The 209463-nt window shown below is 40.6% G+C and overlaps 5 protein-coding genes across 11 annotated transcripts; 2 read left to right on the top strand and 3 right to left on the bottom strand.

Moving 5' to 3' along the window:
- Nucleotides 1-12320: 12320 nt before the first annotated feature.
- Nucleotides 12321-18737, bottom strand: LOC140574922 (actin, alpha cardiac muscle 1-like). Of its 4 annotated transcripts, XM_072695004.1 has the most exons (8): nt 18609-18737; nt 18075-18203; nt 17083-17193; nt 16613-16697; nt 16351-16512; nt 14678-14869; nt 13738-13919; nt 12321-12464 (listed from the first exon to the last, which is right to left on the bottom strand). In XM_072695004.1, exons 1-8 carry the CDS (start codon nt 18735-18737, stop codon nt 12321-12323), a joined length of 1134 nt encoding a protein of 377 aa, XP_072551105.1. The 4 variants fall into 4 exon arrangements, with proteins under 4 accessions (XP_072551105.1, XP_072551109.1, XP_072551108.1 ...); XM_072695008.1 differs by lacking the exon at nt 14678-14869; XM_072695007.1 differs by lacking the exon at nt 17083-17193.
- Nucleotides 18738-22379: 3642 nt separating this feature from the next.
- Nucleotides 22380-75870, bottom strand: LOC140575129 (uncharacterized). 3 transcript variants are annotated; one of them, XM_072695300.1, is made up of 29 exons: nt 75752-75870; nt 72778-72837; nt 69347-69508; nt 67894-68040; nt 66374-66499; nt 66044-66208; nt 65675-65854; nt 64085-64207; nt 63409-63522; nt 62538-62832; nt 62003-62118; nt 61775-61892; nt 61528-61619; nt 59481-59640; nt 51827-51939; nt 50585-50714; nt 49146-49279; nt 47948-48057; nt 46863-47031; nt 46649-46753; nt 34273-45930; nt 33872-34029; nt 31726-31780; nt 31102-31248; nt 29867-30019; nt 29193-29293; nt 28476-28610; nt 28028-28142; nt 22380-26925 (listed from the first exon to the last, which is right to left on the bottom strand). In XM_072695300.1, exons 2-29 carry the CDS (start codon nt 72820-72822, stop codon nt 26767-26769), a joined length of 15285 nt encoding a protein of 5094 aa, XP_072551401.1. In that variant the 5' UTR covers nt 72823-72837; nt 75752-75870; the 3' UTR covers nt 22380-26766. The 3 variants fall into 3 exon arrangements, with proteins under 3 accessions (XP_072551401.1, XP_072551402.1, XP_072551403.1); XM_072695301.1 differs by having other exon boundaries at nt 29193-29290; XM_072695302.1 differs by having other exon boundaries at nt 50624-50714.
- Nucleotides 75871-80808: 4938 nt separating this feature from the next.
- On the top strand, nt 80809-166157 carry ltbp4 (latent transforming growth factor beta binding protein 4). Of its 2 annotated transcripts, XM_072695305.1 has the most exons (40): nt 80809-81181; nt 91618-91688; nt 94685-95051; nt 102895-103100; nt 109272-109493; nt 120897-121124; nt 124212-124531; nt 124838-124940; nt 128476-128544; nt 130171-130293; nt 132139-132303; nt 132770-133099; nt 133180-133278; nt 135005-135133; nt 138231-138356; nt 139097-139216; nt 139907-140026; nt 140717-140836; nt 141080-141199; nt 142191-142310; nt 142407-142526; nt 143122-143241; nt 143364-143483; nt 144834-144950; nt 145747-145866; nt 147878-148003; nt 149065-149190; nt 149725-149847; nt 150388-150519; nt 152284-152409; nt 153815-153958; nt 155216-155446; nt 156615-156686; nt 156836-156964; nt 158115-158258; nt 158703-158855; nt 160353-160617; nt 160898-161145; nt 161284-161433; nt 164044-166157. In XM_072695305.1, exons 1-40 carry the CDS (start codon nt 80997-80999, stop codon nt 164178-164180), a joined length of 6246 nt encoding a protein of 2081 aa, XP_072551406.1. In that variant the 5' UTR covers nt 80809-80996; the 3' UTR covers nt 164181-166157. The 2 variants fall into 2 exon arrangements, with proteins under 2 accessions (XP_072551406.1, XP_072551408.1); XM_072695307.1 differs by lacking the exon at nt 130171-130293.
- Nucleotides 166158-178343: 12186 nt separating this feature from the next.
- Nucleotides 178344-185749, top strand: esrrd (estrogen-related receptor delta). Its single transcript, XM_072695309.1, has 7 exons — nt 178344-178402; nt 179676-180073; nt 182919-183035; nt 183289-183399; nt 183760-183921; nt 184021-184290; nt 185505-185749. Exons 1-7 carry the CDS (start codon nt 178344-178346, stop codon nt 185747-185749), a joined length of 1362 nt encoding a protein of 453 aa, XP_072551410.1.
- Nucleotides 185750-186859: 1110 nt separating this feature from the next.
- Nucleotides 186860-203686, bottom strand: shkbp1 (SH3KBP1 binding protein 1). Its single transcript, XM_072695308.1, has 18 exons — nt 203503-203686; nt 201669-201722; nt 201366-201411; nt 201190-201263; nt 200808-200866; nt 200490-200570; nt 200219-200386; nt 199875-199965; nt 199052-199242; nt 197264-197379; nt 195101-195188; nt 194380-194496; nt 193460-193630; nt 192196-192351; nt 191325-191421; nt 190778-190962; nt 190448-190574; nt 186860-190212 (listed from the first exon to the last, which is right to left on the bottom strand). The coding sequence occupies exons 1-18, from the start codon at nt 203550-203552 to the stop codon at nt 189615-189617; spliced, it is 2469 nt and encodes an 822-aa protein (XP_072551409.1). The 5' UTR covers nt 203553-203686; the 3' UTR covers nt 186860-189614.
- Between the last annotated feature and the right edge of the window lie 5777 nt (nt 203687-209463).

Below are 209463 nucleotides of genomic sequence, written 5' to 3'. Positions count from 1 at the left end.
TAAGCATAGCATAGCTAAGCTTTGTTTTTATCCCTGTAATACAAATATTGTAATTATTTATGAGTCTTACTGGATAATCTTTGGCTGTCTTGGTTCCCTCTAAGCACTAAAACTAACAAGAGTAAGAGCTCTAAAAACTGGCACCATCAAGAGTAAGAATCTCAAAGACTGGCACCATCAAGAGTAAGAGCTCTAAAAACTGGCACCATCAAGAGTAAGAATCTCAAAGACTGGCACCATCAAGAGTAAGAGCTCTAAAGACTGGAACCATCAAGAGTAAGAATCTCAAAGACTGGCACCATCAAGAGTAAGAGCTCTAAAGGCTGGAACCATCAAGAGTAAGAATCTCAAAGACTGGCACCATCAAGAGTATGAGCTCTAAAGACTGGAACCATCAAGTGTAAGAATCTCAAAGACTGGCACCATCAAGAGTAAGAGCTCTAAAGACTGGAACCATCAAGTGTAAGAATCTCAAAGACTGGCACCAATAAGAGTAAGAGCTCTAAAGACTGGAACCATCAAGTGTAAGAATCTCAAAGACTGGCACCCTCAAGAGTAAGAGCTCTAAAGACTGGCACCCTCAAGAGTAAGAGCTCTAAAGACTGGAACCATCAAGAGTAAGAGCTCTAAAGACTGGAACCATCAAGAGTAAGAATCTCAAAGACTGGCACCATCAAGAGTAAGAATCCTAAAAACTGGCATCTCCAAGAGGTAGTGCTCTAAAGACTGGCCTTTTTTTACCACCCTGTTATTTTACCTCAAATGAAACACACATTCCTTTAATGGAGGGCTCATCAAACAAATGCTTTGTTCTGCTTGGTTGGTAAAAGGCACTGTGCCAGCTCACTGGAGCCATTAAGCATAGCATAGCCAAGCTTTGTTTTTATCACTGTAATACAAATATTGTAATTATTGTTTGTAAGTCTTACTGGATAATCTTTGGGCTCTCTTGGTTCCCTCTAAGCACTAAAACTACCATAGCATAAGACTGGCACCACCAAGAGTAAGTGCTCTAAAGACCACCAAGAATAAGAGCTCTAAAGGCTGGCACTCCAAGAGTAGAGAGTAGAGTGTGTTTAGCCAAATGATGTTCTTCTGTCCATTTTTAGGAGACTGTACTTTAATGTGCTCGAGGAGTGTGAGTGATATATTAGAGTGAATTCTTTTTATACAAAATATTTAATAAGAATAGAACATGTCTGACGGTCCAGTTATGTACAGTTTACTGTGATCAGTGATATAATTATAATGTAATTACAGTCTCAGCTCCTCCCTCAATCTCTGCCTTCAGCTGCAATGTGTGTGCAGATAAAGTGTGTTTCACTCAGTGGAATGCAAGAATGTAAATAAACAATTATCATCAGGGACAACACACACACACTTCCTAAGAAACTCAGTAAAGTTAAATGTTAAATATGTGCAGAGAACACAGGACTCATGATAATGTTATATAATCTTCCATAAGGTTCAGTAATGTTATATAATTCTTCATAAGGTTCAGTAATGTTATATAATCTTCCATAAGGTTAACTAATGTTATATAATTCTTTATAAGGTCCAGTAATGTTATATAATCTTCCATAAGGTTCAGTAATGTTATATAATCTTCCACAATGTTCACCAATGTTATATAATTCTTCATAAGGTTTAGTAATGTTATATAATTCTTCATAAGGTCCAGTAATGTTATATAATCTTCCATAAGGCTCATTATTGTTATTTAATCTTCCATAAGGTTCAGTAATGTTCTGTAATGTCCCTTGATGTTTGCAATGTTCTTTGATGTTCTTTAATGTTGTGTTCTAGTTGATGGTAAAATGTTTTACAGTTTCTTTTATTAAGAGTTGGTAATGTGTGTTGAACAAGACTGTCTCTCTCTCTAACACACACACAGAGAGCAAGAGGGAGAAAGAGAGATCTTCCCTTAATGAGGAATAAATGCTACAATTTGAAGATCAGTGTGGAACACTGAATGTGTTTAAATATAGCTCTGTAATTGGATGGCACTGAATGAAGTAGAAAAGGAAGAGAAGAGAAGAGAAGAGAAGAGAAAAGAAGAGAAGAGAGGGGAAGAGAAGAGAGGAGACAAGAGGAGAACAAAGAAGGAGCGAAGAGAAAAGAGAAGTAAAATGAGGAGAACTTATGAGAAGAGAAGAGAAGAAAAGAGAGGGGAAGAGAGGAGAACAGAGTAGAAGAGAAGAGAGGAGACGAGAGGAGAACAAGAGAAGAAAGGGGAACAAGAACAGAAGAGGAGAAGAGAACAGAGAAAAAGTGAAGTTAGGAGAAGAGAAGAGAAGAAAAGTAAAGAAAAGATAACATATGAGAAAAGAGGGGAAGAGAAAAGAAGAGAAGAGAAGAGAAGAGAAGAGAAGAGAGAAAAACAGAGGAGAAGAGAGAAGAACAGAGGAGAAGAGAAGATAACAAATGAGAACATAAGAGAAAAGAAGAGAAGAGAACAGAGGAGAAGAGGAGAAAAGAAGAAAACAGAGGTGAACAGAAGAGAAGAGAATGTAAGAGAAGAGAAGAGAACAGAGGAGAAGAGAATGTAGAAGAAGAGAAGAGAACAGAGGAGAACAGAGGAGAAGAGAAGAGAATGTAGGAGAAAAGAAGAGAGCAGAGGAGAAGAGAAGAGAACAGAGGAGAAGAGGAGAGAATGGAGAAGAGAAGAGAGCAAAGGAGAAATGGAGAGAACAGAGGAGAAGAAAAGAGAATGTAGGAGAAGAGAATAGAACAGAGGAGAAGAGAAGGGAACAGAGGAGAAGAGGAGAGATGGTAAGAGAAGAGAGCAGAGGAGAAGAGGAGAGAACAGAGGAGAAGAGGAGAGAATGTAGGAGAAGAGAAGAGAATGTAGGAGAGGAGGAGAGAACAGATGAGAAGAGAAGAGAATGTAGGAGAAGAGAAGAGAACAGAGGAGAAGAGAATAGAACAGAGGAGAAGAGGAGAGAATGTAGGAGAAGAGAGCAGAGGAGAAGAGGAGAGAACAGATGAGAAGAGGAGAGAACAGAGGGGAAGAGAAGAGAACAGAGGAGAAGAGAAGAGAGCAGGTGAGAAGAGAAGAGAAGAGAAGAGAACAGAGGAGAAGAGGTGAGAATGTAGGAGAAGAGAAGAGAGCAGAGGAGAAGAGGAGAGACTGTAGGAGAAGAAAAGAGAGTAGAGGAGAAGAGAAGAGAGCAGAGGAGAAGAGAAGAGAACAGAGGAGAAGAGAAGAGAGCAGAGGAGAAGAGAAGAGAATGTAGGAGAAGAGAGCAGAGGAGAAGAGAAGAGAATGTAAGAGAAGAGAAGAGAACAGAGGAGAAGAGAAGAGAATCTAGGAGAAGAAAAGAGAACAGATGAGAAGAGAACAGAGCAGATGAGAAGAGAAGATAGCAGGTGAGAAGAGAAGAGAACAGAGGAGAAGAGGAGAGAATGTAGGAGAAGAGAAGAGAGCAGAGGAGAAGAGAACAGAGGAGAAGAGGAGAGAATGTAGGAGAAGAGAAGAGAGCAGAGGAGAAGAGGAGAGAATGTAGGAGAAGAGAAGAGAGCAGAGGAGAAGAGGAGAGAATGTAGGAGAGGAAAAGAGAGCAGAGGAGAAGAGAAGAGAATCTAGGAGAAGAAAAGAGAACAGATGAGAAGAGAAGAGAGCAGATGAGAAGAGAAGAGAATCTAGGAGAAGAAAAGAGAACAGATGAGAAGAGAAGAGAGCAGATGAGAAGAGAAGAGAGCAGGTGAGAAGAGAACAGAGGAGAAGAGGAGAGAATGTAGGAGAAGAGAAGAGAGCAGAGGAGAAGAGAAGAGAACAGAGGAGAAGAGGAGAGAATGTAGGAGAAGAGAAGAGAGCAGAGGAGAAGAGAAGAGAATCTAGGAGAAGAAAAGAGAACAGATGAGAAGAGAAGAGAGCAGATGAGAAGAGAAGAGAGCAGGTGAGAAGAGAACAGAGGAGAAGAGGAGAGAATGTAGGAGAAGAGAAGAGAGCAGAGGAGAAGAGAAGAGAACAGAGGAGAAGAGGAGAGAATGTAGGAGAAGAGAAGAGAGCAGAGGAGAAGAGGAGAGAATGTAGGAGAAGAGAAGAGAGCAGAGGAGAAGAGGAGAGAATGTAGGAGAAGAAAAGAGAGCAGAGGACAAGAGAAGAGAGCAGAGGAGAAGAGAAGAGAGCAGAGGAGAAGAGAAGAGAACAGATGAGAAGAGAAGAGAATGTAGGAGAAGAGAAGAGAGCAGAGGAGAAGAGAAGAGAATGTAAGAGAAGAGAGCAGAGGAGAAGAGAAGAGAGTAGAGGAGAAGAGAAGAGAGCAGAGGAGAAGAGAAGAGAATGTAGGAGAAGAGAAGAGAGCAGAGGAGAAGAGAAGAGAGCAGAGGAGAAGAGGAGAGAATGTAGGAGAAGAAAAGAGAGCAGAGGAGAAGAGAAGAGAGCAGAGGAGAAGAGAAGAGAACAGAGGAGAAGAGAAGAGAGCAGAGGAGGAGAGGTGAGAATGTAGGAGAAGAGAGCAGAGGAGAAGAGAAGAGAATGTAAGAGAAGAGAAGAGAACAGAGGAGAAGAGAAGAGAATCTAGGAGAAGAAAAGAGAACAGATGAGAAGAGAAGAGAGCAGATGAGAAGAGAAGAGAGCAGGTGAGAAGAGAAGAGAACAGAGGAGAAGAGGAGAGAATGTAGGAGAAGAGAAGAGAGCAGAGGAGAAGAGAAGAGAACAGAGGAGAAGAGAAGAGAATGTAGGAGAAGAAAAGAGAACAAATGAGAAGAGAAGAGAGCAGATGAGAAGTGAAGAGAACAGATGAGAAGAGAAGGGAACAGAGGAGAAGAGAAGAGAACAGAGGAGAAGAGAAGAGAATGTAGGAGAAGAGAAGAGAACAGAGGAGAAGAGGAGAGAATGTATGAGAAGAGAAGAGAGCAGAGGAGAAGAGGAGAGAATGTAGGAGAAGAGAAGAGAGCAGAGGAGAAGAGGAGAGAATGTAGGAGAAGAAAAGAGAGCAGAGGAGAAGAGAACAGAACAGAGAAGAAGAGAAGAGAGCAGAGGAGAAGAGAAGAGAATGTAGGAGAAGAGAAGAGAGCAGAGGAGAAGAGAAGAGAATGTAAGAGAAGAGAGCAGAGGAGAAGAGAAGAGAGCAGAGGAGAAGAGAAGAAAATGTAGGAGAAGAGAAGAGAGCAGAGGAGAAGAGAAGAGAATGTAGGAGAAGAGAAGAGAGCAGAGGAGAAGAGAAGAGAGCAGAGGAGAAGAGAAGAAAATGTAGGAGAAGAGAAGAGAGCAGAGGAGAAGAGAAGAGAATGTAGGAGAAGAGAAGAGAGCAGATGAGAAGAGAATGTAAGAGAAGAGAACAGAGGAGAAGAGAAGAGAATGTAGGAGAAGAAAAGAGAACAAATGAGAAGAGAAGAGAGCAGATGAGAAGTGAAGAGAACAGATGAGAAGAGAAGGGAACAGAGGAGAAGAGAAGAGAACAGAGGAGAAGAGAAGAGAATGTAGGAGAAGAGAAGAGAACAGAGGAGAAGAGAAGAGAAGAGAATGTAGGAGAAGAGAAGAGAACAGAGGAGAAGAGAAGAGAATGTAGGAGAAGAGAAGAGAGCAGAGGAGAAGAGAAGAGAGCAGAGGAGAAGAGAAGAAAATGTAGGAGAAGAGAAGAGAGCAGAGGAGAAGAGAAGAGAATGTAGGAGAAGAGAAGAGAGCAGATGAGAAGAGAATGTAAGAGAAGAGAACAGAGGAGAAGAGAAGAGAATGTAGGAGAAGAAAAGAGAACAAATGAGAAGAGAAGAGAGCAGATGAGAAGTGAAGAGAACAGATGAGAAGAGAAGGGAACAGAGGAGAAGAGAAGAGAACAGAGGAGAAGAGAAGAGAATGTAGGAGAAGAGAAGAGAACAGAGGAGAAGAGGAGAGAATGTATGAGAAGAGAAGAGAGCAGAGGAGAAGAGGAGAGAATGTAGGAGAAGAGAAGAGAGCAGAGGAGAAGAGGAGAGAATGTAGGAGAAGAAAAGAGAGCAGAGGAGAAGAGAACAGAACAGAGGAGAAGAGAAGAGAGCAGAGGAGAAGAGAAGAGAATGTAGGAGAAGAGAAGAGAATGTAAGAGAAGAGAGCAGAGGAGAAGAGAAGAGAGCAGAGGAGAAGAGAAGAAAATGTAGGAGAAGAGAAGAGAGCAGAGGAGAAGAGAAGAGAATGTAGGAGAAGAGAAGAGAGCAGAGGAGAAGAGAAGAGAATGTAGGAGAAGAGAGCAGAGGAGAAGAGAAGAGAGCAGATGAGAAGAGAATGTAAGAGAAGAGAAGAGAACAGAGGAGAAGAGAAGAGAATGTATGAGAAGAAAAGAGAACAGATGAGAAGAGAAGAGAGCAGATGAGAAGAGAAGAGAACAGATGAGAAGAGAAGGGAGCAGAGGAGAAGAGAAGAGAAGAGAATGTAGGAGAAGAGAGCAGAGGAGAAGAGAAGAGAATGTAGGAGAAGAGAAGAGAACAGAGGAGAAGAGAAGAGAGCAGAGGAGAAGAGAAGAGAAGAGAATGTAGGAGAAGAGAAGAGAACAGAGGAGAAGAGAAGAGAATGTAAGAGAAGAGAAGAGAATGTAGGAGAAGAGAAGAGAACAGAGGAGAAAAGGAGAAGAGAGCAGAAGAGAGAAGACTTTATGTTAAGGATTGGAGTTCTGTGAGGGTGTACGGTTTGTGTTTGCACTTCTGAGTGTTTTGAGTATCATTAACTTCACATTTACAGCTGTTGCTTTTGTGGAGAAGTTCAGGAGTTAAAGTTACGCTAATAGGTGAAGTGAAACTCTGTTCTCAACGTTTAGCTTTAATGCAGTTTGATGGAGCTCAGGGTTGACAGGCAGAGAAAAAGAGTGAAGAGTCAGTAATCAGTACGGAGTGAGTGCGTGTGTGTGTGTGTGTGTATGTGTGTGCGTGCAGCAGATGGGCCCCTCACTCAGAGGCTTCATTAAGGCACTTTTCAAACCACGGCTACAATTCAGATGCATTAGCACTGACATAAAGTAGCTAAAAGCTATTCACTTTTCTACACTTTCTTTTCCCTCATTTCTCTCTTCTCCCGTTAGCAGTGCTAATATATGTACAGCACGCCTGTGCCTGGTGTGTGAAACAAGTGAGAGAGAAATCAAAAAAGCTCGGTGTAATGTTTGGAAACAGAGGGGTAATGTTACCTCCGTCAGATCTCCTTCCACAGTCATGTTATTTAGAAACATGAAAGTGTTCCTGAGATCAACAACATAAAAGTAACCAGTCTGTCTGGAACAAGCTTGGATGTGCATTCATCAGCTTCCTTTCTAGTATTTTCCAAAGTGAAAAGCATTGGATTAAACTTGGTGCAAACGCTAAAAGATATGTATAACGGTAACACAGAGCTTTCAATGTTTGCCAGGTTAGGTCCTCTAGGAAGAGACTGGCTACTGAAAACATTAGACACTCACTTTGTGCTTTTATTCATTGATCACTTTATTAGAAACCCCTTCCTCGTTCTTTCACTCACTGGCCACTTTATTAGAAACACCGAACCCCCTTGTGCTTCCAGGCACTTGCCAATTTTATAGAAACACCTGACTGAGACTTCCACAGTTGCAGGTTATAGTGTAAAGTAGGTGGCTGTGAGTTTACCGCTGTGGTTTAATTGAATCTGTTAAAATGAAAGTCCCAGTTATGGCACTGATGATGGAGGAGATGCTCAAAGGTTCATTTGAGGATGTGTACAATGTGGGGTCATACATACATCCAAATGTATTTTATATATTTACATTGACATTGACTGAGACTTCCACAGTTGCAGGTTATATATATATATATATATATATATATATATATATATATATATATATATATATATATATATATATATATATAAACCTGCAACTTTGGATGTATGTATGACCCCACATTGTGCACATCCTCAAATGAACCTTTGAGCATCTCCTCCATCATCAGTGCCATAACTGGGACTTTCATTTTAACAGATTCAATTAAACCACAGCGGTAAACTCACAGCCACCTACTTTACACTCACCCAGTGAGAGCGCGCAGCAGCAGCAACCAATAGAAAAGCTGGCTTTTCTCTCTTCACGAGACAGTGTTGCACGTCACACTGCCCCTCCTCACTGAGGACAGACCTATTTGCTAACTAGGACACTATATAGGCCAGTTCAAGAAAAAAAAAAACATGCTGAACACAAATGCAGTCGTGCAGCAGGTCAGAAGCAGTGATCCTACCTCTCTCACATCAGAGACATTCTAGCTTACTACTTCATATGCATACCACACTTCCTCCGGGGCTGTCCTCCATGGGCTTACTGCGGACCCTCATAAGGTCTCTTGTCTGAAGTTACATGTTGTGAATTGAAGGCTTCAGTAAACAGCAGTCTGAACTTCTAGATGATGTGGTTTTGGAATGCAAGCACAGTTTAGATATCGCTCTGTTCTTACTGGTGTTTTGTTTGATGGCTGACATCACTTGTGTGTAACTGTGGGAATGGGTGTGTCCTAACTGTGAGAATGGGTGTATTGTTAACATGGAAATGGGTGTGGCATAATCATAGAAATGTGTGTAGACTAACCATGGAAATGGGTGCAGCCTAACCATATAAATGGGTGTACTGTTACCATGGAAATAATTGTGGCATACCAATGAAAATGGGTGTAGCATACCAAAAGAAATGGGTGTAGTATAACCATAGAAATGTGTGTAGCCAAAGCATGGAAATGGGTGAAGACTAACTATACAAACAAATGATGTCCAGCCATGAAAATTGGTGTAGACCAAAATTGGGTTTACTTTTAAAATGTAATCTGATTACTTTTAGTTAATTTAAATAGTTACATAAGACAGATATTTAAATAAAGACAAAATTAACTTATCACGTAAAACCATCCTGTGTGTTTTCAACAAACACCAATGTGTCTCATATTTAAAAATTTAAAAAATATTCAAGTCAGTGGTTAAATAAATTCTCCAATTCTTAAGTTTGGAAAACATTTGATGACACATTCATTAAATATTAATTATCAGTGTGATTATGTATCAGTTCTATCAGTGTTTTATTGTATTGTATTTTAACTATTGTATTTGTAGTCTTAGGAAACATTCTAATAACGTTGTGATGCAAATTATTATCATGTCACCCATTTTCAGAACATTCCTGGAACATTATATTCTGTAACATTACAGGCGAACCTTCCTGGAACCTACCATGAAAACATTGCTGAAGCTCCAGCAACTCTCTGTGAGTTTAACTATGGATCAATTACATTAAGGCTTGGGAGGAGGCTCTCTCCTTCCTCGCTCCCTTCACACATTCCCTGCACTGAGAGGAAACAGGCCAATCACTGCAGCTCTATACTGTCCTCACCTTTACTTGCCTTTGTGGGGAGAAGTGGGCCACAAGGCGAGAGGAGGAGTAAACCCTGCATTCAGAGATATTTACTCATCTTAGTGAATCATCCTGTTAATCTAGATTGCCAACACATATGTACATATGTGTGAATCTATAAGTGAATCTATAAGTGAATCTACTGACAAAGTTGAAGATGAAACCTTTTTAACATTAACATTAACATTTTAATCAGATTTGAGCTTTCAAATAACTTTTTAAATTTCAAAGCTTTATTAATTCTTGTCCTAACAATCAGCAGCCAAGGACTCCGCCGAGCACTCTGAACAGTCAAATATTTGAAAAGTATTGGCAAAGCAGGAGATTTCAGATTGCAGCTGTTTTCTCAGTTCATAATGGAAGAAATGGCAGTTGACAGAAGCGGTGGAGGCCACGGTGAGGTCTGTACTGGAAGACTAAGAACACTTTCTGAGAGAGCTGCTTGTAGGATTGCTAGAAAGGCACATCAAAACCCTCACTGGACTGCAACAGATTTAGTAGACTATGGAGAGGTGGTGTACTCTTCAACTGTGCAGCGACACCTGCACTAATATGTCCTTTACATAAAGGTCATCAGGAGAAAACTCGTCCTGAGTCATTTTGGAAACATGCCCTGTTGGCTGATGAAGTTAAAATAGAACTTATTGGCCAATCAATGGTTTGTTTGGAGAAAAAATATAATATATATAATTTATATTATGATTATACTGGTTCAGAGTAGCCCTCATACCTCTCTCACATATGGCTCACATCATTATCAGTTCTCCCTTACGACAGCAAACACCATACATCAGTATCGCACTTACCCACCACTCCACTGAGGACTGCTAGCTACTAAGGATTAGCTCAGATTATACATGAAGATTATTCATTATTCATAAGGCTCACATTTGTAAAAGAACATAGTAATATGCTTTCCTGATGGCTGGCCTGATTATACACCCGAATGAGGCACTCACAGAGATCTCTGACATCTCTATGTACACACAAGCACCCTGGGTAGATGACAGCCCAAACATTCAATCAACTGGCTGTCTTGGATGTCTCCTGAACTCTAGAACATTTGGACAATGGACTGTAACCTGTGGAGTCATGGACAGAGTCACTGCATCATTGCTTCCACATATTCAAATGATGGATTTACCTGACCTCCAGGAGGTGTTCAATGACTTGGAAAATTACACTCTTTAGTAACCTTTTCTCAGAGTTGCACAGTGTTCCTTGGTCTTCATGGTGAATATGTAGCCAATAATACTGATTAACCAGTGACCAGTGGCATTCACTGCACAATTAGTGATCTCCAGTTCACTAACTGTAGAACTACTAGCACCAACTGCCTGGATCTCTGTTAAATTAGGTCAGTCACTTTAAAGGGGGTGAATATTAATGTATAGAATAGAATAGAATAAAAAAGCTCTATTGAAAGTTCAATCGAAAGTTAGGTATACCAATAGACATCTGGGCTTACTGGGTTTGTTTGTTATGAACAAGATGTCATGAACAAGATGTGGAAGGTCGAAACATGGCCAGACTCAATCTCCAGCGAAAATAAATCCAGACAGACGATCAATGAATCTAAACCGCTCTCAAGAGCGCAAAAACACACACTGCTCTCCTCCAGTGATGAGCAGTGATAACTGATCCAACAATATGATCACAGGTTAGTTATATTTGTAAACCCAGTGTGAAACTGCCTTAACATGAGCATTTTACACATTTAGGGATCATTAGAGCAGCCTCACCAGTGTCCTATGGTTCTGTGTATATAGTAATGGACAAAGCAGGGGCATCGTAGTGGGGTGAAAAGTGGAACTGAGCTACCAGTGGGGGGAGGGCCCTTGAGAAGGGTACAATTTTATTTTCCTTTATTAGAAATCTTAATATCATTTAAAAATCACAATAAATGTTGCTAACTAATGTACATTTAATGTTTTGGGTAAATTAGTTGATTGATGGATTGAATTGTGTGTCCTAGCCTACACATAGTGTCTGAGGCACCCTCACCGCTGCATTGTTGTTGAGGGGGGCCCATGGGCACAGCTTGTGCATAGGGCCCAGATTTGAGTGCTACGTTCCTGAGACAGAGGCTGCACATTAGCTTCACCAATAAGCTGGTTAACCATTGCATATTTATCATTTTATGAAGCTGAAAGCAAACACTCACAAACTGTCTAGGTACGCTGCAGCTCCTGTTAGTGATTTTGTCCCTCACTTTCATTAGCCTTCTTTGTGGTGTATAGTGAAGCAATGATACCCCCCCATGGTCATAAACATAAACTACAGCCACCACAGAGTCAGCCATAACATTAAAACCACTCATTTAATATTGCCTAGGTCCTGTTCTGGCTGCCAAAACAGCTCTGCCCCATCAAGGCATGGGCTCCACAAGACCTTAGAAGGTGTCCTGTGGTATCTAACAGCAGGATCTTAGCAGCAGATCCTATCTGAAGTTCTGTAAGTCGTGAGGTAGGACCACCCTGAGATGCCCATGACCCTGTTGCTGGATGACTGCTTGTTGGTTTTTGGAGCACTGTTGGTTGGAACTGGACACTGCATACCAAACTTATGATTGTATTTCAATCTGGTTAATTTGGTGAATCAACAGATTTAGGTTTGTTTACTGTATAAGATTTGATCATTGATTTACACTTAGAACAGTTGAATAGGGGTGTTTAAAAATCTGGTTTGGTGGGCCCATTGAACTCAAACCTAAAAAGAACATCTGTGGATGTGTATCAAAGTTTATTGCATTTTGAATCAAAATCCAAATAAGAGTCAGTGAAGAGAGTAAGAGAGAGAGAGAGAGAAAGAGAGAGAGAGAGAGAAAGATACTGTAAACTCTCAATCATCAGCACAAACTGAATCACCATCATCCCTCAGATACAGACTCGATCAGAACCGCTCTGAGAACTCACATCAGCCAACACTTAGTCTGCCAGAGAGGATCTTCAGGGGAGATGGGAGGGGAGTGTGAGTGTGTGTGTGTATGTGTGAGTGTAAGTGTGTTTAGAAGCACTTTCTGTGGACGATGGAAGGTCCAGCCTCTTCATACTCATCCTTGCTGATCCACATCTGCTGGAACGTGGAGAGGGAGGCCAGGATAGAGCCGCCGATCCACACTGAGTATTTACGCTCAGGAGGGGCGATCATCTGAACAGAAAGAGAGAGAGAGAGAGAGGTTGGGGAGGGGGTTAGTCTTAAAGGGAAAGTTCAGCAAATATAGTTATAGTTATAGATACCCTAAATGTAGTTGATCAGCCAAGTCATGTTGGTGCCTCTTTAGTTTAGCACTGTAGCTACAAGGCTAATGTTGCTAGCAAGCAACACAAGCTTATGTACACTAATTAGCATGGTGCTTAACCTGTGGTGTAGTCATGTCTGAATAGGTAGGTGTATGGTGCTTTAGGGGGTCCGCAACTCTATACAATTAAATAAACTACGGCCAGTAAACATTTTATTACACATACATACACAATTCTCAGGTGTGAAAGGTTCATATTCAACAACAGAATTAAGCGATCAGAGGAACGATCTTAAACCTTGGTTCTGGACTGGAACATGGCAGCTATTAGCGCTAACTGGGTTAGCATTACTGTAGTCATCAGACTGAGCTGTAAGCCCTCTCAGATATGCCGAGGTGTGTTTTCATCATTACTGAACTCTGCCACTTTACACTAGCTAGCATTATATATGTAATTGTATCTTACTCTATCTGACACTTTGTCAATTTTGAGTTAGTTCCACTCAAGGTTTCTTTCCTGCCACTCCTGGTATCCTATTTTCACGACCTTTTAGACATCAGTCAGATCATGTTCTTTGCCCATGATGATGGTTTGGATCTCTGCTACAACTGACTGGTGTGCTCGCTTATTTATACCCGCTGCACACATTGAGTGCCACCTAAAGCCATTAAAAAACAGAGAGGAACAATGACTCTGGCAAGTGGTACAGAGCAATCGATGTGCCACAGTGGAGCAATGTAATAAACACCTTCTGTCACCTAACCCAGGCCATGCCACAATGTCTCGCTAGTGTCAAACCAAGGGTGGCTATTCCCACTATTAAGTAGGTGTCCATAATATTCTGATATGACTGTGTAAATGAATTTGAATTGAATTACTGAACACCTCCAAACACTTTGAAGAGAGTGTGTGATGACTTAAGCATATACCCTAATGCTAATAGGCTGTTGGCTAAATGTTAGCTACATAGCTACAGTGCTAAAACTAAAGAAGCAAACTTCAGACAGCAAACATGTCTTGGCTAATCAGCTGTATTTAAAGTAAAAAAAAAAAAAAAGTCTGAAAAAAGAGGATGAAAAACTGGACAAACTTCAGTTATTGGTCAGAATATTGCTTTAACAGAAGAATGAGAAGAATGAGAGCATTTCTGCCACAGCAAGTGTGTGTAAGCTGTTCGTCACCTTGATCTTCATGGTGCTGGGGGCCAGAGCTGTGATCTCCTTCTGCATCCTGTCTCCAATACCTGGGTACATGGTGGTTCCCCCGGAGAGGACGTTGTTGGCGTAAAGGTCCTTGCGGATGTCGATGTCACACTTCATGATGCCATTGTACGTGGTCTCATGGATGCCAGCGGACTCCATACCTGAGGAGAGGAGTTTGGAAGAGGTTCATAAGGTTCTGCAAGGTACTATTCAGAACCACACAGAACCGTCAGCTGACTGATAAACATCAATCAATCAGCATTCAGTGGACTAACCATTTGCCTAATTACACTACACCCATTACCATGATTACACTAGAACCATTTCCATGGTTGCACGTCACCCTTTACCATGGTTACACTTCACCCATGGTTACACTTCACCCATGGCTATGTCACACTAATTTCCATTGTTATGTTTTACCTATTTCCACTTTTACACTGTACCTGTTTACACTGCACTAATTTCAAAGGTTACACTACATCCATTTAAATGGATATGGCAGAACCGTCTCCATGGTTACACTACAGCCATTTTAATAGGCAATCTAGAGTCATTCCCCCAAGTCCACTACACCCATTTCCATGGTTATACAATATCTGTTTCCATGATTATACTACACCTATTTTCACAGTTACACTACCCACCTGTTTCTGTGGATATATACATCAGTGATCGGGGTCACGCTACACCAGTTTCCACTGTTACACTACACCCACTTCAGTGGCACTATGGGAATGGTTGTAGCGTATCCATTGAAATGGGCGTGGGGGAACATGGAAAGCGGTTACTCTGCACCAATTTTCAATAGATACACTAGAAACTTCCATTTCCATGGTTACACTAGAAATTTCCATGGTTACACTACATGTGACTGACAGGTGTGTAAGAGCTGGCAGGATTCAGAGTTAGAACTGACCAATGAATGAGGGCTGGAAGAGAGTCTCTGGGCAGCGGAAACGCTCGTTGCCAATGGTGATGACCTGACCGTCGGGCAGCTCGTAGGACTTCTCCAGTGAAGAGGATGAAGCAGCGGTGGCCATTTCATTCTCAAAGTCCAGAGCTACGTAGCACAGCTTCTCCTTAATGTCCCTCACGATCTCACGCTCAGCTGGAACACAGAGGCACAGCAGTGATCCGTTGTGATGAGGAAAAGAAAATGATGCTGCTACACGCATACACGAGTTTATTTTATATTTATTTATTGTGCATTTCACATGGCCTTTTCACTCTTTAGCCTTTAGCATGATATGTGTCTGTTCCAGCAAGAACTTTTGGGGAAGCTTGATATTTATAGGTGCCCCTCATGTCGCGTTGCCACCTTTCAGAAATGAAAATAATGGACGCCCACCATGGCTCCTCTAGGCCATGTGCACCACGGGCCCGACTACAAACATTTTTAATCTAGGAAATGTATATATGTAAAGGAATAAACATTTTTCTCTTAACTAATGTAATTATTTGTTAATTATATATCCATTAGTATGATTTGTTCTTTAAATGGCCATATATAATATTTATATTGGCTAATAGTACTGTATATTAAATAAATGATAATTCATTTGGCTTTAAAAACTTAACATCCTAAATAATGAATCAAACCACAATAGTCTACTAAAATAAGCTTTGCCCATTTTACAATTTGCCTTGTAATCATCTCCACTGACGCTGTCCAGCCATGGATGTGCTCACTCACTCACGTCTGTATTGGACATTTATGGAAATACAGAAAAAAATTGGTATAAAGGACGATTCTGTATTGTACGGGACGGGTGGCAACCCTACCCTCATGGATTTAGGACCAGACAGAATAGGGGAATTTTTTGTGAGCCAAGTTAACAGCCCTAGTAAAGCACACACCTAGTAAGTTCACACAATGTCCGGCTCACTTGACACTGGACTGTGGGTAACGTGGTCTGTTACCTCAAATGAATTTTCCACCGCTGCCCTACAACATGTGTGCATGCAGTGCTCAAATGTTTCCACTAGGTTGTGCTATTTTTACTATGCAGGACAACCAATGAGAACACACACACACACCACTCCCATCCTCCTCTGCTGTGTGGGGGATTAAAATGCCTTAGCCACCAAACAACTCCCCACTAAAACACTCTGATGTATGCCATGGACTCTATTTCTGGACTGAGCTCATAAATACACACTGCAAAAATAATCACAGAACACCGACACGTCCTCTGTTGAACTAAGAAAGTTCTCGGTCACAGTTTTATACTCGCTGTATTTTTGTGTAGAGATGCAGAAATGGGATTTGAAGGAACTAAAAAAGATTGCACTAATAGCCGTATTTCACTGTAAACAAACAAAAGTGTTGAAATCATAAAATGACAGATGACCGTAAAACTGTCCAATCAGGATTGATTGCCCTGTGGTATCTAAGCAGATACAGTCAAGCAAGGACTCCCATTGGTCAGGCCTTCTGAAGCTGAACTGAAGGACCTGAAAAAAAAACTCTCCATTAAATAAAAATAACCAAAAATATCCATCAATATAAATAAAAATCCATCTGATTTGGTAAATACAGTACTGCCCCCTGGTGTAACATTAATACTAGATGCATGTATGTTGCCTTACCTGTGGTAACAAAGCTGTAGCCTCTCTCAGTCAGGATCTTCATCAGGTAGTCTGTCAGATCACGGCCGGCAAGGTCCAGCCTCATTATAGCATGGGGCAGAGCATAACCCTCATATACAGGAACGTTATGGGTCACACCATCACCAGCATCCAGCACGATACCTACACACACATGCACTCATCTCTTTATAACTGAAAGACTGAATCTAACTGAATCTAACAATGTGACATTTTATGTGTATGTATGCACGTGTTTTCTCACCAGTGGTACGGCCAGAAGCGTAGAGGGACAGGACAGCCTGGATGGCCACGTACATCGCTGGGACATTAAAGGTCTCAAACATGATCTACAAACAGACAAGAGAACAGAGTTACATTATCATTACTCAGAGAACAGAAGACAGTCCTGTGAGACAGCATTAGTCCAGCTCCGAACAAATCAGATCAGTTCAGTTCAGGTTAAATCAGATCTGATAGTTTCAGATTAAATCAGATCTGATAGTTTCAGATGAAATCAGATCTGATAATTTCAGATGAAATCAGATCTGATAATTTCAGATGAAATCAGATCTAATAAATTCAGATGAAATCAGATCTAATAAATTCAGATTAAATCAGATCTGATCAGTTCAGATTAAATCAGATCTGATGAATTCAGATTAAATCAGATCTGATCAATTCAGTTCGGATCAAATTAAATCAGTTCAGATTCATTTGGGCTAACACACTGACCTGGGTCATCTTCTCCCTGTTGGCTTTAGGGTTGAGTGGAGCTTCAGTGAGAAGAACTGGATGTTCTTCAGGAGCCACACGCAGTTCATTGTAGAAAGTGTGATGCCAAATCTGAGACAGGAAACAGCAGAAACGTTTAACACTGACAAAATTGGACAGTGTTGAACATTGACTGAACACACCACCTGTCCAACCGCCAACCAACCTACACTGACCAAACTGCCCATCCATCAACACACCGACCAACCTATACTGACTTACCAACCCACCACCCTCTAACCAACCTGCCCACCCTGCCCTCCAACCTGCCCTCCCTCTAACCAACCTGCCCTCCCTCTAACCAACCTGCCCACCCTTCCCTCCCTCTAACCAACCTGCCCACCCTGCCCTCCCTCTAACCGACCTGCTCTCCCTCTAACCAACCTGCCCTCCCTCTAACCAACCTGCCCTCCCTCTAACCAACCTGTCCTCCCTCTAAACAACCTGCCCACCCTCTAACCAACCTGCCCTCCCTCTAACCAACCTGCCCTCCCTCTAACCAACCTGGTCACCCTGCCCTCTCTCTAACCAACCTGGTCACCCACTAACCAACCTGCCAACCCTGCCCTACCACTAACCAACCTGCCAACCCTGCCCTCTCTCTAATCAACCTGGCCACCCTGCTCTTCCACTAAACAACTTGCCCTCCCTCTAACCAACTTTCCCTCCCTCTAACCAACTTGCCCTCCCTCTAACCAACCTGACCACCCTGCCCTCCCACTAACCAGCCTGCCTACCCTGCCCTCCCTCTAACCAACCTGCCCACCCTGCCCTCCTTCTAACCAACCTGCCCACCCACTGATCCACCTGCCAACCTATTGAAATACATACCCAGTAATTGACTGAATCTTGATTAAAACACAGACCTGCCAAATTCACAGACTGAATTCACAGACCCACCCAGCTGCTCAATTCACTGATTCACTCACTCACACGTTCATCACTGGCCGTACCTTCTCCATGTCATCCCAGTTGGTAATGATGCCGTGTTCGATGGGGTATTTGAGGGTCAGGATGCCTCTCTTGCTCTGGGCCTCATCACCTACATAGCTGTCCTTCTGTCCCATACCTACCATCACACCCTGATCCACACAAATACACACAAAGCAAAACACATCATTAGTCTACATATGAACATACAGTATCCACACAGTCTCAATCATACAGTCTTGCTGGGTTTCTGGTGCTGTGTTGCTGGTGTTCTCACTGTGTAAACACTGTGATTTGGTGTGAGCTCAGTAAGAGGGACTGGAGTTAACTGAACTTAAGCCTATAGATACACACACTCCTGCCAGCACTACAGCATAAGGAACCGGGACATTAGAGATCATTTCAAAAGGGGGGGGTCATTTCATCATTAAAGAGATATTTATGTAACTAATCTTCATTGTATCATGGCTATAAACAAAAGCTCTATAGTCTGTTTGTAAACCGGTTTGAATAGATGTGTGAGTGTTGATGGGCTCTTGTTGCTGTTGGAAACAGACCTGGTGGCGTGGTCTTCCAACGATAGAGGGAAACACAGCTCTGGGGGCATCATCTCCGGCAAACCCGGCCTTGACCAGCCCAGAGCCGTTATCGCACACCAGAGCGGTGGTCTCTTCCTCGTCACACATCCTCACTCACACAGTGGCAGACCTGAACACACACACACGTAAATTACATGTACAGATATACACAGACAACTTTGCATGTTCTACCCACAAATGTGTTTTTTTGTGTTTTTGCAGCAACTGTATGTCTACCTGTCTATCTTTCTGTCTATCAGTCTGTCTGTCTGTTTGTTTATTTATATTTCTGTCTATCTATCTATCTATCTATCTATCTCTCTCTCTATCTATACTATATGGACAAAAGTTTTGGGACACCTACATATTACACCTACAGGAGTTTTAATGACACCATTCTAAATCTATAGGCATTAATATAGAGTTGGTCAAGCTCGAGTGTTGGCCACTTTTATGCACTATGCTCCTCAGTGCTCAGCGACCCCACTCTGTAACTATACATGGTCTGTCACTTCGTAACTGAGTGGCTGTAGTTTCTAAGCGCTTTAACTTTTCAATATTACTATTATTATTTTTATATTTTATTTTTTATTTTATATAACCTGTGGCAATGGGATGAATGAAACACCGGAATTCAATAATTAAGAGGTGTGTCCCAATACCTTTGTCAATATAGTGAATTAGTCTATCTATCTATCAGTTGGCCTATATGTCTGTCTGTCTATCTGTATCTGTTTAGGTGTAGTAGTCTATTGACTGCAGACTAAAGCCATTACAGTAACAGGACCCTCAGCAGAAACCATTACAGCATTGCTGATCTCGGAGTCTTAACTCTGTACGGTCTGGTAACTCTATAGTCCTGCTGCTAATGCTGCTCATAACGGCTCTCCTAATAGCCTGAATTCTGAGAGATTATTTGTGATTAGCACTAAAGCCCTGGAGCAGTTCGCTGGATTACTTCAACCATAACAAGCAGCAAGTGTATGAGTGTGTGCTTCTGCGAGGGCCAGAATGTCCCAAAGCTGCCCCCTCAGAGAAGACTTGGTTAAGGCAAGCCATTACAAAAAATGCCCTAATTATGACTGGTGGTTTTACTGAAATTGGTGAAGAAATGCTGAGTGTACATGTCATTTATTACCTAACTAAAAAGTAATTCATTATGTAATTACATGTCCATAGTGGTAAAGGTTGCTTCTAAAGGTTATCCCTGAATGTGATTGAGATACACCACTTCCTTGTGTAATGTTGAATCATCTCTGATTGAAAATAATTGACTTTTAAAGAACTACAATCTAATCTAATTGAATTCAAGCCTCAAAATTCTGCTGTTATTCATGATAGCTAATCATTTGTGTCGTTTAAAAATACATAAATGTATAATGATGATGCAAAGCAAATGAAGCCATATGAACAGAGTAGGACTCACCCAGAGAGAGAGGAGAAGAGGTGGTAGTGCTGCTCCCTTTAGAGAGTGGACTTGGCCTTCACCTGCCCTGCACATTTATACATCCACCTTACTCAAACCCTTGTCCCTGTCTACGCCCCGCACACATGCCTTCTCACACCCCGGGCCTTTTTTGGACACACTGCATCTCTCTCCCACTGTGGAAAGACATGCTTTGCCCTCCATGGAAGGACGAGGCTGGGAAAGGCCTGGAATCTGTTCACACACTCACAAACACACACACACACATGCAGGTTTGTCCACAGAGACAATGGTGGGGGTTAATATTAGACAGTAATTTATTATGGAGTTGACAGGGGGACGGCTGCAGTTAGATATTTGAGCGGCGGCCGCCTGATCTCCATTCTGGGCCTAACATGCAGCGGCACAAGTGTGTATTAACCATATTACCAAATATAAACCACATAAGTCATATAACCCAGGAACAATAACTGGCCAAAACCACCATCAATCTCCAGCATAACACAGAGGGCAGAATCCATTACACCCAGATAAAAGGAGTGGCAGACAGACAGGTAGACAGACAGATACGCAGACAAAAAGATAGATAGTACAGGAGCTGGAGCTCAGCTGTCAGCTTGTGTGAAAAGTAATGTTTTTGAAGGATTTAAAAACAGCTATATTTGGGACTCCGATGAGATCTCCTGGAAATTAGATCTAGTTGAGTTAAACATAGAAGCTAAAAGCTACTTCACCTTGTCCGTCTGGGCTTGATTAGCTGACCTGGGCCCAAGGATCTCAGAGATCTATTGTTCTTATGTTCTTTTAGCAGATCACAGATGTGGCAAATATATGGCCCCAAAGTGTTCAGTGATTCATTGACCAGAAGCAATTTTCTAAAATCTATTCTGTAGCTCAATGGAAGCCAGTGTGGTGCTTTTGGAACCTGGAGAACATGCTCTGTTCTGTTGGTTCTGGTTAAAACACTTGCAGGTTCTGAATGAACTGGAGATGTTTTATGCTCTGTTTGGGAATTCTCAACCTTTAACCCATCCGTGCAGTGAACATATACACAGTGACAGTGAGCACATGTGCCCGGAGCGGTGGGCAGCAATCACTGTGGCACCCAGGGAGCAGAGAAGGTATCAAGGGCCCAGCGGTGGCAGCTGGCCGAGCACGGGTAACAAACCCACAACCCAGTCGTCAATACCCTGGTGCTCTAACCGCTGAACCACCACTGCCCAGTAATCTGTCCTGCTGGAGATAAAAGCATAGATTTAGGAACTGCTTTGATTAAGCTGGTGAGGGTGTGATCAGATTTTATTTGAAGGTCAAATTTCAGAGTTGATCTTCTGTGTTAAGAGCCCTGGACTAGAGGTGTACAGAGATATTGAAGTGATCTTCTCAGCTAAAATGGATAGAAAGATAGATGGACAGAATAAGAGATGGATGGATAAATTGAGAGGACAATTAGATGGATGGAACACATTTACTGCCAATATAACCAATATAAGAACATAAAGGTGTAGTACTACAAACAACAGTGTAAGAACATTTAGTATATATCAAAGCATCTAAAAGAAACAGTAACCTAAAATAAAATCTAACAACAAATAACTTAAAAATCATATAAATATGAATAAAATGATAAAAAGTAAGCCAACACCATCAGTAAAACCACAGTGTATTGCCTTCTTTATTTAAGAACTGGCTTCACAGTGAAGGTGATACTAGAGGAATACAAACCCCTTCCCCCGTTCACTATAAATAAAGGTCCAGTGCAGTTTGAATGGAGGAGAACAGTCTTGTGTGTCCGGTCCCATAATGTCAATCTGAATACAACACAGAGAGGAGGGGCAATCCACTGAGAGGAAACCACTGACCACACTACCTTCTAAGGAGATGTGGAGTAAAGACTGTAGTAGAGACTGTAGCTCTAGACAATATCACAATACCTTCATTTAGAGTAATATTAATATTCACCCTAATGAGAGACTGTAGCTCCTCCTCAGTGTATATAATAATACCTACATTTAGAGTGTTATTAATATTTATGCTAATGAGAGACAGCTGATTTGAAGGGGCACTCCTCCCTAAATACAAATTGAACTTTCACTACATCTGTTGCACAAATATCTACTCCTCCCCATTGAGGTGGTGCAGTGTCTCTAAAGCAAGATTTTTCAGTTTGAAGAACATACCCTATTCTGATGTATCTTGATGGTGGGAGGATCTTTTGAAAATCAACATGCATTTTCAGGTGGCTTCTTAAGTGAACACTGCTTACACAAATGAGCATATGCATAAAATACACATACAATCGAATAATAATACAAACAAAAGGATTAAGTGTTTTCAAATAAGTTTATTAAAATCACTTCTTTTGACACATCCAGTCCAGAGAAGAAAAACAAAACAAACAAAAACAAGCTCCCTTGTATTGCACACGCACTTCAGCCCAGTGACTTAGGGCTGAAAGTTGTATCATCTGAGTCTAGAGATTCTGCTCAAAAATAGACCCTATGTAGAAAATAGACAATGTGAACGGTACTCAGTAGTTCTTTTATCTCCCATTTACATCGAGATCAGTTCTTCTCATTCCATATGTACAGATCAGTAACACAGAAGCCAGGGGGGCGGGACTACTGTGAGCGAACAGCATTTATACAGTAAATCTGCATGTAAACAATCAGAGGATATTATATTACAACAGCTGTGAAATTAACATCTGCAGAGTATATACACACACACACACACACACACACACACACACACACAAACAAACAAACAAACAAACAAACAAAGCACAAATCAGTGTTTTCCAATTGCCCTATGCAAATATTTCCTTCTGAAGCTACTGTTGCTAGGTTGGACAAGCCTACTAGAATGCTGGTGAAATTCCCATTCAGCTGTACATCTCATTCTATATCACCAAACCTGTTATTTCCAGTCTGCATACTGTCTGAATGTAAAAAAAAAAGGTGTCAAAAGTTTTTTTTTTTTGTCAAACGAAACAAGTGTTGCCTTGGAGTTGGGGTGCAATTCCTATAGCGTCCCAGGTTGTTTCTAATGTAATGGCTTCTGTAAACCTATTTAAATTAATTGGAGGTTCTATAAACATAAAAAAGTAAAGCCTAAACTTTACATGTTTATATTCTTCCTACATGCTTTACAACCTCTGTTTATACCTTAAAGGCACAGTATCTCAGTGTGTTTACCTGTAAGACTGATATATGTAAATAAGCTCTGATTGCTTTTTGAATAAAGGACAGCCAATCTGCCCCAAAACACTCCTAATAACTTCAGCATGAATGGGTGGGGCTAATATGTAAATTATTGTTATTGGTTTTTTTTTACAAAATGGGCTGTTTTTTGTAGCTTAGTTTTGGCATATAGGCAAGTCTGGATCATTCAGATAATGGCATGTTCTGAAACAAGGGGTTCTCCAGGTAAATGGGCCCTTTAAATATCCATCCAAGGTTCTTAGGGCTTTAAATAAAGGATCCCTTATGAGTGTAGTTTCAATCAGTAGGGAGGTGTTTTAAACTGAAACTCGCTGTAGCTGCCTGATATGAGTGATTTAGGTATTGACAAAAGACTGAGTAATTATTAAAGGTGAATGGGATTTTTACCAGTGTTCTGTAAAGCCTGTCCAATTGAGCAACAGCAGCTACGGAATAAAATATTTGCAGGCTATGTACGAATACATCAACTCTGGTCAAGAGCCTCCTTCTATTTAGCATATTTTTGTGTTTTCCTTGCTGTAATACACTCATTCTAACCTCATAAAGGCTGTAAAAATGAGTGAATGAGCTGAATCAGCAGCGTTCAGAGCAGAAAAACACTACTATATACACATTGCAGGTGTCTAACAGAGCAGCAGGACTGGAAAACACTGGTATTCATGCATCCTGTACCATGCATACACCACCCTTAAAGGAACAGCTCGAGCTAACATGCTAAAGCAGATAACAACGATTAAAAGCTTGATGCCCCCAATTGCCATGGTATTATTACATTAGCTTACTGCAATGGCTGGCTATTCACTTGCATTCGGTTTGTTAGCAACGTCAGCATTTAGGTCAGAATGTTTCCTTCAAAGGGTGCCTCCACTGACGTTTCCAAAGTTCTGCTTAATGAGGTGATTAAGTCATTCAGTATGGGATTGGTGAGAAACAATCAATCAGAATTGTTCACAGTGCTGGTAAACCAGCCGGAAACAGATGTCTAAAGCTCTAAAAGCTCCCTCACAGAAGCTTATTACACCAAAAAGTTATAAATACCCTGCATGTTGCCCGAGACACCGTTTTGAGAAGATTTTGGGTCTAAAATGTTTTTAAAATCGTATATCATTAAAATGGTGGAGGGATACATGCAGGGTGTTCTGCAGCAAAAAAAAAATAGTCCCCAAAACAAAACATATCTGTTCTGATTTGCCAGTATTTTACAATCATCAACATTCCCTATGAAACTCAGAAGACGCGTGTAGGTTCACTGATGGGTTTGGATAGTAAATAAAATGGCTATATTTGTGTTGTAGACATGGTAACCCCTGGTTCCATTTACCACCAGCAATCCAAGTCTCCAATCCAAACCTCATTTTGAACGCGTTTATCTCAAACACTGAATTACACAGTTTTGGAAACATTAGTGGAATTCTCCTTTAAGCTCACAACAAAACTTCCAACTTGACGAGCACTCTTACATAATGCGTCCCAATACCCATGTAGTTACACAGCACAACAGACACTCTTTAGAAAAGCTTCCAGCAAAGCATGGCACACAGCATCCGCCCATTCATAGTGTACGCAGTTATAAAGGGTAAGAAAGTGCTATGGACTATGCTGAGGCTGTACAGTTCAGTATATGTAGATGAAAATTACATGTTTTAACATAACGTACAATGGGAATGCAAAGGTATCAGGCACAAAATGTACACGCATACACCACACAGTGCATTAAATATCACCTCCTTAAATATTACACACACTTCTACAAATGGAGAACTCTCAAAACTTCTTCTGTAGTAACATTAAGAGATTCTCTTGTCATTTCTTTCTCTTACATCACATACAACCACACAAACACACACACACACAAGGGTGAAAGTAGGCTCTGCTGAATTGTTTGGATATTACATATATATATATATATATATATATATATAAATAATGGTTCAGTGCATAGCCTCATCAGCAGCAAACATGACATGTGAGAACCCATAGGGCACCTTATTGTGTGTGCATGTGTACTTTGAGAGTGTGTGGTTTCAAGTTATTTGGTGTACGCAGGTTGTGTGTGCACAGCCAGTCTCTGTGTGGGTTTGGTAAAGGGATGAAGGGTATAAGCAGCACAAACGCAGCCAAAGTGTGGAGATGTGCTCCTAATAGAACTAGTTTAACCAACAGGAACAGCTTAATGTGCACCCATGAACTCCTATACAGCAGAATGGCTTACATTAACACCTACAGTGTTGATAGAAAGGAAAACTCCAGCATTTTTAAGAGTAAATTCTAGTTGCTGTATCTGTAGAATAGGATCCATTACAGGGGTCAATAAGAGGGCAGAGTAACGATTAACTTAAACAAAAAAACAAAACAAAAAAACAACTACAACAAAAACAACACCACACTTATAATAGAAGTCAATAGACATGTGTGGTGTTTAATTCACACTTATTGGTGAATTAAATGAACAGTCCAGCATTGTTTAACCTTTGTAACCGGTCTACCCATGTGTACTTTTTTTTAAATATAATTTTGTTTGTGGAATTTTCTCCTTTTTTCTCCCAATTTGGTAAATTAACCAGTTAACCCACCTGTGTGTAGCTCCTCCTAGCACTAGCAATGCTCCTGACATTAGGAGAGTAAGGACAAACTGACACAGAAAAGCGCCGGGTCCCCAGCTCCACCACACCAGCTAACAGACGCTCGTGTCGGACAACATCGCTTACGAGAACTTGCCCAGAGACAGCGCAGCCAATTGTGCTCTCTCTGATTCCGCCTGCTGATGGCAAATCGGCACGGCTGGGAATTTGAACTCACAACTCTTGGGCCACAGTGGTAGTGCATTACACTGCTGAGCCACCCGGAGCCCCTGTACAGCTGTTAGTTACTATGAATAATAACTCCCCTATAAAAGCCTGTTGTCTGAAAATAACAACAGAAGCCAATAAATAATTGTACACTGGGTTCTGCCCAACTGGCAACTGTCCACTGGCTTCTATTACAAGTGAGTTTTGCTTCAATGGGTTTTCCCTTCCTTTTCTACACACACAGCAAATAAATTAGGTTAAAAAAAAGCTGAAGTCTTCATTTAACCCCTAACCCAGCTGGGATTCTCATGTAACCCCAACTTAGCTTGCTAAAGACTTCTTTCTGTGGGGGTCGAAAGAAAAGATCAAGGTCCATTCTTCTCTTACAGCATCTAACTAGGGCATCATTTGCTATTTGATTTGCTATATTGCTCACTGAGATATGGATATCGAAGAAGGCCATGCCATATCTGGAATATACCAATGTGACATTTCAATTGCAATATAAAGCAATCTAATGTAAATATGGTCAGCCCTAGATTAAACAAGTCACTCCATCAGGACTGGGACATACAAACTGTCCAGGACGTCCCGCACCAGGTCCAGGATTTGGAAAGGTTCTGACCCTCCTGCTGCAGGATGAAGCTCAAGTTGTGGTCTGCATTTCAATGAGTGAGTGTTCACAAGCTTTAAACCCTCTACAGAGCACCAGCGAAGCACATGAAGACCAGGATGTGGAGAGTGAGAAGGTAAGCCATGAACAGGTAGCGGGACTTGGCCCTGGACGTCAGCATTTTAGTGCAGTACAAACTGCGGCCTCTCAGCCATCGTCTGCAGGAATGCACCCCGCTCTTTACCTGGCAGCAAAGACAGAGAGGAATAAAGAACTGCGTTAGTTTAGAGGAGGAATTTAAGGCCAATTTATGCTTCTGTGTCAACCGCGTATCCTACGCAGAACCCTACGCCATAGCCTGATGCACACCTCCCCAGAAATTAGCACCGCAGAACGCAACAACTGTGGTACCCTTGGTGGCATCTTATTTCCGCCTTCGCTGCAACTTTTTTAATAGATCATTGATTGTGTGTGTTTGCTGAGGTGAGAACCGGTTACACACAACAAACCAAATCATCACATCTACCTGCATTTGGGTTTAAGGGCCATATGGACTTTACTTAGAAAAAGTAAACAACAACTCCAACATAGTCTGCTTAGTTTCATTCATTGTTATTTGTAATTTGCCAAAAGTCAACACAGCGGAATTAAGAACCCCTCCTCAACCAGTGTTTTTCTCCAAACGATGCAGGTATAAATGCTCACAATGGCATAGGCCATTTGCACAGGCTAATCTGTAGACTAGCATAAATCAGCCTTTACCGATTACGAGGATCTACAGGATGTATACTGGGCTACAGAACATAAGAGCAAACCTCTGGCACAGGTATGAAACAAAGTACTGGATCAGACATGAGCAATATGATTTTTTTTAATAGTCTAAGCGTGGTATAATGTTTTCCATTTTTTTGTGTGGCTCAAAAATCACAAATGCTTAGTACTTTAAGACTAATACCCATTTGGCAAAAGAGTACAGTAATACAGGTAATACATTTCTCAGTTTAAAAGACCGGCTGCTCTTCAGTGTGGTCCAATGCACTTTTTTTTCTGCAAGCCATAAAATACCAAACATGCTTCGCTGTAGCTTTGTTTTGAACGCTGAACTGACTTAAAGCATTAGACAAGAAAATGTTCTGAATCTGGCATCAATAGTTATGAACAGGCCACAACCTACCACACATAATTCCCTGTATTAAAAGCTGAGTATTTTGATGAACACTGTAAAACTTCCAGCACAACTGCAGATCCACAGCTCACATTACGTCAGTGTGTTTTGCGGGATAAGGGATGAGTCAGTGTGCTTATGAAGATAATGATAATTATGATGCAGGTGTGTGTGGATGTACCTTGCGCATGAGCAGGTGTTGGTTAGGATCTAAAATCAAAGCCTCCCACTCCTCATCTGTCTCCAGCTGGATACTGAAGTCTCTTTGGGATGACCTGGAAGGGCTGGGATCCATACTAAAACACACAAGCACACCTTTACTTTTCAAACAGAACCAAACCAGAAAATTAAACGGACCTTTAAAATCAACTGCAAAAATGAAAAAGTGATTAAAATGATACACTTTTCCCCTCATCACAAAGGTCAATCAGTCAAAACTGCGTATGTGGTTTACAATTCTCATAGAGATACTGAATACCTCCGGTATTGTAAAACTGGACATTCAGGGTAAGAAAAGGGGGTACTGTGCAACTATGAAACTACTGCTTTGAGGCTTGTTTATTATATGAAAGGCTGATGTGGTTAAGCAACAGGTTATTATGCAGTAGTAATAGTAGTAGTAGTAGTACCTCTTTACTCTCTGCTCAGCCAATCCCAGCGCCTCCTCGGCTGCCTCCCGTCTGGCCCTCTCCTCCTCCAGCCTATCACTGAGCTGAGACACATTCTGCTGGGCAGAGTCAAGCTGGAGCTCCGCTTCAGTCAGCCTTCATACAACAATTTAGAAAACAATAATGAGTTCAGGAGAGTTTTTTGTCATCAGACCAACAGATCCTTAAAAAGTTTATCCTTTAAACAAGAAACAAGCTACAAAAATCATTATACAATTTTAAGGGGTGTTTTTGATTATGCAGTTATGTTCTGCAATCTAGCATTAGCTGCAAAGGTGACACTGTGTGCCTTTAACTCTCTAGAAGGGAAAAAAAGAAGTCATTCGCTCACAACAGCACACACCAGACGAACAGTCAGCAGGATGGGCAACTGTCAGTTAGTACAGGCTGCAAGCATTAGCAACTGTCATTAGCTACTTCCTGTGTTTAAATGATGGAGTAAAAAGCTATGAATATGAGGAAGGTATCTAAAAATTTTTCCTCTATGTTCTGATTTTTTTTTACTTAATTCACAACTAGAAAATGCATAATCCAATTACTGATAATAAATGATGGGTAATTTTGTAATGTTTCTATTTGCTAAATTCGTTATGACATTTTCACACAATTTAAAGCACAGCTGGAGTTGAAGGAAAATCTGACCGTGGATTAATGTACATATCTCGCAGTGACTCTCACCTGCCCCTGAGTTCTCTGATGTCCAGTCCGTCCAGATCAGCTACAGAATTGCTTCTTTCCTGAGGAGCTCCTGGAGCCACTTCCACATGAACAGAGCCCTGCTGAAAAAACAAAGGAATCAGACTCAGTCAGTTTAGTTACTAACCAGGCCATGTCAATATTTTGTTGTCGCCACACAAATCTTGCACCCCCATTTTTGCAGTTTCTTCCCAGTCCAGCATAATGTGAATTTGAATTCTTTACATTATATTAGAATTCCATGATGAATGGGTCAATAGAAATGTTTCAAATGGCTTAGAAGAAAATCTTTTTACATGGACTTCCATTGAAAGTTAAGATTTTTTCCTTCTCCTGTAAAGTTGCTGTTTTGGAGAGACAATGTTTGTGTGTAATTGTTGTAAAATGTATTTATGTATCTAACTAAATTGTTTTCCTCAATCTTAGTCAACTTCCAAATCGGCACATCTTCATAAAGTTGAACCCACTTTGAAGAGAGTGAAACTAACTGCTTTACTCTGTATAGTTGATCTTCTAATCCAACTTTATAACCCAAGTAGTTTTCACATTGTCACTGCGCACAGCTGTGCACATCACAGCTGGAATCCCTACTAGGAATAAAGTCTGGAACTGGCCATTTCTGTAAAGTAAGAGCGCAGATACAGGTTTTACTTTACCTGTGTCTGTGGGCGCTGTGCATGGTGCTGGTTCTCCAGCCAGTAGCAGCGGTTCTGCAGCTCACTGAGGCTCAGCTGTGTGTCTCTCAGAGTCTGAGACACGGCTCTAAACTGAGCAGATACAGCAGCTTTCTCCTCAACAGCCTGCTGAAGCTAGAAAACACACATAGAAAGAATTAACTAAATATTTTCAAACCTCCAACAGTTTCAGTTTCTGTTTTCGTCATTGTGTCTGAAATGCACCTGTGATTTGATTGGATGGCCTGTATTGTGGCATGGATAGCCTGTAGGCTAGAGGGTTCTGTGAGCAAAATGGATGGTCATATTATTTAAATGCATTCACTGTTGTGATATCAGGTTGTCATGCAGTTCAGTTTCTATCTATGGACTAAAAAGCAGATGGAGACTAACAATAACGACCTCCACTGTGCCTGTTCGTTTTACTCATTCATTTTGTTTACGTTTCATTATTTATATTCTTATTCTTCACATTTTAGCTGGTGTTTATTACTTTTATTAGTACTGTTATTACATTAATATTATTTTAGTAATTTGAGTTAGTTTAGTATCATTTTAGATTTCCTGTTTGATCTTACTTTTTTGTTTTTGTTTGTTTTAACATTTATTTAAAAGTTATTAAAGTTTATTTGTACTTATTTTGGCATTATGTTTATCATTACTATATTGATTCCTCTCTTACTAATTAAATCCTAATCAGTGAAGCTCAATTTGTTTCCTTTTTTTACATCATGTAAATCTGAATGTCATGATTTTTTTCCAGGTGTTTGAATTAAAATTTTAATAATCTTTAATGCTAGATTGTGGAAAATTATTTTTGTAAAAAAGTTTTAAAATGCACTGTTTACTTCCTTATGTCTTTATAGTCTATTTATATGAACTAAGATGTAAAAAAAGCTATTTCTGAATTCACCGCTTCTCTGCAGTGAACCAATTTCAACAACATATCTCTGTCTATTTAGCCTATCAAGAGTGTAGCCCTTTCCACTTACACCTGAAGCACTTCTGAAATTGGCAGTGTGAGCGTTTTTGAATTTACACAAATCATCTTAAACATACAGTAACAGAAAAAGAGTGTGTTTACATTTAAATTGGAAAATGCTGCCCTATAGGCAAAATATAAAAAACAAATGTACTTACTGAATAGTAAGCCTGAACTACAAAGAAAGAAAACAGCATAATACAGTGTGGACAGTGGTTTGTGTGTGTGCATGTACCTTAGCATTAAGCTGCTGGAAGCCCAGGTCTCTCTGTTGGATCTCCACCAGGCAGCGCTGCAGGTGAGTCTGAAGCTGAATTCTTTCTGTTTGCAGCTGCACCAGCTGCTCTGAAGACACATCTTTACCTGCAAGAGCCGCTGACACCTAGCAACACACATACATGGTCAGACACACAACCACCCAGTGACCATCATCAAAAAAAATTGCTGACATTTAAAGTAAACCCCGACTTGCAGTTGATCAGCAAGTACATATGTGATGCCATTCATTTAAGTATTTAGTATAGGTACTGTATTATAATCTTACTCAATTAAAAGATCAGACACTGTACTATGATGGAAGTATGGGCACTATATCACAATCTAACTCAATTCAAAGATCAGACAATGTACTATAGTTAAAAGATGGGCATATAATCACAATCTAACTTCCATTACATGTCAGCTACATTAGCCAGATAGGTCCACTGTAAACTAAAAAAAAAAAGCAAATCTTCCAACCTTCTAAAACATGCCTTGGTTGGTTGATAGTCTACATTTGGGGTAAAAGAATGGCAAGTACTCCTTTAATCATTAAACCCTTCAAACAGTCAACCCCCATCTACACCACATGCTGTCCTACCTTGCTGGCCTCTCTGAGGGCCTGACATTCATACAGCAGTTTGCTCCTTTCAGACCTAAGGGAAAAGCAGAGATTGACCATGACACCTGACACACACTTCCATGAAATGTTTGACACACATTTTCCTGGTGCTAGCAAGTCCAGCCAGCCTGGCCAGACTTTGCCAACACACAATGCCACGCATGCTGCTGATAATTTCCTCTATGAGCAAAGCCCGCCCTAATGCCTTCTGTTGCCTGTGCAGCACAGCATTTTACCTAAACATGGACTGGACAAAGCCAGGTTGAGAGAATCACTCCACTTGGGGCTATTCAGGCAATCAATTAAACCTTAAGGTCTAAATTTACTCTAAATATTTACAATAAAAATAATTGTGTGTGTAATTACACAATGTTTTAAGGTAAATTACATGATAAATTACATTAAGCTCTGCTTCAAAATTAATAATATTTGGTGGTGTGTCCCCCTTCTGCTTTAATAACCCCATGCGCTCAAGCTGTTCGGATTCGACAGGCTTGCGTAAAAGCCTCTGATGAGCAGAACAGAGGTGTCTGAACAGCAGCTTTAAAAGGGAAAAAGGTCAGATGTGTTCTCTTTTTCACTTACTTACATTTGAATATTTACCTACAAAAATCTACCGTTCAACCGATTTGCTGATTTCATGAAGTTGTTTTTGTTGTTTTTTATATTTGAACAAATTAAAACAAACAAAAAAAATATTTCCAGGTTTAAATGAAAATACAAATTATTTTTTTCCCCACAAATGTGGACTCTAAGACTTTGCATAGATCTACCTAGATTGATATATATACTTGATTAATCCTAGAGGAAAAATAAGTATTAATAAATAAAGGTATAAAAATAAATTAGCTAAAAAAAAACAATAAATAAAAAAAAAATCCAAAAATGTCTTCAGAAAATGACTGAAGAGGCACCCATTTCAATGGTTGTTTGTTGGTACCACAACTGTATGAAGCCCACAGGCACAAGGTCGAGCAGGGTAGACTGAGGATAATTTAGTCTCAAGGGTCAGAGCGGGCATATGCTCCATGCCACATCTGTCACCAGCACTGACAGATTTACTTAGCTATTCAAGAGGAGCACTGTCAGCCCGGAAACATTACACCCAAACAGCATTTGCTGCATGACACAGGAACGGATTAGCTACGGCAACTCTCCGCGAGCACTAACTCCATCTTGTGCTGACATGAGATAGAGGGGTTTCTAAACTATAGTAGGTATTGACTCAGTTAAACATATTCCATTATGCCTGGCAAACAGCCCAGTTTACAGTCAGTACAGGCAACTGGTATTGAAGGTACAGTAACGGTCAAAAGTCTGGACATGCCTACACACAGAAGGGCATTCTCTATTTATTTTTACCTATGCAGTAACCAAAATGTTAATTCTCATTTTTTTGCTCTTCAAAGCAGCCTTAATTCAGTTTTACAGACTGTTAGCGTTTTCGCAAGCAGCTTCACAATGAGATGCTTTGCCAACAGGAGTGGACGCCCTGTGTACCCCAGTGTCCCTTCCATTGTATCTCTGCCTTACTGCAGAATTTAGTGGCTGGGTGCTAAGGTGCAGTACAGTGGCCAGGTGATCCGTCATGTAACCCACACTACTGGCATGGTGTGTAGTTGTACCCCCCACCCAGTGTTAAATGCTGCAGTACAGCGGAGACAGGAGGGATGATGGGGCATGTGGGGCAGTCACTTCCCCAGTCGTGGTTCGAGCTTGTGTCTATATAGCTTGTGGCTCGTAACTCTATGGTAACGTAAACACATTTTGTTGGCCTCTGATGAGAGAATTTTGATGATTTCTGAGGGGTACACTTTATTTCTGCTTAGTTTATTACTATACAAAAAATGTAATCTATCAAACTGTATCAAACCAAAATCCAAACTTTTGATTGGCACTCTACTTTTAAACCATTTTCAGTTCCATAAAGAACCATTTTTAAATATTTCTAAAATACATTTTTAAATGTAAAAAGAGATGCATGTGTAAAGAACCTCGTATAGGTTTAAAGAAGTCAATGTAAGGATTCCTCATCCCCGCATCTCTCTTACAAAAACAGTCCTTCATTCAAGAGTGTTTAAAAAGGTGTTCAACTGGAACAGGACCTGCTTGATGGGAAGCTTACCTCAGATCTGCCAGTTCTGCCTGGTACCCACTAATATCTTTCTCACATTGCAGCTTGTAAGCTTTCGCCTGTTGAAGTTCCCTTTGCTGGTCATCATGCTTCTGCTTCAACTCCACCAGCTCTGTATTCTGGGACCTCAAGTTCACAACCTCCTTACGCTGGAACGACAGTAACAAATGACAGATTCTCATTAAGAACAACGGCAAGAAATGAAGACAAGCCACACTTCAAACCAAACCTGCAAACGCTGAGATTTTTGAACATAAAGAATTCCATGCTTGAGCAGATGAAAGCCAAGCCACGTCAAAGCACATCAACCAAGGACCACATGCCATTAGCAAATGCCCACATGCCACAAAAACATTACTGTTTACTATTTAAAGCCACAGCCTAGAACTCACCAGGCCATCCCTCTCAGTCTGAAGGGCATCAACACTAAGGCTATTCGACTCTTCTGCTTTGATCGAAGTGACCGTATCAGGATTCGACTGTTGTCTGCACTCAAACTCCCTCTTGGTCCTTCTGAGCTCCTCCATCAGCCTGTCTCGGTCAGTCTGCAAACTGGCCATTGCTTTGGAGAACGCTGTTACCTGTCTGCTATAGGAGTTGTTCTCCAACGAGAGCTGCTTAAGTCCTGCCTCTTTTTCCGAAACGGCTCGAGAGAGGTCGCTTACCAACTCGGATAACTGAGGGTGTGGATTGGCGCTTTCGAGAGCCACAAGCTTTTGGACCAAGACATGCTTCTCTGTGGCGACAGCCGACAGTTCTGAAGTGGCATCGTTAAGCTGCCTCTCAAATCTATTCATTGATGCTGTCGTTTCCCTGAGTTCCTCATCATACCTGCTGCGTAAAACCTTGAAATCGTCAATCAGCTGGTCCCGATCATTTTGCAAAGCTGCCATGGCTTTTCCGAGAGACTCATTTTGCGATTTCAGGTTCTTGGTAAGGCTCGACTCCTCGGACAAACGCTGTTCAGTCTGCATCAAGTCTCTGGCCAAATCGGCAACTCTTTGCTCTGCAGTTTCTCTCTCAGTTCTCATGAGATCCATCTCTCGTTCAACAGCATCTAGTTCTTTGTTGTATTTTTCTTCAGCCTCTGCTAATTTCCTCTCTGATTCCTTCACGGTTTCCTTTAGGCTCTTATTCAGGTCATCTGTAGCCATCTTCTGGGCAAACAGTTTTTGCTGAAGTTCATTACATTCAGCAGCTTTGTCTGCCACAGCCTGCTGCAAGTCAGCAATCACTTTGCTCTCGTTCGTCTCCAGACGCTCTTTATGTAAGGCCAATAAACTGTCCTCCAGTTCCTGGACCTGAGTCTGTAGTTTAGAATTTTCATCCTTCAAGGCTTTGATTTCCTCCGCTCCATTCTGCAGCTCCACAAGGGCATTGCGATGCTGTGTTTCGGCAGATCTTTTCTGGTTTTCAAGGTTTTTTATGGAATCTTGTTGCTTTTTGAGAAGATCCTTCAGTTGGTTGTCCTTGAGGGATAACACCTGGTTTAAATCCTCCCTGTACCTGATGAGCTGTGCTTTGAGCATGGCATTCTCTGAATTTACATCATCCATTTGATGAAGCAGGGTCTTGATCTCTTCTTTCAGACCCTTGGTTGCACCCAGGCTTCCTTCAGCCGAGCCGCCTCTGACCCTCGCCTTGTTTTGGTTGATTTCTGACACCAAACGCTCCTTCTCAGTTTGCAGGGACACAATGGAACTCCTTAAGGAATTCACATTTGCCATCATTTGTTCCTTCTCCTGGGCGGATCTGTCGAGCCTGGCTTGGAGATTTCGAACTTTGCTTTCCAATGACCTCAAAGCTTTCTCTGCACTTTCTCGCTTACCATAGAGTTCGGTTAACCTGTCCTCATACCCGGCTACCTGAGCCCGGTGATTAGCCTGAAGCTGCTCCAGATATCCAGAAAGCTGCCCATCTTTAGAGGACAACAAGGAGGATATCTCTTTGTCTTTGCTTTGAAGGAGAGATTTCAAGTGCCATGAAATGGCCTCTTGTTTCTCTAGGTCGACCTGAAGCTTACTGGATTGAGACTGGACTAATAGGAGCTGAGACTGTGTGTCTGCTAACATGTTTTCTGAATGCTCAAGACTTGACTGTAGCTGGGCGACTGAACAGGTTTCGTCATCAACCTGTTTGAGTAGAGTACTTTTATCGCTTTCTAGCCTCTCAATCAAGGCCTTCTGTTCTGCCGACTGTTTAGTAAGTATCTCAACGGTTTGGTTAAGTTCAGTATTGCTTGCGCCCATCACGAAAAGCTGCCTCTGATGTGCTGCGGATGCTACTGAATACTCATTCAATGTCCTCTCTAATTTCTTGCTGGTAATCTGCAAATCATTTAGAGCTCGCCCTTTACCCCTGTTGTCCTCCAACAGCCGTGTGATGACGAAGCCTTGCTCAAGGAGCTGGTTATCTTTATCCTGTAAGACTTTCTGAACCACACTGTCCCACTGCTTTGCAGCATCGCCCTTGCCTGCATCTACACTGAGCACGGCTAGTTTGGCCAGATTTGTTTCAGCTTCTCTTTGCAGAGTTTTGATCTGTAAAGCTTTGGATTCCACTTGCTTCTGTAACGACGACGTCACTTTAGCGTCCCTCTCATTCTGTTCTTTTAAGTCGCTGATCTGTTTCTGCAGTTCAACTCGCTGTTCCGTGAGAAGAGCTTGCTGGTGTTTCGCTAGTTTTTCCAAGGATTTTTCCTTCTCCACAGACTCCATCTCAGACTGTTGTTGACTTTTGGCCAACTCTTGGAGAAGCCGGTCTTTTTCAGATGTTACTTTGGACAATTCCTTTGTGGTCTCATTGAGGACGTTTTTGAGCGTTTTCAGTTCCATTTCAAGACTGCCTTTTTCCTTCTGCAAATCCATGACCTTCTCGCTCATTGCTCCTAGCTCCTTCTCCATCTGCTGGTGCTCAGTCTGAGAATGCTTTAAAGATCTTTCTAGGTTCAATATTAGCTCCTGGTATTTGATACAGTTATGCTGCAGCTGGTTGATCTCTTGATGCTTCTCTTTCAACAGTTCTTGAAGCTCCTTCTTCATATTTTTGGAGCCTTCAGTGCCTCTTTGCAATGCTTTGAGTTTGTCCTCAAATTCTTTCACGAGTTTCAGGTTCTGTTCCTCCTTTTCACTGCAAGCCTTCGCCTTCGCCTCCTTGACTGCAATCAGTTGAGCGGAGAGTTGCATGTTTTGTGCTTGCAAGGCGTTCACTGCCTCGGTCAATTCGTCAATTCTTTCAGAATTTTTTAGAAGCAACGTCTCCAAATACTCATTTTCATTTTTCACTTTATCAGAGGTTTCCTGGACGTTCTCCAGTTCCTCTTGCAACAGACATTTGTCATCTTCCAAAATACGAACCTTTTCATTAAGGCTAATGGTTTCTTGTCTGTTTCCTTCGATCACATTTCGAAGTTCTGCTATAGTAGTGTCCCTCGCGGCAAGTTCATCTTCATGGTCTTTACCTGCCTGTTGAAATTTCTCTGACAGAATCGACTTCTCCTTTTGTACCGACTCAACCATTTCAATTTGTGCAGCAATGTCTGCTTTTTGAGCCTCGATCTGGGCAGTGAAGGTATTGTTCAAATTCAGAGCCTCGTTGAGTTGGAGCTGCAGATTACTTTCAGTTGCTTTGGATTCCAGGTGCCACTTTTCAAGGGACAAGCTCGTTTCTTTCAGTTCCTCTGCCAGGTTCTGATTATCCTGCTGAAGTTCACACATCTTCCCTCTGAGCTTCTCAGATAATTCCTGCAGAGACCTTATTTCACTTTCCAGCTGACTGTTTCTCAGAGTCAGTTCATCTACAGAGCCCTTCTGTTGGCCTTCAAATGTGCCCAGGTCCTGTCTGAGCATCTCATTTTCCTCTTCAAGCTCTTCGATTTTTTGTTGCTTCAACTTGGCAAACTTTCTCATTTTCTCCTTGATTTTCTCGTTCTCATCCTCAAGTTCGGCAACTTGCTTTCCAAAACTGTCCCGTTCAGATTCATATTTATGAGCCTTTAAAAGAACTTCCTGTCTTTCTCTCTTTGCCCCTTCAAGAAGCTGCCTCATCTTATCCATCTCGCTGCTAACATTTTCATACGCTTGTAAAAGAGACTCGTACTCCTGTTTCAAATCTGCATGCTTGGATTTCCATTCCGATAGCTCTTCCGTCTGGGAGTCTTTCAGGGACTCAAGCTGGCATGAAAAGGCTTGCTTCTGTTGGGTTATGTTCTCTATAGTGAGTTTAAGGCTTTCGCAGGCTGCTGACAGGTTGTGATTATCACTCAGAATTCGATCCACATCTCCAGAAAGGTTCTGCCTTTCAGAACTCAGGCCAGAAACACGACTCTCTAGATCCGCCTTCTGTCGTTTCAACTCAGAAACAAGTCTTTCAAGAGATAACATCTCGGCTTGAGTCTTCTCACTCTGCACTGACAGTTCCTGCACTTCTTCCTTTATGGAGAGATTCTCCTTTATTAGTTCTTTTCGAGAAATTAAGGCTGCCTGAAGCTTCTTTGTTAGTTGCTCGACTGACTTGTTTCCTGCAGTTTCTGCTGGTTTATGCTGAAGCTCACAGACTTCAACCCTCATTTTCTCCATCTCAACCTCGTGGAGGTGAACTTGCCTCTGTAGCTGTTGCTCTAGAGCAGATATTAGCTCCTCTTTCTCTGCGAGTAGGGCCTGAAACTCCAACAGCCTATCATTATCGCCCTCGTTCAGACCCGTCTCTTGTCGGCCAAAGGCCACTTTAGAGAAATCAGATTCAGTGTACTGTACAGGCGATTCAGGGTCTGGTGAGAATCTCTTGGCTGCCGATTCTACCAACTCGGCGTTTTGTGCTTCAAGCTGCTTTAGCTGCGACTCAAGATGTTTCACATCATGTTGGGATTTCTCAAAATCCACAAGGCAGTTCTCTTTTTCCTTCTGTAGAGTTTCCATTTGCTCTTTCAAGTGCTTAACGTCATGTTGATGTTCCTCAGAAACCTTCTGCTGCATTACAGTTAGTGTGTTTCTCAGGGAAAGAAGTTCATCTGCTTTCTGGGTTACTTCTTGCAACGCAGAATCCAATTCCATTTTCCCAAGGTTCCTTTCTTCGACAAGTCGCTCAATTTCGTTTTGCATCGCAGTTGCGTGTTCAGCATTTTCAGCAGCCTTCAAACTGGATGTTAGCTCTTCATTAAGCGCATTCATTTGGCTCTGATGCTCAGATTGTAGCCTTGCCGTTTCTTCCTGCAGCTGCTCAAGCTGCTTTTCAGCCTGCTGAACGCAAGCCTTTTGCCTCGCAATTTCTTCATTCCTCTCACTGATCTGTTCAACTGCAGCATCAAGTTCTGACCTCAATTGAGCAATTTCTTTGGCTTGGCCTTGCGCTTCAGTCAACAGTTGCTCTTTCTGGGACACTTCAGCTGTCATCTTTTCCAACTGCAGTTTAAGACAGTCCAACTCTTCAAGACGCGAGGAGGACAATTGCACAGACTGCGTTTCTTGCACAGTTAGGGACTCTCTTAACTCTTGCACAATTCTCTCATGGTCTTCTGTACTTCTCTTGAAGGCCTCTACCTGTTCTTGCACAGATCTGGAGTTCTGAAGGAAGTTCTCTAGCTCTTGAACCTTGAGATCATAGCTCACCTGGACAGAATGCAGCTCATTTGTTTGCTGGTTATGCTGTACCTGAAGAGTTTCGTATTTGCCCTGGATTTCACAAAGCTCTTCCCTGTACTTTTTCTCACTTTCTTGAGCTTTCTTTAGCGTTTCTTTGCGTGCCAACAGCGCAGCGTGAGCTTTCTTTTGAAGAACTTCTTTCTCCTGTTTCACCTTGGCCAACTCGTTTTCGAGTTCATCAATACAATCTGACAACTCTTTTCTTGCGCTTTCACCTGCCATCACGAGGTCTTCTTTAAGGCGGTCCAGTTGAAACGTCAGTTCCTGCTTCTCTTGTTCGAAAGCACCTTCTTTTTCATGGATCGTGATCTGAAGGCGATCAACCAAGTCCTTCTGTTCATCCAGTTTCAGGAGTGTGGCAGTCAAACCTGACTCCTGTTCATTTAATCTGGTCCGTAAACAATGTGCATCTTCTTCCATTTGTCTAATGATCTGCTCTTTTTCTGCCATGAGCAGAGTTAGAGCACCTATTTCACTGTCTTTCTGTTCGAGTTGCTGAGTAAGGTCCGCGACGGCCGAGTTCCTTTGTTCCATTAATTCTTCCAATTTCTCCTGCATGGCCGAAACCTCTAGTCCATTTCTTGCATTCTGCACAGTTTGGTTCTCATGTTCCTCTAATTTCTTGAGCAGTTCTTTCCTGATGACCAGTGCAGCTTGAAGCTTTTTCTTCATGGCTTCTTTTTCTTTCGTTAATCTACTGATATCAGATCTAAGCTCATCCATGTCCTTGGCCAAAGCCTTCTTTTCCGCTTCCACGTTTTCCATTTGACTTTGACAAAGAGACAAGCGTCCTTTGGTCTCCTCCAGCTGCAAAAGTAGATCATTTTTTTGCTCCTCATGTTTAATCCTCTCGTTTGAGGCCGATGTGACCACCTGCGTTATGGAGGCATCCCTCTCCTTCAACTGCTGGCTGAGTCCAGTCAGTAAATCTTTCTGCTGACTGATCTGAATAGTCATAGAGTTGATTTGCTCATCTCTCTTTTGAAGTTCAGAAAGTATTGTGCTGTGTTTTAAACCGGTCTCTCTGAGCTTTTCTGATTCTGCTGATAGCTTTTCTTGGACACTGTTAATACTTTCAGTCAACAGTATAATCTTGTCACCCTTCTCTTTATTTTTCCTTTCACTTTCTAGGAATTCATCTTGCTTTTGCTCTAGCTCCTTGCGTAGCTGATCCAATTCATTTCTAAGTGAAAGTAGCTCAGATTGACTGTCATCTAGCAACTGTTGGATAGTAGTTTGGAGAGATAGCCTCTCTTCTTCAAAAGACACTACTTTATCGGACATGGACTGCGACAAAAGCGAGATATCTTTCTGAGTACACTGCTCACTCTCTTCCATTTTCTTAAACTCTATTTCCATATCATACAGGGCCTGTCTCAGTTCAAAATTCTCATTTTCCTTGGCCTGAACAGTGGCTAAAATCTCCTCTAATTTGCTTCTACTGGCTAAAGCATCTAATTCATTCTCCTTAAGCTTCTCTGAGCCTTGTTTAATGGCCAGTGTAGCTTCTGCCAGTTTTTCATTCAATTGGTCTAAGTCCTCTTTCAGGGCATGCACTTTACTGTTTTTAGTCATCAGTTCATTCTCAATTCCTTGGAGCTGCTCTGCAAGGGCATCTTTAGCCTGCGTTTCCCTATCGAGAACTGACAGCCACTCTTTTTCAGACTCCTGAAGAGTTTGCTCAATTCTTTGAACTTCGGATTTCAATCCAGTGATTATTTCATCTTTGGCACTAACCTGGACCTGGAGCTGCTCCGTCTCTGCCTTCATTTTCTCCACCACTTCATTCATGCTACTGGACTGGAGCTGTTCCTGCTTCTTGCGAGTCTGGTAGTTCTTAATCAGCTCCTCTTTTTCCAGAACCAATCTGCTGACCGCCTCTTCCTTTAGACATCCTTCACTGTAGGCTTTATCTAGCTGCTGCTTGGCCAAATTATTTTCTTCTTGAAGTTTCTTGTTCAGCCCGTTCAGTTTCTGCATTTCTGACACTACGTGTTCTGTATGTTTTACCTGGGCAGTATACTGACTGTTAATAGCATGAAGTGCTAATTCCCTTTGCTCAAGGTTCTCAGTGAGAGAATTAACCTGAGCTGCAACTTTAAGGTGCTGTGCTTTTAGCCTTTCAATTTCAACAGTCAGAGAGTCAGCGTTCATTTGATGGGCAGCTAACGAATCATCCTTTTGTTTTAAGATGTTGGCATTCAACATTTGCAACTGCTGGATCTCATTCTGCAACATCAAGGACTCCTGTTTGAGAGTTGTGATGCTGTTTTCTGCAGCATGAATTTTCTCATCACGTTCACTGATAACCTGATTAAGGGTTAATATTTCTTCGCTTTTTTGGGAGAGCAAAGTCTTCATTTCCTGCAGTTCTTCTACTTGGGAGGCAAATTTGTCCTGAAGGTTCGTTAAGGCACTTTGTTTTTCGTCCACTGCTGTGGAAAGCCTGGCGGATTCCTCCCCAAGCCCCTGAATCTGGGACTGCAGCCGAGAGACCAGTTCTGTACTCTCCATGAACTGATCCTTGAACAAAGCAGCCTCATCAGCCTTCCTCTGAAGATCCTGGAGAGCTTTATTCTTGTCCACCACTGTATTCCCACTTTCATCCAGAGCTGCTTGGAGTCTTGTTACTTCTCCGGAACGGGCACTGAGGTTAGTGTTCAGAACTGAAACCGATTCTTTGAGGTCCGTCAACTGTTGTCTTAAGTTTTCATTCTCTACGTCTTTGGCTTTCAAGGTTTCGTTCAGGCTGGTGATCTCTGCTGAGGAAGTGTTCCTAACATCAAGAATGGTCTGCTCCTTCTCACTTAGCACTGTCCTGAACTGTGTCATCTCTGAGGACAGCCGCTGAACTTCACAATTCAGCTGAGAAACCGTGTCTTCCAGCTTTTCTGCACTAGTCTTCATGCTCAGATACTTGTCCACTTCTTGCCTCAACAGAGTATCCTTTTCAGCTACCGAACCAGTAAGAGAGTCATTCTTTTCTAGCAACATCTGCAATTCGCCCTGCAACTTAGAGATGACCTCCATGTCAGAGTTCATGCGAGCTTCAGACGCCTCCGATTGCGCAGAGATCTTTTCACTGAGCACAACAATCTCCTGGTCTTTCTTAAGCAGCAACAAGTCTTTCTCCTGCAGAGCTTTTTGTAAGCTCTGAGCCTCCCTCTGTAGCTCAGCAATCGCTTCCATTTTTTGGCTTATCTGATCTTCACCCTCGACAGATCTGACCTGCAACTGATTCAGGAAGGCCTCCTGCTGCCTAAAGGATTCCTCCCTTTGCTGCAACTCAAGCTGGAAGCTTTCTGATCTGGAGCTCTCGGTTGCCAGCTGTTGTGTTAAAGATGCTATGCGCAAGTCCCTGTTTGAGAGCTCACTTTGAAGAGCGGTCACCTCTTCTAGCCTTCTGGACACATCTGCTACAGAGTTTTGGAGTTCTGCCTTCATTTTCGCATTTGTCTCATTTAGTGCCTTAACGCTATCCTGAAGATCGACCATCTCTGCCAGTTTCAAAGCCAGTTCCTCCTTCAGAGTAGAATTTTGTGCCAAATGAGTTTCCAAGGAACTTCTGAGATCTGCAAGATCTGACTCAAGTTTCACAACGTTTTCACTTGTGGTGCCCAGCTGACTACTAAGTGAAACAACCGACTCGTTACTCTTGCTAAGTTCATCAGTGTGATTGTGGCATTCGAGAATCTTCTCTTCCAAAATCTGCTGCAATCTCAAACATTCGCCTTTTAGCGTATCATTCTCAGCCCGGAGGTTTGTGTAAAGCTCTCTCTGATGACCAAGCTCCCCTTGAAGGGAAACACATTCCTTAGACTGCTGTTGAACAACGGCATCTTTCTCCAAAAGCCCTGATTTAAGAGCACTTCCCTGCTCTTGAAGTAACGAAAGAGTTTCCTGAAGCTGAGCAAGCTGGCCCTGATAACCCTCGATCTGTTTGCTCTGATCTGAAATCAACTGGTCTTTTTCAGTCACACAGTCTTTCAACTGGGAACCTGACTTTTCAACCTGATCCTTGAGATGTTTCACTGCGTCCTCACTCTCCTTCAGATGGTTCGAGAGAGAGACACATTCATCAGTCTTTTCAAGTAAAGACTGCTGATTCTGCTGACTAAGTCTGCTAATCTCCTCCAACCTCACGGACAGCCCTTCTTTGTCTTTAAGCATGCCTTCTATGATTTTACGATTCTCTGTGTGCTGCATCTCAAGCCCAGATATCTTCTCCTGCAATGAACTCTTTTCTTCTGCTAACTCTGACAGCGATTTACCCAGGTCAGCCTTTTCATCCTGCAGAGCACGGTTTTGCTCAGTAAGGCTAGAGATTTGAGAAGCCAGGTTTTCATTCTTTTCTAGTGTAGATGCTACCTTTTTATCCATTTCAGACACTACCTGCCTCACCTCGTCTAGTTCTTTCTCCTTATTTTCATACATCGCTCGTATCTGTTGGTTTTGTCCGGTCAGTGCCTGAATATGGCTATGAAGACCAACAACATCAGTCTGTCTCTGAGCCATTTCACCTGCAAGTTTGCTGTTATTGCTCATCAGCTCTTCCAAGGACTTTTTCACGTCATCGTTTTCGGCCTCCAGGCTCACCTTAAGCTCACAGAGTTCCTCCAACTGTTTGCTGAGGGAAGCAACAGACTCGTTCTTCTTGTTGAGTTCGTCCAGGCGCATCTGGCACTCATGAGTCTTGCCAGTGAGGGCTTCTTCTCTTTCCTGGAGGCTTTGGCCAAGTTGTGTACATTCTTCTCGAAGTGAGTCACACTCTCCGTGAACTTTGGAGAGAAGTTCCTTTTGCTGGGCAAGTTCACTCTGCAACACCGTGAACTGAGACTCCTGGTCTTGCAGTAGTGCATCCTTCTCCATCAGTCCAGATTTCAGAGTGGTTCCTTGCTCCTGAAGTAGAGTCAGAGTCTCCTGGAGTTGCATAACTTGGTTGTGCTGAGCATCGATCTGTGCACTTTGCTCGGCTACGAGTTTCTCTTTCTCTGATATTCTATGCTGTAGTTGGTCAACCTGAGCGTCTAAGGCCTCAATTTGGTGTTGTAAACGCGAGACTGTTCCTTCGTTCTCTTCAAGCTGCTTTCTGAGATTATTACACTCACTAGTCTTCTCCAAGAGGCTTTCGGAAAGAGAATGCTTGTTTTGCTCAAGGACGCTATTAAGCTCAGATGTTCGAACGTTTAGTGCTTCCTTCTCTTTAGCTAACTCCTCAATCGTCTGTTTAAAACCTTGATTCTCATCAGTGAGACTTCTCACTTGTGTTTGCAAGCCACTATTTTCACTTTGCAGGACGTCAACCTTTTCTTGAACGTCAAGCACAAGCTGTATTTGGGTCTTTAGCTCCTCAGAACGTTCCTCAAGAGCTTCCTGAAGATTTGTGCGTTCGCTACAGAGTGATTGCAATCGATGTTCTAACTCCGAAATACTGTCCATTTTTTGAGATAGCTCTTTTTCCAGTCTTACTTTCCAGTCCTCCTTGGTCCTGAGTTCTGCATTTAGCACCTGCTTCTCCCCTTCAGCATCCTGTAGTCTTTGTTCCAAGGACATTATGGTCTCCAGCTTCTCTTGGACCCCCTGTTTGACCTGTTCTTGACACTCAACCTGTGCCTGAAGTTGATTGGAAAGAGACTGAAGCTCACCGCTGTATTTCGTGACCTCTGCCAGGAGCTTGTTACGCTCCTCTTTGAGTGACTTCAGTTCTTTTTCGTACCTCTGATCACTGGCCATCATCTGTTCTTTAAGCTCCTCATTGGAACTTTTGGTTTCCTTCAACTGGGAAAGAAGGTCTTCAGACTCCTGGAGTTTTTGAGTAGCCACAAGTACTTGCTCCTTTAACGAAGAAATCTGAGTTTCGCACTCAGAAAGGTGGTTGCGCTGATTCGTGTTTAGCTTCTGTATGTCAATGCGGAGACTTGTCACGGTGGACTTGTCCTCTTCTACTTGCCTTGTCAGGTCTTTAATTTCATCCACCTTTGACTCTGTCTCTTTCCTGGCCTCATTTAGACCACTCTCCATGACCCTCAGTTGCTCCAACAGCTCAGCTATCTTTGAGTTAAGCGACTGTTGGTCAGAAGACTGTGAATCTCGAATGATCTGAACCTCCTGTTCGGCTTTGGTCAGGGCACTCTCAGTGCGAACAAGCTCTTCCTCCTTCTGCTTTATGTCCTGCTTGAGCTCATGGATTTGATCTGCATACTCTGCCATGTTGCCAGAAAGGGCGGAAATCTCCTTGTCCTGGTCTGCGACGATCTCTTTGAGGGTGTCGATCTCTCGTTCACATGTTTGGAGATCATGAATCAGTTGCGCTCGCTCTTCTAAATGTGTGCTGTTTAGTTTGTCCAGCTCGTCATTTGTTTGATCCAAATCGCTCTGCAGAGATTCCATTGTGGCTTCTTGTTTCTGCATCTACAAATTTACAATAATTTTTTTTTTTAATAAATTAATAAATAAAAACAGAAGAAATAAATATTGTCTGTTTTCACCAGTATTACACATTTTTCTTAATATACTGCGCAAAACTCTTAAATATCTATCTATATATAAAAACTATTTATCTGTCCAGTGTGTACCTAGCATATAAATACAAAAAAAAGTATAAATATACAAATTCTAAAAAATATAAATACAGCAAAAACTTTATTTTTGTTGACTTTTTGTCCTTAAAATGTAATTGAAAATATGTTGGTTAGAAGAATACAGTTACACAGTTAGAAGAAATGGGAGCTGATCTTCTCTGTGAACTCTAGGCACTGCATGGGTTTGTTCAGCTCCACCAGCAGCTCGCTTGATTTACTTTAGAGAAGGATTGCTTACATAGACTAGGTGCTGAATGGGAACTGGGAATACTGGGATTAACTTGGATAAATTACATTTGGATATGCGTTTTAACTCCTAAAATTCAGTATCAGAACAACAGAAAGTGGCTGATATTTTGTCTGTCTTCATGGTACATAACATAAAAGCTACCGTACAGGCACATCACAATAGAAAGAAGCATATGATGAAGTTTTAAAATAGATAAAAGCCTGGACTCAGATAGAGTGTCCTGAGACAATGCAACACTTTTCCCCCTGAGTTTAGGTGTCTGATTGAACAATAAAATAATACATAATTAAAGCCTCACCTTCTCTTTCAGCAAACCTAGCTTCTGTGTTAATTCTGCAACAGTTTCTTTCATTTCTGAGCATTGTTTTTCAAAGCTGCTGCACTTCATGGTCACTTCAGTCAGCTAGACAAAGGAAAAATAAAAGAGCAACATTATTACGCATAATTACCATAAATGTTAGTCATAAGATGAACATGTTAGTTTTTCCTTACACAACTGCAGTATGACTTACGTTATGTTCAGTCTGGATCAGTTTGTCCGAAACGTCTTTATGTTGTTCCTCCTTCTCCCTCAGAGCATCTTTTAGATTGTCGATGAGCTCTAGCTTTTCCGAAGTTTTGGCCAGTGTCTGCTCTTTCTCCAGGAGTGAAGACTCCAGGCACTCCTGTGTGCTGCTCAACCTGATTTACAGATTTATTTAGGAGTAATTTACTGGTAAGTACTAATCTGTGTAAAGGGTATTTAATTGCCAAGTTAAGAAAAATACAGAAAGGCAGAATCTCTCTGTGTTTGGTCCTGCTTAATTGGGGAAAATGTGGCCTTTTAGCACTAAAAGTCACTAGACATTTATTCATGGCTCACAGACTATTTCTCCATCTGTTGCTGAAATTTATTAAATAAAAAAGGCCAAAAAGGGACATTTTTCTGCACAAAACGGCAGCTTCCTTTAAATTACATATTAAATAAATAAATGATTACTGGAATAGTCAAGATCATGAAATGCAGGACCATTCATAGCAGCTCCTGGATAATTCATTGCGAACCAAAAAAAAAAATCACTTCCATATGGTACTGAAAAGAAGTTCTTTGACCCACCTAAAATGTTCTTTAAAGAATCATGTGATTTTATCATAAGAAAGAGCCACTTAACCAGGCAAAACCTGTTTTAGGGTTTAAAAGGTTCGTCATAGTTTTATATAAATGCATTGCTTTTACTAAAGAACATCTGAATAATCAAAGAGTGTAGTCACTAAACTACTCCCAGCCATTTCTGAATATTTTTAGCAATTAGTAACAATTCATATTTGAATTCATAGTAGATACTAAACAATTCAGAGTGAATACCGAATAATTCACAGTAGATACTGAATAATTTATAGTAGATATTGAATAATTCACAGCAGATTCTAAATAATAATAATGGTAGGTAATGAATAATTAATAGCTGAAAAGTGAATAATAAACAGTACATTCTGAATAATTCACAACAAATAATAAATATAGTGGGTACTGAAAAATTCATGGTTTAACATAATCATAAGTATAATAGGCCTGAAGTATGAGAGCTTAAAGCCCTGTGAGAATAAAGCAGTGTACCCCTTCAGTTGTTCATTCAAACTTGTGACGAGGAGCTGGTGCTTCTCAGCATCTCGGCTCTGCTGAGTTCGCAGGCTGGCCAGCTGAGCTTGCAGTCTTTCAGTCTCATTCTGCAAGGACATCACACACACACACACACACACACACACACACACACAACATTAAAAGTTTTGAAATTAGTTTAATCATTTATTTAGTGACACACCCAGTGAAGCAAGTTCAAACCCATACACGAGCAGACGCCAGACAGTGAGTTCAACAAAGCCAAACAAGCCAAACATTAGATGCCACCTTATGTTCTCTAAAGCACACACACACACACACACACACACACACACACACAAACATACACACACGCACCCCCGCGCGCGCACACACACACACACACACACACACACACCTGAGAACCCCAAAATGGACGACCTTCTTCATCTACATCAAAGGTCACCTGTGTTAGAGGGGTGCATTACAAAATCCTATAGTTCTTGGAAAGAGCACATGCAAATTACTGAATATCCATATGTGGAAAAACAAACAGAACTATGAAGGACTTGGGCGTGATTCAGAGACGTAGAACACAGGAATAAAGGAATAAATGTAGATAAATAGCTTTTTAATTTTTTTTTTTTATACATTTTTGTCTGTGATGCATTTTTGTCCCAACTCACAATAGTCCATAATGCAGGTCGCAGAAGACACGAATCAGCTGTTAGATCTGATTTAATCAATTTAATCAATTAATTAATCAATTTAATCAAATAGGGGACAATCTAAACAAATATGTTTTCACTGGGGACTATTTTTGCTGCACAACACCCTGCACGTAACACTCCACCATTTTAATGATATATGATTTTAAAAACACATTTTAGACTGTCTCAGGCTTCAGACAGAGTATTCATGACCAGCTGGTGTAATAACATGTAAAAAACGTTACTTAAAGATTCAGACGTCAGGTTCCCTTCACCACCACTGTCAACAATTCTGAGTAAGATTCTCTAGATTGGAGCTTTTCACCTCAAACCCACTCTGATTATTTTTCTTCAAGTGCACTATGGCAGCCTGTTTAGCAAAGCTTCCAGTCACAGGACATAATGAGCATGTGTGTGAAATGCAAGGATGGTAGCTTCAGAGGCAGATGGTGTCCTCTAGCATCGCAGGCACTTTAATATGAATATAAATCAAGAGCCGTGTGTACCTGTAGGGACTCAATGCGGGCCTGCAGCTGCAGCCGGTCCTCCAGATCCTGACAGCGCTCCTCCAAACCAAAAATCTGCTCCTGTAGCTGATTCCTCTCGAGCTCCAGCTCTTCAACAACGGATCGCAACCCCCCTAAAAGATCAGACGGTCATAAATAATTCCATTAAAACAAACTGAATTTAAAAATGATTCATTACCCTAATGTTTATATGTGGTAGTTAGGTAGGTAGGCACTCTAATCCAGATCAAGGCACAAAAATACACAGAATTAGCACAATGTAAACAATATTTACACTTCTTATGCAACATTCAAGATCAAGGGCTTTTATATTACATATAATACATTAATGACAGCATGCAATCTCACTTGCAACAGTATACAGTTGATTTAAATTTTAGGGATGTCCTGATCTGATCCAACGATCCATTGAGGCCATGCTGATCCAGACATACTGTATGCAGCTATTTAAAGTGCGATCCATTGTTTTTGCTGCTTTGTTGCGGTGTTAAAGCAATCTATTATTCCTAGCCTGCAGGAGTAAGGAGTGTTCTCAGAAGAGAACAAGGCAGTTTACAGTATGCAGTATAAACCTGTTCTACAGTGGAACGTCAACATAGCTCCTGTGTTCGGACACGTGGGAAAAGCTGCCATTGCTCCAGATGCAGGTGTGTAATGATCAGAGAGGTCAGTTAGACTGGATAAGATATTAAACATACTATAAAACCTACAATATTAAATCAGTTTAGAATGTATCAATATATAAACTGTTAAAAGAATAAAGTGATTAGACCTAGTTTCTTTATTTTAAGAAACACAAAGATCACATTGGAACTGTGCAATACTCAACTTCAAGGCACTTGAATCGATCGGTGGACTTCAAAACTGAATCAGGACACCCCCAATTAATTTTCAAATAATCTACAAAAACCCTTTAGCTTTCAATTCAATTACATTCTTTTTTTTTTAAACCAAACATAAACTAATAAAGAAAGTCATCAATGGTGGCTGAAAAACAGAACCCAAACACTTACCACAGGTGAAGGCACCGCACACCTACATTATCACACACTCACAAAACACTTCAATGCATTCAACATGGACTACAGCCTACTGAACCAAGACTAGGCAGTTCATCCAGCACGCACATGCTCCGAACAGGCTGAGCTCTACGAAAAAAAGCAAACTACAAAATACAGGTCAACCAAAAGTGATGGGTCACACTGGGTTGACGGGTTAGATTAAAAAAACAAAAAAACAACAACAACAAAACACCTTCGTTTTTAAATGAGGCTGAGTGAGGCGTTAAACCAAACGGAATGCCAAACGATAAATTAAAATCCAAACTGAATTCAAACTGAAGGTGATATCAAATACAGTAAAAATATGGGACATGAACAGTGTGCATGCCAGTCTCAACTGTCTAGTGGGTTTCACACCTGTGTCTGGGGCACTGGCACTGTACTCGGGCCACCAACCTCCCATATTCTCTCCTTCCATGGGAGTGGTGCTACCGGAGTGGCTTCGATGATCCGGGAAAGATGACCTTTGGTCAAACTCGAAGTCCTCCTGAGGAAAAAGAGCAGACCACACAATGCAAACAGAGTAAAAGCAATAAAGACACACACTGTGAAAAAATTAGGACACCCATTAATCTTTTTTTAATATTTAAACTTGTGGACATTGGATCTTCATTTAAACAATATTAATAAATGGAGATGATATAAATAAACCAATAAAACTGAAGAAATGTATTTAAGAATATCACTACAAACCTAATTTTATGTAAGGCATAAAAACACCCTGAGAGAAGGGTTTTTTCCCCACTACCCCATGCAGAATTTTTTCAGCTGTGTGACATTTCAGCTTTTTTTTTTTCAGACAGATGGTCTCATATTTTCTTCAAGCGCCCTCTCATACAAATCAAGAATTCCTAATGGATTCTATTTTGGATTCTATTACTGCAGAAAAGCAGCCCCAAACCATGACATTTCCACCTCCATGCTTTACAGTTCTAGTGCTCAAACGCTGTGTCTAGTTTACGTCAAATATGCCCTCTTTTACTGTGTCCATATAGTTCAACTTTCTCTAAAGCACATTGTTCCAGATACCCTGGTCTAGCTGTTCTCAGGAAAACTGTAGTCTTGCTCTGATAATGTCCATGTGAGGAAACCCTTGCTTCAGAAAAAATATAATGTGTGTGGTCTCTTTCTGATGGTAGATGCTGTGGCGGGAGCTACTTGTAGATCCTGCGACAACATTTTAGGATTGTTGGAGACTTCTTTATGAATGTCATGGTCTGCTGCTGGACTGAACCTGACCTGGCCATGTTGGCAGTTGTTGCACTTGTAATTTACATTGTGGACAGTGGAACGGCTGATTTCTTAAGTTTCCAAAATCGTTTTAATTCCCTCCCAGACTCACCTGCATCTGCAACCTTCTTTCTGTAGGCCTCAGAAAACTCACCATGGTAATAAAACTCACTTTACCAGTCGAGCAAACCAAACTAAATGTCTGAGGTTTAAATAAGTCAGGCTTAAGTAAGACAGGCTTTTTCCAAAATCCTCTGTAACGGTTTTCTAAGCATCTGCAGCTAATGTGCTGCACCGGATTCTACCTTCCAGTAAATGTCAACATAAAGACCAGTCGTTCTAAAAGTTATAGTGCCACCCGGCTCGTACCTGCAGGCTGCGGGGGGCGGAGTCTCCTGGCTTCTTGCCTTTCTGTGGGCGGAGCCCTCTGGCCTGGACAAGCTCCTCCTCCTCCTCCAACTCCTGCTGCCGATTGGCTAGTGCTGGATCGGAGCAGCCAGGAAAGAACCAGTCATCCTCAATCAGTTTTGTGCCACAGGAAGGTACGAGGGGTCAAAAATATTTAGACCAGGGGCAGGGGCAGCAAGAAAGTGGACAAGCAGAGAGCACAGGAGCAGGAAACAATCGAGGGGTGAAAAAGTGAGGGAAGGGGTGGGGAGGATTTTAAGGGGGGGCAAGGAAAACACTAACAAATTTACACTCACTCACACACACACCTATCAAAGCCGCAATTCACACACAGTTATTCACCACCTCAGCAGAGGGGGGAGGGGGTACAGAAGGACAGGCGCGTTTCTGTAAATCCTGAAGTCGTGTTTGGTTGTTTGTTCAGTGATAGCCGTGCACATTCCTTCATCACCACAGTCAGGCCTCTGTTAACACCAGGGTCACTATTAGGGGTGTAACCATTCACAAATATGACCAGAAAGGCATCCTAAGTTAACAAATGGTACCATATTCACTTACCTATAGCATAGCCACAAGTTGAGCTGAGTTGACCCTGAGCTAAGCATTAGCCACAAAGCGAATATGGTGACCCTGATCTAATGCAGTATCCACAACCTGATATGTTCGCCCTGTAACTAACTCACCATCCACAAGCTAATACGCTGGCTCCATACTAACTCACAAACCACAAGCTAATATGGGAACCCTGATCTAAAGCACGAGCAGCAGGCTAACGCACCAGCTATAAGCGAATATGTTGAACATGAACTAACCTGCTAGCCACAAGCTAATACGTGGACTCTGATCAAATGCACTAGCCACTTAGCTTATAATTTTTATTATACATTGTCCCAGAAACAATTATGATAAATGATATTGCTATCATTTTAAGACCATGATATAATTATAATAGAATAGCACAACTTTTACACTCGATTGATTTTATACAATGTCAACATACAATGTCACATTTAAGGGCCTCCTTGTAATACAAAACTCACTATTTAGAACAGATCACTGTTTGACTTATGGATAAGACAATTTTCAGGTCAGCAAAGAAGAGGGGAAAAAAATTACACACAAAAGTGATGTCGCTTCTGACGTCACTCAATGTGCTGCCATGGTAAAAAAAATATGGATTAATCACTTTCTGCAGTGTTCTGATATTCACTGTACTGGGCTGAGTGATGGACTTACACCGGGCATTCTCATGCGTCTCGGGTGATCCGATCACATATGATTGCCAAAGCACATAGCCATTCACACCTGGCATTTAAATAGCGTGTTCTATGACTGCTTGTAATTGGATTATTCACATCATTTCTGCTGGAGGAGAGGCACGGCGCACATGAATAATTCATTAATCGAGGTGAGAGACTTTGTTTCGCTTGAGCACCAGGTGACAAGTATCGCCTATATTCATTAGTTCAGTGTTATTGTAGCGTGGTCAGCTAACTTGTAATGATGGTAGTCTCACATTTATTACATATTTTCCAACTGGGATGCATTCAGACATGTGTGGTTTGAGTGATCAGATTACAAGGAGAGACACACTGTACCCCGTTCACACCTGTACTTTGTGCTGGTCTCTTATAATCGAATCACCCAGGACGCATGTCAATGCCTGAGGTCTCAGTGGTGTTAAAAGCCTAGTTTAAGTCAGATATGGTTTACAAAAAATAAAATAAATAATTTAAAAAAATCGAATTGACTGATGGCTACTGTTTAAACCCCCAAGACTACTCTCTACACCCTATGCAGTTTGAAGCTCCCTTCGTACCGAACCCTTTCCCTCCCTATGGTTTGAAATCTTACTTAAAATGTCCAAATTCTCTGTGTGGTCCACTTCCAAGGTAACGACTGTGGTGACTGGAACCCAAAGTTTTTCTTGCATTGGAATAAAATGATACAAATGTCTGTATATGGCTTGAATAAATGGCATGAAAGACTAGAGCAGCAGTAATACTGTATTCCACACTATTGTGGTTAAACTTTGGCAGTTAATCTGCCGTTCTCATCCAGCTCTGTGTGTATTGAGTACTGTGCATACTAAACTCTTTTCCTACATTGTTGCTGTCTGCTTACAGACTTGTCCTTGCCTCCATAAGAGAGCAGACATGCAATCAGTACAATACCAAAGTCCCAAATGATCAAGGTCAGGTCCATATATTGTATAACCAAGTCTAATACAGCCAAATACACTGGCCCCAACCTAAGACACTAGCAACAAGCTAATATGTTGGTCCTGAACTAATCTGCTAGCCACAAGCTAACATGTTAACCTCAAGCTAAATGTATTACCTAATATGTTAAATCACTAGATAACACTCTACACAAGTTAAAAGGTACCGTATGTTCCAACATAACATGCTAGCCCTCAACGAATGCACTAGTCATGTGCTAATTTGTTATAAAACCACACCTTAAAGTGTGACACACTGAACTGTTACACCCCTAATAATGTAAAAGGCAGCATGAGGATGCAGCATTCTCTACAAGGCAACACACACTTTGCACAGGAAGGCGTTTTGATTCCGCTCTGAGATTCCTCATTCGGAGAGGAGAGATTTTAGGCCTGCTTTGTGAAAGGGCAGGTGCTGGACGGCAAAGTAAAGCTGAGAAAGTGCAATCATCTGAAAGTCTAATCAGTCATAAATGTGACATCGCGAGCAATCAGAACAAAACATATTCCCATCCGTTTTGTGGAACAGGAGGAGGAGAGAAGGACAGAGTGGAGGAGTAGTGGAGGATCTGATAGAGTAAAGACTAAGACAAGACTGATTCAGGTACAGCAGGGCTGGGCGATATTCAGACCAATCAACATCTTTTTCTATTATATCACAGCGTCACACTGTCATACAATATTTAAGTTAGCATTAATAAAGTGAATACACTTGAATAAACTGTTATGTATATATAGTTTCCCTTAGTGTAATAATACGCTAATATTAAAATTAGATATTAAAGTCAGCATCAATAAATCATGTGTTTATAATAAATTTTATATATATATATATATATAAATACTTGGTTGGGTGTTATGGTAAAAATATTGAAACATGATATTTAAATAAATTTATCACGAGAGACAAATGCATCAGTAGTGTCAGATTTTTTAGTACAATGATTTTTATTAATTAACATCTTTTGCTCTTCATCCAATTAAACCAAAAAAATTGCTAATATTGAAGTAAGTAGGTCGGCATTAATGAAGTGATCGTGATGTATATAATTTGTATAATAATATTATACAATATCAGCTTATCAAGTCAGCGTTAATTTACAAATCAACATCAGCTTAAGTCAGTACTATAAATCAACTACAATTTATAAAATGCTGTTAATTTAGTTTATGTATTTTGTATAAAACAATATAAACTTATAAAAGTTACACTCCATCAACTCAACTGGAACCACTGGAACAACTCAACTCACTGGAACCACAGTTGTTGATGTTATAAGTCAGATGAGTAAACCTTCTGTAAAGCTGAGTTTAGTATGCTTTTCAGTTTGGGTAAATCTAAAGATATTAAACAGTGTGTGTGTGACATTAACACACACCTGAACATCAGATATCGCTCAGCACTGTGTTAGAATCAGTCCTGTGCTCAGACAGGACCTGCTTGCTCAGATGCATACAGAGTGAAGAGGAAAAGAGAAGAGAGATGAGCTGAGAGATGTCTAAAGATGAGGATTATGACGAGAAAACTGAAGAGAATGTCTGAAGTAAGAAGGTAATGCGGGAGCTCTTATGTAGTAGGTAAGGTTTAGAGGTGGGAAATGATTTAGAAAAATCTGAGATGTTTCTTTTATATTACAGACCTCCCACAGAGTGCTAAAGCCAAGAATCTACTAAGACTCAATAGAAACCGGGCTCAGCTCCGCAACTCTGCAGTTCCACGCAGGGCTGTTTAATGGAGAGAGGACTTTCTGACAGCAATACAGATTTGGCAGATGTGAATAGTGAAAAATGTTTGGTATCTGACGTGTCCTCCTTTCAATTACAATGCTAGATTGTAGGCAAACACTGCTTATTGTTCTCTGTTAAAAATGCCCCAAAACTTCATTTATTTGTGAGTAAGTTCTGGAATCAAAGTCAGGTACTAAATAAAATGAAACCCAGCCTTAAAGAAATGTCTAGTACTGGTTAGCTACATTAGCCTTGCAGCTCCAGAGTAAAACTAAAAAAGCCAAACTTTAGACACCAAACATGTCTGGGTTGATAAGCTACTTTGGATTGAAGATAAATCTGAAGTGGCTGAAGTTTCACATAGCACATGCTAGATTATCATTACCAACAAGCTCTGGTAAATCTCTGTTAAGAGGATAAAAAAAACACATTATTTTCTTCCAAAATGCTGGAAAGTTACTGCTGGAAAAAATTCAAGACTACAAATCTAAAAACTAAAAATGACTTTATTTCAACAAACATTTAGGCAAAAATCCAGCATTGAGACGTCTATGTTTGTGTTTATAAACTAAAGTCACACCGTGTTCTAAAACTACATCTATTTACCAAACTAATGAAGATCTGGAGGAGTTTTGAGAGTTTACGGAGATGAGTAATTTGATGACAGTCCAAGTCCAGCATTTATTAGCATTGTTAGCTTAGAATCTCCTGTTGTAGACTAAAGCAGCTCATGTCAGACGCCAAACATGTCTTGGCTGATCGACAGAATCTGGTATCAATAATAAATAATGGTACTTAAATTTTCACTGAACTATTTCTTTTACTGATCCACCTTGTTCTTTTACATTAGAAAATAATTCTATTGTAAAAGAAAGAAAGAGAAGGTGTTTTGAAATGTATGATTTGTTTAAAATCAAAACAACCTGGAAAAAGTTAAACTGTCCAAACAGAATATGGAAATGTAAACATAAACTGAAACATATTTCCTCATAAACATTTGAATTATGTAAGATTTAAATAATTTTGTAAAGTAATTTAAAGACAGAGAAAGGCCGGCACCTTCCACACATGTAAGGGTTAAAACACACTGAGGATAAAACACATTAGTGTGGATATCAGTTGTAGAAAGGTCCTCAGATGTATTAAACAGCCCTGTGTCAGTCTAAAGAGCAGAGTAGCAGGAGTAGACAGCAGTGTTATCATCAGTGCATAGAGTGGCAGTAAATCAGTGGACTGCCAGGACAGAACCAGAATGTATGTGTGTGTGTGTGTGTGTGTGTGTGTATATATGTGTGTGTGTGTATATAATGAGAAAGAAGTAACCCAGGCCTCAGCACAAGCTTTTCACTCACTGAGCAATTTCAAACAAAGTGTGGCAAACCCTGAGACAAAAGAGCTGGACAGGTCACTCCACCTTCTTAGGTGCAAATCGGAGAAACTATTCTTTCTGAGAATTCTGACCCTCCAGGACCAAGGTTCACCACAGCGAGTGGTAGGAAAGACAGTATCTGACTGTAGTGTGGATTGGGTTTAGTGTGTCAGAAAGCTTGATCACAATAGGGTTTTTTACTGCTTCAACAGTTTATAGATGGGCTCACAGTTATTAAAGCGATAGTTCAGCAAAACCAAAGGTCAATCCCCATTTTCTAGTTAATGTAGCTTACAAGCACCACTAGGGCTGGACATTGTTTAATTTAGTACATTGATTTTAATATCACTTCCAGAACACTGTTCTCAATACCTTCCTTAAATTTACATACCATAAGTGTGCCGCTTAGAAATAATTGCTTAGAAATCATTTGTGAGGTGCTGAAAATGGGTGTGGCATAATTAGAAATCATAGTGAGGTGCTAAAAAATGGGTGTGGCTTAGTTAGAAATAATTGTAAGATACTAAAAAATGGGTGTGACAATTAGAAATCATAGTGAGGTGCTGAAAATGGGTGTGGCATAATTAGAAATCATAGTGAGGTGCTTGTCAGCTACATTAGCCTCTAGCGTTAGCCTCTTGCCAAACTATCCCTTTAAGTCTTTTAGTAACAGACTGGTGTATTAAAACACCCAACACCACAGACATCTGGCATTCAAGGTGTTAATGCAGCAGATTAGAGCTGGGCCTTGTGAGTAGGTCATCAGGTCCAGGGAATGAATAAATAAATCAGTAAATAAAGAAATAAATGAACAAACAAGCAAACAGTGGAGGAATGGAAGAAAACAGAAAAGGAGGATAAACTGAGTGAGATGACACCAGAGCTCCACCTCTGCTGCACTACCGGCAGTTCCAACAGCCAGGAGGTCAAGGATTGAGGGAACGTGCGGGCAGTGCAGCAGGCAGGCAGGCGCCGGAGGGGAACCTGCATGCACAAAACTGACGGGAAACTGTTCTCTGTGGCTGCACCAATCACAAAGAGCAGGACGACAGGTGGAGGGAGGGGCTGAGGCTCACCGATGGAGAGAGAAGAAAAGGGGAAAAAAAAAAAAAAACACGAAAAAAATGGTCATGCTGAAAATCCACAGACCATAAATGAGGGTATGATAAATTATAATAAAAAATTAAGAAGTTCACGATGCCCTCCCTAACTTAATGTTTACAGAGATTTGTCTTTCAGCTGTAACAGGAGTTAGAAACAGGTCAAGTAGTTAAGCTTACCCCCCCCTAAAAACAGAAATCACTCAAGAAAGTGTTAGAGAAGAGACCACAGTGATCAGCAAAAACCCAAAACTCAAAACACTGTTAACATCAACGTGTCCCTGTACACAGTTCTGTGCAAACTGCTTAAAACTCTGGAGCAATGAGTGTGCATATCTGTAAAACTCTACATAACATTGGAATAAACCCAAATAAGCAAAGTTAGTGGGTGTGTATATCTGTAAAATTCTTTTCAACATTGGAATAAACCCAAATAAGTAAAGTTAGTGGTCAGTGAGTGTGTAAATCTGTAAAAATATTTGTAACAATAGAATAAACCCAAATAAACACACTGGAATTTTACAGGTATACACAACCCCTGACCACTGACTTTGCTTATTTGAGTTTATTCTAATGTTATATATCGGTTTAGTTATACACACTCCCTCGATTAAACCCAAACAAACTCTCACTAACCACTGATGTTTTTTGTTTATTTATGTTCTAATTCTTCTTTTTTTATTCTAAATTTATACAATTGTTTATATATAAATGTTATGTAGTTGTCTTAGGGGGGTAACGCTTTTGCACAGGACTGTACATATGTAGTCAAAATGTTCTCCCCTGATTGAAGCCTTTAGGAAAAGAAAATCAAATGAAAACATGAATGTGAACAGTGTTATGTTGTTTATGATGTTGTAATAACATTAATATCCAGAAGGAGGCATTGTTTGGATGGGAGCTGAATCTGAGACGCAGTCTTTACCCTACTTTGATGTAATGTGTAAATCTAAATAAAAGATTTGACCTACGCAACTGATGACCTCATTAAACATTAGAGTGTACATTGATGACTCTCAGTAGTTCTTTTTCTCTTGGTGCTAAAGTGCTGTATAATGATGCAGTCTGCTGCCCTCTGCTGGATTACAGTGGTGAAAAGAGGTGCACTGACTTTGCAGAAATAATGTCTCCACGGTTTTACATACGGAGAGCCGATCAGACAGTATCAGTTGCACTATCCCCAACCCCTCTCCTCACCCTCTCGCTCTTCTTCTATGTGGCTCATCCGGAGAACCAGAGCGCTCTTCTCCTCCCGGGCGTGGTCCCGCGACGCCTCAGCCTCCGCTACCATGGTAACCATGTCCTGCCACTCTAAGACCTGACTCTGAGCATCGTCCACACTGCCGGATTCACTCGCCTGCATCACACACAGAACAGGGTTAGGAATAGAGAACATGGTTTATGATGCTTACATTTGGAGAACATATCTAACATCCTCTAACAAAGGCTTCAATCCCAGTGCTGAATTTCTCAGTTTTGCATTTTCCACTGTTTTAACACCAAAATTAAAGTAATTAGAATAAATAAATACATTTTTTTTAAATAATAAAATGTTTCTATTTTTTAATGCATTAAAGTGCAGATATCCCTGAAATCTACATTTCTTTTAATTACCTTACTCATTTTTAAATAATATATTAAAACACAATCAATATAGTGTGTGAAATATAGAAACTAAGCAGCAAAACATCCTGTTTGCAAACATGCTGGTTTTTATGGCATCACAAAAGGGCAGCACAGCTCATTTACATATATTATAAGCCTAAATGTGCTTAAATAAAATAAAATAAAAGGCTGTTTAATTCCACAGAGGATAGAAAGGTATGGAAATGGAAGTAAAGAGGAGTTTATGCAAACAAAAAGTAATGCCTGCAGAACCGTTAAAAAGCAGATTAGATCAATTGAGAACTGAAACAAATGGGGACTATCCACATTTCACTGGAAATGAAGTTCAACCAAAGGTTGCATACACAGTCATACATGGCAACTAGCAGTGAAATGATAACATGAAACAAGAAGATAAAATATTAAACATAGAACGTAAAAAAGCTAAAGAACAAAGGCAAAGTACAGAGATAAGATAAAACTAGATCTGCATTTCCTGAAGGAAATACCAGTGCTTGCAAAGATTAATAAAAAGCAAAAAGTTTGAAGGATATTTAATATAGACAGACAGATGGGTAAATAGACGTAAATAAATGTAAATAGATCCCTCTACCCCTCTATTAATCCATCTATATTAAAAAGGCACAATTTTACTGTGCAAGCGCTGATATTTCCTTCAGGAAATGCGAATCGAGTTATCTTATCATCTAGGTGTATATTTTATTTTAGTTTTTCTTTTACATCTTAAAGTATGACACATAGAAAACAGAAAAGTCATTGCCATCGTGCCTTTTACAAGACCTACACAACAAAGTTTCTATGTAAAGGGGTCATAAAGTTATTGAGCATTGAACACTGCAAGCACCGTAATAAAATATGTAGAGACAGAAATAGTAATATATAGCCCTTTATGTGTGTATATACACACCAAATATACTAAAATATAGAAAAAACAAAAACCAGATAGAAGAGAACAGCTGGAGTGCAATGGAAGATGAGCATGCTAGGAGCTGACAGTATGAATCACTGGACTCACGTTTCAACTTACATTTCTCATTATTAGCATCAAATCGTACGATGTGCTGAATGTGCTGTAAATGAGCTTATCTGAGAGTTTGTTAAGATGACATTTTATTTTAAATATAATTTTTCCTTATTAAAAGGAAAACTTTACTGTAAAAAGAAAAAACAAATGGCAAGAAAAATACTGAGTAGGTCCCCGTATGCCAGCACAACAGATCTGAGCATTTGAGGCATGGACTCCATGACACCTCTGAAGGTGTCCTGTGGTATCTGGCACCAAGATGTTAGCAGCAGATCCTTTAAGTCCTGTAAGCTGTGAGGCGGGACCTTCATGAGCATCAATAAGTCTTAGGTTCCCATTACCCAATCACTGGTTGTCAGGTGGTTTCTTTAGGAACCATTTATGGTACTGACCATGGCATACCACAAACACCACACAAGACCTGCCTGATGTTGTGGAGATAATCTGACCCTGGTCATAATCTGACCCTTGTGAAAGTGTCTCAGATTCTTACGCTTGCCCATTTTTATTGCTTCCAACACAAGCCACCGTAGGTGAAGATAATCAATGTTTTTTTTTAATCAATGTGTTAAAAGGTATATAAAGCACACTGACCTGCGATGCGGCTCTCTTAGTGACCTGCTCCAGGTCGGCCTGCAGCTTTCTCTGCTGCTCCTCGTACACAACCAGCTTGGTCTCCAGAACATCTGAGATATTAGGTTTACAGGACAGTACACATTTCAGCCTCGAAGTCTAATCATCATAGCACAAGTGGCATCAGTGCATCCTTGCAGCTACCAGCTACTAAAAAAAAAAAAAAAAAAAACTTCAAACGAGAAACAGCACTGTGGGTTCTTCCTACCATTTTTAGCCTTGAGCTCATCGTACTGCTCAAGTTTACACAGCATCTCCTCTCTCTCCTCCTCCAGCTCATTAACTCGACTGCGCAGTGCCGTCACATCTGGGGTCAAGTTTCCAGACTAGGGGCAAACAGAGGGACATCAGGGATGTTTATCATTACGGTAAGTAATGTTGTGAGCAATATTTCGTATATATGGAACAATCTTTGGGAAGATCATTTTTTAACCACCTGGGATTTCTTCAGCTCGTCTTCAAGCTGTCTGATCCGAGACTTGGACCACGCCTTCATCTTCAGGAATTTGGCTTCTGATTTACTGGCTTCATCCGATTTCAGCTTAGCTTGGGCTGATCAACACAGACAAATATGAGTAAATATGAATCAAAGCGCACTTTCTACACATACACAGACATATAATACATTTGTATTATTGTTTTATTATTTAAATTGATTAAACAAATAGAAATTGTGTCTAAAAAGATGTTTGTGTTTGTTGACCAGGGTGCCCAAGCAGCTATGTCACTGTTGTGCAAAAAACATTGTCCATTTTTGTCAAACATGTCCATTTTAGCAATTTCTTATTTTTTGACCCAAAACTAGCAGTTGTTCCTGACATTGACAATAATTACATGATAGAAATGCCCCAAAATGACTAAAAATAAATAAAATATTTTTACTTTCATAAAAAATTAAGTAGGTTTTTTCCCAAACATATGAATAATGTTCATGAAAATGAAAATCAAACATATTCTGGACAAAGAAGCACCTTCCAGCTCGGCCACTCTGTGCGTCAGTGACTGGTCAGCAGGTGGATCTTCAGGTGAGCCCCCAGGTGCAGCAGACTGAGCAGAGGATTTCCTCACAGTCTCCAGCTGTGTGATCAGGACCTGCTCCTTCTCAGACATCTCACTCTCGTGTTTCTCTGCCACCCTCCTCAGCTCCTCCTTGTGTTTCTCCATCAGGTCACGGACCTGAGTGCGCATGATGTGCCTCTCAGCCTCCATCTTGGACTGTAGGTTGTCCTTCTCGCTCTGCAGGAGCCTCAGACGCTCCCCCAGATCCTACACAGGAGACACAAAGAGATTTGTACAGTAACATACTGGAGAAACAAGCAGATCATGATGAGAGTTTAGAGAACAAACCTACATGGACAAATTTTTTCGACACAATTTTACTCACTGAATTCAGGAGTTTCTTTCAGTCTCATTGCCACAGATGTATAAAATAAAGCACTTATCCATGGAGTCTGCCTCACATTAGTAAAAGAATGGGTGGTTCTAAAAACTTCACTGAATTCCAATGTGGTTCTGTAATTCACCAAAAGCCAGTTGGTGAAATTTTTTGTCTCCTACATATTCCACAATCAACCGTGAGTGGTGTGTTAATAAAAAGTGGAAGCGTGACATGAAGCGGTTGATGGCTCAAATAACTGCTGAGTTCCAAACCTGCTGACGGAGCTGCAAAGCTGCAAACTCCTTATTCATGCCTATGGATTTTAAACAAGAGGGTCATAAAAGCTCCTGGGGGTGCAATGTGAAGGCGTCCTAATACTTCTGTCACTTCTTTCATCTTCCATTTCCACACATTTCTCCTAAAACCATTCTTTCTGTAATTGAGGATTATGTTTCATTCCTCACCTTTATCTGCTGGTCTCTGCCATCCACCTCCCCCTGCAGGACGTCGATCACCTGAGCTTTTCCCAGCAGAACCTCCTCCTTCTCATGCAGCTTCTGCTTAAGGGCCTTCAGGAGCTGAGAGGCAAATCAGTGTTAATTTGTCCAGCATTAAAGCCTGCTATCAGAACTAGAATTAGCAATAAATCTTATCTTGTACATGTTATGAACTTAAGCACTGGAACGTTAAGAGCAATCAAGGCTTATTTGCACCAATTAGAATGGTGCTAACTCTTCTCAAACTGTCAGGAGGTGTTCCGTAATCTCCAATAGACTTTCTATATATGGTATTGGTACATACGGTCTCGGACACTGTAGGACTTACTGTTATCTATGCATACTTATTGTTATCTAAAAAGCATTATTATTTTATTGTTTGGCAAATAGTGTCAATAGGCAGCTTCAATCAGGAGCTAAAACTTTAAATGTTTTAACTTTGTTTAAAAACTGTTTGGTAACTCAGTCTCAGCTCCTTCTGAAATCTGTTTTGCTTCATTAAACCTGTGGCTCCAGTGTAAAAAGCAAAGCAAAGCTCTGACGCCACACATCTCAACTCATTCATTATATTTAAAGTAAGGGTTGAGAATTGTTCATTCGATTGTTGCCAAACATTTGTTGCCATTTCTTTAAAATTTCATACCTGTTCCAGATCTGCGCTGGCATCGGACTTTGCTGCGAGCTTAAAGAGCTCCTGCTCGTGCATCTGATTGATCTCCATCAGTTTATTGTCTTTTTGTAAAATTATGTCTTTGAACGTCTGGATCTGTAATTGAAACAAGTCAAGTCAAGTCAAATTTATTTGTATAGCGCTTTTTACAACTGTTGTCGTCACAAAGCAGCTTTACATAATTAGTACTTAATAAAGAACAGAGACAGAGAAGAAAGAAGGAATAACATGAAGGGTCAAAGACCCCCGTGAGCAAGCCAACGGCGACAGTGGCAAGGAAAAACTCCCTCAGAGCTGGAGGAAGAAACCTTGGGAGGAACCAAGACTCACAAGGGGGACCCATCCTCCTCTGGCCAGACTATTTTAAACATTAATGATAAAAATTACCAAAGCAGATACAACAGAAATTTGAAAGTGGTGATATTAATAGTGTCAGACAGGCACGAGTCCATCTAGGATAACGCTAGGACAACACCTGTTACCATGACAGTCGGAGGCTCTGATCTGACTTAAATCTGGTACACACTACAGGATTTTAAAAAGGATTTGACAATCGCAGCACATCTTACTTAACATCAGGTCTCTTCCATCCAAACTACGCACACATGAAAACAATATCTGCCACTCTAAATCTTGTGTGAATCAGCGTTATTTTGCATGTGCATGCAAACATGTGGTTCTTTCTGGAGTCCACGACAAGTGTTTGCTATGTTGCAGATCACCTCACACTGGAGAAGTCACTCACGGTTTCATAAAAATCAAACGTCGGAGGGCCACCGATCAGCTCGGGACCTTGATCGAAAAGTTTAGGAGTGACCCGTGGCTGCTCTTACACTATCAGACTGTGCAGTGTGCAACAATGAAGTCTGATTCACCTGCCTTCTTGTTGCAGATTTCTAAAAATCACATGATGTGCACCAGGCTTTAGATTTTTTTTATTGACCACTGACGTGTGCTTCTTTAGTTTATAACAGGAGATTCTAGGCGAACACCGCTAACAAACACAGGATTCAGACCAATCACCAATCGATTCATCTCTGTAAACACTCCCCTAAAATTGTTTGTCCCTCAACACGTCTCTCAAAACTCTTCCAGATCTTCACTGGTTTGGTTAATGGATGTGGTTTAGAACACGTTGTGACTTCCTTTAGTCTGTAAATACAAACAAACTTCTCCACAGAGCTCAGCAAAAAAAGAAACTAGATCCCCTTTCACCTCCGCACACTGTGCTCCAGTATGAGAGTGGAATAGCACTACAAAGCAGGAGGATGATAATGTAGTTCCAGTTTTAGCTTTCATGTGTAAAAAAGGTCTTTCCTTGTGGCTTAACTTATAAACTATGTAGCTTTCCAACAGAACTGTTAAGCAAATAAATTAAGATTTTGGGCACCAGAGATGACATTAAAGACAGTTTGAAGTCCAGTCTTTGTTAGCATTTTCTGTTAACATTATCCCAGCATCTCCATTAGTAAACTAAAAAGAAAAGCACACCTCAGATTGCAAATATGTATTTGCTTATTAACTGAATCTGGGGTTCGTGAAGAGATCAGAAACAAAGCTCACGTTTTGCTTGTACATGTTCTCCTTCTCCTCAAACTGGGCCTTCTCAGACACCAGCAGCTCTTTCAGGCTGTCGTTCTGTTCCTGCAGCAGGCTGTATCTCTCCTCTCCATCGCCAACTTTCTTTGTAAGGTTCTGAACCATCATCTGAAGCTCCTGCAATGACCCATCCACTGACCGCTCCTGCATTTAGACACAGAGAAACAAACCCTTGGCAGATGCAGCTAACAATAGTACTAACAAAAGTTTTTATTTATAATTTAAAAAAAGGGGGTAACACTGTAATTATTTATGATTTATATGATTTATTTATGATTATTATGACCGTAGTTTATGGAAACAAGCAGGGAAATTTACTTTTCTTTTTTTTACCTTATTATCCTGAGGAAGCTGTTCTGCTTTAGCTGGATGTTCTCCAGACACAGCCATCTGCAGGTGGACGATGTAAGCCTCCTTCTCAGCCAGACGCTTATCTCGCTCCACCAACATGGTGTCCATCTCCACACCTCGCTCTCGCTGGGCTTCCAGTTCTTGTTTCTAAAACACAAAACACGTAAGTGAGGACCTGCTCAATTGGGTTGAAGTCAGGTGACTCAAAGCAGCATTGAACTAAATAGGAGTAAAATGTAGAACTCTATACACTCTATATATATTTTTTCAAATAAGAAATTATACTTTTGTTCATCATCAAGTCTGCTGTACCTTCAGCTGTAGCTCCTGCTCTCTGTGGTTCAGCTGCTGCTCCAGCTCCTCCACTTTCTTCTTCAACAGGAGGATTTTCCCTCTGCTCGCCCCACTCTCAGATTCTCCTGCTTCACCACTGCCGCTCTACATAGGCCAAGACATCATTAAGGTTCAACCATGCTACAAATAGTCAATCAAGTACAAGATAACCCTGCACAGCAGATATTACATCCAGAGGGTTTAAACCAGAGCTGCAGATTAAGTTTAACTCACTATAAATACTCTGTAAAACATGAATCTGATGGATGGATAGGCAAAGAGGCAGATATATCAATCTATCATACACTGATAGATTGATACATTTAAGAGGCAGGCAATTCCAGTGGTGTTCACACAACAGACAGCAACAGAAACGGTAAAGATCAAACTAAGCTAAGATTGCTAAAACGTGATAAAACAGTGATCTCAGAATATCATGACCACCTATCCAATAGTGGGAATACCCACCCTTGGCTTGGACAACAGTAGTGGCATTAGATGACGGAAGGTGATCATTATAGAGCTAAACTGGTCCACAGTGGTGCGTTGATTGCTCTGTACCACTTAGCACATAAAGGTAAAGGTGCACGTATTTGTCACTGTACAGTGTGGACTGTACAGCGAAATGTGTCCTCCGCATTTAACCCATCTGGTAGTGAACACACACTCACACGCACACGCACACACGTGTTAGGGGCAGTGAGTACACACACACACACACCCAGAGCGGTGGGCAGCCAACTCCAGCGCCCGGGGAGCAGAGAGGGTAAAGGGCCTTGCTCAAGGGCCCAACAGTGGCAGCTTGCCGAGCCCGGGAATCGAACCCACAACCCTGTTATCGATATCCCGGCGCTCTAACCGCTGAGCCACCACTGCCCCTATCCCACAAAGTTTGCATTTTCTGAGATGCCATCACCCTTCGAGATGCCACCTACCCTATCATCACGACCCTTTGGACATGCTTTCGGGAATACCCATGACTACACTCTGCTACAACTGACTGGTGTGCTCGCTTAATTATACATGCAACAAAACCGGTCACATGGAATCTGTGACGTCCTTGGCCGAGTGATCAGAGGTGGTCACAATGTTCTGATATGACTGTGTAAAATATAGAATGTAAAACCTGAAGCATTTTACATATTGCTGAAAAAATGCTCAATGGCAGTGGTCCTAATGGAAGCTGCAGTTAGCATGTTGCTAACTGTAGGCCTAAATCACCACACACTCTCCTCAAATTGCAGTCATTGAGGGATTCAGGAATCTTTTATGTAGTTTTTGACACTCTATGTTATCCAGACTAAAATACAGACAACATACTGCTGCTATAGTTGTTAGCTTCCGTCCATGTTTATATATATATAAAAAAAAAATATATATATATATATATATATATATATATATATATATATATATATATATATATATATATATATATATATATAAAATAAAACAAATGCAGGTTAGTAAAGGTATTAAACTCCAGAGTGTACTCCTACCCGTTTGAACTGTGGCGGCGTGCCCTTGCTCGCTGGTTCCCCCTGCTGTTTCCTCAGCTCCTCCAGCTGAGCGTTCAGTGACGTGACCTTTGCCTTGTTCTGGAGCCGCATCTTAGACAGCTTGGCCTCACACGACTCTTTTTCAGCCTGAAGGACGAGTTAAGATGACACAGCGGGTTAATACACTATAATCACTCTAGTTTACTCCCCTATGGCCTTTAAATCTTCATTACTGCTGCTGCTCCAAATAATCTGTCTTTATTTCAACAGTTAATAAGTGGTAGTGTTGTTCAGGGTTACTGAAAAAAATAATAAAGTACCAATTAGTAAAACAGAATCACCAACACTAAACTTCCAAATGTTTGTGGACACTGCTTCTAATGAAGGAATTGGTATTGGATGGAGCATCATCATTCACCTACAGAGAACACAGTTCCGCTGCTTCACAGCTCAATGCTGAGGGGGTTTTTACCCTTCTAGCCCACACCTGGCATTAGGCATGGTGCCAATAGGTTCATATTTATCTGCTCCAGAGAGTTCTTTTATATTTGGCAGAGACTAGACAAGATGTGTCAGAACAGCTTCAGCTCCTCCACTCTACCTGCCCTGGTGAAATGCTGTCGTATGTGTGTGCATGCAACACTCTGGTTAATCTTTTACAGTGCTGAAACTACCAGGCTGCTAACAAAGCGTGTCTGTAGATAACACTGAAGCCCTTGTTCCTGCTCTGAAGGAGCCCCCGTGCTCAGCCTGTACTTTGCTCTGGACCAGTAAACTGTTTCAGTGACTTTCCTCACTGGTTAATGCCGTAATCAGAAGCGAATGACTGTTCACTGACATCCACTGAGCGGAACCACAGGGCAACAGAAACATCCACGCCAGGCTGTGTGAACATCTGGTGAACAATGCTGGTGTTCTGTTCATTCTGGGGCAGTAAAATACTGTGTGTCAGATATACTGATTTTTAATAGCCATTTGTAATAACTTTAACTATCAAGATTAAATCAAAAACAGATACCTGACAATCTGGTATTAGAAAGGAAAAAGTGGCATTGGTGCATCCCATATACCACCTTACATTCTCAGTTTCTCCAGTTATACCATATATATATCTCAACATATGCGTTGTATTTGATAAACCATGGACAACATTTTCAATTAAAAATATTGCTATTTAGAGCATTCATTTGCAGAAATGACAATTGTTAAAAAACAACAGCTTAAATAATGCAAAGACATTATAATGATTATAAAAATTATAATGCCAAAAAGTTATTATTCAAATTTAAACAACACAGTACTAATATTTGAACTTTGAGAGCATTCAAAAATACCTATGGTAAAATAACCTTGACAGCCAATCACAGCTTTCATGTCTTGGCAGGCTCTCCACTAGTCTTTCACATTGCTGTTGGATGACTTTATGCTATTCATAGTCTGCAAATTCAGGTACCTTCAGCTGTTCGTCTTTACTGTGCAGAGATGCATCCTTCTCTCTGATCATCTCCTTCAGCTGAGACACCAGCTGCTCCATCTGAGCCAAGCGCTCAGTCACCTCAGAGAGGGGGGGGGCGCCAGCGCCAGCACCAGCACCAGCCTGGGGGGAGCCAGGGGCCTGAGAGAGCGAGAGAGAGCGAGCGAGAGAGATAGAGAAGCATTACATTGCAATCATTAACAAATGATTACTATACTTTTACCATTTCAGTTTACCCTTTTATACCTCCACTCAACCAGCAAGTGTTTTATTTAGCCGTTTGTTCTTAGTTAATTTTGGAGTTTTTAAGTCAATAATAATAATAATAATAATAATAATAGATAACATTGTCTTCTTGTTGTTGTTAAATATAGTACATAAAATTGCCACTGATGTTTTTCAATAATAAAAATAATAATAAGTTATAATAACATTAAGAAACATTTCATCTTTTGGTTCAGTACTGGATTTCTCTAAAGCTGTTTTGTGACCACATTAGTTATAGATTGATCTAAATAATAATGCATGATGTGTTTATTTGGTCATTTAGTGCTAAATTTACAAGAACTGTGTTAACTTGTGGGGAAGAAAGCCTTTAATGTCACTTTTTATACATTTTAGGAACAGTGTGTCTTTCAGAGCTGCTCATTGTGTTACAGGCTAATCTAAAAGCGGCCACATCTCCATCATTTCAATCAAACTGAACAATCCAGAGCCTGTATCTGATCTGGGTCTCAATGACAGCTGAATGCCCGCCCCATCACCAGAGACTCCCAGACAATCAGAACATGAGCCGGTGAGCAGCTGAGTGAGAAGCCACTGGAACAAAACTGAAGCTACTGGGCCAGATTATAATCTTAGTATAACAGCCAGGGGCGTCACTGCGACTTTATGGAAGAAAGAAATAGAAATAGGCGTGTCTGCAAGTCACCAACAAAACATCCTGGTTGCTGAGCTTAAGGTCACTTTCAGACATTTTTTGTTCATACTCCAGTTACCAGTTTATTATTTAAAAGTAGGTTAATACTAAATTATTAAGTGGTAATTATGCAGGATGGGGTTGAATGTAAACATTATAGAGTCTGAATTGTTCACGCTAGTCAAAGAAAAGATCATGGTTTCACAGCATCACAGTATTAAGTAATCAATAAAAAAATAGAAGTTGATATTGTTATATAATAATATATTTTATAATGCATAATATAATAAATGTAATGTAATAGAAATTATTAGACGCTAGCGTTGCTAACAAAGCTGAACGCAGGAGGAACCCGAATCACTATCAGCACGGTCTGTGGTATCAATCCGTACTCTGACACCAGACTGAAAGTGGCATAGCACTGCAGAGCTATAGGACTATATGATAAGGTAGCTCCAGTTTTAGCCTGGAATGAGCAGTTCATGCAGTAACAGCGAGAGTGTGACTGCAGCTTAGCAGTGTTGCAGGTATATGGTTGGTCCAATGGCTCATCCAATACGCTATAATAATTTGGCCACTACAAATGTGTCCACAGACTTTGGGCTAAAATATGGGGTGCCAAAACATTTGCCCAAGAGAACATTGGTCCAAAAGCTCAACCAATATGCTTGGCCAATAGAGCAGTTTCCACAAACCTTTGGCTAAATAAGTGTGGGTATTGATGTAGATAGGAATGAATTGTGGTGTGGGTGTTAAAATAAGGTCCATACAGTTTTACATCATTTTAAGTTTTTTTTAACATTTAAAAACAAATAAGGTATGTTGCTGAGATTGATGACAGTCTAAGTATGGTGTTTGTTAGCATCGTTAGCCTAGCATCTCCTGTTGTAAAGTAAAGAACACCACATCTGACACTGAACATCCATCTTAGCTAATCGACTGAATCTGGAATTAGTGATCAATGATGGCACTTTGTGACCAAACTGTTCCTTTAAGTAATCTCTGATAGACCTGTTAATGTGCTTTCTGACACTGTAGATAGCCGTAAATTATGCAATTGTATGGCATGGAGCAAGAGTTAAACACATCAGTAACACAACTGCAAAAATATAAACAATCTGCTTAGCAACAGAGACAGCACTACTCTACGTCCATCATAGGCTGGTTGTTACATCAGTGCTGGAGCGAAAACACACAGCAGTATTGCGTTCAAGAGCAGCAGAGGAAGCAGTCAGCTCTCTCAGTGGGTCAGCTTAACACGGCCAAAGCAGTGACATCAGCTCCCCCCTCCGAATAATCCCTCCATACTGCCTTAAAGCCCTCTGTCTCATCAGCTTGGCTCAAACCACGGCCCACTGAGCACGGCACAACTCAAACAGTGGGCCTATAAACGTCTGAGCACTGCGATTATGACAGCCTTTTTCCTCTCTGCCACAAACGTAGACTTATTTACGTGGTTTCTGGCACAGTATGACACACTGTTCTCTATACAGATGGACTAACAGAACACTGAGCTTTAGTCATACAGTAATCATATCACAGTCATATCATATACAGTCAGAAGCCACATAAGCTAGTGTATTAAAGATTAATGAACACCTCCACACGGTTTGAGGAGAGTGCATGAAGATTAGGGTTAGCAACATGCTAATTTGTGGAGTAGAAGCTTCCACTGTTTGTTAGCTACATTAGCCTTGTGTAGGTGAGTATACATGGTTATGGTGTGGATGGTATGGTTATGGGTAGGAGTATGGATAGGAGCAGTTATGTATATGGATGTACATGGCAATGGTTATGGAGGGTATGGACGGTGTGGGTAAAGAGGGTATCGATGGGTATGGAGGAGTGGGTATTGGTACAGATGGCAATGGCTATGGAGGGTATTAATGGGTATGGGTATTAATGGGTATGTAGGGATGTGTATTGCTATAGAGGGTATATGGGTATAGATGGCAATGGTTATGGGGGATATGGATGGTATGGATATGGAGGGTATTGATGGGCATAGAGTATAGAGGGTATGGGTATTGGTATTGATGGGTATGGTATAGATGGCAATGGTTACGGGGGATATGGATGGTATGGGCAAGGAGGGTATTAATGAGTATGGTATTGGTGGGTATGCAGGGATGGTATTGGTATATATGGCTATGGAGAGTATGGGTATGGAGGGTATTGGTATTGATGGGTGTGGGTATAGATGGCAATGGTTATGGAGGACATGGATGTTATGGGTATGGAGGGTATTATTGGGTATGGGTATTGATGGGTATGGAGGGTATGGGTATTGGTATTAATGGGTACTGATGGGTATGGATGTATTTAGCTACATATGGAGTATAAATGGGTATGAGCATGATCTAGTATGGTATATGTCTAGGTAATCTGTCTTGAAACAGCACAAACTCACACTGTGTGGAAAAACTAAAATTATGCCATCTCCAGTGAAATCTAAAAGAGTAAATCTAAAAGAATATCTAATACTACTTACCCCCTGGGCAGCCCCAGCCTCATCAGTGGAGAACCACTTCAGCATGGTTAGAGCTCAGGCCTGCGACAAAACAGCACAGAAACAAACACAGAAACCATGAGCATTAGCAACAGCTACAGCTGGAGTGGAAATGACAGGGACCCCATTCTCCCCATTACAGTCAACAGAGCATCGACATGATTCCAAAGCTGATATTTTAGAACAGAATTGCTGCATAATGTTGCTTTAATAGGAAGACTGAAATAAATATCATTATGAACTGATGAATGATAAAAATAAATGTTACTGAAAAAACAAACAGTAGAATAGAAGCGTGGGCAGGTTGAGCTCAGTTAAACACAAACAGCCTCAAGGAGCACTAATCCGGTCAGTCTGACTCAACCTTTCCGAGAGGAGGAATGTGGCAGTGTCTCAGCCCTGGTCCGGCTGTTTACCTTCAGTTAATAAAGTAAAGTAACCTACAACAAAGTACAGTAAGGTTGAGTTTAGGGTGAATAGGAGGCATGGGCAGGCTTCTCCTCGGCTGCAGTCTACATGGCCTTCAGTGACTCACGGCCATGCTATTAGGTCAGTATTTAAAAATTAATGAGTGACTGAGACGATCACCAACACCGAGAGCCTCCACACATAATCACACTTACATGGGGAACTGTGACTATTAGAACTAGGCCACAAATGTTAAAACTGGGTCAAGAAAATAAGAAAAAACAAATACAATAATGCCAATTGCTGCAAACCCAAATAATGGATTCTAGAAGCATGTTAGCACAAAGCTAATGGCAATTCACCTGAATTCTGTCTGTTCTAGGATGTTCCAGGAACATCCACAAACTTGATGCATCTTGCAGCTTCTCTGTTGCAGTGAAACAGCAGTATAGAGTTCTGAAAAGGGCTGCCACCACTGTTCTCCATTTCTAACAACTGACTGAAACCTGCTCACACTACCACCCACACCCAGTCTATGTAGAACTTTCAGAAGGACTAGTGACGTTTATTCTGCTTGCACTACTGCTTAAACTCACACCCTATCTAGAACCTCCGGTCTAACTAATTGTGCTGGTGGTTCATCTGACGGCCTTCACTCCTACCAGTGAAGTGCCGACCAAGAGGAAAGCTGAATTAGCTGTATCTACCCCTGGTCCTGGTAAGTTTCACTACAATCAACCACAATTTCACTCCGAATGAGTTCATCTTAAACACTGAAGTATGTAGAACCCACCCCGTAACAAGAAGCATTAGACTAGAAGACCTAATATAATCACCGGTCTGTGCATTTCTGAGAGTAGATGAAGTGTCAATAAGGAATGCAACGATCGGTCCCGGTATTAACAAAATTAGCTGGATCGGGTATCGGATAATTAGGTCGATCCATGGAATCGATCCTTTCACTTAAATTTGTTGGTGTGCGACTGCACTAAATGTTTACACATCAGCAATGTTTGATTACTGCTTGTATGTTTGATTAAGTTACTTCTTTATTCTAAGGGTCAGCTGCTAGATTTTTTTTTTTTTAATAATTGTAACTACAAAATATTTAAAAAATAAAATGACTGATTTGTGTGTTTGACAATTAAATTTGAATGCTGTGTCAAGGTCCTGTCCAGTTTATTTTAGTGACAAATAAATAGCACATTTAGTACATTTATATCTGTGTTCATTTGTCACATTTTGTTAGTAAAGTGATGTTTAAGTCAATCCTGATGCCTAAAGTCTCTCCCACATGGTGAGGTATAGGATTTATTAAAACAATGGTATCGGATCTGTATCGGGCTAAAGTTTATGTATCGGTATCGCCATCGGAACTGAAAAAGAACAATAAGTCCCAGATCACTGATCAGGTCAATTCACTAATCAAACTAATCACAAGCTATCAGACTACATTGATTTGTGCAAACCTGGAGTGGATTTTATTACAGTGGTGGTGAATGGAGCCAGGCGTTGGTTACAGCCACTTTATTTACTATCCATACCATGTCAGTGAATCTATACATGTCCTAGGAGTTAAACATGGAATGATGATGATTATGATGGTAAAATATTGACAAATCTGAACAAATGCAAGTTTTATTTGGGGACTATTTTGTCACATAGTGCCCTGTATGTATCCCTCCAACATTTAAAAAAAATATCTGACAATTAGAGAATTAGGAGAAGGTAAAAATGTCCTTAACTCTAAGAGTGTATTCCAAGTACTTTACAGCCTTTCTATTGGTCTGTTCATCCAGAACTACTTACACATTGTTCAGAGATGCTACAGAGAAAATAAAAAAATGGACAAATATGGAGATACATGTTTCTCACGAGACAGCAGCGAAATACTCTGATGATTATGAACATTGGAGTTGAATTAGGTGCACATCTAATCCCTCTGTAAACCTGGCAGTGTCAAAAGGAGATCCCATGGCAGCTGAAGGCCCTGGTGAAGGTCTGCTGAGCTGAATCAGGTCTCCTGCATTACAGATAAGTGCATTTGTGTTCAGCATGGCCATGTGACAGGAGGAGAAGAGCAGGCCAAACCGGCTCTGGCCTTCCTTCCCACAGGCAACCCAGCCGGCCAAGGTTACCCACTGCCAGCATTACTGCTCCACAAAGACCATGTCACACCTTTCACACAGCAAACCTCCATTAAACTGGGTGAAACAGCTCTCTATAGGGAGGCCTATGAGGGCTGGAGCACAGGAATGTCACCACCAATCCCCAGCAGGCAAATCCCTGATGATTTTATCGCTGGCTCACTGGAGCCAGCACTTATCCCTGAGACCTAAACAGAGCCACGTACACACACAACTGCACAACACCTATGAAGAACCTGTACAATATAGTGTACTTATAAGGATATACACACACAACTGTCACTGGACCAACCATTAAGAGGCGTAACGCTGGAGTGAAATACGATCCAAACACAATAGCAGATACAAGCCCACAAGCTCCTGAATAAAGACGCTCTACGGCTCCTTGTACTGGATCTTACCTGCTTTCCAGTTTGTTTCCAGATCGTTAAATACGTCCTGCATCGAGGTCCGCTCTCCTACATCTCTGTAAACACGATGGGAAACTGTAGGATAATCGTCATTCCTCATCTGCGCCTAGAAGCCATCTTAGTCAGGTGGGCAAACACGTTCTCGGCGCATGCGCATTCGCTAGAATCGGTTCTGTTGAGTCGACTCTTTTGAACAAATCGATTAAATCCACTCCCAAGGCAATCTGAATCGCACTGTATAGAAGTGTAGCGTTGTATAATGTGATGTTAGCGCTGTATATAAGGTATAGCTACATAAATAAAGGGCAGAATGCTGAGAACGGTATTCTGTAGATGTATCCCGTTAGCCTAGCTTATACACAAGGATTAGCACTATAACCTCCGTTAGCTTGTAGGCTACCCGGACTATAGCATCTCCTACGCATCTCTGTTTTTTTTTTTGCTAGCTAGCTTTTTTGTTTGTTTGTTTTTAGCATGTCAAAATATGGAAAATGAAATATTTGTGATATGTTTGTCACACTTCTGTCCGATTTTAGCTGATTGCTTTTAAGTTGATTTATGGAAATAAATTCCTGTCTGCAACTGGTTTGTGCAGACAAATGTAGTTAAATTACCTATCCTAGCTAAGTAAACACGTGTATTCCACAAACCTGTCAATTAATGAATTAATTTTCATGTTTTTCTTTAGATTTGAGCTCCTGATTATGTTCTCTTGTTATGGAGGCCGTAAGCGCTAATAGTGTTCGTCAGTGCTAGCTCGCTATTGCAGCCAGGTTATATCAGCAAAATACATCAAAATGAACGAACAGTCTGCTCAATGTTTTGTGTAATTTTTTGACTCAGTATTTTATATTATTTTCAGAAAATAAAGCTATGTGTGTTTTGATTGTAGCTTAAGCTACACACATTTTTTGCATCAGTTAAGAATTTGTCTAGATGATATTAGCAGTACTGATAATGCAGGAATGTAGCTATAGCTGTGATCATAGAGATACGTGTTAAATACATATTTTTTAAAATTAAGGATACTTAATATATAATATAAAAAAAAAAAATCAGTTCTGTTTAATAAGCCGTTTGAAGCTATGAATAAGTTTGTCTTACTCTTTTTTGGAGCACTTAAACAATATTTACATCCATAATGTGGTGTAATATAATTTATATTTATTATATATATATATATAATATTTTTTAAAATTAATTTGTATATTTTTAAAATTATTATTACCATTCAGAGCCGCTTGAGAGCCACGGACAGCCCTGCAATACGAAAAAAAAACTGTGGAAGAGAGGCTGAAACAAACATAATAATAATCATCAAATAATCATCAAGACAGCAGAACTTGCACTGGAAGTTGGATTAAGTAGGCTAATGTGAAAGACAACAAGCTAAAGATGCACTGTCTCAGTTTTGTTGGGTCACAATAAGGAAATCAACAACATTTTTTGGGGAAGAATCTGAAGCAAAATAAACCAAATGAAAACAAACCAAAGCTAGATCTGGGAACAGCACCAAAAGACACACATTTCCAGCAGCGCTCCTGCAGGGTTTTGTGTCTCCTTGTTCTAATACACACGATTAAACTCATCAGCTCGTCTGAAAAAGATTTACAAGAATACTAAGAGATGATCCCTAAGAGGATCTTCAGGATCCCTGTGAGAAAATCAGGGAATTCTTGTGGTTTACTTTAGGATATACAAGTATTGTACATTACTATTAAATTTCACTACTGGAAACATGTTAGCCTGACAAAACACTTTAAAACAATGTAACACCATAGCAACCATTTAAAGTGCCACATAATGATTGCCACATAATCTGTGGCCTAGAAACCACCTGGAAAACACTAGCTAGGAACCTAGAAGCACCATAGCAACCACCTAGCAATAGTATAACAGCATAGCAACTGCCTAGAAATCAAACCACATCAAACACACAAACCAAACATTGTTCAGCTCTTAAGTTAGTCGAAATTGTCTAAATTAAATGTTATTAATGAACTTTCCTTTCTGGGATCCCATCTTTTCTCTGAGAGAGCGGCAGTACAATTGGAAATGTATGGGAGTAGTACTACGTTCTGTCCACCAGGAGGCAGAAAAGGGCAGCATGTAAACAGGCAATGGAAAAGAGACGCAATGACTACAAATAACAGTTTATTACAAACAAACACACAAATGATTAATTTTTTTATAAACATGCACACACATGTTATATATGCTCCTGCACAATACCTGTCCACCGTTGACATGCTTTAAAATCGGTCACAATCTTCTCAAATTTGGGTAAAACAGTGGCCCAGGCATCAGGCAGTGTATTCAGAGCCATTTGGTGTAGCTAATGACTTTCTGTGAGGGAGCTTTTAGAGGTTCGGGAATCTGCGGCTGAATTCACAAAAGCTTTCTTAAGAAAAAACTGTCGAAGGATCTTAAGCTTAAATACAAATTTTTGAAAAGATCATTCTTTTTCTTAAACATTTCTGATGAAACTCGTGGTTGTTTTTTTATATTTGTAGTCCACAGCTTATCATAAACAATGCGAAATTACATTTTCAATATTCTGTTAAATCCGCAGTATTAACAATTAATTAATTCATATGTCATTAATAATTTGACATTAAATTGAGTCACCCATCTATTTAAATGTGTCATTTTAGAGGCTGAGCTTCTGAACTCTTACTGTCCAGCCTGAGTGTCTGTCTTCAACAAGTCCACGAACACCTTTTTATTTATTTATTTATTTTTGCTTGCTTTTGTTTTTTTTCTGTTTTCAACAGAGAGCAAATATATTTACAGTCACTGCACATAAAACAAATTAACAAAGAGTAAGAGAATGTTCGATGATCGATGTTATCCAGTAAGAAGTATCAGTAGCATGTACCTCTCAGTTTTTCACGTGTAGATAAGGCTGAAGCATTATTTAAATACACTGCAGTGTTTATGCTGTTAAATAATCAACATATAACCAATTAGAAAAAAATAGTTATCAGTTTTTTAGGTGTAGATAAGGGTAAACCATTATTAAAATACACTGCAGTGTTTATGCTGTTAAATAATCAACATATAACCAATTAGAAAAAAATAGTTATCAGTTTTTTAGGTGTAGATAAGGGTAAACCATTATTAAAATACACTGCAGTGTTTATGCTGTTAAATAATCAACATATAACCAATTAGAAAAAAATAGTTATCAGTTTTTTAGGTGTAGATAAGGGTAAACCATTATTAAAATACACTGCAGTGTTTATGTTGTTAAATAATCAACATATAACCAACTTAAAAGTTCGGTTTTTACACGATCCCAACTTGGAAAGTCGTAAATACGAGTATCTGGTGGCGTTCATGCGCACTCATCTCGTAAATACGTCATTTCCGACATGACCTCAACGCTGCATAAGACAAGCATAAGGCTATCATAAGACTGAGAAAATAGTTAGAAAAAAAATACCAACTGTTTTTGAAGTGAAACGTTTAGATGAAGAAAAAATCTGAATTTTCTGAAAAAGATTTTTTTAGAATATTAATTTATATATATTTTTTCTTAAGCTTGACCTCAAGAAAAACATACATCTACAAAGATTTTTTATTAGGCACTTTAGGTGGTTTCATTCACCTTTACTTTGAGCAGTTCTGACCAGGCCAGTTTCAGTAGAACAGAGCGTTTCACACCAACCCCACTCTGAAAGACTTTCTTTACATCCTAACTGGTTCATTTTCCAGAGAATTCTGAGAAATCAGTGGAATTTCCTTTTTAATCTGCAGGGTCCCCCCTGGTGGTCAGGCCCTTGGGCTGCAGGAAATGCCCTGAAAGCCTTTCGGGTTAAATCAGCCCTGATCACAACAGTACTTCACTGAGCTGAATAATAATAATTGTTTCATATCTGAGTAGCATTCATTCACATTTATAGGCCAGATGGTGAAGCCAGGTTACGACGTCATGTGCGCTAGTTAAGGGTCTGTAACTCAGAAGATACTTATGTTTGGATGCTTAAATTAAAGCATTTGGTTTGATTTTAGTTCCGAATTGGTGTGAAATTATGAACATATGTACCCAGCATCGGTAAAAATCAGTGAGAGCATCTTAAAGCCTGAATCTTTTCATTGGAATGTGATGGTTTAGCTAGTCGGCCCACATGACCAATCTGACCAAGCTAGTCAACCAATACGACCAAGATTGTTGACCAGCATGGCCAGTATGACCAGCTTGGTCAAGTCCATCAAATTAAAAAATAAAAAAAACATACCCTATGCTGGTCAACAAGCTTGCTTACTAGTATAGGGGTTGTTTATCCCTGAATGACCATCAGAGGCCAGTTTAGACCTTCTGAAATCAGCTGCCAGTAAAAGCTGGCCTCAAGCTGGCTTACCCAGCAGAAAGTTTAGGGTCCATATGCTACATTTTTATGTGTTTCATACATTTTTGTCCCCTTTTGTATGCACTTAAAACAGGAACTGATTTTTGGATAAAGCTCAATTCAGGGCAGCCAATCAGAACAAAACTCATTTACAGACATACATCTGATGGCTGCACATTTTACACTTTTTATTTAGCTTTTTAGCTAATTTATAGATTTATATTTATTTAATCACTGTCAGGCAAACAAATCTTGCATCTTAATTTTTGCCATTTTCCTTTTTTGCATAATGTGATAAATATTTAATTTTTAAACATATTTTATATTTTAGTATAATTATATGGGATATTTCGAATTATTTTGTGAATTATTTTCATATTTATTTTTCTTCCTTTTTAATTAGTTTTCTTTGCTACTCTAAGCAAGAATGTTATGCATTGTTACATTATTTAAAATAATTACATAACTATCATATATTACATTTTATTATATATGATTATTTTATAGTATACGTGTATACATGTATGAATTTATATTTTAATTTACCGTTGAAATGTATACATTGTGTGGGCGTGACCTTTTCACTGCGCTCTGTGATCTGATTGGTTGTCTCTGTCAGTGCAAGCGACGCCATTGGTTCAAAGAGTTTCACAGTTTGGTTACCGCAGCGCTGGGACTCGGACTCATGCTGTTTCACCCCCAGCCCCTCCGCCCCCCAACTTTGAGAGCATCGCCCACTGGGCTCCTCATTCTCCAACACAGTGACTTTAACGCCAGCTGTAATGAGAGCAACATCCAGGAAAGTCAGGTTGAGCCTGGAGGACCAGTCCACCTCCGTGTGAGGGTCTTCATTGGAACTCAGTGAGGGACAGCAAGCCTTCAACATGACCAGCAGGACTCCGGTTCTCCTCTCCGCTGGGTGCTTTTCTGTGTTTGTAGTGTTTCTGACTCTTTTGGGAGCCAAAGGACGATCTGCCACAGCAGAGGAGCTGAAGCAGGCGAGGTGGAGGGTGGAGAAGAGCAGCAGAACCAGAGCTAACTGGACCAGACTAGAGATTGATGTGAATGGGTAAGCAGTGCATTATAATAATACACATCTTTCTAATATGGATATGATTATATAAACAGTTCATGCAGTTAAAGTGTCATTTCACATCTGTGTATTTAGTTCCGTGTACGTAAAAGACCCCTACATGACCTTTTTTTACGTTTTATGTTTTAGCATGCACTAAAAACAGAAACGAGTGTTTCAGCTTGGACTGCTATTTAAATGAGGCCCAACGCAGGGCAGCCAATCAGAATAGAGCTTATTTCCATTATAAGCGTGTTAGGAGTGTTATAAATTAAAGAATGAATGAACCATTAGGAATTGGCAATTTCTGCTCCTGGGCTCCCCCTACAGTTAGGAGGTGTCATTCGTTTAAACACGCTGTGAGCGCCCCCTCGTGGAAAGTTGTACACGGACATATTAGAACTACAAGTTACTTTGTAATTACTTTTTGTAATTTTACTGAATTTTACACAAATATGACTGAGTTACAAAACGGTATGCAGTTCTGGAGAGAGGTCTCTTGCAGCTCCACCGACTACTGTAGGTCAGTAGCAGCGTTCCAGCCCGGAGTGGGAATGACAGAGACGCCATTCTCCCTGTTACAGTCAGTGTACCATTAAGTCAAGTCGAGGCTGCTGTGTTAAGGTACAGTGGATACAGAATTTGGAGGGATAAAAATATGCTGGTGTAAAAAGGAATTGGTCTCTGGGAGAGGTGGAAAGCACAGGCCTCTTTACATTTTGATGATAATGGATTGTTGAGGCCCTGGACAAAAAGCACAAACTGACCTTAACCTTGGACAAAAACTGACCTCAACCCTTAAATCAGTTCCTCAGACTATAAGCTTATCTTGATGATGCCTCAATCTTATTTCAGATAACTGCTAAACATTCGCAAAATAATCTCAACATCCAATATATTCAATTCATTGAAACCCAACTGCACCCTTACACACCCACTGCATCTGGTTCATCATTGCAACCGCCTAGCAACATCCTAGCAACCACATAGGGTATCATTGCAATCACATAGCAACCACCTTGAATAGCATCATGTCCATCTAGGAACATCCTAGCAGGCATCTGGGATATCATTACAACCACTTTGCACATAGAAGCCACATACAATAGCATCACCTCCACCTAGCAACACCCTAGCAACCATCTGGGGTGTCATTGCATCCATATAGCAACCACATTAAAAGCAACTCTACCACCTAGCAACACCATAGCAACACTCTGGTGTATCATTGCAACCGCGTAGCAACACCTAGCAACTATCTGGTTTATCATTGCAGCCACCTTACATAGCATCACAACTGCCTTGCAACACCCTAGCAATCATCTAGGGTATCATTGCAAACACATAGCAACCACCTTGAATAGCATCATGTCCACCTAGGAACATCCTAGCAGGCATCTGGGATATCATTATAACCACTTTGCACATAGAAGCCACATACAATAGCATCACCTCCACCTAGCAACACCCTAGCAACCATCTGGGGTGTCATTGCAACCACATTGAACAGCAACTCAACCACCTAGCAGCACCCTAGCAACCGTCTGGGGTATCATAGCAACCACCTTGACTAGCAACTTATCCACCTAGCAGCACCCTAGCAACCATCTGGTTTATCATTGCAACCACCTAGCAACACCCTAGGAATCATCTGGGGTATCATTACTACCACTTAGCAAATAGCAGCTGCCTTAAAAAGCATCATGTCCACCTAGGAACATCCTAGCAGGCATCTGGGATATCATTGCAACCACATTGAATTGCAACTCAACTACCTAGCAACACCCTAGCAACTATCTGGTTTATCATTGCTGCCACCTTACGTAGCAACACCCTAGCAACCATCTGGGGTATCATTGCAACCACATTGCAAACATATTTGATAGCATCATATTTGCTTAGAAACACCCTATGATAACATAGGTACCACTAGGTACATCACAGCATCACAGCGACATCCTAGCAACCACCTGGGAAATGCTTAAGCAGTGCAGTCACTTTGCATTTTCTTCAGAAAGTATACTTTTCTAGTTTTTATATGCAGTGATATTGTTCATGTAACTTAAAGCTCATTGATACAAGCCGAGAACCTGTGTGGAAAGTGCCGACTGTACCTCCCACATTAGTGAGCAGAAGAGATTTGATGAAGATTTGCCGAAAGTGTGTCAGCGAGTCCTGGTGGGACCCTTTAGGCGGTATGTATGTTGAGCATCAGCTTTCTGAAGCATGACTGGATTAGAGAGCCCAACATCCGTTTGAATGTTGCTCTAAACTCATGCCGGAAACGCTGATCCTTCAAGCAATGAGAAGAATTCATGATTATTATCCCGCCGCTGAAGTGTCTCAGTACCGCTGCGGCTGACCGCTCACTGTATATCCCTAAAAACCCAGGAAATTGCTCTGCCCTCCTGTTCAACTTAATTACCAGAATGAGCTGAGCTGACACTGAACCCATGGAAGAGTTCATCGTCGCTGCACTGCTGCTCTTCTGGAACACTCTCGCTTCTTTAAGCCTCCGTCGGCTCTCTGAGGGGTCGTTGCTGGACGTTGTCATGTCTGTGGTGGTCTGTTGTGGGTATGAGGAAGGGAGGCTCTGGGTAAATGGTAGCACTCTCGCAGTCAAAGGTGTTGCTGCTAAGTTTAGTCACGCTAACCTGGCCTGGCGGTTGCTGACAGCAATGCACTGAGGCCCTGAGGCCAGTGTTTACAGCTGTTCTGTGCACAGCTGCATTTTGGTTACTTCTTCTACTTATAGGACATACCAATGCTGAACCATTAGCAACTTTAAAATGAACTTGGTTGTGTCATTGGCTGTTGATTCAAATGATATTCATCTTTATTGGCTGTTGTTTCCTCTGTGTTTGTAGTTCTTTCTTCCTTTCTGCCTTTGATTCTTTCTCATGATCTTCAAAAGGTTCTATTTTTGGGTCTTGGTTCCTTTTATTGGTTCTTTATCATGCTCTGAGGAAGGTTCCACTTTTTAGTCTTAGTTCCTCTCAGGGATTCTTTCTCATGCTCTTAGGGAGATGCTCCTTTTGAGTCTTGGGTCCTCTCAACGTTTCTTTTCATGCTCTTGGTGAGGTTCTACCCGCTGTTCAAAATACAGTGGAGGAAATAAGTATTTGACCCCTACTGACTTTAAAAGCTTTAATACAAAAAATAAATGAAATGCCTCATAATTTTATGCCAGCTTTATTTTAACAGTGACACATCTCAACAACTCAAAAGAAAAACTGAGAAAATTACATAAAATAAGAAATAAAAATGAACTTGAAGGATTTCATTGAAGGAAATAAGTATTTGACCCCCTAGTAAAACATAATTTAATACTTGGTGGCAAAACCCTTGTTGGCAAGCACAGCAGTCAGACGTTTCTTGTAGTTTTTTAGGGTTTGCACACACGATAGGAGACTGGCACACACGTCAGGAGACTGGCTAGGCCATTCCATGACCTTGATATGCTTCTTATGGAGCCACTTCTTTGTTTCCTTGGCTGTATGTTTTGGGTTGTTGTCGTGCAGGAAGACGACCCATTTTCAGTGCCCTGGCAGAGGCAAGAGGTTGTCACCCAGGATTTTGTGATACATGGCCCGGTTCATCTTCCCGTTGATTCGGTGAGGTTGGCCTGTGCTGTCCTCTCAGTGTTTCCTCCTCATGCTCTTAGTGAGGTAATATTTTTTGAATGGCTCTTTATCCCTTTTTTAGAGAGGCTCTCCTTTTAAGACTTGGTTCCTTTTAGTGATTCTTTCTTGTGTTCTTCAAAAGGCTCTCCTTTTGAGTCCTCGTTCCTCGTAGTGGTTCTTTATCATGCTCTTAGGGAGGTTCTTCTTTTCAGTCTTGGTTCCTCTTTTTAGTGATGTTCTCCCTTTGAGTCCCTTTGATCTATAAAAAGATTCTCCTTTTGAGTCTTTGTTCGTCTCAGTGTTTTTTCCCTCAGTGTTTGCTCTTAGGGAGGTTCTTCTCTTCAGTGTGGTTCCTCTCAGGGATTCTTTCTAATGTTCTTAGGGAGGTTCTCTGTTTGATTCTTGGGTCCTCTCAGCATTTCTTTTCATGCTCATGGAACCATTTCATTAATGGTTCTTTCTCCCTTTGAGTCTTGGGTCCTTTTAAAGATTCTTTCTGATTTTCTTTAAACATTCTCCTTTTGGTTTCTCTCAGTGGTTCTTTCTCATGCTTTTAGAGCTGTTCTACGTTTCAGTCTTGGTTCCTCTCAGGGATTTTTTTTTCTTAGGAAGGTTCTCCTTTTGAGTCTTGGGCCCTCTTAGCGTTCCTTTTCATGTTCTTAGTGAGGTTCAATTGTGTTAATAGTTCTTTCTCCCTGGTTCTTTTTTGGAGATGTTCTCATTTTGAGTCTTGTCTCCTCAAGCACTTGTGTCTGTGACAAAGGTCTGTGGTGATGGTCACTGGGGGCTTGGATTTGGATTGCTCTAAACAATGGCCAGTTATAAAAGCAATATATATATACATTACTTTACAATATCTTTTACCCACCATTGTTCTAACTGCAGACACACATGATTGTTTTAATGAATGTTCTGAACACAACAGCAGTTCTTTCTCCACTGGAGAGGGATGGTGTTGCCGTTGAGTTTAGTCACGCTAACTGCCCTTGGTTCAAAGGCTCTCGGAGAACTGGACAAATCTCTAGAACTGGCATCATTTCAAAGCCCATCAGCAGGGTCTATGACACCTCCAAAGTAACAAAGAGAGTCAGGCGCATTCGAGTTTCCTGCCTCCAGAAAGGTGGAAGGCCAAGACTCACTCAGAACAACCTCAAACAAGAGGAAGCTTTCAGATCAAAACAGACGTGTTAAAAACATCACATTGGGTCAGACTCATAAAACACACCAGCAGATTTACTACTACACCTTTAACCCATGTCCACAGACCAAAGGGTGGCCGGAGTACTCGATCTGTAATAAGTAATTATGAGCAAGAAACACATGAATAGGATTATACACATATATTACACATCACTCACATTCTATCCTATTCAATAAACCAATAAGAAGCTCTTACTGATCCGTGTTCACTTAGGGGTAAAAAAACACAGCGCATCCAACAAGAACCAAAGCCTTGTCCATCCTTATACAACAGTAAAAGTAGGGTAGCTCACCGAAAGCACTGATGGATTCTACACACTGATCAATTTTACTGTGTGCAGTGTGAACATGCACCACCCAAGCACCCCTGGAGAAAGTAAACACACATTCAACCAGTACAGTTCCATTCCTCCCAGTGGAATGACCACAAGGGAGCTGTGGAAAGAGGTTACTAAGAGCAAGCAGTGTCACGGTAACCTACTTTCTCCTATTGGTCAAAAAGGATGTGCCAGAATGTAACTGCTGCACCATTTAAGTTGGAATTATTATTACTATTATTATGATTATTGTTTACAAATACTTAAAAGATTGTTTAACAAAAGTTTTAGCTGCAGTTATTGCTAGTCGTCAGATCTGCAGTGTTGTATGTTTCGTTTGATTGACCCAGACTGAATAATAATATCTACATAAATAAAAGTAACAGCCTAGAGTTAAGCTGGGGATTATTATTTATATTTATTTATATATTTATATAAGTATTCAGTTGCATAGCATAGCATAGTGACAGATCAGTATTGATCTGCTGAATTACTCTGTGTTAGGGTTGGAATTATCCCATTAGTTTTCTGAAATAATAGCTGGCTTTTGATGCCTAAAAAATACTGCCATATTTTACTGCTGCAGAAAAAGAAGACAGAACAGGGACTCAGGCTGTTCATCTGACATCAAAATGCCCGGTCAGAAAACAGGCAGGAAATCTATTCAGAAAGAATAGACGTCTTATTATTTCTATGGTACAAAGGATGGTATGTTCACTTACTACACAGGGGAGAGTGGGCCACAAACGGGGGAGAGGGGTAGAACATGCTTTTTTTCCAATGTATTTTTGTTTCCGTAGCAAAGTCATCTGCCAAATCTGGTCAAATTGGGGGGGGGGGCATGCTACTTGCCATCAGCAGCCGGAATCAGAGATAGCACAATTGGCCTTGCTTTCTCAGGAATGGGTTGATGGCACTTCCTCCCCTTTCTTTTCTTTTTGTGTGATGTTGTCCAGCACAAGTGTCTGTTAGCTTATTAGTATTGGAGCTGGGGAGCCTCCGAGTGTGTAGACTGCTTAGTGATCCTGCATCAGCGGCAGTTCCAAAAACTAGTAGATGAATGCATTCATTAGAAGGGGTGTCCACAAACATTTGGCCATACAGTGTAGTTCAGACCTCACAATGTGATTGAATGAGAAGTGTTCTATGAGTGCTTGTAGGGACTTTAAGCAGCCATAGGCTTCTTGACAATTGCCCTTTGCCTGATGTGCATTTCACCACAATCTCAATCTGGAACCTGCAGGTGGTGGGTCCTTCCATGTTATGTGTGCAGGCTGCAGACACGGCCCCCAGACCTTTCTCCAGGAGTTTACTCTGTATTTTTGTACTTCTTTAATAAGGATGCTTTTGTATTGTGTTTGTGAGGATCTTCACCTCAGGACGGTTCATCTTGGGAGACCCTTACGGGACCACTCAAGCCCTTCTGCCATGACAAGGCCCTGATCCAGGAAGGGGGCCTTTTTCCCTTTCAGTACCCATCTCCCAGTTTCAATGACAAAAAAGGTTGCAGCTTTGGCAGTGGTAGATGTGAAATCACAGAAACAGGAGGAGTTTTGGAGAAGCCATCAAGAAAGACTTGTGGGTGACTTTAAGAAGGTTCTGGAAAACACCCTGACAACTCAGGAGTTGAGGGACCAAACTGTGCTCAGTAAGGGTGGTGAAGCTCTGAACTGGGAAGACTAAGGTAGTATTGTTAAGAGCTACTTTGGACCGTTGTGTTGAAGGTTATTACAGTCTGGTCAAGTTTTTATGAGTCTTGTAAACCTTGACTCATTCTGCCACTGTAAACAGCACTCATGTGTAATTTGGAATGTATAGTTTAGGTGTCAGCTTTACATGAGAAGCCCACCCGGACATGAAAGCTGACATGGTCACCTCACAGCACCTCTTTTTTCAGGTGAAACAGATTGAAGTGGATGATCGCAGCTTTATTAGAAATCAAGAAAGATGCTCTGCTAATGGGAGAGTTTGCTTCTGTAAGGCTGGAGGCTCATTTTCAAAGACCGCAAACATAAACAGTTGTAAACTTGCATACTAACATTTGCACAGATGTTGCACAGCAGGTGGAAACACACATGCTGGGCTGATATTGGTTTCTGAATCCTGTGGAAAGCTCCCGGAAAAACATCCAAAGTAGCTCTTCCAGTTATTTTGATAATCCTTACACTTCTATGACACATGCAAAACTGTTCACACTGGTGGTGATGGAACCAGTATATCATTAAAATTGTGGAGGAATACATGAAGGGTGTTGCATGACCCTAAAGACCAATAATATTCCATATAAACCTAAAAAGATGTGTGGGTTCACTGGTGGGTTTGGGTACTAAATCATATGGCTATATTTGTGATTTACACCTGGTTCCATTCACCACCACTTTAAAGAAATCCCAGTCAGTTACAGTGACCCATTTCACACCAAACCAACTCTGGATGCAGGAAGTTTGACAAATGGATGTTATTCCTTTTTTTATATAAGTCTTTATAGACAGTGCTAACAAAGCAAAAGATGATTTCACCCAGAAACTCCCATTTCCAAAACAGTCTGTCAGACATTTGTTGAATTAGCTTCGTACATGATCCAAAGGTCAGGGGTCGTGCTGGAATTCATGGCCTGCAATAGCTCTGTTTGAGTCTGCACAGCGGGGTAGCCGAGCCCCCAGCATCCTCCCATTACTCTAGGGCAGAGTCACAATAAAGCCCCAAAACTGTAACTAATTAGCAAATCCCTGCTAAAGCTGTAAAAAAAAAAGGTCTAGTTCATGAGCGCCGGTCGGAGGCCTTGAAGTACAAGATCGACACCCAAGTTTGAGTTAGCGTGCTAATTGCTTCTTCTCCCACAAGCCACTAGACAAACAGACGCTGGCCAAGCAGACCAAGCAAAGGCTCCTAATCCAGCTCTGTTTACTCACATGAGGAGGAGGAACGGCAGAGCCGGTGTGGGAAAAACAATATCTGTGGTGTGGACTCAGGCGGCACGGAGGCCCAGGGACGGGGGCGCCTCAGTCTTATTCATTGATGCCATTCTCCTCTGACTGAATTCAGCAAAGGGCGAGGGGTCAGTTTGAGCCCTGGGGTTTTTCTCTCAGTCTGGAGGTTCTTACGGGGCCTAGGACTTTAGAGCTTCTGCATTCAGCGACGTTTCATTCCAAATAATGCCGTTTAGAGGAGCAGTAGGCTAATGTTGCTGGGCTTAGACTGTCACCAATCTCATCGCAACAAATTCACACACCCGAATCTCCACACCCAAAATCGTCATTATTACTTAAGAACAAAATGAATAGAGCTTCTTTGCACATTTAAGCTAAAAGTTGATCTTTTGCATAATATCCCACATTGTAGTACTACTTCACTTCACTTTGATTACGTCATATACACCTACACTTCGATTGATTGACATATGGATATGGACATATAGACCTTCTGCAGGATTGATTAATCCTTATAGGCTTACTCTTGGGTTGTTTATGTCTTGTAGATCTACTGCTGTATTGATTAGGTCATATAGACATTCTGTAGGCTTGATTATGTCATATAGGCCTACTGCTGGAGTGATTATGTCTTACAGGCCTACTGCTTGATTGATTATGTAATGTATGCCTACTGTTGGATCGATTGTCATATAGACCTACTGCTGGATTGATTGTGTTATAGACAATTTATAAGATTGATAATGTCATGTATGCCTAATGCTTACATTGTTTTCTTCATTCTCACTGCATTTTGGAGATGTCTTGAGCCAGACATTGACTTTATATATATTTGTAATCATTATCTTTGTTAAACAACCACTGAATAACAACTTTAATGTTTAACATGTATTAATTGATCATCATTGAAAGATGACTAATAAACCATTCACAACAAAAATCAGTGTTCAGTGAAGAACCAGATCAATTTGAACATTTGCATGCCACACGAGAAGGCACAATCACAAGTAATTTAAACATTATAGGAAATAAGTAGATAACAAGGCAACTTAAAATAATTCATAAAAAGAACAACTGCAGACGTCTGCTCCATAATCAATTTTATTGCATTTGTTTTAGTCGCAATTGATACTTTTAGTATTGGTTCGAAGTTTAATTCCAAATGAATGAAAGTGAATGGACAGCTTCTATCGAATGGTCCTCTCATGCCTTAGCAGCTCAAGTTAGATGGCACGATTTGTGGGGCAAAAGCTGGAGGCCTGTTACAGAGGAGAGGCAGAGACATTACAAGTCCTTTGTAAGAGGTCAACCAGCAGAGTCTGTGAGACACTTCATCCATCAAACTGAGCTTTACCTGACGACGCACTCTATTGCGCTCTCTGCTATCGTCTTACTCTCTCTCTCTTCACACACACACACACACACACACACACACGGACAGGGTGCTAAACACTTTCTGAACATGCTACAAAATGTTTAAACAAACAAAAAGATTTTTTTGCCCAGAACCAGAAGGGATTTCTAACTTCAGATGTTTAATGCAAACTAATCCTTTCATATATTGTGTCAGCTCTAATATACAGAGCCCCGCTAGTGACATCATGCCACATAATTAATATTAAGTTGTGGCTACGACTTAGTAAGGCGTGACAATGAAGTAATTAAGTCGTGGCCACCACGTGGGAACAATGTCTTATCTTACTAAATCATAGCCTTGATTTGATTATCTCATTCCCATGCCTTTCTAAGTGGTAGCCACGACTTAATTATATTGTTCCAATGTCTTACTAAGTGGTAGCCACGACTTAATTATATTGTTCCCATGTCTTACTAAGTGGTGGCCATGACTTAATTATCTCGTTCCCGCGTCTTACTAAGTCATTAATTTTATTTATTTTTGTTGTTATATTATTTATGTCACCAGTGGGCCTACTACTGGATTGATTGTCATTTAATGGGTTAAATATGTTATATAAGCATTCTGTAGGATTGATTTAAATATGTTAATAGACCTACTGCTGAATTAAAGATAGGCCTAGTACTGGATTAATTATGTCATATTAGCTTGGTACTGGATTGATTATGTCATGTTCGCCTAGTACTGGATTGATTATGTCATATTGGCCTAGTACTGGACTGATTATGTCATATTGGTCTGGTACTGGATTGATTATGTCATATTGGCCTAGTACTGGATTGATCATGTCATATTGGCCTAGTACTGGGTTGATTATGTCAAATTGGCCTAGTACTGGACTGATTATGTTATATTGGCCTGGTACTGGATTAAATATGTGATGTACATCCACAAGCCTTACATGCTGCTTCTTTCTCTCATACTCTCTGCTGCCCTCTGTCTCTAGGCCCAATGTGTGCGGTGCTAAATGCTGCCCTGAATGGACAGTGCAGCTGAAGACAAAGCAGTGTACAAAGCGTGAGTAATTCAAATCAGATTAAAATTTTTATTCAGTCATAATTAAATGTGGCTTCATCTCCTGTGATAGTTACATTTTAGCAATGCACCGTGCCATTGTCTTCCCTCCATGCTGTCGTGTTCCTAATCATTTCAGTGCTGTGCTATAGATCTCTGCTGACATACACCAGAGCAGGGCTGAATTAAACAAGATGGATGCAGATAAGAGATAAGGCTGGAGAGGACAGCACCGCATGGTTCAGACCCCCCTATTGTTTATAAGAATTGAGTGCTGAGTGATGTGAGGCCGTGACCGTGGGGATGAAGCTAATGGACCACACTGAGAGCACTGTCTCCTGCTTTCTCTCAATCCAGCTAAAACCTTCAGAGCTGTTGAACAGACTAAATGGAGCAGATCACCTTTTTCTTAAACATCTGTACATGTTGAAAATGGTTTGGATGACAAATTCCTGCATATTTCAGTGTTTGTGGTGAACACATTCAGAGTGGAGGTTTGGTGGGAAACTGGTTTAGTGTAGAGTCACTTACAGTACTGTTTTTTTACAGTGGTGCTGGAATGGAACCAGGTGTCTGTCACCATGACTACGACACAAATATAGCCTTTTTATTTACTATCCAAACTGGACACCTGTGTCTGAGTTTTATATGGAATGTCAATGATGGTAAAATAGTGGCAAATCTGAATAAATACATTTCCTTTGGGGACTGTTCTTGGTGTTCACACGCGTGTGAGTATCCTTCAACCAGTTTAAATACGTTTTAAAAACTCGGCACTAGAACAGTGCATTTCACATCAAACCCACTCTGAATGGCTTTGTTCACATCTTAACCATTTAGAAACCATTTAGAAAAATGATGGGAATTCTGCCACTAGAGCTGGGCAAGATGGAAAAAATATTACATCACAATTTTTCAAGACATTTTTTATGGTGTGTGATATTTATTGCAGTATTTTGTCTTGCAGACAAAATGCACCATCAGCGTACAAATTGTCAAAACTGCTATTCAATTGCTCTCCCATACTGAGTACTGTGATTTTAGTCAAAACATACTTCACTCCTTTGAATTCAATAGGATTGATTACACGCTTTGTAATGAAATGTGCAGATAATCAGTGTTCTTTAAGCACCAACAATCTCCACCATATACTCATGAAAGCATACTGTGTACCACTATACAAAAATTGATCAAAATATGATAAAATATTGTCATGTTGCCCAGCCCTAACTGCAACACCCCTTTCAAAGCTCACAGTGGAGTCAAGTACCTTACAGCTTCAAGCACAAGACTCTTATTATAGAAAAGCATTCAGCCCGAAGGACATAACTGAAGCGCTATACACAGTAAATAACATTACAGCGGCAGAACAGCTAGAAACAGTTGATCGGCATAAAGCTCGTAGCTAATAGCTTATCAAATCAAATCAAGTTTATTGTCATGTCACATTACACAGGTGTAAAGGTGAGTGAAAAGCTTAGGTGCATCGTCCCTCACGGTAGTAAAATAAACACATATTTACAAAATAGAAATACTAAATATTTACATGTGATCTTATACTATACCTATAGATTATATACACATTATACATCACTTTACTTACAATATTGCACTGGTTTAAAGTAGCTTAAATTTACAGGTTTTATATAATCTGAAATATTTACATTCATTTACAAAAAAAGGTGTAGTGTGGGTGGGGAGAAGTCTTTGTATGTACTGTGTGACTGAGCATAGGAGTTCCTGTAGTAAGTGCAGGGTGAAGAGTGCGTATGTGTGGGGTGGAGGTGCGACGATAGCTTGTGGACTGTGGATGTTGTGGATGTTGCTGAATGTTTGGCTAGTAAGTAACTTAAACTTTAGCTGGATTAGCACTTATGCCAGCCGGCTAGCACACTTGCTGTATAAACTATAGAGTCACACACTCTCTGAAGTTGCCTCACTGCATTTACTGCATCATGCTTTGGTTCTGTTCTTCAGACCTAAAGTTTCTCCATAATAAAAGTCTTGTTTTATATAGCACAGAAGATATTTTTAATTCTAATATTTGTCTGCAATGATGAAAACATTTGGTTAGTCTTTCTAATCTGCTTTCTGGAAGGGTAGCAGTGGCATTTCTCTTCCAACTGTAAGCCAGTGAGCTTGAAAAAGGCAAACATCTCACTCTCCTGTTAACCTGGGTCAACCCCAGCTGGCTTGGCCTATCTACTCTAGCTACTCAGCTGCTCATAATCCTCACCTTCTCCTAACCTCTCTTTATCTGGATTTAACCAATTAATCGCCACGCGCCTGACCCCTAGGGATTTAAAGGGCCAGCAGTATTCAAAACATCCCAGCATGGGTCCGCGTGGAACGGGCCGTACAAAGCAATGACATGGACGACTGTAAACCTAAGCCTTTGATAAGCTTTGCTAGTGTGTACAAATCACTACTCAGTAGCAGGGTACTGTATATTATAGGATTAAACACATCGTATTGTGGACACTTTGATAAGTATTTGAATAAGAATTCGACACTCATAAGACCATTTACTTACCTTTGTGCTCTCAAATATGAGGTTTTATTCTGTAAACATGTGTGTGATTTGAGCCTCAGTTTAGCCTGTTAGATAAACCATCTTAGCCTAGATTGCTGTCTACAAATCCAAACACAGCAGAGCCTCAGTACCGCCCAACTCTAATGTGGTGAATCTGGTTTCATTGTTTACTCTGAGGGTCTTAGTTAAAGGAACAGCATGTGAAACTACCTCCACCATGTTTAGAAGCCTGGCTAGCTCTTACTGAGAGTTGTTGACCTGCTTCAAATCAGTGCTCGATCACACCACCAAGAGGAGATTCAAATAATTTAGAAGTGAATTCTGGGACTCTAGTAGAGTTGCTTATGTGGTTTCTGACATTGTTAGCTAACAGCAGCAGCATCTGTACTTACAGCAGCTTTATAACAGATATAAGAGGATCTTATTCTCTCTCTCTTTCTCTCTCTCTCTCTCTCTCTCTTCATAGCGAGGTGTCTCCCTCGCTGCCATAACAGAGCAGTGTGCCGGCAGCCCAATATCTGTCAGTGCCGGACAGGTTTCCACGGCCATCGCTGTGAACACTCCAGCGTTACTCCGGCTGTGAGTGTGTGGCTTAGGAACCAACAAAGCTGGACTAGTGCTCCACCAGCCACTGTACCAGCACCTAATTCACATGGTTCCAGCATCACATCTGCTACTACTGTCACACCTGTTACTACTGTCACACTCGTTACTACTGTCACACCTTTTACTACTGTCCCACCTCTCATCACCACCACTGGCCTCTGGAGCAGCTCAAACAACCCTGCATCTGATACTAAGAAGAAACACTCATTACGCTGGCAGCCTTTCAGGTGAGGTACCTCTTTGTTTTTCTCATGGGTTTTCTTTTACAAAACTGTAATGTATGTATGTTTTCCTTTTGTGATCATTTCCTGTGCATACAAATATCACATGTGATTATATGTGTACACCACATGGTTTTTATGCACTTCCTATGTTAAATATGATACTTTTTAACCTTTTGACATAATGTGAGTCTGGCAGTTGTTATTGACACAGTGTCAGAATATCATGATAAATGGACCAATATAAATGCTCCATAATGACATGAAATGAATCTTTTTTTCTTTAACCTTAATTGAGATTAGAAGTAAGGACAGTGAGATGTGACTTTTCTGTTGAACAGTGTAAGTGGATACAAAGTATACCAAAATACATTCACTCAAGTGTTTCCACCCCTAAAACAATAGCTCAGTTATTATTCAGGGTATATTAAAATCTATGTGCACACAGTGATGCTTGGTAGAAGTTTAACTCATTAAAAGTTTAATTCAAAGTTGAAAAAAATAACTTTGATGTGTCTTTTCACCACCTGCTGCAGTCAAACCACCAGTCACAAATCATTTTCTAAAACTTATTTAAAAAAATTCTTTTAGTATTTGCTGGCTGTACATAGGCAGGAAATTGGCCCTATATGATATGTTATGAAATTATATTATATGATATGATGCATTGTTCTGTGCAAACTAACAACATGACTAAACAAACTAACATGACTTCAAAAAATCTGTTCAAGTTGTGCTACCCAGTCTTGTCTACAGGAGGCACTCCTCCTCTCCACAACAAGTCTACTGTACTGTTTGTTCACACTGCAGTACAGTTGGCTAAACCCAGACAGTGGCTGTGTGTGTCTGTGTGTGTGTGTGTGTGTGTGTGTGTGTGTGTGTGTGTGTGTGTGTGTGTTTTTTGTACAAGAAAAAACGGAAGTGCAATGCTCTGAACATTAGAAAGGGCTTTTCGTGTGTGTGTGTGTATGTGTGTATGTATGTATGTATATATATATATGGATATGTAAACACCTATGTGTGTAAAAATAATATAGGTACTTGCCTGTCATCCTATGGCCTCGTCCTAACAATGTATGAAAATAGATTTTGTGTGTGTGTGTGTGTGTTTGCCTACAGCATAGACCTTAAATAACCCTCCAGATTTTCTCACAGCTCCTCTACTCCGAAATGAAAAATAGATCTCTCTGTAATATCACTGAATCTTCTGCCAGGCTGAGATTATCAGTGTATGAGATGGAGTGCTTCTCCCTGAAGCAGATTTATTGTGGTTGGCTCTTTGCTGACGACAGTGCTGCAACTGAAGTCGTTCCCACTGCGTTCCTGACGACAGTAAATGTACAATAAGCGAAAGATTGATGAATTCTGTTAGATTAGCATGAAAATATTATCATATGTTATAATTGGACATGCAGCTTTCGTTTGAACGTCTGAAATCATATTACTAATGGAGTGTGTTTTGGATGACAATGGAGAAATCTGCAAATCTGTGATCGGGGCTTTGATATTCAACACTAAACATATGGGCTGTTTTGTCTGAATGCCTGCGCCTCGGCCTGTTATCAGGTCTCCGCTTTTATCTCTTGCTTTATCATACTCCCCATGCAGATGTGGGTCACAGGACTACAGAAGGTCAATCAGCTCTTTACAGGTCTTCAGCAAGCATCATTCTGTAAAGCTGCTTGGTGACGGTTTCAGTTATAAAACGTTCTGGAATAACGTATGGATAAACTTGGCCACATTTTGGAGATACAAGGTTTTTTGCATGACATATAATACAGTACATATAAAACTGTTTTTTTTTTCTCTTAGCAACTGAAGGCAGACCTCTAAAGTTACCTTTACACAACTTCATTACCGCTAAAACAGTAACTGATTATTCTTCATTTCTATAAATAAAAGTAGCAGCAAAATAACAGAAGCAAGCTACAAACTAGGGATGACTTTGTCTGTTCTGATAGCGATACCGATAGATACCGATCCAACATCGATCCGATACCATATATTTCACCATGTGCAAGAGACTTAAGGTATCAGGAGTTACTTGAACATTACTTTACCCATTACTCAAGTAATTTGTAAAACAAACTATATCAAGTGAACACAGATATAAATGAACCAAATTATTTATTTGTCACTAAAATAAATACCTTGGCACCGTGTTCAAGTTTTTTTTAAGTCTATGAGACCAAAAAAGAGCTAGGAGCTCCTCCTTTCTCCTTATATGGAAGACCAGCTGTGGCAGTGATGTCATTACTCCTCCCCCTGGCTCTCGGCTGTCCTCCATGACAGGCGCACTTCTCCAAACGAACAGTTCAGCTCTTGTCTATCTCTATTGCTAAAAAACGCCAGAAACAGCAAAGCTGTGGCTTTTAAGAATGCTGATGGGGGACTTATATCTAGAATTTACTGATATTTTGTGATTTTGGACACTTCTGGGACTGTATGTTAGAGATCTCCCGCTCGCGCTTCTCTGCGCTGCTCTAGATTATTTGCTGATAGTTGATGACAGGTTAATGGCACTGCGCTGGTTAGATAGGGTAAAACTTGCTGTTTGTTATTATATGTGTGTCATGTCTAGTCCTGAGTTCTGAAGCCTAGAATACTGGTGGCCTTGGAATCGGTCTTGTGTACTGGCCTAGTTATCTTGATACCCGATCCAGCTAACTTTGTTAGGACCGGGACCGATATTCGATCCTAGTATTGGATTGGTGTATCCCTACTACAAACACACATAAAATACATCTGGTATTTATTTATTTATTTGTTTATAATTAAATATACATTAAATAAACATTAATCTGTCATGGCATGTTAGGCCAGACGTGAAGGGATGAACACTCACAGAGATGGAACGCAAGAGGGTTTATTTAACAAAACGAACATTAACACTAGGGGTATGAAAAACATGAGTAGCAATAAGAGGGCAAAACCGTGAACACAACCACAAGGTGACAATCTAAACGGCGAACACAACAAACCTGGGACTGGGAGGAGCTGGGAGCTGAGCAGACGTTAATGGAAAACCAAAGAGGGAACCTGAACCTAAACCAACAGGCAGAGCCTGGGCATGGGGACACTAAAGCTAAAGCGGTCAGAGCGCCGGGTTATCGATAACAGGGTTGTGGGTTCGATTCCCTGGCTTGGCAAGCTGCCACTGTTGGGCCCTTAAGCAAGGCCCTTTACCCTCTCTGTTCCTGGGCGCTGGAGTTGGCTGCCCACCTCTCTGGGTGTGTGTGTGTACTCACTGCCCCTAGCTCACTAGTGTGTGTGTGAGTGTGTGTTCACTACCACAGATGGGTTAAATGCGGAGGACTCACAGTGACAAATACGTGCACCTTTACCTTTACCTTTTAATAACGAGAGGGGTAGCTGGGGAACCAGCTGCTAGACCAAATGGCAAGGCCGACCTAACCTGAATGCGCAGCGTGCTGCCACGAGCGTGGGTCGCCTTGCTTGGACGTGGGTAACCTGAGAATCTTGACATGAAGCGAGCGAGCCTCGCTAGTCGCGTGAGTAGCAGGGAGACCTGCTCCTGAACGTGGGTAAAGAACCGGAGCTGACCCGAACACACCGGAACGTGCAAGGAACCTCGGGGCGTCCTAGAGGTTCCAGACGGTTCACTTCTCGGAGAACTACGGTATTGAGGCTCCTTAAGTACCCCCAGTCCCAGGTGAAACACATTTCATCTGCAGTTTCAGAGCAGAAATATAAATAATAAACAAGAAATATATCAAATAAATAAGAGATATAAAAAAATAAACAAGGCAGAACAAAAATCACTTTAAAAAGCACCTAACCACAAAGTTCCAACTTTACAAGAGCAGGATACATTTTAAAGATTACATTTTTAAGTCATTTTGGAGCATTTCTGTTAGTCCATTTGTCATGGCATTCTGATATATGGAAAGAACAGCTTCACCTCATTCACATTATGTCAAAATCGTTTTAATCTGTTTTGAGAATAAACAACTGGTTGTTAAGCTTTTTTAATCCTGTAGTTGTTTATTCGTCACATTATCGCTTTAACCTGCGGAAGGAAAGGCTTGGCTTTACAGAAACAGCTCCCTCACAATGGACCCTGAGCAGGCTGATTGTGAATGTGCTTGCATGGCTCCAGCTGAAGGGCCAAAGCAGCATGTTCCACGCTCTACTGAAAGACTGCAATTTCCCAATCTATCAGCACACCCGTCCACCCTCGTCCACAGTGTAAATGAGGTCTTTACTCCAGTATGAATCAGCCGTGTTCACAAACACGTTGATGGAGAGCTGAACTCTTTCTCCTGTGAGGCTTATCAGAATGTACTTTTACACATAAATGGGTACATTTCATTCAATTTAAATATATTCATTCACCTTATTCGCTTTTCACAACCAACGTTGCCATAAAGCAGCTTTACAGAGATTCGGGTCCAGGCCTGTTTTGAGCAAGCCAAGAGGACGAAACCTTGAGAGCAACCAAGTCTCTAAAGTGGGACCCATCCTCCTCAGGTGGACACCGAATATTAACTATAAAAAGCAAAACAGGAATAAAAACAACGATAAAACAAAACTGAATCAAGAGAAAAATGGCAAATGCGGCATGAAGCAACCATTAGCAAGCACAGCAATGCAGTGAGGTGAGGATGAATCCATACGAGGCCCCAGAGCAGGACAGCGGGCAGCAGGGTAGTGGAGAGCCAGGTCTGGTCAATACAAGTGCAGGAGAAAGAGGGAAAACAGAAAGGAGGGAAGAACACAAGGGGTTTAGGAGGTGCCCAGCTAAACCTTTTGGGGGGGTTATGCAGCGGGATCCAATGGGTAGGCAAGAGCAGCCAACCACAGATGGAGAACAGACAGCAGGGGGCAGCTCAGCACATGGGGGAGAGAAAAGGAAGGAGTGTTTAGGAGTTTGAGTGGACTGTTGTACCACCTGTAAAGGATGTAGATTAGAGGGACAGCAGCACTGATCCGAAACCTGTAAATAACGAAAGCTTCCTAACGTTCAGTGGAAGTCAAAGTTTGACACCATGTAAAGAACAACTGCCAGAAGTGAAAATGCCTGACAGCAGCAATATACAACCTGCTCGGATACCATGGATACCATAAAGACCTATGAACACCCTAGCTGCCACTAGGCAACTTCACAGCAGCCACCCAACAACACCATAGCACCCTTCTGGCAACCACTAAGCAACACCATAGCAACCCCCCAGGATACCATAACAACCCAACTAGCAACATTCAAGCAACCTAGCAGATTATGCAACTTTATTGTTATCATATTTATGTTATTTCTTTTATTACTTTCTTACTTATTATTCCCCCTGCTTTATTAGGACGCTACTCCTCCTGTAGTTGTGGATAAAAGAGTTTTAGTACAGAAAGACTGAAACACATGATTTTGACCAATCCTCACTCAGGAAAGCATTGCAATGTGTCCATAAACTTTTAGCTTTTAACATTTTACAGGTCCCATTTTTCAATTTTGGCAATATCATAGAACCACAAACATAGTTTTATGCGTTGGGCTTTTTGAATCAGTCCGACTCCATTTCCCTCCTTACTGTCTGTGTATGGAGGAGGTTTTGGACCAACCGTCTTTTGGGCAAAAGTTTTGGAGCCCCACATTTTGGCCAAAAGTTTGTGGACACAGACCTATGAGACAAACAGATGAGCTTTTGGGCCAACCATCTTTAGGGCAAAAATATTTGGCACCCCACATTTTACCACACACCTATACCATAAAAACACCTACTAACCAACTGCTATGTCATAGCAACACCTTAGCAACCACCTAGCAACAGCTTAGCAACAGCTTAGCAACCAACAGCTATATCATAGCAACACAGTGGTTGATGTGGTGCAACAGATAACACCACTATCTGCCAGTGAGCTACCACACCATGTTGGAGACTACAGCTATACCATAGCAGCACCATAGCAACCACCAAGCAACACTATAGGAACAACCTGGAATCTTGTAGCAACACTCTAGCAACTACCTGTGGAATCCACTTTAGCTGTGTCACCATTCCACGTTTTTGCCGTGACTTAGACACTTTTGCCGTGACTTTCATTTGACCTTAGTCTTAAACACAGACGTTATATAAACGTCTCCACAGAGTTGAACGGTGGAGCAGTCATCCAATTCCAAGCAAATAATTTATGTTTTTGGAGTCTTTGACCAGCTACGTCCTGTGTTTGTTAGGAATGTTAGTCTAGCATCTGTTGTGAGCTAAAGAAGCACACGTCAGACCCGTCAGAGATCAATCATGTTACTATTTTTTTCCCTAACTGCTCCTTAAAGCAGCTGTCAAACTTACTTTGCTGTTTCAGAGTTGGGTTTAAACAGTGGTTACTATTTACAAGCTCAGTGCAAATCCAGGGGGGTGCTCCAGGGGTGTACACTGGGCCCAAGCCAAATGTCATGTGCTGTGCTTGTTTTATAGAAGGGAGGGCTACCTCACAAGATGTCAGTTTGTGAGTGAGCTGAGAATACGTTTAATAATTGATGTTTTAGTCATTTGTGTGTATGTGTGTGTATGTGTGTGTGTTTATCCTGTACATAGAGCTGCAGACCTGACATCATGCCCCTTCTCATGTGTTTACCCTGCAATGCTAAGCAAGTGTTTGTTATATTTTATCCTCCTGCATTGCCTCATATTTACTCTCTGATTTATTCTCTGAGTAATGCAGCAGGCGAACGCCATTTGGCTTGTTCTCCAAAGAAGGCACGTAATGGTCCAGTGGGCCGCGGGAAAGGGCCACAGCTGCATCTCTGTCCATGTGCACAGCTGGACGACATGGAAAATGGTTAATAACTTCAAATATTAGGACATTTGGGAGTGTTTTGTATTGGGTTGTGCTGACATAAACTGATAGGCTGCATACATGGAAACTAAGCCTCCAAAAAAGCATGTTTGTAAAAAATATCCATCATTAAAACCAACACATTTACACACACTCTCTGATCAGGAACACCTGTTTACCTGTTCATTTATACAGTTGTAACAGCAGTGCAGTGAATAAAGTCCAACTCGGAATGGAAACTGCTGATGTCCTGGGATTTTCAGCACAGCAGTCTCTAAAGTTTACGCAGACAACCTCCAACCTTGGAGTACACCAATAGGTAGGGTAGGATCAGAATTTGGCTCAAACAGCATGAATCCATGAGCCCACCCTACTGTGTGTGAACAGTCCAGGCTGGTGGAGGTGGTGTAATGGTGTGGGAATGTTTTCTGGGCATACATTGCGCTGTTAATACCAGGTAATCATCGCTTGAACACCACAGACTGTTTGAGTATAGTTGCAGACCATATGCATCCCTTCATTCCTGCCATCTTCTAAGGGCTGCCTACCGCATGCTGATTCACCATGTCACATGATAATGAGTTCAATGTTCTTCTACCCGGAGTTCAGTGCTGGTCCAGTAGTCTAGTAGATCAGCTTTGGGATGTGGTAGAATGGGAGATTCAGAGTATGAGTAATCTGCAGTCAACTGCATGATGTTTCATTAATGGCACCATGGACCAAAATCTTAAAGTCATGTTTCCAACATCTTGTGGAATCCAGTTTTGAGAGCAAAAGGAGGCTCTGCCCAGTATCAGTGTAATGTTCCTTATAAAGTGCTTGGTTAGTGCTGTGTAAAAACTGATACACAACCTAAAACCACACCTTTAACACATGTAAAAAGTGAACGTAGGAGGAACAATAAAATAAATGAGCTCTTTCATAAATGATTAATAAACCTGGAGTCATTGTAAGATCATTTAAGATCATTGTAAATGCAGAATATGAATATACTTTAAAAACGGTTGATTGTGATATCTCTGTTGTGTGTGTGTGTGTGTGTGTGTGTGTCTTCCAGTCTGAAGGAGGCCCAGACAGCACTGCTGAAGAAAGCCCTGGCCCGAGGAATTGGAGGCAGTAAAATCACCAATGTTCTACTGAAGCACATCGAGACAGAGCGGAACCGACTGCAGTCCACTCCCAACACTGCTGAGACACGGCCACAGTCCAGCACCAAGGCTTTTCACACCCAGCATGGCCAATATACACTCATATACACACCAGGTCAGAGCTTTAATTATTCATGGCTTTATTTGTTTGTTTGTTTGTTTATTTGAGTGTGAATGTAAAAAAAAACAACAGTATTAGTGTCGTTCAGAGTAAAGGTTTGGTGTGAAATGGTGGTTCATTGTAGAGAAGCTTATATAAGCTCATATTCCTTTACATTGGTGATGGATGGAACCAGTCATCGGCCGCCATGCCTACAACCCAGATATTGCCATTTTATTTACTATCCAAACCCACCAGTGGTCTCTGTGTCTGTGCCACACCCCCTGTGTCTTCTGTGTTTTATATGGAATGTTGATGATGGTAAAATAGGGGCAAATCTGAACAAATACAATACACACAATTCCGCACGAAAACATGTTTTAGACCCCAAATCTTCTCAAAACTCTGGTAAAACAGTGTCAGGCAGTGCATTTATAACCATTTGGTATAATAACTTATAAAAAAATATTCTCTGAATGACTTGCGTAAATTAATGTAATGTAGTTATTAAAAAATAATCACTTTAAATAACAGCAATAAGATTCTGGTTGTCCATTGACGGTCACTAAAGTGATCATTGAACCGCTCTCTGAAACGTCCATAGGCGTACTTAACATATCCAAATGTCCATGGATGTTCTGAATGACCCTAAACTTAACACTCCGCTTATCTACCCTTGACCCTATAACCTGCAGGTTGGTGTTTATGCTGTAATGTTTTTTAGTCTCCCCCAACCCACCCAGAGGTTTGTTTTCATTTGACTTCAGGTCATGTTGGTGTAGCTGCTTTATAAACAGTCGTCTGCCCCGCATGCGTCCGCCTGGATATCAGTATAAAGCAGGGCATATGGTGTGTGTGCTCTGTAAAAGTGACGGCCACTTCCTATATCCAGACGTGAGTGGAGCAGATCTTGTTGTAATAATTTGGCCAGCTTCCTAGTTTTTTAAAAGCTCATGAGCGAGATAATGTTATCGCTGGGTAAATTCGGGGTAGCCTGGACCGAAGCAGGCTCAGATAGGCCATTGTAGCAGATTCCTGTCATTGTTTGTCTTGGCCCAGAGGGTGTAGGTGCAGTAATTACTCTGGACGAGATGGATGTGTTTTGCCAATGGGAACTGTTGTGCTGGTCTCCTCCATGACCTCATAGCGCATTAGAGTGGCAACAAGTGAGGAAAATTAGAGAGTGGCTGAGCTTTCAGAGTTACAAACTGTGTCTTCTTCGAGACCTGGGGTCTTCGAAAACAGACCATATGAATCTCTGAGTGACTTTGAGAAAGTGGTTTACAGCCTTTATCTGACATGTGAATCGTGTTACACCGGTTGGAGAATGTAGAGTTAGGAGTCTTGCCCAAGGGCTCTTGTTGGTGTAGGGTGTAGTAGTTGTCCAGCTGGAGAATACAACGGTAGTTTCCCCCGGAGAAGGTGTTGTTACCCACTTATACAACTTGTGGGTTTTTTGTCAAGGATATACTGAACATTACATTTCTTTGATTTAATTTGAGTAATTCAGTACTTTTTTATTCAATTTGAATTATTTGCGACACTGAAAAGTGTTAACTAGAGTAAGATTGTCCAGTAAGGATGTAAAGATCTGAGACACTTCGACAAGGATCAAACTGTGGCTAGACGGCTGTGTCTAATTATCTCCAAAACATCAGCCAGTTCTTGTAAGGTGTTCCCGGTACGCAATGGTCAGTACTTATGAACACACGGTGAACTGGCAACAGGGCAATGAGTGCCCAATGCTTATTGATGCTAATGGAGGTCCCACAACTTACAGGGCTTACAGGATCTGCTGCTAACAACTTGGGCTTGTTTACACCTGACATTAACAGACGTTTCGTATCTGTATAGTATCTAAATTTACTTTGACCAGATTCTGTTTACACTTGTCAATAAAATGCATCTCCAGCATGACCAAATAAGATCCCATTTTACTTTCCTGCGTAAAAAAAAACACACCAATGCTCACTTCCTGTAAACAGTGGTTTCTCTGGGACTGCAGAACAACTTTGTGGGTCATCGGTAACCCACATAAGAGAGAAAACGCGAGGAAGCAAGCTAAGATCTACAAAACATTTTTCGTCAGATGTATTTCCACTTGCTTAAAAGGACTGAATCACAGAAAACGCTTTCCATTTACACTTGTAGTAAATGTGAACGAGATCCATCTCTGACCACCTCCGACTGTGGTTTGAGTCGTCCGCTCATAATCCAATCACAATCCAATCACAAGGCAGAAGTAAAGATGCATCAGACGTCAGACACCAAACACGTCTTGGCTGATCGACTACGTTTGGGGTGTAACTGTAGTGGAGCAGTTGAAGTTTAATGGCTCTGTTCTTCAGTCACGCCTACGATGAAGCACAGTCGCTGCCAAAAGCTACAGAGAACTTCAATTTCTGCTCTCTCAACCTGCAGCCAAACTCCAAACACACCCCCCCCCCCTCTCTTTTCCAATGTAACCTCAAGGATCCCCCTTCCCTGCTCCGCTGCTGGGTGAAGTAACTCCACAGTCCCTGCACTTCCCCCCAACCTCCGTCTCAAAGACCTCATTGCCAGCTAGAGTAGAGAACAGTGAAACGAGGGACGTGTGCTCACGTGGAAAGGGGAAAGAATTGCTGGTTAAATCCAGATCTCTCGAAACCCAAATCTTACTGTAGGCCGTAAAGAGCAGATCCAAGTTTCCACTTAGGGGTAAGGTTTGTAATGTTGAGAGGGAGTGAGCTCTTCAACCTCTCAGAATTCTTGTGGACAAGGAAAAGCTCTACTTTTTTGTATTCTTGACCCAGTTTGGCGATGTTTTCGAAACAGCATGCTCCAAAACATTTGCTTACAAATAGACTGATAACGAGATTCCTCTGGTTTCTGTTCGATTACTTTATCTTAGAAAGGCCTTTGAAGGAAGTCCTAGGAGTCTGGCTGATGATGATGGATTCTTCTAGGATAAGAGCCTCATTGCTTATGTGCAGAGACAATGACATTACAGTGCCGAGGCAAAGGAAGCGTTCAATCTGGATTTCGGTGTGTCACGACTGCTTTGCCAAATGAGGATTCTTGTCTGACACAGTGTTGATATTGGCAGAGCTGGTAACCACAGTGATATGCTCAGTGTTTTCCTCTGTGTCCACACTGACCTCGTCCCTGATCTGGTTGCAAGAGGTTGCATAGCGACCTGTGAAGTCAGGATAAGAAAATAGAGTGTAATAAGCAGAACCCAATTCCTAGTAGTACATGCACATGTAGATTACATCTCTGGGGTTTTTCTTTCTTCTCATTCCTCTTGTTGTGGTGGGATTTTAGTTTTTTTGTTATGTAAGAGAACTTGCGTAAGTAGGGCCCACATGAAGCTATGTCAAGCATTAGTAATAACAGTAATTATAACCAGTGATATCACTAACTAAACAACCAGGACTCCCAAGTGCACACCACCCAGTAGGTTTCATCACCACTCTTCATCATATTCCAGTGTTGTCCACCAGAACCAGCGTTCTCCTTAAGACACGGTCATTTGAAAACATTCTCCATTGAAAATCAACTTTGTCTAATACGCTATACACCAACTCTCCATCACTCTCCAGCAAACACCTACCAAAGACCACCATTCCCCACCATATACACCAAAAGTCCAAATGTTTGTGGATATCCCTTCTAATGAAGGTATTCGGCTCATTAAAGTAGCACTCATTGCTGACACACAGCTTGTCTAGTCCCTGTAGAGAAGAACTGCCAATAGAATAGGACTCCCTGGCGCCCCCAGCACTGAGCAGTGGAGCTGTGGAACTGTGTTCTCTAAAATGATGTGGGGCTCCATCCAATACTTTGGAGTTGGGAAGTTCCAGAACTCATTAACGCTCTTGTTGCTGAATGCAATCAGATCCTACTAGATCAGAATCTAGTAGACAGCCTTCCCTGACAGTACAGACAGTTACCAAACACCTCACTTTCCATTAAACACAATCAATCGAAATCATTATCAGATGAACTTCAACATTGTCTGATATGCTGTTTACTAACTTTCTCCAACTTCCATCAGCATTGTCCACTAAACACTCTCCAACCCCATAATTATTCTCAAAACTCCATCATTCTCCACAAAACACTACTGTTCTTCATCAAACATCAGATGTCAACACCATGCAGCTAGCTGCTAGAGACTAACCTAACCTTTTCTCTAATTCTAAGGCCAGTTTCACAGGCACAGATACCTTTACTTAAACTAAACAAATTGTCCTGTCCTCTAAAACAGCTTTTCAGGACTTCAGGAGGCTGGTTCCATGACCTTAGGCGTCCCTTGGAAGATACCACCAGTAGTGGTACTTTGGGATAAGACAGCCTGTAGATCTTCTATGTGGAGGCAGACAGCACTGGATCCTCCCTGCAGTAGCAAGGCTAATTTAGTGCTCCACCATGCCTTATTCTGCTAGCTGGATTTGGCAGGGCTGGGACACAGGTGTAGAGGATAAATCGGTTCCCCTGTCAGATGGAGCCTTTTCAGGAAGCTTTGCACTGAACTCCTAGACTGTTCGTGGCACATACCTGAGCAGTCTGGGACAGATGTGTACACTTGAGCTTCTCACTGAGCCTCTTAGCAGCTCCTGTACACTGAAGGCATGAAGGCTGCTTCACTAAAGACTTCAATTATGTGCTTTGGGTTCAGGTTTGGGGTTGTGGTTAGGATGACAGGGCTTGTTAGGTGTAGGGATAGAAAACTGAACATTCATAGTGGATACTGAATCACGTATAGTAGTTACTTATCAAACAATAATTCCTAGTAGACCTGCAGTCTCAGGATTATTCAACCCCTTCATGACAAGCGTCTTTAGCACTTAGTAGGAGCCTTGGTGGACTTCAGAAACTGGAAACCAGCAGCGCTTGCGGGGCAAGATGAATTCCATCAAGTATCAAGTGCCTGGACCTTCCAACAGGACAGTGATCCCAAACATACCTCAAGATCCACCAAGGAGTATTTTAGAAGAAGTCCTGGCAGATTCTGGAGTGGTCGTCACAGTGGCCTGTCTTGAACCCTATAGAAAATCTTTGGTGGGGTTTAAAGAAGGCGGTTGCAGCAGCAAAACCCGATAATATCAGTGAACTGGAGGCCACTGCCCATGAGGAATGGGCTAAGATTCCTCTGGAATGCTTTCAGAAGCTGGTGTCTGGCTAGGCATCACGTTTGCAGCAGGTCATAACCGCTAAAGGGTCTCTACTGAGTCCTAAAGATGCTTTTCATGAAGGGGTTGAATAATCCTGAGACTGCAGTCATCTTTAAAAGTGGCATTTTGTGTTGAATGTGGAGAAAGCTCTTGTTCTTTTAGTTGTTTTGAGATATTTAAATTGGTCTTGTTTGATTGGTTTATGCAGTGGGGATTTAATTAAATTAGTTGGCACTGTGAGTTTTGCTTAGTATGTAAAGTGTACAGTGTAGAGAAATGAAGAACATGTAAGTACACACACACTTTACTAAACAATGCTGACCTCATCCACATGTACTGTGCCAGAGAGGCTGAGATTTCAGCTCTCTCTCTTTCTCTCTCAGTTCTCAGTTTCCCACTCTTACTCCCTTTTCCCTATTCCTCTCAGTTTTCTCTCTCTCTCTCTCTCTCTCTCTCTCTCTCTCTCTCTCTCTTTCGCCGCCCACTTTTACTCTCTCTCTGTGCTCATATGACTGAGAGCAGAGAGAAGCGCGCAGCAATGTGTGTGTGTGTCCAGCGGTGGTGAGGATTTCTGAAAGTGATGGATTTCTCAGTTACAGACTTTAGTTGGATATTAGCAAGCAGTGCGCTTTCTAAATCGCTTTCAGTTATCAGGACGACTGACTTTACTCAGACAGACTCTTTCTCTCATTAAACACATGCATATATTTACACACACACACACACACACACACACACACACACACACAGGTGTTGGGGTCCGGACGCAGCGTTAGGGGTCTTCTAGGTGGTGTGTGTTTCTGTGAGGAAGTTTTTGTTTTTGCAGATACAAATTGTGTTTTTCCACCTTTTTGTCTCAAAAGCAGAAAGAAAAGGACATTTTCTGGACTTTTCCTCCAACTGCTCGACTCTGCTGTGTGTGTGTGTGAGCATGTGCTTATGTGTGTAATGTGCGTGTAAACAGGACTCATCATGCTTCTCAGACTGACTGTGCTGCTTTGCTTTGGCTTAACTTTGCGCTGTCGTCCAGCTGGCGGTCAGACGGCCACCAGTCACACCCCTAACGGTCAGCGGACATTTGGGCTCCTCGGAAGCTCGGAGCGGATCAAAGTCCTCTTCACTCCGACGATCTGCAGGGTGCGATGCTCCCAGAACCGTTGCACCAACTACTGCGAGCGGGGAAACATCACCACCGTTTACAACAGCGAACAGCAGAGGGCACATGGGGCAGCGTCATCCGGATTCAGAGTGTGTGAGTAACCTATAACATACACACACAAACATGCACACACACACACACACACACATACAGTGAGTTACTAGGTTCATCTAGAGTATCTTGTGCTTCAACTCACTGGCCACTTCATAAGAAACAATTACCTTGTGCTTCTATATTGACCGCTTTATTAGAAACACCTACCTTGTTCTTATACAGTGGCCACTTTATCAGAAACACCTGCTTTGACTGACTGGACACTTTTTGAGAAACACCAACCTTGTTATTCTACAGTGGCCACTTTATGAGAAATACCTACCTTGTGCTTTCACTTACTGGTCGCTTTATTAGAAAGAGTGAGAGAGAAAGAGTGAAAAAAGTGAATGGTGTATCCATGGTCCCAGGTACGCAAGTAAGCAGTGAGTGTGTGTGTGTGTGTATGTGTATGTGTATGTGTGTGTGTGTGTGTGTGTGTGTGTGTGTGTGTGTGTGTGTGTGTTTTCTTTGGGGTCCTGTTAGCTGAGCTTCGTGTCCAGCTGGAAATGAGCTCCGGCGCTCCAGAAACACTCTGACCTATTTATACAAGACCTGCTGGTTATTTCCAGGCTGATTACGTGTGAGAGAAGAGTGTGTGTGCAAAACCCCACAGTGTGTACGTTTTTAGCTTTGTGTAGCATACGCACACTCTTAACATAAAAGAAAGGGCTGAAAGTCATAAACTTTACACCACGTTATGGCAGCAACCTGTGGACTGTTCAAAGCATTCCATGTTTTGTGCTAATCTGTGGTTAAACACACATTTTACACACATTCTTCTCACTGCCCATCCAGAGAGCATCCCAGAAAGTGTTGGTTTGATTTTACACTGAAAATATGTGACACATGACGTATACAAGCCTTAAACACACCGACAAAGAGCACAAGGTCCTTATCATCACTTTGTAAAGTTCTGTGTCACAGTCCTGGGTCAGAGTAAGGGGGGTTGTAAAGTTCAAGGCCAGTTGAGGGGGTTGTAAAGTTATGGGCCACAGTAAGGGGTTTTGTAAAATTCTCTGCTGCAGTAAATTGTGGGTCACTGGAAGGGGGTTGTACATTACAGGGCCACAGTAAGTGAGGTTGTAAAGTTCAGGGCCACAGTAAGTGAGGTTGTAAAGTTCAGGGCCACAGTAAGTGAGGTTGTAAAGTTCAGGGCCACAGTAAGGGGGTGTTGTAAAGGTCAATGCCATGGTAATTGAGGTTAAAGGGGTGAGCAGCAGACTTTTGTAGGCAGACTTGCCATCATTGGTTATGAGGTCCACTACCAGAGAGTCGTCAACAGTCATCCGTATCTGCACTGATGGATTCTTGGGGATGCAGTTGTTTGTGGTACCTTATGGTACTCTAGCACTAAGAATCCAGATGTCTGACAAATCTTTTCCTAGACACACCTGCTGCCTCTTTTTGGTCAGGAAGTCCATTATCCACAGGCAGATGGAATCTGGCACTGACAGCTTGCTCTGTTTGGCCTGCAAGCTCAGAAAGAGTCCAGAAAAAGAACTGGACTGTCAAGATGCTCCAGCATGGAAATACAGGGCCAAGATTACTGCATCATTGACAGACCTGATTACTCTGTATTCGAGCTGCGGGGGGTCGAGCAGAGGGTATGTAATAGCTCACAGGTGGGCTAGAATCAGGCATTCAAAGACCTTTATTACTACAGAGGTCAGGGCAGCCAGCCTGTAGCCATTTAGTCCTGTAATGTTCATTAGTTCGGAAGACAGGGATGATGGTTGAGAACATGTGGGAACAGAGAAAGGTTTCAGTGATTAGTTGGAAATGGTCCTGGAGCTGTTCTCATCTTTTGTCTCCTGTAGAGCCTTGGAACATTCTGCTGATGGTGAGATGAGCAGGGGGCAGAGGTTAGAGTGCCAGCATAGGGGTGGAGGCCTAGAGCTTGTCTTTTTAATGTTGAATCCTACAGAAGAACTCATTCAGTTTGTTGAGCAGTTGTTCAGGAGAGGGACAGTCTTTCTCACCTTGTAGTTGCTGATCTCTTGAAGGCCTTTCTAAACTGAATGCTGTCTCCTTTTTCTACAAAGCTGTCTGAGTTCAGCTGAAAACCATTGCCATTACTGTACTTCACCCCTGCTTTAGTTGGAATGCAGCTGTCCTGGCAGAAGCTTATGTATGTAGCGGTGTTGTAAATTCATCTTCCTTAAAAACAGCCCAATCCCTGGGTCCACTTCTTCACAGTTGTGTATTTGACAGTTAGCCAGATTGAGGAACTAACAACGTTTGGGAAAACTAGCTGTTGAAAAGACAGTTTAGAGAAGACAAATTAGATGGAAAATGCCCTTTGTGTTTTGTCATTGAAACATTTAAGGATGGCCAGCTAGCGCTAGACCTGTGGTGGCTTCACCTTTAAAAGGGGTTGCACTAGCCATGTTTTCTACACTCATTGATCTAAATGAAATAAGGTAAAGGAACATCTCTGGAAGGCTTTGAGGAGAATTTAAAAAAATGTTGAACTGATCTGCTGCTTGTTTTTGGAGACGTGATTCTGGGGCAGATGGATTATATTTAGATTAAATGTATTAGTTTTTGCAAATTCCACAGTTAATGAAGAGCTTCCATGTGTTTGTATGAAGCACTAGCTTCAGAAACTAGCTTCACACACACACACACACACACACACACACACACACACACACACACACACACACACACGTGTTAGGCATCAGGACCAGACTTGCTTATGGTCAGCAAAATTAATTTGCTTTGCTTTGGTTTGTTTGTATGAACACCCAAATGTCGTCGATCTTCGAAGACATGTTTAGTTCTACACTGGAGCTACGAGGCTAATGTAGCTAACAAGCAATAGAAGTATTGGAACAAACATTGCTTGTTAGCTACATTAGCCTCGTAGCTAAATCAGTGCACACTCTCCTCAAGCCACGTGGACATGTTAAGTCATCTCTAATAGTCATGGGCTTTCTGACATCTCAGATGAACATTTTACTGTTTAAAATGCCCCCCCTGTCGCTTCCCAACAGTGCTCCTTGCGTTATGTGGCCCATGCAGAACACTTGCTAGACTTAGAGCATAGGGTCTCTGCTAAGGCCCCAATAAATATCTTTAAGTACCTTACAGTACTATACTGTAGAACTGTGCACTATTACATTAATGGGGTAAATGGTTTTGTAGGATTAAACTATAGATGTGAAGGACCTTATACTATAGAAGTATTATACTGTGCATTTAAAGAACCTTGCAGTATTATATTGTAGTTCTGAAGGATCTTACAGTTTTACACAATAGGTTTGAAGGATCTTACAGTATTATACTGTGCATTTGAATGATCGTACAGTATTGTACTGTAGGTGTGAAGAAACTTGGCATATTATGCTGCAGATTTTAATGATCTTGCAGTATTATACTGTAGTTTTGAATGATCTTACAGTATTAAACTGTGTGTGCCCTGTTTGCCATGTTGTATTCATCTCACTGATCTTAGAACAGCTGCTGGTGGGCAGATGTGGCACAGATCCCAAACTGATGCAGTTCTGAAACCTGTTTTCTGGCTTTATATGGAGTGTTTCAGCCTGGGCTGCTTTTTGAATGAGGCACAACAAGTGATGTAACAAAATGATTAGATTCATATTCACAATTCAATATTCATTTGAAGGATCTTACAGTATTATACTGTGCATTTGAATGATCATACAGTATTGTACTGTAGGTGTGAAGGAACTTGGCATATTATGCTGCAGATTTGAATCATCTTGCAGTATTATATTGTAGGTTTAAAGGATATTACAGTATTATACTGTAGGTGTAAAGGATCTCACAGGACTATACTGCAGGTTTGAATTACCTTACAGTATTATACTGCAGGTTTAAAAGATCTTACAGTATTATACTGTAGGTTTGAAAGATCTTACAGTATTATACTGCAGGTTTAAAAGATCTTACAGTATTATGCTGCAGGTTTAAAAGATCTTACAGTATTATGCTGCAGGTTTAAAAGATCTTACAGTATTATGCTGTAGGTTTAAAAGATCTTACAGTATTATGCTGTAGGTTTAAAAGATCTTACAGTATTATAGAAAGATATTACAGTATTTCTTCAGTAGACATACACAGTGTGCATGAGAAACAAAATACAATAATTGTTAAGAATAAATTAAAACACCCCCTTAAATACAGTGCAGTGTTCCACAGTGCTGCACTACAATGTGAGTTATCTCTGTCAGGGTTAATTGGTTTACCTGGAGACGACTTGAGAGCAGCAGAAACATCTGGATGATGGCACCGAGCCAAAGACCATCAATATTGTTCTGTGTGTGTGTGTTTTATTAATATGTTCTCTGGCAGTTCCATCTCTCCACCATGTCCGTCCCTGTGTGTGTGTGTGCCCTGTTTGCCATGTTGTATTCATCTCTGACAATCTCACTGATCTTAGAACAGCTGCTGGTGGGCAGATGTGTCACAGAACCCAAACTGATGCAGTTCTGAAACCTGTTTTCTGGCTTTATAAAGAGTGTTTCAGCCTGGGCTGCTTTTTGAATGAGGCACAACAAGTAATGTAACAAAATGATTAGATTCATATTCACAGTTCAATATTCATTCTCAAAATATTTTGAATAGATACAATATACACATTTATGCAAATATAATAAAAATATATACATATAAAATAGTACATTTCTGATTTTCTGATTTGCTATCATAAATCTAGTTAGTGTGCTTTTCTGTCTCTATTACAGTCACAGCTGATTAATGCCACAGAAGATCATCTTCAGTGAAATAATGATCAGTATACTTTTCCAGAACAGAATATACGGTCATATATGTTTATATGGTCCGTAAGGGTGAGTCTGTGTGTGTGTGTGTGTGTGTGTGTGGTGATCCACTGATCTCCCTTTGATCTTGGCAGAACGGCCCTACAGCATGTGTCTTTAATTTACCTCAAACATTTCTCCCTTCACAACCCCTCTCTCTCTCTCTCTCTCTCTCTCTCTCTCTCCCTCCCTCTCTCCCTACTTCCCATAACCCTCTCTCCATCTCTTTCTCTTTATTTCTCTCTCATCTCTCTCTCTCTCTCTCTCTCTCTCTCTCTCTTTCTCTCTCTTCCTTCTCTTTCTCTCCCTTTCTCCCTCGCTCTTCTCTCACTCTTCATCTCTTTCTTTCTCTCTTTCTTTCTTACCCTTTCTCTCCCTCTTTCTCTCTCTACATCTCTTTCTTTCTTTCTTTCTGTCTCTCTCTCTCCTCTTCCTCTCCCTCTTGCTCTCTCTCTCTCTCTCTCTCTCTCTCTCTCTCTCTGAGTGTACAGAAACATGCCCAGTGTATGTGTGTGTATAGGAGACTGAACATGTGCCTGCCCCCAAAACGCTCCTCACTCCAGCTAGTCTAAATGTCCATCCTTCTACGTCTTTTTAGCGGTATACATCAGCCCAGTGGGGAGGAAATGATGTCATAAAGAGCAGCTGGCCGTCTTCTCTCTGATTTGTTAGTGAAATGTCAACACGGAACCTGACGGCGACCCGCCCCACACTTCTAATGTGGGTCAAACCTTCATCTCTGCTGTGTGTGTACAAAACCTCAGAAGATCAGAGATGCTCACTAACAGCTCTTGATTAAAACAATAGTTCAGTAAAAAATTCAGCTTAACCCAGAATGTATTCCCCCAGGCAAGTCAGATCTGGTGTCTGAGGTTTGGCTTCTTTAGTTTCACATTAGAGGCTAATGTAGCCAACAGGTAATGGATGCATATGTACACCAGTTAGCATGGTGCTAAAAAAATAATGCCCATATGACTGATCACTGACAACAGATTCAGTCGATCAGCTGAGAAATGTAAACAACGAGAGATGCTAGGCTAATGTTGCAAACAAACACTGGACTTAGACTGTCTCCAATTTACTCATCTCTGTAAACGCACGCTCAGTCGGTTTGATATAGACGAACACTGGCTAATCTTGACTAACTTGTTTCACTGAAGCTAACACAGAGTACGCAAACGCTACATGTTTAACTCAGGCTAATGCAAGCTAACTAAAAGCGATAGCTTTCACTCAGGCTAATTTGGTCTAGCTTTAACCCTTTAGCTAGCTAACAAAAACTACTTAGCTAGTTTAACTCAGAATAACACCTGTTTGCTGAGTTAACAAACAGCTCTAACTCAGGCTAATGAAAGTTTAAGTTGGCCTAATGCAGGCTAACCATTGGTAACAGGTTTACTGGGAACACTGGCTAATTATAGCTAAAATGTTCACCTTAGGCTAATGCAAGCTAAATAAAGTTGACAACTTTACTTACAAGTGAAAGCTAGCTAACAGATTTTAGCTGGGCTAACGCAGGCTATCATACCTAACAGGATTACAGGTAAGACTACTGTATAAAAGATCGACGAAGCTTTTGTTCTTGTTGGATGCGCTGTGTTTTTGTTCTGCATTACTTTTTTCCGAACTGTTCCAGTAGTCTCAGTATTATTGCAATGGAAACAATAGCTTTTTATATAGCTTCTTGTTTTATTTATTCAGAGAAAGGTTAAAATCCATGGAAGACACTCGTCCAGGCTTTTTTCTGTCCTGCACCAAAGTGGTGGAACAAGCTTCCCCTGGGTGTCCGAACGGCAGAGTCGCTCGCTGTCTTCAAACGCAGACTGAAGACCCACCTCTTCCGAGAATACTCGGGCGAATAGAAGAGTGGTCACCTTATTGACTTGTGTTTAGTAGTGTCTAAACTTAGAGGTATCTTTGAATTTTAGTCTATTCAAACTAGCTGAGGTTTTTCTTAAGGAAATAGCAAAGCACTGTTGTAAGTCACTCTGGTAAATGTTAGAACACTGCTGTGTGATCTTATATTCCTATTCATGTGTTTCTTGTTCAGAATGAGAGTTTCTGACACTGACAGAATAAATCTATGGTTGGCTTTGTTAGATCTCTGCCATAGTACAGGTCAAGTAAATGCAGACACATCAGTGAGAGGATTAAACAGCAGAGACGATGGAAACACTCCGATGGAAACAAACCAAACCTTTAGAGCTGAACAGAACGGCACTGAAATATCAATATCAATATCAATATAAAGATCGACTACATTTGGGTGTAAGGACTGAAAATGAGTGTTTACTTTTAGATAAAGCATCACTTTAAGGTGTGTTGGGTTGACTTCAGCTGCACCAGCCTGACCCAATGTAACACCAAGTATAGAAAACTTTCTAAGGTAATTGGACGAGTCTAAGCAAAAAATCTAACTAAACTAAGCAACCAATTTGGAATCAGCTCCCTAATAACATCCGGGCAGCAGACAGTCTGATTGATAGCCACTTTTACCGCACACCATCAAGAAAAAACGTCTGGCTGTAAAACGCACATGTAAAATTCACTCTTTTGTCAAATTCTCTACAACATAAATATACATATATTAAAATTAGTTTAAATTTTTCCCTTTTTTCTTAATTTGGTACTGCCAACTGCCACACCAGCTAGCAACCAAAGCTGGACGACCAAAGCTTGAGAGCTGAGGGGAGAGAGCACAGCCAATTGTGTTCTCTCAGACTCTGGCCACTGAGGGCAAAGCGCCATGGCTTGGAATTCAAACTCGCCACCCCTAGGCCATAGTGGCAGCACATTAGACCGCTGAGCCACTCGGAGCCCCTTGAGTGTGTATACAAATCAAGTACACTCACAGAGTACTTCAGCTGCCAGAAAGGCCACAGTAACTCAGATAACCACTCTGTACACTCTGTCATGAGCAGAATCTCAGAATGACCAACATGTCCAACCCTTAGACAGATGGGCTACAACAGCAGAAGACCAGATCAGGTTCCACTTCTGTCAGCCAAGAACAGAAAGCTGAGGCCGCAGTGGGCACAAGCTCTCTGGACAGTTGAAGACTGGAGAAATGTAGCCTGGTTTGATGAATCTGGATCTCTGCTCAGGAACACAGATGATGGAGTCAGAATTTAGCACCAACACTATCCATGGGCCCAACCTGCTTTGTGTAAACAGTCCTGGTTGGAGGCTGTGGTTCAGTGGTGTGGGAAATGGACGATAAGAATGCTCTCCTCTTGTGGAATCTATTATATGAAGAACCAAGGCTGTTTTGAGAGCAAAAGGAAGAACTACACAGTAAAAGAAATGAGTAGTTCCATTGAAGATCTGTTTTCCTAGGGGCTCCTCCAGCTTGGGAATGGGTTTATCTAAAAACCTTTTCTTGCAGATTCCTCAGAGCACCTTGAGGTTTTTCCACAGTTTCCCCAAAGGTTCCTCAAGGATTTTGCCCTTTCAGTGGTATGACCAGTTTTAGTCTAGTCTTCCTGATGAAGTGTTTGATGATGAGGATCATGAATTTAAATCCCATCTCTTAACATTAAGTTTTCTGTTCCATTTACTCATCCCAGTCACTTCTTATATGCAGATCAGCTGTGTCCAGGTTTCAGTGACGTCATCTGTGTTTACAGACAGGAAAGAGTCCCATAACACAGTCCTATCAAACATAAACACTTACCATATTCTACATTTCACTGACTCCTTAACAGCCCACAAAGTCTGTGGCAGTGTACATAATCCATAAAGCACAGCGCCTTATTGTAGAATGACTTTAGGTTTGTGAAAGCAGTTATACGCAGTTATACACATAAAACATATTATTATTATGAATAATATATATTTTATTACCCAATTGTTTATACAACGATAGTGTTTGGAATCAGCTCTCATCCAAGTTTAAAAGGCTTTGCTTCTCTTCATCTCTTTACTTAGTAAACCTTAGCCTCCAGCACTATAAACACACACACACACACACACACACACACACATTCACACAGCTGGGGTGATTTGTCTCAGCAAACAACTAGGTTTTGTTAGTTTTAAGTGTGTGAGTGCATTGCCATAGCAGTGTCAGGGGAGAGGGGTGGGGGCTGGACATATGACGTGCACGTGTGTGTGTGTGTGTGTGTGTGTGTGTGTGTGTGTGTGTGTGTGTGTGTGTGTGTGTGAAAGCGTAATACCCATACAGAGCTTGGCAGTTTTTTTTATGAAAATTTCTTTCTTGTGCTTCCACTCACTGGCCACTTTATTAGAAACACCTACCTTGTGCTTTCACTCACTGGCCACTTTATTAGAAACACCTATCTTTGTGCTTCTGCATCCACAACCTTCTTTCTGAAGGCCTCAGAGGGCTCCTGAAATCAAGCTAAATGCCTGAGGTTTATGTAGATTTCTGACCAATTTTTAGATAGCAAACATATCTTGGCTGATCGACTGAATCTGGGATCAGAGATCAATCATGATGGTTCGATTTTTCACCTGCTCCTTTCATGTATAACTTGTTTAACATGTATAACTAGAGCATACGTTTAAACTTGTGGTTGTTTTCTGAGTGTACAGACATTGAGCACAGTCAGAAACACAGTCAGACTTTAAGAGAAAGAGCGCTCTGGATCAACACACACACAGACACACACACACACACACATATATACACACACACATGCACACGTTCCAGATCACTCTTGATCTCCTCAGAGACAGAGATTCGCCGTAAAAATGATGAATAAGTGTGGACCTTGGAAAGTGTTCAACTTCCGCCTAGGCCTGGCTAACAGACTTAGTGTGTGTGTGTGTGTGTTTGTGTGTGAATAGGGAATAAGTAGGATATGAATACAATTCTTTGAATGAATGTAAAGGGAATTTAACTTAGAGACTTCTTTATACACACACACTTAAACACACGTGTTCTTCACAGCTGCAAGAAGACAGGAAAGGTCAAAACAACAGCCTGACTGTCTAAGTTACGCTGTTTCATAAAGACCTTAATGGATCATCTGAACCTTTGCGAGTTTAGGTTGGTTTAGGCCAGAATATACACTGACTGGCCACTTTATTTGAAACACCTGCCCTGTGCGTCCTCTTACTGGACACATTATAAGAAACACCAAGCTGTACTTGCACTCACTGGACATTTTACTGGAAACACCTACCTTGTATTTCCACTCACTGGCTACTTTTTTAGAAAAACCTATCGTTTACTTCCCCTCACCGGCCACTTTATTAGAAACACCTACCTAGTGCTTATACAGTGGCTGCTTTATTAGAAACACCCACTTTTCTTCCACTCACTGGCCACTTTATTAGAAACACCTACCCTGTGCTTATACAGTGGCTGCTTTATTAGAAACACCCACTTTTCTTCCACTCACTGGCCACTTTATTAGAAACACCTACCTTTACTTTCTCTAACTCGACACTTTATTAGAAGCACCTACTGTTTGCTTCCACTAACTGGCCACTTTATTAGAAACACCTACCTTTTACTTTCTCTAACTCAACACTTTATTAGAAGCACCTACTGTTTGCTTTCACTAACTGGCCACTTTATTAGAAACAACTACCCTGTGCTTCCACTAACTGGCCACTTTATTAGAAACACCTACCTTGAGCTTCCTTACTGGCCACTGTATTAAAAAACACCTACCATTTACTTCCACTCACTGGCCACTTTATTAGAAACACCTACCTTTTCTAGTTGTTCGGTATCAGTGCAGTGTTTGAAAGTTAGTGTAATGGTTTGCATATGAAAGCTATTGGAAACAACTGTGTCGAACAGTAAACAGCTCTCCCTCTGAGCTTGGCTGGTTCTTGGTCCTCAGTGCTCTAAAGCTGTGAAGCTGTTTTCTGTTAGGGACTTGTGGGTCAGTTTTAGAGCGGCCAAGAAGGGATTTGGGGTTTTCATCACTTCATGATAAACTACAGAAGAATATCTTTGCTTCCTTAAAGAGCCCACACATAGAAAACTGGAGCCTACAACTGTTTAGCCCCGCCCATTTAACCTACAGCACTTTAGACCCACCCATTCAGCCTCAGCAGTTTAACTCCACCCATTAAGTTTAAAGCAGCTTAAACTCCACCTAGTCATTTTACAGCAGTTTAGCCCCACCCACTGTTTAGACCTACCTACCCATTCAGCTTCAGCAGTGTAACCCCACCCCTTCATCTTACATCAGCTTAGCCCCACCCATTCATCTTACGGCAGTTTAGCCCCACCCATTCAGCCTTTAGCAGTTTAACCCCACACATTCATCTTACAACAGTTTAGCCCCACCCATTCAACCTTTAGCAGTTTAACCCCACACATTCATCTTACAACAGTTTAGCCCCACTCACTCATCTTACGGCAGTTTAGCCCCACCCGGCCAGTTCACAGCAGTTTAGCCCCACCAATGAATCCTACAGTAGTTTAGCCCCACCCATTCATCCTACAGCAGGTTAAGCCCCACCCATTCATCCTACAGTACTTTTGCCCCACTAATTCATCCTACAATGGTTTTGCCCCACCCACTATTGCCTGGACCTCTGTAACGCACTGCATTAATGAACTTGAACTTATTCTTCCCCCCATTTTTCTCTCTCTCTCTCTCTCTCTCTCTCTCTCTCTCTCTCTCCCTCTCTGCAGTCTTGTGTCCGATGCTGTGTAAAAATGGAGGAGTGTGTGTTCAGAAGGATCGCTGCCTCTGTCCCCCGACCTTTACTGGAAAGTTCTGCCACATTCCTGTCCCCTCCGCCACCTCAGCCAATGACATTGAGAAGCCTCTCTCCAGTTCTGCAATTCTGGCCAACCAGGGACTGACGCAGTCAGAGTACATCCTGCCTTTACAGAGTCCACAGCAGATACAAACCAGCGGTAAGACAAACCCCTCACTGTCCGCCAGTCCACCCCTCAAAACATTTCTACATCTTTTGGACCGAACAGAATCATGTTGGGAATCATGGCGTCACTGTCATTCCCACCCAGGCCAGAATGCTGCTACTGCACTATAGAACTTTGGTGGAGCTGCACAAGACCTCTCTCCGTAACCATATTTGTGTAAAATCCTGTAAAAAAAAAAAAAAAAAGCGCAATGCGTATAAATACACTGTATGGACAGAAGTATTGGGACACCTACACATTTGTTGTTTCCTTCAAAATCACAGATATTAAAAAAGAGTTGATCCTGTTTTTTTCTGAGTAACTGTCTCTACTGTCTAGAGAAGGCTTTCTACTAGATTTTGGAGCATTGCTGTGAGGATTTGATTGCATTGCAGTGAGATCAGGATGTTGAATGACCACCCCACCCCATTCCCACAACTCCTGTACCTGTGTTCCAGTGAACACAATATACTGTACATTGTCCTGTTCTATTGCCAATACAGACCTTTGGACCATAGCATATAGTTCAGTCAGGTGGATCCAGACGTTTGACTGCTGCTGAGATCTAGGCAGTGAGTGTGTTCATAGTAGTGTGAGTGAGTGTGTGCCAGGTTCTGCTACGTTTCCACAGCTCAGGCCACACTCATGACTCATGACTGGAGTATGTGTAAGGAGCGAGAGCTCTGTGTTTCTGCAGAACTTCACTTTTCTTCTGAGGACTCGTTCTGTAAAGTGAAGCTGATCAGCTCAAGAGAACGAGAAGAGAACGAGCTCCTCTCTCCGCAGGACTCCGCTCTGTTTACACCGAGGTCTTGCGCAACCTCCTTCCACATACTTGGCTCTGAGACTTACTCTGGGGAGCGCTGGTATCATTGCGTGTTCGGTGCTGTAAGCTGACACGTCTTCTGTGGCAGTGACCAGATCTGTGAGGCTATTGTTTGAACCAGTCCAACAGTTTGGATTTGTCTGCTGACAAAAGCCTTTTTCACGTGTGTTACTGTTTTTCACAGTTTATTCAGAGCAAAGAATATACAGTAAGCCTTTGCTTTGATGTAACATCACTAGGTCTACTTGATTTACATTTATTTTTGCTAAATATATTTTAATATATATTAAATATATTTGCGGAATGCCAGAATAATGAGAGAGGGAATTTTTAAGGCAATTTTTATTCATTTCTTCAAAATTCAAAATCGTCAAAAGTTTAAATACATTTCATTAGTATTTGGTACCATTGCCCTTCAACTGTATGACTTGGGTCAAAGTTTTTAAATATCCTCCCACAAGCTTCTCGCAATAGTTGGCAGGTATTTTGGCCCATTCCTTCTGACAGAACTGGTGTAACTGAGCCATGTTTGTCGGCCGCCTTGCCTGCACACGCCTTTTCAGCTTTGCCCATACATTTTCAATAGGATTGAGATCAGGGCTTTGTGATGGCCACTCCAAAAGTTCTCCTTAAGCCACTTTTGTAACCAGTTTGGCAGTATGCACCAGGTCATTGTCCATTGGGAAGACCCATTAGTGCCCAAGCTTTAACTTCCTTTTCTCATGATGCCATCTATTTTGTGAAGTGCACCAGTCCCTCCTGCAGCAAAACAGCCCCCCAACAGGATGCTGCCACCCCTGTGTTTCACAGTTGGGATGATGTTCTCAGGCTTAGTGTATTTAAACATTTGACTTTGAAGAAAGTAATAAAAATTCCCTTAAAAAATCCCTCTCTCATTATTCAGGCATTTAGCAAATAGAAATAATTTTGGTAATCCTAATTGACCTAAAACAGGAAAACTTTATTCTAAATTCATGTCAGACAGTGAGGACAAAAGTGCATATGTGGCTTTTTATATAATGTATGTAAACTTCTGGTTTCAACTGTAGCATAAGACAACACACTGGACATTCTGAATTTTTATATTTATGTTATTATTTATGAACAAAAGACTTGAAATTGCACATAAGCCCTATTCAGGAGTGGGCAGGTGGAGTATTACATTTTGCCACAGGACATCTGTTAAAACATAATAATGCCCGATTTGAACAGGATAAAAAATATCTGCATATATGACTGAGATGGGAGTGGCTACTCGATTTACGCACTGCCGTCATACATTACTATGATAATAACCAATCCTATAACCCACTTGCAGTAATAACATTTATGTAGCCCATAGGCTACACTGCAGAGAAGTGTTGCACCTCTGAGAAGTCCTTGGCTCGTCTTCTGGATTTGACTGTAGTATGCCATACCTTCTTGAGCGTGTTTCTTGAGCGTGTTTCTCAACCCTGGTCCTGGGGTACATACACTGCTATTGACCTTTTATTGGATTCTCTGCTTTTACACACCCCTGCAGCTCTGAAAGGGCTTGTTAATGAGCTGATTAGTCTGTCAGGTGTGTTGTGAGCAGGAAAAGCCCTAAAAAGTGCAGTTTAACGTGCCGCCAAGATACAGATTTAGAGCATAGCTAACTAGCTTTCCCACACAAAGAGATCAGGATGTTGGGGGCACCACTTTCAAAGAAGTAAAGGGACCTGCATCTATGAAGTGCTACATTTGCAACATCCCCCCAAAATCTATACGTCTGTTATTACCATTTTGTGGAGGAGAAGCAGACATGTCAGGTGTTTGTGAGACTATCAGGTAAGACATTCATAACCAATGTCTGCAAACCAAACCATTTCTCCAAGGACGTTCTGGTGTTGATTTCTCCTCCACAAAATAGTATTAGCAGACGTACAGACGCAGATCCTCTTCTTTAGGAGGTGGTGGAGAGTTTTTGGCATCCGACATCAATGAAATACTAAGACACCATTTCAACCTCCCCCTGTCACTTCCCAGAAGAGCCCCCTACTACATGTAGCCCATGCAGACCACCAGCTGCCCTCAGAACAGCAGACCGCTAATAAATACAATAAAATAAAATATTTCTAAAAATATTTAAATATAAAATTCAAAATGTAAAATTTATACATAAATAAAAAAAATATGTATAAATGTTACATTAGAATTTCATTAGGTAAATGAGCTTGTGACAGCTGCTGTGTGTGAATGTATTTGTAAAAAAAAGGTTGCTGACCCTCCTCCAGGTTCCCCCATGGTGAAGGTGCGGGTGCAACACCCTCCTGAGGCTAGTGTGAAGATCCACCAGGTGCTGAAGGTGGGTTCTGGCCCCACTGTGCATGAGCAGTCAGAGATGGTCACCTGGTCATCCGGACTCTCCGGATCCCGCAGTTCTATCATTCTGCCGGGAGAAAGGGCAGAGGCCCCGCCCCCTCGTATACAGGCCCCACCTCCTCGTGACCAGGCTAAACCCGCTCGTGTCCAGGCCCAGACCATCCGTGGTGATTCCACCTACACAGAGACGTCCGGCTTTAAATATTGCTTCAGAGAGGTTCGCAACGGACAGGTAAGCACCACACACACTAAACAGGCTGCTTCTGGAAATCGGGACACTAGATGTTTTTTTTCTTAAAAACTTTCTGGATATTAATGTTATTAGAGATTCATTCTAGATATGAATGTTATTGGAACTTTATTCTGAATATTAATGTTATTAGAATTTATTCTGGATATTAATGTTATTAGAATTTTTCTGGATATTAATATTAGTAGAACTTAAATATTTAAAAGTAATTAAATATAATTAATTAATTAATTAATTAATTAAATATAAAATCAATTAATAAAACTCTACTCTATTTTTGTCCCACAGTGTAGTTCCCCGATGCCTGGCCTGCGGAGTCAGGAGACGTGCTGTAGGGGTGATGGTCTGGCCTGGGGAATAAATGAGTGTACACTGTGCCCATCTTCATCAGGTATGTTTGAGGACACTCATTCAGTCATTTTATTTCTACACAGTATGTGTGTGTGTCTGTGCCTCACCCACTGGACATATAATGGAATTATGTAATAACTAAAGTTTTGGAAAAGGACACTTCATCTCACACATCTCACACACCGCAAACAGTCTATTTTCACGCTATCCACCTGCATTGTTTAAATAGCAACGGTGCTTGCGAATACATCTACACCGATGGGTGTGGTGGTCTCGAAATGAGGTGTGTTCAGGTCAATTTCTGGCATATTGCTATCACCGGTGCGCCAGTGACTGAAAACAACCTAGGCAGACCTCAACAGTCAGACGTTCATTGCTATCTTGGCACTGAATTGCATGCACCCCCTCTCATTACACACACATGGACACGCAGCAGTTCACAAACCCATAGCGCATGCCAGTTGGCGGCTATGCAAACCTTTACATCAACAATAAACAGAACACAAACTAAAATAACATTATTCTAGAGGCGAGGCGCTCCACCACTTCAGCACGCCTTCCCAGATCATGCGTGATGGGTCATTGAAATAGCAATCCGCCAAAGTCAGACCACACCTGGCTCTTAAGGGGAAAAAAGGGTTCTAAGACTTTTTTTTTTCTTTTGGTCAAGATCTCAGACACTGTCAAATCCAGTATCCTGGGGGCATTAATACATACACACATTTACACACACACCCTTCACGGTATTATTAGCCAGACTGCTAATATCTCTGAGCCATACCTCAGGAAAGGAGGAAAGCAGTGACGTGGCGACATCAGATATGAGTTTCTATTCATAGCTTTAGTCCAGACATGCTAAACGTATCTTGAGTTCACCATATTTGTGCACTTTACTCTCCTTCAGCCAACCTAGATCAACATTAGAGCATGTTTAATCCCCCTGTGAGCTTTTATTCCAACCCTGCGTCTCGCCTGTGCCCTTCAACCAGCACCTTCCATCACTAACAGTCTATTTTTGAACAACACCACAGAATTTCTAACAGTCCCTTAGTATTATTATTATTATCCATTATTTATTATTTATTGTTCCAGATACAGCTGCCAGGTTATATCACAAAGGGAGGTCTTTTTATGACGTTTCCTTGATAGTCTCAGGATGGTTTTGAACTTAGTGCTGAAGCTCTCCAGAACAATGGTTGGACTAGCTTCACGTTTGTAACCTCTTGGGGACCTGCTGTGGTTGATGATGTTAATTATAGTGTTACACAATTCTTTTACACAATGCTGAACGTGGACCAGTGCTGGAGAACATTGTGTGTTATGAAGTTCATGAAGTTCATGAAGCCATGAAGTTCCACCCTGAGGGACGTCAACGTGAAACGCAAAATGCAACCTTGGGGAGGCTCTGGCCCTGACCATTCCAGAGTATGAGCTTTTTTTTTGGTTTCTGATTAGGTCTATGTTGGGAGTAGAATCCCAGCACAATCAGGGGATTGCGTGGAAGATGACTGCAAAAAACTGGGACTTTGCTTTATCCCTAAATCTTCTGGTAATTCTGTGACCATCGGCGACAATGTAGACAGTTCAAGTCAACACATTGTTCTAACAACTAGCGACATGAGTATGTACTCTCATTATAATCAGGGAAACTGTCTAAATCAGCCACGATTTACTGGTGTAATGCTGTTAGTACGTTTACACCAATCAGCCATAACATTAACATTACCTGCCTAATATTGAGTAGGTCCACCTTGTGCCGACACAACAATTCTGACCATTCGAGGCATGGACTCCACAAGACCTCTGAATGTGTCCTGTGATATCTGGCACCAAGACATTTGCAGCAGATCCTTCAAGACCTGTAAGTTGTGGGATTGGGGCCTCCATGAGCATCAGTAAGCATTAGGTCCCCTGACCCTGACCCTGGTTCACCGGTTGTCCTTTCTTGGATCACATTTGGTAGGTTCTGACCAATGCATATTGGAAACAGCCTACAAGACCTGCCTGATGTTTTGGAGATGTTCTGACCCAGTCGTCTAGGTTGCTATGGGATTCCAGGTTGCTAGGCAGCTGCTTTGCTGTTTTAAGTGGTTGCAATACTGTTGCTCTGTTGCTTGCTTTCATATCCTAGATCATTGCTGTGATATCCAAATTGGTTGCTGGGGTGTTAATAGGCAGTTGGAATGTTATTGCAAGTGGTTTCCATGTAATGCCACTGTTGCCAGGTGGTTACTAGGATGATGTTAGATGGCTTTAGGCTTACTAATCTAGTTTTTCGTGTTTGTATCAGTGCGGTGTGGTTGTTATGGTGTCCAAAGTGGCTGCTGTGATGTTGCAAGGTCCTTGCTTTGGTATCCCACATGATTGCTAGGATTTGTAAGGATTACTACACAATGACCATTCCAGATCAAATGAAATATTCCAGAGTTGGAACGTGGTTCTTATATTGAAATTGTGGGCAGATAAATAATAAGATTAGTGCTGTTATGCCTTTGTAATACACACTTACTTCTCCCTGCTCACAAAAAACTACTAAAAGGAGATGAGTGCAGATGAACACCAGGGAGGAAAACAAGGCAGTACAGCTGTCTCTCGCTGTCCGTTGACATGGCCTTTGTTTCCTAAAGCAGTATGATCTCTCTGAAACACTTTTTGATCTCTGAATGAAAGGGTCTTCATTCTTTCCTCCGCTCTCATGGCCGAGGACCACAGACGCAGGAGAATAATTCATTGTTCCAGAGAGATGTTTGTCTTGGCTGGAGATCCCGCTGCTTTCTTACTCTCTTTAATTCTCGTTGTATGAAGATGCTTAAACACAGTTCATGTTGGGTTGTTCTGTAATATCTGCTCATTATTTTTTCCCATATCTGCTTGCAGCTTGCATCCCACTGGCCACTTTATTAGAAGCCACTACCTTGTGCTTCCACTCAGTGGCCACTTTATTAGAAACCCCTACATTGTGCTTTATTACTGGCCACTTTATTGGTAACACCTGCCTTGTGCTTCTATTGGAACCTTTATTAGAAACACCTGCCTTGTGCTTCCATTCACTGGCCACTTTATTAGAAACACCTACCTCATGATTACTTTCACTGACCAGTGTATTAGAAATACCCACCTTGTGCTTTCTCTCCCTGACCACTTTATTAGAAACACCTACCTAATGCTTCCATTCACTGGCCATTTTATTAGAAATACCCACCTTGTGTTTCCTCTCCCTGGCCACTTTATTAGAAACACCTACCTCATGATTCCTTTCACTGACCACTGTATTAGAAATACCCACCTATTGGCAACTTTATTGGAAACACCTACATTGATGTTTATTACTGGCCACTTTATTGGAAAGCCATGTGCTTCCACTCCCTGGCAACTTCATTAGAAACACCTACCTTGTGCTTCTAATACCTTTTTTTAAAAACTTATTTAACTTATATAAAAAACTTAAAAAACTTATATAACTTATTTAAAAAAACTACCTTGTACTTTTTACTGGCCACTTTATTAGAAACACCTATGTTGTGCTTCCGCTGACTCTGTGTATCAGAATGAAGGATTGTGATGTTTCTTCACAGGAAGCAGAGGAAGGGGTGAGGGGAGCTGTCCGAAAGGCTTTGAGAGGGTCAACGGTACGCAGTGTGTGGGTGAGTACACTGATCGCTTCGTTACAGCCTTCAGGAAGTCTCTGATTATCTCATATGACAAACCTTCAGCTTTGTGTAGTGAGAGAGAGTGTGTGTGGTGTTCCATTCAGAGCAGCCAATCAGATAAAGGGTGAAGTACTCTGTCACATAGCACATTAATAAAGCAGTGTGTGTGTGTTTTTTCTTCTCAATGGAGACAAGCTGTCTGCTCCTGATAGCAGATTACACCAGTTCAGAAAGATGTATGTGTTCCTCAAGGAACTTTTGGAGGTCCTTCAATTTGAACCTCTTAAGGTGCTTCGAGGAACCTTTTTCTTCTAAAACTTTTTTAAGGTTCCTCAAACCACCTTCAGATTTCCTCCACAGTTTCCAATTGAAGAACCTCCAAAAGTTCCTCAAGCATCTTATACTTTAAACAGTGCACAGGCCTGAAGTATGGGAGCATAGATTTAGAAACAGTTTATATTTTAGCATTTTCTCTAACATTTAGTCTAAAATTTGATTTAAAATCAAATTGAAACTAGAAACATTAATCTGTCATAAAGGGACACTCTGGCCACAATGAGAAATTAATCAATCCCTGCATCTGAAATAACACACTGTCTAAGTTAAGCTTGTTGATGACTATTAAAGGGCCAGTTTCACAGTAAATCAGAATATCATGATTGATCACTGATCCTAGATGCAGTTGATCAGTCAAGACATGTTTGGTATCTGACATGTGCTTCTTTAGTTTACAACGGGGGATGCTAGACTAACATTGCTAACAAACACAGGACTTCAACAGTCACCAATCTCAGCTCCGTAATTACAATTAATTTTTGTTGTTGTTGCATTTATTGTCTCTTTAGAATGACTTAATCGCAATTTGTTCTCTGCAGTCCAAGTCCGGTGTTTGTTAGCAGTGTGAGCCTAGCATCTCTCGTTGTAAACTTAAGAAGCACATGTCAGATACAAAACATGTCAAAACAAAGTAATAATTATGAATAATTATTCAATTTAAATAGGTCACGGCTTAAGTAGTATATAATAAATAGAAAATTGAATTTTGAAATGATTCTCAACAACAGTTGATATGTGTATAGAGAGGTTTAAATAAGTAGGGTGTATTACAAAATCCTTTAAAAATCCTGACGACAAACATAGGGTTCTGTTCTAGACAGGGACATACAGTCTCCTCCATAATGTTTGGGACAAAGACACATTTTTCTTTTACTGCTTTGATGTGCCTATCATTGCTATGTCTCAAACCAAAATGTTTGCAGTTACCCTTTAAAATGAAGCCTAGAATGTTTACTTTAATCACATCTGAAAGGTTATACTGTGGATCATTATGGTACATTATGATGGGCACTGAAAATTAGCACAGTTAGGCACAGGAGGGAACTGGACTATTGTATTTTTCTCCAACTGAGCTGTCTCTTTACAACAAGGACATAAATATTCCTGACACCATTCGCCAACAATTAGGAAAACTCCTAAAGGAGTAAACGTGAAGAAAGCATTCACAGGTACAGTATATATATACACGTTTTCACACATGTGGAGCAGACGCTCCTGTGATCTCTCTGTGCTCTGAGGGTCAGTGCAGGCTCTGTTACAGCCGTACTTCCTCCCCTGGTGTAGATGTAAACGAGTGTGAGCAGCCGGGTTTCTGTCAGAACGGGAACTGTGTGAACACCCGCGGGAGCTACAGCTGCGTGTGCAGGCAGGGCTTCTTACTGGATGCCTCGCACAGCATCTGTATCTGTAAGTACAGGAGCAGCAGCGCTGTGGACATGCAGCATCGCCCGAGGGTCAGAGATCAGTGGGGACACGGCAAAGCTGAAGGGTCACACAGCTGAGTCATACACTGCACTCACTGAACCTGTGAGGAATTAAACATCAAATGCATGAAGTACACTTACTGGCCACTTTATTAGAAACACCCTACTTTGTGCTTCCACTCACTGGCCACTTTATTAGAAACACCCTACCCTGTGCTTCCACTCACTGGCCACTTTATTAGAAACACCCACCTTGTGCTTACTCTCTCTGGCCACTTTATTAGAAACACCCTACGCTTGTGCTTCCACTTACTGGCCACTGTATTGGAAACATTTTCCTTACTCTTTCACTTTCTGGCCACTTTATTAGAAACACCCACCTTGTGCTTACACACTCTGGCCAATTTATGAAATACGCCCTTCTTACATTTCCACTGTCTGGTCACTTTATTAGAACCTCCCTACCCTGTGCTTCCACTCACTGGTACTCATAGGGATGTAAATGCAGTGTATTGTAGTTGTGTGATGCTCCGGCCCTGCCAATTCAGAACAGACTGCTGTGCTGCCATGCATTCGTGCTTTAAGTGATGCCTGCTAAGCTGCTCTTTGACCTCTGCGCTCCTGCACCTGCCTGTCCTTGGGTCTTCCACAGTTATTGTGGAGTTGACAGCATTTGTTGTTCTGTGCAGTGTTTTCTGTTTATGTGTGTTCTGTGCCGAGTTTGTTAAAGGGCCCATATCGTGGGAAAGCAAAGATTCTTTTTTTTTTTTTTTCAATGGACAGTTAAAAAAATATATCTTACAATTCATATATGGAAACTAAGCTGTTATTTGTGCTTTTATTTATGGTTATTTATGGTTGTTTTTGTCACAACCATGAACATATTTACGTGATTGCCCATTCAGCCTACAGCAGTTTAGCCCTTCCCATTCAGCCTACAGCAGTTCAGCCCCACCCATTCAGCCTATAGCATTTAGCCCCACCCATTCAGCCTATAGCGGTTTAGCTATTCCCATTAACCTACAGCAGTTCAGCCCCACCCATTCAGCCTACAGCAGTTTAGCCCTTCCCATTCAGCCTACTGCAGTTTTAGCTATTCCCATTCAGTTTACAGCAGTTAGGGGCAAGTGGTGTGGTTGTTAAGGGTGAGTGATGTGGTTGTTAAATATATGTATATATATATCCATGACAAATCAGACAACCATTTGGATGCTTAAATGGTTCTCTGCCTGGTTAAAGGGTACTTAGGATTGGTGGAATACCATTGAAGAGTGTTATGTATGGCACCAAATAGTCCATTTTTGCTCAGAAAGTACAGGAGTTACCGGAGAAAGCTAACATGTAGAAATGGGCCTTTTAAAGTTTGTCTAGTTTAAGGCTGGTGTTCGGGAGTCTGAGTCCAGTTTGTTTGGAATGCTGTCAAAGCTTCAGTGTCAGTTTATGCATATGTATATACATACATATGGATGTGTGTGTCTCTGCATGCATGTGTCTTTGTGTGTTTTTCGTTCAGAGATCAGACCCCAAATACAGTTAGTTACTGCCTACGACAATTTAGCCCCACCCTTTCAGCCTACAGCAGTTTCCAGCAGTCCCCCATGCAGCCTACAGCAGTTTAGCCTCACCCATTTAGTGCTTATACAGAGAAACATCTTCTGCAGTGGTGTCAGATAGGCTGAGCCGTCTCTGTGTGGCCTGCTGCTGGTGTGTGAATGCTGCATGCTGGGTTTTGTGCGCCTGTCTGCTCGTCAGTGCTTTTGGGAATATGTGTGTTGGTGTTTTTGTTACCGTGTGTGTTTGTGTATGACGTTGTTTGTTTTGTGAACAGCTCAGAAGGTGATTTCGGAGGAGAAGGATCAGTGTTTCCGAATCTTAAGCCAGGCTTCCTGCTCTCTACCCATTCTGAGGAACATCACCAAGCAGATATGCTGCTGTAGCCGTGTGGGAAAAGCCTGGGGCCGCAAGTGCGAGGCCTGTCCATACTTCGGCTCCGGTCAGTTTCTTTTCCCATATGGAGATAGATGCAAACTGATTAAAGGAGCAGTTTGGTGACCATGATTGATCACTTACACCAGATGCAGTTGATCAGCCAAAGTATTGTGTGTGTGCTTCTTTGGTTTACAACATGAGATGCTCGGCTAAGATCTTCATTCGTTTGCTAAATGGATGTAGTTTAGAACATGGTGTGACTTACTTCACTCCAGTCTGGAAGTGGAAAAAATTAAATGCTAATTTAATAAATCGACTTTTTTAAAAACATATTTATGCAGCATTTTATTAGAATTCTTAAACAATTAAGCACACATCAGACACAGAACATAGTTTGACTGATCGACTGAATCTGGGGTCAGTGATCCATCATGTTCATCTCATTTTTGCAAGACAGTTCCTCTAACCGGAAGAATTATGCAGACCACCCTACATTTATGTTGTGTATTAACAGTGGTGTGTGTGTTCAGCTGAGTTTAAGGAGATCTGTCCTGCTGGTCCTGGCTACCATTACTCCCCCAACACACTGAAGTTTACCCAGAGGGTTGCTGAAACACATGGGACTGGTGGTCCACCACTGGTCTCTGAGCCCAGACCCCAACAGCCTGAAACCACCAGACACACCACGCAACCCCAACCGCCAACACACAGCCAGACCACCCGCGTCCACACCGACCCCCGGCAGCCGATCACCTCTGAAATCTTCATCATCCAAGGTAGACCACAGCAGCCCAGCAGTGCTGGAGTGCAGATTCAGAACAGACCACCAGCCACCAGCCAGCCCACCAGAGCACAGTCATGTGAGTGAGCATGAGCAGAAGTACTACTGCTTCCTGTGTTCTACATGGCTTTTATTTGATATTTTTTTCTCCGCTAACAGCTGTCATCAGGACACAAACAGGCAGGCCATCTATTAACAGGCAGCCGCTCCGACCTCTCCCAGTTCCAGCTACGCCCCGCCCGGCTCCACCCAGACCAGGTGAGACCACATGACAGTATAATCTTATACTCACTGTTTGCATCATAAATGTATTTAATATCGGTCTGTGTTTAATCTGTGGACTTTTTGTATCCTCCACCATACCTCCGCCACTTTCTCAATCTCTCTCTCACTCTTTCCTTTTTCTCTCATTTTCTTAATCTTTAGCTGCTTTCCATCTGTGTGTGTGTGTGTCTCTCTCTGTTTGGGGTCTGAGAGATGGTGTTGTTTACAGGTTCTGACATGCAGTAAAACCGAGCCGTTAGTAAACAGTCCTCCACACAAAGCCGTCGTTGTTCAGAGCAATGTGGACACAGTCTGAAACTGCATTGGCTCGGCTCCACCTCATGTCCACCCCTTTGATTTGTGAAGAGACTGAGGTTCTGCCAGACTTTTATCAAAGCAGAAAAATGTGGGTTTGGCCCAAGTGCTGTGCCAAAGGCCACTGAAAGGTGGATTAGCGCTGCTATCGCTGTAATTGGACAGTGAGGAGGATGTGGGTTGGAGGAGGATGAATATGTTGCATTCTTTGTAGAACAGATGCAGAGATCCTAGTAAAATCACTGACTCTCTGTTATAGATGGAGACATGTTTGATAAAATTCATATATGTATGTGTTTAAGGACAACCTTGTATCTCCAAAGTGAAGAAAAATCCTTCCTAACTTTTAATAGAACTCAGCAATCTAAGGGATAAAACTGAAACTCAAACAGAACGTGATAAACCAAATGCTGAAAACAACAAACCTGGGACTGGGAGGAGCAGGGAGTGACGGGATTGAGCCGTGATATAAAGAAATCAGAACGAGGGAAGGGGATAAAAGTAAACCGCAGCTTGTGAAACAACAGGGAGAACTAAACAGCCACAAGCCGTGCTTGGGCGATACTAAGGGGAAACTAGAACTGAGAACTAGAGCAACGCTCTACGTGAACAAAGGGGTAACTGGAGAACCAGCTGCCTGAACGAGATAACAGGGCAGACCCAACCTGAGACTGCCGTGGAACTGCCTCCTGAGCTTGAGCCGCCAGGGAGCATGAACTGGAAACAACGTAGACGGAACTGCCTCGAGAACCAGACGTGCAGACAGCTTGACCAAGACAAGATGCCAGCTAACAGGAACACACAAACACTTAGGGATTAATTTAACGGCAGTAACTGGCTGGGGCGAGGCTCCTTAAATGCTCCCAGTCCCAGGTGCAACCCATGAACACGGAATCAACATAAATGAGGTGGAAGTCCTTATATGGGCCTGTGGACGGCGACCCGGGATCGCCCCGGGGGAGGGCGCAATAACGAGGGCCTGACAGTTGAGCTGTTGTTGCTCCTGGATGCTTTTATTTAGGGATAATAGCACTTTCAGTTGGCTGGGGCAGCTCTTGCAGAGCAGAATTTTTTTAAATTAACTTCTGGAGAAGGAGCCATCTAATAACAGTGCTACGTTGAACATCTCTAAATTCTTCAGTGCCACCTATTCTACTGTCAGTGTGTGTCTTTGGAGACTGCATGACTATGCTTGATTTTATACACCTCTTAGCGAGTTTCAATAAGTAATAGGAGGCCATATATTGAGATTCAATAAGTAAACTTTTGGCCACATATTGTATCTACTGTATATGCACTCAGTATAAAATGGAGACACTTTGTTGAACTGTTTGAGCTACATGCTTTAGGTTTTATCCTTTTTATCTGTGAGTCAAACCAGTGTGAGTGCATTTCTTTTTCACAGAAACCCGTGTGTGTGAAGTCAGGCCGCAGGTTTGTGGGCCGGGTCGGTGTGTCGATGTTGCCGGAGGGAGACACACATGTGTGTGTAATCCTGGATTCATCTTTAATGCTCAAGCTGGACACTGTCAAGGTGTGAAATCTTATTTGATTGTCTGCATTTTATATATTTTTTATATTTATAACTTCACAAGACTTTTATTTTGAAATTAAATAGGGTGATGAGTTAAATGCAGTAAAAATGGCTAAGCACTGTATACACACTGATCAGCCATAACATTAAAACCACTTCCTTAATATTATACACAGTGTTTAAGAAAGTAAAAGTGAGGTTTTGGCTTTTTTCAGGAGAATCTATATGTGCACAATTATTGGGCAACTATTATTGTGCAGAATTATTACGCAGCTACATGAAAAACACACATTTTCCCATCTCACTTTTACAAATTTTCATCTGTTCAAGTTAGAATTATAAGCAAACAACTCAAAACTTGCCAACAAACATTTCTGGCATATAAAAAAAATCTGTGACCGATATGGCCACCCTTCTTTTCAGTAACAGTAATAAGCCTTCCATTCATGGAAGTTTCTTGATCTGTTGACGATTAACATTTTGTGCAACAGCAACCACAGCCTCCCAGACACTGTTCAGAGAGATGTACTCTTTTCCTTCACTGTAAATCTCCTGTTTAAGAATTGCCCACAAGTTCTCAATTGGGTTTTCAATTCAGGTGAGGAAGGGGGCCATGTCATACGTTTTTCATCTTTAATGCCTTTACATGGCTAGCTATGCAGAGGAGTACTTCGATGCATGTGGTGGAACAATGTCCTGCATAAAACTAACTGTCTTTTTGAAAGATGCAGACGTCTTCCTGTACCACTGCTAAGAGAAAGTGTCTTCTAAACTGGCTGTAGTCTTGGGAGTTGATTTTGAGCCCATCTTCAACCCGAAAAGGTCCAACTAGCTCATCTTTAATAATACCAGCCCATACCAGTACCCCACCTCCACCTTGCTGGCATCTGACTTGAATTTGAGCTCTGTGCCCGTTACTGACCATCCATCTGGTCCGTCAAGAATCACTCTCATTTCATCAGTCCATAAAACCTTTGAAAAATCTTCAGATATTTCCTGGACCAGTCTAGACACTTCAGCTTATGTGTCTTGTTCAGTGGTGGTCGGGTTTCCTTACCTTGGCCATGTCTCTGAGCACTGAACATCTTGTACTTCTTGGTACTCCAGGTAGGTTGCAGTTCTGAAATATGACAGAACTGGAAGATAATGGGTTCCTGGTAGCTTTACACTTAATTCTTCTCAAATCCTTGCCAGTTCATTGGCATCTTTTTTTCTCAACACGTTTCTTGTGACCCTGTTGACTATTTGCAACAAAACTTTTGATGGTTCTGTAATCACGCCCCAATATCTTAGCAATTTCAAGAGTGCTGCATTCCTCTGAGAGACTTTTGTTCATTTTTGACTTTTTTCCGAGTCAGTTAAATCTCTATCTTTGCCCATTTTGCCTAAAGAAAAAAGCTCCGTAATAGTTGTGCACACCTTGATATAGGGTGTTGACCTCCTTAGGCCACACCCTCCCTCATTACACAGACACACATCACCTGCTATGCTTAAATCCATTAAGCATTTAAGTTTATCCAGCTTGGAATGATAATATGGACAAAATACTCACTTGCCTAATAATTGTGCACACAGTGTATAGGTCAGCTGATATTATGGAGTGTGCTGACCACTGCATACCAGGAACACCCCATAAAACCTGCCTGATATTTCGGAAATGTTTTGACCCAGTTGTCTAGCCAACACAGTTTGGTTCTTATCGAAGTGTATCCTTCTTTCTTCTTCCAACATGTCCTGTTCAAGAACTGATTGTTCACTTGCTGCCTAATACTAGTATATCCTCCTCTTGACAGGTGCCATAGGATCCGTCATATAACAAAGCCTGAGTGTAGTTCGTTTCCACGTTCTATATTCTGTGTTTGAAAGACAAAGGCAGCTGTGGGCTCTTGGCTGCTGCACTGATTGTGGTTCTGGGTGCTGCCTTTCAGAGTTTTGCATTCTTTCAGTTTTATTATTTCTTCCCATGGACCTTCCAAAGCTCCTGCGGGTCAAAGTTCAGAGAGTGGCTCTTGGCTGTGCTTTACATCGCCCGGCCAGTTAATGCTCTACAGGGCAGTCGACTTGACCCCTTGGGTCACGGGAGCCGGATGTATAGATGCTCTTTTGTTGTCTGGGGCAGATGTAAGAACAGTTCTAAGCTTTGTGCTTTTTGTGATCTTTGTGAAGAGATTGGGCACGGTGAGCTGAGGGCTTTACCATTAACCCTCCTCCCCATGCTCGCTCTGAAACATCCCCTCTTACGTTTCATTTCATTATTTCTGACTCGTGACTCACTGAAACAAGCAGACATAGCAGATTGTACACTTTTATTCCATCCTGATTCAGTGTCTGCTAATAGAAGAGGAGATACTTTATGACTCTTATTCTGATCAAACTGACTCAAACCTGTTTATACAGAATACAAATGCCCTTGTTAAATGATGTACATTAATCAGCCATAACATTAACACCACTGGCAGCTGAAGTGAATAACGTTGACGATCGAGTTTCCAGTGGCACCTGTCAAGGGGTGGATATAATAGGCAGAAAGTGAGCAGTCAGTTCTTGAAGGTGACGTGTTAAAAGCAGGAAAAATGGCCAAGCATAAGAATCTGAGCCACTTTCACAACAATCAAACTGTGATGACTAGATGGCTGGGTCCGAACCTCTCCAAAAATACCAGGCAAGTCTTGTAAAGTATTCCCGGTATGCAATGGTCAGTGCCTACCAAAAGTGCTCCAAGAAAAGAAAACCAGTGAACTGACAACAGGGTCAGGGGTACCCAAGGCTCACTGATGCTCATTGAGGTCCCACCTCACAACTTACAGGACTTAAAGGATCTGCTGCGTCAAAGACCAAACGTCTTGGTGCCAGATACCACATTACACCTTCAGAGGTTTTGTGGAGTCCATGTCTAGATGAGTTAAAGCTGTTTTGGCTGATTGGGGTCTGTTGATTATATAGCAATACAACAGTAGCTCAATGCTGGGGACATTTTCCATAGCTCTGATGATTATTTTAAGATTTTTTATATCAGAGCAGAGCCCCAGCAGCTTCTTTTAATGTTGCAGAGCAGATGGAAGTAAAGTGAGGTGTGTGTTTTACTGTGTGTTTTCAGACAAAAACGAGTGTGTGTTGACTCCAAGGCCGTGTTTGGGGGGTCAGTGTGAGAACACTGTGGGAAGCTATCGCTGTGTGTGTCCACCAGGCTACCAGAGCAATGCCCAGCTAAACCAGTGCTCAGGTCAGAGCACACAACAACAACAGCAATAATAATAATAATACTATACTTATACAGCTCATCATTTATATACCACACTGTACACTGACTTTATTCTGGTTGCCTTACAAAAAATGCATAATTCAGTGTTCACCCATTTAGCCTACAGCAGTGTAGCCCCACCCATTCAGCCTACAGCAGTGTAGCCCCACCCATTCAGCCTATAGCAGTTTTGTCCCATCTATTGAACCTACGGCAGTGTAGCCCGACCCATTCAGCCTACAGCAGCTTTGTCCTACCCATTGAGCCCACAGCAGTGTAGCCCCACCATTCAGCTTACAGCAGTTTAGCTCCATACATTCAGCTTCAGCAGTTTAACCCCACCCATTCAGCCTACAGCAGTTTAGCTCCATACATTTAGCCTACAGCAATGTAGCCCCATCCATTCAGCCTACAGCAGTTTAGCTCCAACCATTCAGCCTACAGCAGTTTAGCTCCAACCATTCAGCCTACAGCAGTTTAGCTCCATACATTCAGCCTACAGCAGTGTTGCCTCACCCATTCAGCCTACAGCATTTTAGCCCCACCCATTCAACCTACAACATTTTAGCCCCACCCATTCAGCCTTCAGCAGCTTCACACCAAAGACTTTCCTTTTTAAAATACAGCTCTAAGTGTTTCACAAACGAAGAGCAAATAACAGATCCTCCAGTGACCTCAACGACCAGCAATATTGTGAATAATCACTCTGCTTGATCTTTCAGATATCGACGAGTGCCATCAAGTACCCAGCCCCTGCAGTAATGGCCACTGTGAGAACACACTTGGCAGTTTCCGGTGTGTGTGCAGGACAGGATACAGGCTACAGGATAACACCTGCACAGGTAATTCCACACTCCACATGACCTCAGACATTTGAGGACAACTGAATTAGATCAATTCAGAGTAAATTAGTGCTGTAACTATGCATTAGGATGTGCTGAAAATATTGTGTTCATGTTTTATTAACTACATAGGCTGTGTTTACTACTGCTTAGTTAACATAAACACAAACTGTATCATTTGGACAAGGGTGGCCAAATTGTTCATGTTAATGTGAGTGACAATCTTAGGTGCATTGTTCCTCACAGTAGTGAATACACAGTAAAATGCAGAATATAAACACATTAACATACACTATTGTACTGATCCAAATATACAAGCATATGTTCTGACAGTTCTTAAACATTGCTATTAATGAATAGACATATTTAACTGCATGTAAATAAGTTGGTTCTTGTGACATCAGGCTGATTTTGCACCTACATTGCCATATATGGACTATATTTGACTTGTGTGTTTTGTAACTTCTGCTATTTTAATGTCTACAGTCTAATAATAATGTATTTATAATGTTTAAAGTTAGAGTTTTTTTTTTGTGAACGTGGTCCTTTAAAATGATCAGTTACTTTAAACCGACAAAGAAAACATGATTGAATTTGCATTTTGAAAAGCTACGTTTTGACAGACAGTGTATTTGTAACCAATTTTCACATCTAAACTCCAGATAAGTTACTGTGGTGTGTGTTTTTCAGACATAGATGAATGTGATGACCCGCTCCGCTGTCCCGGTCAGGAGTGTGTGAACTCCCAGGGTTCGTACCACTGTGTGTCCTGCAGACCAGGCTTTGGCCTCCTCAATGGACAGTGCTCAGGTAACACCGTCTCAGTTCATGCATGTAGGCCGACCCATTCAGCCTACAGCAGTTTAGCCCGACCCATTCAGCCTACAGCAGTTTAGCTCCAATCATTCAGCCTACAGCAGTTTAGCTCCAATCATTCAGCCTACAGCAGTTTAGCTCCAATCATTCAGCCTACAGCATTTTAGCCCCACCCATTCAGCCTACAGCAGTTTAGCCCCACCCACTCAACCTACAGGAGTGTAACCCCACCCATTCAGCCTACAGCAGCTTAGCCTGACCCATTCAGTCTGCAGCAGTTCAGCTCACCCATTCAGTCTGCAACAGTGTAGCCCTGCCCATTCAGCCTACAACAGGGTAGCTCCACCCATTCAGCCTACAGCAGTTTTGGCCCACCCATTCAGTCTGTAGCAGTTCAGTCCCAGCCATTCAGCCTACAGCAGTTTAGCCCCACTCATTTAGCATAAAGCAGTTTAGTCTGGCCCACTCTGTCTACAGCATTCACTGCATTTCTAAAAAAATGTCTGTTCTTGGTTAATAAACCCACATAAATGCTGGGAAACAATAAAATATAATAATAATGTAAGACATGGACCTTTCAATTATATCATCATTTATAATAACAGAGTTGCCCAATATTAACGTAAACCTGGAGCTGAGGACTGTGTGTGTGTTTGTGTGTGTGTTTTCTTTTGGTTCACACAGATATCGATGAGTGCCGACAGAGTCCGTCACCCTGCTCCAACGGCCGCTGTGAGAACACTCCTGGCAGCTACAGATGTGTGTGTCGTGTGGGGTACAGGACACAGGGCAACACCTGCACAGGTATTATACTGCTGTCTTTATACACCACTGTATATAAACCCTGTTACACACATCAAAAGCACTAAACATCAGAACATGACGTGCATTTGAATTTATGTCAGTTCATTTCAGATGTATTTATGTTATCAAAATTAGTGTAAGTCCTTTTCGAACCAATTGAACTTGGTGATTAATCTCGTTAATTATGTCGTTAACACATTAACTGTGTGTTTTTGTATGTGTGTGTGTGTGTGTGTGTTTCAGATGTGAATGAGTGTGCGGATCCTCTGCAGTGTCCAGGTCAGGAGTGTGTGAACACTCAGGGTTCATACAGGTGTGTGTCCTGCAGACATGGGTTTGCACTTGTCAGCGGACGATGTGCAGGTAATAAATGTCCTCACTGTTCCTACTATTGATTTATTGAGCGGCTCCAGAAGGTTCTTTTACTGCAGCGGCACATTAGATACATGTGAATTGTTCTTTTTTTTTGGGCAGAATAGTAACAATACACATTTGTTTTTGAATATGTTTAGGTAAATTGTCAGATATTTGTTTGTTATGCTAGATTTTATAGTGCCTGTAAATTCCTGTAACTAGAAATGGTGTGCTGACTTGGCCAGCTCTCTTTCTAAAAAGAGATTTTAATCTCAAGGGACCTCCTGGTTAAATAAATGTTAAAATTAAATATTAAAACTTAAATAATCTTCAATAGCAACACGCATAAATAAGAAATATATACATAAATTCGTGACAAGAATGTACATTTCAGCGCTGCTGAAAGTCCCATACTGTCTTTTAACTTACCAAAGCTTCTTAACTTCCTGTAAGCGATCATGATCTACAGTTGGTAGCTTTGCTGTGCTACATACAAAGTGGTTTGGAACAGTGAATGTGAGGTGTTTAACCTCATGAAACTGTACCAAATGTTACAATAAAAATGGTGGTGGTAGTATCATGTTACTTGGGGTTTGGGAACTGGTACATTGGATGGTACAGTGGATAAAACTTTAAGAATACCACAGAATTCTACAGTATAACCTCAAACCTCTAACACTTACGGTCTCGCCAATGTCCTGTCCTCAGATCCATGTGAGCTGTGCTAGATACCTCAGGTCAGTGCTAGATAAACCAACATATTTAATTGAACTCAAGCCAGCAATTTCTCTAAGGAGAGTGGTTAAATATTCAACCACAGTTCTGACTTGTTAAACTTGCTAAAGGACGTTTTGGTGATCTGCTGGTGAGCAATATAGAGGTGAATGGGGTGTTGTGTAATTATTAGGTGTGCTGTATGCATATTTTGACTTCATATAACTGCCCAGCAGCTTTATGGTTGTAGTTCTGAGGTGTGTTGCTGTGTTGTTTTCGCTCTCAGATGTTGATGAGTGTCGCCAGGTTCCTGCATCCTGCTCTAACGGCCGCTGTGAGAACACCCCTGGCAGCTACAGGTGTGTGTGCAGAACTGGCTACAAGCTTCAGGGAAACACATGTACAGGTAAACATCATCATACTCTGTATTTTGTTGATTGATATAAATGTTTGCTATTTATTATTGTGTTTATGTGTTTGTGTATGTGTGTGTGTGTTTCAGATGTGAATGAATGTGAAGACCCTCAGCAGTGTCCTGGTCAGGAGTGTGTGAACACACTGGGGTCATACAGATGTGCGTCATGCAGATCAGGATACGCCTTTAGGAACGGACAGTGTGCAGGTATACAGGGCTACTGAGTGTCAAATAAGCAGCTGTGCTGCCTCACCTAACTTTCTGACATCAAAACAAATAAGACACACAAAGGACGATATTCCCCCCATATAGTGTTGCACTCTTTAGGCTCCACATACATTTGGAGTGTTATTAATACTCACCCTAATGAGAGATTGTAGCTCCACCTCAGTGTATATCACAATACCTACATTTAGAGTGTTAGTAATATTCACCTTAATGAGAGACTGTAGCTCCACCTCAGTGTATATCACAATACCTACATTTAGAGTGTTATTAATATTCACCCTAATGAGAGACTGTAGCTCCACCTCAGTGTATATCACAATACTTACATTTAGAGTGGTATTAATATTCACCCTAATGAGAGACTGTAGCTCCACCTCAGTGTATATCACAATACCTACATTTAGAGTGTTATTAATATTCACCCTAATGAGAGACTGTAGCTTCACCTCAGTGTATATCACAATACCTACATTTAGAGTGTTATTAATATTCCCCCTACAATGTAAGGATTGCCTTTTGTGTGTAAGCTATGACTCTGAGTGTGTGTTTGTGATGGGGTGTTGTTTGTTGTTAGATGTGAACGAGTGTATTCAGAGCCCCTCTCTCTGCTCTAATGGTGGCTGTGAGAACACTCTGGGCAGCTACAGGTGTGTGTGTCGGCCCGGATTCAGACTGGAGGAGAACACCTGCATAGGTAGACACTGTATAAAATATAAACTAAGCAGTAATTTCTGCCAAATGTGGAAAAAAGTATGAATTGGATTTTTTACCAAACAAATCACTTAAATAACGTGCCATTGTCTCTCCTTTGCTCAGATGTGGATGAGTGTGAAAATGGGCTGCAGTGTCCCGGGCAGCAGTGTGTGAACTCAGTCGGCTCTTTCAACTGTGTGTCCTGCAAGCTGGGCTTTGAGGTTGTAAATGGCCAATGCAAAGGTAATACTACTACTACTACTAATAATAGTAATAATAACAATACTAGAATTGAATTAACCACCTTCCTGGGTACCGAATGACAACACAAGTATTAAAATCAGATTAATAAAAGAAAGATTAAAAAAGAAACTAACATTCACTAAACCAAAATTACAAAAAACAAACTGATAGGATGCAAGATATAGATTTAAATTATGATGAAGGAGACAGCGTATATGTAGGCCAGAGATCAATAATAAGTGAGCTTACATGACTTCAGTAAATTATTTTAGTATTATCAGATATTTTGTCAGGTATGCACTGTTAACAAAACCCATTGACCCTGTTTACATCTGGTCATTTAATGCATTTTAAGTGTAAAGATTATCCTCCTACAACCCAGACTTTTGCTTGGTGTGCTTTGTAATTTCTCCTAGCCATTTGGGATTAGTAGGACCTAACAAGTATAAAAATTTAACTTTCTTTGTACAGTAAGTCGTCTTTGCAAAAAACTATGTCCTCAGGTCAACAGGTCTATCTTACTGTGTGATAAAATAAAGAAACAATTGTGAAACAAATTATGAAACCATGAACATAAGGATACAAAAGCAAAAGCTCAAACAATGTAATGTCAAGCCCTAAACATGGCTTTACAATTGTGCAAATATTCTTATTGCAAAGTTATGAGTAAATAGCTGACAAATAAATGTTTTCAGAGTAAAAAAAATACAATATTTGCTTCTGAAATGTAGCAAAGCAAAGGTGTAAGGTATGATAAAGTAAAATGAAATAATTAGAAAATGTGTACTTTATTACAGTACATCACATATGAAACTAAAATTGCACAGAATCTCTTGGCTATCTACAATTGCATTGAGCAATTGTTCTGTTTTTGACATTGAAACTCCCCCTGTAATTATAAAATAAAGCAATAACTAATACTTAATATAGGTCCAATGTCCTCAAACGAGTGTAGCTTTTTATTATTGCTCAGATTTGTCATAAATGCATGCCATATGAAGCCAGAGATGTTATCGTACATAAATGATATAATATTTGATGGGAATTTTTACCTGGCCCATGTTTCTGTCTGAACTGGCTGTAAAAACCTTTGATTAGGATTCCTGCCATTTTGTTTTCAATCAGTCGAGTGTAATTTTGTCATATGACCACCAGATGGTATTGGCAGTGTCTCCATATGAGGCCAAAGGGTCAAAGTTTAAAAAAAATTAAGTATCATGGTGCAGAGAAGCAGAAATAGAAATGCACCTGGAATACTAACTGTCCACTAACTACTACTAGTGATAAAACCTCACCATGAATAGTGACTCAGGTGCATGTGTGTCTGTGTGGGTGTGTGTGTCTTTTCAGACATAGACGAGTGTAGCCAGACTTCTGCCTGCTCTAATGGCCGCTGTGAAAACACTCCTGGCAGCTACCGGTGTGTGTGTCGTCTGGGATTTAAACTGCAGGGAAATACTTGCACAGGTAAGAGCACACACACCCACACGTTTCAATAAAGAATCAGGTAAACAATGACTGTTCATAAAAATGAGATAATCACTATTACGTCAGTTACATTTAGACATTTAGTGTCCAACTGATATTAATCTACTGATTTTTAGGAAGACATTTTCAAAATGTCTGATAACAAACTATGTCAATTGTAATATGAATTGTCACAATACCAGACCTTTGATTCCAATACCAAGTGTGGTATCTCAATGATTCATTGAGATATCATTGCAAGAAGGTAACCCCTTGAACCACAGACTTTGAAGGCCTATTAGTTGACCACTGTGAATTATCCAGTATCCACTACAAATGTCTCAGTAATTACTATGACTTTTTGAGTGTCTGCTATGAATCATTCAGTAACTATTATTCATTATTGGGTATCTACAATGAATTATTGAAGAATTACTATGAGTTATTTAGTATCTATTATGAATTAATCAGCATCTACTATGAAGTATTTAGTATCCACTGTAAATTATGCAGTATGTACTCTTAATTGTTTAGTAGTAACTACTTTAGTAACTACTAATTATACTACTGACTACTAGCTACTAATTGAATATCCACTATAAATAATTCAGAATCTGCTATGAATACAAATATGTAACTAATATGTAACCTTCATATTTAACTTCATATTTAATTATTTGAGGGCTGAGGACTTGGGGCATGGGCTCACATACAGACCTTTAGAAATGTATATAATATAACTATTCCAAATATTGATATATTGTCTGGAAATCAGTAGATTGTTTGTTTTGTACAGACATTGATGAGTGTGAGGACCCTCTACAGTGTCCTGGTCAGCAGTGTGTGAACTCCATGGGCTCGTATGAGTGTGTGCGCTGCAGAGATGGACACAGCCTGCAGAACGGGCAGTGTGCAGGTATTCTGGACCCAACAGTGTCACATACCTTAAAACTGTAGCATCCGCCATTGTGACAGGAACCACAAAAGCAGGTCTATTAGAACAGGGTTTCTTAACCACAAGTGAGCTATGACACATCCTCTAGTGGTAGCCCTGTCCTCATGAACCAGCATTATTAGAGATGCACACCGACCAGCTAACACATCACCTTTAAGAACTGACCGTTTACTTGCTGATCATCAATTGTATTCACTTCACCTGGCAGTGGTTTTAATGTTATGGCTGGTTCAGTACATGTTAACTATAGGGTCAGTCCTTCCACAGAGAGAGAACAGAGAGACTCAGTGTGTTTCAGTCTCGCTGTTTCTTCTCTCTTTCTCTACTCCTTCTTCTCCAGCTGCAGATGCTGTGGTCAGACCCGACTCTCAGACACATATTTGGCTACAATTAGCTTCTTCCTCCTGAAGGTACTATTTCAGGCAGGCAGAACCAAGATGGACTGGCCCAGAGTGTGTGTGTGTGTGTATATTTATGAGATCTCCAGCACATCTGTTTCTCAAGCATCTTGAGTGCTGGCAAGCAGTATCAGTTTCAGTATGACCAACTTTTGAGAAGCACAATGTTGTCATTTTAATGTGACCTAATGTCTCTGGATAATAACAATTCAGAATTGAGAGCAGAACGAATGTAAAAGCTACAACTTTCCCTCACTGGCATGGTTAACTGTACCAGATTGGGGGGGGGGGGTGCTATAACAATCACTAACCAGTCTGGCAAATCCAAACACACACAGTTCTTTAGTGTTTGAAGCAGACCAGCTCTCCAATCTAAACACTACAAACATCTAGATTTCTGCATTCAAATAAATGTGATCAGTGCAAAGAGGCTGACGTGTCAAACACTGTACATTTATTTACACCAGGTAGAACAGCGAATATCAGCCCCATCAAATTTTATTAACCTTATATCTACAGTATGCTTCCGACCCACCAGTGTCTAAATCATCTTTTGTAAATGTATACTAGGGGAGGGGGTCTATCATTGTTAACTTTTGCAGTCTTAGTTACAGTAACAGTGTGTGAAACTACCTCCACCATGTTTATAAGCTGTACTTTAGCCTGGCTAGCTCTTACTGTGAGTTGTTGACCTGCTACTCTATTAAAAATAATATAGGCATGAATTCTCTGACATTTACAGACAACTCGGTCAAGAAACACCTACTATGAAAGCACACACAGTTGTAGTACAGAAACAGCTTTCAGGGAGGATCTGGAGAAATATCTATCTCACTGGTGGGAAAATCGGTACATGGTGTTGCTGTGAGAACATAAGAGATGGACGTGCGTGTATGCTACTTATATTCTATGGTCCTTTTTGTATTTACAAACTAAACCTAATTGCACATGTATCCCCTTAACACAGAAAGGCTTATTGCACACTAAGGTGTATTACTCAGTAACTACACAGACTTCTGTACAAACTGGTGGGGCTCTTCTTTGGTCCTCCAGCATGCCGTATGCTTTTTAAGGGGCCAACAGTGTAGACTATATAGCAAAGTAACATGGATAACTAGACACCTAAAGGTTGAAAAGACTGAACAGGTCGTGTTTGATTAAGACGAGCTACAATGTGGGTTCTATCAAATAATGATTAAATATACAAGCTAGTGCTCATTGGTTGGGCTTATGCAAATACACAATAAAACAGACAAATGTACTGAAGCTTTATGGGTCAAACGAAAACATTAAGACCGAACTTGTAAGTTCTACAAGATGCAGTAACGCAAGAGGGCAGCACTGAGCAGTGGTAATTTATCTGAGCTGTTTCTGGCTTCTGTTGTACTATACATACATATACTGGCATACAGTAAACAAAAAGGACAGTTGAATTGTTGGTCAGAGTTACTTATATGGCAATTAATCATCAGCTACAACGTGTTTGTGATCAGCAGAAAGCTACACACATTAGTAAATGTTGGGGCTAAATGAGCGTGAACACACTAACCTGCTGTTTTCTCTCCTCTCCTCAGACATTGATGAATGTGCAAGCTCTCTGACCTGTGGGCCGCTGAGTGTGTGTGTCAACACTGATGGCTCATACAGGTGTGAGTGTTCTGCAGGTTATCGCGCCGCAGGGCCTGGGCGACAGTGCAGAGGTCAGACATACTTCAGGATTTTCTAACTTTAAACTAACCATATAAATCGACTGTACAGTGTATGTCCAAAAGTATTTGGACCGCTGTTCTACTGAGTGAGTTCAGCTGCTTTAAGGTGTTTGACACAGGTGTTTAAACACAGCTGTATCATCTCCGTAGAAGAGCACTGGCCAGTAGAATGGTAAGCTCTGGAGCAGCCGTGATCACATGACCCTAAAGTCACCATGTCCGATGCCTTAAGCCTCCAGCATTGGGCTGTAGACCAGTGGAGCTGTTTTCTGTGGAGTGATAGAGCTCCATCCATAACCTTTTGGGTTGAGTTGGAGTGGCAGAACTACCCTGCTGAAAAAAAAACAAAGTTCAAGCTCCTGTCCTGCATAGCCTATGTTTTCATTTAAGTTTGATGGTTAGGCTGGTCTACCAGCATGATAAAACTGTTTGACCATGCTGGTCCACTAACTTGACGACTAGCTTGGTCAAGTTGGTCATTCTGAACCATAAAACTTAAGAACTCAAGAACTAAGCCAGTTAACCAGTTTAACCATTTTGCATACCAGTATAGAGAATGTTTTTTCCCTGAATGACCAGATTTTCAGCAACCTTGACCATGAAATACCAGTTTAGACCATCTAGAGCTGGTCTTGAGCTGAATTATCTAGCAGGGTAATTGTCTATCATCAGTAGCTGACCTCACTGATGCACTATTGAGGCTGAATGCCATTGGTTTCCTCCACACAGTAATATTTAATTACTGTCCTTTATTTCATAAAAACATTGTACATGTGTATATGTACATTGAAGTACATATACATGTATATACTCTACTAACACCAGGGGTTTTTAATAAAGTGGCCAATAGTTGTTTAGCCTACTAAACCCAGGGGGTTCTAATAAAATGGACAGTACATTTAGAGCCTACTAACACCAGGGGTTTCTAATAAAGTGTCCAGTAAGTGTATAGCCTACTAAGGCCAGAAGTGCCTAATACACTACTAACACCAGGGGTTTCTAATAAATTGGGCTGGGTATGTGACCGTGTCTTTGTGCTCTTGGGTCCACAGACATTAACGAGTGTTTGGAGGGTGATTTCTGCTTCCCTAAAGGAGAGTGTCTGAACACGGATGGCTCGTACATGTGCGTGTGTGCGCAGGGCTACCAAACCAGCAACAACAGGACCTCCTGCCAAGGTACTATGTGTGAATTGTGTCTTTGCATGTAGTGTAGCTCCCCCCAAAATATTGTTTTATAATTTTTTTATTAAAAAATTGTATTTCATATGTATGTGAGAATGTGTGTTTATGGGCCACTGTTGTAAAACTGCTGCAAACCCTGTCAATAAATATTTGCAGTGATGAACTGTGACTTTTAGAGCTGTGCTTCAGTTTATGTCAAATCCACGTGCACCATAGTGCTAATTTCTGCTAGTGCTACTATAAGATTGTTAGCACAAAGCAAGACAACATCGAGGCACTCGGACAGCAAGGCACTTTCAGACCTTGATCTGAAGCTTGGACATTTATATTTCAGTTGTATAATTATAATTATAATTGTATAATTATATTATATACAAAAATAATGATACATATGGATCAAGTGTTATTTGATTCTGCCCGTCTGAAAGAGAGCTGCAATTATGCTGAAATGCTGTTATACTGGAGTACTGAGGCCTTTTTGAAGGTGTGATGTCATAGGTTTGTGTGTGTGTGTTCTCTCATACCCAGATGTGGATGAGTGTGCTCGTGAGGGGGTGTGTCAAGATGGACACTGTGCCAACACTGACGGCTCATTTCTGTGCCACTGCAAGTCTGGATTCACCTCCAACCCTGAAAAAACAGCCTGCCTGGGTAACACACAACCCCGAAGAACCCACAATTTCAGAATTTTACACAACAATTTCAGTTCAGTTCAACTCAATCCAGATAGGTTTGTTTAGGTTCAGTTCAATTATTGTTCAGTAAATCAAATCAAATTTATATTAAATTTGTATAGTGCTTTTTACAACTGGTGTTGTCAGCAGCTTTACAGAATCAGTGAAAAGTAAAAAGCAAGAAATCAACAACATAAGAAGACATGAAAACAAAGACACCCTTCAAATCAGTGCATTTAAGTTCAGTTCAGTTCAAATCAGAGAATTTAGATTCAGTTTAATGTAGTTCTGTTCAAATCAGTGCATTTAGATTTAGTTCAGTTCAAATCAGTGCATTTAGGTTCAGTTTAATTTAGTTCAGTTCAAATAAGTGCATTTAGGTTTAGCTCAATTCAGTTCAGTGCAGTTCAATTTAGTTCATTTAAATTGAATATGATTCAGTTCAGTGCAGTAGACAACATAATAAAATATAATAATTTTCTCACAATTATCTTGGTGTGTTTTGTGTGTGTGTTAGATGTGGACGAGTGTGTGGACACTGAGGGTGCAGTGTGTGGTTCGCTGCGCTGCGAGAACACCATTGGCTCCTTCCACTGCCTCATCTCCTGCCAGCCCGGATACAGCACAACCGCTACGGGAGAGTGTGTGGGTAAGCTAAAGCTTTACTAAAGGGTGGTGTTCACAAGACTCCTACCTAAGCCTTTTAGACAAATGTGAATGAAGCCCCAGGGAATATATCTGTTTTCTCTCTCTCTGGGTGAGGAAGTAGTCCAAACATGAACAGCTTAAACATATTAAACTATAGGTTTATTATTCATTTATTATTATTATTATTATTATTATTATTATTATTATTTGTCCATTATTATATTATTAGCCCTAATGCAGGACCCTTTATGAATTACATTACATTTTGTAGAGACAAACAAGGTTCTGTTTTAGAGTTTGTGAAACCGATTCTAATTGTGGCAGAAATGTAGTTGTGCGAGGGAAGAACTAAAGTGTTAAGTTTTATATCAAACTAATCTTCTGTCAGCTCTTGTATTCACAAGTCCTCCTCCTGGCCTTGAAAAAAAGGGTTGTTGGGTTATCAGCATGTTTGGCCTTAGGTTTGCTTTAGGTTGCCGTGTTTTCAGCAGTAGAATGAATGTATTCTTAAGACCATTTGGTTTAATTTTCTACCATCTGAAATCAAATGAATTAAATCTCCTTGGCCCTGTGGTTCATTTATTAGGCACCTCAAATATAGCGCATCCTGCAAATGTATTGTTTTTACTTTCACCTGTACCATTGAGTGAATTGCGTGCGATCAAAACAGCACAGTGTTTCTGTTGATGTACACTTGGCACCCATGCATAAATATGTACAAAGTAAACAAAAGCAACACAGTTATCACATTGTTAGAGCTAACTGGAGGAACAGTATTATATTTCATTAAATGTAATATAATTTTTCCATTATTATTCAGTTCACTTTACTTCAGTTCTGTTCTATTTAATTCAACTCAATTTATTTCAGATCATTTCAGTTCACTTCAATTCAGCTCAATTCATATCAGTGCATTGTGGTTCAGTTCTGTTTAATTCAGATCAGTCAAATTGAAATCAGTGGCTTGTGGTTCAGTTCAGATTAAGTGAGTTCAGTGTAAACCAGTGAAGTTTAGTTCATTGCAATTCAGATTAGTGCAGTTCACCTCAGTTTAATTTAGTTCAATTTAAATTCAGTGAATTTCATTTTAAACATCTAAAGGAAAACATTTTATTGCCACAACTAAAAAAAAATAAAAGGTCTCCTTCTATTAGAAAACATCCCTGATTGGTCTGAAACTTAGCCCTGCTAGGTCAAAGAGTTGCCCTACAGCAGTTTAGGGTTGGGGATTTATTCCAATATTTTAACATCATTTTCAGGTTGCGACCTTGATCTTGTAATCTTGCATAGTTGACCTTAGGTTTCCAGCTATCAGTGTATTCATATGACCATTTGGTTTGATTTTCCACCGTGTGAAATGAAATGTATTACGTTTTTTGCGTTGCGGTTGATTAAGTAGGCACCTCATAACGAACCCTGCATATATATCTTCACCTGCAATTGTATCTCAATTTGATGTAAGCTTAATACTGCTTGGTAAGGCCCATGTATGCTGTTATATTGAACATACACAATTAACTGTGCTGACTCTGACTGTGCTTGAGCATCTCATATTGATTAAACCTGCACTTGCTGATCTGCCTTATGCAGCAGCTTGTGGTCTTAAAACAATCCTACATAATAGAAATACAGGGGAACTCAATTAACTCAGCTTTACAGTGTCATTGTTGTGTTATGTATGTTAACTGAAGCAGAAGTCATGACTGAAGTAAAGGTTATGACTAATGGATTTTCCTTATTGTGTGTTCTGCTCTGTCTGTGTCAGATATTAATGAATGTGCTAATGAGACGGTGTGTGGAGAACACGCTTACTGTCAGAACCTGATTGGGACGTATCAGTGTATCTGTGATCAGGGCTACGAGTCTACAGGAGATGGGCGATCTTGTGTGGGTAAGTCACATACACACATACACACACAAAACACACAAATACCTACGTGTCTAGAGCTTTAGTACGGCAAGATTTTGCACGTTGACCCTGGCTTTCTTTTCCAAAAGTTTGTAGACACCTGCTCCTTTATAGTTTGCTATTGAAATCAATGGTAATAATATGGAGCTTGTTTTCACTTTGTCATAGTAAACAGCCTCTACTCCTCTGCAAAGACCCTATATTAGATTTTAGAACATTGCTTGCAAGGATTCAATAGCATTCATCTAGTTAGGTGCATTAGTGAGGTTAGGTATTGATATTGAATGATTCTTTATAGAACAAATATGCCACTCAACCTTATCCCACAGGTATTGGCTGAAGCAGCCATAGAGCATCCTGTAATATTGGCAATGTCTTTCTGTGGTGACCAAATGCCTGCATCAGTAATGTCTGAACACACTTATTAAAAGAAGTGTCTCGATATGTTTGTACATGTAGTGTGTATAGATTTTTATAAACATTGTAGAATATTAGTTTACATTCTATTGTTATACAGAGTAAATATGTGCAGAGTATTCAGTATACAATGTACTGTATGTTGTGTATTTGTGACTGGTGTAAATAAAGAAGTCTATGCAGTATATGGACAGTAGTCTGCTGGGTCTGGTAGGGAACAGACTAACACACTGTTACAGCTTTGAGTTGGTTTATATTTACCACTACATAAAATAAGCTGCTCAGACCGCTGACCGAATAGAGGTGATCCACTGGGCCAAACCACCAACCTATATGTTTACAAACATTCTGATGTGGTCAGTAAATAACATGTAAAGTAATTTCAGTAAATAACATGTATTAACCCTTTAAAGCCTGAATCATCACATAATTCCCAGAAAGGTATTTTTACTAGTGTCTTTTTGACCTTTTGATGAATTATTTAAAAAAGAAATGTAACATATTATAATAATAACACTTTACATATAGGACTTTTATTTTGTATCATATTTGATACACCAGGAATCTATTGCTCAGATCAAACTAGTGCTTTAACAAACTAAAGCATATGGAACTCAAAACTTGCCTTCAGTTTTATTCAGTCTGTAATCTGTATGTACTTTTATGGTGCATGCAGTGTACAGGTATACCACAAGGGGTAATTAATAATTAATTATTATTCATTTAATTTGTTATATATTAGTGTTGTTTTTTTTAGATCATACTTTATTATTGTTATATTATATTTTTCCCTTATTATTGATTATTAATTATTTCACAACACTGTTATTGCAGAGTTCCTAAAAATGATGCGCATCAAATAGTAGAGTTGTATACTTGCTGTGAAGGTTTATACTGATACAATCTCTCTCTTCACCTCTCTTTGATCACCCCCTTCCACCCCACGCACACATACACACTCCCTCTGCAGACATTAACGAGTGTGAGACAATGGTGGGAGTGTGTGGAGCAGCACGCTGCTGGAATGTGGAGGGCTCGTTCACGTGTGAATGTGAAGGTCAACAGGAGGAATTCAACCAACTCACTCTGCAGTGTGTGAAGAGAGACAGTCTAGGTAATACACACACACATTTGATTGTGTGTGTTTATCTCTTTATGGGGTTAAAACCTCTCAATATAATTAAAACAGGCTCGCCTACATGTACACAGGCATAAACACAGTAATATACCCTGGCAATACAGCATTTACACACACTTATGCACACAAATCAGACAGACATGATTTGTAGTTCAGTGCTGCCACCTACAGGCTTTCCCAAATGTATGTTGAGTGTAAAGTTTGTTTTGTTGTTGCTGGTTGTTGGGGTGTTAGATATGATGTTATTGCTAGGATGAGATTTAAAATTTTTTATTTATGTTAAGTAATGATGGTTATGGAAGAAATGTGCCCCAACCCACAATGCTGTGCCCAATGCTGTGTATGAGCCTGCGTAGCTGCAAACCAGTCAGAGTTAAATATTTACTTAAACATATTACAAAAACTAAAATATGCAATGTTGCATATGCAAAGATTATGGTGCATTTTATGTGCTACGTTTTGCTCAGTAAATACACACAAATGATAAAATGCTGAATTTGAAGCTTTAAATGGCCTATATATAATATCTGGACAAACACGTTTTCTCACTTTTCTAAAATAAAAAGGGTTTGGTGTTGTATATTATACATATCTCTATCCAGACCTTGTTTTAAACTCATGTTTTTTGTGTTGTCTCCAAATTCAACACAAAATTCAACTTTTAATCACTATTTCACCCGCTTCTGGCAGCATTCCTGAAGAATCTAAGCCCATTCCTCATAGGCAATGGCCTAGTTGGGTATTTGTGACTGAATGTTCCCAAGCACACCTCAAAGTCTGCCAAGGCTTGGTTTCAGAAGAAGTCCTGGCAGATTCTGGAGTGGTCGTCATAGTTGCCTGACTTGAACCCCACAGAAAATCTTGGATTTGAACAAGGACGTTGCAGCAGCAAACCTAAGAATATTAGTAAACTGGAGGCCACTGCCCATGAGGAACGGGCTAAGATTCCTCTGGAATGCTGCCAGAAGCTGCTGTCTGGCCTGGTGTTCTTCTGAGTACTAAACATGGTTGTCATGAAGGGGATGAATAATCCTGAGACTGCAGTTGTCATTAAAAGTGGCATTTTGTGTTGCATGTGGAGAAAGCTCTTGTTCTATTAGTTGAGATACTTAAATTGTTCTTATTTAATTGGTTTATTGTAAACAGCTGAAAGTTTGTAGGTTTCACTAATAAGCATAATTAGGGGGTTTAATCACTTTAAGTGAACTGTATATGTATTATGTGTGTTTGCAGTTGATTCAGGTGCATCAGTGCAGCGGGGGGTCTTCTCCACCCCCCCTCGCTCTGGCTCCTCGCTGCCTCCTGCTGTCCCAGGGGAGAAGAAAGAATGCTACTACAACCTCGAGCAGCAGGATTCATGCCAAATCCTCACTCACAACTCCAGCCTGCAGGAGTGCTGCTGCACTGCGGGACAGGGCTGGGGGTTGCGATGCCTATACCAGACCTGTCCTGAACATGGCACAGGTGAGGGATGTGCACACAAACACACACACACACACACACACACATACATACTGCATACAGTACCAGTCAAAAGTTCAGTCCCACTTGATTTTGTGTTTTCATAAAAGCTTAAAGACCATCTGAAGGTTTGTGCCTCTGAGGTTCAGAATGCCTCCTATTTGAAAACTTGACACCTGAAAATAATTGACTACATGTATTCAGTAAATAATTATAGTGTATTTGTTGTCAGTTGAAAACTAAAATCTTGTATTGAATATTTTTACAATATTATATAATATCTAAAAATATTATATATTATAAATATTAAAAATGTGCTTTATTTATTATTGAAGTAAATTACAATTATATAAAGTCATTGTCATGTCCCTGAGTTTTGCATTCCAAACAAACCCATATATTTACATTTTTAATGTTTAGTCATAATATTTTGTCAGTGACCTCATTTAAGTGTTATCGGTGAAGTGGAAAAAGTCCTCATTTGATGTTTTCAAATTAGCCCGTCCACTTGGCTCTGATTTAATGGAGTGTCTCTGAAATAAGGAGGAACTCTTCTATTAGTCTCTGTGTTTAAATAGAGCAAAGCAGGCCTATTTACTGTATATAGCACGCTTACACAAAGGCAATGTACAGTGCTTAACATCAGTATAAAAAACAATTAAAAAGCATTAAATTAAATACACTACAGTAAAAATATTGCTATGGTGTGAAGTTTACATACAGTGAGAGATGCTAGGCTAACAAACAATGGACACGAGGCTGGGAGCGGTCTAGAGAACCGTTTTCTAGTCCAATATCTGGTGGTGTGGTGGTCCTGGGTGCTGACTCGTGTGTGAAAACGCCCTTAGACTGTCACCTTTCTCATCTGATGTATCATCAGCTGCAGTCAATCTTGATCACTAACAGGAAGTTAAGAGGTCTTAGTCTTAAAAATCAAAGTGGGTGTATTTTTAGTTTTGACCCTGTGTTTATTTGTGAACCCCCTCCCCAAAAAAACGAATTACTGAAAGCCCATGATTCTTTTGTCCATGTTAAATGTATGTAAACTTCCCACCACAACAATACATACCTTTAGACAATCAGATTTCAGTGTTATGCATTAAATGCAGACAGAGTAAAGTGCAAACGCTGCTTTTAAGTTTTTAAAGTAAATGTTTTCTACCTCACTCAGCGGAATTTCAGGCTCTGTGTCCAAGTGGACGGGGGTATGTGACTTCCACAGTGGGAGCCTTCAGCTACAAGGGTAAAACACTGATACACATACACACACTCTTTAGCATGTAAATACAGTGTCATTGTTCCAACACAAAGGCCTTTGTGTGTCCTGCAGTAATTGCTGCTTGTTGTGGTTGTTCCCGTGTTACTGATCTCTGTATTGTGGCATCACTGTAGATGTGGACGAGTGTAAGCTATTTGACCCGGAGGTGTGTAAGGGCGGCGTGTGTGTAAACAACATCCCAGGATACTCCTGTTACTGCCCCAGTGGATACTACTACGACACCACCCTACTGACGTGCATCGGTCAGTCTAACGAGTCGAATGTGTTAAAAAGTACATTCAGAGCGCCTGACTTTGTGTTAACACACACTTATATGGCACTGAGCCCAGATTCAGTCAGTTAATCAAGGCATGTTTGGCATCTGACCTGTGCTTCTTTCCTTTATAACACAATGCTAGGCTAACGTGGCTAACAAACACTAGACATAGACTCATAGAATCACCAATCTCATTTCTTTAAACATACACCATCATTTGTTCAAGTTTCTTAATTGAACAGACTGGATATACTTCCTTTAAATATTTAATATAATATAATCTGTGCTAAGGTGAAAGTGGTTCCAGTTTCTCCAGTGTTGAGCTCTGTGGAGAGGTTTATGTTGTGTTCACACTGTGTTTTATCCACATCCATTTACCAAACTAATGAAGGTCTGGAGGAATTTTGAGAGATTGAGAGACAAATGCTTTTAGGCCTAAGTTGAGTAAATTAGCCCAATGAGTTGAGTAAATTGGCCCAGTGAGTTGAGTAAATTGGCCTAAATGAGTTCAGTAAATTGGCCCAAATGAGTTGAGTAAATTTGCCCAAAGAGTTGAGTAAATTGGCCCAATGAGTTGAGTAAATTGGCCTAAATGATTTCAGTAAATTGGCCCAAATGAGTTGAGTAAACTTGCCCAATGAGTTGAGTAAATTGGCCCAAATAAGTTGAGTAAGTTGGCCCAAATGAGTTGAGTAAATTGGCCTAGTGAGTTGGTTAAATTGGCCAAAATCTAAGATTTCTTAGCAATGTTCGTAATGTTAGCCCATCATCTCCTGTTGTAAACTAAAGAAGCTCATGTCTGAATGTCTGAATCTGGGGTCAGTTTTTTGCCAAACCGTAATAAAAATGAAACCATGTGGTTTCATTTAGAAGTCTATAATTTGTGTAAAAACCTTAGTCATTAGTAATAACCTAGTCAAAAAACACATAAGAAAGTCTATTAGAGATGACTGAACATCTCTTCATGCTTAAAAGAGATCGTATGATGTGTTAGATATGCAGTTAGCACCATGCTAATTGGTGTACATAGACTTCTGTTACGTGTTAGCTACGTCAGCCTTGTAGCTCCAGTGCTAAACTTCAGATACCAACACTGATTATGGAATTATCACTTTGAATGTTGTCTCTGTCCGTAGATAATGATGAGTGTGACAGTGAGGAGATGTGTACCGGTGGTGTGTGTGTCAACACGCTGGGTTCGTATTACTGCACTTGCGAGGCCCCTCTAGTGCTGGATGACACACAGCGCAACTGCGTCAACATTTCTGGCCATACTATGGGTAAGACACGCACACACTTACACTTCTTCAGATATTCACACTCTCTTTTTTTTACTGCTTTTTAGTTTGATACAGTGTTTTAAAGTTGTTTTAAAAGGAGAATTCCACCAAAAACTTGTGGTGGTGAATAAAACGAGCTGTAGGTCGCCATGACTACAACACAAATTTAGCCATTTTATTTAATATCCAACCCTCAGAAGAACATCATTTTAATGATATGTGATGTGAATTCTGTGAATTCTGTTACATCAGCTAGTGAGTGTTGGAGTCCATCCAACCCACCCGGAGAGAGAGAGGACAGTTAGACAGTAATGCTTTATGGGACTCCCGGTTGCTGACAGATCAGCAACCTCCAGCCAACATGAACGTGCTACGTTAATAGAAAAACACACTTTACAGGCTTTAACAGACCTGCCTCTCTCTCTCTTTCTCTCTCTCTTTTAGATGAGAACCTGTCGTTCTGTTGGCAGCATGTTACACCTGACCTGGTGTGTCAAAGCCTGCTGCGGGGGGTGCAGATGACATTCGTGGACTGCTGCTGTTTGTATGGAGAGGCGTGGGGGCTTCATTGCGCGCTGTGCCCACGGAGAGACGAGCGTAAGCACACATGCACACACACACCACCCCTGTGAATCTGCTTCTCTATTGTTCCTGGGCCAGCAATGTACAACAACATCGCCCATCAAAAGTTCTTCACTCTTACATCTCTAGTACAAACATTGTTTTTCATTGAATAAAAAGTTGTTCTTCTATGGCATCGCTCAAAGAAACCCTTGAAGCACCTTCATTTTAACGAGAGTATGTAATTGAGCTCTGCTCTGATTGGCTGTCCTGTTTTATGCCACATTCCGAAAGCAGGGCTCATAAGAAACACTCCCTATAACTTTAAATTAAATGGCCGAGCCTACATGACTATAGGCTAAAGCAGATTGTTTCTGCAGCTTAGGCCCCGCCCACATGTATTCATATATGTTAAGGCACAGTTTTTTCTCTGTGTTTTGATCTCCTGACCACATTTTTTTAGATAACTTCCTTTTTAGTGTAGAGCATTTTGTCCTCAACCTCTGTGAGGAGCTTCTTCCAGTGCCTGTGTGTGGGTTTCCTCCAGATTCTCTGGTTTCTTCACATGGTAGATGAATTGGCTTTGGGAACATATTCCTAGATGTGAGTGAATGGATGTGTGTAGTAACCCCTGATTTGAAGCTTTAGGTTAGCTCTGAAGGGCTGTTGTTTAAACACATTGTTGTTAGGAACATCTTTGTTGTTAGGAAATGAGCTTCAGCTTTGCACTTTTATTTCAAATTGCAAGGAAAACAAGTTTTTGGGTGATATGAGCCCTGTAATGCAAACCTAGAACCAAAACATGATCGGCGTTCAGTTGTCGTTCAGTACGTGTCCTCAAACTTTTGACAGACAGTGTAGTTCCTTGTGTTGACATAAGCATGCTCAGATTACCCACATAATCTGACACCAGTCGGAATCCGCTCAGTAGTGTGAACCCTTTAATTTGGCTGTGAACACAGAAGCATATTACAGTATGTGGGCCACCTCAACCGGAATTAGGTAACATTATGATTATGTTCTGTGGCCAATGAGTAGGAAGCACAAGGTGGGGTTTCTAATAATGTGGCCAGTGAGTGGAAGCACAAGGTAGGGGTTTCTAATAAAGTAGCAAGTGTGTGAAAGCACAACATAGGGGTTTCTAATAAAGTGGCCATTGAGTGGAAGCACAAGGTAGGGGTTTCTATTAAAACGTGGCCAATGAGTAGGAAGCACAAGGTGGAGTTTTTAATAAAGTGGCCAGTTCGTGGAAGCACAAGGTAGGGGGTTCTAATAAAGTGGTTAGTGAGTAGGAAGCACAAGATGGGGTTTCTAATAAAAAAAGTCGGCCAGTGAGAATGAAGCACAAGGGGGGTTTCTAATAAAGTGGCCAGTGCGTAGGAAGCACAAGGTAGGGGTTTCTAATAAAGTGGCCAGTGGGTAGGAAGCACAAGGTAAGGGTTTCTAATAAAGTGGCCAGTGGGTAGGAAGCACAAGGTAGGGGTTTCTAATAAAGTGGCCAGTGTTCTAAACTCTTCCTCCTCTCCTCTTCAGCGGAGTATGAGAGTCTATGCAGTGCAGTTGGTCCTCCTCCCAACTCTCCTCGTTACGCTGAGCGTTTTGCCTCAGTACCTGGCAGAGGAGGGGGCTACGGTCGACCATACGGTTCGTCAGTGTACCCCGATACCCTCCCGGGCCAACCCGAATACGCCCCGACTGATTATGATGACTACAGCCCAGTGGGAGGAGCCGACCGACGCTCCGGACTCCGAGGACGAACACCCGACTCATATTCACCTTACATACCACCTGGATTGGGGTACGGATCCAGAGACTAGTTTCCCTTCTGGTGCACTTATTGCATCAGTTATTGTAATAGCTTACTGTATTTAATAAATGTATTATTTAATTATTATTTAATATTTAATGATCAGCATTAGCTATCAGATTTTTTCTTTAAAAAGTTTCTGTAATAAGTGTTAAGTGAGTTTCAAATAAACAAGCATTGCTCAGCACTGTCCTCTGAAGGCCTTGGTAACAAACATCAGATTAACAAACATTTCTAATGTGTTCATGATATGGATTATTGGTCTCTGCAGTGCTGGTCGTTATTATGAGGATGAGGATTACGATACAGCGCCGCTCCCCCCGTTTGGAGTGCCTGACCCCCGCGGAGAGCGAGCATTTGGGGCACGGCCTCGACCCCCTCTGGCTGAGGGCCACCCCCTTAGCCTGGCCCCCCTGCCTGAAGACACAGAGGTGGAAGATCCATGGAGAGCTGCCGCCCCCTTCCCCCCCTTCACTGACAGGAGAGGGGGAGGAGGAGGCCCGAGGAGAGTGTATGAAAGTGGGTACACAGCTAGCTAACGGGCCTTTACTTTTACTATTGCACTTTTACTTTAATTAGCAAACATGGACTGAAATGCTGACGTAGTGTTGTGATTGTGATTGTGATTGTGTGTGTGTGTGTGTGTGTGTGTTTCAGGGCAGTACGAGCCATTCGGTGGACTGATGGAGGGTGAGTGCGGGATACTGCAGGGCTGTGAGAATGGCCGCTGCGTCCGTGTCGGAGAGGGTTACACCTGTGACTGCTATGACGGGTATCAGCTGGACATGAGCTCTATGACCTGTATAGGTACAGCCTGTTTATTTTTTCCTCAAACTTAGAACCTTTTTTACTGTCGCTAACTCTTACTGCTAACTGACGATAGCTAATACTACCTAACTCTGCTAACTGACAATGCTATCTCGGTTAACTCTGCTTACTAAATTAGCTAATGCTAGCTACCTAACTCTGCTAACTGACAATAGCTAATACTACCTTACTTTGCTTACTAGAAATAGCTAATGCTACCTATCTCTGCTAACTGACAATAGCCAATGCTACCTATCTCTGCTAACTGACAATAGCCAATGCTACCTATCTCTGCTAACTGACAATAGCCAATGCTACCTAACTCTGCTAACTGACAATAGCCAATGCTACCTATCTCTGCTAACTGACAATAGCCAATGCTACCTAACTCTGCTAACTGACAATAGCCAATGCTACCTATCTCTGCTAACTGACAATAGCCAATGCTACTTAACTCTGCTAACTGACAATAGCCAATGCTACCTATCTCTGCTAATTGACAATAGCCAATGCTACCTAACTCTGCTAACTGACAATAGCCAATGCTACCTATCTCTGCTAACTGACAATAGCCAATGCTACTTAACTCTGCTAACTGACAATAGCCAATGCTACCTACTCTGCTAACTGACAATAGCCAATGCTACCTATCTCTGCTAACTGACAATAGCCAATGCTACCTACTCTGCTAACTGACAATAGCCAATGCTACTTAACTCTGCTAACTGACAATAGCCAATGCTACCTATCTCTGCTAACTGACAATAGCCAATGCTACCTACTCTGCTAACTGACAATAGCCAATGCTACCTATCTCTGCTAACTGACAATAGCCAATGCTACCTACTCTGCTAACTGACAATAGCCAATGCTACCTATCTCTGCTAACTGACAATAGCCAATGCTACCTAACTCTGCTAACTGACAATAGCCAATGCTACCTAACTCTGCTAACTGACAATAGCCAATGCTACCTACTCTGCTAACTGACAATAGCCAATGCTACCTAACTCTGCTAACTGACAATAGCCAATGCTACTTAACTCTGCTAACTGACAATAGCCAATGCTACCTACTCTGCTAACTGACAATAGCCAATGCTACCTACTCTGCTAACTGACAATAGCCAATGCTACCTAACTCTGCTAACTGACAATAGCCAATGCTACCTATCTCTGCTAACTGACAATAGCCAATGCTACCTAACTCTGCTAACTGACAATAGCCAATGCTACCTACTCTGCTAACTGACAATAGCCAATGCTACCTAACTCTGCTAACTGACAATAGCCAATGCTACCTATCTCTGCTAACTGACAATAGCCAATGCTACCTAACTCTGCTAACTGACAATAGCCAATGCTACCTATCTCTGCTAACTGACAATAGCCAATGCTACCTAACTCTGCTAACTGACAATAGCCAATGCTACCTACTCTGCTAACTGACAATAGCCAATGCTACCTAACTCTGCTAACTGACAATAGCCAATGCTACCTATCTCTGCTAACTGACAATAGCCAATGCTACCTAACTCTGCTAACTGACAATAGCCAATGCTACCTATCTCTGCTAACTGACAATAGCCAATGCTACCTAACTCTGCTAACTGACAATAGCCAATGCTACCTAACTCTGCTAACTGACAATAGCCAATGCTACCTATCTCTGCTAACTGACAATAGCCAATGCTACCTACTCTGCTAACTGACAATAGCCAATGCTACCTATCTCTGCTAACTGACAATAGCCAATGCTACCTAACTCTGCTAACTGACAATAGCCAATGCTACCTAACTCTGCTAACTGACAATAGCCAATGCTACCTACTCTGCTAACTGACAATAGCCAATGCTACCTAACTCTGCTAACTGACAATAGCCAATGCTACCTATCTCTGCTAACTGACAATAGCCAATGCTACCTAACTCTGCTAACTGACAATAGCCAATGCTACCTATCTCTGCTAACTGACAATAGCCAATGCTACCTAACTCTGCTAACTGACAATAGCCAATGCTACCTAACTCTGCTAACTGACAATAGCCAATGCTACCTATCTCTGCTAACTGACAATAGCCAATGCTACCTACTCTGCTAACTGACAATAGCCAATGCTACCTATCTCTGCTAACTGACAATAGCCAATGCTACCTAACTCTGCTAACTGACAATAGCCAATGCTACCTATCTCTGCTAACTGACAATAGCCAATGCTACCTAACTCTGCTAACTGACAATAGCCAATGCTACCTATCTCTGCTAACTGACAATAGCCAATGCTACCTAACTCTGATTGCAGAAAATAGCAGATGCTACCTAGCTACCTAACTGAGCTCTCAGAAAACAACCTCGCTGTCTAGAGAGTCACACAACGTCTCCCAGTTTGTTAAAGTTTGTTGTTGAAGTAGCAGTTGATCAAAGTTGTAGCCTTTGCTGCTAAAACCAGGTTGAGGAGTAGAACAGAATAATGATTTCATCAAAAACAAACTGCAGTATTTACATTTTTGACATCTTATTAATAAAACATGGAGATTTTTATAAGAAAATCCAAGTACTTAAAACGTTTGTTTGTTTGTTTGTTGATTTTGAATTTTTATTTTACTGTAGATGTGAACGAGTGTGAGGACCCGACCCTCCCGGAGTGTGTGAACGGTCGTTGTGTAAATACCGAAGGTTCATACAGGTGTGTGTGTCTCAGAGGATTCATTATGTCACGCAGACCAAACCACTGCATTCCAGCTTAATCATCAAAATACTAAGCAGAGGATACACACTCACCACACACACATTAACACCAGCGTTGTATGACCCATGTTAGTTGGCAGGGGTCAACTCTTAGACATTTTAGTCCTGAACAGTCCTTGTTTGATTGTATTGTGGCTGTAAATTTGTTTTTTATTCTTTTATATGTTAAATAAATACTCACACAAATACAGGCAGTGTACAGGCGTCCATCAGCACAGATACTATAATACTCTGAACACTGATCTGAGATCACACACACAGATATAGCCACTATAACCCCACATTTACAGTGCTTCATTTCTACAGGCCAGATCAGAGCTAAGATTGCGCAACTGAGACGTGAAACGAGAGGCACGTTTTGTGAGCGCTAAAGCACTACAATTATTTCTTTCTTGAATATCTTTCTAATGGTGGGAGAGAAAAGGGTGTGTATCTGTGTCAATGATTGTTATAAGCAACCAAAACATGCAGGTGATATTAATTTTTTGATCTAGAGTATGTTCATTTCAATAGACTGTCACAGGCGTTGTTGGTGAGAGCCGAGTGCTCGTCTTTAAATTGCATTGTAAGTGGCAGTCATGTGGGACCAAGCCCCGGGTGCCAGTATAGAGCCAGTAGAGCACAATTGAAAAAGACTTTTGGACATGACTTTGAATTTATACATGTGTTAAACTTAATGAACTGCGTAGATCCACAGCAGTTATCCTGTGTTTCTGACTCAAAAAGGACCAGAATTGTAAAATTGGAAGCATTAACTTTTTGTTTTTGTGAACAGTGAGCACCCAGAGTCGGGAAGGAAGAAGAAAAAAAAGCAAATGGAATTTTGGTTCCATGTAAATAAAAAATATATTTACCCAACACAATTACTGTAGTTACATTCTTAGTTTACATCTTAATTTCTTTTATTAAATGAATGTAACATCATTCAGTAATTTGTATGAAAGCATTAGAATTTGGTAAATATTTGAAACAAGTAAATTGAAGTTTTTATGTCTGTCCACTGGCAAAACAGCAGCCTCACACAGTCGCTCTGCTTCGGCAGCTTTAGGTCAGAAGCCCCGTGAGCTAAATCCACTCTTGCAGTTTGTTTTTTTTCCACATCCAACACCGAGCCGTTAAACAAAAGCACTGCAGAAGTGTTCCACTCGGCCGGCTGTGATCTAGAACTTCACTGTGTTGCCCGCTATTACCAGCTTCTGTTTACACATATGAGCTTCCAGCTGATCTCCTTGGAACCTAGCTGTCCTGCTGGGTTGACTTTACTAAGATTTCCACTCCAGGTTGTACTGAACCCCTTCCTGCTACATTACACTATTACAAAAAGTAGAAGGGCTACAAACGGCTCTTTGAGCAATGCTGTAGAGTGTGTTATATCTAGAACACTGGTAAAGAACCTTTAAATCCAGAGATTTTTTAGCTTCTTCACACACTGTCTATTAAAAACATAGTTCTTTATGGAAGCAAAGGCGGATCTACTATAGCCTTACTCCGAGAGCCCTTTGTAGCGCCTTTATTTGTAGACTAGTCACTCCTCTCTATATCAGGGGATCAGTGAGTGTATTGTATGAGCCTGAGCTTCTATCTACAGTTTGGGAATTCAGATGCTGAAAAGTATATAGACTGAGTTTATTTGAAAGCAGTTATCTGTGAGTATTAGAATGTATTAGAATGGTATTACGTGTTTTTTTTTTTATTATTAATGTATTGTTTATATTATGTGGCTGATTCTTCTCTCTCTTCCACAGTTCATTACAACATGTAACACACAATGCACTGTATTTGTGGAAGAGTTGGAAACCATGATTAATTGTATATTTTTAAAAGACGATCGTTTGTTCAGTATTTTGTCTACGACTTTTTTGATATGCCCAATGCTGATGTATGAAACTGAACATCTATTTGCACACATGCCAGTTGTGTTGTATGTTTACTGACCGTGACATATCTATTAAAACATTTTTACCCTTCGATTAAAACTGTTTCGTTGTTTCTGGTTAATTGTTTCACTTCACAGTCCTGCTCAGTAGGGTGGTTTGAGGTTAAAACGTAATCTGGATATTTACAGTCGTTAAACAGATTCCAAAAGAACGCGCTTGTTCTCAGAAGCGGCCCAGGGCATACTCGAATTACGAGCACCAAAATATCACAATAAAAAATAAATACTGCAAGAATAACATTGAATATTAAAATGAAATGGTATTACCATTTACAGGTAAAAGCTCATTTTTATATAACATTTTTTTGATCGTTGGCCCACCGAGACTAGTTTAATCAATTTCTTCTGTTGGCTGCTGGGCAAATGCACTGCTGGGGTTGTCGATAAAGGCCTGGGTGTTTCAGCATATTGCACAATATCTCTCTCCCTATAAAATGATGACACATCTGGTGCTGACATGGTGGTATGGGGGGCCCCAAATAAAAAGTAGGGGCCCATAAAGGCTTGGGCCGGCCTTGATTTCCAAGGACTTTCTGTACCATAACACTGTGTGATTTTATTGTATAAGTGTGTTTGAGGACTGAGTTGTGTGCAGAAGTCCCAGAATTCCTTCCTGTATTATTTAGATCTCCTTCTTTTTGGTGGAATAATAGAGCACTGCTTCGATTAACACCTCACAGTGACAGCTAGCCAGACTAAAGTACAGCTTCCAAACATGGTGAGGGTAGTTTCACACACGTTTACTGTAACTAAGACCCCTAAAGTAAACAGTGAGAGACCCCCTCCCCCATATACATTGTGACAGCAGCTGATGTTTTGTACACAGGTGGATCAGGAACGTACTGTAGATGTGATGAGTTTGATGGGGCTGATATTTGCTGTTCTACTTTGTGGTGTAAATAAATGTACAGTGTTTGACACAGCAGCCTCTTTTCACTGGTCACATTTATTTGGACGCAGATATGTGGATGTGTTTAGGTTGGAAAGCTGGTCTGTTCTAATACTGTAGAACTGTGTTGAATTAATAATAATGTTTATAATGTTGTTTTTTTTATTAATTAATTAATTATTAATGTTTTTTATTTACCAGATTGGAGGAAGTTGTAGCATTCGCTCCCACTCTGCTTTCAGCTTAACTGGTCATGAATGATAAAAAACACGTTTTTATCTGTAACAAAGATGTGCAGAATGTTTGTGTGAAAATTTTGTTAATGTCATTCAGATACTTTGAAAATCACATTACATTACATTACATATTACATTTATGGCATTTAGCAGACGCTCTTATCCAGAGCAACTTACAAAGTGCTTTGCTATTTACCCAAGAAAAACCTTAGCTAGTTAGAATAGACCAATAATTCAAAGGATATCATACAGTACGCCACTCTCCAGTTTATATAAAAACTATTACATGCAAAAACACTGCAAAACTATCATTGTGTTTTATTTTAGTCAAAGCGTGATCGAGTTGATTGAGTCTCTCCTGGTTAAGGTTCTCTCAGGTTCTGTCCCCCCTCACGTGCTTTGTGTAAGTAGGCTCCTAACCTGCTTATCAGGCTCCCTAACCCTAATGCTCTGTGTGTTTATGTGAATACAGCCCCTAAGCCTTTTTATAGGCCAATCCAACCACATCACGCAAACACAAGCTCATTAATGAGGTTCACTTCGCTCAGAATTTACCCTGGCGGATTGCAGGAGCAGCGGAATATCAGCTTTCACAGCAGCACGGCGTACTGAACTCAACAGTACACTGAACACTGAAGGCAAAACATACAGGATCTGTTCGAATCAATGCAAAAATGACAGATCCTCAAACCACTGCACAACTGACTTTGTGTTTATTGAACAATTACTATGAAATAGATACAGCATATTGCTGAAACTGATACTCCTTCTTAAAAACGAGATATGATAACTTATAATAATATATAAATAAGCCTTCATCTGATTGGCCAGCTCATCTCATACCCATCATATCCACCCATACCCATCCATTCCCGTGCCTGTTCATGCCCGGTCCATATGCACCTATACCCACCCATATCTATACCCAAACATAAAGATCTATCCATCCATAGCGTAGCTATTCCCATGCATGCCTTGTAACATTAGTGCTCTTCTGTAATAATTAGTAATAATGTAATAATAATGCATTAATTTTGATTTATCACTTTTTATATTATTCATAACTGTGAGGTTTGAAGTTCCACTGTTAATATAAACATGCACTGTAAACCTAAAGCTGATACTTTATGGACAAAAGTATTTGGGCACCTACACATATTACATATACAGGAGCTTTTAAGACATTCCATTCTAAATCTATAGGCATTAATATGGAGTTGGCGACATTTCTTTTTTAACTCTAAGTGGTCTGCTACTTCGTGGCTCATTTGCTTACTTTTCAATAACACCACTTACGATTGATGGTGAAATATCTATGGAGGGAGGAAATTTCATTACATTATTACAGAACCACACTAGAATTCAGTGAGCCCTTTAGAACCATCCGTTCTTTCACTAATGTGTGTAAAGGCAGACTGCATGGCTAGGTGCTTGATTTTATACACCTGTGGCAATAGGGCTGAATGAAACACCTGGATTCAATGATTAAAAGGTGTGTCCCAATACTTTTGTCCACATAGCGTAGTTGGTTATTTAGGCCGTGTACAAATGATAATGTGCAGTTTCATTATAACATACCTGAGACTAACAAACATCAAACCCTTGTAACATGGTGACTGTAGCTCCAGGCTTCTGAACAGGGCTGAATACCAAGGAAACATGAGTAACATTATTTATAATAACAGTCAATACTTATTAGGGCTGATATTGTGGACGGAAGCTGCCGGGATGTTGTGTGTGTGTGTGTGTGTGTGTGTGTGTGTGTGTGTGTCAGTATTAGAGGTGGTGAGTTGGAGTCAGCAGTCTGTCAGATTAGTCAGTGTGGTGACAGTGCAGGAAAAGAGCAGCCTGCCCTGCCCTGGCCTGCTTCACCTACTGGCCCAAATTCAGCTTCAACAACCTTCACACACACACACACACACACTGTGCCAGCTAAGGAATCAGTGAAAGGATTGACACTAAAGCACTAATATATGGTTACAATTGTAAGAAAACCTTGTTTAAGTTCACTTAGTGCAGCACTTTTACTCTGGTTGTTCCACGCTGTAAAGAGCAGCTGGTGATTTAAACAATATCGAAAATTTTAAAAAATGAAGTTATGTAATTTTCCTATGGCAGCAACGTTTGCCCTTATGCTAGAAATGTAACTTTTACCTTTATGTAACCTTTATGTAACTAAACATATGACGTCACTTCCCTCTCAAAGCTAATAAAAATAAAGACATGCGGTTTTCATATGACAATAAAACAAATCTTATGAATGCTGATATACACAAATGTAGACTGTATGTAATGTGTCTATTAAGGATTTAGATTAAATCATACCAAATAGTTCTCTGTTAATAAAAAATTTAAAATAAAATACACTAATAGTAATTTTAGATTATAATGCATTGTACATTATTATTTTATTACAAAACAAAATACTACAACTTAGTAGTAGTAGTAACACTAGTAGTAGTAGTAACATTAATAGTAGTAGTAATAGTCATTGTGGTAGTAGTAGTACAAGTATTAGCAGTAGCAGTAATAGTAGCAATAGTAGTAGTAACAGTAGTAGTAGCATCAGTAGTAGTAGCAATAGTAGTAGTAGTAGCAGTAGCATCAGTAGCAGTAGCAATAGTAGTAATAGTAGCAGTAGTAGCAATAGTAGTAGCGGTAGCAGTAGTTGTAGTAGTAGTAGTAGTAGCAGTAGTAGTAGCAGTAGCAACAGTAGTAATAGTAGTAGTAGCAGTAGTAGGAGTAATAGTAGTAACAGTAGTAGTAGTAGCACTAGTAGTATCAGTAGTAGTAGAAGCAGTAGGAGTAGTAGTAGTAGTTGTAATAGTAGCAGTAGTAGGAGTAATAACAATAGTAGTAGCACTAGTAGTAGTAATAGTAGTAGCAGTAGTTGTAGTAACAGTAGCATCAGTAATAATAGTAGTAGCAGTAGTAGTAATAGTAGCAGTAGTAGTAATAGTAGTAGCAGTAATAATAGTAGTAGTAGTAGTAGTAATAGTAGTAGCAGTAATACTAGTAGTAGCAGTAGTAATAGTAGTAGTTGTTGTAATAGTAGTAGCAGTAGAAATAATAGTATGTGCAGTAGTAGTAGTAACAGTAGTAGTAGTAACAGTAGTACTTGTAATAGTAGTAGCAGTAATAGTAGTAGCAGCAGTAGTAGTAGTAGTAGTAGTAACAGTAGTAGTAGTAGTAGTAATAGTAGTAACAGTAGTAGTAGTAGTAACAGTAGTAGTAGTAGTAGTAGTAATAATAGTAGTAGCAGCAGTAGTAGTAGTAGTAGTAACAGTAGTACTTGTAATAGTAGTAGCAGTAATAGTAGTAGCAGCAGTAGTAGTAGTAGTAATAGTAGTAACAGTAGTAGTAGTAGTAACAGTAGTAGTAGTAGTAGTAATAATAGTAGTAGCAGTAGTAGTAGTAGTAGTAGTAACAGTAGTAGTTGTAATAGTGGTAGCAGTAATAGTAGTAGCAGTAGTAGTAGTAACAGTTGTAGCAGTAGTAGTTATAGTAGTAGCAACAGTAGTAGTAGTAATAGTAATAGTAGTAATGAGGCAGTAGGATATGCTGTTGGTTAGAGTAAAGTGAGTGTTTATGTTTATGGGCTTAGTGTTGGTGAAAGTAAAGTGAGTGTTTGTGGGTTCAGTGTTGGTGAGAGTAAAGTGAGTGTTTATGTTTATGTGCTCAGTGTCTGTGTTAGTGAGAGTAAAGTGAGTGTTTATGTTTGTGGGCTCAGTGTCTGTGTTAGTGAGAGTAAAGTGAGTGTTTGTGGGCTCAGTGTCTGTGTTGGTGAGAGTAAAGTAAGTGTTTATGTTTGTGGGCTCAGTGTCGGTGTTAGAGTAAAGTTAGTGTTTATGTTTGTGGGCTCAGTGTCGGTGTTAGTTAGAGTAAAGTGAGTGTTTATGTTTGTGGGCTCAGTGTCTGTGTTAGTGAGAGTAAAGTAAGTGTTTATGTTTGTGGGCTCAGTGTCTGTGTTAGTGAGAGTAAAGTGAGTGTTTGTGGGCTCAGTGTCTGTGTTGGTGAGAGTAAAGTAAGTGTTTATGTTTGTGGGCTCAGTGTCGGTGTTAGAGTAAAGTTAGTGTTTATGTTTGTGGGCTCAGTGTCGGTGTTAGTTAGAGTAAAGTGAGTGTTTATGTTTGTGGGCTCAGTGTCTGTGTTAGTGAGAGTAAAGTAAGTGTTTATGTTTGTGGGCTCAGTGTCTGTGTTGATGAGAGTAAAGTAAGTGTTTATGTTTGTGGGCTCAGTGTCGGTTTTGGTGAGAGTATAGTTAGTGTTTATGTTTGTGGGCTCAGTGTCGGTTTTGGTGAGAGTAAAGTGAGTGTTTATGTTTGTGGGCTCAGTATCTGTGTTAGTGAGAGTAAAGTTAGTGTTTATGTTTGTGGGCTCAGTGTCTGTGTTGATGAGAGTAAAGTAAGTGTTTATGTTTGTGGGCTCAGTGTCGGTTTTGGTGAGAGTATAGTTAGTGTTTATGTTTGTGGGCTCAGTGTCGGTTTTGGTGAGAGTAAAGTGAGTGTTTATGTTTGTGGGCTCAGTATCTGTGTTAGTGAGAGTAAAGTTAGTGTTTATGTTTGTGGGCTCAGTGTCTGTGTTGGTGAGAGTAAAGTGAGTGTTTGTGGGCTCAGTGTCTGTGTTGGTGAGAGTAAAGTAAGTGTTTATGTTTGTGGGCTCAGTGTCGGTGTTAGTGAGAGTAAAGTGAGTGTTTATGTTTGTGGGCTCAGTGTCTGTGTTAGTGAGAGTAAATTGAGTGTTTGTGGGCTCAGTGTCTGTGTTAGAGTAAAGTAAGTGTTTATGTTTGTGGGCTCAGTGTCTGTGTTAGTGAGAGTAAAGTAAGTGTTTATGTTTGTGGGCTCAGTGTCTGTGTTGGTGAGAGTAAAGTAAGTGTTTATGTTTGTGGGCTCAGTGTCGGTGTTAGAGTAAAGTTAGTGTTTATGTTTGTGGGCTCAGTGTCTGTGTTAGTTAGAGTAAAGTAAGTGTTTATGTTTGTGGGCTCAGTGTCTGTGTTGATGAGAGTAAAGTAAGTGTTTATGTTTGTGGGCTCAGTGTCGGTGTTAGTTAGAGTAAAGTGAGTGTTTATGTTTGTGGGCTCAGTGTCTGTGTTAGTGAGAGTAAAGTGAGTGTTTATGTTTGTGGGCTCAGTGTTGGTGTTAGTTAGAGTAAAGTGAGTGTTTATGTTTGTGGGCTCAGTGTCTGTGTTAGTGAGAGTAAAGTAAGTGTTTATGTTTGTGGGCTCAGTGTCTGTGTTAGTGAGAGTAAAGTAAGTGTTTATGTTTGTGGGCTCAGTGTCTGTGTTAGTGAGAGTAAAGTAAGTGTTTATGTTTGTGGGCTCAGTGTCGGTTTTGGTGAGAGTAAAGTGAGTGTTTATGTTTGTGGGCTCAGTGTCGGTTTTGGTGAGAGTAAAGTGAGTGTTTATGTTTGTGGGCTCAGTGTCTGTGTTAGTGAGAGTAAAGTGAGTGTTTATGTTTATGTGCTCAGTGTCGGTGTTGGTGAGAGTAAAGTGAGTGTTTGTGGGCTCAGTGTCTGTGTTGGTGAGAGTAAAGTGAGTGTTTGTGGGCTCAGTGTCTGTGTTAGTGAGAGTAAAGTAAGTGTTTATGTTTGTGGGCTCAGTGTCTGTGTTGGTGAGAGTAAAGTGAGTGTTTGTGGGCTCAGTGTCTGTGTTGGTGAGAGTAAAGTAAGTGTTTATGTTTGTGGGCTCAGTGTCGGTGTTAGTGAGAGTAAAGTGAGTGTTTATGTTTGTGGGCTCAGTGTCTGTGTTGGTGAGAGTAAAGTGAGTGTTTATGTTTGTGGGCTCAGTGTCGGTGTTAGTGAGAGTAAAGTGAGTGTTTATGTTTGTGGGCTCAGTGTCTGTGTTGGTGAGAGTAAATTGGCTCAGTTTGTTGCTGAGACTGACTTTCTGAGGGATTAGATCCTCAGAGCAGTGAGACAGGTGTCAGCGCCTGGCCTAGACAATAATCCCCTCACCTGCCAGAGAGAGAGCGAGAGAGAGAGATACTCACTCTACAGTGGATCACAACTAGGTCAATGTTCCGTAACAATGGGCTGAAAGCGGGTCAACGCTGCACAGCTGGAGACAAGTGGCCTACACTTCTAGGAACTGCTCTAATTCCACTCAAGTGGCACACTGCAGTGGTGTGATAACACTGTGCTAATTATATTCACACACGCATACACACACAGTACAGGAGTGTGATGTGTAGTAATAATAAGAAGAAAAAGACAAAAATGTTATAACATAACAGTATATATACCATATATATATATAACAACAGCTAGCCAGCCTTCAGTGTTTAGCCATGATTTATAGTGAACTATGCATGATTTGTTACAGTAAAATCATTATTGCTTATTGCTTTTAGAAAACAGCAACACAATTGCCTTTCATTAATAATACGAATCGTAATGTGCGTTTATTCCACCAAGTAATGTAACTTATTATCAGGTTACCATTGCTAAGCAACCATGACAGAAACTACAGTGTATTCATTTTTATCATGTAAACAAATGTAATTATTATACTATAGCAGTGTTTAATGCAGAACTCATTGCGTAATAAGTACAAAATTACCCCCAAACACCCCAGAAGATAATGCTAATTTTCTTTAGTGTCTTTCAGGTGTTTTGCTAACATCAAGCTAACAAGCTTGTGTGTCCCTATTCCTGTACTGCAACAGAATCTCCTCTGGTTTCATCACTTCCTATGTAGTGCACAAGGGAACAAGGGAACAGCTCCTGCGCCTACGCTAAAATGTAAACATCGACAGCTAGCAGTGGGTTGTCCACACCTTGGCAATATAAGAACACAGGGAAAGTGAGGTTTAGGTCGACTCAAAAGCAAGAGCACATGAAACAGGGATAAAACTGATAAAATGCGTGGCATCAACTGAAACCTCAAATAGACAACAGAATATGGGGTCCCAAAAAAAGGAATCAGCTGGAGCCAGCTGAGAAACCAGTCACTAGCTAAATACTGTATTAACTGCATGTCTAATTTCACTATAATAACTATGTCTCAACCAAATCTACCTCTAAACCTGTTTAATATCTATATCTGAAATTCTAAATATGATTATTAACAATTAAATCCACAAATCTGCTGTTCTGCTTTTATACATATAGCTACATATTCTCTGTTCTCGCTCATGAACGAGGCGTTTCTGTCTGCTGAACTGCTGCTCTAGAAATCCTCAAACCAGTGCAATCACAGAAATGATGTTTCTTCTTCATTCTGCTGCTGGGCTGTATCTGCATGATTTTTATTATTGGATTAAATGATTAGGTAAGTACATAATTCGACAGTTCCCCTAATCGACAGCAGTTAGTCATTACAAGAGTTCCGGCCACGCAAGTGGACTAGTTCAGAACCGTTTCTCCCTCAAACAATGTATCCCTCCGCTGAACGGCGTTGCTATAAATGATATAAATTATATGATAACCAAACCTTAGCGTAGCGCTAAATGCCCTGAGCAAAAGAAAACCAGAATGACCTCAAATAAAACTAAAAGAATTAAGACAAGAATACGCAACAACAAACAACAAACGGACAAGAAAAACGCGAGTGGGGTAACAGAGTTTGTTTTGTTGGTCTATGTATGTAGCTAAGAAGCTTGAGAAGAAACAGCAGCCGGTCTAACGTTACGTTGAGTGAGTGGAGTTCTTTACTGTGACAGAGCAACAAGCCTCAGGTTTAGCTCCAACTCCAGGAAATGAACAGTAACAATAAGACGTATCGAAAGGAACGTTCACATCGCAGTTTATTTTTTACTTTATTTATTTTCCAAACTGTTTTATAAAAGCAATACAACATTCTAGGTCATCTATTATTGTGAAATAACAGCAAGGCTTTAATAAAATACAAATCTTTTGGGGATTATGTGTGCCGCACAACACCCTGCATGTACCCTGCCACCATTTGGATAACTTTCTCTACCACCAAACCCACTCTGATTGACTTCACACTCTACTGTTTAATCCTGCAGAACAATGTAGTTTGAGGTGGACTGTAAAGGGTGGGATGTACTGTTGTGTGTTTTTAACTTTTCAGTGATGGAGGCCGTGGCGGTTGGTGGTTATATAAGAGAGGACCGCTTTGAGCTCATTAAGAGGTGGTGTGATGCTCCAGCTCCTCACCGTGGCACAGTGTGTGCATGCGAAAGTGTCGCCTCAGCAAATCTGCAATCTTCAGGCCTGGCATCACCTCAAGGCTAATCACTGAAATGCCCACACATACACCTCCTGCAGGTAATCCGTGGCACACTGCACTTTGCCTGACCCACTGACTTTCACTTTATCTCTCTTCACTTGTTCCAATTCAGTCCACAGAGAGGGTGCTTCCTTCTTAAGGGCATTTATCACTATCTTACACTTGCTAGCAGAACTGACCCTATAGTACATATTTGTACACGAGTTGGATTGTGATACAGTACTTATACTTTCACTATAGTACAGTTTCTGATCTTTTAATTGAGTTAGATTGTGTTATAGTATCTATATGTTCACTATAGTACAGTTTCTGATCTTTTAATTGAGTTAGATTGTGTTACAGTATCTATACATTTGCTATAGTACAGTTTCTGATCTTTAATTGAGTTAGATTGTGTTACAGTATCTATATTTTCACTATAGTACAGTTTCTGATCTTTTAATTGAGTTAGATTGTGTTACAGTATCTATATTTTCACTATAGTACAGTTTCTGATCTTTTAATTGAGTTAGATTGTGTTATAGTATCTATACGTTCACTATAGTACAGTTTCTGATCTTTAATTGAGTTAGATTGTGTTACAGTATCTATATGTTCACTATAGTACAGTTTCTGATCTTTTAATTGAGTTAGATTGTGTTACAGTATCTATACGTTCACTATAGTACAGTTTCTGATCTTTAATTGAGTTAGATTGTGTTACAGTATCTATATTTTCACTATAGTACAGTTTCTGATCTTTTAATTTAGTTAGATAGTGATACAGTATCTATACGTTCACTATAGTATAGTTTCTGATCTTTTAATTGAGTTAGATTGTGTTACAGTATCTATATTTTCACTATAGTACAGTTTCCGATCTTTTAATTGAGTTAGATAGTGATACAGTCTTATACTTTCACTATAGTACAGTTTCTGATCTTTAATTGAGTTAGATTGTGATACAGTACCCATACTTTCTCTGTAGTTCAGTTTCTGAACTTTTGAGTTAGATTGTGAGACAGTACCCATACCTTCACTATAGTGCAGTTTCTGATATTTTAATTGAGTTAAATTATAATATAGTACACATATGTTCACTATAGTGCATTTTTTGCTCTCTTAATTGAGTTAGATTGTGTTACATTATCTATATTTTTACTATGTCATTTTCTTCTGAACAATATAGTTTAAATCAGTACAGGAATCTGTACTCATTTCAAGCCTCTTAAGGCAGTGGTCTGTGTACACTGATAACTGATTGAACTAGACTGGCTGCTCTGAGGTCAGCCAGTGTATCTGTATCCATTACTTTTCCTGTGTCTGTGCAGGACAGTGGTGTTTCTAGCACAGAAACTTCTGTGTTTTGAGAGTAAACAGTGGAGTGAGCGGGTCGGGGGAAGTGTTCACTGCTGCTCACCTGACCAGTTTATTTTAGTACATTCAACACGCAGGTACTGGAAATGCATCTATTTACACACAACATACCTGTTTAACTAAAGCTGTAATGCTATGACAGCACACACACACACACACACACACACACATAATAATAAGAGAATATGAATATATTCTCATTAGTTTTGACATACATCTGTTCTGGTTTTTATGTATTCAGTTCCATTACCAGCTCATCTGATTTAACATCATTAAGCTCTGATGTAGTAAAGTAGGTGTTGGATGAGAACTATAAAAAATAATGTATGTTAATATAGTATTAAAACATTCATAATAAATTAATCGAGAGATATTCATCCAATGCATGTTCTTATGTATGGCATACTTACATTATATATATATATATATATATATATATATATGCAAAAGTTTGGCAGCCCTTGTCTAAATCTCACAAACTTTATATATTCTTGTCAACATTTTAAAGATTTAAGTTTTTTTATTGATATAATTAAAAGTGAAGGAGCACCATGCAAAATACCAAGAAAATATTCATAAATAACTGCCTGTAGAAATGCCAGAAAGCCACATTAAAACCCCTCTTTGACCTCCAGGAAGCAGACTCTGGCGTGGTGGTGCACTGTTGTACTGCTGAGTCATCAGCAGAAAACCATTTCTGCATCCAAAATGTAGCTGAATGAATTTTTTTTTAATTTTTTGAGCAAAAGTACATTTGAAAAATGGTGCAGAACTGCTCTTGAAAAGAACACCTTTCCAACAGCAGGGGGATGGATTGATCATGCTTTGGGCTTGTGTTGGAGCCAGTGGCATGGGGCACATTTCACTGGTGGAGTTAAGAATTAATAACAACCCTAAACATCCTAAACATAAAAATCCACAATGAAATACCTCGAGAGGCTTTGCCATGGCCCTCACAGTCCACCAACGTAAACATCATCAAAGATCTGTGGATAGATGGTCCAGAATTAGCCATTTATTTTAGTTCAGTCTATACTTTCAGACCTGTACTGATGTAGCAAACACAGATTTTAGTTCTAGAAATAAATTAGAAATCTGTTATTCACTAAAGTATTCAGAGCCTGTATTTAGTGCTTTATAGAAGCCTTTACAAAGTATATATGCAAAAGTTTGTGCACCCCTGGTCCAATTACACAGCTGAACACAAACCCTGAATGTAGGATTTTACTGTTCTTTTGTAAAATCTATGATGAACTTTGATTACACAGTGACTGCATGGAGAGACCGTCTCTCTCTCTCTCTGTCTCTCTCTGTCTCTGTCTCTCTCTCTCTCTCTAGACATGTGTGAGTGTTTGAGGATTTAACAAAAGAAGGGTTGTACCTGTGTGTGGATTAGAGCTCCAGACTCCGCCCCCTTAGAGTTCAGCAGTTAAATAGGCCTGAAGCTGCAGCGGGCTGGCTTTACTGTCTCAGCACTCCTGTCCCTCTCTCTCCCTCTCTCTCTCTCTCTCTCTCTCACTCTCTCTCACTCTCTCTCCTCAGTGGATTTGGAAGATGGAGCTGAAGGAGTTTTGCTTGACTGACAGCTTTCCATTCCTTAGCCAGCAAAACAGGTATGTTAAAGAAGCCACTTCAGACATCAGCAAAAAAGTAACTCCAGAAAGTTAACTTTCTTCACAAATTCACCATTAATAATCAGAACTATTTAAAAATATACATGTACTCTACTAATATTTATTACTGATGATAGCTTTATTATGTGCCAATTAAATGTTTCCATTTAGCCCCTAAATGGGTGAACACCACTGTTAAGACCTGAATATATTAGAATAAAAATATGTAAATTGATTATTTAATTAAGCAAACCTGGACATTCCTAAACTGGCTATTGATTGAAAGGCTGTGCTTTAAAGTTACAAAACTTACACATGTACAAAAGTTACAGCGCTTAAAATCCCAAACTGGCATCCCAAAACTCTATTGGTGTTTTACGGACTGATTAGTTTTGTCGGCCGACTGTACCTGCCAGAGATTTGTGCTCAGTTTGTTGTCACTTACACCTCACTCATACACCTCACTCATACACTTTTACCTTTAAATATGCATCCAGTTGTGTGACAAATTATGTTGTACTGTTTATGGAGATTTTGATGTACAAAGTACAAAGTACAAAATTCATTTTTGGGCATTTTAACACACATGTACTGTTTACTAACAGTATTTAATTTAAGAGATTAGAAAAATACCAGTGTAAATAAGATTTTAACAGGGGTGCACAAACCTTGGCATAAACTATAAATGACTGATGAATGATGTTTCGTTTCAGTCAGCTATAAAAACTATAAAATCATGATATGACTGTGGTGAGTATAGTGGCGATTTTAAAATTGATTCCAAACAATTATAATAATAGTCTCGGGCAATGTAAAATTTAAAAAAATGAAAGAAATACTCTTCTTCAAGGGTCTTGTGTAGAATCATGACTCATGACCATTTCAGTGCTAAAATGTTTTTTGATATAGAAGAAAATACTCTTGTAGATGGTACTTTAGACAACCTTTTAAAAGGGTTCTACTGTTATTTTCAAAGAACCATTTCTGCAATAAAAAGGGGCATAATCTAATTGTGGTTTCACATTTCATTATAATTTCATTTGGTTTGATTCTTCTTGTATGATTTAGGACTGAATACACTGCTGCAATAATGAAATATGATTTTTGATGTTTTAAATTTTGCAAAATATCAAAGCAGTTAAATGATCACCTTCAGATCAGATCAGGTATTTTCCCACCGCTGCCTTCCACTATAAAGACTCACAGAATAGTTCAGAGACCTACAGCCATAGTACCTAAAAGAGTTTTTGTTTGTTTGTGTTTTGATTGACAGTCTGCTGGACACTTCGTCCACTGATGACCCCCCATCTCCACGGGAACAGTTAACAGTTAAGGCGGACCCCCTCAGCCCCCCGTTTACAGCCCCGTTCAGCCCCAGCAGCACCTCAGACAGCAGTGCGTACAGCCTGTTCTCTCAGGGTCACTCTCTGGACCCGGACTCGCCCAGCTCCAGCAGCACAGCCACCTTTAACCCTGCCCACTATGCCACAGAGGAACACAGCCTGCAGATAACGGCCCAGGCACACCCCGCCCTCAACCGGGACTATATCCCCAACCTTAACCCCGGACCCAAGCGCCTTTGCCTGGTCTGCGGAGACTTTGCATCTGGCTATCACTACGGCGTGGCGTCCTGCGAAGCCTGCAAGGCCTTCTTCAAGAGGACCATTCAAGGTGAAGAAAGCTATGTGTCAGAGAGGAATTTTTACAGATTTTTCTAAATGCTCTGCATAATTATATATTTATGATGTAAACAGAGTCATTCAGAGTGGGGTTGGTGTGAAACTTTCTGTACTAAAGAATCTCACCCAGTCAGAATTGTTTACAGTGGTGATGAATGGAGGCAGACATCTGAACCTCTAAAAGCTCCCTTACAGAAAATTGTTACACCACATGGCTATGAATACATAGTTACCATAGTTTTGAGAATTTTGGGTCTAAATCTCATATCTTTCAAATGATGGAGGGATATATTCAGAGTGTTGTGCGGCGAAAAATAGTCCCTGAACAAACCCAACTCTGAATGAGTTCATCTCAAACACAGAGTTACGCCGAGAATTTAGAAACATTGGTGGAATTCCTCTTCCTAATTGACAAACCATTTAGTGCCCTGCGCACTGTTTAAGTTAACTCTGTCATTTGGATGAACCACCATCCATTGAAAGGTTCTTTAGGGCAGTAGTCTCTAACTAGTCTTCACAGATGCACAGACGTTCAATGTTCTTGTTTTCTGTAGTTCAGAAAAGGATTCTTTGACTTGTAACAACAGAGAAAGGGTTCTTTAAATAACCACAGTCAAAGTCTTCCTTTATATATGAAGAACCATTAAACAAGTGTAGAAAACATTTTAGACACATTTTTAGATACAATTTCTATTTATTTACTGAACTTAACAGATTTTAAACATATTTTGTAAGGGGTCAGCCTGTGCCAGAAAGCGACAGCGGGGAAAGTGCTATCGGTCTGCAAAATACTAGCAACAATCTGGTGCACCTGCTGCTCTCCTGTATTTAAGAGGAGACAGCTGAGTTTGGTCACACCTTGACAAAGGGGATAACCTGTGACTGGTATCTGGTACCCTGTAGTTCCACACATCACCTGAGCTTCTCAGTGGCGTAGTGGTGAGGCGCTAGACCTGCACAGCCAGGGTTGGCGATTCATATTTAGCTGGGAGTGACTTCTTTTCCCACAGTGTATAACGCACTCACTGTCCCCTACAACAATGTTCATTATATCCAGTTATATTACAAATAAATCTATATATAATATTCATAATAATAGAATGATAATTAATCTGTATTAAATAAATGCATTATTATTCTTTCAAGCCGTTCTCACAGGCTATCGTTTTCGTTCCCATTTGATGTTTCATTTATTTCTTTATCTGCTAAATTCCATAAAAAGAAACAGTGGTTCTGCATTAAAGTGTGCAGAAGTGTCTCTGTAGAGGACGATACCTATTTACACTAAGAGCAGAAGTTGAGAAGGGGTGCACAAACATTTGCACACAACTGCAAACTCAGATTTCTAATCCAAGTCAGCGTGTTCCTGAACATGTGACAGTCAGTCAGTGCATTAAATCTGGCAGGACCCGACCTGAGCAGCAGTGGTGTGTGATGGGGAGAGAGAGAGGGGGGTTCAAGACAGCGTCGCCCCCCTAATTAATGAAGTGATCAATACTCAGCTTCAAACAGGGCTCTGCCAGCTTGATGCCGAGCTGGATTGATTTTCGTGTGAAGACTCAGTGTGCTGTTATAATCAAATGACTGTCCGAAGCAGCAATGCGGTGGGTTCTGACAGTCTGACAGAGCCTCCACTGTCTGAGATTCAGATGGAAAGAACAGAGTTTCAGAATTTTTACCTGTAGAAACCGAGCATCTTGAATGCATGGGCTCATTAGAGCGGCCAAAGGAACACACCACCAAATACAGAGAAATTCAGAAAATCAAGTTCAAATTGCATATGACCTTCACTTAAAATCAACAACACTTGTGACTGGAACAGGGTATACAAACCTTTGCACAAGACATCTGTCATATAGAACCTGTTGTAACTAGCTCTTTTAGTCACGTTTTTAAAAAATGGTTCTATATAGCAATGTGTGATAATTCCAGCATTAGTGTGTAAATAAACAGGGCCATCTGAAGTAGTCAACTTTTTAAATAAAACTAATGCAGAAACTTGATGGCAATGGCGATGGCGCTGCCCGTGGGCATATCAGACATTAATTCTTAATACTATGTGAGGAATTATCAATATATTGATGAAGTGCTGCAGCTGGAAAGTACAGGCCTTAATCCCAGAGATTCTTCTTCTGGGAGGCTTTATTTTAAGTGAAGGTCATTGATTAACCTCCCCCCACTCTCTAAAAACACAACAGCCTGGCCTGCGCATGCAGGCATTATTGGGCGATTGACACTCATCAATACTCTTTGTCTTGAAAGCTGCTAACACTCTGATGTGGTTGTGGTTATAAAGCTATGCGACGCTGTTAGATCAATACAGACACTGTCTGGGTTTCTATAGATTGCTGTGTGAACTCTCACTGTGCTGACTGTAACACAGCTCTGAGCTAAAATCACTGACATGAGTTTCAGACTCCCTGACATGGTTTATTAACAACACATGGTTAATTAAAAAAAACACTATTTTAATAAAAACACACAGATTTATCTTCTAACAAAGCTCCTCGTGTTACAGCTGATGACCCAGCCCTGATTTGGCATTTGTAATTTCACCCACAAATTCTGTAATAAATAAAACAGAACAGTTCGGTCAAAAAGCTACAGTTTCTAAGAACGAATGAATCTGAATGGCCGAGCGTTAACATTCAACATAAGGAGAACAACCAAGCTGCTACAGTTCTTAACAGTGTCTGAAAGTGATTAGCCAACAGTCAGCATTCTGCATATATACACATGCTAATGTGTTTTAGCCATGCTACCATGTTTGTATGAGCTTTGTTTTTCTTTCTTTCTTAAAGTGATTTTACTGAAAGTGTGTTTATGTAACCTTTCAGGAAACATAGAGTACAGCTGCCCGGTGGTCAACGAGTGTGAGATTACAAAGAGACGGAGGAAAGCGTGTCAGGCCTGCCGCTTCCAGAAGTGTCTGAGAGCCGGGATGATGAGAGAGGGTGAGCTTTAAATTTGTAATCTCACAACAACTGAATGCAATTATCTTTTGCAATTATTTTATTTTTATTTTTTTAATAAAAGATTGAGGGTCTACAATTATTCAGTTTGGTATGAAATCTCAGAATCTGATTTGATTAGTTGATACAGTTGATAAACAGTGATGTAAAATCACTACTTTTGTTGATCTATCTATCAATAGATATTCAAATGCCATGTGTTGTTGCTGAGTACTGTATTAATGTGTGTGTGCAGGTGTGCGTATGGATCGTGTAAGAGGAGGCAGGCAGAAGTATAAAAGAAGAGTGGAGTCCAGCCTGTCCGTCTTCATCAAAACCCCCTACACACACTCAATGAAATCTGTCCGTAAGTAACGCACAAAACCTTTCACTTCTTAAATTTAGTTCAGTCTTATCTGAAACACTATATAGGGATACTCATAGGTTTACAGACTGTGAATGATACACTCATACAGGACCACTAAACAAATAATAACTGGACTCTACAGTGAGTAATGGGTGTGTGGGTATTTTGGGGGGGCGTTGATAAACTATGAGCTACAACAAATGAGCTCTGTCTGAAAATGTCCAGTACATCTGTATAGTGCACTATTAAGGAAGGGGTTTTTAATCAAATAAAGTGGTCAGTGATTGCAGGTATGTGGTTGGGGGACACTATATGTTGTGTATTCTTTATGATGAATTAATATATGGGCACTTTTTTCAGGGAATAAGGTAATTTCCCAGCTGTTGGTGTCCGAACCAACTCCACTGCGGGCGTCCCCTGACCCATCCACCTCGAACACGGATCTCAACACCCTGCTGACCTTATGTGACCTTTTAAACAGGGAGCTTTTGGTCATGATCGGTTGGGCAAAACACATCCCAGGTATGGCACACAGCTCATAATAAGATATAGAATTATATATATATATATATATATATATATATATTTATGTGTATCATCACCAACCTGTCTGGGGTTTAGGGTTCTCCGCGCTCTCTCTGGTGGATCAGATGGCGCTTCTGCAGAGTGGCTGGATGGAGGCTCTGCTGCTATGTGTGGTGTGGCGGTCTCAGGGTTGTTCCCAGGAGCTTCAGTTTGCGGACAATCTGCGGCTGAACGAAGCCCAGGCACGGGCGGCCGGGCTGCTGGACCTTTACACTCCCCTGAGACACCTGACTGAAAAATACCAACAGTTGAACCTCAGGCAGGAGGAGGCCATTATGCTGAAGGCCATGGCTCTCGCCAACTCAGGTACATCAACATAAATGTTATATTGTTGTGGTCAGAACAGTGTTTTGGAGCTAAACTGACCTTCTAACTTCGGTTGGGTAAAACTCATTGAAGTAGTGCTGGCTTAATACTTCACTATACTACACTGTGCTACGTGTATTCAGTAACTTTTCAGTGCCTCCGTAATCCTGCTCTGTTTGGGGAACCCTCAGTGTTTTTCCCTCCAAAATCCATCTCTTCGTTACTGAAACACTTACTAATTCATTGTCAGCGGCCGCAGAGTCAGTGAGTGAGAGAAAAGGCAATCAATAGGAGAACAGTGAGGAGCAGCTTCAGCCCACAGCCGGATCAATAAATCCGTTCAATCCCCAGTCCCTCAGTGCCAGGCTCCAACGCAGGACCTCTAAACCCATTAGCCTCATCTTCAGCCTGCAGGGTGTGTGGCTGGAGGAAACACCATTGCTCCTGTGTCCGCTCTAAAGACAGAACTGAACAGACGTCCTTGTTCAGTCCATTAAGCAACAATAGGGGGATGAATGGGTGGACAGTGGCATCTGACACACTTTCAGGCAAATACAACAGAGTGTGTTTAACACCTGAACAGGCCTTCACCCAAACAGCCAGAGGGTCAGCGCAACCTTGGCCAAAGTTTCACCCCAACTGTGTTTGAATCATTCACTTGTTCACTCACTCACTATGCCCTATATAGTAGGTCACTAAACTATATATAGTTAATGGTCAAAAGCTCACTATTATATATATATATATATATATATATATATATATAAATATAGTTAATCACTGGTTCACTCATTTGCTATGCCCTATATAGTTTACTTATAAATATCAGTCTATATCATATCAGTAAACTATAGTTTACACAAACCCATTAGGCCCTAATTATTGTTAACTTGTTTACTCTCTTGCTGTGTCCTATATATGGTTTACTCATTTGCCATACCCTATAGTCTAGCTTTATTCTATTATTTTTTTTATAAGTTTTCATTTTACAATATGCACAGTAAATTGTAGCAGCAGATGGAGGACCGGATTTTTTAGACTATAGTATCTCATGCGGTGTCACAAACCACATCAGCAAGCCTATTACAGTTGGCTGAATTTACACATTGCTAATCCAGAACTGAAGAAGCTCTAAGCATTTTGTGACTGGACTACATCTGTGGGAAATATGTAAATTTGATGGTCTGACCACAACCGACCGTTCTCCCTTTCAGACGCTGAGAACGTGGAGAGTGGGGACGCAGTGCTGCGGTTTCAGGACGGCCTCCACGAAGCCCTGCAGGACTACGAAAGCATCCAGCATCCCTCTGAACCTCACCGCGCCGGGCGACTCCTGATGACCCTCCCGCTGCTCCGACAGACCGCCCAGAAAGCAGTCCAGTGCTTCTGCCGCTTGCACATGGAGGGGCACATTCCCATGCACAAGCTATTCCTGGAGATGCTGGACGCCAAAATTTAGACTGGGTCTTAATTGGCTCCCTAGTCCCTAAATAGTGAACTACATGGGGCACAACCATCACATAGTGCACCAAGTGAAAAAAGGGAGCTTTTTGGAGTGCAGCTTAAGAAAGGTCTAACTAACATGGCCAGAGTAAGGGCAAAGGACAGCAATGCAGAAGAACTGGAAGTTATCCAAGTTTATAAACTAAAATTTCATCCATGTTGAGCTCCCCCTGCAGGCTGAGGAACAAAATCAAACAGGGCCTAGTACTGGATCTTGGGGTGCCCCAACTGCATTCAACTCAAATAGGGTGTTTAGATAAGGTTAATGGATTTGTTCACACAAATAATTGGCAGATAACTCACACAAGAGGCTGTTCATATGATATGTTATTATGATAAAGAAAGTTTTGAATCAATTATAGTTTGTCAATATTGCTTTAAAAGCAAGTGGGAATTATTTATTATTATTTATTATTACAGTATATAGTCATTTTCCTGCACCAACACACACCCCTGCTCAGGAACAGCTTGCTTATCAGCTGACTAATTAAATCAGGTGTGTTGGAGTTGGAGAACACTAAAATACACACTCCAAGGGCACTCCAGGGTTAGCACTGAAAGGGCTTCAACAAAGTGCTACTTCCTCTGCAACTTGAACAAAACTGAGGGAATTTAAATTTCGTATTTAATTTATATAAAAATCTAATAATTTGTAGCAGTAACTATATACTAATTTATTTTCTAAGCCGTGTTACAATTTGACTGTTTAGGTATTATTTTGTCAGTGGAATGAATTAGATTTAATTGTAGTGTTGGATTTAGGTTGATGGTTTAATTCACACACACAAAAAAATAACACTGCTGCATCAGAAACGGTATCCATACGACAGTATAGTCATGCCACAACCCTTCAGCTTCACTATTTATTGTCTAATTTATTTAATATGCTTTGCATTTTGGCTATTTATATGTAAATAAACTATTTTTGCAATTTTGACGTTTGTGTCTTGTGTTGTTAATCCCATACAAAAGCTAATTTAATGAGTTTTAAAAGGTATTAAAAAAAAATAAAACCACAAATGATTACCACCAATATTTGCATATTCAAATGTTTATATACTGTTTAGTAATTCTTGTCAAAACAAAATGTATCAAAATGAACAAACAACATTCATTTCTTTTACATGGACATCAATGGAAAACAAACCATACAAAATATTCAATGCAATCAAAAACTATTATGATTTTTAAAAATGCATACACTTTTCATATTTTCATGATACAGGTTAGCAAAAGCTTTGATTCCACTGCAGTAAACAGTTTTCATAAGTTCCACTGAGATTTCAGAATTCTCTACATAACACTGTTTGAGATTCAGAGTGGGGTTTGGTGTGAAATGTGGTTCATTGTAGAGAAACTTGCCGACTCAAATTTCTTTACAGCGGTGATGAACGAAACTATGTGCCAGCATGACTACAACACAACACAGCCATACTGCCAATACAGCCATTCTATTTCTATTTACTATTTACTATCCAAACCCACCAGTTAACCTTTACGCCTCTTCCGAGTTTTATATTTGAATGAATACTAAAGAAAGTAAAATAGTGGCAAAGTTTTGTACAATTTTTTTTGCTGCACAACAACCTGTATGTATCCCTCCACCATTTTAATTATATGCAATTTTAAGAAACAAATTTTGAACCCAAAATCTTCTCAAAACAGTGTCTCATGCCTCAGGCAGTATATTCATAACCATATGGTGTAATAACTTTCTGTGAGGGAGCTTTTAGAGATTCAGACATCCGATTCCATTCACCACCGTCAACAATTCTGACTGGGCATGTTTCTCTAAAGACAAACATTTTTACAGCAATTCCACTCTGAACAACTTACTCACATCTTTCTGAATTTAGAAAAATCAGTTGCGTTCCCCTTTAACGACAAGCCCCTGGCTGTGAAGTGTACTACTGCTGCTTGTTTTGGTCTGACTAAAAACATCCAAAATAACAGCAAGTGGGGTAGAGCTGGTATTTAACGTTGCAACAACAGGTGTTAATAAAGAAGAATGTTTCAAATCACAACAAGGTAAACACACCACCCCCATTCCAGTGTATGAGTCAAACACATTCAATATCCTCTAGCTCAGTGCTACACTGCCTGCCAAGCGTTCCAGACATCTGACTTTTGACATTTAAATTCTGTAAATAAATAATTGAGAGCTGTGTGCTTAGGTGATGCTGGACTACTGCCATAAAACAAAATTTATTTATTTTAATATTAACATGCTCAGTTAATGCAAATCAGCAAAGAAAACATGATCAACACCTTGGCAGGCAATGTAATTCTAGACCAGCCCTCATTCCAGACCAGACCATAATCAGTGTAACTAAAAGGAGCTACCTGTGGAACAACATCCACACCCCACCTACTGTTACCTGTACACAGGTAATGCAGGTAACAACAGTGTATATCCAGTGTATCCAATACAGGGCAAAACAGTCCAGCATTTGAGCAACAGTGCAGACCAAGCCCACATTTTTTTTGCCCATTTCAAAAATGATAATGGGATGATAATAGGACACACCATGAAGTGCACTGAGATTTACCAGCATCTACCACCAGTGTCAACATTAAAGGGCCCATAGCCCACATTTGCCTTGCATTTTCTTTATTTTTTCAAGGCCTAAATAATTGTCCTATTCCGTTCATGCAATTTTTCCAGCCTCTCTTTAGAAGTAAACAGGCTTTTAAGACTGATATGTAAGTGAGCTCTACTTTGTTTTGCGCCTCAATTAAAAAGCTGCTGTAGATGGAATGGGAAAAGGCTAAACTGCTGTAGGCTGAATGGGAAAAGGCTAAACTGCTGTAGATATAATGGGAAAAGGCTAAACTGCTGTAGGCTGAATGGGAAAAGGCTAAACTGCTGTAGATATAATGGGAAAAGGCTAAACTGCTGTAGGCTGAATGGACTGATATACTGTATGTAAATGCATCACAAAAACAATTCAGAACTGGCTATTTTTGCAGCTTTAGTCTAGTTTCCATATATGGACTGGGGAGTGAACAGTAACTTTGTGTGGATAATAATAGCTTGGTACATTTTTTTATAATAGGAGACTCAACTCCAGCACTTTTTATGACATTTATATTTTAGCTTTTAAAGAATTGCTCCAGCATTTATCAATATAATATCTGCTGTATATGTACAGTATCTGGCTGCAGCACTGCATAGCCTCAGCCTGGGCAGGAGAAGCTTTAGTCTTAACAGAAATATGTTTGTTTTTTTCATGCATAGTAATGTACAATTTAACAAATCCTTCCAGTTTACAGACTAATGAACAGAAAGCTGTATTTTCATTTTTTTCAAGATCGGTCAATGGAACACCAAATTGTGGCTACAATGCAATGTAACTTCACTCGTCTTCATGCATTAAATGAGGCAATGAATTCTTCATTCACATCTTACATTAAATGTACTGGAAGACATTGTCTGAGGTTAGAAAGGTCCCAGGTTCAAAAAGCTTCTAAACCAGACTGTACAGTGCTTTTCCAGTGATGCCCTATAAAAGCAGTATTACTAAGCCTGCTCTTCGGCTTTGTGGTGAAACCATGACCCACCTCATGACATGGCTTCACTATCCGCTGTTAGTCAATGCTTAGTAAAGCCATGCCCTGAGCTGTGCTTCAATGTAGGCCATGTCTCAGGTGGCGTGGCTTCAGAGCCCAGTGACTGACAATGTCAATCATGCTCATTCATATATTGTTAAGGGAGGTTAGGGAGGTGGAGCTTCAGTATACTGCCCATCTTAGGTTGTGGCTTTTATGTGTATCATCCAATGACAATGTTAATCATGCTGCAGTACTTTCAAATCAGCCAATCAGAAGCTGGTCTCATTCATATGTGGTTTAGGGCTGGTAGGTGGTGGAGAAGAGGGGCTTTCCGGTTTTGCACCCGTCTCAGGGGGCGTGGCTTCACTAACCGGTGATGCTGGGCCTCGTCGCGGAGAGACTGGCATCTGGGACTGGACTGGACTTAACGGAGAGGGGGTGGGGCTTGGCACAGGTCTTCTGGCTGATGATGACGACGACGACGCTGATGCTAATGAAGATGCTGAGGTGTGTGGTCTCAGGCCCAAACGCGCCTCCAACTCACTACACACAGCTAAACTCCGCCTACCTCCCTCAGCTCCAGCTAGATCTGAGCTTTTGGCTCTCTCCTGGCAGCGCTCCACGAAACTGCCCCTGCGGAACGTCTCCCGCTCTTTGTCCCTCTCCAGAACCGCTCTGCCCGGATGCGGACTGCCACTGCTGCTGCTGGCCAGGGAGCACTGGCTGAGGCCCAGGTGAGAGGGCAGGTCCCGCGGCCTGCTAAAGGGAAGAAGAGGGGCCTGACGTGGAAGACTTCCAGTGTGGGGGATCGCAGGACGAGCAGAACTGACACCACTACGATTGCCCTCACTCAGCTGGGACTGGAGACTAAAAGACACAGAAAAACAGAGAGAGAGGAACAGTAAATAATAATGTTAGTGTTCACAGTGTTTGAGGACAAAATATGGCTGTATGAGAGAGCTCTGCTTTAGAACTGAAGGTCAACCCCCTGTCCTGGATGATTCAAAAGATAGGACTAAAAAAATAATAATAATAAAAAAAAAAAAGTTAATAAATAAATAAATAAATAAATAAATAAAGGCGGCAGACTAAGACAGAGTACCTGCAGGTGGAGTTGCGGGTGGAGTGTGTGAGGGATGCAGCTGGGCTCATGTCTGGTGTCCTGGTTAGCGCTAAATCACACTGATCCAACAGCTCCAACAGCTCTTCCTCAGTAGGCCCACCTAAAGCTGCAAAACACACACACACACACACACACACACACACACACACACACACACACACACACACACTAGTTCAAAAAGAACTGTGATAGTGTAACCGTGTATAAAAGAAGCTAATATGTAGGCACAATGAATGGGATGAGCTAGCTGTAACTTGAACTGGGTCCTGTGGTCCTGTGAAACAGACCCTTCCACACTTTTAATCTCACCCTTGATGTCCACTTTCCCAGCAATCTCCATCGCTGTGGTGAGGTCCCACATCTGAATGCTGCCGTTGCTATGGCCACTAAACAGGTATCGCCGTGGCCGGGAGCCGATGCGGCTGGAGCCCTCACACTCGTGGACCACAAACGCAGTGATTGAGGTGCCGTCCACAGAGCGCACCTCACACACCCTGCCAATGTGGGGGAGAAGGTTTGGTTATATCAGACTTCTAAAAGCATCACAATCTAGTCTGACTCTCAAATGTTCTCTCAAAGGTGTTGGATGGGAGCGGTCACAGCAGTCAAAGATTATTTGTATGTATTCTAATGTCTGGGTTCTTGATAACAAATAATATTAAGCTCAGATAAACAGCTTAAGGTATGTTCAGAATCTTAAGACTTATCTTAAGAATATGAAATTGTGTTTAATAAAGTCCCTGAGCAACAAAACGTCTGGATCTGTTTGCATAAGGCAGCTTTGTGTGTATTATAACCTGAAGCAAAAGCATGAAGGGAAGCTGAATGTGGAATCTGCTGAGTTCATAAGTGTCACCTCTTGCCGTTGGAAGAGAGCCGCACGTAGAGTTTATCTGTGTCAGGAACCACACGCTGAATAAACACCTGCTGCTCATCACGCTCTCCATAAGGACCTGAGAGAAGTATATAAATCAGTGTAAAAATTAACACGTATAAACGTGAGTGCTGCCAGAGTAAACACATTAACATGATAAACCATTAACACTACATTTCTACGGCATTCTCCTAGTTTGACCCAGTTTGAGCTGCATGAATGGGAGCGTGGTGGCTGGTGTGACCAAACAGATAACACCACAATCTGCTACTAGAGTTTGACACCTGGTCTGGGTGTCTATGCTGGGCTACACCAGTCCTTGGGCAAGACTCCTAGCACTACATTGGCCTATCTCTGTAATAGGACTAACCTAGGAGTAAGTCTCTCTGGATAAGAGCATCACCTAAAAGGCTACAGTCAAAGCAGAGGAGTTGAATCATTGACTGTATGTGTGATACATATAATCAGACATACAAGCAAATAAGCTGTTATTAAGGTGTTGACAAAATGATGTAATTAAATGCAATTCTTGTAGCATACATCGCATATATAAAAACGAATAAACACAGGAAGTAGTTAGTTCACGTTCTAGATAAACGTGAGTTAGGCAGCGTCAGAAGCCACATAATTAGTGGCATAACCATCGGATCATGGTTTTGAGTCACAGATTAGATGATTTTCGGGTTAACAAGAACAAGTTTGTTTGTATTAATGACTTTTATTTCGACAGTCTGTGTTTGTTTTAGTGACTTTTATTTTGACTTTTTTTTGACACAAGTCACTGTTGGCCAACGAAAACTTTAATCAATGATATGTTGTATGCATAACTGTTACCGCACTCCAGACAGCTTACCGATCTCGGTTCCAGCAGCGCAGCCCCCATGTCCGTCGACATCGTCCAGAGAGAGGATTTTGAAGGAGGTGAGTGGGGTGGAGCCGGGCTGGGTGGAGATCATGCCTCGGAAACGCGTGACAGTCCAGGTGCGAACATGGTTGTTGTCTGCACACACTGCACACCCAAAATAGAGTCAAGTCAACTCACACTCGCGTCATCTACTGGCTCGTGTTTAATAAATAAATAAAACGCCGGCATCAGAACAAGTGTAGCAGATTTAATAACAAGATATGCTTTCACAGTTTCTGGTGCGCGTGCAAGAGTGTGTCTGCGGGTTATAAAGAATGAACTGTGTCCACAACGCCTGTCAAAAGACTGAAAATACCTTCTGAAATGTTCTTGTCTTGACTGACACTACTCAATTACAGGAACATTATGCTGCGACTGTACCTTAAAACAGTCATTCCAGAATCATGTTGATGGTACACTGACTAATCCAGGCCAAATCGTTTTTTTCTTGGAGCTGTAACGCAGTGTAACGCTGCTTAGCCCGGGTCATATTAGTATAAAATCCTGTAGTATTACTCTATCGCCTTAGTCCACATGCTTCTTTACCCTGAGACTGTCCAGAAATGCATGTGTGCAGCTGTCCATGAGAGGGTGCTCAAAGTGTGATTTGTAAAATCACACATTACACTGCTTTAAATAAGAAAGTATGATATTCGCAGGCTAACACTGTCACCAACACTGGAACAAATATATGCATGTACTCTAAATAAACTTGGTTAGTTGTTAAAGAGTAATGTTTTGTTGTTTTTTTTTATCCCTAATAACTTATACATTTTTTGTCACTGCGTCTTTAAACATACATTTTCAACATTTTCTTTTTGCATTTTTCCATTTTTTTATGCATACTCACACGTATAAACAAACTGCAGCAATGTGTCCCAGTCAAATAGCAAGCTGAATGGGAGAGTAGGTGGGTGCTGTCGGCTAAACAGATGTGTAACTGTGTTGGTTTTGTGACATTAGCTTTTTTAAGCTTAGTTACCATATATGGACTGGAGAGTAAACGGTATGTTTTCAGACTTTATTCATGTTCATATTAAATTCTTTTATATTAAAACTGTTTTCGAAGAATTGTAATTTTCGAAAATGAAATTAATTCAGTTTTATCATGTTATGGTCTTTTAAATATGCAACAAAAATCTGCTCAATTTGTCCCTGATGTTTTGATCCTAAGTTTGCAAGTTTGTGTGTGTGCGTGAGGAAGTCGTAGTACCTGAGATGAGGTGTTTCTCTGAAAGCATGATTTTGGTCACAGGACTGCGGTGCACAGAGAAGGTCTGAAAGAGCTGAGGTCCGGAGCCCACCGTCTCTGGGTGCTGAACAATTACACGCACCGTACCTGAACTGGTTCCATACGCTATCTCAATCCAGTTCCCACTGTCACCTGATACATACACACATACATATATAAGAATCTTTATTATTTTATTTCTTCTATGTTTAAATGTAGTCTTTATGTTGTTAGATGAGCCTACAGTGAGTTACTGATGCTGTAAATCGGTTGCAATATGAATATTTCAATAAAACTTTAATACAATTCTAAAATATGAATAATAACCACAATAAATAATCATTTCAAGCTGTTTGTTACCAATAGGCTGTGGTTGACAAGCAAAAGTCAAGGGTTCCTCTATTGACAGCAGTGTATTACTACAGAATTCAGTAACTGCGAGCGCTCTTGGGTGTGTTTAGAGAACATTTTGCAATGTGGTTCAGCCAATCAATTAACAGCCAGAATACTATGTTTTAGAAAATATTGAGAATGTGTTAAAGTGAAACGTGTATTTTATTGTCTGTGTCATAAACTATTACCATCATCATCATAATTATTACTATTATTATGATAACCACTACTGTCATTATTATCATTATTACTATTGCTATCATCACCATTATCATCATTATTATGGTCATTATCATGATTGCTCTTCTTAATCATCACTATTACAGAATTGTTATTATTGTTATTATTAGCTGTAATGTTGCATGTATTTGAGCTGCTAACCTTATTTTGGGCTAATTACTAACCTGTGTGTGTGTGAGGAATCAGTGTGTAGCACTATTGTAATACTTATATGTGTGAAAGGTCAGTGTAAGTGTGTGTGTGCGCACTAAAAGAGGTTGGATCCATACTTGTTTTGGGTGTGAGGTAGACGCTGAGGGCCGTGATGGCATCCTCGCTTGGATCTCGGTATAATTCCGTCACCAACAGATCATTATCCTTCATCCGCAGCGGAAACTTCTGCACGTCTGCAAACACACACAACCACACATGTATACGTATACACTTATGTCTGTATACACACACACAAACAGACATTAGTACATTTACACACTTTCACACAAACCCCTATACTGAATATACACACTTACAACCACTAGAGACGATACTGTCCTTTACCTCAAAGCATATTCGGTTACTGAGCTGGGATGTATACACACAACATACTCTCCCCAGCCACTTTATTAGAAACCCATCAGTTTCTGATCACAGAGTTGACCTTGTTTCTATATGTTTAGGTGGTGGACCCACTCACAACCTAACACTGACACCAAGGCGTTTAAACCCCAGCCATGACGCTATACCTTTTGCTCTCATACCAACAGCACACACACTATAATCAGTACTACTGTCTCCATGTCACTGCTGTGCTGAGAATGGACTGCCACGCAAATAATACCTCCACAAAAGTGGTCCTGTGGTCAGAAAATAAACAGTGATGAATAAAGAAGAGGCGGGCTGATAAACCTTAGTAATATATGAGCTACAGCCTGTAACTGTACATCTGTACAGTGGAGCTATTAAGTAGGTATTTCTAATAAAGCCACCACTCAGTGCAGAAACGAAACTGACCTATATAGTAAATGGATCCATTATTACAGCCGAGGATGAGGAAGGAGCCGGCTGTGTCATAGCTGTTAATGGGAACCACATCCTGATTCTGGAGAGAGGGAGAGAGAGAGACAGACAGACAGACAGACAGTGAGACAGACACAGAGATAGATACATGCACTTTATTGGGTCTACAAAGATGGTCTCTACAGTAGCAAAACCATTCACATTGTGTACACATTAGACACACACATACACCACCTATTTACACATATACACAGAACAGAAACGGGATGTGAAGTGCTGAAGATATCAAACATGACCCATGTTTAGAGGTATGTGCACAAACAATAACATGATTACATTTTAGAATCCTACAGAGCGTTGTGTCTGTAGCTTAGTAAATGGAAAAGTTTTCTATATACAATTAAATTGCTTATTAGAACTGACTGAACATTTAAAGAGCACACAATCTACTTTTTTCTTAGAATTAGAATTTCTGCCCTGATGTCCACTTGTTAAAGTCATAAGTCTGTAAGAATTAGTAAAAGTTTTTCTTTTAGAACGATACAGTTGCATTCCAAAAGATTCCCCATTCGAAATGAATGCAAATTAAGTTTAAGATTCCCCATTGCAAATTTAGTTTATTAGTAAATTAAATCTGTTTGAAATAAACCATTTAAACAAGAACAAATTAAATAGTTTAACACAACCAATAGAACAAGCACTTTCTCCAGCCCCTGCAAACATGGTGCATAGCCAGACATGTGAGAAATCATAGCCCGTTCCTCATGGGCAATGAGCTTCAGTTCACTAATATTCTTGGGTTTGAGTGCTTCTTCAAATTCCCCTGAAGATTTTCTATGGGGTTCAAGTCTGTGATGACCACTCCAGAATCTTCCAGGACTTCTTCTGAAACCAAGCCTTGGTAGACTTTGAGGTACACTCCCACTGTTCTGATGGAAGGTTCAATGACACTCGAGCTTCAGCTTCCTCACAGAAGGCATGATGGTGGCTTCTGTAAGAAAGCTGAAGACTGGATGTCATTGGACCTTCCAACATGACAGTGATCATATACACACCTCAAAGTCCACCATGTCCTGGAAGATTCTGGAGTGGTCGTCACAGTCGCCTGTCTTGAACCCCATAGAAAATCTTTGGTGGGATTTGAAGAAGGACGTTGCAGCAGCAAACCAAAGAATATCAGCGAACTAGAGGCCATTGCCCATGAGGAACGGGCTAAGATTCCTCAGGAACGCTGCCAGAAGCTGGTGCCTAGCTATTCATCATGTTTGCAGCAGGTCATAACAGTTAATGGGTCTCTACTAAATGCTAAACACACCTGTCATGTAGTCATCATTAAGAGTGGCATTTTGTGTTGAGATATTTAAATTGTTTTTTGTTTGACTGTTTTTTTGCAAACAGCTTACATAAAAATTTGGGTTGATTTAATGATTGCAACTGTATATGTAAATTAGCTCTGTTGTGACTGGCTACCCTAAACTGTGTCTCACTCAAATAGCAGCCCAGACTGAACACTTCTTACAATGAGCCTTTTTTACCAATCATTCTTAAGAAGACATTTCTTTTTAAAGCCCACTTAAACAGTTCTCACAACGATTCTTACATTCACCAATGTTTTCTTATGTGAGATTTGTTCAGTTTAAAAAGATGTGAACAATTCCGTGTTTTAAAAACACACCATGACGTACACAGACGTATATTTTTTTAAAGGACTTTTCTCAAAAACATGAAGAAAATTCTTAGAACGATATTGGCGAATTAGGCCAGATGACTGCTGTATTCTTATTATGTGGACATACACTATATGGATAAAAATGTATTTGGACACCTTCTCATTCATTGTTTCTTCAGAAATCAAGGGTATTAAAATAGGTTTGCCCTGCTTTTTTGGAGCAACGTTCTTTACTATCCAGGGAAGGCTTCATACTAGATTGTGGACCATTACTGTGAGAGTTTAATTGCACTCAGCATCAAGGACAATAATGAGACATCACAAAAAAAATCCATATAAAACTGTCTGTTTTATCAGGGTAGTTTTTTCGTGTATACTGACTGGTTCATTTTGACAGTGTTTACACACTACATTACACTCATTACAGAAAAGCGAGTACACTGTGTTTTTTCGTGATACGGCTCTTTAAGTGGTTGAGCTAAACTGACCTGCCAGTGTTTGGTCACAGCGTTCCACACTCCTACTTTTCCCGTGTGGCTGGTGGCAATCAGCTGATTCCCCACGAAGAACAGAGCCTCCACCGGCACATTGAGGCTGAACACACCTGCCGTGTGAGAGAGAGAGAGAGAGAGAGAGAGAGAGAGAGAGAGAGAGAGAGAGAGAGAGACAGAGAGAGAGAGAGAGACAGAGACAGAGAGAGATTAGGGTTAGTGTTATCCCCTGGGCTTGTCTATCAGTGCTTATTGAAGTACAGACTGTACAGGAGTGGATTCCACACTCAGCAGCAGGTATTACTGCAGTGTGTGGTCTGCTGGACAGCTTTACCCACAAACAGGTCAAGATAAAAGCTGCAGCCTTCATTCATGTTCATCTTTTTTTTTTAAATATTACTAACATTTTCGTTTAGGGATGTCCTGATATGATACAGTACATTGGGATACAGTAGATCAACCCATGCATATTTTACCAGACATTTTAAAAGTATTTTTTTATTGACATTCATTGACAGGTGTTTCGTTTAGCCCCATTGCCACAGGTGTATAAAAGGCAGTGCAGTCTGCCTTTACACACATTAGTGAAAGAAAGGGCTGTTCTAATCAGATCACTGAATTCCAGCATGGTATCATAATACAATGCCACCGTTGCGTCACCAAGTCAGTTCATGTAATTTCTTCCTTCCTAGATATTCCACCATCAACTGTGAGTGGCATTATTTACATCTTATATTTTACCTTGTTGTTATAAGTGACCGTACAGTCAGCAAAGTATTTAATTGTTAGTTGTGCTGAATATGACCCAGTATGTGACAAATAAAGGTAGTAAGTCACTGTTGCCTGTTTAATTTGTGTTATAACTGTGTATTAGTGATTTATAAGGTGTTTATGCCATACTTAATAACCATTAGCCCTTTTAAAAGTAAGTTCCTGCTATCTGTGACGGTTTAAACAGAGCTAGTAGGCATGATCAGAGTAAGTTGTAGAATGTGACCGTGACTCAGCTGTACGTCATCTGTAGAGCAGCGGGGGAATTAACAGGCAGTAACTGTGCAGACAAGATCAGATCATGAATCCTAATTTTTTTTAATTATTTTTATGGCCAGTGGTGTGGTGTTGTGGTGATACTTTGATGCCTTCGATTCATGTATTCACTGAGCCTGACTTATGAAAACGTTTGAAATGATCATTATAAAATAACAACAAAGTTTGCCATGTTTGCCTTATCTTGCAACATGAAGCTGATATTCCACCTTCAAACAGCACCGCAATTACTTTCTGCACCCGTAGCTTGCATAATTCCAGCCTCATGAAGGCAGACTTGTTTATGTACAGAGTCATAAATCTGCACTGATTTTTGTCATAAATGATCTACTGAGGTTATGTGACAAGGTTTTTTTACATAGCTGTTTTATTTTACATAGCTGTTTTAGCGTGTTTTAGAGTGTATCTTGAGCACAACGTTTAGCATTTTGGATTCATTTTGTTGTCTTTTCAATGAGCACAAGTGTGTCACCGATAGGACTGGAAAATGTAAGTTAATTAACTCAGGTGTTGCTGCGTTTCGGTGCAGTGTCATGCTGAGAGACACGCTGTGTGCTGGGGGAAGCAGGTTAGATAAACTCCTGGAATCAAAACTGATTGTTGAGTCCCGTTCTAAGCTGAATATCCCAATCCCATACTAACCCCTTCCCCCTTAATAAATCAATAATGTCTATCTTAACATCTATTAGAAGAATTCCAGACTGATCCAAAGTTCAATAGGTAGGAACGTGACCATACCAATCTCATTGCCATTGCCATCTGGACAGATAGCCCATAATATGATCTCAGTGCCTGACGCCACAGCAACCATCTTGTCGTTGTCGCCCAACGAGCCGCCCATAACTTTAGCGTTCAGCGCCACCCTGTCGATGACCCAGTCCAGCCTGGGGCTCGTGAACACCTGCTGCCAGCCTGTTGACTCCTTCACCCTGAAACACAGACAGAGATACAAACAGAGTTGGAAGCTTCACTTTAAAAATGCAATATGTTACAGATGAATATGCACGTTTGGCTTACTTGTCTTTTTAAAGCCATGCATTAAAATTAAAAGAAAAAATGAAAACTTAACATATAAAGTCCAATCCTGTGAAATAAATCTCGTCTAAAAATAAAGGTTCTACAAAAGTTTCTTTGCGTAAAGCCACAGAAGAACCACTTTTGGATCCATTATAAACCCTTAATGAAAAGAGAACCTTTTTAGTTCTAGTGGAACTGACTGACGTGAAGTGGTGACTGACAAATGAATTTCTATGACTGACTGACACCAACCTTCATCTCTACATACTGACTCTGTCAGAGCTATAATATAAAAGCTGTGCTAATGTCCTAATAAACCTGCTAATGACCAGGTTTCCTCCTGTAGTGTATTACAGCCTGACATATTGAGTGTGTGGCTCATATGCACATTACAGAGTATTACGGAGTGTCCCCTACGCCTCCTGTAGTGTATTACAGCATGTCAGAATGACCATGTGGATCGAATTAACATTACAGAGCACAATAGAGTTTCTACAGTGTATTACAGAATGAGTGTGTGGTTCACATGAATATACAGAAGTACCTGTAACAAACCACAAACTGTGCATAGGCCACAGCAATCCAGTTGTGGTGTCCACAGACAATTCGCACCATTCCAGGATCTGGACCATGACCTGACGGGTAAAGAGGGGGTGTCAGATCACTCCTCACTCAAATGCTTCCAGAATGAGAGACAGTCGACTTATTCAGTCAAACACAGAAGGTTACTGCTTAAAATCTACTGGCACAGATCAGCAGTGATAAATATGCTTCCACCAAGTACTGTGGTGTTTGGGTGGTAGGAAGATTAAATATTGTAGTTGCAGTGTTTTCTAAACAGGCATCTGGAAGTCTGTATGGTTGAAAACTGTAAAGATAAGGTAATACCTGTGGCTCTCTCCTCTGTAGCAGTTTTGCCTAGTATGCCCGCATTGCCCAGGTTGGGTGGCATGGTGTTACTGCGCCTGACTGGTGCTCGCTCCAATGCTCCGGCCCGACCACCCATAAACTGAGGACCTGCCACACTGTGTCTGTTCCTGCGTTTTACTGGATACACTAATAAAACACACACACACACACACACACACACACACACACACATGATTAATTTTTTATTTGCTTTTAATTAAACTAAAACATTAAAAGAGCGAATGCTCACCTGGTGGGGGCAGGTAGCCGTTAAACAGCACATTGCCGCATGAAGACCGGTCTAATTCATCACACAGCTGTAGCTTTCGCACTGAGGTGAGACCACACACAAATTAAACAAATACACAAACGGTTTAATGCAAAATACAATCAACAGAAAGAGGACTGTTACTATTACAACTGTGCTGTGAAATATAACACCTGTCAGGTATTTCAAAATGTGCAAATTAAATAATAATAATAATAATATATAGTTACAAATTATGCACTCTAATCCAAAATCCATATTTTACAACAACATACAATAGTTATTTCCACTCAGTCTTACCTAATGGAGTGATTCCATAGAACTCAGCTTCATGCATCAATAAATGCACATCTATAGACCTGTAACAGACATGTTAATTACACCATTGCTGCAGAAAGAGCCTTGTTGAGAGAGTCTAAGTGGAACTTACTGCTTAAAATCTACTGGCACAGATCAGAAGTGATAAATGATGGCCCTAACGAGTCAACTAAGGCCTACTAAGATAATTAAGATGCAGATGTCCAAACTTTTGCACATATCACAACAATTATTTTTGTGGTCAATTATAAAGTAACAGTGCTTTTCACATGACCAATATACGGGGAAGCCAAAATGTATGAATGAACTCTTACATGTGTAATAAGAATATAGGTTGTGTAAAGGTTGTATTTGTATTTGTGACCTGGGGTGCAGTTCTTTAGTGCGCAGAAAGTTCAGAATGGGGGCAAACAGAGAAGGATCTCGATCAATGAAGATCTGAAAGCAAAAAAAAAAGAAGCAAGCAGGAAATTACGCATGTACAGTAATATGAGAACACATACTCCAGACATTCAACAAGTCGGGTTAAAGAACTCTTACCGCTCCAGTTTCATCTTTTAATGTGGATATCCGTCCACTCAGGAGGCTAAACAAAGACAATGTAAATACTCTATGAGCATATTTGATTAAGATTTGAAAAAGTGTAGCTTAATTTCAAGTTTTACAAGATCGGTGGATCTACACATGATAAACACACAGTCCAGACTTGTGTGTATCCCTTTGTGTACTATTGAGAAAGTGAGTGAACGTTAGTAGCAGTGTGTGACAGGGAAAGTCCTAGATAGTGGTGGGAACTGGAAATTACTAATTTGGAGAGGAAATTGGGGGAACAAATGTTCCAACCTTGAGAAAAAGGAGTCAGGGACCCATGTCAGCGTCTGTTTGGAGGTACAGAACCTGAAAAAAGACATAATACAAAGGAGAAATGAGTACTGTAGTGTGGCCCAGAACTTTAGAAATCCCCATTACTGTTGCCCTTTACAATTTGTCTTTACTGTAGATTAGATCTTTACAGTCACACCTTACTGTGGCCCGAATTTTTAACAATCACACCTTACTGTGGCCTGGAACTTTACAATTGTTCCTTACTGTAAATTAGATCTTTACATTTACACCTTACTGTGGGCTGGAACTTTACCATTGTTCCTTACTGTAAATTAGATCTTTACAGTCACTCCTTACCATGGCCCAGAACTTTATAAAACACTCCTTACCGTGGCCCAGAACTTTACAAATCGCTCCTTACCGTGGCCCAGAACTTTACAAATCGCTCCTTACTGTGGCCCAGAACTTTACAAATCACTCCTTACTGTGGCCCAGAACTTTACAAATCACTCCTTACTGTGGCATAGATCTTTGCAAATCACTCCTTACTGTGGCATAGATCTTTGCAAACATCTCTTAATGTGGCCCAGAGTGTTACAAACATCCCTTACTGTGGCCCAGAACTTCACAATCAATCACTTCTTAATGTGGCCTAGAACCTTACAAACCTCTTTATTGCATTACAGAACTTTACAATAACTCCTTACAGAGTCTTCCAGACACCCTCACTGTGACCCAGAGTCTTCCAAACACCCCTCACTGTGACCCAGAGTGTTACAAACATCCCTCACTGTGACCCAGAGTGTTACAAACATCCCTCACTGTGACCCAGAGTGTTACAAACATCCCTCACTGTGACCCAGAGTGTTACAAACATCCCTCACTGTGACCCAGAGTGTTACAAACATCCCTCACTGTGACCCAGAGTGTTACAAACATCCCTCACTGTGAGCCAATCTTACAAACTTCCTTATGGCAATACATAACTCAATCCCAATCACTCTTTACTGTGGCCCAGAACTTTACAATCAATCACTTCTTAATGTGGCCTAGAACCTTACAAACCTCCTTATTGCAGTACAGAACTTTACAATAACTCCTTACTGTGATCCAGAGTCTTCCAAACACCCTCACTGTGGCCCAGAGTATTACAACCCCCCTTATTGCAGTACAGAACTTTATAAACATCTCTTTTACTGAGACCCAGACGTTTACAACCACCTACAGTAGCCCACCTACTGTGACCCCTTTTACTCCAGTAAACTCCCACTCCACACATTTAGCAACTGGTTCTGTGCTATTGCTACACTGTCCATGTTCACACATTACATAGTGTTGTACTGATATGACTTACTGTGGCCCGGAGCTTTCCAAACTATCTCTACTGTGACCCAAAAGTTCACACACCAAGATTAGGTTTCCATATATACTATATTTTATAAAAAGGTGAGGACATCCTTTGTCTGTCAGGCCTTCAGCTCTCTAAGGTATTAATATGAGAGATTTCAGATTTATCAATTGATTTAACAGACTATATTAGTATTCTATGGATCTAATAAAATTACATATGATGAAACTAAAACACGATTTTATTTGTATAAAGTTTAACTTGTAAACTTCACCGGGACATTAGTTCAAAAGTCCTGTCAGTCAGATTTCGGATGACTTGAATAGAAATGCAAAATATCAACAATATCAAAGACACTGAATCAAACAGTCACTTACTAGACACTCTTATTTCATATAATATGAGAACATTCAGCATGTTTAATGTGTTTAATGAGTAAAAACTCGGACAGAAGAAGAAATTCATCTATAACAGATTAAAAACACAACATTAATCAGGACTCGCCTTTTTCCTCCAACGTTTAAATGAATGATTTCTCCGGCAGCTCGCGCCATTCCAGCTCGGCTCACAGCAGGTACATGTTTAGGAAGTGTTTATGATTAAAATAAGAGTTATATTTATTTAATAAATACACAAAATTAGTAAATAAACACAAACACGAACACCTCCCAAACTGCACTGAACGCAGTCTTCCGCTTTCAGTGCAGACTTCCGACTACCGCCGCGCCCTGCAGCACCCCCGAGCGGCCGCGGGTGGAACTACACCCTGACTGAGGGTTGTATTATTTTTGTTTTGCTTCAGTTTCTTACTTTTCCTGCTCATTCACTGTAGATGTTTCATAGAGAAATCAATAGATTTGTTTAGCTATGTTGTATCCTACTGTATAAATGATCACTTAAACCTAATATACAAAAATGAAGTGCTGCATGAGTGCTGCTTCTTCTTCTTCTGCTGTGGATTTTGACCTGATGTGCATACCGCCCCCTGCCGTGCCTTGGTGCAACCAGCACGTCAGTAAGCTGAGCAGTTCAGTAGGAATATTGGGAGGGGAAAAAAAGGAAGAGAAGGAAGAAAAACAACCATCTATCATTAAATCCAATGTATTGCAAAGATGGAAATATGCCTTCCTAGCAACCTTTTCTTTTAGCACTTTACAATAACTTACTGAAGCCAAGAAATGTACAAACCCCTTTTACTTCAGTAAGCTCTGTGTTTCATTATGACATATTCACCATTGGGTGAGAGAGGGTGAAGGGCCTTGCTCAAGGTCCCAACAGTGGCAGCTTGTCGAGCCTGACTTATACCTATATGTCATAACACATCCAGAAAACAGAATGAAAACCAATGTGGTGCAAAAATGGGAATAAGCCCTCCTAGCAACACATTATTTAGATATTCCTTTGCCCAACAGCCCCCTAAAACCCACACACTCAGAGCCCACTTATGTAGCTGTCAGTCAGAACAGAAGCACATACTTAAATGGTAAAATAAGGATTAATAGTTATATATATTTTGCCTCCGAAAACCTTCTTCATCTCTTCGTCTTTTTTCTCATTTTTACACAATGTGAATCTGTCAGTTGTTGTTTACATTGAGTCCACATTTAAAAATGACTGGACCAAAAGAAATGCCCCAAATGACTTGGATCAAAATCTTTTTACACATTTTCATCATCTTTGCCTGTAAAGCTTCTATTTTAAAGGATTTTTTTTTTGTGACAGCGACGACATGTTGGATGTAAGGGATTTCCATATGTTCTGTTTTATGTCATATGTTTGAAATCTAGTTCTTGTTGTATGGGATAAGAAGGGGTGTTTACAGACCCAAGGACCAGTTTCTGCCACCTCCAGGAATCAGTTTAGGTCAAGAAATAATTTCATACCTTCAGATGAGTAAACAAGGTCAGCAGACACACCTGAAAGCAGTAAATAATAAAACACAGCGTTTGTCATATCACAGGTTGTGTTTATGATGGAAATAACTGTACAGCATTTGGATGTATACATTATTCTTCTGTTCACAAGTTCTGCATTGATGTTAGAGCCCACCAAACGTTGCCAGGAACGGAGACTGGGTTATCTCATGCACTGCAGCAGCAGTAGAGCGACGCTGGAAGCTTAGACTGGATCCTCTGCTCTTGTCCACTTCACTTTCTCTTCTTCATTCAAACTCACTTTCTTTAGTTACAGGGAAAACTCTTCACACTGGCAGATTGTTTGCAGTTTACAGCAAAAAAAAAAAAGAAAATGAAAAAGTATTTTTCTCTATACAGAAACAAGCAATTGCAGTTTGTACAAGAGTTTTAACTCATGCTCAGAACTCATGCTCATAAGTCCAACAGAGACACCTGAACAGTTTTAGAAACTTTCAGCAGTGTAAAAATGTACAGCTAGAAACGCCCCAGCAGAAGATCCTTTTTTTATGACAAGAAATCTGTAGGAGTTGCTTTAAGGCAAAAACATGGTTGCTGAATATTAAAAAAGGAAAAATGAAACAATATTTACAAAACAATTTGGTCAGATTATATCAGATCAGATGATCAGTTTTCAATAATGCAACAAGTCCGGAAGAGGGTATAAAATTTGTAAGTATCTGAAGTGTATGAGAAAGTGGTGTGCAAAATGTTCCCAAAATACATCTCACATTAACCAATCAATAACATATGTTTATGATAAAAAATTTCACGTCTTTTATTTTCATTGATTTAGGTGTGTATGTTCTCTTTGAGCATAAACAAAAAACATAAAATGAAGACTTAACTTAAACTATCAAAGCATACAACTACAGAGTGTATGCATATTCACATGTATGATGAAAAAGTGTTCAGCCACGCACTCCTGGCCATAAACAAGAACATACATTAAAGTTCAATTGTGTGGTGGTGGTAGAGGTGGGTGGGTGGTCAACAAAACAAACAAACAAACTACTACTACTACTACTACTAATACTACTAATAATAATGATAATAATTGGTGATTTTGGGGGGAAATTATATAAAATATAGGTTTACTGTATTTTTAAACATCATATATTTTACATATTTTATGTATGAAAGCATTTTTGTGTCTATTTCCATCAGCAGGTTTAGGTACAGAGCAGAGGAAAAGTTGCATAAATCCTTCAGTGGTTCACCATTTCTAAAACACTGTACACATCAAATGTTCACATAAAACCAGAGTGAATTACCTGAAGGAAAAAAAAGTAGCATTTAATTTAATATTAGAAATACATTACACACAATTATTATAAAAGTTTTGATCTGTCTACATTTATAAGAAAAAAAGCCATTTATAAATTATTTAAAGAAACAAAAATAACATGTCATGGCATGTACAAAAGTTATGGCACATTTTATACATTCCAATCTGTTAAATGCAGTAAATAAATACATAGAACATTGTGTTGTGTTTACAATTTAGACATTTTGTTATATATATATATATATATATATATATATATATACAAACCGGATTCCAAAAAAGTTGGGACACTAAACAAATTGTGAATAAAAACTGAATGCAATGATGTGGAGATGGCAAATGTCAATATTTTATTCGTAATAGAACATAGATGACAGATCAAAAGTTTAATCTGAGTAAATGTAACATTTTAAAGGAGAAATATGTTGATTCAAAATTTCATGGCGTCAACAAATCCCAAAAAAGTTGGGACAAGTAGCAATAAGTGGCTGGAAAAAGGAAATTGACAACATGATTGGGTATAAAAAGAGCTTCTCAGAGTGTCAGTGTCTCTCTGAAGCCAAGATGGTAAGAGGATCAACAATTCCACCATTGTTGCGCAGAAAGATAGTGCAGCAATACCAGAATGGTGTTACCCAGCGTAAAATAGCAAAGACTTTTAAGTTATCATCATCAACTGTGCTTAACATCATCAAAAGATTCAGAGAATCTGGAACAATCGCTGTGCGTAAGGGTCAAGGCCGTAAAACTCTACTGGATGCTCGTGATCTCCGGGCTCTTAAACGTCACTGCACCTCACACAGGAATGCCACTGTCAAGAAAATAACAGAATGGGCTCAGGAATACTTCCAGAAATCATTGTCAGTGAACACAATCCACCGTGCCATCCGCAGTTGCCAGCTGAAACTCTACAGTGCAAAGAGGAAGCCATTTCTAAGCAAGCTCCACAAGCTCAGACGTTTGCACTGGGCCAGGGGTCTTTTAAAATGGAGTGTGGCAAAATGGAAGACTGTTCTGTGGTCAGATGAGTCACGATTTGAAGTTCTTTATGGAAGTTGTTATCAACGCTCCGTTCAGAAGCCTGCATCACTGATGGTATGGGGTTGCATGAGTGCTTGTGGCATGGGCAGCTTGCATGTCTGGAGAGGCACCATTAATGCAGAGAACTATGTTCAGGTTCTAGAACAACATATGCTCCCATCTAGACGTCATCTCTTTCAGGGAAGACCCTGCATTTTTCAACAAGATAATGCCAGACCACATTCTGCAGCAATAACAACATCATGGCTACGTAGGAGAAGGATCCGGGTACTGAAATGGCCAGCCTGCAGTCCAGATCTTTCACCTATAGAGAACATTTGGCGCATCATAAAGAGGAAGGTGCGACAAAGAAGGCCCAAGACGATTGAACAGTTAGAGACCTGTATTAGACATGAATGGGAGAGCATTCCTATTTCTAAACTTGAGAAACTGGTCTCCTCTGTACCCAGACGTCTGTTGAGTGTTGTAAGAAAGGGGGGATGCCACACAGTGGTAAAAATGGCCTTGTCCCAACTTTTTGGGGATTTGTTGATGCCATGAAATTTTGAATCAACATATTTCTCCTTTAAAATGTTACATTTACTCAGATTAAACTTTTGATCTGTCATCTATGTTCTATTACGAATAAAATATTGACATTTGCCATCTCCACATCATTGCATTTAGTTTTTATTCACAATTAGTTTAGTGTCCCAACTTTTTTGGAATCCGGTTTGTGTGTGTATATATATATATATATATATATATATATATATAATGCGTGATTTACATTTACAACATCAACAATAATACATAATTACACTAAGGGTAACCAAAATTACATTTATATACATTTTAATTATAAATGCAGACAGATTTAAAAAGTTGTGGGATGTTCTGAAGATCCAACAAATACTCACAAAGCACACAATGATTTATTTGCAAATAAAAATAATGTTTCTGAAATTAAAATATATTTAACAAATGCTTCTATTTAACAAACTCTTTCTGCTTTTGGGGCATTTTACATTTCCTCAGAACAGAGCAGACTCTGTCTCTGACTGTTTAACATGTCCAAATAAAAAGTCACTGCAGTGGACTCTACTATGTATTAAAACTGATCATTCAGGTGGATATAAATACTTTTCTGGACAGTAAATATTTTAACTATGTGATTTGGCATTGCTGCATTACACACTACTTTGCGTGTCTGATTACCATATATAGACCATGTGGTATAACCCTCCTGTTATATATTTCCATTTCCATTTCCTGTATACTTTAATGCACTAAATCAGCTCATTATCAAGCCCCTTATTTGAGTTAAGTCAGGAGTCTAAGAGCTAAAACACACTAAAAGGAGTAAATTAAGAGCATGTTAGTGTTTTTTATGGCCTCAAACCACAAATTACTAACTTTACACAAGCACAAATCCTTCTGATAGCTTCTCTGTTGTAAATCACTGTTATGATAAAAAAACAAAACTAGTCATAATACATTGTTTTAGAGAATGTAATGGGAAAAAAAAATCTATTATAACAGAATATTCATAAAAACAAAATGCTGTCAGGTTTGGGCTTTTCACAATGGTTTTAAAAAGCCCACAACATAGCAGCCTGAAGTTCTTTAAATAAAGGGTGTGATGTAGTATGTAAACATTGTTTCGAAATGTACCGCCCATTTCTTTTTCAACATTTATGTGATGTTAGTTTACATATCTCCGCCCATTCAGCCTACAGCAGTTTAGCTCCGCTTATGAGTTTTTTGGACCACTTTTTTAACGAATTATTAAACAGGGCAGCCAATCAGAACAGAGCTAATTTACACATAGTGTTAGCACTCTTAAAGGCACAATAACAAAAGCAGCCTGTTTTAATACTGTTTTAAAGTATAAAGATAAATGATAATGTAAAGCATTAATAAACATACTGTATGTCCAAAAGTGTTCGACGGCCTGAGTGAGTTCAACTGTATAATCTTCATAGAAAGCACCGACTAATAGAATGGGACACTCTGGAGCAGCCATAAGTGTAAAATCACCAATGCCGAATGCTGAGTGTTGGCTACAGGGGTTGTTGGGGACGGGGGAGGGGGCTGTGGGGTTTTCTGTAGTGCTGATACTCCATCCAATACCTTAAGATGAGCTGGACTTGCAGAACTAATTATCAAACATCAGTACCTAACCTCACTGATGCTGTCACACTGAAAGCAATCAATCATCCTCACAGCAATGTTCCAACATCT

Source organism: Salminus brasiliensis, chromosome 13, assembly GCF_030463535.1.
Source record: "Salminus brasiliensis chromosome 13, fSalBra1.hap2, whole genome shotgun sequence".
Taxonomy (NCBI): Eukaryota; Metazoa; Chordata; class Actinopteri; order Characiformes; family Bryconidae; genus Salminus; species Salminus brasiliensis.
This window is presented reverse-complemented; position numbering and strand designations above follow the sequence as displayed.

Coding starts and splice junctions, on each gene's coding strand:
- LOC140574922 (XM_072695004.1), bottom strand. CDS start 18,737: ATGTGTGACGAGGAAGAGACCACCGCTCTGGTGTGCGATAACGGCTCT. Junction 18,204..18,608: donor TTGGAAGACCACGCCACCAG/GTCTGTTTCCAA, acceptor TGTGTGGATCAG/GGTGTGATGGTAGGTATGGG. Junction 12,465..13,737: donor CCAGCACCATGAAGATCAAG/GTGACGAACAGC, acceptor CTTTCTGTTCAG/ATGATCGCCCCTCCTGAGCG.
- LOC140575129 (XM_072695300.1), bottom strand. CDS start 72,822: ATGCTGAAGTGGTTCTCCACTGATGAGGCTGGGGCTGCCCAGGGG. Junction 50,715..51,826: donor CCGCCCCCCGCAGCCTGCAG/GTACGAGCCGGG, acceptor CTTTTTCCTCAG/GAGGACTTCGAGTTTGACCA. Junction 29,294..29,866: donor CACAGCGCCCACAGACACAG/GTAAAGTAAAAC, acceptor TTGTTTTTTCAG/CAGGGCTCTGTTCATGTGGA.
- ltbp4 (XM_072695305.1), top strand. CDS start 80,997: ATGACCAGCAGGACTCCGGTTCTCCTCTCCGCTGGGTGCTTTTCTGTG. Junction 148,004..149,064: donor GCCTGGGCGACAGTGCAGAG/GTCAGACATACT, acceptor TTGGGTCCACAG/ACATTAACGAGTGTTTGGAG. Junction 149,848..150,387: donor TGAAAAAACAGCCTGCCTGG/GTAACACACAAC, acceptor TGTGTGTGTTAG/ATGTGGACGAGTGTGTGGAC.
- esrrd (XM_072695309.1), top strand. CDS start 178,344: ATGGAGCTGAAGGAGTTTTGCTTGACTGACAGCTTTCCATTCCTTAGC. Junction 183,922..184,020: donor TTGGGCAAAACACATCCCAG/GTATGGCACACA, acceptor TCTGGGGTTTAG/GGTTCTCCGCGCTCTCTCTG. Junction 184,291..185,504: donor CATGGCTCTCGCCAACTCAG/GTACATCAACAT, acceptor TCTCCCTTTCAG/ACGCTGAGAACGTGGAGAGT.
- shkbp1 (XM_072695308.1), bottom strand. CDS start 203,552: ATGGCGCGAGCTGCCGGAGAAATCATTCATTTAAACGTTGGAGGAAAA. Junction 199,966..200,218: donor TACAGAGGAGAGAGCCACAG/GTATTACCTTAT, acceptor TTTACCCGTCAG/GTCATGGTCCAGATCCTGGA. Junction 199,243..199,874: donor CAGTTTGTGGTTTGTTACAG/GTACTTCTGTAT, acceptor TCTGTGTTTCAG/GGTGAAGGAGTCAACAGGCT.